This window comes from Gymnodraco acuticeps, unplaced genomic scaffold (genome assembly GCF_902827175.1).
Source record: "Gymnodraco acuticeps unplaced genomic scaffold, fGymAcu1.1, whole genome shotgun sequence".
In the NCBI taxonomy this organism is placed as follows: domain Eukaryota; kingdom Metazoa; phylum Chordata; class Actinopteri; order Perciformes; family Bathydraconidae; genus Gymnodraco; species Gymnodraco acuticeps.
The window spans coordinates 3602035-3889426 of record NW_022989755.1 but is presented as its reverse complement, the minus strand read 5'-3'; the positions used below and the strand labels follow the sequence as shown (position 1 = coordinate 3889426).

Genomic DNA, 287392 nt, shown 5'->3' with positions numbered 1-287392 from the left:
AATATAAACAGAATGTCACTTCAAAATGCTGGAGAGAATGCGGTGAGCAGAAGGCCAACCATGATCATATATGTTGGTCCTGTAATGTTTTGTACACTTCTGGGAAATGGTTATTAGACTGAAATGTCAAAAATATTTGACATTTCTCTAAACAAGAACCCTCTATAACTTGGGAAAGCACCATAGGCAATTACAAATTCTACCTATTTTTAGTATTAAGAATAGCAATCATTAAACACATTACAAGGAATTGGCTAAAAGAAGATAACGCGGTTACGCATTGTAACTAGTTATATAAGCACAGGCAGAGCCCTCTACTGGACTCTATGGGTACTACTCTCAACCATGCCATGCGAGCATTCACCTACTGAGTTGCATAAACTTAGCCGGCCAATCGGGGCGAGCCTACCTGAATGCACGCGCAGGCCCACCGTATATAAGGCGGCTCCGCCTCCTGACTGTCATCCTACACCCTCTTCAGCGAGCACCATAGGAAAGACAGGCCTCCTAAGTAGAGGGCTCCGCCTGTGCTTATATAACTAGGGTTACAATACGTTTTGTTTGTTTGTTTGTAGCCTTTATTTAACCAGGTGAAAGCCCCTTGAGATCAAAAGATCTCTTTTTCAAGGGTGACCTGCAGGACATTAGTTACACATGTAACATAAAAACAACAGAACAACAATAAGGATGACATACAACATAATGTGCAGGGTACAGTTTACAAACTCTATTTACAGTGACAGGTATCATGAATATCAAACAGCGTGTCAGCCAGCTGAGTTTTAAAATGATGCAGGGGAACCAAAGTGCTCAGTTTTAAACATGTTTGCAGACTGTTCCAATTTAGTGGAGCTGCACAACTAAAAGCTTTCTTCCCTAAGACAGTCCTAGCACTTGGCACATTTAATAAAACAACATCATGAGATCTCAGGCAATATGTACTTTCAATTCGTCGAGAGATCAGAGAGCAGATATAAAAAGGTAGTTTACCCAACATGGCTTTGTAAATGAACATGTACCAATGACTGAGCCTCCGTACAGTTAGTGAAGGCAGACCTGCCTTGGCATACAGGGTACAGTGATGAGTAAGTGCTTTACAGTTAGTAACAAATCTCAGGGCACTGTGATAGGCGGCATCTAATTTTTCCAGGCAATGGGCAGGTGTATTCATATAGATCAAATCACCATAGTCCAGCACAGGTAAAAAGGTCACAGTGACTAGCCTTTTCCTGGCTTCAAAAGAGAAACAGGACTTGTTTCTGAAAAAGAAACCTAGTCTAACCCTCAGCTTTTTAAGCAGGTTATTGACATGAAGTTTAAAAGTAAGACAATCATCAAGCCAGATACCTAGGTATTTATAACTGGTAACCACTTCAAGTACTTGTCCTTGCATAGTAACAATATCCAAAACAGGCTCTGGTATCTTTTTAGCTTTAGAAAAGAGCATTACCTTGGTTTTATCAACATTTAAAATAAGCTTAAGCTCAGAGAGCTGAGCCTGAATAATGTTAAAAACAGCCTGTAATTTAACACCAGCCTCCTTAATGGAGGGACCTGCACAGTACATCACGGTATCATCCGCATAAAAATGTAAAGTAGCTTCATCCACATTTTCACCTAAACTGTTGATGTATATAGAGAATAAAAGTGGACCTAAAACAGAACCTTGAGGAACACCATTAGCAATGTTTAACCACTCAGAAGACAGCCCATCAAAGTGAACACATTGGGACCTTTCAGAGAGGTAGTTCACAAACCAACCCACTGCATGGCTGGATATGCCAATACTGAGTAGCCTCTGCTTTAAAATGCGATGATCAACGGTGTCAAATGCTTTGGAAAGGTCAATAAACAGAGCTGCACAACTCTGCTTATTATCCAAAATACTAGTAATGTAATTCACCACTTTCATTGTCGCAGTGATGGTGCTGTATCTCTTTCTGAATCCTGACTGATGTTTAGGCAGGATATCATTTATACATAAAAACTCCTTTACTTGGTCACTCACAAGTCGTTCGAGCACCTTAGCCAGAACTGACAATTTGGAGATTGGCCTAAAGTTATTTAAAATAGTTGCCTCCCCTCCTTTTAGTAAAGGCAAGACATAAGCAGACTTCCATACTTTTGGAATTGTATTTGTGCTGAGGGAGAGGTTAAAAAGAGAAGTAAGAGGTGGAGCAATAAAATCTGCAGCTAACTTTAAAAAGAAAGGTTCTAAGTTATCCGGGCCAGCCGGTTTCCTAGGATCTAACTTGGATAATGCTTCATGAACAATACCAATAGTTAAAGGAGTAAAACTGAAAGGGTTTTCCAGACCACATTGTTCAGAGTCAAGGATTGGAGCGTTCACAGAAGCAGAAGTACAGTCAGTGACAGAATCAAACAGAGAGCCACAAGACACAAAATGCTTATTAAAGCAATTTAGCATAGTAGCCCTGTCTGATATAATGCCAGATGCTGTGGTGAGGCACGGAGGTAGCTCATTTGGGATATCACCAGTGGAAATCGATTTTATGGCTTTCCAAAATTTCCTAGGATTATTCAGGTTTTCTGTGGTAAGAGGGCGGAGCCTGTGTGAGATATAGGATATAACCTAATCCAGTGGTTCTCAAATGGGGGTACGCGGACCCCTAGGGGTATGTTGGAGTACTGCAGGGGGTACGTGAGATGTATTTTATGTTAATGAAAAAAACATAATTAATGCATTTAAACAAACTACTAATAGTAGATTAACTACTTTATTCAAAGGTATACAGTAATTCTGGATAATAAAATGGGAAAAATAAACAGGGCGATCTATTTTCCTCTCCCTCTCCTGACAGCCCGTCAGTCTCGTGCAACTCGCTGAACCTGTAATAAGTGACACGACAGTAAAGAATAAATATATTTATAACTAGTTTAGCTAGTTCAAGAGTAGATTTACCAGCTAAGTGTGTTAGGTCTAACTCTTAGTGTATTTTGGTCCGCTTACCGGTCCGTCAGCAGCAGCTGATCTGATCTCTAATCTCTCTCTCGCGTCCGGTTATACTTCACTCGCGTTTTTGTCCAAATCTATCAGATCTAGCTAGTTCTAGCTAATGATATGACTGCCTGCTTATCGAAGGACCTAAAAATAAGCGTTGCTTGGCAACGGCGTGTGGCCACAAAGCAGAGGTGTGGACTCGAGTCACATGACTTGGACTCGAGTCAGACTCGAGTCACACATTTTATGACTTGAGACTCGACTTGACAACATCACAAAAGACTTGCGACTCGACTTGGACTTGAACACCAATGACTCGGGACTTGACTTGGACTTGAGCCTTCTGACTTGAGGTGACTTGCTACTTTAATTCAGAGGTCTCCAACACGCCGATCGCGAGCTGCCGCTAGAAGAGCAGACTCCCGTCGGGGAAAGCAGAATCTTCAGCCGCTCCTACTCTTGCTGAGAATCCTTGCAGGCAGGGGCGGGTCTTTATTTAGGGGCCACCATGCGGCCAATCATATGCGAGGACACACTAGGATCATACCATTATGTGAAAGAAGGGTGGCGGGCACAGCATGTGTAGTGGTACAGGCCAGCTGCACAGAGCAACGGGGAGACGGATTTAAATGCAAGCGCGTCGGAAAAAGTCAAGAAATTAGCGAAAACCGAAAAAAGAAGCAGCATCTGGCTGCTTTTCAATGATATTGGAGAAAGCAAAGCTGAGTGCAGGATTTGTAAAATGAAAATAACCTTCAGAGCAGGGTTTTTAAGGCCTTAAAAAGGTCTTAAATATGATTCAGAAGGTCTTAAAAATTATCGGATTTGAAAGATACTTCTATGTTGCGATAGCGTCTAAATGTGTTTTGGGGGAAATGTCCGGGCTGCAAAGTAACCAGTACGGTAATAGCCTTTCAGTTCCCCCCAACAATTTGTATTGAATTAAATCAACATGGAACCAGTAATCACTAACTTTGTTTCCCCCGGCCCCTTATTGGAGAACACCCAGCTAGTAACCTAGCAACCAAGCTTCAGCTCATGTAGCCTATCTTCGAATCTACTTACAAATACATATGGGGAAGTGTCAGTTCAACCGTATTTTGTTGGAAAACATCTAATTTAGTGCTTGGTTGAAACCAGTGGAGGGAACGTGTTAGAAGCCCGCTGCACCTTTTGCAAATAAATTAGCGTTTGTTTTGCTAATGTAGCGTTAGCTAGTGGAGTGTTAGCTAGTGCAGCAGCTCCCGCAACAACACCGGGGGAACTCCGGGCGAAGTTTGGGTCTACGTCAACCCTAAAAGCGGAGGTGCTGTAGACGCTAAATACCGTAGCTAAACACCAATCATACAACAGCAACGATGAAATAGTGTAGCCAAGGCAGCAGAGCTCTGAATATAGCTCACTCTCTCTCAGAGACACACACACACACACACACACACACACACACACACACACACACACACACACACACACACACACACACACACACTAGGGCTGCTCGATTATGGCAATAATCAAGATTATGTTGGTCAATAATTAATATCACGATTATTAAATATGATTATTCATTGACTTTGAAAACATCCATTTATTGAACTTTAAAACAAATAATAATTTGAACAGTATATTTTTAACTGTTGATTATCCTGAACGTATAATTCAACTGAAAAACTAATACAAAAATTAATTAAATAAATGATACATTACTAAAAAATGCATTAGATCAAATATGTTGTGGTGCACTGTCACAACCTAGCAAAGCAAAATAATCGTTTTTTCCGATTATGTTGTTTTCGTAATTGTGGCAGGCCAAAATCGTAATTGCGATTAAAATATGATTAATTGCACAGCCCTAACACACACACATACACACTTTTTGTCTAACACGCTAATGGCGCGTTTCCACTGCAGTGGGTAGCTCGCTTTAAGCGTGCCGAGCCGTGCGGGGCCCGTTTTTGGTTGCGTTTCCACTTGGCCTAGTTTTGGCCCGGGGCTACTTTTTCACCTTTTTTCTGGCCCGACTAAATCGTGGTTCTAGGGCCAGAAACAACCAGGCTGAGTCGGGCTGAGTATGCTAAACTAGAGAGAATCGCTGGCAAAGGGGCTACAACTACAACAAGATGAACATATTTGACTGTGAATTAATTGTAATACACGTTTCAAAATGATGCCGAAGTAACAACATACTGATACCGGTTAGTAAAAACCATGAATTAATGCTTTGACAAGTCTGCAGACAGACGGCAGGCGAAAAACCCTTTTAAAATGCGTGTTTTCTAAATGTAGCTTGGCTAAGCTAACGTTATATATGCTCCGACCGTCCACACTCACAACAACGGCCTATACAGACATAAATAAACCAGCGACTGTATTCGCCATGACACAGGCAGTCTGTGGTTTGTACTTGTTTAACTTTTGTCAAGTTTCTGAACAGATATGAAGAGCTGTGAGCTCTGAGTGCTAAGAGCTAACGGCTGTGTTGTTTTTCTGGGGCTCTCATTGAAGATGACGTCACAGCTCCGCCTACACTGCGTTACTATAGTAACTGCCCCAGTTCCTAAACTGTAATGGAAACGCAGCATTAAAGTGAGCCGGGCCTAATAAGGCCTAACCAAACCGAGCGAGGCCGAGCGAGGCCTGCAGTGGAAACGCGCCATAACACAGTTCTGTACTGTTACGCTGTTGTGTTCAGTCATTGTTCTTATGTTGAACATGAATACATTTACTTTGTAAGTGATTATGGGACGTATTTCTTCTTTATATACATTTTCCTTCATACTTTATTGCCGTGAAATAGGTCTTAAATTCTATTCAAAGTGGTCTTAAAAAGGTGTTAAAAAGTCTTAAATTTGAGTTGGCGAAACCTGCAGGAACCCTGTACAATAAAAAGTCCTGCATTCAAAATGTTACAAGTAAAAGTACAAAAGTATTAGCATCAAAATATACTTAAAGTACTGCCTGCAGAGGGATCTAGATTCAGGTGTTCTTTTCCCCATAGAGACCGCCTCGCTGCACATTATCCCTTGCAAAAAGATAGATTGTGGGTCCCTTATAACATGTTGTACACAGTGGAAATAAACATTCTGGTTACCTCAACATCAGGGATCTTATACATTAAACTCCTTCTGAATCAAACCGTCACGGTAGCCTTACCTTACTGATCCCTCTTAAATTAGAAAAACACACGTTACTTTACCAGCAGAGAGAAAATGGATTATTAAATTATTAATGTGACTAATAAAGAGCAATTTGATTATTAAGTATTATTCTGTTGATCGATGTCATTACATTTGGTGAAAAACACATAATGACTTGTTTATGACTCGTTTTGTCAAAGTTTAGGACTTGACTTGACTTGAACTTGCCCATCCTGACTTGAGACTTGACTTGGACTTGCAAAACAATGACTTGAGACTTGACTCGGACTTGAGCGCAAAGACTTGAGACTTGACTCGGACTTGCAAAACAATGACTTGGTCCCACCTCTGCCACAAAGTATAGCGCAGCATTATGCATAATGTTTATATGAGGGGTCAAAATCCCATGCTCATAAAATGCTCATTTATTTGTTTCTCTTCATTCCCCACGCCCCAAAATAAATAAATATACCAATTTTAGGAAAAGTATCGAAGTTTGAGCAGTGTGGGTATTATATGAACAGAGTTACACATATTTCAAAACACGAAGTGTAATAAATGGGGCGAAGCCTGCGAGCTAGTTCAGGCAGTCAACTCGAGCACTTGTGCTGCATTCATACATAACGCCCCCTTGCCACTCTACAACTAACCAAACAGAGTCTCCTTAATATGCCGCTCTATTTAACCTGCCAGATCTCTCTCCATGCATTGCTTGCTGCTGCTATTGCTACCTCGCTGCTGCTTGCCTGCTGCGTTCACTTGCTATTGCTGCGTTCATTTGCTATTGCTGCGTTCATGTTCCTGCTGCTGTGTTTCATGTTGTTGCTGCTTGCCTGCCGGTGCTGTCCTTGCAAATGTCTATTGCAATCTCCGACTCTGGAACCGAATCATCATACGCAAGAAGCCGTAAGAAATGCCTCATTCCCGAAACACAGGCTAGCTCAGAGCATGGTTCAGACGCCGCTGGAACGAGCCACAGCTACCGCACGACACACATTCAGGTGTCCCTTCCGTCCTCATCTGGAGTAACTTTTAATATCCTTTGGGCCAGAGGAAGTCCCGAGTTCTACGCCAGCTCCGGTAACAACCCCTCTCTTGTGTGTCAGCTAAGAGTCGCACTGTCTCTCGGTCAGTGGGTATTTAAACACCAAAAAAGCTGACTCCGGCATTCCCAAAGTACCTGCCATCCTGCCCTACCTTCTCGAAGTAAAAATCAGCGCTTGAAGCCTTTAATTGCACGATATATTCCCGTGAACAAACTCGATTTCCTCTACCTGCAATGTAAACATTTGTTTCTACTTCTGCGTTCAACCCATAGACTGTATATATAAAGGTTCAACCACGTTGTGCCGCTGACGTCACACTCCCGAGGATTCTGGGAATTGGAGTCCCAGATCCAGCCACGAGTTCTAGCTTCCTGCCCCCTGCAGCAGCAGTTCCTTAGGGATCACATCTTGGCAGGTATATATAATACTATTCTGCATAGCAATGTTTTATTATGGAAATATTTGGCCTGCAGTAAGTCATATTTGAGGCAATTATACAGAAGTTGTATGTGTATAACTATTTATACTAGGCCTACTATTAATCAATGAAATTAAAACGGAAATAAATTAATAATTTCCATCACGTGAATATGAAGGGAAGCTCGATACATTTTTGACCATCATTATAGACTTCAATCTCCTACAATGTCTTTTCTATGAATACCATGAATTATTCTCTGCCAAGCGGCATTTAATCACCTACCAAAGAAGAGTTTTTCCTTACAGGAATTAAGCTCTACCTGCAATATCTGCCCTTCGCTGGGTGTGCCTTAGGAGGCTTCATGCTGCAAATCGTTTCCAAGCTCTTTCTAATCACAGATGTTTGTCAAATGACCTTATCACAGGCTTAAATCAAGGTTTCTTAGCAGGTTATGCTGGCTCCCAGGGACCCATGTCTGTTGAAACCTGCACTCAAGACTGAAGTTTGCACTGAAGGAGCCAGGATTATTACACGTGCTGCTATTTAAACGTTTAAAAACACGACAGGCCCCTAGCCTAGTGCTAGGAGGAATTATTCTAGCAATGTTTCTTATTGAGCCGTTAGTTCCTCACGATCATTCTGTTAAGAGTATTATTAACTACTAAAGATTGTTCCCGTTTCTTTGCTCTGTAGATGACATGGCAGGGAAAGCAGACATCCCATATGCCTTCTGTGGCATATATATTTTAAGGTTTTACAATCAAATGTGCATTTGGTTGCCATAGTAGCCCACGTTTCTTTGACACCTCATCAGAAGCATTATGCTGGATTCTCTGCAACACCCGTAAGCACCCCTTGGTGTCCATCTTTTAACCATTTCCTAGTTGTTAACTTTCCCAGATAAAACTTTTCTACAGCTAGGCCTACCTCTTTCAGAACAGGAACTGGAAGCCCTTCCACACGTCTAGAATTATCGGTATTATTCTCGATAGTGTGCTGATGCAAGCTTTACTGCCACCAGACAAGCTGTCCCGCATCAGAACAGCCATAATTACAATTCATGTTATTTATTTAGCGCCTTTCCAAATGTTCAAAGTGCTCTACGTTATACTACATATTAGACTTGTAATACATTCAATACTGATTACTGCCTTCAATTATGGTCTCCCACTGGTAGTCTCTCTAAAAGAGATGTTTTATATTTATAAGGAACAAGCGCTAGCCTTTCTGTTCAAACCTTAAGGCACCATAGTCTTAGGTCACGTTCACACCTGCTTGGTTAGTACTATTGAATCGGTCCTGTAGTGTTAACCCCTTGATGCGGTTCGTTGGATTGGTGTGGAAGCAGTCCGATACTTCTGCTCTGCCTAAAAGAGGTGGTCTCGGGTCGCTCGCTAGTAAACTCTGGAGAGGTTCATTGCTGGTGTGACGTAGTCCGCATAAAAACATGGGAAACACTATTTGCGCGTCATCGCTTGTTTTGCTATCGATGCTGTGTGCAACATCCAGTAACTTATAGGGTCATGCATTCATTCTGGTGACTGCTTACCTCACTGGTCCCCTGTGTACAGAGAAAAGGCAGTGGTACAATCTCATCAGAGCCACCTGTCATCGGTGAAACCTCCTCACTGCATAACGTCTCATTATGTGTTATAATCAGGGGTGCACATAACTTTTTTGCCCTGGTTCTCAAAGGAGCACCTGGAGATGTTGCTTGGTGCTCATCCTTAAAATGAAATAAACCGTAACTTTTGAGGGGGTCTTGACTTTATTTGCCAGACACACGGCACTGAACACACATGCAGAGGTGAACACAGAACACACATGCAGAGGTGAACACAACACAAGACAACATTAGCACGACCAGTCACAAGCTGTCATCACTACCCTCCTGACTGTTCTCCTCACTGTCTTCCTCTCTGTCAGACATGGTAGCTGATGATGTAGGCCTACTACTTTCTCTCTGGTTGAGTCTGCGATTAGCTGCTTGCATCCACAAGTCAACAGCAGGGTTTGGGTCGAAAGTCTCTGTTGTCATCTTAGACAAGTGGATGTAATCAAATAAGTATGTGAACATAACCAATAGCCTACCATAGCCAATAACAAATTAATGTAACTTATTTTATTTGTGTTGTTCATTCATATCTTATTTTACCTTAACATTTATTTATTTATGCATTTTTTTTAAATCTCGTTTTAAAGGATATTTTTGGTTACTGTCCTATAGTATACATTGGAATGATTTAAAACATGTTTATCCCAATAATTACAAAAGAGTGCCTTGGAAATATGTGTTTACATAAATTGTGACCAAACCGTTTGAATTTAGACTAAGAGTCCTTTACCTCACTGAGCTGTAGTTAACTTATCAGCCTCTCAGTCTGACTGGAGAGGACTCTCCCTCCCCATTATTGTAGAAACATCTTCTTCTTATCTCCGTTAGAGCAGCTAGCACGGCACCAGATTATAATAACAACAGCGCTGGTACCACCCTCCCTCTCTCCCTCGCTCACTCGCATTTTGTCTGTGAGCTGCGGGCGCCAGATAAGCCAACATCCCCCATTTTCATCACTTATAGCGCCCATCGTACAGGGCAAATGAAAGGTGGAACCGGGGTGAAAAGGGTGTTACATTTACTTAATTGTGAATATTGTTACATCAAGGCCGAAAATTAGGATGAGCCCCAACGGTCAAAATGTTTTTTTCCCTCCCAGAACTGCCAGCGCAGCACCTCCCCAGATCTGGCGCCTTAGGCGAACATCTAGCCAGCGCTACGGGCCGGCCCTGAGTTCATATCATGGTTCATATGCAACTCGCAAATATATTTTTCTCTCTCTCTCTCTTCTCTCTCTCTCTCATCTCTCCTCTATTTTCTCTTTTCTCTTCTCTCTCTCCTTCTCAATGTTGGTACGCAAATGCGCTTTGTTTCAAATGACCCGGTGCTCTTTTTTTGGCGGAGGTGCGCATGCGCACCTGCGCACCAGTTATGTGCAGCCCTGGTTATAATATTTTTAATGCACGTTGTCCGATTTATAATCCTATGCGCCGGCCGCAGAGTCTGTTGATGTACTCTCCAGATTAACAGCAGTATGAAAATAACCTGCCAATGCTCCATGATGTAGGCTACTGTAGAAATTGCTGGGATCTGCATTTTATCCGCTTAATGTCCCGCCAATTGTTGAAAAAGCATCTCCGTACAATGACTTTAGTATACAGTTCATAGTCTGTTTCAGGTTGCCTGGGTGAACGCAAACCCAACCTTCTGCAAATGAAACGATGTAATACACTTGCGTCTGGTGTAAAGACACAGACTATTCGGCATGAATGCAATCTTAGAGATGGCTATTGCTCAGATCTTTGGTCCTTAGCCCCTCTGCGACGAGTGGAAGGTTATGTTCATTCTTTTATAATGACCTTGCGGTGTCCTCAGATCCTCTCTAGTTACTTACAGATGCTGCGCCTTCTGCTGGTTCGGGGGATTTCACAATGAGTGGTTTGCCCCACCAGCTTGCCATGCCCTTCGTTCAACCAAATGACTCTGGATCTTCACGTCAAGCCCTCAAGGATTTCCCATATTCTTGCTTGATTGATCAAGCCTCCAACCAAGAGCATGATTCAAAGCATACAATTCAGCTTGGTACTTTATCTTCTTCTGTCCCAACCTCCTCTGTGTACTTATGCAATAGATATAATAGTTGTTCATGCATTAATTGTATTTTCATTCGAATCCTGCAATCTTCAAGTGCTAAGTATTAAGCCATGCTAGAGTTCATTAATTTACTCCTCAAGGGCCTTAAGAAGGCACGTCCTCCACGCAATGATAAAGACTGCCTCTTAACTTTGCACCCGTGCAAAGGTTAATGTATAAGTTCAGGCAAAGGGGTTTCACTATACATTGATAAACGCCAGAGGCAGTTGTTACAGCTTTCTATTGGTTTCTCAGGTGGTGAATATACACAGACCTCTCACCTTTTAATCCTCAGCATAATCTCTCCCTTACTGAATTAACTTTGGAGATCAAATATACACACTTTTTTGAAACATTCAATGTCTGACATTTCTGTTTGGAGAGTCAAGGAACCCTGAATAATCATTGCTAAAACTAACACTGTTTTCTTTGTCCTTTATCTTCCATGCTGAACTTCTCGCATCATTGCCCTCTGACACATGGGTCGGCGCCCATGTTTATTCGATGGCTGCAAACCCAACGACGAGGGTTCTCCTCCAAGCTGCGTGATCTCTGCCTAAGCTGCGACCTGCCCCAGATCGCTATTCCCACTGTTTAAGAATCTGCACAGCCACAACCGCAGCTCTATATCCGCCTACCTCAACCCTGAGTATCCTGGGCCGTTGGTCATCTTCTGCCCACCAGCGCTATATCATGCCTCACATGAATGAGATCCTTGCAGCACAAACAACCATGAGCTCTTGCACTACTCGATGATGAGTAACGTTCAAAGATGTATATCTATAGAATTCTGTTATTGCATACCAGGTGGTTGCTGGGTTAGATTATATTTATTTCATTATAGTATATTCCCCTCATAGCTGCATGCTTGGGGGGGAAAGCTCATTATCGCTGCCTTAAAGACCTAGACACAGCAGTCTTGATAGGTAGTATATTCCCCTCAAAGCCGCGGTGCTGGGGGGGGGGGGGGGGGGGGGGTCGGCACTGGTCACTTCCAGGCCTACACATAGCAGTCTCTCTAGGTAGTATATTCCCCTCAAAGCCGTAGTGCTTAAGGGGAATGGCTTTTCGGGCTGTTCCCGGGCCTTCACATAGCAGTCACTAGGTAGTATATTCCCCTCAAAGCCGCGGTGCTTAAGGGGGATGGCTTTTCGGGCTGTTCCCGGGCCTTCACATAGCAGTCACTAGGTAGTATATTCCCCTTAAAGCCGCGGTGCTTAAGGGGGATGGCTTTTCGGGCTGTTCCCGGGCCTTCACATAGCAGTCACTAGGTAGTATATTCCCCTTAAAGCCGCGGTGCTTAAGGGGGATGGCTTTTCGGGCTGTTCCCGGGCCTTCACATAGCAGTCTCACTTAGTAGTATATTCCCCTTAAAGCCGCTGTGCTTAGGGGGAATGGCCACATGGCAGCTCGCCAGGCCCTCTACTTATCAGTCTTACATCACCAGCGTCAGGCTCGGGCTACGCAGTTTGGGGGGATAGTATCTAATCTCCACGCAGTTTTGGGGGTTAGTTATTTAATCATCACTCATCGTGCTATGTATATCTATGGAGTGATGATGCCCGAGCCTAGTCGCCAAACTCAACTATATGCTGCTTCTAATAAACATGTTAAAGGAACAGGTGAGTTGTCTGACTGAAATGGGGCGAAGCCTGCGAGCTAGTTCAGGCAGTCAACTCGAGCACTTATGCGGCATTCATACATAACGCCCCCTTGCCACTCTACAACCAACCAAACAGAGTCTCCTTAATATGCCGCTCTATTTAACCTGCCAGATCTCTCTCCATGCATTGCTTGCTGCTGCTATTGCTGCAGCTACCTCTACGTCGCTGCTGCTTGCCTGCCCCACCACCACCCCAGCTTCCACCTGTAGGCTCGGGGGTTAGTTATTTAATCATCACTCATCGTGCTATGTATATCTATATCTTCCTGGTCGAATGTACTTATTGTAAGTCGCTTTGGATAAAAGCGTCAGCTAAATGCAATGTAATGTAATGCAATCTATGGAGCGATGATGCCCGAGCCTAGTCGCCAAACTCAACTATATGCTGCTTCTAATAAACATGTTAAAGGAACACGTGAGTTGTCTGACTGAACTGCAGTTTGCCTCCCTGTCATCGAGAATGACAAAGATCCTCAGTGAAGCACAAGCCCATGTTTCTCACTACATTCTAAGTACAACTTATTAAAAAGATCAGTTCAATGCAACTAATGTCGTCTTAGTGTTATTGCATGATGTTAAAATTGGTTTGCCATGAATTTAGTGATGGATTGTAAACATTTGAAGCCTAGCATTTACGTTTTTCTCAGTTACAATGTTGTTGTTTTAATAAATCAGACACTGATGGTGCAGCGCTGTACTGTACCTCTTTATATAGGCATTTTGTCCCTAACAAATTGTTTTTGCGCTGATCAGGGGGTACTTGGCGGAATATTTTTTTCAAAGGGGGTACATTATTGAAAAAAGTTTGAGAACCACTGACCTAATCAACTCTCAATGGAAGAACCTAGTAAATGAATGTATGGAATGGAGAAAATTACTTTTAGATTAAATAACCAGGTTCATATTTTTGATGAAAGATGGAAAATTGGTTATTGTATAGAACACAAAACATTTATAACGAACATGAGGTAAGAACTTAAAACTAATGTAAACCTGAGTATTAATAATGTATCCATTGTGTTTTTTCAGTTATGAATGTATTATTATTTTTTAGTTGTTCCTGATTTGTCGATAGCTATGTAGATAATTGATGTATCTAGCTGTGTTTATTGGGTTAGTATGTTTTTAAATAATTTCTTAAAATGCACCAAAAAAAAGACAGACAGAAAATATGAACCCTCAGTCCTCGGGGAAATGTCTCCCAAGACTGGCTTTCCACTAAAAAACACATTTTTCATTTACAAGTTCTTTTGAATTAAAAAAAAATCTGACTCAATGAACTCGCTATGAAACCAAAGCCTGTGTAAAGCCTTGCAAAGTATCCTTTTTATACATGTTTAGAGCTAAAACGCCGTTTTACTTTGAAAATCCTCACCGGAAGCGTCTTGTTCTATTGATTTATTGACGCTGGTTTGAGTCCAGTCCAGCTCGCCTGCATTCCTCCTCTTTCTAAAGCCTGACCGATAGAGACAGAGAAAGAAAGGGGGGAGAAAACACCGATTATTATTCTCAACCGTGTTAGATTTTCTAGAACCACGGAGTCGACACACACCGGACACACCGACCAGACCGGGCCACGCAAAATACCCACAGCAAGCTTGCTCCGTTTGGACCTAGCTTAACGACGAAAAGGCGTGTTTTTATTGAATAATGACCCGCTAATGTGCCTGTGTAGGTCAGCTAGCGAAAAGCAGCTTTGGTGAAACAGCCTCTCCACGGCGGATATCTCCTCTTTTTTTTTTTTTTAAATGAGGATTTGCAAGATGGCTGATGACAGCTACCCCTAACAAGGACAGAAACGCGACGGCCCCTTTAAAATTAGGAGGGTATATTTTTGTATTTTCTATTAGTTAAATATATCAAATAGGGCTGCTTTAAAAAAAAATAATGACCATAGCTTATATCGACCTTGTATCTTTGTTGCTAGTGTTTATCTGTACCTGTGCTATGGTGAGGTGACGTCTGAGGCAATTTGCACGATTTAATCCAGATAAGGAAGTAGGAAAATTATGTTGTTGGCTAAAGGCTGAGATTGGTGAATCAGGTGAGAGCAACGTGAACAGATACAATAATAATATAGATATCGGTGTGAGGAGATTTGTGATAGATGTGTCGGAGGGGGGAACCAAAAGGCTTCTGCAACAGCACCCAACATTCCTGCGGATCCTTAAAACCCTTTGTTTTGTGCGCAGGAGCTGGACTCGACTATTAAAACGATTAACTATGCAGTAAACAGGCTTGAAATGATGGCCCGGGTATGATTTTCAGTTTAATGAGATTATAAGGCCTTTGTTGTCGACAGAAACCTGGTAAAAAAAAGCCGAGGCCTTGTGTACAGATATGCGAGCGGTGCCACATAGCAGGCGGTGTTCATCAAATAGAAATGTCGCTTTTATGTTAAATTGAAGGGCTGGAGGTAGCTGTGTTGTCCATCTGACTTTGGGAAACACTATTTCTTTCTACTGCCAAACCGTTGCTGGGTGTATGTATAATTAAGTTGCAGGTGGAGGCTCCTTTGGATACTTATTTATGATTCAGCGGACAAAAGCATTGCGCTGCGTTGTGATTATTGACGGATTCAAGCGTCCTTGAGGTTTAGATCAAAACAGATTCAGGTTTTTTTTAAGGCCCTTTTTTGTGTGGTTAGTAATCAGGGTGTGGACTGGACTGTAGCAGTCCCTTTCCGTGGTTTTCATGATTCGATTGTTGGTCTGAATTGGTCCACAGTCAATCATAATCCGACGTTAACGTAAAGGGAGCTCAAGGTAAGGGCCTGAGCAGGCAGCAGAAAAAAAGGATCAAGTGTCTTTTCATGTGCTACATAGAGATTGATTCACCTCATGATCATATGAGTAGTTGTGATGTTTAATAATTAGATATTTAGTGCTCTGTGCCTTGTTTGCTTTTTTACCTGTAGCTGACAGGCTTTGTAGCTTCCTGTAGGCCTATAAACAGACTCAGAAGCTGTAAAGGCAGGCCTCTATGTTTGTGTGTGATTTAGAGGAAAGGAAAGCACCGTTTACTGTAATCTGTGTAGTCAGCCCCTGCTGTGTGTGTTGAAATCACCAAGGTGTCATCCTTTGCCTGAAGCCTTCTCTGGTCAATTATTCTGGAATTTGCCTTCATGCTGCAGCAATAAGCAATACTCGTCACCTGTCAGGGAGTTTAATTTGGTCACAAGGGTTGAAATATACAGACTGATTTCAGGACGGCATATTTTTGTATCCTAATTTTTTCTCAAGTCTTTTTTTAGAGGTTTTTCTGCGAGGACAGAAAGGCCTAGAGGTCTTGTACGAGTGGGAACATATAGTGTATGCCTGTCCGCACCATGATGTCCTCTGACATGGCTGAGACGTGGAGGAACTGTTTTGAGGAGGAGCTCATCTGCCCCATCTGCCTGCACGTGTTCTCAGATCCCATCCAGCTGCCCTGCAAGCACAACTTCTGCCGGGGCTGCATCAGCGAGGCCTGGGCCAAAGACTCCACGCTGGCCCGCTGCCCCGAGTGCAATCATGCTTACACTCAGAAGCCCAGCCTGGAGAAGAACCACAAACTGTCCAACATAGTGGAGAAGTACAACGCCCTGAGCGTGGAGAAGGCCGCCACGCCTGCGCTGCAGTGCATCCTGTGTCGTCGAGGCCCGCCACTCCCCGCAGTGAAGGTGTGCCTGCGCTGCAACGCCCCCTGCTGCCAGTCCCACGTCCAGACTCACCTGCAGCAGCCGTGCTCAGCACTCGGGCACCTGCTGGTGGAGGCGGAGGCGGTGAAGGCCTGGACCTGCCTGCAGCACGACGAGTACAGATTGTACCACTGCGAGGCCGAGCAGACGGCCGTGTGCCAGTACTGCTGCTTTGCCCGCTGCCACCCCAGCCACGGCCACGCCGTCACTGACGTGGAGCTGCGACGCAACGACATCAGAGTAAGACACATATTTATATCATACACATACCTTAAACAAAAACAAACCTTAGGGCTGCTAAGTATTGGAGAAAGAAACCGACATATATCGCAATATACGAAACAATAAAGGATTTGTCACCAAATGGTGACATTGAACCAATTTCTGGTCAACACCATCCTTCTGTAGACATAACAACTGAATTTGCAACCAACTTTTCTGTGTTTTTCTCTTGTTCCTCGTTCATTTTCAGGTTGTTAACGATGGCTAGCAGGTTCCATAGGTTGATCAACAATGATGGTGATCATTGGAACTCTGTTGTCCAATTTCTACCAACAAAGTCTGTGTATCCAACGACCACTAGAATCGGAATAAATGATGTCATATCAGACAGTATTCATGGGGGAAAAAACAGGCCAGTTTTAAAACATTGTATGTGTTTATTTGCCTTACTAGACACTGCACACTCATGCATTGGGTCTAATGCGTATGCACTCGTCACAATGTCGATGCTGAACCGATGTATCGTGCAGCCCTAACATACTTGTTTGTTCACCCCAGGATGATGTCACACTCTGACATTTTGACCGAAACAAAACTTCACTTGCTCGTGTCGTAAGCGGATGTCAGACAAAGAAAAAGAAAAAGTGAAAATATTGATCCTTAGTTAATTAGTCAAAATCAAATGAAGACTAACAGTTTTGATTGAAGTGTATGCTAAAATGGAAACTAAACCATTAGTTCCATCTTCTATCTATCAATTCTGATAGTATACCGGATGTCTTCTGTTGGTCAAACAAAATACATTTTATGAATTTACAATATCAAGTAATCTGCTGATTGTTTTTTGAAAATAGTGAAATGTTCATCCCAGTTTCCCAAAGTCCAAGGTGAATTCCTAAACGGGTCTTGTTGTGTAAGCCCTAAACCCAAAGGTATTTAATTTGATATGATACAAAACAGAGAAACAATTTAAAATATCCATATTTGAGACACTGAAAACAGTATTTCCAGCAATGTTTTAAAGAAATATGACTAACAATTTATCAATCATCAAAAATAATAAGCCTTTCCTTTTTCTGTTTATCAGCAGATTGATAGGTGAGCGTATCGTTGCAGCTCTAGTTTTACGCTCTGTTCGCAAGAAGATAACCGTTCGTAGCAAGAGCTATCATTTCTTCGGTGATCAATAAGGGCCTACTAACATCCTTACATTTTGCTTTAAACAAACCAGTGAGGTCATTCTTCATTCACCAGATCAAAGAGCATATTTTTATGTAATTTTTAGCCAAATAAAAAACACAACGTGCTGTTTTCTGGGTACAGAGTTCTCAATTGTTCATGTTTTTACCAAATCACTTGACTCAATCAAAAACAGAACTTCCTATTTTACGACACAATTGCATTTTGAGTGTTTTTTAGCGCCCGCGTGAGTGCATTTTTCTGTCGTGATCCACTCCAGCCTCCATTCTCATCTGTTGGAATGACAAACAATGCAGTGGAGGGTGGAACAATAAGGGGCCCTCAGAGAGCCTTATCTCCCCAGCACAGGTGCATCCTAGCTCAGGGATCGCCAGTTGTGAGGGAGGGGTGGGGGGCGCTTGAGACAAGGGGAAGGGGATTAAGTGATTCGTCACTTGATTTGCGGTCTACTTGGGTTTTTTTGTATTAACCTCTTCCCTTCCTGGGGGTTTGGTGCTCTCTGTCTTCGGTCCCGGCAGAGGTCGGGTTGGTTTTCCTCCCCCTTTCTGTTTTTTTGATGGGGCAGCTTAGTCAGATGGAGAACCATGAAGGCCTCAATGCTGACTGACTCATGTTGTGCATCCAACACCCTGTTTAGGTGTCAACCGTGTCATGCTCGGGTGTATTTCCTGTTGGTAATGCTATGACTCAGCTTCTTGTATAGTTAATCTGTCGCTTGGGGCACAGGAAGGGCCATCGGGTGGGACCTGGTTTGAATTTAAAAGCTGTATTTCCAAATTCCTTCACAATTACATGTTTTTCCTACATATAGTCAGGATGGGGAAATCGATGTAAACAGGGCTCTGCTAACATGCTCCCAATAGACCTTTTATTAACTGCAGACATTTAGACGAGTCATGGTAAGAAAATCACAAGAGGAATTGATAACGATGGCTCAGTTGCATTACGTTTCCAAGTGAGGTAGCACTCACCATACCAAGACCTCCACTAAATGGAATGCGGCCATAATGAATGGTATTAATTAAATACACAAGTCAAAATGTCTGCTATGAAAAAGGTGTTTGCTTCATTCACAGGCTCCACGGATGGTCCCATTCCCTGGGTTTGGAATTTATTTTCAGCCTTGGTGTGTTCATTAGCTTAAGGTCGTAGCTTGGAAACAACATGGATGCTAATAGATAAGTTGTATTTAATTACTCTGAGCATTTAAACCTTACTTAAATAGCTCTTAAGATTATGTTATTCTTGGTTATAGCAGCGATTTCAGTTAATACTAATGAATATCTCTTCTAAATAATTGAACTAGACAGGAACTAATGGTTAAAACTGTAACTAATCCCATATTACAAATTATTATGCGAATCAGTATATGCAATAGGTGAATAAAACACATTATACTATGGAGCAGAAACATGGCAAGTTGTGTACCAACCAAGTGTTAGGGAAAGTCTCCAAGTTGTTGTTCCAGTCGTACTGGTTAATAGACAAAGTAAACATGTGATTTTTCAGAGGTACAGAACTTGGGATACAGAATAATCTAAAAGCATCAAAGAGCAGTATCTGATGAAAAGCAAAACGCACATCATCTACAAAGGGTTCCTCTTGGAATTTAGGTATTGTATTTTATATAAAATTGAATGCTCCAATAATATAATAACGTTTTATAATCTGAATTAGACGATATGACAATTATCTGTTTTTTATGTCCCTTAATTTCAAATTGTATTTTCTTGTTGGACATACTAGTACAAACATGGTGAATTCCAGAAATCCATAGAAAAAAGAGCAAATATAAGAAGAGATTGTTTCTTATATCTGTTCCGGAATAAGGCCCAATCATTTCCTTGGGGAACTCCGGGAAAACTGGAAAAAAATCTTGATCACATTGATTTTTGCCTTTATTTATGGTATTGAAACATCCTCCATGTTGAATGCAATCATGGAATGCTGAGTGGAGTGGACCCTTCTCCTCACACAGTGAGCCCCACACCCCCTCTGCTCTTTACATCCGTCGCCCACCCTCTCACACCAGCCACTCCAGGCGAGGGCCGACCTTCCCTCTGGCTCTGATCTCCTGCTCTGGTGGCTCTGATTGAAAAGACACTGTGATGAAATGACAGCTAAAGAGCACCCCCCCCCCCCCCCCCCCGTCTCTGTCCCCCTCCCTCCAGCCCCCAAAGGTATCCCATACATTTAGTTGCTACCCCCCCTCTGGGAAGCTTCGGCTCCTTCGACCCTGTTTTTCCCCTGGCTTCTGCTCAGAGCCTAACTCAATCAATCAGCACAACCAGGTCACAGTCCTCTCTCTCTCTGTGTGTGGTGTGTGTGTGTGTGTGGTGTTGTGTGTGTGTGTGTGTGTGTGTGTGTGGTGTGTGTGTGTGTGTGTGTGTGTGTGTGTGTGTGTGTGGTGTGTGTGTGTGTGTGTGTGTGTGTGTGGGTGTGTGTGTGTGTGTGTGTGTGTGTGTGTGGTGTGTGTGTGTGTGTGTGTGTGTGTGTGTGTGTGTGTGTGTGTGTGTGTGTGTGTGTGTGTGTGTGTGTGTGTGTGTGTGTGTGTGTGTGTGGTGTGTGTGTGTGTGTGTGTGTGTGTGTGTTTGTGTGTGTGGTGTGTGTGTGTGTGTGTGTGTGGGCAGTGGTTCCCGACCATGTGCCACTGAGGCCTAAGACTATGAAGGTTTTCATTCCTATCAAGCTCTACAGCAGCTGATCATGAATGTTGAATCAGCTGCTGTTAAGTTGAAGTGATGATGAGGATGGCATGTTAGCAGACCTTCACCCTTTTGAAAAACAACTGATTATGAACATTTGGTCTCAACAGAAATATCTCAGACAAATTTACACAGACATTCTTTACCTCCAAAAGATCAATTGTACTGACTTTGGTGATCCTTTTAAATGTTCTAGTGTCATCTGTCTGGAGAGAAAAATGCCTTGGTTATTTTCAAATGCACATATCCTCCATAAATATTCCACGATATACAAATGGTGTTGTTTATACTTTATTAAACCAACCAATACACACATTCTTTCAATTACATCATTTTGAGACGTTGTTTTTGCTCTTTTGCAGTCAACACTTTAAAACACATTGGTAAACATGGATTATTTGCTAATCTGGGTTTGTTTATCTAGGAGATTATTTTTAATCTCTAAACATCTAGTTTTATAGCTGCAACAATCAATAGTTATAAGGCATCAATATTTTAATAATCAACTCATAATTTCAGGCAATTTTAAATCCAAAATGTTCTGGTTTAGCTTCCCAATAGTGAGAATGTCCGTGTATGATGAGAAATCAAATGTATTTAGGTGTTGGATTGCTGGTTAGATGTCACCCTGGAAAAAGGCTTTTTTTACACTATTTGTTATTTTAAAGAAAAAAATAGATCAAACTAATCTATTCATGGAGAAAATAATTGCTGTTCTTTGTATTTGGGTGCTCATTAGCAAACACTAGTGAGCGAACGCTTGAGTAGGTAACATTAGACAAGCAAGCAAACGTTCTAAAGATGATCAAACCACAAAAACAAGCCCAATGTTGCCAACTCCTCTCCAATGAATGTAGCTAACGCCACTAGCTGCAAGAGTCGCTAAATCTAGCGAGAAAATTGGAAAAATTGACAGCCCGTCTCTTCAGGCCTAGGAGAGCAACTACCCCATTATCATAATGAACGATACGACCAACATGGCTTTTGTTGGTACTCACAGCTGCTTCAATGACCACAGCCACAGATACAGGATTTCTTTTTCAAAAAGTATTTATTTTATTGATCAGTATTTCAAAAGATGTGACAAAAAAAAAAAATACTTTACCCACCCTAGTTTAACACGCTGAGATGGTGAATCCATGCTTAGCATAATCACATGAGTATTGTCATCTTTAGCATGTTAGCATAGCATGCAGACATTAGCATGAAGTACTTTTTCCCAAAGACCGTAGACTCTGGTTGTTTTGACTCTGGATCCTGCTGGTGCCATTATTTCTCTCTGTACCATCTTATCAGTATGCTTCTCTACCATTAAATGTTGATTGAGGATTATTCATATCTCACATTAAATATTAATAACATGAAGGATTAGCAAATCTGTGTCAATGACATTCCTACTCTCAGACTAGCACAATGTAGGGAGAGACATAAAGGATTGTTGATCTCATATGGAGCCATTCATTATGTTTTTTTAAATGTATTTTAGCCTCAAGCTGAGCCGGATGGGCATCTCAGTTTTGCCTGGGCAACCGTCTGCTGTTGTTCCCATGCTGCCGCCGTCCTAGAAATAACAAGTGTTGTTGCCACAACATTGCCATAAGAGTACAGAGGAGGCGCTCTGACAGGAGCTGCCTCTTTACGCCCGTTTAGCTATCTCTGCTCGCTGCCCCCAGCTCCCCCAACATTAGTCCTCACTCACTAATGCAAACACAAAATAGCTGTTGGTTGCTATGACAGCACTCCTTTTCCCTCCTCCCCCGCTGGGATTGTGTGTTGACTGGAGACTAAATTAGCCGGCTTGCGGGTTCTAATATCTCAGGCTTGGGGAGGGGATGCTCCTTGCTAGCTGAGGTCATAACTTCCAAAAAACTCAAGACTTTCTTTCTTTCTTTCTCCCCTCACAGCAAAGCCTGCTCAGACAGCAGGAGCGTGTGGAGGAGCGGGTGCAGGAGATCGAAGAGCAGCTCTGCAAACTCGACTCTGACAAGATTGTGGTGGAGGTATGCTTTTTACACCCTATATCTTGGCGCAGCAACGCACATTTTTCCATGGCGAAGAAATATTTGAGAGGACTGATGTTTGTGTTTGTCTCTACAGGACAGGGTGTGTGAGCTGAAGGAGGAGGTGCGCCTGCAGTACCAGCGGATGCACCAGCTCCTGGAGGAGGATCTCGGTCGGACACTGGAGGCCCTGGACCGGGCTCAGGCTCGGTTCTGCCAGGAGAACGCTGCCCAGGTGTTAGCTCTGGGCGAGCAGCGCCACGAGGCCCAGAAGCTGCTGAGCTCCATCCACACGGCCTTCAGCAAGGCGGAGGAACTGAGCTTCATGAAAAACACTAAGCCTGTTAAAATCCTCACAGACAGGTGAGGGAGACCTTGGGTTTGACTGTTTTCCTGCAGGAATGACTCAAACGCGGAAATGATTTAGCATTTTAGCATTTATGGTTCCCTTGTCTCAAGTCAATGGGTTTCTAAAATGTTTTTTGTTTGGATGCCTAAAATAAGGCTTTGAAGTTTTATTCCAAGACTTAAAATGAGCCAGGAAATACCCCACATCCGAACTGCTTCTCTTTTTAGCTTTTACGTCGTGTCCTAAAAAATGCGGTTGCTCCAAGTTTTTAAAAAGGGCTACAGAAGTTGTTGGCTATTTTTTACATCATCACTTGCCATCCTTCAAAGCCTTATGTTATTATTAGAACTCAAACTAACTATTTTATGTTCTGATTGTACTTTGTTCTGTTAAATTGTCATAATTGTTACACGTAGAAAGCTAAGCGGTGTAGCAGGCTTACGTTAGCTTTTCTTTTCCATTTGCTTTTTGACAAGGAAACCAGGGTGGTGCTAACTTCTGTGTTAGCCTACAAAAAAGCATCCTCCCTTCAGCGATTTATAATACACAGATGTTTTTCTCCGAGCTGACGTCTTATCTTGATTTGTGCAGGTCTCAGTCATGTGTGGGCAGCAGCCTCCCTCCTTACAAAGTGGGGAATGTAAACTCTAAACTCTTCCTCTCTGAAATCGCAAAAAGAGAAAAGAGCCTGAAGAGAACGCTGGAAGGTAGGATCTCAAACGCATTTAAATCCTGCTCATTGCGGCCATGAAAGTCTTTTTTTTTTTATCACCACTCATCTCCCCTTCTCTTCTTCTCTCAGCTCCCCTCACCCCTCCCTCCACCTTCCTGCAGACTGTTCCTGCTTACCCCAGCGGTCAGATCTCGGAGAAACGGAAACATTCCACCGCCTTCCCAGAGGGAAACGGGAACGTCGGAAAAAGTGCCGCTCCAGGTTTCAAGGACTCCTCTTCCTCCTCTTCTTCCTCATCGTTAGCCAAGCAGCCCTACCTGGGCTCCGGCTCTGCCTCCGGAGAGGGTCAGTCCACCAATCAGCAGCTGCTAGGCCCCTGCGGACCTCCTCACATCAACGAGGGCGGCGGGACAGGAAGTGCAAGCGGCTCTCTGACCAACCATCATTCAGGCTCTGTGTTTAGCTCCTCCCACTTCCCCCCCGGAGGCAGCAGCTCCTCCCACTCCTCCCAGCAGGCCGTGCTGCCTCAATATGGCGGCCGTAAGATCCTGGTGTGCACGATGGATAACTGCTACTGCTCCGGAGTGCCCTCGGTGTCAGGCCACCGCAGCCATCCCCCGTACCCCCGCTCTGGCTCCTTCCCCTGGGTCAGTGCCCAGGACTACCCCCCTCCCCCCGGCCTGGCCTCCGGGGGCCCGTCCATGCAGGGCCTGGCAGTGAGGGACTGGATAGACGCCTCGCAGACGCACAGACATGCAGATTTTTATGGGCTGTATGGGCAGCCCACTACAAAGCACTATGTCACAAGTTAACAGAGTAGACATACACACACACTTGGATATAAAGACAGGCACCAAATAGCACACCTACCGTCTTATTAACCGGAAGAAAAAAAACAAGTCATACTATACACACACTTAAATATTAAGATCTATATCCACACACACACACACACACACACACGCACACACATAGAACATGTACACACATTCGGGGGCAGGGTTGATCTCTTTTTGTGTTTTTATTTTCCTCTTTTCTTTGATTTCAGTCAGTGTTTCATGTAGTGTATTATACGTAAAAGCCAACACGCTCACTCTGGCACAACTTAGCATTCTACACATACACGAGAAACAAAGAGAGTCCTAAGAGGAGAGTGACACATGCATCTTTTTTTAATTTATAGAACAGAAGACGGATTGATAGAAAATGAACTTTTATTAGGAAAACGCTTCTTCGTGGCTTCTCACTGACGCTTAAAGGAAGAGATAAAACCATGCAGTGTTGAGCTTTTCCAGTTTAGCGCCTCATGTTTCTCTAATATAATCACCCCTCTAGTTGTACTGAGGTCAAATGCCTTATGTTATTAGCATCATCTGTTTTTCTGACCAGCTCACTTTGTTGGATATGTCCTTCTTAAAGAGGAAATGCCCTTCATGTCTTCATATTTCCATCGTCATGGCACCTCTTCGTTTCTTTGCTGAGTTCAGGGATGGATCGTACGGCTTGAACACAAAACGCTCTTCCATGGAACACCCACAATGCACTTGTGGATGCCTTGTTATGCCTGGACTACAGATGCAGGGAGCTGCATCTGAATGGCCGGTTGACCCTGGCCCAAAACGTTTTGGGAACTTATTCCTATAGCACTCCCTTCCTGCTATCTGGCTTCCCACAGGACAGAACATGTTCTTCTGACAAAGACTGTTTCCATTTAGTAATTACTATGACTTTGTGTTAATTGGTACATCTGTAGATCTGTACATCTAGAGAGACTCTTTGATTTTAGAGAAAAAAAGGCAAGACTGGACAGACCAAACCAATCAAGCATCTGGAGGATCTGATGATGCTGTAATTGTACTTCCTGCAGGGCAAAGATGTCACTTCCTCTCAATAAGCACACGAGCTCTTGGCTTCCTGTTTGCAGCTGAAAGCATGCAAGGAAGAGTTTTTTAAAGCACTCAAAAGAAGAACAATGGGGGGGGGAAATGTATGCAGTTTTAAAATGAGTGTTCGGACGAAAAAAAGAAGGGTGGGAGGACTTTTTTTCATGAACCTTTTCTAGAAGAATAAGACTGGACTGGACGAAATGTAAGCAATTCTCATCATCCTTAAAAGGAGCTGTTACAACAGACAAGATTAAGAAAGAAAAAAACAACATAAAAGTATCTTTTTTGTAAATATTTTGTGAAATGGAAAAATTACAGACGTGATTTGGAGAAGGGTTCCAAATAAACGAACACATTTAAACCGGTCTCTGTTGTCAACTCTGTATGTGCTAATCTTGTTTTCCCATGTTTGTTTAAAGGGCACAATGATATCATTTAGGACCCTTATGCAATTAAGACACATTTACATCTGTCGACTAAAGTCAAATATAAATATTACGAGACTGATTTAACATTTCTCACATTTGTATGAACATAAAATCTCAGTTTCTTTTTCACTGTAATTTTCCAATTCATACGTCATCTGCTTTCTCTCCATATGACTTTCAAAAGAAACAACCTCCTCCCACTTGTACCCGAAACATCGCACATCCTCTGCTCTTCTTTCCTTACCATGCAAACAATCTAAATTGGGGGATGAAACCCTCTATAATTGTCACACATACATGCACACAGCACACACAGTGAAATTTGACCTCTGCATTTAACCAATCCTACTAGGAGCAGTCTCAATCTTACCGGCCATTAGTGCATTTATTGAACTTCAAAGATGCGTTAACAGAAGGCCACTTAAACAAAACTTTGAATATCTCTGCATCCATACAGTGCTCATAAGTATATGTGGGTAGATGACCACAGAGAGAACACAGGATGGAGAGAACAAGTCTAGAGATGAGTCGACAGTTGTTGTTTGTTCCCCTCAGCCTGATTAGATGTTGCATTAAAGCTTTCCCCCTACCAGCACTTTGAGCCGCCCCCATGACAGGAGGAAAAAAAGTTTTTAAAAAAATCATCATTTGAAAAATGATTGATTTGAAAATAATATGATACAGTACAGTACAATTACGTCTGGGTCTCTGTGTGTCATTCAAGCTCGGCTCTGTGTGTGTGTGGAACGAGCCATTTTGTGTGCGAGAGAGAGAGAGAGAGAGAGCTCACCGTGGTACCGGAGATCATTGTTGTTAGCTTCTGGTGCTAGCGAGCTACGCTAACGGATATAAGGAGCTTTTTCAAAAACAAGGTGGAGGAGAGTCCTCTCCTGTCAGACTGAGAGATACAGTAGTTAACTTTAGTCTAAGTTATCTCAGTGGGTCTCAAACGGTTTGGTCACCATTAATGTAAACAATTATTTCTGTGGCACACGTTTATATGATCATTATAGTTATAAAAAAATAAGAGAATAAATGAAAAACAGGTAAATCTGTTTACAGGTCTTTTTCATATGGGTGTTGAGAGATGTATCCACAGATCTCTTCATTTTGATCTCAAAGCGCACCAGATTGATGCTTGTAACTTCAATATTTAAAAAAAAATCTCCCTGGGGAGCATGCCCCTGGACCCCCCTATGTGAGGTCCACACACCACCTATAAAAATACCACTTTACCCCTGCTTACACCTAAATGCCCTGAGCTGATTATCGAGCCTTCATTGTAACTGTCGCTGGTACACTGTGTATTTGCGTGGGGATTGTTGCAGTAGAAAATTCCACTGTAGCCCGGTACATTAATGGGAAACCCTAAATGTTTGAGCATGAAAACGTCAAGCTACTGTACCCCACAGCACCCCCAAAAGAAATCTCTGGTGCCGCCACTGAGCCTGCAACCCCGTTTTGAAGAAACGTGCAGTGCAAAACAGGCTCATTGCAGCCACTAAGACACACTTTTTTGCCAAATATCAGCATTTTCTTTGCAAAGTGGCAAAGTATTATAACTTATTGTTCTAGAAAAGGGATTGCACAATTGTATTATGTATTTATTTTTTGGAGCACACAGACTTATGGAGCATTGTTTTATTATCACTGTTCTAGCAAAGTGCTTCTTTTTTTTTTAAAGGAATGCTCACGTTCATATTGATGTATTTTAATAAATGTTAACTTTTTTTTTTTTTTTTTTTGCCTGACAGAATTTAACTGAGTTAAACACCAGTGGCGAACCGTCAGGGCCTTCAAGGTATTCAGAGAATACCCTGGAACACTCAGATAAAACAAACAAAAACATCGATTTAATTATATAAATAAAATGTAATAAAATGTATATAAAATGAATAAATGAGAATCGTATCTGTGTTGTTGATCTGTAATATTACAGTGGTACGTTTGTCCTTCGCAGACCATGCACTACGCATTTCAGTGGTTTTGTGTTAGAAAAGAAAGCAACCAATCAGATCTTGTCCTGGGTCTCTGGGTAGAACCAGAGCCATATAATAGAAGAGTTACGACATCTCCGTTCACTCCAATGGACCACTTTTTTACAGCAATGGCGGATCGTGGAGCCTCTCAATCGTTCCCCGGAAGTTAGCGCCAAGGCTAGCAGAGCTGTAGAGTTGCAGCATAGACCGTTCGTGACGGACTTTTAAAAGTAAGAAGAAGTTTAAAGATTTATATTGCGGATATTATCAGTACATCTGATTCAAATTAACATGTGTATTAAAGGATGTCAGTGGATTATCCCTAAATTAGTAGATTTAGGGAACGTTTACAGATAACAGATCAAGCTAGGATACCGAATCAAGTTAGCAACACACGTTGAACAGCCTTTTAATTGTAAATTCCGTTCTCTTAATGTCATTTCGTCCAACGTTGTTGAATTGGAGAAGAGGGGCTTCTAAACGGGATTGTATGCGGGGGTGGAGGGAGTTGAATATTAGATACATATAACTTTGGTGCGTGTAAGAGTGAGTGTTTTTAGCAGAGCCATATTGTGTCCTTGTGATTATGTTGATTATTACCTGCCTGTATAATGTTGCAGCTCAGCTGATTTTGGATTGATGGCAAAGGGAGAGGGACTTAAGTGAGAGTGAAAACACAAGGTAAGTTTAATACTACTGTTTTATATAAGTAAGCATACTAAACATGTATTCTATCACTGTATTATATAAGTAATCTTGTTAGTAACCTACTGTAGGTAGGTGGAGGGGCAGTGATGTTACAGGTGGAGGAGCAAAACTGCAAGACTGCAAACTCACAAGACAGAGAAATCGAAGTTTGTTCTCCAGAGATGAGGTTGATTTCACTTCAATTTTTTCATATTTTCTAAAGATGTGGAAATGGCACAAAAAAAACTTGAGAGCTGTAACCAAGACAACTGTAACAACATGAGTAGAGAGCCACCAAGGTTTTTCAAGTCCCTCTCTTACTCCATTTTGCCAACCCAAACTTCCAGGTACATGACGGGACACCTTGCTTGTTTTTGTTGTTTGCGCTCCTCTGGCAGGTGGAGGGCAGTGATCCCTTCCCTTCTTCCCTCAATCTTTGAGACTAATGTAAGTAGAAGACATGGCACTGTAAATGTTCGAACATTTAAAATATTATACCACTTAAAAATAAGAAATATTACTTTTGTTACTAAGAGTTCATACTTATTATACCTGTGTCACCTTTCACACTATCGCTGTGATCATGAGCTATGGGCTTTGTAGATACAGGTCCCGGGGTGAATCGTGGTGTCTCTTTTTGACCACAGGGCGATGCACGAAGATGGTGGGTATAGCCTCTGCTCTCAGTCTAGTCTTGCCCTTTTTTGTCTTGACAAACTGGTCTGCATCAAAATGTGCCTGCGGAGTGACTTGAGGTTACTTCACACACAGAACAACTCAGTTTTGTCTGCCCACATACATATTCCATAGTGGTTGAATACACAGTATTAGGAAACACTTTATACTTACTGGACATGTTATACTCATTACATACTGTATATACAATGTGACCAAGAATGTGAGACAACTTTATAGAAATGTATATCACATCTGTTACTGATGCCATTTGTCATACTTTGTTAAACTCACAAATAATAAAGTTCCATAACTTCAGTTGGGAACAAAGACCACACCTTATCTCCCCAAGGCAATTTCCCATCCAATAGGTGTGCTATATAGGTGTGTATAACCCTTTCTCCTGTCTGTTACTCCCTCTTTCAGCACAAGAACCAGAGGGGGATTCAATGGAGCCTGAATACCTGCACTGAGACCCTCACCCTGCACCCTGAGTCTCAACTCTCAGTGTTTTTCAAGCCTTTCCCTGTGTTTTGTATTAAACAAAACATTAAGCTTTCCCAATGGTGTGGTTTTCGTTTTGTGAAAAAGTGCAAATGCAGTGTTTGTATATAAATCACATATTTTTTTGCTGTTGGTCGTGAAATTGCTCCTGCTTCCTCCGCTCTGTGTCAGTGGGGAAGCTGTACATTCATACTACTTTCTCTGAGCGATTGGAGCATCCCCAGGCAGCACAGCAAACCATGGTGGCGACTAGGAGGCAGCACAGCAAACCAGGACAACAAGGAGGAAAAGGCACAGACAAACTGCATGATATGCTATTCAATGTTTATTGAATTCCATGTATTTGCAATGGATGTTCCTAAAACAACACATTTAACATCATCATCATCATGCTGCTGCTAGTCCTTTGATAGTCACCTGTCGGTCTCCTGTCCTTTCTGAAAGCCATAAAGATGACATTAGTCATTTAGATAACTTGTGTCCTAAATTACCATGGGATTACTGAAACTACCATGAATTTAAGAAAATGGTAGACATTAATCTAATCTGAATTTTAAAGCATTACTTTAGATCCCCTCCCTCTAAATATATCAATAAACATTAGAAAGTGATGCTCCTGACTACCATACAAGTTTAAGAAGATAATATTGGTTTTAAAGAATTCAAAGCTATAAATAAACAGCAACAGGCTCTTTAACCAAGGCACTGTTAGCCTAACATGTAAACTAGTTGTTCACACTAATCCTAATATTATCACTTAATATTAGCAAATTCTATTTTATTTTTAAAAACATATTGATGTAAATACATACATATCGATTTGTTGTATAAATATTGCAAATCAAAACCTTTATTCACTAATAATTACCAAAAATCGTAGTTCTATCTCCTGTTATCAATGCATTCACATTGCCCGCCATGAACTTCCGGGGAACGATCCTCTTCTACATGAACCACGTGATGATAACCGTTTTTGGACTTCCGTTGTCGTAACTCTTCTATTATATGGCTCTGGGTAGAACATCCTTCAACCAAGGTATTCTACATCCTTGATCGAATGCCCTGGCCGTTACAATGAATGAGAGCGTACGTTTGGACTGTTAGTTTGATCAACCGATCATATATTGATTTGTAGCCAATGGGCGTATTCTTTCAGAGTTCCCCTCGGTTCCAGTCTATGGTTCCAGGGTACTCTAAAGGCCCTGACACACCAAGCCGATATTGGCTGTTCTCGTAAGTCGGGAGACGAAGCGTGTCCTGTCGCCCAAACTCAATTTGGTGTGTCCCGAACCGTCGACCGTGACACGCCTTATTAGGACTGCCTGACCCGATCCATGGCCGATTCAACATGTTGAATCGGCCATGGATCGGGTCTGGCAGTCGGACCAAACAATCACTCTGATTGGCTGTTCAGCTAGCGAATCAGTGCATGAGAAGCGATACGGAAGTGAGGCACGTAAACAAACGATCTAAGAAGAAGGCACACACAGACTGCTATTCATATTTAAATATAGCAACATCCTTTGCTTGCATACCTGTTGCCAAAAATCGCAGCGTAACCATGACTTCACCCATTTAGTGCGGTTTCTCCTAATTCTTCGCTTCCGCTTCTTGAGAGACTGTTGCTTGAGAATGTCTTCCACAAGTAACACTGCAATGGCTGATAGCTCCAGTGCCGCACGAAACATGTTTTAGATGGACGAGAGGGAAAATGGAACGCACAAGTTATTTGTTGTTGTTTATATCACGGTCTGTTCTTCTTCTCTGTCTTCCGGTTGTTGCCTCTTTTGAATGACGAATACACACTACCGCCGCCTGCTGGTAAGGAGAGTTATTGCCACTCACGCACTGAAGTCTTTGCGGTGTGTTCCCGTGCGACACATGGCCAAGACGCAGGAGAACACGGCCAGGCAACAGCCGACGTCAGCGTCGGCGAGTCCTCTGGTGACTGCTTGGTGTGTCAGGGCCTTAATACCTCATTCACACCAACGCAACTCCGGTTCAAGCTCCGTGCTAGAGCTTTTCAGGTTCAGAACCAGTTCTTCGGTTTAGCTCTGGATCTTTTCACACCGCCCAGAGTCCAACTGGTAATGCGTCGTTGCGTCATCGTTTGCGTCATGACGTAACCGTTTGCGTGCCTGCTTCATAAAGCCAAACCGCGCGGATGAAATCAGTTGCATTAATTTCTTATGGCTCTATCTGCAGCTTTTACGGAGTCATTTCTGTGGTTTAGTTATATTCTTATAAAAAAATGTACTCGTGTCAATAAAGGTTTTTTTAAAACACAACTGCTTCCGAGGTCGGTCTTATTTCTTAAGGTGGACTGAACCATGAGTGTGGAGTAACGTTGTATCTTTCATTTAAATGAACTGTAACCTTCACCCAGGTATGTAACAGCTGTTCTCAAATGAACACGTGAAGTAAAGTTTAATATTTATAGTTTTATAGATTTATAATGAGAGGTGATCAACGTGAATGCTCAGGTTCCACCTTAACACGCAGACACGTTGCTTCACCATGAGCAGAAACCTTTATATATACAGTCTATGGCAGAAACACTGAAACTCTTGTTAAGTTTCTCCATCGTTGTGTACAAACCAAAACGCGGCTTTTTGTTGTTGTTCAGGAGTTGATCTGTCTCTGCCCCTGCCCCCGCCTCGACGTAAGCGTGACGTATGTGGTGCGTTTGGTCTGGCCGGACAATTTTTTGGTGCTTGAAACGAACCGGATTCCGGAGCTAAGAGGCTGCTCCGCTGCGGTGTGAAGAGGAAAACCTGGTGCTTTTCAAGCTCCAGCTCCGAACCGGCCCTGAAACACCGTTGGTGTGAATGAGGTATAGAAACGCGCTAGTTAACTGGCTCGAGACAGAGGATCTAGATAAATGCGACGAAGCAATTCATGCCGTTTTATTGTTTTTAACGTTGAAATGACAAGTGCAACAGGTGAAGATGAAGTTGTTGCGGAATTGTTGTGAGTACCCTTTTCAAGATGACAATTCAGTGAAAAGACGGACATTATAATGCCGCGGAGGAGGGGGGGGGGGGGGGTGGGTGTGTGTGTGTGTCTACAGATGGTCCAGTTGTGATTCTTTCACACACACATACGGGTTTTGGGCCGAGGGCGACACCGTACTTCCGTTATCTGCCATTTCACACGAGGTGCAAGCAGAATATCATAGTCTATTGCCTTAATCAATATCTAGTCAACTCTAAAATACCACATATATGCATTGGCATGATAATATTATTGTGAGAATAAGTGGGATATTCACCTGGTGTTTCCAGAAGATAGACGTAGATGCTGCCAAAATCGACCGAAGGCCACTTTCGAGAGTCGTTTTTCCATACATCTGCAGGCAGTCTGTAAGGTCAATCGGACAACCCACACAGCTCTAGTTTACGCTGGTAACGATCTAGAGCACACCCCTCAAGTCCAGAGATGTAATCCGAAGACATGCAGTGATTTCTTCGGTCGTTAATTCAGAAAAAAAAACCTAGTGCGCTCTGCCTGGCTACGTTACCTAGATGTTTATATTAGCACCTCCAGGATATTAGCACCTCCAGGAAAATGGCGTATTTATATATATATATATATATATATGGCGCTCGTTGCATTGTGGGTAGCTCGTGACGTCACTGTGTGTGAAAGATACACGGTTCGCCACTGTTAAACACACACTACTGCTGCACTTTGTACTGTTTTGACTGAATTAGTAAGTGTAGGTAGTAGGTACTAAAGAAAATAAGATACACAAAGCTATTGAAATTCAGTGCCCGGCTAGCTGTTATCAGTACATTTGTGCTAAGCTAGGCTAACAGTCTATTAGCCTTGCGAGGACACGCATGTTTTTGTTAGTTACGGTTTCCAAAGGCATCAATTTCCTTTAAATCTTTAACTTGGAACTAACATGCAAAGACATGATGTGCTTATGAAATAGAAATCTACTCTTTTGTTCTAATTCAATCATTTGATTTAACTGATGCTCTTTAAACAGTTGCTAAATGGACTTATTATGCTGTTTCCAAGGTCAAAAATGTACTGCCAAGAGTTGAACATTAATTCAAAAATGTCATTTTCAGTTTCTGAACGCCTTTGAGTGGTAAATGTACACGTAAAAAACAAAGCTTCTTCTTGCTCCACCATAGTCGTCCTCCCACCTCCTTTTCCGTCTCAATGAGCTGCCCTTCTTTCTATTTTTTTATTCTCACGTCAGCAAACCTCAGCAGAGACACAGGCAGCCAAGAACTGTGGGGTCGGAGGTGCAGCATAAATGACAGAGCTGCTTTTCTTTCTTTTAAACACACATTCACTAACACCCCTCTCAGTCTCCCGACACACACAATTGCACACACAGCTGCTGCACAGCTGTCTGATCCATGAGGAGAAAGCCAGTAATCCAGTCGCCCATGTCTTCGATATGTATCTTTGACCCAAACACAAACAAACACACTGTCTGGCTCCTTCAAATTACCAACAAACACATACTGTGAGAAGGTTTATGTACTGGTAAAACAACCACAGGAGTTTTCCTTCTCTCATATAGAGGTTTTAAACTTCAAAAAAACGATTAAAAAAAGTCAAATTGACTCTTTGTTTTTAGTAAACACAACCTTCAAAGCTTCAATCTATTATAAAAAAGTGTTCGACATTTTGAGAAATTAGCTTGTTTATAGAGGTGGGACCAAGCCATAGTTTTGCAAGTCACAAGGAAGTCTTATATGTTTGCCTTCAAGTTCCAGTCAAAACTCGTGAATCCTAAACAACTCATTATACTTCCCCATCTGTACGTTTTTACCCACTATTTGTACAGCTTTGTTGTTGTTGTTGTTGTTGTTGTTGTTGTTGGGCGAACAATAACGCTAACTCTCTCGTGAAAAAACAAAGTTGATCTTGGAATTTCATTGTGGACATGCTGGGAATAAGTAGTGTGAACGTCAATTGATCCAGGAAGCTAATATGAAATAACCCTTTTTAATCAGTGTATTCACAGTAAAAATGCAAGCACAATCATTTGACATCCACCAAAACAGTTTTCCAGAATGTCAAACCATTCATTTAAATGCCTTTCGGTATCTTAATGTATCTTCCAGCGTTCATACTTTCCCACAATGCTTTGTGTGAATTCAATGTAACATAAAGAGGCAAACATTATGAACAATCCCGTCAGCTACATTCTGTCTTTGTGAGAGGAAGACTGGACAATGAGGACCTTTGTGAAGACGGAAAATAAGAGGCTGTTTGCATGTCTCTGGGTCTCTGAGACAATGTTACACCAAATAAACCTTCTTATATCTGCTCTCTGATCTCTCGACGAATTGAAAGTACTTATTGCCTGAGATCTCATGATGTGGTTTTATTACATGTGCCAACTTCTGCCAAGTGCTAGGACTGTCTTAGGGAAGAAAGCTTTTAGTTGTCCAGCTCCACTAACTTGGAACAGTCTGCAAACATGTTTAAAACTGAGCACTTTGGTTCCCCTGCATCATTTTAAAACTCAGCTGGCTGACATGCTGTTTGATACTCATGGTACCTGTCACTGTAAATATAGTTTTGTAAACTGTACCCTGTCATTTATGTTGTATGTCGTCCTTATTGTTGTTCTGTTGTTTTTATGTTACATGTGTAACTAATGTCCTGCAGGTCACCCTTGAAAAAGAGATCTTTTGATCTCAAGGGGCTTTCACCTGGTTAAATAAAGGCTACAAACAAATCAAGCTTCTGGTGCTCAGCCCCAGGCCATGAGGCACTTACACATCCAGGTGAAAACAGCACCAGCCGCCTGACACTCCTGTCTATTAGAACAAACCACATTTTACATTATATTTAGTATACTGCAGCCTGTTTCCATTTACCGAAGGGTGTAGGAACAATCCCTGACTCACACAAGGAACACACATCTTGTAATACTGTGAGTGGTAAGAAAGTGAATTTGCTTCAGAATCAGAATACCTTTATTAGTCCCACAGAGGGGAAATTGACATAGCTACAGCAGAAAAGAGCCAAAGACAGCTTAATGTCACATAAGCATGAATACAAAAAAAGTAATAAAGGTAAAAAAAAGAAATTATAATAAAAAAGTTCCACATTTTACAAAAATACACACCCTGTAACAGTTCTGAGGATTTAGCAGCCAGGTATATATTGCAGTTTTTAACGGCATATATATATATATATTTCACATAGTTGGTATTTAACAACAAGAGGTGTTATAGTCTGTGTTGTTGTGTGTGGGGGGGTCTACTAGGGGCCGCTGCAGGAAGGACCTGCGGTATCTTAAGGAGCCACACATTAAATTTCCATTTTCTACTTCTACTCCATGTACTTTTTATTGCAATGTATTTATTTCCCCGTTATCAGGTGGTTTTATCTGGAGAGAAAAAGGTAAACTGCACAGTATATTGAGTTAGAAAGTACATTAATGACCTCAAGAACAGTTACATTTTCGGAGAGAGGTCCACTTATAGAGAAAAAGGAATTAACTAAAGCAGAATTTGGGTGGTAAATAGTTGTTTTTACCCCCCTGGAAATCATTTTACTTCTTAGAATAATATGTATACGCAACTATAGGTGAATATACCTGTAATTTATATTGTAAAATGTGTTAAAAATGGCTTTAAATTAGCTTTTTACCTTTTGTGAGGCAGAAGTAGGTTTATTATGTTTATCAGCTCTTGACCTATTCTGAAAGCTTTATTAGATTCTGTAATAATCCTGGTTGGGTTTTTCCCCCAAGCTATATCTGTCTTTAAGTTGTTCATATGTGGGAAAATGTTACCCATCCTTTCAATTTTCCCTGTTTTGACAATGTCTTTGGCCTTTTATTTTTAATATAACGTTTAAAAATGAATTCTGTCTTTCCTTTCACGTAATACTTGATCAATATATACACAAGTAATATTGATAATCATTTAGAATATAATGCTATATCGTTGACATGATTTAAATAATGGATTCAATGCTCTCTGTAATCCAATGCCCTGAATACTGTGTGTGCTCGTCTGCTGTCTCCCACAGAGGCTCCATGCTGTCATGAACAGCTGACTCCACCTGCTGCTGCTGTGTGACCTCTCCAGCCTCTGAGTCACTAAAGTATGTCGGTGTGACAAGTCATTCAATAAATGAAAACTCAACGACTCAATATTTCTTATCCTTTTTATTCACATACAGTACCTTCAATTCTGGACAGGTTACATTCAAGAATATCAAAAGGAAATGCCAAAAAGTGAATTCCCTCACAAACCCTATAAGCACAAAGCAATGAATTGGGACGTACAGTACTTATACCTCTGTTAAAAATCTGCACATATTAGATATGCAAATATTATAGACTACAACATATACTCTATAACATGTGTATAACGTAACACGTGACCACAGGGCCAAGATATTTACACTTGATCCAAAAGCGTTGTTCCTCTAAACTCAACTTTTATTATATTTTGTACATATTAACATGTAGAATATAATTCTTTATAGGGGAGAGCTGGAATCGTTTCTCCGACATTCTTTAAAACCACACACAGAGTTGTTGTTTGCAAGCACTCTACTTCACCATAAATAAAACAATTACAAAAATATACCTCACTTCAAACAGAGCCGTAGCAGGAAAAAAAGCGTACAGCCATCTTGGAATGATACAAAAGAAAAAAAGATTTCAACCTGTAAGAACAAGATGGAGATGGAGGAGGAGGAGGAGGAGGAGGAGGAGGAGGAGGAGGAGGAGGAGGAGGAGGAGGAGGAGGAGGAGGAGGAGGAGGAGGAGGAGGAGGAGGAGGAGGAGGAGGAGGAGGAGGAGGAGGAAGAGGAGGAGGAGGAGACTGGTTTCCAGGACAGTGTGTGAAAGAGTTTAAAGGACAGGCTGGAATTCCAATGAAAGACGGCAGTTTAATGGGAATGTTTGGGACAGGCGGCGGATGGTGACGCAGGTAGTCTGGGTGGAGGAGGTCAATTTCCTGGCATGTGTTCCCTTTAAAGTCAAAACGCCCCTCCTCTTTGTAGCGTAGGAAGATGTTCTGAGATAAGTAAACATCAGAAATCTGGGAATGCAGGGGGATTTAAATCTCCAGGTCCATGTTGGATTAGTAGTGTGTTTACATTCACAGGTATATCCATCGTACTAAGGCTCAGGAGGGTGCAGTGTGTGTCAGTGTATGTGTAGCTGCTGTAGACTAGAAGCAAAGCTATTTTTTCTTGGAGTTGACGCTCTTGCACACCCAATTCATGCCCTCCTGAAAGTGAATTTAAGAAACAATTTTTAAAAAAGGCACATCAAAATGATGCAAACAAGTAACACTTAGCTCTAGAGCTGTTTTGTTTTTACTTCATACTTCCACGGTGGATCCCACAAGTTTATAAAATCAGTAATACTAACAAATCATAAATAAATAAAAAAGAGAGAAGAGGAATACGAAAATAAGCTTTCTATTGATGATTAGGGAATGACACTTTAAATGTCTGTCATCTCTTTTTACGACATAATCGCCATAAAAAGATTTTAAAACGTCCTTGTACAAAATCCCCGATTTCAATAAAATAATTAATAGGATTAAATGAATACAACTTTTTTTACGACTGTAGCTTGTCAGTGTGTGCTTCCTTGACCTTTGAATTTACAACGCTCTGGAGGTAATCTTGAATCTAATTCTGCAAATGTTGTAATAGTATTGGTGTAGCCTTATCTCTATCTGAAACTGTGCAGAAACAGTAGCTTTAAACACAAAGAACAGATAACAAAACTATCAACCTTTTTTTTGTTTTAAAGCTTTAAATATTCGGTACAGGAATGTGCAGCTTGTCTCCTCACCTGAATGCCCTCCCCAGTGAGGGCCGAGCAGGACTGGATCTGCCACATGCGATCCCGGATGGTGTGCAGATTCAGTCCCTCAGCGATCTCCGAGGCCGGGGCGGCTGTCAGCAGGTCCTGCTTGTTTGCAAAGATCAGCACTGGAACGCCACTCAACTTCTCTTCATCCAACAACTCAGCCAGCTCCTGCAACACACACAAACATCTGTCAGGTACACATAAACATATTATGTCCCATAAAAAAGGGAATCTAGGGGTTCAGGATAATGAAACAATAAGTTGCCGTTTTGAGACTTTGGTAACAAATATGCAATCTTCCAGAACACACACCTGACCTGTCTCCTCAAATCTCTTTCTGTCAGCGCTGTCAATTACGTAAATCTGAAACAAAATGGAAGTTTTCCTTGTTAGCACATACAGCAGGTCCTCAGTGCGATAAACTGTGACACGGACGAACGGATCAAAATCACGATGTAGACAAAGCTAATTTAATGTGTTTGGTGCATCATGCTTCACTCACCAGCACATCTGTATTTTCAAAGTAGTTTCTCCAATACGGCCTGATCTTCCTCTGGCCCCCAATGTCCCAAACATTCAGTTTAAAACCCTGAGACTGGACGCTTTTAATGTTAAATCCCTGGAGACAAGACGAAACATAAAGCTTAAGGTTAGACAGATATACAACATAATCCATCCATGTTGTTTTAGGTCTGTTTGCTCCAATAACACGTGGTGCACGCATCCCTTTGATTCTATGTCTTTTATGTCTATACCTGTGTGGGGGTGATGTGGCTGATGTCCTCAGATGCCAGCTGTTTGAGCAGGGTGGTCTTCCCGCCGTTGTCCAGGCCCAGAAGAAGTATCCTCACCTCCTGGTCTGGTGTGCTCTTTAGCTTACGCAGGATAGACAGCAATCCCTGCGATGAAGCAATGAAAAGGCTCTTTAGAAAATGGATCATACAATTTGAACAGAAATGTTTACCCATAGGGACAAACACATATATGGAATATTAAAAAAAATAGGGTCTATTCTAATAACACTTTGCGTTTGACTTGTTTCTGAAAACATTAACACTTATGGCACTTGTTTACATGCATGTTTTTAAATGCAGTGTTCTGTAGAATTCAGTTGTGTCATCTTCAAATATGAATCAATATGTAATTGTGATTCTAACAAATCAAACATGTCACAACAGAAAATATTGCTATAAAAACTCTATCTATTGCGATCAATGTTGAACTTTTGTCTAATGAGTTCTTCTCTTGAATGTGTATATTGTAAAATTAAGTGACACTGTTTTCCTTCTGGAGGTACATTTACGTTAATGCGTAGTTTTCATTTTTTAAACCTCGAAGATCCGCATCTCTTCCCTCCATCCGCCGGATTCCCCATTTACAGGCCGTGCAAGTGCATTTATATCCCCACTGTGGCTTTAGAAGATGAGTAAACATCTAACGGTACCCACACATAACGACAACTACTGGTCCTTGGTGAGAGTAGCTATACACATCGACTTGATTATTTTTTGGGCTTTGCGTGCTTGTTGTTATAGTGAAAGGTTGGTTAACGGCACGCAAACATGAGCTAAGCGTAGCTAACGTGCTAAGCTAATCTCCCCTGATGACTGAACGAAGCAACAAGGCAGCTTTGCAGTTTAATGTTTTTCTCCGCAGATTGCAGACAGCAGCAGCTCTTACATCTCCAATGTATTACATTAAGTGGTACTAAATTGAAATATGTTAAATAGTTTTGCTTGATGTATAGAGTTAATAGCTAATTACAACGATAAATTGAACTCACCATCTTGTTGCCTTCTCTCTTGGAGACGCCGCCGAGGGTTACTAGGGGGGAATGACGTCAGACGCAAAGTCACGCAGAACTCAGGCACAACCCCCAAATATGGATGCGGAGTTTTGGTTAGCTGCTTGCTAACAGCTGAATGTTTCAAATGTACAGCAATAATTAATGCACAATGCACATGTTTAATTATGTGGACGGCCCTTTTCAACAGACGTTCAAATAAGTTGCTGTGTAAAATGTGTCTCATTTCTATCTGAGACGATTAAGTAACTATACTGCCAAAGAGCTAATAAGCTACCTAGCTAATTAGCATAACAGTTTGGTTGGCCGTAAACTCGGGAGCTGCCCCAGCCCGTGATTGGACGAGGGCATGCCACGTGTTTTTACTATGCCACACGAGCACATTTGATTACCTGACAGGTTGCTCTGTAGGGCTGTTGAGGGTGAGGAGAAATCTTCCAAAGGTAGGTTGTCCATGTTCTTGTCTCGCAAGAATACGGCCTGTGTGTCGATGCACGTGTCTTGTTAGTTTATCTGTATCTGCCTAGCTGCAGAAGTCAGCTGGTATCTCGAGTTATGAGTTGCATCACTTTGAGCTCGGACTGACATGTTTTTAATCTTTCGTTTTAACTGCTTTGGTTGGTAGACTTCACACTACACTAAGCAATCTGTATACGTCGAGCTTATGTCTTATTTGAGTGGAACTCAGTGATTAATTACACATATTTTATGCACACACAATCCTGAAACAGCTGTCATCGTTGTGTTAGTTATCCAGATGCGTTCAGGTGCTCCTTGCTACGCTACGGCATGTAGATCAAGTTTCTCAAGATTCAGGTCAATTTTACATGACATGACATGCCGCATGCACCGAGCCCTATTTATTTCTTAACCATACCTTCCCCTACATGCGGGTATGCAACTTACCTAATTATCATGATCGATTCATCTTCCTGTGTTTTGCTAAATTAGTTTGCTTCAGAACATGTCACAAATGAATACAACACTGTTCAATGCAACTTCCAAAAGACACATTCAGTTATACCTAAGGCTGGTTTTCGGCTCTGGGACATTTCACATTTAGTGAACGGATAAAAATAACATGTAGTTGTAGGCTTCATATGTTCTTTATGGTGGTATGTATGGACACGTTGACATGTGTCTCATGTTCAATGTTGCCTGCAAGGTTCTGCATGCCTTTAGCCTACATACAACAAACGGCTGCCGAAACAATCCAGTTTGAGCCAGACTGAGCCTCCAAAGAACACTGCTAAACCACACAAGGCTGGTTTCCATTGTGAGATTTCACTGAATACCTATGTTTATTAATTTCGTATCTAATGGTGAAGATGCACAGTGGGATCGTTCGAGCTGAAGTCAGCAGATTCTGGTTCCTCTGGTTGTGTATTAAAAGTGTAATGCTGCCACTGCAAAAACCAAATACGAGAACCTGTGGAAACATTTACCAGGAGGTGGTCAATCATTTGTAGAGGAAGTTTGGCCCTGGAGAATTTTTTAGGGAGAAACAAGAGTTGGTGTTTGTTCGGGGTTGAGTTTAAACCCAAGGGCACCTGCTGGCAATCCAACATTTTAGGAGGGGAGAGCAAGAAAAATACACTTCAGTATGATACATACAGTATCTCAAACACCATTTTCACAAGGTTGCTGAGGTTTAAGGCCAACATGGGTACCTTAGGCCTGCATGTAATAAATATCCTTACAGTTTGATCAATTGTTCTGTTTCTCAACGAATAGTTAAGTCTACGAATGTAAAAAAGAACAAAACAGTGGGTTCTAATTCCCTTTTCTTTAAAAGTGATTTAGTTTTTTGATACTTCATTAACTATCATAAGATGAAGAAAAGCTCCCCTCATTTGAAAGACTGTAACCAGCAAATATTTGGCTTCTTCTGATCAACTAATTGATTATTGACCTGCAGTCTTGGTAAACCTTGTTGGTATGTGAGTTTAAAGGTAAACTAGCCTGTCCTCACTGACCCACTGAGCAAAGACATCTGTTAGTGTTACATCAGCTCAAACCAGGTCTGTCTGGTTTGAAAACAAACATGAACCCGTTTTAAACGGACAAGAGAAATGCATGTAATTCAGTCATTACCTATGTATCAGTGTATGTTCTACTATAGTTACTGCCAGTACTATAGATCAGCATATTTTATTTATCATGACTGTCCTCTTTTTCTGCAGGTTTCGACTGCTGAGTAACGTCCTGCAGAGTAAACGAGGGTCTTTCAAAGATTTGAACTTTTTCATGCATTAAGTCAGGCCTGCTTTTTAACCCCCACAATGGCTTCGAGCTCATTCGACATTGACGCACCGCGATGGGACCAGTCCACGTTTATGGGTCGATTGAATCACTTCTTCAACATCACAGACTGGAGAACGGTGACCTTACCTAATTCACGCCTGGATGAGGCCAAAGCTTTAGTGGATAGCTGCAGGTAAGAAGATAAACACTCAGACCAAATGTTATCTGGGAGATAAGATAAAACCTTATTATTCCAAAGGAAATGTTTGTGCACCAGATGGCAAAAGAAAAACAACAACATTACAATATATAAATAAATAGAGTAATACATATAAAGTGTTTAGGGAGTAGTACTTACACCACTATCTATTAGAATAACAATAAAGTCAGATACATCTGGTAAAAGTAAAACAATTATAATATTGGGATAGATATTTAAAAGTACTATTGCACACATTTTTTAAAAGTCATGTCACACAGAGACAGTAATTGTTCACAGTATGATGATCAACAGCCACTTATTGCATTGTAATTCAGCAGTTTGATCAAATAAACAACCTAAAGTATCATTTGTGTCTGGCTTTGCAATCATTTGAAACATTAAAATATGTGTCGTAATGTATGCATATTCGATTTACAGTATCCAAAGCTACTTGGGTAAACTATTTAGGGCAGGCCTTTAGTTCCAAAACATCTTTAACTCCTATACAGATTTTTATATTAAATGAAATCATTTTAAACCAAGTGTAACATAACACACAATATGTCAACACCAACTTTTAGATGGATTTTCCTCATTCCCTGCATGTTAACTGTCATCTGCGAGTTTCAACATGAAAAATGATATTCTCTGCATGCAGTTCATGGTATGAAAATGTGTTGTTTGGTTGATTATGTGTGTATGTGCTGCTCTGTAGGGCGGGATCTGTCCCCCCCGGGACCACAGAGGAGCAGCTCCACTACGCCAAGAAGCTGTACGACTCGGCCTTCCACCCCGACACCGGAGACCGCATGAACCTCATCGGCCGCATGTCCTTCCAGGTCCCTGGAGGTATGGCCATCACCGGCCTCATGCTGCAGTTCTACAGGTAACAGGGCGAGCTGCATTTCACTGCATTGCAATATTTTCACAGAGGGAAGATTTTGAGGTTTCATAACAGTCTGTTTTCCAGGACAGTTCCTGCTGTGGTGTTCTGGCAGTGGGTGAATCAGTCCTTCAACGCTCTGGTCAACTACACCAACCGTAACGCTGCCTCCCCCATCACTCCCAAGTAAGAATGAATTGTAAACTTTTATATGTTTTAAACCATAACCCTGCTGTCATGCAAGGCAATGTAACATGTAAGTCTCAAGTCTGAATAATTTCCCAAGATACTTTTATTTTAAATCCACATCATTAATCTTACTTTGTTGGACTAAGTATCATTTCCTGTCTGAATTTGATACTGTCACATTCACGTAAAGGCAACAGCAGCACAATGAGACAATAAATGCATCTATTGTTGGCCACCAAGGAAATAATTAAGGGATGAACAGCGAGCAGGTCATCGTCTCCCTTTTTTACACAGCATCTTACTAAATAAAACAATCATTCAATACAAAATCTTGATTTAAAATGATTATCGTTCAGCACTAAAAAGTCATCTGGCTGTATTTGTAGAGTTTAGGAATAACACACCATGGAATGTCAATGTAGTTTTATTACCATAAAACTACATTGACATCACTTTTAAAAGACAGATGAAGCCAGCAATGTCCTTTTCCGTATGTGTAAAATACTTTTATCGTCTCTCTCAGGCAGATTGGAGTAGCCTACTTCACAGCAACCAGTACCGCGTTAGCAACCGCAGTCGGACTCAATCTCTACACAAAGGTACAATCACACAAAGAACGTTTATTCATACAACACTATGTTCCTGATCAAGGTTAACTTTATGTTTATCTAGAAATTCTTCTCTGAACTTCATGTATCACAAATATTATCTGTATTACTTTAACGAGGAATCAGTCCGACATTTTTCCTGCCTCATGTTAGCAACAGGAGAAATGCGCTTTGCAAACAATGCATTACAGAATTTACTCAGAATATTGACGCTTTATGTACATTTGTAATGTCTTTGTTGGGAAATGCACTGTAACAATGTGCTAATATTATTTGAGATGTCCTTCATTGGCAAAATAAAGGTGTTCCCACAAAGGGAACTCTCTTCATGTGCATTAATGGGGACACATTTTGCTTTATGATTTCCAAAGTTGTTGAGTCATCACCGTGGCACAGCTGAATTTGATGAGTTTGAAAACTCTGGGAAAAGCTTACTTTTTTTTCTGTTAATACATCTTTGAAAACTCTTTGTTTTTTCTCTCTCTTATTTTCTCATCCCTGTTGTGTGACTGTTTTCCTTATCCCCTCTTCCTATTGTCAAGCGTCCTTGTGTTTCTTGAAAGGCGCTCTATAAATCCAAGCTATTATTATTATTGATAGTCTTTACTTTCTGTTCCCTACCTCTCTGACTGTGTTTCAGTGCTATGTGAGGTAAAGTAAAAAGCTGAATGATCTTAAAACACCTTTTCCTCTTCACTTTGCAGAAAGCCCCCCCCCTCGTGGCTCGCTGGGTTCCTTTTGTCGCGGTGGCTTCAGCCAACTGTGTTAACGTTCCTATGATGAGGCAACAGTAAGTCCTGCTGTGTTACTGCCTCAACTCCTTAAAAATACATGCAGACTCAAGAGGTATTGTTGTACTGTTCTGTGCACATTTTATTGGTGAGATGTGCTTAAAAAAAAAACAAGTACTTTTCTTGGATCAGAAACTGTGAGAAGTTTTGTCACATTCTCTGTGCTAGAACCTTAAAGATCATCTTGTTCCATGCAGAGTAGGTTTTTGTTTTCAAATGTATTAAGACCGTAATCATGTTTGTGGAGGCCAAATTATAATAATAATGTAGAAATAGTAAAACAAGGTTAGATGTCAATATAGACTTGTTTTGGTTGTCGGCTTCTCCATTACTAGACTACAACTTGCATTTTGTTGTGCGACCCTGTGTAGAATAACAATACATTAACCTTGAATAGATCACCTTGAAATGTCACAGAGGTTTACAGTTTCCCGCTGACTGAAAGCGTCTTTATGAAATGTTGTTGTGTGTACTTTCTGCAGCACTCTTCCAATAATTGGCCTTGTGAAGATTTTGCTAATGCTCCTTTTGCTTTAATGTTGTATTTCCTGTTTAAAATGAGTCTTTTAGCTTGGTTTTAAACACTTAAGGTTCACCCTGAAGCGAAGACAACATATTGGCCACTTAGCAGATTGTCTACAACTAGCATAGATGACTGATTGAGTTTTACGTCATCTCTCTTTTGTCTCTGCTTTGCTTTCAGGGAAGTTCTGAATGGCATTGCTGTCACAGATGAAAATGGCAACAAACTGGGTCACTCTAAGGTCAGCACTCTGGACGCACTTTAAGACACTTAATGAATAATAACGGAAAGCTTTTTTGTTCTTTATTTTCTATAAATAAACTCCTTGTGAAGTGTCTTTGAATCTTGTTTCATGTCCCTGCAGAAAGCCGCAGTAAAAGGCATCACCCAGGTGGTCGTCTCCCGGATCACCATGGCGGCACCAGGAATGAGTACGCAAAGACGTCTCCTCTTAAAATGCTATAAATATTGTATTTAGTTCTTCAAGTTAACCCTTTCTTCTTCTTTGCTCTCAGTCATCCTCCCCATCATCATGCAAAGGATGGAAAAATATAAGTTCATGCAGGTTAGACCTTTTTATTTATATATATTTGGATACACAGTAATACATATATTTGACTTTGACTATATTGACCTAACCCTAACCTTCATACGGCTAAAGTGGGCATCAGTCCTCATTTTTGTCGGTCTGTCATTTGTTATTTTAGTGAAAAAACGCATAAAAACAGTACAGTACATTAATATTCAGTAATCCAAGACAAGCTGCTTTACATAGTGATTATTGACATCACATATTAGAAAAATAATCTAGGAATTACTGTAGCAAAGAGTATATTTGTGGCCTAGTCTCTACATTATTATTGAAGGTTTGATCAAACCTCTGTCTGTCTTTTCACAGAGAATCACGTATCTCCACGGACCAATTCAAGTGATGTTGGTGGGAGCGTTGTAAGTAGAGAGGGGTTCAGCGTCACAGAAGTTTGATGCATTTCCACAACATGGATAATAATCTATTGTTATTGTTTTTTCGTCGTTGGAAATACTACATTTTTTTCCCTCTTTCATCTACAGTTTGGTCTTTATGGTGCCTGCCGCCTGCTCGCTGTTCCCTCAAAGATGGTAAAAAAAACATTTCCTCTCACCTGCTGACTGATATGTAGCTTAAAGACGGTGTTGATTGAGGACTGAGCTCCTTAAATGAGCTCCTCAGACTCACATAAACTGTTTTTGAAAGATGTGGAAATTGATGAAGCAGCACCAGAGATAAATTCCTTTTTTATATTCCACTAATCCTTCCTTGTCAAAACTTGGTCCTACAATACCCACATTGCAACTTGACCACTGACGCCTTTTCTAAATATGTACTGACACAAGAAGTGCATATTTGGAAAATGAGATATTGGGGTGAAAGAATTTGGTGGGCAAATCTAAATTAGGAAATATAATGAAGGGTTGTAGAAAACTTAATTGCAGATAAGTAATACTTATCCATCCATCCATCTATGTAACAGCAGCAGTAAATAAAAACAAGACAACAAATATAAAGTATGTCCTTTAAACACATTGTAATCATGAACCAGCATCAGCTTGTTTAATCGAACATCATGTTTCTCTTCTTTTTCTTTCTCCTTTGGACCCTGCTTTCCTAAAATCTCCGTCTATCTGTCTCTCTCAGCTCTATGGCCGTATCGAAGCTGGAGCCCGAGCTGAGAGACTCCATTGTGTCTCAATACGGACAAGCTGTTAAACATGTATACTTCAACAAAGGCCTCTGAGGCTTAGATTAGCATCATCTACTCGCTACAAATGAATGATTACACATGTGTTTATGAATTCATTTTCCAATTATTAGTAAAAAGGAAATGCTAATTTCCATAAATCATCACATTGGTGCTTATTGGTGGGATGTTTATGAACAACCATGCCACTTTTTAAACAGTTTCTTTATTTTTTGTTCAAATTATTTCTTACAATAGACAGATGCTAGGGGCATTGTTTACTCCTGTTGAGAAACCAAATGATTTCCTCTCAGTCACATTAGAACTGTTAGTTTGTCCTTCATGTCTCATCTGTAGTTGTTTGCGTCTTGTGGCTCAACGTTTCTTACAATCTGTGCCTTCTTCAAAGCGGCAGGAGCAACAATACTGCTGGATTTATTGTCTTTAAAACAAATTGTGCTGTACTAGGAAACCACAGAAATACTTCTATGCATGGATTAAGACTGTGAAAATAGGTTGTGTGATAAAAGGGGAGCACACTGCCATCTTCTGACAGAATGGAGGTAGAGGTGTGACCTGTTAGCAGGATTTTTCGGAAATGGTTTACCAGTCAGATCATGATGCTTTGTGCCACGATCCTCAGAACAAAATGTAATAAAACCACACTAATTTGAAATACAGCGTCCTGTGTGTTTTTATTTCGGCTCAACAAAACCCTGACAATATGGTGTCAGGATTAAGTGAGGTATGTTGATACTCATTATAAATTAAATTACACTTCTTGCAATAGGTATCTAAATTAATTTGATTACAAATCTTTTAACCTAATCTGAAAACTTCAGGATTACATAAAACAGTATTTTTTTAAATTGATGTCATGAAATAGTTTTTTTTAATTGCCCCATTTTAATGATGAAATATAGTAATCTTTCACAATGTAGATATCTACTTTACATGTTTTCCAATATAATCTAGGCTGATTATAGTTACTTACTTTTGGAATCTAAATATATCATGATTACATGTAATCTGTGACTACACAAACCTGTTGATGTAGCTATATTATTATATATAATCGCATTCTGTTCTGATTATTTACAAATGTAAGAAGTTTAAGGGGAACATTTTTCTTTGTGTAGAAAACACACAATATTAGAAGTGTAGAATTAAAACATTCTAGAGTAGAAGAAAACATTAGCATCAAGTACCGAAAAATTGTGAATAAACCTTCTAGATCAGGGGTGCCCACACTTTTTTGGCTGGTGAGCTACTTTTTAAATGACCAGCTCACCGAGGTCTTCCAACCAAAAATAAAATCCCAAATTGCAAGGGTTGCTGAATAACACGTTTTATTTATACATGGGATAACTACAATATGGCTGCAACAAACGACTAATTTTATAATCGATTAATCTATCGATTAATGAAACGATTAATCGACTATTCGGACTATTACTGTATGGGAAACTCATCTGACTGCAGTGACAGATTTGTGCCACACTTTTCTATCAATTGTTTATATGCAAACATTGTTTATTACATTTTCTGAGTTAAACATATATTATTACTAAAATATTGGGAATACGGCCAGTCACATATGGAAACTGAAGTATATTTTGAGATAAATTAAATATTAGTTTTTTTAAAGCAGCAGCTCCAGTTGTTCCAGCTGAACGACACAGCGCCCCCTGCCGGTTCGGCCGGTACTGCTGCGGGGAGGAGCCGGGCGCTTTATAAAACCGCCTTGACCCTAGAAAAGAAAACACTCCCTGAAAGACAGACAGCTGCAGTGCAGACACCAGCCAATACCCATCCCGTCACACCGGAGCACATAGCGAAACCTCACCGTCACATCGGAGCTGAGCACGCACACCGCCCGGGGCTGTTTAGCAGGTTTCTGTCGGTAAACAACACACAGCGGAGGGGGGGGGGCTGCCGCTGGAGCTACACTGCAACGCATCTGCGCAGCACCGGAGAGGCTGAAGAAACGTCGCATCACCGTTTATGAAAATGCCGTTTAACGTTAACGGCATCCTTTGCACGCTCGCGCTGCTGTTGCTTTGGCGGGCGGAGGAGCTCGCGGAAGCGTGCAGCTGTGCCCCGGTCCATCCGCAACAGGCGTTCTGCAACGCCGACGTAGGTGAGTACAGCACCAGGGACTGTTGTGGTCTGTTTGTTGTTGTTTACCCATGTTGCACCAGGCTCCTGCGCAGATACCGGGAGCTGCCTGCAGCCGCTCAGTCCGGCTCCGGTTCCCGCTGAACGGGCTCAGTGAAGCTGATGGAAACCTCTGGAAAGCCTGAAGGTGGAGGGTCCTCTTCAAGGCCACTGCCAGACTGCACACACGCAGATCCCATTGTCATGTTTTGTCTGGTGGTCATGTTGACAACAATACACCTTTACAATACAAAAGTAGCCATTTGGGAAACACAGAAAGAGAACGAGTATGTTGTTTAGGTGTCATGGATGCATTAGGGGCCAACAAACATACATGCAACATTTTTTTTTTTAAGTCCCCAAAAATTGATTAAAACATCACAACAAGGAGTTTAAAATGACCTGCAAGTATTATAATGACTTTTATGGTAACACTACACATTTTCAATTTCAAAAGTAGCCATTTGGGAAACACAGTAGCTAATAAAAAATGCATATTGTTGAGGTTTCATCGAGGTATGATAAGGACCAAAACCCATTAGGACATGCACTTTTAAAAAATAAATAATTTCAAATTAATTAAAACATCACTATAATGAGTTTAAAATCACCTGTAAGAATTATAATTACCTTTATGGTAATATGTCTTCTGATTTTAATGTAATATCTCAATTCATTGCTCTAAATCCAACAATAAGAGGACCTTACTGTTGTATCGCGGGGTGGAAGAGACGAAGAGCACTATGTTTGTGTACGTCAGTGCAACACAGGCTGGGCCCATCACTGTACATAATGTCTCAGGTCTGCAGCGGAGGGTGGCTTCACCCCTCAGCTGCAGTGGGACAGAGCAGCGTCGCCTGGCTTTTGCAGGGCAACGTGGCACAAGAGAGGAAATAAAGAGAAGAGGATGGGAAACGCAGAGAGGAGGACAAGGGATGGAGAATGTGAAGAGAAATGTTTTTAAGGGTGGAGGGGTTTACGTCTAAACACAAGAAATAAGTCACACCGCAAGCTTTCACCACATTCCATTCCTGCCCTGGTTCTTCCTGTGAGGGGTGGTGCTGGGAGGAATTACAAGAATGCTGCTGGGGTTTTCCCAACTTTTGCTCCGGTGTGTAATGCAGGGACACACACTCGTACCACACAACTACTGGGCCCCAGCACTATGCATTGTGGACGCTCACTCACACACACATACTCTGGCTACAAATGACATCTGGCTGTCAGTTTAGGGTGTGTTTTAGAAGGAAACGCAATAAAAGTCACAGTCCAAGTGAAAATATGTATGGTATCTTTGAGAATGAGAAACTCCTAAACCACACTACTTTGGTTCCATCTTTTATTCCTTCTCTAGAATCCTTATTCACACACATGCACGGGTGTGTGTTTGTGAATAGGATGTGTATCCCAGTCATTTCTTATTGCAATCTGACATCTCTTTTTTCAGGTGTGACTCAGTCGCTGGAACTGGAAGTCTAAGAGAGGTGTATTTGTGTCTAGTTGCTCATGTTGTTTTTAAAGGTGGTATGAGTCAGTTTTGTCAGCAGGGATGATGTACTTTTAAAGGCACATGGGTAAATGTCATTGTCCAGCGATGGTTCCAGGGTGGATTTGAGGTTGACACTGGTTTTGGGGGATCTTAGAAGCAGAAATGTTTTTTTGCAGGCTTGCAAAGAATCATAATAGAGTTGGTTGTCTGGTTGCCCAGAATCTGTAGGCGGTGACTTTGTCACCAGTTATGTGGTCTGACAATTTGGTGTTTGTTTTGGTGAAATTGGATCCCACTTGTTTCGAGTTCACACACATACTGTACATGCAGGGGCTGGCAGCATGAGTGTGTGTCACCTTCTGTTTTTCATGCTAAATGATGCGGTAGCTCAAAACCAAGCCATTAAAACTGTCATGCACCTACCACACAATCACACACACTCACTAACTGCAGAGACAAACATCCTCTTTTCATTTAAATCTGTTGCCCACAAAGGGGAACTTCCCCAGCAGCCCAGCCCTGCAATGTCCAGACGCTGGGCGTTGTGGAAGAGCAGAATCAACTGACTGTGGACATGCAACAACACACTGACTCATTTATAGAAATGGAAAATTAAGGCTGCAAAAATTGACATTTCAGCTCATTGTTTTGGTTTTCTTGCCCACATTTTAATTCAGTTATTCAGCTCTCAATTAGCATTGTCTCCAGTAGCAGCAGGCAGCTGATGTCAGTGAAAATGAAACAAACACTGCACACCACATGATCAGCACTAAACAGTAGACAGACACAGTTAGCGACTAGCTGGTGAACATATTGGAGCATTTAGCAGCTTAAGAGAAAGATATGTCCCACAGGAGTTTGTAGAGACCAAAAACAAAGCTAAAAGAGTATTGGACTTCAATTCATAATGTTACCTGAACACAACTACAAATCAAAGTTAATGTTGCTCTAAATAAATCCATAAATGTGTCAAACTCAAGGCCCGGGGGCCAAATCAGGCCCGTGGTGGATTTCATTTCGGCCCGCAGGATAATTTCTAATTCCTATTAGATCTGGCCCGCCGGTATATTGCACGCACACCTTCACTCCATCCTGAGGGTCTCCTCCGCTCAGAGCATGAGCCCAAACATTGATGAACCTGCACCCAAGATGAGATGCCAAGTATCTGAACTAGCATCACAGAGCAGCACACTGAGTTTAATGGATGTTTCCTTCTGCACTTTTTTTCTCACGACAACAGAGCATGTTTGGTTTTCTCTTTGAGAGAAATAGTTTGTTTGAAGCTGTTGTTGGCCGGTGGAAAAATGTAATTATAAGAAATGACTCAGAAAAGCTGCAGATAGAGCCATAAGAAATGAATACAACTGATTATTTAATGTTTAATGTTGTTTTTATAGGCAATCATTGAAGCTTTGTTAGTTCCAGGTTTAATATGTGCAATAAGTTCATTTCAATAAGTTCTGCAATAAACATTGAAGCAGTCCGGCCCTCGACTAGTGCCCATTTTTTAATTTTGGCCCACTGTGTATTTGAGTTTGACCCCCCTGCACTAGAAGGAAGGAAGCAAGAACAATAACAAAAAAGTCGATAATTATTTCTTGCTAATCTGACTCTCATATCACCTTGATACATTATTTATTTATCTGCCAGTTATTTTCTAGGTTAAACTGGTGCAAACAATAGTGACATTAGTGGAAAACATCCATCCCAGCTTCTCAAATTCCAAGGTGATGTCATATGATGTCTCATATATTGGCAGTCCCAAACCTAAGAGAACTTTTTTTGACCATTTTAACAATGAATGGATATTCAAAATATTTGCAGATTATTTGTGTGTCTACTAATCTGTTTAGTCGACTAATAGCATCTCTACTTTGATAATGAAATGCTCAAAAGGAATCTAGAGTTGTTGTCTTTGCTGCACAGGTCTTCACCCAGATGTGTTCGGAGGTCATGAGGACGGTTGAACTGCGTTTATGGGCAGTTTGTCTCTGGTTAAATGACAGGTTTAACAGAAGGCCCACGTCCGTCTGGAGCTGGACAAACCACATCAGCGGTGGGATTGAATGGGGGGGCACTTAGGATGTGGGGCTTTTATACGAGGTATGCATGGAAAACATTGCGTAGTGCGACTGAAACGCATGTATAAGTCATTAAACATTGCCCTGGTTGGGGGAGTGGGGGAAATGTGGGTCACTTGGTAGTTTATGGAGGGGGTCCTTTAGCTGGTGATTGACTGCTGGTGATCGGATGACTTTAGGATCAATCTGTGGTGGGGCTGGGTCTCCTGCAGGCTTCCCGGTACTCGTGCTGTTTTAGCTTCACGCTGTGTAGTCTGCCGCCTCCGCCACACGCTGTTTAGACTGCACAGGATGATCCGCTCTGGCTTTATTGCAGGGGCTACAACTCAAAAGTAAACACGTCTGCAACACAAAGGTAGACAGATAAACTCCCATAATAGCAATCCATGGTGAACAGCGGGTAATTACCCCTCAGTATTGTGTCCTGCTGCTGATTCTTTGCTCATTAGTTTGTGGCTCAGAATGAGGTCAGGAAATGAGAGCGGAAAAAACTGAGAGGAATGGCAGGAGAGAGTGCCAGCCAGGTGTGTGTGGTGTGTGTGTGTGTGGTGTGTGTGTGTGTGTGTGTGTGTGTGTGTGTGTGTGTGTGTGTGTGTGTGTGGGGTGTGTGTGTGGTGTGTGTGTGTGGTGTGTGTGTGTGTTGTGTTGTGTGTGTGTGTGTGTGTGTGTGTGTGTGTGTGTGTGTGTGTGTGTGTGTGTGTGTGTGTGTGTGTGTGTGTGTGTGTGTGTGTGTGTGGCCTAGCATTACTATACTTGTGGGGACCTAAATCTTTACACTCTCATGTGTGGGGACCCGCCTCCCTCATGGGGACAAAATGGAGGTCCCCATGAGGGGAATCATTAATTTTAGGGTGAAGATTTGGTTAGGTTTAGGGTTAGGCATGTGTTGGTTAAGGTTAGGATAAGTCTCCAGGGTGTGTGTGTGTGTGTGTGTGTGTGGTGTGTGTGTGTGTGTGTGTGTGTGTGGCCTAGCATTACTATACTTGTGGGGACCTAAATCTTTACACTCTGATGTGTGGGGACCCGCCCTCCCTCATGGGACAAAATGGAGGTCCCCATGAGGGGAATCATTAATTTTAGGGTGAAGGTTTGGTTAGGTTTAGGGTTAGGCATGTGTTGGTTAAGGTTAGGATAAGTCTCCAGGGTGTGTGTGTGTGTGTGTGTGTGTGTGTGGAGCTCAATAGCAGAGGTTTGTTCGTGAGGAACTGGGATCGGTGCCTCTGACGCACTAATGAAAGACGTTTTAAAGCCAGTTATCAATGCTTAAAGCCAACTTCATTGTATCTGATCCCAGATCACTTAATCACAGTCTCAACAAATATGTTGTCTCCTCCTTGTCCTTGTTTGTAGTCTTGTATCAACAATGTAATTATGTGATGATATCGAACAAACAATATGTAATGTTTTGCCAGGATTCTTTTAACCAAAACAAAAACAAAATAAGGGGTTTGGTGCCATTGTGAAGTAGCTTAGGATCATGGGAGTTGTTGTCTCCAAACCACTGATTAAATCTGTTGACACTCCGATACAAAACAGTTATTTATTAACACAGTGTTTCCCTCATGCTGGTTATTGTTGCTCAGCTTTTCCTATAATAAATTAAATTCCTTCATCTGATTTAAATACTATGTTGACATGGACTCAGATGTGAAAAAGTGTTTGGGAAAATATGGCTTCATCTGTGGATGTCGTCTGTCAGGCTGGTCTGGAAGACAAACTGAAGCCCAGGAGACGCAGTGGGGGGGTTCTGTCTCATCTGTGTTTCTGTCCGATCCTAATTGGAGCCCCAGATGATACCTAGAATCAGACATAAAATATGCACCAGCTAAAAGAGATTAGGAGGAGACAGGGAGAGAGGGTGGAAGCAGGTAAACAGTGATGGAGGGGGGTGAAGGGATGTAGGGAGGGGATGGATGTGTGTGAAGATAGGGGTAGGACTGGGAAAGGGAATGGATGGATGGATAAATGGAAGGGAAGGGAAGTGTGGGTTTTTAAATCGAGGACCAAAAAGGCAGAATTTGTTGAACAGGTGATTAGAGGTGTGAGGCGAGGCCCTTCTCCCAGACCTACCTTCATGATAACACTGACTATGAGGAGGAGGAGGAGGAAGAGGAAGAAATGAGGAGAACAGTGAGAGATGTTATTAACTCTGGGAGCCATGAACCCCCCATATTTGTGTCTGCTCCAAGTCGTAAACTGAACACAAGGGTCTCAGAGCAACAGCAGTCAACTCTGGGTTCTCTATTGCTCATATGTTCCATTCTGAATAAATGCTCTAGGCATAGTTGAAGCTTGATGTAGTCGCTGAGGCCATTAAACACGGTGAGAAACATGCCTCTGGCCCACTTTCTCTCTCTGCCTATCAGCTTTCAAGTTGAACTCCTGTTCCTTAATTCAGCTCCTTGGACAGTTTCCTGGTCATGTTTTGAAGCAGGAATCTCTGCTGTCAGTTTCTCCCAAGTGAGAATGTGTTGATCTTCTGTTTTTTTATATATATATATATATATATATATATATATACTTATAAACTATTTATCTCTGGGTTAGAAGACAAATCAAGACCTCATCTTAGAATTCGGAAATTGTGAAAAAGAAAAGTTTTTGATGATATGAGTCTTTATAAACCAAACAAAGAATTGATCCAAAGAACGTCTTGTTCTCATATCTGGTTGATTACAGCAGCGTTCTGCTTCCTTCCTGTTTTATTGGTACCATGTTACGACTTGTAATCTGACGCTGCGTTCCTCTGTTTCTTCAACAGTGATTCGAGCGAAGGTGGTGGGAGAGAGCGAGGTGGATACCGGGAATGATATCTATGGGAACCCAATCAAGAGGATCCAGTATGAGGTCAAACAGATCAAGGTAAGAAGACACTGATCCGAGTATCGAACAGATGTTGCCTCCTTCACTCTGACCTTTGACCCGCTCGCTGTTTTTTTGTTGTTGCAGATGTTCAAGGGTCCTACCCAGGACATCGATGCCATCTTCACTGCTCCTATGTCTGCTGTCTGTGGCGTCACCCTGGATGTCGCCGGCAAGAAGGAGTACCTGATCTCAGGTGGGTACCACTGGTGAGATGTCTTTAATCCACACACAAACAGAAATGAGTTTTTATACAGACAAAACAAACATATGACACGTTAATGAGTGATCTATTTAAGGTTATTTATTGGTAGTTTTTTGTCACCTTTTAGATGAAGCCGGACTAGCTGTTTCCCAATTATAGTCTTTATGCTAAGCTAAGCTAACATCTCCTTGCTGTAGATTTCTCCGGCTCCAGAAACTCCCAGCAAGAAGGCATAAAGGTCAAAAATAGGTCAAATTCAAAATAACACTTTTAAATGTGTTAGTGTAGGCCAGGGGTGCCCACACTTTTTCAGCTTGGGAGCTACTTTTAAAATGACCAAGCCCAAATGATCTACCTGCCCAATCTGTGTCGTGAGCGGGGGGGTGCTAGTGGACTAAACGGCGGATAAACTGTGGCGCGCTTACACTAATTGCACCAATAAGCGCATAATAGTGCGCCGCATTTGCGCTTCAGATGAGGAGGTGAGGCCCCCTCATAACTGCATGAACCCGTATGGCACAATACAACTCAGACTGGCTTACCTGTACGTCAATCAAGTGGCAAATGCCATAGTAAGGATGGATGATAGGCTAACTTTTCTTTTTTTTCCTTCTTTTTTTTTCAATGCCATGCGATCTACCCACACTACCCTTGCGATCGACGTATTGGGCACCCCTGGTGTAGGCTCTCATAACTTCTTATGGGCTATTATTGTTAGCTAGGTTTCAACCCTCAAACGAAAAGTGAAAGAATAAAAAGACAGACAGATAATCAGATTCAGACCTCCAGGTGTTCACAGCAGACAACCTGGGTAACTGTTTATGTAATTATGGGTAATGATAAGCTGCTGACTAAACCCTGTGGAGACTGGGAGTGACCTTGTCTGCCGTGCTTGAGTTCCTGAAAGATGTACATTTAACTACTTTTTATCTTATCCATGAGGGGATGAGGACCATGAGATAAAAATAAAGTACTTCACTCTACAACAGTACAACCTGAAGGGAGCATTTTTTAGTGCTCTGGATGTATCGTGTCCATGAGCTTTTATTTAAAGTTACTTTCACAGATGCAATCTTAAACTTTAAGGCTCCTTAAACTCCAGTGTGATAAATTGTACAAGCCACTTATGTCATTTTTCCAGACGGATTGTTTTAGATCGTGTGAAGTGGGGTTATATGAGGTGCTAGTGATACTGTGGGGCAGCAAAACCTTGTACGGTAACCTTAAAGGCCCATCTAAAAAAATCAATGTCAGTTATTTATTGTGTGACTTAGATGTAGCGTAGGTTTTTGATTCACCAAAAGTCAAACAAAAAACAAATAGATTTTGGCACTGGCTTCGAAGAGAGTACAGATAATGGCTGCAGTGACCCGTGGAAAAGGGCTGTCAGACAGTAACGTCAAGTGGTCAACATATTTCAAACCTAGAGTACACATGAACTGGTGGCTTAAATATGTTTTTCTGCTGTCCGTGTCTACAGCAGTGCATTGCTTGGTTTGATATCAATCGACTTATCCAACCACCACCAGAGTTATGAGCATTTTTCTGAAAATGTCAAACTATTCCCTTAATGTTTTATCCACTGGAACTGGCTGATATTGTGACAGAAAGCAGTAGAAGGAGACGTAGTACAGCAAATAGAGCATCGTGCCATGCGTGCTCTGGTTTCCCTATCGCAGACAGATGGACCCGCAAACACTGGGCCCTAATTACAGAGAGTTGTAAGAGGAGGAACTGCTGAAGCCAGTGTTTTTTTTTTTTTTTTTTTTTCTCTCTCTCTCTCTCTCTCTCTCTCTCTCTCTCTCTCTCTCTCTCTCTCTCTCTCTCTCTCTCTCTCTCTCTCTCTCTCTCTCTCTCTCTCAGACTGCAGGACTTGAGCAGTGGGAAGTGGGACAGCGTTAACTTTCTGCAGACTGGCGTCTTTTAAAACCATTCATCCTCTTTCCAGTTTTAAGGGTTAACACAGTTAGAAGAGTGCCAGTGAAACGTGAGTCAGTGCTGTAAAGACAGAGAACATGTTGGGAGTTGCTCTGCAGACGTATAGCGGTGAAGTGAGGAGAACGCAGCCTCAGCAGATCTGTAAACTCAAGTTGAAGTGTATTCTTGTTTTGACTGGCGCCACTTGTGCATGAAGCAGAAACGCCGGCTTCTCTGTGTTGATGCCTGCAGGCACAGATTGGATCGGTTTTACCTGGGAAGCTGTTGCCTGACACTAGTTTGTCCTTAAGTCAAATGAAAGCATTTATATGATGCTTGTAGGGTCTTGTTAGGACTGACTTTTCTTGTAATTGAGATGGTTGATCAAAGTCTTGCTCTTTTGGCAGGCAAGTCCGAGACCAACGGGCGCATGCATGTGACCCTGTGTGATTACATCATGCCCTGGGACTCCTTGAGCAGCACCCAGAAGAAGGGCCTGACCCAGCGCTACCAGATGGGCTGTGAATGCAAGGTAAGGCGGTGGAGGAATGCTGTGTATGCATGCTTTAACTCCCTGAGACCCACCCGCTAGTCAAGATAGTGAGGATGATATTTATTCAGCTAAATACTACCTACTTTTTACTTACTGCAGTGTTGTCCTGTGAAATGCTAGGGCTTAGGTAGGCAAGGTGCAGCATGGCAATGGCAGACTGTGCCACTTTTGAATAAATAATACAGAGAGATAACTACTGGATTTAAACCCATTTAAGGGCTATGGCAGAAAAGAAAAAAAAATAGAGAAAGTTACAAATTATAATAAGAGTTACATAAAACTAAAATAACAATTTGAGTTAAAAAACTATATTAACATAATTGTAGATAAAAATACAAAGCGAAATTCACAGCATTGTGATGTGATGAATAGCAGCTATCATAATTAAAGAAATATGATATAGTGTATACTTTTTACATATACTATACTGTTATTGTGGTTTCAAATAATACCCCACCCTAACTGTAAATATAAATGACAACCGCACCAGAAGTTGACTTAACATGACTCCACAGACTTTGCACACAGTTTACGGAGAATGTCCTGTGTGTGTCTCTGCAGATTGTGCGCTGTCCTTCTCTGCCCTGCGAGATCTCGGCTCCTGAGGAGTGTCTGTGGACTGACATGATGATCGAGAAGCAGGTGCACGGACGCCAGGCCAACCACTACGCCTGCGTGAAGCGGGCGGACGGCTCCTGCTCCTGGTACCGCGGCATTGCGTCGCCCAAGAAGGAGTTCCTGGACGCCGACGACCCTTAGTCACGAGGCAGGCCTGACTGCCCACTGTCTGGAAAATAAATGTAAACGATTCCATTGATATTCAAGATAACAACATCATATTTTTGATTAAAAAAGGCAAAGCTAACGTGTCTAATATTACCTGCCGGTCTGAAAACAACCTTCAGCCTCTCTCTGTATATGTTGTCCGTTAGCATTCCAGTCAGAGAAAGCGACCTCGGCATTGCTCATTTTGAACGGAAGAGGTTTCGGAGGTTCTTCTCAGACACAGCACTTATTTAATAACAAATAAAATGGCATCATGAGACATAGACTGGTCAAGTGATGATGTAACTTCCTCCTGAGGCTGGCGTCAGGAGGACATAAATTCTCGGTGAGACAGAGCACTTCCTGCCCCGCAAAGCGCTTTAACAGCTCTCCACCAATCGGACGATCATTTGTTTCCCATCGTGTTTCTACTTTTATTACCTCATTCTCCATTTTTATTCCAAAGCCAAATTCCAATTTTTTTTTTTTAACTGATTGTCTCGCTCTCTCACTATTAGTTTCTCTCTCGTCTTCTCTGCTGGTACACCCACAACACGGTTTTCTTTTAAAAGAACATCTAGCATGGCTTTTCTGGTTTCATTAGGTGAAACATCTTTTTTTGTGGTGATTTTAAGTCTGCAATCTTCACAGGCCTCACTGGACCAGTCTATGCTGTACAAAGATCGGCTCTCTAAATTGAAAAAAACCTGCTTCCCGCCCAGCAGTCAAATAAAAAAAATCCTAAATTTCACATCTTCATTCCTCTTCATTGTTACCCCCATTTTGTAGCTGTACAGTACCCATGCATATACTAGTTGTATTGTTACTTGATGATTATTATTTACTGCATTAGAACTAGATTTGCACTTTTTTGAGGTTCAAGTACAAGAGCCTAAACACTCTGATGTGACATTTATCATAGTTCGCCCCGACCGACAGATCCACCTGCAGATATCTCCTATTTTGAGTGCTTTTGGTGATATATATTCACTTATTCTTCCTATGTTTCTCATCAGATCAATTTGAAGAAAAACTAAAGAAGTGGCGCCTGAGAGGTTGGGATAAAAAGGGATATTTTTGCAGGTTTAATGTGTGAAAGAGAAACAAAAGGAGCTTTGTTGGATGTTATTTCAGTGTCTTTGTACTATCTGTTGATTGTAAATGCCAACAGCAGTTTCATGATTTGCCAATATATTCTCGCAGATGGTTTATTTCATGAGTAATAAGGTATTAACATGCTTACTGTTAGCTTTCCTGCTCTTTCCAGTTATTAATGAAAGCTTTACCGCTGTCATAGAAAGCAAGTTATCAATCCAAGTTTACAGTGCTGTTTTATACACCGTAAGCTATCAAAAAAATCTATCTATGGAGTATTAGAGGCATAATTTATAAGTAAACTCTTTCCATTTGCATTACTTTGTATTTTTTCAGTGTTATTATTATACCTGTCATGATTTTTGTGTGTTTTCGCTGTCTTTTATCTATGATGTCTTTAGCTGTAATGGCGAGGTGAGAAGGTCCTCTTGCGCTGGAGTAACGTGAGAGAGAGAGATTAACCGTGTTTGGAGAGGTGTAGAGAAATTAGAAATGGGTACCTTGTGTTAATAGAGGACTGTGCATGTGTTTGATGCTTTGTGTAAGTCCAGGCGAAGGACAAAATATTCAGTATTATCAAATAAAAAACATGTTTGAAAGAATGAATGTCGCCTGCGTGAGTCTTTTCGAGTGTTGAGGGGATGCAGGTGTGTGGACCCAACCCAGTCTCACGGGATTTCGTGTTCATCAACACGATTTGTAATCTATTGATTCGTGTTCACCAACACGATTTGCCCCTTTTTTTCGTGTTGCACAGCACGATTTGAAAAGCAATGTATTTCTACTGCCTGCAGCACGTCTTTTTCTCCGGTCGGGTCGTGGGAGACCGGAAGCTGTGTGGTTCATAAAAACATGTTGTTACTCAATATCAAGCCACAATTATTGCTTTTATTTTAAATCGTATAATTTCGGACTTTTGTTGCCGTCTGTGAGGAAAATAAATGGGGCTCAGAGCCTCAGAATACTGAAATCTGTATTTTAAAATATATTTTTCCTTCTAATTCGTTATTCTTTTCAAATTAACACACTGTTATTTACTCACCAATAACACACAATTATCCTTGCTTTTATTTATTGGTTTAATTCCATAATCTCGGGCTTTTTTGGCGTCCGTCAGGAACTGATTTTCAAAATAGAAATAACCGGAAACAGACGTAGGACATAAGGGACATTTCGAGCATCATTGCGATTGTCAACATTTCTGAGTTTAGGATGGCCGAAGACACTACACTACCCATAATCCCCAGCTATCGTTTAGGACTACAGTCCCGTAAGGTTATGCAGAGCGTCAAACAGCTGTGTGAAATGGAACGAAACCACGCCAGACTATCCAAAACTGGAATCGAACGCCCCCCCAGAACTACACATGCTGGCTATTGTGTTTCGCAAAATGTTCTATGGGACGTCTCTACTGAACGTTTTCGTTTTCCCCACAATTAGAAGTTGCCAGTATTAAACACATTGGTGTTATCAAATGTAAAACATATAATTAATAAATGGGTGAAAATCGCTTGTGTTAATGCGCAGCATTAATACCCACATGACAGCTCATTGTTACTTTGTAATTCTACTCCACTACAATTCAGAGGTTAACCTGGTATTTTTACTCCACTGCATTTATTTGAGTTACTTTGCAGATTCTGATTAATTATGTGAAATATAAACAACCCTTAAATCAGACTTTAGTTACACCTGAGTAAAATTCAGGGAAGGTGATTGTCAAGTGCCAACAATCAGGAGAGATATTTGATAGTTGGTGCTTGAGAAGACTAAACATGTATCTGCAATTGACATGAATGGAAATGAGTAATAAAGTATATTCATTACTCGTTATTCTCTACTAATAGTTAATTAAAGACTGTATATTATGGCTATTTTGCACATCCCTTTCAAGATTTTCAAAGGTTTATTGACATATCATATACACAACTACGGTGTAGTTATGCAATGAATTAAACACTTGGGTCACAGGTTCCTCAACAGTGCATTACAAGACATCTATCAATATGTGTGTACCTCCACCATTAAACTGTCATATTCTGCACATTTCTTATTCTATCTACATAATATACATAAGAGTATAATTGCTAAGTGCTTCAACATAGTTAACATTGCAGGAAAGCAATATATTAGACGTTAAGTACTTTGTCAGGCTTAATATTTATCTGTAGATAGATACCCCCAAAGTGTTTTTCTTATTTAAAAGAAGACCTTAATCTGTTATTTAATGTTTAAATAAAGGTTAATTCGTTTTTCTGTTTTGCACCTCCTCCTATTAATATCTTTGTACATTCTGCACTAAACTGTTTTATTGTAGAGATCACTTATAGTATCTTCTTGATTTTTTATATTCTATATTTATACTTTCCCCCTATGAAAGTATGTACTCTTAATATTTTTTTAATCAAATAAAACACAATAATTCAATAACGTGCTTTAACCACTAGGAGGTGCACACAAGGTACACACAGCCATAATAACTTTGTATTATTAGTGTAGGACACTTATGTTTTAGTACAACATCTGAAGATGTGTAGTTTTATGCATGCTTTCACATAATTTTACAGCATATTGCTATACTATTTCAGACTCAGTATTTACATTCTTACATTCAAAGAAAATCAGTAATATCTTTAAAAACTAGTCCTTTTATATCAGCTGTGCACCGTTATGGTGTAAATATAACCTATCTGTGAATTAGATCAAATGTAAAAGTCAGCCGAATTAGTGTTGATACTGCAAGGAGACGTATTGTGTAAAGAGAAATTGAAGATGTTGTTTAATTGTTGAATATATTTATGATCCACGTCAAGTATTCAGTTTCAGCGGCATTTTCTCAGTTTTTCCAAAGGTCTTCTCATCAGGGCTCTATAAATAAAGAACTACGGCAGATCTGTAATATACAATGCAGCCGAACCGTGTATTGCAATGCCGTTATGTGATGACTTTCAAAGAGAAAAGCAAGAGCGCTCGGAATTAAGTATTATTTTATTCTTTTTAAATGTTTTCCGGATTTCATATCATATAAACACCAAATCCCAGCATGCATTGCGGCTAAAACATCCAATAAACGAGCTTAAAACCATAGCTGAGGATATTGGGTAATCGCTCGAAATGCCTACGTCTGTTTCCGGTTATTTTTATTTTGAAATTCAGTTCCTGACGGACGCCAAAAAAGCCCGAGATTATGGAATTAAACCAATAAATAAAAGCAAGGATAATTGTGTGTTATTAGTGAGTAAATAACAGTGTGTTATTTTGAAAAGAATAACAAATTAGAAGGAAAAAAAGATTTAAAAAATACAGATTTCAGTATCCTGAGGCTCTGAGCCCCATTTATTTTCCTCACAGACTGCAACAAAAGTCCAAAATTATACGATTTCAAATAAAAGCAATAACTGTGGCTTGATATTGAGTATTTTTTTGTGTTTTTATGAACCACACAGTTTTCCGGTCTTCCTCGACCCGACCGGAGAAAAAGACGTGCTGCAGGCAGTAGAAATACATTGCTTTTCAAATCGTGCTGTGCAACACAAAAAAAAGGGGCAAATCGTGTTGGTGAACACGAATCAATAGATTAAAAATCGTGTTGGTGAACACGAAATGCCGTGAGACTGGGTTGGTGGACCATAGGTGTGGACCATAGACTGTATATATGGTGTGGACCCAAAAGGGTAAATATTTGTAATACTTTTGCTTTGTGCTGTTAATGAAACGGACACATGGCGCTGTCCTGTTAGTGAAGATTGTTAAAGGGGACGTGATGAAATCATGATGAAATGCAAAAAGTTAGTGGGGGAAGGGTGTGGTGAAATGAAAACCGACATGTTGAGGTAAAAACTGATGCAATTGAATAACAAGAATTATTTGTGTGTTTTTTCTTACAGGATAGGCTAGAGATATACATTTTAGTTATGGAAGACAATGGTATTTAATACCCGAGAAACAGGGTTTAAACGGGGACAGTGAAAACCGTAAGAAACAAAATGTCAATAATTCTCATTATTTTCAATCTTGATAGTTTCTCTGTCATGTAACAGTTTAGTTCTTAAGCCCTCTTTGTCACCTTGCTAGCACCTAATGTGATGCACTACTTTGAATAGTGGGCTTTTATGCTAAATGCTAACGTGTTCCTTTATGCTATGCTAACATCAGAATGCTAATATAGGCTACGCACAAAGGCAAACCTATTGTTGGATAGCAGACATAATGTTTACCATTCCAATTACCGGTTATTATTTTGCTGATTTAGTTAGCTAGCTATACCTTAAATACGTTTTTGTGAGAAAAAGAAGCAGAATAAAATGTAATGTATAGGCTATAGCCTATAGCTGAGTTTTAAATAACCAGAATATTACATTATTTCATGGTAAAGAATTTAGATTTTCTGTGTGGTTATTCATATGATAAGTATCATTACATTTGTTGTTATTCAAATCCTAGTTGCTTTTTTCAACACACTGAGATTAACCTCCAAATATGTATAATGTAGCCAACCTTCATTACAAATGTTAAGCATTCAAACTTGGCCTTCATTTGATGGCTGTTCCTTTCCCTTGGAGGTTGTCAGCGTGTGAGCGGACACACTTCTGGTTGCAGAGGCTGCGAGAAGACAAATGCTCTTAAAGAGATGTGGTAATCGACTCAACTAGGAAAATATTTGAGCAATGTGCATGCAGAGCCCAGCTCGGGCACTGCAGCCATCTCTGTTCATTCTCTCAATAATGTAAAACAGGATTGTATGTAAGAATCATCAAGTGTCAGAGGGGATTTCATTTTTCTTACACTTAGAGGTCACTGTGTCTGAGAGAGGGTGTGAGTTCATTATACATATCATTAATTGTATCTACTGTAGGCTATATATGGACTGATTCTGTCTCATCTCATAAATAGTTTTGTTTGACTTCCCCATTTCTGTTTGAAATCCGGTTGGGTAACGCCTGATTAAATGAGGTGGGTAAATTGTTGCATCCTCTGATTTGCAATCCTGGTTACATAAGAGGAAGGAAGAGACCAATTGTAAGTTCCGGTCCAAACAAACACAAATAAACGAGAAGGAATGAATTGCTCTTTTTTCTTTTCGAGTATCATGTTGCATTTTGGGTTGAAACATACGAGTAGGACTATCAAGATAACTTGATGGGATGTGTTTATGAACCTCTAACAAGTAATTTATTATTTGAATCCATATCTATTTCTTTACATTCTTTACAGAATGATGAAGCTAGGCTTTTTAGGATACCATTTTGACGTAGTATGTACTCAGTTTTATCCTTTTTACACACTCAATAATTATTTCTGTTTCTACATGTCAAACCTTTATACTAATTCCACCACTGGAGAAAAGTATAAAACATATTTGTTCAATAAACGATGAATGCAACTGATTTTAACTGATACAATAACATCATATACATTTAAAATTAAGCTGCAAGTATTTCATACATTCACATACACACATTGTCCCTTGCAGCTGTGATGCCTCCCGGTGGCCACCAGAGGACACAGCAGACTCTCCATGCTCCTTCTCTTCTACTACTCTGATTAATGTGGCTCATCTATGTGACTCCAAAAAGTATACATATACAGGAAAATAGAATTAATGAAATCACATGAACCAAAGCAAATTTAATCGTATTATTAAAGTACAACTATTAATCCATTCCCAATTATATTACTCTTTTGTATATGTTAAAGGTAGTGAGTTATATCATTATCCTTAACATTACAGCATCATTTATTTGGTGGTTCAATTTTGTATTATGAATCAGAATCTGCAAAGTATCTAGAAACTACAAATATTGAATAAATGTAGTTAAAAACGTATACAATATATTCCTTTGAGATGCGTACATGTATAAAGTGGCATAAAACAGAAATACCTCAACATTATAGTTACGTCAATGTGAAACTCTCCATCACTGCATAATACACTATATTAAATGAAAATGAAATAATTGAAGAAGAAGAAAGTAACCTATGCAATGCCTTACTAAAGAGAGTGTTGACATATTTGACTGGTAAAACCCATTGATCATCCATACTATCGTGTTAACACCCACATGTTTGCTTTCAGAGGAACACAGTCATTCTTGAATCATGACAGCTGTCAGAGAAAGAACCGCCCAAAACAATTTCCAGATAAACCAAGCACAACTTGCCTCATTCACACTCATCATGTGGATCATGCAGCAGCTGGCCCCAGGCTCTGGAACACTCTGCCCCTCCATGTGAGGTCGGCCCAGACCCTAGGGTTTAAAAAAAAAAAACCTACACTAAAGACTCACTTCTTCTCCCTGACCTTCTAGTCAGAGCGGAGTTTGTTTGTTTGTAGCCTTTATTTAACCAGGTGAAGCCCCTTGAGATCAAAAGATCTCTTTTTCAAGGGTGACCTGCAGGACATTAGTTACACATGTAACATAAAAGCAACAGAACAACAATAAGGATGACATACAACATAATGTACAGGGTACAGTTTACAAACTCTATTTACAGAGACAGGTACCATGAGTATCAAACAGCATGTCACCCAGCCGAGTTTTAAAATGATGCAGGGGAACCAAAGTGCTCAGTTTTAAACATGTTTGCAGACTGTTCCAATTTAGTGGAGCTGCACAACTAAAAGCTTTCTTCCCTAAGACAGTCCTAGCACTTGGCACATTTAATAAAACAACATCATGAGATCTCAGGCAATATGTACTTTCAATTCGTCGAGAGATCAGAGAGCAGATATAAAAAGGTAGTTTACCCAACATGGCTTTGTAAATGAACATGTACCAATGACTGAGCCTCCGTACAGTTAGTGAAGGCAGACCTGCCTTGGCATACAGGGTACAGTGATGAGTAAGTGCTTTATAGTTAGTAACAAATCTCAGGGCACTGTGATAGGCGGCATCTAACTTTTCCAGGCAATGGGCAGGTGCATTCATATAGATCAAATCACCATAGTCCAGCACAGGTAAAAAGGTCACAGTGACTAGCCTTTTCCTGGCTTCAAAAGAGAAACAGGACTTGTTTCTGAAAAAGAAACTTAGTCTAACCCTCAGCTTTTTAAGCAGGTTATTGACATGAAGTTTAAAAGTAAGACAATCATCAAGCCAGATACCTAGGTATTTATAACTGGTAACCACTTCAAGTACTTGTCCTTGCATAGTAACAATATCCAAAACAGGCTCTGGTGTCTTTTTAGCTTTTGAAAATAGCATTAACTTGGTTTTTATCAACATTTAAAATAAGCTTAAGTTCAGCAAGCTGAGTCTGAATAATGTTAAAAACAGCCTGCAATTGAACACCAGCCTCCTTAATGGAGGGACCTGCACAATACATCACGGTATCATCAGCATAAAAATGTAAAGTAGCATCATCCACATTTTCACCTAAACTGTTGATATATATGGAGAATAAAAGTGGACCTAAAACAGAACCTTGAGGAACACCATTAGCAATGTTTAACCACTCAGAAGACAGCCCATCAAAGTGAACACATTGGGACCTTTCAGAGAGGTAGTTCACAAACCAACCCACTGCATGGCTGGATATGCCGATACTGAGTAGCCTCTGCTTTAAGATGCGATGATCGACGGTATCAAACGCTTTGGAAAGGTCAATAAATAGAGCTGCACAACTCTGCTTATTGTCTAAAATACTCGTAATGTCATTCACCACTTTCATTGTGGCAGTGATGGTGCTATGTTGTTTTCTGAAGCCTGACTGATGTTTAGACAGGATATAATGTTTACATAAAAACTCCTTTACTTGTTCACTCACTAGGCGTTCGAGCACCTTCGCCAGAACTGACAATTTAGAGATTGGCCTATAGTTATTTAAAATAGTTGCCTCCCCTCCTTTTAGTAAAGGCAAGACATAAGCTGACTTCCATACTTTTGGAATTGCATTTGTGCTGAGGGAGAGGTTAAAAAGAGTAGTAAGAGGAAGAGCAATAAAATCTGCAGCTATCTTTAAAAAGAAAGGTTCTACGTTGTCCGGGCCAGCCGGTTTCTTAGGATCTAGCTTAGATAAGGCTTCATGAACAACATTGACAGTAAAAGGAGTAAAACTGAAAGGGTTTTCCAGACCACATTGTTCAGAGTCACGGATTGGGGTGTTCACAGAAGCAGAGTTAGTCACAGAATCAAACATAGAACCGCAGGACACAAAATGCTCATTAAAGCAATTTAACATAGTGGCCCTGTCCGATATAGTGCCAGATGCTGTGGTAAGGCACGGAGGTAGCTCATTACGGATCTCACCGGTGGATATCGATTTTATTGCTTTCCAAAATTTCCTAGGATTATTTAGGTTTTCTGTGGTAACTGACAAGTAGTACTTCGACTAGTACGACTCCTGACATTTCCCTGTGTTTGATTTTGACATTTGCTGTTGTAATTTATTGTCTTCTGTTTGCTATCGCAGTAACGTTTCTATTTCATACCTACTGACCGCCAGAGGCGGTGCTTTAGCACTGGATATCTTCTGTCTCGCGCATGCGTAGGTCGAATATTTATATCAACAAAGTCACGTGTGACCTCGTACGACCCGGAAGGCATAAGTTCCGGTGCCGTCGAAGAGTTCAGTCCTTTTCATCTTCTCGCAGCGTAGGTTACTACTTTATGAGTAGAAGCCAAGCTAGCTTACTGAACAATTAAGATCCTAGCTCATCGCTATCTGTAGCCTTGTGATCGTTAGATCGGAGCTGCGGGCTAGAAGGACGCTCGCCCTCCAAAGGCTGCGACGAGCTAGCTGTCAGTCCTTCCAAGGGAGGGGACCGCGGTGTTCACCGCTCGGATCTTAGGAGCTCCGGATCGGTAAAGAGCGGACGCTCCTGCACGTCAGCCGGCGCTACCGTTTTTGCTGTTTGTGCTATATATTCTCAAACTAATGAGATAATTGTATACAATTAGCCGAGGGCTCTCGCTAATTGTCACTGCGCAGTTAGCTGAGCGTTTTCGTTCAAGCTAAACTGTTACTACACTAGTGAAAAGAGTGTCTCCGCACCTCTTTTCACTACAAACATTTGGTTACTTACCTGATTCTATCGTCCAGTTAGCTGAGTGCTAGCCGTTCAAGCTAACTGTTACTGCACTGGTGAAGAGAGCGTCTACCGCCCTCATCTCACTACAAACATTTGGTTACTTAACCGATTCTATCGTCCAGTTAGCTGAGTGCTAGCCCGTTCAAGCTAACTGTTACTGCACTAGTGAAGAGAGCGTTTCCGCCCTCTTCTCACTACAAACATTTGATTCTATCGTACCTGATTCTATCGTCCAGTTAGCTGAGCGCTTTCGTTCAAGCTAGACTGTTACTGCACTAGTGAAAGGAGCGTCTCCGCACCTCCTCTCACTACATACATTGGTTTCTTATCTGATTCTATCGTCCATTTAGCTGAGTGCTAGCCCGTTCAAGCTAACTGTTACTACACTAAGTGAAGAGGGCGTCTCCGTCCTCCTCTCACTACAGACATTTAATTCCTTACCTGTATATCGTCTAGTTAGTTTGAGTGCTCCCGTTCAAGCTAACTGTTACGGCGCTAGTGAAAGAGTGTCTTCGCCCTTCCACGGCGCACAATTGGTTCCTGTGCCATCCTCCAGTTAGCCGAGTGCTCTGGCTCATAGCTAACTTACTACAGCGTTAGTGAAGAGTGTTTCCGCTCCCCTCTCCTTGCACACAGTTGGTTTCTGTTCCATCCTCCAGTTAGCTGAGTGCTCTCGCTCAAAGCTAACTCGCTACAGCGCTAGTGAAGAGAGTGTTTCCGCTCCCCTCTCCCTGCACACAGTTGGGTTCTGTTGTATCCTCCAGTTAGCTGAGTGCTCTCGCTCAAAGCTAACTCGCTACAGCGCTAGTGAAGAGAGTGTTTCCGCTCCCCTCTCCCTGCACACAGTTGTCTTAAGAACCATTCCATCTCCAGTTAGCAGAGTGCTTTCGCTCAGGCTAACTTGCTACGGCGCTAGTGGAGAGAGTATTCCCGCTCTCCTCTCACAGCATACATACCACTAACTGACCACACACTTGTTCGCACCCCAGTTAGCAGAGTGCGTACACTCACGCTAACTGCTTTGTGCTCACTCCCCTCCATTGTGGAGTTTGTTTCCTGGCCAGTTATTTACAGTCAGCTGAGTGCTTCCAAGAGTGGCGCTATGTTTAACGGCTGTAACACCTGTATGGCTTCTCTGCAACCAGAGGATGGCCATGACCTTTGCCCCTCTTGTCTTGGCCTCGAGCATCTGAGGGAGGGCCTTTCGGAGGACTCGTGCATGAATTGTACCATCATGCCTCGTGCGGTAAGAGCTGCTAGACTAGCCAGGGTTGAACTACTGACTGAGGGTGGCCTTCCCCCTGCACAGTCGACTACATCCCAACCTACCCGTCCTAGGCGTCGGGCAGCAGAGGCTGCGGGTGCCCCGCCCAAGAAAAGGACTAAGCCTGATAGGCTGTCCTCTAGGGTGGACCGACTCACTACTGAGGTTGCCCAGATGAAGTCGATCCTCTTGGCTCTCCATTCTGGTGTCCGTACAGAGCACGCCGCTGCACCCAGTCCACCCAGCCCACCCATGCCTGAACTGATTCCAGAGGATGATGTGTTCTCATTGGCAGCTTCAGCCACTCAATTTAATGAGTATGAAGGAGAGGGCCCGTCCCAGGCTTCTGGGCCTGGCTCCTGTACCTCAGATCATGTATCCTCGGGGGGGGCGGATGTCGGCTCCATGAGTACCGTCATCCGCATGGCACTGGCTCGTCAGCAGTTGGATGTACAGCAGCCCGAAACAGTGCCTAGCAGTGCGTTCTTCAGGCGCACTTTGGCACCCGCCACCCTTGCAGTTCCTCCCTCTTGTGAGTATCTGAGGGAGTTACATGCATGCTGGAGGGACACTAAGACTTTTTCCCGTCTTACGTCCGATGGCCGAGCCCTAGCAGCAATGCAAGATGCGGCAAAGGTCGGCCTTGATCATGCCGGCTGTGGAGCCTACCATTGCTTCCCTCATAGTTTCCCCTGATGAAGCTCTGAGGTCGGAGGCCAGGTGCCCTCGACCCCAATGTCGGGTCACTGATGACCTGCTCACTAAGGCTTACGATACAGCGGCACGCATGGGCCGTATAGAGAGGCGAAGTCCCTCCCCTTCCGAAAGCCTCCATGGGAGCCCGGAAGCGGCATATTATACATTGAAGTCAATGGAGAGAGAAAGGTTATCTTTTGATCCCGTTTGAATTGTGCCACGAATGACACATATGATGTTTGTCAATTTAAAAGAACATTTTGCAAGTCAAAAAAATAAAAATGTGTCGGAAAACTGTGAAGTTACACATTTTTTCGTGTGAAACCGCTCCGTGAACTACAGGTCTCTCGTCTCGCACAATACGCGTCACCAACATAAAGATGGCCGTCACGTTAGCACATTTCACCACATTCTTTCAGAATGAGAATAAAAGTATTTTACGAGGTGAAAATCACTACAAGTCTGGGCACGTTGAGAGCTGTACCTATATGAAAGGGGAGTTAGTCGGTTCTGTAAGAGCAGCGGGACCGGCTTTACAAGGTTTCGGTGAGTAATATGAGTGCAATGTGTAACGTTAATGTCAGCTAGCTAACATTAGCTAACAAGGTACACTAACGTGTTTTGTTTTAGTAACTAGTTTTCTCATTAAGAAATTCGTGGTCTCTGTGTATGCTGTGGATAACATTAGTGTTCACAAGAACAAGGTACACTCCCGTGTTTTGTTTTAGTTGCTCTTCAGATTGAAGCGGACAGTTTTTTATCGACTATACTGTATGTGTGATCTCCTTTTTCTCGTTGTGTCATTTGAGTTTATTTGCTGTGTGTAGATTCAAAGATTTTGGTTATCTAGGCACAGCTGTGTGTGACTCCCTCTGGTACACTGGTATGTGTTTTCCTAATGTAGAGAGCATTGATTAATTAATAAACTACACACTGAGTCTAGATCCTGACCAAATCCTTTTTTATTGTTGATCAAATGTTTTTCAAAAATGTATTCATACACATTTAGAAAAATACAATGTACAATCACAACCAATACAACACAAATTACAAAAAATACAGAAAAAACAAACAATAACAATCAGACAAGAGGACAAAACTATGGAAAAATAAACCCTCCCACCCCCAGATCCGGACCATCCTTGTATTATTGCTCATTCAATCTATTATAGCATGCTAACAAATGGTACTTATTTTATTTTTACAGATCTGCATGGGAGACGATGGCGCGATGCAGAGCGCTGTCTGTGATTGTGCACAGGAGATGTACAAATGCAGCCACGCTGCAGCATTGGCAATATTTGCCATGTGGCAGATCAGCTCCACAGATGTGAGTGCCAGTGGAGGAAGCCTGGCACTTAAAAAGTAGTCCAGTCGGTGTCTCAACTTTACCAACAGCGAGAGGAGACATACAACCCACTGGCCAGAGACATCGCCAACTGTCAACTGGGGGGTTGTAAACGAGGCCGAAGGGGTGAAGGCTTAGAATCGAGTCTGGTCTCTTTGTGAGTGAGTCGGGTGTTTTGGGAGCATCACCCGATGGACTTGTGCAGCCATCTGCCCTGCTGGAGGTGAAGTGTCCACACAGCCAGAGGAACATGACCATCGCGGAGGCAGTCCAGTTACCATCCTTCTGTCTTCGTGAGGAGGGTGGGTCATATATTCTCAAGGAGAATCACCCATACTGGCACCAGTCCAAGGGCAGCTGCATATCACAGACCGGAGTCTCTGCTACTTTGTTGTGTGGACCACGAAGGAGGTGATCATCATCCCCATCCCCAAAGACCCTGCATGGCATGGAAATCTCCTCCTCCTGGAAAAATTCTACACCCAGCATATGCTCCCTGTGTTGGCCAGTAGAGGTAGATTGTGGTGGAGATGCTGAGCAGTTATTTAATTGTTGCATGTAATTATTATTATTCTGCGTGCTTCTTAGTTATTCCATCTTTTGCTGTAACATGGATCTATCTGTATGTAACTCTATATTTACTTGTTATCTACCACACTTCCTTCTACATCATACACCATCATTATACATGATGGTGTATATAGGATATATATATTTGTATACATATCTGTAAATTGTATAATTTTATTTAAACATCTTTTTGATCTCTCAAACTGAGTAAAATTGACAATAAAGTTGACTTTGAAAAATATATATATTCTTTATGAAAATAGTTGACTGTTGTCAAATGAATCCAAATGAAACGTTGGACTGAACTACAACTACGCCTTTAAATCTCTACGGATTGTTTTTCAGTGGGATGGCAAGTTCCTATCTTTAAACATGTATTAGTTTTTTCTCAGAACAGATTTGATTTTCTGAAGTTAATTTAACTTTGCCGACCATGTAAGGTCATCATTAAAAGGTACAATCAATTTGTTTAGGGTTGACTAAAATAATGAAAAACATTTAATTTGGATAATTTACTGACGGAATAAGAAACTCAATGATGCTCTACTCACCTGTTCCTTTTTTATAAAGTGAAACAGTTGAAACGATAGATTTTAGTAAACTTAAAAACAACCTTCTCCAAAAGCTATCAAGGAATATACCGAATACTTACAATACAATATCTGTTACTCATATATTAATGTCTTTGTAACTTCAGTAAAACCACTACCTCACTCATTTCTTTCATTCATCACGGTTCAGTAAACTAAGTGATACATTAACCAGTTTAATCATTATAATAACGTAGGATGGCAACTCTTTGAAACTGTAGGTGGCTCTTAAAAGAGCCGTTGTGTTTGGGTGTGCTGGTCTCAGGTCAGTCTAAGCCCTCTCTCCACGGATGCGGCGGGCCAGCTGGATGTCCTTGGGCATGATGGTGACCCTCTTTGCTTGGTTCATCTTGGGGGGCAGCTACATGGATGTCGGTGCAGTCCACAATCATTGTGCAGTTGAAGGCAGAATTAATGTATTATTGACTCCGAATGAAGCACAACTTCATGTCATACAATACAATGACTTTATTTGTAATTGTGTAAACAAATATGAGCATTGATTAGCAAGCAGGACCTGCAGGAACAGAGAATGGTGATGGATGGAGCTGGGAAGAGAAGAATAAAGAAAACAGATCAACTTTATTATCGGATATTAAAAATTCAATTTCAAAACAAGTTGCCGCTCCTACAGTTTTCTAGTATGTAAAGATGATTTCACATGACCTATGCAAAATATCACACTCAATACATGTGTGTCTCTGGGGGGTGCATTGTGCCTTTGATGTATATAAATAATATACCATAACCAAATACTATTACGTACAGTGGAAATCAGGTTGCCAGAGCAGGTCAGTGTGCATGTTCCTCAGGGTCTCAGCAGTTACAGGTGAGGTAAAGAAAATAAAAGAGAAAAAGGTCAGTAACAACACTTAATTTAAAGTAACAACACTTTGAAACACTTTGAATAATTATCTCTTCTAACAATTTTCTCTCAATAAGCACACAACGACTGTCTTTCCAACAAACAGATTGTCATCACAATGAAACACGTCCAGAAGAATGTCATGCAAAGCTCCCTGCCTGCCTTCGACTCTCCCTGAACTGCTTCCTTAGCACCCGGTGGAGGGCGCAGTAGGCTACTCTTCAAATGTTTCACGAAATACTTACCATCATGTTTGGTTACTGTTTAACATTTTGGTTTACTTCATGTAATAAAATAATAACTTCATGGTAAGGCTACTAAAAATGACAAGGCTAAGTAATGTAATGCTAACTAACGTGCTCGCTACTCGTCGCTACTAGCTAGGTAGCTAACTTGACTATGCACATGAACATGCACAACATGTATATTTACCTATGATATTACCTGATATGTCTGATCCAGCGACTCCTGGGCCTTTCATCAGACGGGAATCGATAGAAGGAGCAAGTGGTATGATCACTTTTATGACTACAACCTGGTACAAAGCACACAGGCATCTTGTAAAAGTGAATTTATTTTTAGCGATCTATAATTTATTGGAGGGAATAAATCAGTTATGAGATCTTCTTCTTCTTCGCTTTAATTACGAGTCTTATTATAAATCACCGAGCATGCCTGTGACATCACTTACGCGACCCAGAATGGGATTTGGGATTTGTAGTCTTTGTAGTAGCGTATTTTTCATAGTCTTATATTTCAGCAGTTTTACGACAAAATGTGACTTTTTTGACCTGGAAATGATTGTTTAAGATTGACAAACATCATATGTGTAGTTCGTGGCACAATTCAAACGGGATCAAAATATACGTGTTCTCTCTCCATTGAATTCAATGTACATTTTTCGCTTCCGGGGTTCCATGGTCCAGAAGTAGATGGGCGTGACTTCGCCTCTCCATAGGCAATTCCCTCTCTCACCTCATGCTCGCCCTCTCAGCTTCCCTGCAGCAGGAGGCTCTTAGCGCTTCTGCTACCAGCCTCAGTGACGCCTCATTACAGGCGTTTGCTCTGATGTCAAGAGAGCTTGGGCGCCTGATGTCCACTCTCGTCCAGACTCGTCGCCAGGTTTGGCCTGCACAGTCACCTTTATCAGAGGCATGTAGGAGGACTCTCCTTGCTGTCCCAGTGGAGCCCGGGGAACTGTTCGGTTCAGCTGCCATACAGGTGCTTGAACGGACTGTCCAAGCTAGTCAGACCAGGCAACAGTTCTCAGCTCTTCGCAGAGACATGCCCCCCCCGGTAGGCCGAGAGGCTCCGCATCTGCCTTCCGAGGCCGCTCCCGTCCACCAGCTCACCCCGGTACCCGCCAGGGACCTCGGTATCCCACGAGGGGGCCGGCCCGCTACGGTCCTGTTAACTCGCCACCAAGGCAGCCTCGGTATCCGGTGCCTAACCATCGCCCCCCCAGAGCCTCCAGAGGCCGGGGGGCAAGGCGCTGAGGGTCTGGGGCCGGCTGTCGGTTATTTCTCCCAGCAGCAGCTCAACTACTGGGTAGCTCAAGATTCAGACCCCTGGGTGGTTTCCACCTTAACCCAAGGGTACAAGCTTCAGTTCCGACGCCGACCCCCAGCCTTCAGCCGGGTCAAAATGACCACCATAAGCGACCCGGCAAAATAAATTGCCCTAAACCAGGAGCTGTCAGTCCTCCTTGCCAAAGGAGCAATCGAGCCTGTAGACCCCATCTCAAAGACTTGAGCTCATCTCAAAGGCTTCTACTCGACCTACTTCCTGGTAAGGAAGAAAGGCGGTGGACTTCGCCCAATCCTAGATCTAAGGGGACTCAACAAGTTCCTAAAGATCTTACCTGTCCATATGCTGAGCACAGCGGACGTTCTTCGTACCGTTGCCAGGGGGGAATGGTTCACGTCCATCGATTTAAAGGACGCTTATTTTCATGTGCCTATTGTACCTCATCACAGGCAGTTTCTTCGCTTTGCCTTCAGAGGCCATCATTTTCAGTTCAGGGTGCTCCCATTCGGACTCTCCCTCTCCCCAAGGGTGTTCACCAGGTGTGTCGCGGCAGCCCTATCACCCCTGCAGTCTTAGGGTATGAAGATTCTGCCATACTTAGACGACTGGCTAATCTGTGCACCGTCCCGGTTGCAGTCAACCCAGGACACGGCTCTCCTTCTCTCTCATGTCACCCGGCTAGGCCTCAAGGTGAACATGGAGAAGAGTTATCTGAACCCCTATCAGAGCCTAACCTTCATTGGGGTGGCTCTGGACACAGTCACTATGCGGGCCTGTCCATCTGCTCAGCGCGGGTGATTCTCACGAAACCACCTTTGGTCATGTCTGTGAGGAATTGACAGACAAAATTACAAAAATAATCAATTCTATATCAAACTGCATTGTGTATTGTATGTGGTACTATTGCTATTTTTGTAGTTGAGGTAGTAATTCATATTTTTTTCACCATTTTTCCATGTAGAAATTCATTACCGTAATGCGTCCGGAGTTTATTTTTTTACATTTAACTCCAAAATATCACAATAAATCTGCACAATTTAATACATACATAAATACAAAAAATTGTTGAAATGGTACATTCTTACTGGTAATATAATTATTTTGGGTCTAAGATTTATGAATTAAAATATTTTTGGATTAATATGTGTGTCCGGAGCATGTGAAGTTCATTACCGATGCACTGCCTATTTGGCCCCATTACAATTCCTGTTTGTTTAAATTAGTTTTTTTTTTACCCATGATGCATTGCATGGAAGAGAAGATGCAAGATAGCTACAAGGTAAGATGTCCTTTCAAGGTCAAGCTATAGATATGTTAAAGATTCAATTTACTGACACCCCAGTGTACACTACTAACTGTCATTACCGTAATGGGGTATTATATAATGTTTTTTTTTAAAGTTATTGATTCCAAAATCAATAGAAAAGTTGCTTTTATAGAGCCAGAATGATAGTGCAAATATTTCTTTTGTAGCATCATGGCTATGCTAACTATTATGCTAGCTAGTGTTATGGTCATTCATTACCGTAATGCTCTGCATTCATTACCATGTCATATAGGAGGCTGTTACGGTAATGAACAAAATTGTTGCGGTAATGAAAGAAATGTGTGCAGCTATGTATGGTGAGCTTTAACTATAAATAAATAATTTATATATATTATTTGAATCTAATTTATTTAATGAATACTGAATCCCTCTTGAAATTAAGTTCAGAAAAGGTGGAAAGGAAAAGGGCAGCTGGAAAGGTGAGGCACAGAGAGAAAGTGTACAGCAACCCAGATACATAAGGAAGGAAAGAGAGAGGTTAGAACAGGACATCTTCACATTGTGTGTGAGAGAGAGAGTGAGTGAGAAAGAGGGAGAGACAGAGAAAGAGAGAGACTGAGAAAGAGAGAGACAGAGAGAGAGAGAGACTGAGCCAGTGTTTCCACCAGGGGGCCGTCTTGCCGTCATTGGATGCCCTTTTCAGCTCGGAGCGCCCTCAACTCGAGCCGAGGCGGCCCAAAAAAAAGATTTATCCGAGAGAAGATCGACAATTTTTATCGTTTAAATCAGGGGTTCCCAAAGTGTGAGGCGTGCCTCCCCTGGGGGGCTCCAGAGAGCTTCAAGGGAGGCGCAGCCGCCAGAAAAAAATAAAGAGAAACAGTGAAATCTAGCTAGTTAACTTCAGCTAACTTTATGCGAGCTGCAAAATATGGATAGATTTTTAGTGAAGTTACCTAAAGTGAGAGAGGAGACAGCGTCTGTCAGAAAACGAAGGAAGTATGACAATGATTATTTGAAGCTAGGATGTTCATGGACCGGTCCTGATGACACTCCACTGCCACAGTGTGTTATCTGCAACGAGGTGCGAGCTAATGACAGTATGAGACCATGTAAACTCCGGCGTCATATTGAGACGAAACACCCATGTTTGGTGACCAAGCCACAGGAGTTTTTTGACCGGAAGCTCAAGGAATTGCAGTCACAGAAAAATGTCATTGACACATTTAGCACTGTGAATACAAAGGCAACCGAAGCATCATACCGAGTGGCGTTACGGATAGCTAAGACAGGTAAACCTCACAACATTGGTGAAACGTTACTCCTCCCTGCTGCTAAAGACATCTCCGTCTCAACTATTTCTCTCCGAGTGCAACGTATGAGGAAGCTGCCATCCTTAACCTCAACATGTTTAAAACATAAAGATAAAGAGGTTTAAAAAAGCTATTGTTTAATGTTTTAAGGAGGTGACCCTCAGCCAATCAAAAAATAGGAAGATAGCGAAAACAGAGCATTTTATGACATTTTCTCTTTGCAATGCAATTGAATACCCCTGCATTATAGCAACAATAATAATAGCAATAATAATTGGGAGGGGGGGCGCGGCTGTGATTATGTTCTCTGAGGGGAGGCTCACCTTCCCACACTTTGGGAACCCCTGGTTTAAATGACAAAAAGGAAAATGACATCCCTCTGTTGGAGGGGCAAAGGAGGCTGGTGGGATTTTTTTTCGCCGCCAACAAAGCCGGTTCCTGTGACGGAAAAAAGTGTACTGCCAGCGAGCCTTGCCGTTGGCTCTCAGCCCGAGCCTGAGTTGCCGCCATCCTAGTCTCCGCCAGCATCCCCCGCCCGGGCAGGTGCCCCGGGGCCGGAGTTGTCGTCATCTAGCCTCCCACCCCATCCAGAGCCTACGCCATCTGACAATGTCACTTCTACACCCGTAAGCCACGAAGAGAAACCGGTCAGCCACAACAAAAGGAAGTTTGTCGGGACCTGGAAAATGAAGTTCCCGTGGTTGTGCTATAATAAACAAAGTCATAAAATGTATTGCACACTATGTGTAAGGGAAAAAAAGCACAACGTGTTCACCGCGGGGACGTCCAACTTCAGGGTGAAGACTATAGAGATGCACATAAAGGGGGTGGATCACAAAGCAGTGCTAGATGCACAGCATTTACGGAGAAACAACATTCAAGTGGCCGTTAATCGAATGGTCTGTGCCAGATCAAAGGCGGTAATTGCGGCCAAGAGGAACGTGTATTACCTGGCAAAAGAACTGTTGCTGACACACAAAAACAAAAGCTTGAATGAACTGTGCATTCTGCAGGGATGTGAAACCTTGGCAGAACTGCGAGTTTCAGAGAACGCCCTCACAACGACATAGTGCAGGACATGCAGTGCGCCGTAATGTGCTGAAGGAGGATTTCATTGCAAAGTTAAATAACTCAACATTCAAGGGGCTCATGACTGACGAGTCCACGGACATTTCGGTGGAAAAGCTTCTTTGCACATATGTTAACCTAATAAATGACGGTGACTTAGAAACCCACTACTTGTGCAACACAAAGATACTGCATGCGACGCTGCTACCGTAACGCAAACCATTAAGGAGCAGTTGCAAAATTACAACATCGACCTGAACGACATAACTGGCGTCCGTACAGATGGGGCAGCGGTTATGACTGGAAGAGAAAATGGGTTCGGGGCGCGTTTTAAAAAGGGAAAACCCAGCCATCGGTGGCACACACTGCGCTGCACATAAGCTAAACTTCTGTGCCCAGCAGGCTGCTGTGGCGATTCCATCCCTCCAGCGCTACCAGAGGACGGTGGGCAGCATCTATGGATACTTCTCCAACAGCAGCTCTTGGCAAGCACGGCTTAAAGAAATGCATGTCATCCTGGACACTGATGACGTTCAGCCTGCTGTAACCTCAACGATCAATGCGCTGTGAGCCATGCAGATTGGAGATGAAGGCGGCCTAAAATTCCAAGAATTCTTGGCCAACATTGTGGAGAAAAACGGCGAGATGTATTTTAAGGGAGAAAAGATAAAGGCCACCAGGGCGATGCGGCAGGCCGTGGATGGTGTAAGGCAGCGCTTCCTCGACACCCTCATCCAGAATATTGAAGATCGTTTCCCCGACATCGGCCTCTTTTCCGCTTTTCGCATATTTGACCCATGGTGTCTGCCACGGGACAACACTGAACGTGCGCGATTTGGACGCGATGAGATGCAGACCATCCTGGATCACTTGTGCCCAGCGGGACGGGAACCTATCGTTGACACAGACACCTGCAGCGCAGAGTGGTCACCTTTTAAGGAGCTGGTCCATGCAAACTACAGCAACAATTCCTTCCAGGAGTTGGTGAAGATCATGGCTACACAACATTCTGGCTTCCTACCTGAAACCACAAAGCTCCTGGCTGCAATCTCGGTCATTCCAATGAGCACGGTGCGGTGCGGACGTGGATTCAGCATTCAAAATCGCATAAAGACCAGGGGCAGGGCAAGAATAAAAGCAGAAAATCTCGACTGAATCTGCATTGAAGGACCACCCATTGAACAGTTTGACTTCTACAGAGCCCTGGAAAAGTTTAGAGTGGAAAAAACACTACCGCATTTTCCAAGGACCATGCAAGGAGCGATGTCCCTGCCGGCAGCGGTGATTTTATACAGGTACATTATGTATCATGTAACAAACGTTACGTTACTATTGTCTATTGTGTGTGTAAAGAGACAGTATATAAAAGTAACGGTGCAATTCAAAATTGTGTGTGTGTGAATATATACGTAAAGCGAAAGTATTTATAAAGCAATAGTATATCTCTTCTCCATGTAAGGTCATTACCATAACAAAAGCTTTTCATTACCGACATGCTCTGTTCATTACCATAACACTTCCTTAATAAGTTAATATTTTGATAGGAATATGGAAAACCTTCAAATTTTCGTTTTGTACAGGAAATGTTTGGTATGTCTGTTCATATTTTAAAATTGTCTTTTTTCAATCAATTGTACAATTTACACCACAGTAAAAGTCAATGTGTGGAACATAAAATTGTGTTACGGTAATGAAGTTAATAACTAAAATTATTATATTATTATATATTTACCTGAATTATTACACTATGTGACTACTTGTGACTATTGACAGCAGCATACGTTAAAAAATAAAATGCCAAACATTTACTCAAATATTTAGTTATCATCAATTGAAAATGTGTTACGGTAATGAATTTATTTGGTCAATGACTCGTTAAAACTCTCTAAAAATGTGTTTTAAAACATATACAGAACTTTTCTTTTACTAGGGCTAGTTCATTTAGAACCTGGTTGATACTAATGAGAACAATTATTTTCAAAATCTGCATCGAACTGTTTTGGCTCATGTTACACCAAGTTCGTGAGAATCACCCAGCGCCTGGACAACATTCTCCAGCTTCTTCCCCTCTTCAAAAGGGGCAGGTCTCTGGCATTTATCCTGTTTCTCCGCCTCTTGGGCATGCTGACAGCTGCCTCAACTGTCATTCCCTTGGGCTTGTTATCACTGCGCCCCCTGCAGAGATGGCTGAACGGCCTCCACTTAGACCTCAAGTTGCACAGGCACAAAAGAATCAGGGTGTCACAACAGTGCCTCTCCACTCTATCCCCATGGAGGGAGAGGTCATATATGTCGAGGGGCGTGGCCATGGGCTCCGTCCCTTTCCGCAGAGAGACCGTTACGACGGATGCCAGCCTCTCGGGATGGGGTGCGGTGTGGCAAAACAGGACAGCCCGCGCGCGGTAAGTGGTCTGCTCTGGACGGCACGGAACATATCAATGTGCTTGAGCTACGAGCTGTGCACCTAGCACTCAGGCATTTCCTGCCATACCTAAGGGGGAGGCATGTGCTTGTCCGCTCGGACAACACTACAGCGGTGTACCATATAAACCACCAAGGGGGCACCAAATCTGCACGCTTGCTAGAGGTGTCCCAGACTCTCCTGACCTGGGCAGCTCCTTGCCTGGCCAGCCTACGGGCAATGTATCTGCCCGGAGAGCAGAACCAAGTCGCAGACTTCCTCTCCCGTCACAAGCCCCCATCAGGGGAGTGGCGGCTTCATCCAGAGGTGGTGGCCAACATCTGGGGTCTCTTCGGCAGGGCAGAGGTAGATCTCTTTGCCTCGAAGATGTCGACCCACTGCCTCCTGTGGTTCTCCTTGAGCGAGAAAACCAGCCCTTTGGGTCAGGACGCCCTGGCTCATTCATGGCCAGGGTGTCTTCTCTATGCCTATCCACCCCTCCCTCTGATCCTACCAACACTCCTCAGAGTGCTTTATCAGGGCCACAGGCTTCTTTTGGTGGCCCCCTTCTGGCCAGCCAGGACTTGGTTCTCCCTGCTGCACAGACTCTGTTGCGGGACACCTTGGCGTCTCCCCAACAGGAAGGACCTCTTGTCTCAGCTGGAGGGTCAAATATGGCACCCCGACCCCTGCCGCCTCCAGCTGTGGGTCTGGCCACTGGAGGGCCCGACCCACTGCTGAGCGACTGCATAGAGCCTGTCAGGAGGACTCGTAGACAGTACGAAAACAGGTGGAAACTGTTCTCTGACTGGTGCCAAGGGCGAAATGAGGACCCAGTACATTGCTCGGTGCCTACTATCCTTGAGTTCCTACAGTCCCTCCTGGATGACGGCCGGTGTCCCGCTACCGTCAGGGTGTATGTGGCTGCTATATCAGCCCAACATGCAAAGGTTGACAACAGTACAGTGGGGAGCCATAGACTGGTATCCCTCTTTTTAAGGGGAGCACTGAGACTTCGCCCCCCCGAACATCCCAAGGGCCCCTTCATGGGATCTGCCCTTGGTGCTGGATGCCCTATGTTCGCCTCCCTTTGAACCCTTGTTAGAGGCAGAACTGAGGTGGCTCTCAGCCAAGACTGCTTTTCTTCTTGCCATCACCTCAGCAAAGCGTGTAAGCGAGCTTCATGCCTTGTCTGTAAACAGCTCGTGTCTGAGGTGGAACTCAGATGGCTCAGGTGTCACCTTATGGCCGAACATAGCGTTCCTCCCTAAGGTGCTGACACGCTCTCACTTTAATCGGCCTATCCAGCTGGCAGGGTTTGACCCCCCATCAGGAGAGGGGGAAGAGAGGTCAAGACTCCTATGCCCGGTGAGGGCCCTTAGAGCTTATGTCCAGACTACCGCAGTCATGCGTCAGTCTGACCAGCTCTTTTTATGTTACGGTGGTCCTAGAAAGGGCCATGCGCTCTCAAAACAGCGCTTGTCCCACTGGATCGTGGACGTCATTGCCCAGGCATACAGGGTGAATGACCGTCCCTTGCCACCCAGAGTAAAGTGCCACTCTACCAGGAGTGTCTCCACCTCATGGGCGACCTTGAGAGGTGTGCCCCTGGAGGACATATGTGCTGCGGCCACATGGGCATCTCCGAGCACATTCGCCAGATTCTACAGGGTGAATGTTGCCGCCCCTCACCCGCTGGGTGTGGTCCTCCTGCAGAGTCCGCCTAGACCATCCTTATAAGGCAAGTATTCAGACTTCCTCGTGACTCTGTTGGTATAGGTCATCCAGTGCTAAAGCACCGCCTCTGGCGGTCAGTAGGTATGAAATAGAACGATAGTTACGTATGTAACTACGGTTCTATGAATACTGGATGACCGCCAGAGTTCTTGGTCACTCGGAATTTCGTGTTTCTGCGAGAAGATTCCAAAGGACTGAACTCGTCGACGGCACCGGAACTTATGCCTTCCGGGTCGTACGAGGTCACACGTGACTTTGTTGATATAAATATTCGACCTACGCATGCGCGAGACAGAAGATATCCAGTGCTAAAGCACCGCCTCTGGCGGTCATCCAGTATTCATAGAACCGTAGTTACATACGTAACTATCGTTTTATTGCATGTACAGCACTTTGGCTCGACCAAAAATCGTTTTTAAAATGTGCTATAGAAATAAAACTTGATTTGATTTTGATTTGATCATGTGAATGCAACATTTGCAAAAGCAGAGCCGATGATAAACGAAAACAACAAGTGCAGAACAACCTACTGCTGAGATGTTTCTGAGACATTCAGAGACGATGGCTTTGCCTTATGATGATGTTTTTACCTCTGTCCTTTACAACGTAGAATAAGAATGACATGAATAGTATTAATCTATGGGAATTGCAGAACAATGTAGATAGGACATTGAGGCCAATCTGGAAGTTTAAACTTGATAAAATTCTGATCATATTTGACATTCTCAAGAGTTTAAGTTCTGATTTTCGACCTTGCCTTTTATCTCTACATTCCTCTATCCAGACTCCTCTATCCATGCCTGACATATTCCGAAATTCACATTTGTAGTTTTTTGATCGGTTTTGTAACTATCTTATCTTTAGTTAACTACATATTTATGCTTTCGATTACATGAAGTAAGCATGTCAAATTCATGAACATTTTCCATCTAATTTAATTATGTAAGTTCAATATACCGGATACATTTTTTTTCTCAATATTTTCTGATAAATACACTTTTTATAACTTTTTTTTAAATCACATATTCACAAAGACCTCCGTTTGGGATCGAGTAAAACATAAATGTAACTTGATTTTTGGCATTCATGTTATACAAAGCATATTTACATGATGCATACCTGTAAGTTTGTTTATTAGTTTTAAATATTTCAGTTGCGTGTTACTTACTTTTGAAAAGTAGTTTTAAAATGAGCAAGAAGAGGTAAATGATTGGGTTTCTTACTTATGAGGAGCAAGAGAGATGATTTCCATTTCTCACATGCTGGGCTTATTTTTTCGTTGTCGTGGTAACCAGGTGCATTTAAGCGAGTTTGCTCTGAAAGATGAAGTGTATCTTAGAAAAGTAGACTTATGTTTCCTTTGTATGCTTCCATCAGGATACATAAAGATTGAAAAGAAACAAAATAATGTAATGTAAACGAGCATCTGAAAAGGATGTTTTAACTTTTAAGATTTGATTTCATATTGTTGGACTCATATCCCTTTATCCTCTTTAAAGGTTACATTAGTGCATAATTTTGGTACAAAATATATCTGGAATGCACCACATCTGTGCATTGCATATTATATTTACATGTCACTGTGAAGCATTGTGCATACACTGGTAAATAATTTAATATAATGTACGTTTCATTTTTTATAATATTTTCTTTGTATTTATTTATATGTTTATTTTTTTTGAGCAACACTCTTTCTATGTATATGTTATTCACCACTATACCATAGCAAATTCCTTGATGCCGTGGAAACTCCCTCTCTCTGCTTCTACTTTATATGCAAATTACATAAAAGTTCATTTCGCACCACCTACTCTTTCTCTGTTTGTCAGTACCACCTGCCACATGCCACATAAATACTGTATTTTGGGAGTCTGAAATCATACAAAGCCACAAAATGCTGCCACAGTTGAACAGAAGAAATATTCCCGGTTGTCAGGAGGTCAACATAAAGAGGTCAGCTCTACAGAGAGGCGAGAGGAAAGGAGATAATCAAAGACTCAAATAGATGTAATGAGCAAAGGAGATAAATGGATTGAAGTTGATAGCAAATGTAGTAAAATAATGGAGAAAATCAAGGAGTTAGGAAGTATCTTGCGAAATCAAACTGAAGCCTAAAGCGCAGTGATATCACACTTACACCTAAAATAGTAGCACTGCTCCTTAATGGAAGATGCATTGTATAAATAACTGATGTAAAGCAGCTCCAACCACTGCCGGTATTTTTACACATTGTTAACTAACTGATAGGAACCCCCTTTCAATCTGTGATGAATCTTGATTTTACACCCAATTAAGTGAACGATAAATCAAGAATCTTTACTTCTTCCACAATAAAGTCCATAATTTCATTCGATTGTTAAGCCCTTTATAGTTGTTTTTTATACTCTGAGTAGTATTATTTCTGCCATAGCTGTTTCTTATGTATTCTACCTCACAGAATAACATTTCAAAGTTATATTTAGTCAGGAATAGGCACAAGTTACTTTGAAGAAATGTCTCCTTATCTGAAACAAAATAATATATAAAGACTAACATGCAGATCTTATATGGACATAAAACTAAAACATTGTCTTCAAAATATTCAAATTAGGTACATATTTTTATAAATACAATTCAATAAATACATATTATCATATATCTTCACTAGTGTGCAACATAATGTATGTGTGTACATGTGTGTGTGTTTTCTCAGCTCTGACTAAACTAATCTGGGCTCTGATGTGTGTGTGTGGGTGTCAAACAGGAGGTATACGTGTGCATGTGTGTGTACATTTTGTCACCACTTCTAAGAATACATCAACAACAACTGTTCAAAGTGACACAGCAGTGGGTGTGTGTCTATATATACAATAGATGTGTCCTTTTATGTGAGGAACGCATTATGTGTGGAGAGTGTGAGGCTGGATTCAGGAGTGAGGTCAAGTGTGTGAACAGGAGGGAGGAGAGAGAGTGAGAGTGTGTTTTTTTTATTCTGGGAGTCTGTCAGAGTCTGGTGGCAGTCGGGAGGTAAAACACAAAAAACTCGGCTTATTAAGGAGTTTCTCGCTGTCAGAGGCCAGAGCTTGAACCTTACAGTGAAGTGTGACGCCGACTTAAGAGGGGAGTAAGGCACAAAGATGATGAGAGGATACCGTTAGACATAAACGCTGTTTTTGTCACAAACTCTTGGATTCACCCTGTGTGGTGATGGGGACGGTGAGCGAGCTGTGTGCCTCCAGCTTCCAGGCATTTCTCTGCCCTTCAGTACGACCTGCTGCAGCCACAGGTGAGAGTTTTCTGAGGAAATACATGTCTTTTTATGATATCTTAGAAAACAGGTAAGTGTTGTTTCACATATGGACGATTCTTGATAAATAAGCCTTTAGTTTGAGCTGATTTTATTTTTCTGAGTAGAGATGCAGCCATTAGTCAGCAACTTGATTAGTTGATCGACAGAAGTCATTTTTCATTCAAGACGCCTATGAAATATAGAGAACCCTGACTTATATCATATTAAACTGAATATCTATGGGTTTTTGACAAACAAAACAAGACATGAAAACATCACCTTGGACTTTGAGAAACTGGTGTGGACATTTTTCACTATTTTCTGACATTTTTTAGACCAAATAATTAATCTTTATCAATAAGTTGTCATGATTGTTATCATCACATGGCTTTGCTGGTTAAATTATCCTTTCATGTGACTCCTAAAAGCTTAGAAATAACGCACAAGCAGAGCCAGACTGGCACAAAGTGCTATCAGTGTTCAGTTGCCGTGGTGATTCTCTGTGGTTATCAAGACACACAGAGCGCTCTGTAATGTGTGTTGTGTGTGTGTGTGTGTGTGTGTGTGTGTGTGCCATCATGCTGTTTCTGACATTTCTGTGTTCATGTAGATACAAGTCAGACAAACTGTGCTTATATGTGTGTGTGTGTGTGTGTGTCTGTGATGGTGGGTTGGATTTGAAAACATGACGCACAGCCATCACCCAGGACCCTCCTCTCCAGTGGGTGCTTGAGTGACATAATCTCCATCCCTGCCCACTGTGCAGGTGCTACTGTAACCAACCTGCTCACTCAAAAGCTATTCTCACACCGTGAACGCAGCGCGGCCGTGCACACAAAGGTATTTCCACTCGTCATGTCTTTTATGATTTTCAATCTGGACTTCCCCGTCTTATTTCCTCTGCTACTTTCCTTTTATCAAGCCTCGAGGCCTCTGATACAAGATTTCACAGATAAATGCTTTAATTGTGAAGTAGATTTACACAATATGTTCTACTGTAGCTTCATGTTGAATTATAATATCATCATTCTTTTTCAAATTGTTATAACTTTTGTGAATAATGGTTATACTTAAAGAATGAGTGTTATAATAACAAAATCAATTGTATTTTTTTCTATTATTGTTATTATCCAAATTATCCTATTAAAAATATATATATATATATATATATATATTTACTTAAAGAGAAGCAGGGTCTGTTGAAAAATGTGTCCCTCCACTTCAATACAATGGACATGATTGAGATTTTATTTGTGATTTTTTTTGTAATAACAGCAGCTTTTCTCTCCATGAGCAGTGCCCCTGTTATCCGATTAGTTTGCAAATCTCACAGTTAACAGTTTCCAAATAAATACTCCTCATAAAAACTGTTCACTGTCCCTGCCCCTGCTCAGCATATCCTGTTTTTGGTGTGTCCAAACGCTGCATAAAGCACTGATTCAAGCGCACAGCTGCAACCCTTTCCTCTGTCCTTCCCTACATCCTCTCCCTTCCTAGCACACACCACCCATCCTCTGATATCAAGCCTGCTTCCTCAGTCTTCACACCCTCTTGTATAAATAAATATGTCTCTCACTATCAGCAGTTGGGGGAATATTACTACTTTAAAGCTTAGTATGTTTTACTTGTTACTTGTTAAATTGTGTATCCTTCTCCTTCTTGAATGAATGCCCTTCTTCACTAGAACATGTATAACTATCCCCAGGGCAAAACATATTAAAACGGAATCTGTGAGCAATGTATGGAGCTGCACCCATAGGGATACCCGCCACTGTACACAAACACATGTAGCAATACAAACATTTACGCATTCAAAACGCATTTCCTCTTTTCATTTCTCCTTTTCTCTACACAGGAAACTGCTTCAGTCACAGAATAAAAATTGTTTAAATGTCAGAATGACACACTTGTAAAAATATGAAATATTAATGCATCCACTACAGACAAAATAATGATTTATAATAGTGAGTCAAACTTGGGACAGTCATTTACTGGCTCAATATTATATATTAAGATTTAGTATCTATACCTCATCCAAACACAGTAAATCGTGATTTTGACGATTTACACATTTCTTATTATTTTGTCAAGATTACGACTTTAAGTGCCATTAACAGTAATGTAGGTCAAAACTAATTACAGTAAGTTATTGAGTTAAAAAGGAGTTAGTATGACTTGATTTTTTTAAATTTCTTTTCATATCTTATTTGAAATAATAAAATATCATGTAATAGAATTTAACGTAATTAGAAAAAGAAAAATACATCATAATTCTGAATTTAAGTTTAAGACACATAAATGTAGTAGATTTCTGATAGATAGATAGATGGATGTTTGTTTTTTCTGCTCTCTGATTGGCTGCTGCGGTGGAAGCCGCGCTTACGTCATCCTGCCCCAACACCGGCTGTCTGTACAGTTGTCATTAACTGCCAGTGTAACGGTAACTGAGTGAGGAAATACAGACACCCTCGACCTTTAAAGTTGATTTAAAGTGACTGATTTAAGCGCTGTTCTCTAGGCAAGCGTGGAACAAGAGCACAGACATGGTTTTGAATTCCGAAGACGGAGTTGGTAAGTGGGCTTTCGTTGGTTAATGTGTGCTAGCTAACCTAGAGGCTAACCAGGTTAGCTAACTAGCTAACGTAACTTTATTTAACATCGTAACTGAAAGCACCTTACGTTACTTTTTGTCTAAGTAAATACCGGGTAATTATTTTAAAAAAATTGCATTTACTTTCCTGTCAGCAGAGAGATATCAACAGGTCCTCATTTGACTGATTTGTTAATGCTCTTAGGCAGTCTTTATTAACTGGCACAAGGGATCCATTATTATTAATCTGGATTTAGGCCAGACCTCATGGGGGTTGTACTTATTGTGCAGCACTTTATAGTTCATCATGTGTCTATAAATAGTACAATCAATGTGCCCATTTGTTGGTTGAAAATAGAGGAATTGCTCTCTGAAATCGGACTTCTCTAATCATTTCCCCAAATTGTGACCAAAGTGTTGGATACAAAAAGGTCAATACAGAGAGGGGAAATGTGCTACCATAACATAACAATGTTTTCTTGGATTATAAATCCTCACAGCTGCACTAATGCTTCCTCTGACAGATTGAGAGCTCCCACGGGAAATGCTCTACAATGAGGTAATTTACAGCTGGGGAAAAGCCTAACAAAACCGATTACCATGTGATTTAAATTAGGATGACTCATTCTGTTCAGTCAATTGTATGAGATGGACTAATAACATACATTGTATAGTCAGGTTGGTAGCTGCTGTCAAATAAGGACCAGCAGTATGGATTTATTTTCAGGCATTAATATTAGTAGTTCAATTTTTGTTAGTAACTGTAATGCACTTCACCACCCTTGGAGAGCAGTTCAAGTTGTCATATTTAGCGTCACTCCCTCTGTGTTTCAGGGACGTGTTTCTCTCTCTCTTCTCTCTCTTTCTGGCTGTGTGAATGCGATCCGTCACTAGGGAGTTTACCATAACCGCAGGACTGTATCACTCTTGATCTGGTTATCCTCGGGGCCGGGAAACCTTGAAATGCACAATTAGGGCCTTGTGAACTGAACACTGAAATGGACAAGTATTGCCTTGTGAACAGTAAACACACAGTTAGTTTTCTAGTCATAACTGATGTGCCTTGAGCCCTGGGTCAGCTGCAAGGGAGCTGTTGTTGGTGTATGATCGTGTGATTTATTCCAGAAGAAAAGTAGAGAATTAAGGATTTAAGATGTAAGAATGATTCAATCCTGCCAGAACATAGAGCGGTTGTTTTGCTGTTATTTCTTGTTGATGGTGAGCAGGAGATGCAAATCATATATTCCAATCCTCGTTTTTTCAGTGAACAGTGTTTCAAAGACGCAAAACTGCACCTCCCCACGTCCGTTTCCTCTGGGTGGGACACCAGTGGGGAGACTCTTTGATGCTCTGCTCAGTGAGGGAGGGATTCATTAAAAAGAATAATCTAAGAATTTATATTTTTTCCGCATTTACTTGTTAAACTTGTCCACAGTATTGACATTTACATCTCTAATATGTGTAATATGTAATTGTAAAGTGCTTTGAGCACCTGTAAAAGCTCTCTAATTAAAAAATGTAATCCATTATTATTATTATTAAATATATTTATTTATTTAAAAAAATATTTAGTACATAATAACTTTTCTTTCATATTTTTTTCCAATTATTTATGAGACTTTTCTAATTATTATATTTATTTTAAAAATGAACTATATATAGCATATATCATATATTTTTGTATGTATTTTTTGGCACCCTTTTGACTTTATCAGAGGGAGGAGTCAAAATGGCCAGAGGGAGGTGGGGGAGAGCGATGAGAGTTCAAGGGTTTCCACACACACACACACACACACACACACACACACACACTTGTCCTCATCCTCATTTAGCTGCAGGCCTGCTCCCCTCCTCTCCCCTCTGCTGGAATGAGAGCCTGAGGATTAAGGAGCCGGGCGGCTGGACCAGACGAACACAGGATTGAAATTGGGATTGGAGGGCTCGGGCAGGACTGGATTATTGTTGGACTGCAGGAAACGGGCAGTTTGTGCTGGGATTGGTGACACGGATTGTCTTGTGGACTCTATGAAACAAGCGGCAGTGAGAAACAAACGTGGTTGTCAGCGGCACTGGGAGCACGGGGACTGTCGAGACTGGCTGTGAAGCTACTCAGCTGCAGACAGACCGACGCTTTCTCTGGTATGAACCTCCGGATTATGACACAAATGTGTAGGTGTTCAGACAGCGCGTCATCACAACTACTGCTTTTGATCTATTTTTCAGAAACTTGGCTGAATGAGTGTGCATGCGTGTGTGTTGTCACGTATTCCTTAGAAACAGTTATGAGAGCCAGAAACCTTGTCAGAAAAAGACAAGGTTTTAGTTGTTTTGATGATTTGTTTGTTCTCACTGAGGATGTAACAAGCTGCATGACTTACAGGGTAGAGCGTGGAGGGTCACGAATAGAGAGTGAACTTTAAGCCTGGATATGTCGGTTGTCCAGAGCAGCTGGTCATCAGAGGCATTGCTACGACAAGGTGTCCCATTACTTGGCACCACCAACACTCTCTGACCTCCAGACTGTGCACAGCCGCTGGTTTATTTAGTTGTTTGTGTCAGAATGTGTGTTTTTTTGCTTAATAGTAGGATGTTGTGGAGAGGAGTAGTTCTATCAGGCGTCATGAATCCATTTTGCTCTTATTTCCTCTCTGAATGAAAAGCCAGACAGAGGAAGTGAGTGAATGTCAGTTTCACTGCCTCTGCTGCGTTATTCTCGTCCTCAGGTTTATAATAGGGCAGTGTGTGTGTGTGTGTGTGTGTGTGTGTGTGTGTGTGTGTGTGTGTGTGTGTGTGTGTGTGTGTGTGTGTGTGTGTGTGTGTGTGTGTGTGTGTGTGTGTGTGTGTGTGTGTGTGTGTGTGTGTGTGGGTGTGTGGTGTGTGTGTGTGTGTGTGTGTGTGTGTGTGTGTGTGTGTGTGTGTGTGTGTGTGTGTGTGTGTGTGTGTGTGTGTGTGTGTGTGTGTGTGTGTGTGTGTGTGTGTGTGTGTGTGTGTGTGTGTGTGTGTGTGTGTGTGTGTGTGTGTGTGTGTGTGTGTGTGTGTGTGTGTGTGTGTGTGTGTGTGTGTGTGTGTGTGTGTGTGTGTGTGTGTGTGTGTGTGTGTGTGTGTGTGTGTGTGTGTGTGTGTGTGTGTGTGTGTGTGTGTGTGGATAGACAGAATACTAATCTACATTAGAACAATTTAGACAATGGACAAACATTCTTGCAGTTTATTACATTTAGAAATGAAATCTATTTGGCCAATGAAAACTTGACATATTTATTTTAGAATTATAATATATCGTTGTAATCACTAAAACCATTACATTGTACAAAAACAACATGAATGGTCTTTGTTGACACTGAGTAACTTTGTGATGATGGCAATGAGCAGTTTCCCGGAGTCCCTCAGGCTGACACGCAGCAGCAGCTACGTCCTCCGTGGCTCCTCGCTAGCCTGCAGTAAATACTCTTTCTTTCCTTAAGCTGTGTTCACTGATGAGAAACATGGTGGATACGGACAGTAGTTAACAGTGCAGGGCTTTGATGTTTGCAGAACAGATTCAGCGTAAATATTCTCCATGATTTCCCTGTTTTATGTTGAAATATCTTGAGAGAAACCAGAAGTCACCGTGACTGACAGACTCCCATTTCCCTCCCTCTCTTATCGTTCCGCTGCAGATATCATGTGTGGCTGTAGACACATGAACTTCTGCTCTATCAAAGTGCACACTTGTTCCGTTGAGGCGGTGTATTACATTTAAGGCGGAATGGACATTTGAGCTGATCAGAAACTTCTATTCTCTTAGATCATATTAAACTCAATGTATTTGTCTTTTGGACTGATGTTCTATACATTTAAAGACATCCTCTCGAACTTTGAGAAACTGTGATGGACATTTTCATTGTTTTCTAAGACTTCATAGAACAAACGAGTAATTGAGAAAATAGTTGGCACATGAGTTAATTAACAAAACTGTAAATCCCTGCCTTCAAAATGTGCTTTCTTTAAAATAAAGAAACCACAGAAATATGTTGTACTTTGCAACAAACAGCTGTAATGGAGATTGTGTTTTCATAACCTGTCATTCAGTTAATACCAAAGCTGACAAAGTTAAACATTGAAATAATGTATTTTTTGCAATCTACAGTCCAAAAAGTACTTATGTTCAAATGCCCATGTTTTCTGTCAATAACCTTACATTGCTAACATATGGAAAAACGTGTGTACATCAGTATTAAGAGCAAGGGGATGGATTACCCCCCCCCCCCCCCCCCAGAGAGCAGTGAGACTCTGATGTCTCTCTCCTTCCTATGTGTGGTGTGTGTGCATTACAGTATATTTACTGTATCAGCGTGTGTGTGTGTGTGTGTAAGACACTATTTGATCTTTGTATTTGAGTGCTTCATGTCCTTTCTCCCCCAGTGCCTGATGACCTCAGTCCAGAGGAGAGAAAGGAGCTGGAAAGCATCCGCCGCAGGAAAGAGGAGCTACTGCACGACATACAGGTAACTAATAACACACACTTCTCTCAGCCGGTCCAACCTGTCATCAGTCCTTATTTATTACTCTTTGGACAAAATGCTTTCTTAACAGGGCAAACATGATATGGGAATTTGTCTTCGTCCCTTTTGTTTATAAATTGGTCCCAACTTTTTACATTGTAAGCTGTGTGGAAGGAACATTAAACCAAAGGGAATTTGGCAGTGGTGGAAAGTAATTTCACTTAAGTGGAGTACTTAAGTACATTTAGTGAGAGTATTTCCATTGTTTGCTTTTCAATGTTTTGTCTCAACATCACATTGTTCCAGTATTTCTTTCTTCTCTCGGTGTCCTGAGTAGATGCGTACCTCTATGTCTAGACCAGTGTGCGTGTGTGTGTATATGTGTGTTTTTGGAGGGGGTATAGGCGTATGACCACCGGAGCGTTACTGTAGACATTCAAGACGAATGAACCTCTTTGTGTGTGTGTGTTTTATGTGTGTGTGTTGCAGCAGCACTCTCTGCCTGGAGGGACAGTTTGACCCCCTGCCTCAGCCCCCCTTCAACCTTTGATAAATGAGTGTCAGCTCTTTATCTGGGTTCATTTGTTTTACAAGATTAAATTGAATATTAGGTCTTATCGTGATTAACAAGACATTGTATAAAACCAATAATGACCTTTATCAACATAAAGGTTTTTGACCATAACTAGATAAATGACTGGGAACAATATCTACTGCTATCATAGTTCCATGAGTCCGTTTCAAGCTCAAATCTTCCAAAAGTCCTTAGTTGGAGTTGTTAATAAATGGTCTTATGTAATAATAAAGTGAACATGTTTTGGTCTGTTGGTAAAGCACTTTGATGACATTAACATCGGCTTCAGCAATGTTTCTTTTCATTTTATAGAACAAATATTAAAACGACTAGTAGAGTAAATACATTATAGATGAATTGATTATAAAATTACTACATATTTTTGATCTATGAGATGTTCATGCATCCAAAACAAACACACACACTAGAAAGACAAACATGGCCCCCGGCAGCGACGCTGTGCGACTGATTGATGGAGTTTATTATCGAGGTGGACTCGTACGGCGCTTTCCTTTTCTCTAAGCCCCGCCCTGTGTTGCCCTGGGGGGGCTGATGGGTAATGAGCCATGAAATATTCCAGTAATGGAGACGGAGGACGCTCTGCACATGTAGGAATCCAGTTATTGACCTTTCTTTCACACACTCGCAGATAGCTGTAGATAATAAGAGCTCCAACCAGAGACTCCGGCCTTGTCTGCTTCTTTTTTTCTTTAATTATCTTAGTTCATTATCTTTTCTGGGCTCAGGGTTTTCAATCTGTTTCTCGCCTCTTTTTTTTTTTTTACATCTACAACCTCTGTTGTCCGCTGCAGCTCCACTAAGCCAGTCAAAGTCTTTGATCCTGCATGTTCCCCTCCTTCCCCAGCAGTGTGGCTCTCAAACAGCCTGCGGAGGGCATCGGGGGGGGTGGGGAGGCAGGGTGATAAATCTGGGTCAGCACTGGGGGAGAGGAGGGAGCGAGGGGAAGCGAGGTCGCCGCTGACCCCAGAACAGGTGCTACAGCTCCCAGAGAGGATTTTCTGCAGAGGGCGGCTGTTCCACAGAGCTCCTGCAGAGAGGTAGAATGAGTCTGAGAGAGTGAGTCGGGTTCCTCTTTCTGGGTCATGTCTGTGAGAAGAGCCGGTCTGAATGTGATGATCAGTGAGAAGTAGCCGGAACAGACGACCGTGTGTAATGCATTGTGCTGCCGGTGAGATCAAAGCATCTCCAGAGGTTCATGTGAAGGGTCGCACATCACACACACATCACATGTATGCATGTCTATATATATACACGTCTGTTTCCTGCTTTATATTTCATAACCCTCCTCTCTGTCTGTCTGCTCTCAGAGGCTGAAGGATGAGATAGCAGAGGTGACCAATGAGATTGAAAGCCTGGGCCAGAGTGAAGAGAGGTAAAGTGTCTCTTAACCATTCCTGTGCGTGGGCAGCTGGGGTCCTCAGCCTTTGTTTTAGTGGAAGTGCACTCAGAGAGAGGGACAGGATCTGCCTGGCGCTCAAAACAGAACGCGCTTTATTAAGTTGAACAATATACAGTTTACTATGATGTAGAACTGAAAAGCAGCAAAGCCTCACATTTGAGAAACTAAAAACAGTGAATGTTTGCCATTTTTCTTAATAAATACTTTAAATGATTATCAAAACTGCCGTCTATTTTTTTTTTGGTCAATTTGACAAATCCATGTATTTAGTTCGGGCTCTTTTCATTTGTTTTTAGGAAAAGCATGCAGAGGAATAAACAGATGGCCATGGGCCGAAAGAAGTTCAACATGGACCCGAAGAAGGTGAGAATGATTGGCATCTATAACAATCTTGTTTTACTGAAAAACCCCAAAGATATTTAGTTTACAAAAATAAAAACACAAAAAAAGGACGAAAGTTGGTCAAATTAAAATTGGTAATATACTGTATGTGTTCACTTGGTATTTGTTCCTCACTGGACACCATAACATTCTTATTCAATGTATTTATTCTTTGTGAACGATGTTCAGACTGGGTTTCTTTTCTCCCTCAGGGGATTCGTTTCTTGATTGACAGCTCCCTTTTGAAAAACACCAGCGATGACATCGCCCAGTTTCTCTACAAGGGGGAGGGGCTTAATAAGACCGCTATTGGAGACTACCTAGGGGAGAGGTAAGTGTCATGATGTTTAATATTTACATTTGTGCTTGTCCTACTGAGACGAAGTCAAAAATGTCTGAGTACAAAAAACGGGGTTAGGGTTACTAAAAGACAGAAAACCTTGCTCCTTGTTATTTCAGGGTTTCTTCTAGAGCTGCCCATGTTTGTACACGTTCAGCATTATTGAGGACAAATCAGGAGCTTATCAATATGCTATTAGTAATCTGAATATGATTTAATAAGCTCATGTTGCATTGCAGTTCTAAAAGATCATCCGTTAATCTGATTCGTCACATCTCATCCAACTTTTTGACACAGCTAAACAGAGCTGCATTCAGCTACTGATCGTGTGTGTGTGTGTTGCAGAGATGACTTCAACATCGAGGTCCTGCACGCCTTCCTGGAGCTGCACGAGTTCTCAGACCTGAACCTGGTGCAGGCCCTCAGACAGTTCCTGTGGAGCTTCAGGCTGCCCGGCGAGGCTCAGAAGATCGACCGCATGATGGAGGCGTTCGCCCTCAGATACTGCCGCTGTAACCCCGGAGTGTTCCAGAGCACAGGTTGGCAGATCGATGTCATACCAACAAATCTGACTATCGGTAAAGTCCTGAAAAAGAACACACACACTGATTGAGTCTTCTTCTACAGATACCTGTTATGTGTTGTCTTTCGCTGTGATCATGTTGAACACCAGTCTCCACAACCCCAACGTGAAGGACAAGCCCTCGGTCCAGAGGTTCACGGCCATGAACAGAGGCATCAATGATGGAGGAGACCTGCCGGAGGAGCTGCTCAGGGTGAGAGGCGTTGTATTTACACGTTTGAACAATGTTCCCCTCCAGTATATATTCGGACAGACAAAGTTTACTCGGTTTAAATACAGACAAAAATAATACCAAAACAAAAAACATGCATTGTGCCAAATCACACTGTCGTCCACTTGATGTTCAGTCGTCTTACTGTGTAAACACTGCTGATGATGCAACTGGTAAAGGGTCGGCACTCGGCTAATTGTAATTCCATTATGTTCTGCAGAGGCGCTTAATCCATAGAAACACATAATACATTTAACTGATTATATTCTCTATCATTACTCTGAGAATGCAAAGTAACTGAAGCTGTGAAGATAAATGTTAACATCTCATATCTGCTCATCGTCTCTGTAGAACTTGTTCGACAGCATCAAGAACGAACCCTTTAAGATCCCAGAGGATGATGGGAACGACCTCACACACACCTTCTTCAACCCCGACCGAGAAGGATGGCTGCTCAAGCTCGGTTAGTGCATGTGGTGTGGAACAGTGCAATTTATTCAATTCATGAAATCATACTGCTGTTAGTCCCTGTGAGCTGTGAGGCCCTCTAGTGAACTGGATCTGTAACAGCAGATGAGCAGGAAGAGTTGTTGTATTTTTGTCATATTAATTTGTGGACTTTGTTTGTTTGTCTTTCATGTGTTTTTGATTCCAGGAGGTATGTACCTTTAAACCCCTCAGCTTTAATGCACTGCTTTGCATCTGAGCCCCCCCCCCCCCCCCTCTCTCCTCCTCCTTGCTTCTACCCACACTGGCACATTTGGATTAAGATTAAAGAAAAAAAACTCTTGGGCTGTATTCTTTAAAAAAAGATGGTTTGCCATTTGAAGTGGGGTTGTGTCAGCTGCTTGTTTAGAGACCGGCACAGGGGCTAAGAAATGTCCTGCTGTGAACAGGCATCAGAAAAACACATTTTAGCCTGCTCTAAACGAAAAGCTATTTATTTTAGTGTACAACATATTTATAATATCTTTACCTTTCCATCAGACAGCCCGCTCTGAAGGGGGACTGAAGCCGTTGTCTCCAAAGCAACCAGACTCAATTGTTGAAAACAGTTCTCCAAGAAACACACCATTATTCTCCGTCTGCCACGATCACTTAGTTTGTAGATGTTATTTTCTGACTTTGTTGAATCTGAACTCAACCCAAAGTCATTCACAACAACAAACAAATTAAAGGATTGAGTCAGAACAGCAACTCCCTTGTTCTGCGAGGTAGAATGACTGTTTTTGCCAATGTTGTCTGGCAGCTTTGAAGAGAGCATAAATGGGTATGAAGGCTTTAATTCCCCGTCGGTAAGGGCTGTCTGGCGGCAAGGTGGATCAAAGAAATGATTCTGAACATGGCATACACTGATTTATTTTTCAAGGTAGGCCTGTCTTTTAGTTGGCTTAAATATGATCCCTTTCCACAGCAGTACATGTCTCAGCTTCTGTATGAATGGAGCCCTGTTGACATCCATACACTGATGATATGGAGAAGAACCTCATACACCCCCAGTTCAAAACTCACAAACTATGCCTATAAGCCCAGATGTGAAAAGAAGTGATTTCACATCTGTTTCTAACTGCTGGCCACTGACCCAAGTTCTAACCCTCCACGATGAGTTCCGCTCTATATTTAACTGCTGATGTGTGCCGTCACTGTGCTTCAGACTCGCCGCTGCTGTATGAAGTTCAGCTTTCTGCTTCAGCAAATAAAATGTTATGTCTTCACTGCAGTCAGAGCTCACCTGTAATCTGTCCTCAGGAGGGCGAGTTAAGACCTGGAAGAGACGCTGGTTCATTCTCACAGATAACTGCCTCTACTACTTTGAGTACACGACTGTAAGTAATTACCGCTTGGCTTTTATAATGCCCCTTTCACACCAACGCGTTTCACAGCTCCGGCTCGGAGCTGGAGCCTGAAAAGTGCCAGTTTTTCCTGTTCACACCGCAGCGGCGCCGCCTCTTAGCTCCGGAATCCGGTTCACTTCCAGCTCCAAAATATTGTCGGTCTAGAGGCAAGAGCTTCGGAGCTAAGAGGTGGCGTCGCTTACATCTCTCTTACGTCGAGGCGTGCAGGAAACTAAACCCACCTCCCCTGAACATGGGTCGACTGTCATGCCTGCCTACAAGCAGTAGTGCTTAAAAACACACTTTATAAAGTCAAGGCAAGGCAAGGCAAGGCAAGTTTATTTATATAGCACTTTTCAACACAAGGTAATTCAAAGTGCTTTACAAAAAATGAAAGACATTAAGAAAAAGGCATTTAAAATCAGTCATTAAAAAGAAAAGCTAATGAAATAAACATTAAAAGAAAAAATACATGGATAAAAGTTTCAGTGCAGTTTAAGATATGAATAGTTCAATTAAACATTAAAAGAAAAAATACATGGATAAAAGTTTCAGTGCAGTCTAAGATATGAATAGTTCAATTAAAATAAAAAATAAAAGTCTTCAGCCTGGATTTAAAAGTAGTCAGAGTTATAGCGGACCTGCAGGTTTCTGGGAGTTTGTTCCAGATATTTGGAGCATAACAACTGAACGCTGCTTTACCATGTTTAGTTCTGACTCTGGGGACAGAAAGCTGACCAGTCCCTGAAGACCTGAGAGATCTGGATGGTTCATAATTTAGCAGGAGGTCAGAAATGTATCCTGGGCCTAAACCATTCAGTGCTTTATAAACCAGCAGCAGTATTTTGAAATCTATTCTTTGACACACAGGAAGCTAGTGTAAAGACTTCAGAACTGGAGTGATGTGATCCACTTTCTTAGTGTTAGTGAGGACTCGAGCAGCAGCGTTCTGAATTAGCTGCAGCTTCCTAATAGATTTTTTAGTGAGACCTGTGAAGACACCATTGCAGTAGTCGAGTCTACTGAAGATAAAAGCATGGACAAGTTTTTCCAAATCCTGCTGTGACATTAGTCTTTTAATCCTAGATATGTTCTTTAGGTGATAGTAGGCTGATTTAGTAACTGTTTTAATGTGACTGTTGAAACTCAGGTCAGAGTCCGTGACTACACCTAGATTTCTTGCTTTATCTGTTGTTTTGAACATTGCAGACTGAAGCTCACCGCTAACTTTTATACGTTCTGCCTTGGCTCCAAAAACCATTACCTCAGTTTTATCTTTGTTTAATTGGAGAAAGTTCTGACACATCCAGTCATTGATTTGTTCAATGCACTTACTCAGTGTTTGAATTGGAGCATAGTCTCCTGGTGAAATTGTTACGTAAATTTGTGTGTCATCTGCATAGCTATGGTAACTTATTTTGTTGTTTTTCATTATCTGAGCCAGTGGTAGCATGGCAAAGTCAGGCAACACTAACCAGGCTTCGTGTGATTCTGTTTATTTGTACCTTACTTTGACCATCCGTTCAGCTAACGGGAGAATAAACTCCCGTGGAAGAGCAGCCAACACGGCAGCGGTCGGTAAATGCCGCAGAAACACATTAATAAACAATGAACCACGACACTCTGGGGAAAAGCATAAGGTTGGAGAAGTCGTTATTTTATTTAATCTGGCTTCGTGCGATTAAAAGCAACACGATCATCGACCCGACGCAGTTGTTGTTGTGTGAGCGCGGTAACGCCGTTGGGGAGCAAATCAGCGATGTAAACGGTGACGTCATGACGCAGCAGCGGCAGCACCAGTCGGGCTCTGGGCGGTGTGAACAGAGCGGGAGCAGAAAAGGGAAACCGGAGCTGAACCAGAAAAGCTCTAGCTCAGAGCTAGAAAGGGGAAAGCGCTGGTGTGAAAGCCGCATGAGAGAAGAGATACATGCTGTATGAAGGCTTCAACAGAACCGAAGATGTATTCTCCTCTCATCTCTTTTGTTTCCAAGGATAAAGAACCCAGAGGAATTATTCCACTGGAGAATCTGAGTATCAGAGAAGTCGATGACTCCAAGAAACCGGTAAACTATATTCTCTTTGTGATGCATTTTGTCGTATGATTAAACTTTTCTGCTGGTTCACCCTCCAAATCAGATCTTTGTGTCAGAAGAGTAAAACTACCATAAAACAAGATAATGTAGCTATCATTTGGTGACGCTCTCAAAATATGTCGATCTTCCTTCAAATGAAAATATAATGTCCGGACTGATGGATTTAAATATAGTAAAGTGTCCGTTTTTTTCCAGTTTATAAATCAATAGTTTAAAGATTTGTTCCCTGTATTCTTTTTTTATATATATATATGATTTGTCATCAGGAAATCTATTTGAATGAGTGTTTTTGCTCCTTCCTGACTCATCTCGTCATGCTGTTCTCCAGAACTGCTTCGAGCTGTTCGTCTCCGACCACAGAGATCAGGTGATCAAAGCCTGCAAGACGGAGGCAGACGGCCGCGTGGTGGAGGGAAACCACACTTTCTACAGGATCTCCGCCCCGACCGCAGAGGAGAAGGACGAGTGGATCAACAGCATCAAGTGAGTGGCACTTCAGCTCTCGCTTTGTCCTGCAGCGGATCACTGTACTGTCTCGTATCTAACCCTCCTTCCTCCTCCTCCTGCAGAGCCGCCATCAGCAAAGACCCGTTCTACGAGATGCTGGCTGCCCGGAAAAAGAAAGTGTCGTCTCTGAAAGGGCTGTAGCGCTGCGAGGATGAAACACTGTGGACCTGAAACTCCTCCTCCTGCTAAACTGACATTTGGACCTGACGGAGAGAAGTTTGCTTTTAAAGCTCTTCCTCTGTCCCCTTCAGTACCGACACCTCTCTCTCTACAGGTTTGACCTTGTGTTTAAAGTTTCTCTCCCCATCTAGAGATGATAGGACAGCACTCTCTGTCCTCTGTCTTTATCTTCCTTTTGGACCCTTCTTCAGTGCTATACCTCCTTTATACACTGTGTGGTCTGCTGTGGTACAGCAAGGCTCTACTACAGAGGCACTAAGAACATTATATGTTAGTTAGGAAGTTTAATATCAAAATGGGTCAGGGTGTAATATTCAGAGAAAAACACAATTTGGAAGGAAAAAGCTAGGAAGTTCTGTCAGTCTCAGAATGTCTGAGAAAAAACAAGCAAACGTTTATGTTATGAGATTATCAAGCATAACATTTAAGCGGAAAAAAATCTGGGTTGTGATCACAAGTAGTTAATAGGTCATCCATTACAGGTCAATGACACAATATGGCAAGCTGGGGCGTATTGCTGTGATGATCCAGCATGCCAAGTGAAGCGATGTGGTTCCCTTAAAAACAACCCGCAATTTTCGGTGTTAAATAACCCTTCTCCTAATAGAAGCTAATAACCTACAACGGCGCTGATAAGCCGTTGTTCTCCACAGCTCTACGAGGAGATGTTCTCGGTCAGAATGAAACTGTAAAGTGGACCTATCATGCTATATTTGAATAATATATTGTAGGGTCATACCTATATAAAACATGTCTGAAGTTTTTTTTTCAAAATACCAAACAGATCATGCATTTTACACATGCTGTTACCATGCCACGCAACCTCTCACGCCCCTGATAGGTGGAGAGTTGCCCATATAGGCGGAGCTCCTCGTTCCTGACGTCAGAACAATTTCAAATCCGTATCAGATCCGTTGCAGCCCCGTTTTTAGAAATGTGGATATGGAGGAAAAGAGAGGGTTGTGTTTGCTGACACTTGGTGAGTTCCCTGACACACCAGGGACACGTATTCATGTATACAAGACGTACAAAAGTACATTTTGCATGATAGGTCACCTTTAAGATATTTTGTTTTAGTTGAACACCTACTGTTTTTTGATAAAAGCCTTTCTCCACCTTGTGAAAGTTGCAGCACATTTCAACACAAGGATGGGGATCAGCTGATGAAGGAATCACATGGCACAATAATGTGATTCAGAGCAGCTTTCGGAGAGTCTGAAGTTTGAGATTCAATTTCTGTTACAATATAGAAATCACATGGGTAAACAAATGTTGTCATCTCGTTTGGGATGCTGGACTTTATTGTACAAAATGCTCTTTTCTAAATCTGTTTTCTTACTGCTGTTGGTCACATGTCAAAGCACTGTTAATGAAAGTGATGCATAAATAGCTACATATTTATTTATCCAGATTTCTTGTAACTTATTATTTTGAGATTTGTCTCATTAAAAGTCTGAAAAACCAACACTTTTACTCATTTAACTTGTTCATTTGCAATACATTGTGTTCTTATGTTGCTATAAAGCTGTGGGTAAGAGTGCACCAAACAAAGAGTCACACCTTTGAAGTCATTTTAAAAACTCGTCCACATCGTCCTTTAATTTACAAAGATAATCACAAACACTGTACATTTAGCTTTGATTACTGCTGTAAACTCTCTTAACGGTTATTAGGCTCCTCCAGGGATTGTTTTATATCGCAGCTTGAAGAAATGCATTGCAGTGGTAGGAAGTAGTTTTTTAAAATGTTGTAGTAGAAAAACAGTTAAAACTATAATGTGATGACATCAGGTGGTGAAACAATCTAACAGTAACAGCTGTGCAGGTAAACCAGGATCTGGAGTTTGATACAAAAAGAAAGTTTACAATTCACCACATACATCTCTCATGTATGTTAAAGTCACTTCCTGGGACACACTGATGAGAGTTATAGCCAAGGTGAGGTTGTCTCCCATCTGCGGACTCCGGTGTGACCTTCAACATCAAGACGAAAGGAAACCAGTCTTTCTCCCTCTAAACATAAAAACACAGAAAGATGTTCACTTTTCATTTACCTTACTATTTAAATAGTGACTTTTTGAGGAACTGTGTGATGTGAAGGCTGAAAGAACAAAACATAAGTTAACAGACAATCAATTTTAACTAGTTTTATTGTAATATAAAACACAATTGTTGCAATTATTTTGCACTTTCTGTACTTTAAATATAGTGAACGTGAAGTATGCCATGAACAAATTGAACAGAAAGTAGACGTTGCTAAAAAGTAATATAGTATGTCCTGAAATGTCATTTAATGAAATAAAAAAAATAAAAAGGCACATTTATTCTCCAAGTATAGTATTCCAAAAATAAGAAAATACACTTGGCAAGATTTATTTATCTACCAGTAATGTACAAGCCCTGTGAGCATTATGCTAATGTCTCACAAGTGGTTAGTTCAATGTGTGAAATCCCAGTGTCACCACTAGAGGGCAGACAGCTCCACCCTGACTGACCCTCAGAGGAACCTGTTGTCTCTAGTTTCTAACAATAGACAGCCTGTGCTGACAAAAAGGACTTTCAAAAACATTCCTTTAACCGGTAAGGCTATTGTTGGAGACTGCGTTTGTTTTTTCCTCTGCCAGGAAAACAAGATGAGATAAGCAATAACAGAGGTGACAATGCCAGAGGATACAAAGCACGAATGAGAGTGGACAAACTGCTCCAGGACCCTAACAGACAACATTCAGACAACAAACAGTATCCAAAAGAACAGGAATTACATTCTAAGCTGTGACATCATATGTCATACTATACTCTGACAGAAGATAACATTTTGGGTTTTTTTCATTAAAAGAATCAGACAGTGTTTGTATTATTTAACACTAAAGAGCCTTTTCTGTTGTCTTCTAAATATGTTCTAAGTTCAACACAACCTTTAACCTCAGGTTACAGATGCCAAACATCTGTTTGTTAGTGTCACCGTGCCGGTAAGTCCTTTCAACACTGATACGTAAAACAAAAGGCCTGAATGTGCTGATGCTAATCTGTGCTGTGTGAAAGATGATCTCTTTACAACTGTTTCATTTTGGCAGCGGATCACTCAATATATTTTAGATTTCCTCGAATATGTGCAGGTAGCGTTCAGAGGCCGTCCGTTTACCGTCATTTCTCAGCCTGTGACGCTTCCTGTTCAGAGAAACTGACAGAAAAAACCTGATACTGCAGCTTTCCTTTTGGCCAGGCCTTGACTTTATGAAATGAATACGTCTTCCTTTTCGAGTGAGAAGTTGATGTTTTCATGTCTTCCTGCAGCTTTTATTTCCACAAAAAAAACATGTAAAAGTGTTAATTCTTGCGATGAACTCCCTGACTTCACCTCTCCAGGTCCAGACTCGAGGTAACTGAAACCACCCGTCAGATCCTCAGCATACCCCGGTGCTGACTCACTTCTTGATAGGAGTGAATCAGCCCCTCTCTGTCCCCCCCCCCCTCCCCGCTCTCTCACTGTGGTGCTCTGGGCTGCTGGGAAGGCGAGGACGAGACCTGAGATTTTAGACGCGCCGCAATGACTGCAGGGCAGGCATTTCAGAGAAGCCACAGCCTGTCTTACTGTGGGCGTGTGCTTCTGTGCAGTATGCTCAAGGCTGAATGTTGTCTAGTAGGCAGAAAAATATCATTAAAAAAAATGAAAGCAATGCACAATGTAAAACAAATATTTTAAAGAGAAATTCTTATTTTCTGCAATTTAAGTGCACTTTTGACAATGTGCTTTATTTGGGAAAGCAACATTTTCATTCTATAAAAAGGGATTTTTCTGTCCAAATAATTAATTTTAGTTCAATATTTTCTCTTCTTTTAGCTCTGGTTTGGTCTCTACCAACTGAGGGTAAATATCTGGCTCTTAAGCTGCTATATTCTCCACTTGGTTCATCAGCTAGTTTCCCACTTGTTTTAATTGTGCGGGGCAGGTAGTGTACAGTGTGTTTGTTGGGTATATTCACTGAAAACAGCTGCCCGTTGAGTCTGGAGCATTGATGGAACACAGAGAAAAACTGTTGTGGCTGAAAGAATCTAAAACGCTTTATACTGTAGATCTGAGTGTAACTGCAGAGCAAGATCACAACTCTCTGTAGGTCATTTGATCAATTGTTTATTTAAAATAAATGATTTGCAAAACTTTTTTAAATGTCCAATAGAACTTTCTTTCCTCACTAAAATAAAATAGGCTGCTCCACCAAAGCCATATCCTTGGTCGCAACATTAAGAAAAAAGGTAATTTAGATCCTCCTAGAAATGTAATGGAGTCGTCCTTGGCCCATGCTACACCCTTCTATCTAGTATTATAAAATTAGGCTAACATCTTTGTTTGTTAATCCTGCTGACAAACAGGAATAACCAATCAAACCAGAAGCAAATCCTTGATTGTTGAGGTATCATAGGTGAATGCTGTGTGTAGTGAGTGTGTACATGTGTGTGAGATCACCTGGTGGCGTCTCAGAAGAAGTTCTTGATGAGGGGAGTGACTAATTTCACCCACAACTTGACGTGACGGTCCGGCTGCTCGAACGTAGAGCTTGACACCTCGGTGGAGCGCTGATACAACCTCTCCTGCTCCTGAGAGGCACACAGTATAACACACAGTATAACAAACAGTTCAACACACAAAATAACACAGGTGTGCGTTCAGTGCAGAGTCACACAGTCATTCATCATCATCATCATTTCCTGCGGTTGACCCACCTCCTGCAGCTGGCTCTGCAGCGCCTTGTTCTCCGTCACTATGGCGATCTGGGCCTCCAGGTCACGGTGAACCGAGCGGTATCCGAAATTAGGGGAGCCAATTAGAGTGAGGCAAGGCCGGTCCTTCCCCTGGAGGTAATACCACAGACCTGTGAGGAGAGGAAGAGTGCAGCGAGCTTCAGAGAGACGCTTCCAGCAGGGATCTCAGACCACAACTAAGAGGAAGCACATGCAGAAAATCCCCAGCACAGATCCAAAACCCCAAAGCATGAGGGAGCGTGAGTGTACATCCTTGCCCCGGGGCTACGGCGCGATGAGTGTACGAGCCCTCCTCTCACACGCTACATACCGCTGCGACCACAAGAAGAGCAGCGGAGCAGGGAGAGTGATGCGTTATTAGTTTCACCCAGCCAAACAAAACTAGTCTGGATGCTGAGCCCTGGATAATGCCACCTACACACTATGACTGTGTGGCACATTAGAATATTCTAATGTCTCATAATGGGGAGTGTTGAACTGAAGGAACCCCCGACAAATCTGTCTGTTGTCAGGGAGTCCAAAAACAGGCGAGAAGTGAAATGGGAACAGCTGCCAGACCTAGAATGGATGTCTGCAAGTAGCTAGTGCTACAAGTTGTTTGTCTGTGATTTGTAGCAGAATCAAGGAAGAAAAAGAAAAGAATATGCAGAGAGAAAATGTATACGCTTGTCATAACGTAGGTAGCTGACTGCTTTTGTTGTGGCTTAACCAGTATATATATATATTTGTGCAATGGCTTTAGGTCACTGCTGTCAATGCAAGTCAAGATGTCCACACTGGAGACAGGCCACGATGGATGACCTGCTACTTCTCTTTTCGATTGCTTCTTCATAATTCTCAGAAGCAAAAAACATCATTTACCTGCACCCTTTGTCTCAGTTTGTCTTGAAAAACTTCCTTGTTGACTTAAAATCACTAAAATAATCACACTGTGAAATATTCTCAGTGTCCTGCTTAAGTCTAAAAAAAAAAAACGACTTCTTTTTGTAAGCTTATGTGCATATATGGCCCTGTCAGTACTATATATACAGATGAACTATATGTCCCTTGATCTGTTTCTAATCATTGAGTATCACTACAAGCTCTGCTGCTGATCATGTGAGGATGTGACCATAATGCCAAATGCAGATATAAATGTACAACTGAATCGAAGCGCTCTAGACGTGTGTGTGTTTCTGAAAAGGAAAATCTTTAGGCTTTTATAGAGGTTCAATTTGGCTCAGGGCATATTTTTAGACAACTTTTACACTAATTAGTAGTTGAAAAAGTAATTACCATAAGATCATGACCGTTAGTCGTTGATACAGGTGTGTGTGTGTGTGTGTGTGTGTGTGTGTGTGTGTGTGTGTGTGTGTGTGTGTGATCCCACCTTTGGCGTGGAAGGTCCACTCTGGCCGGTGGTACTCGTGCAGGTGTATCCTCTCCTGCTGGCCCAGAGAACACACCTGGTTGTAGAACTGCCTGGCGATGTGCACGTAGGCCGCTGGGATGGCCCCGGCCACGCCCTTGGCTCCGAAGAAGCCGTTGACCTCGGGTGAGGCGGTGAGGATGTGGTACCCGGCGCCGGCCCCGAGCACCAGACGCATGTACGCCCGCGTCAGGTTGAAGTACCCCGACGTCAGGAACACGGTTGAGTTCGGCCCGGCGTCTTTCAGCAGGCGCTGGAGGGGGAATAACGACAAAATGGTTTTATTTCCAGAACTTATGAAGAATAAAACACTAGCTTTGACCTGAGAATGGTTATTAGTGTTTTATTATCGCTTATTACATAAGGCTCATTATAGAAACACAATCTAGACTTGTCATATTTATCTTGATAACAATAAAAGTAATATGAGGATATTTCCTTCTTCCTGTTGGCTCACGTCTGATTAATTGTGTCTTGATTGATTACTGTATTTAGAGGTGGAGTTCTGCTGGGTTCCGTTTGGGTGAGAGGTTATTGTAGCTCATCTGTATTAGAGATTAATAATACGTTTGTATAGTGTCAAACCATTTCATTTTTATATTTAAAGAATCTGGGGCATTTGTTCCCAAAAACAAAAAAACATGAAACCAAATTGATTAGTGTTTATTCTTATTTTTAAACGTATAAAATAGTTATGGACCCACTATTTAATGTATTTCATGGTGCATACTACCAACAGGTCATTTTCCTTCTCTCCCTATTTTCAATATGTTCTGCATCTGAGACCTTGTTACCTTTTTAAGCAACAGTGGTCAACTCCTTCTTGTGGAAGGAAGCAGCAAATGTTTAATCTTCTTCTTTTAAGAAAGGCTGGTTCTTCTCTATCTGCACATCAGCCACATCACCACTGGTTGATTCAAAGAAACCAAAAGTGAACTACTATTGGAATAAATTCAGCCTGTTGCAACAAGTTCTTTATTTTTTGGTAAACGGCAGATGAGACACTGTTGAATCAACTTTGTACAGAACAAGCCTCTGTTATTACATTACAGTTATCACTCCATCATTTTATTGTTCATTCCCAGAATAAGTGACTAATAAACCGGGAATAAATGCTCAAACATGTACTCACTGTTTATTGGTACATGTCTCATTTCATTAGTCACATGTCCAAATTAATCCAATCAACCTCAAAATAAACTCTTTGTAATCATATTGCCACTGGGGGGGGGGGGGGGGGAATAACAAAGATCAATTTAAATAAAGCACTGAAAACAATAAAAATATCTGACAGTTTGGTCAGAGTTTATACATAAGTTGGAACCCTTGCCTCTCACTTGGGCCATCTTTGACTTTGACCTTGTTAATGCAAACAAGGCATGAATTCAAAAAGTTGTTTTTCCAATTTTTGAAGATCAACCTCAGCTCCTGTAATAAGTCTATAATGAACTGTGAAGCGAACATACAGACACACAGACAGTCCCAATGAAACTCATTAAAACCAGAAATGTCATATGCATTCTGTTATATGAGGCCTTTCATTTGAAGCCCTGGCTTACAAGTTGTAGTTTTTACTAGTGGCTTCCTGCACAAAAACTGCAAATGCCAGAAAATCAATAATAGAAATATGACAATTGGCATGACATGTTCAAAATTGAGACAAAATCCTGTTAGCATTTAGCATAAAGAGTGGCATTATTTATAACATATGACGAACATCACACAAGAGACATTAAAAAAGATACAATTCTGAAAATGGTTGAACAGTGGGTGGTTATTATGTTGATTTAAACATTTAACTCTATGAAAGTGGACAACAATATTAGTATATATAGTGTTATGGTGGCTTTTGAGGCGGTCAAATAGACATTTGGTTAAAATGTGACCAATGACAGACGGTCGCTGTGTGTGCGTGTGTGTGTGTCTGTGTGTGTTGAGCCTGACCTGTGTGACCTGCTCATCCACCTGGATCCCCAGAGGTTTCATCTGCACCAGAGGGAACACCCAGGTGTCCTCCCCCCCGTCGCTCAGCCCCCCGTCACTCAGCCCCTCGTCCTCAGAGTCCTCCGGCCGGTTAGTCAGCTGCTGCCTCATTTGGGCCGTGTTCACCACCTCCATGATACGCTTCCTCGCCGCTGTCGAGAAGTCTTGCCGGTTGCCTGCGGAGACAGAGCGTAAACAAAGCTGAGGAGGGTCACACTGATCTCTGGGTCATAGTAACCCAAGGGTGCTTGGGATTATTTACAGCCACTTAGGGGCATGAAGCAGAAAGGAGGATGTTGTTTGAAATGACAACACAACCTCAGCAAACGAGCTGGAAAATGCTTGTTTCTGATTGGCTGGCAAGTGACTATTAAAACTAGTAGACTAGATATCTTACAAAGGTTCTGGTATAAGTCTAAAAGGTGTTTTCAGACAGAGAGCAAAGGAAATGTTTGACCTGCATGACGCAGAAGACTAACTGGAGTAGAACACTAAAATCCTAACGATTCACAGATTACTCATTATCAAACCTTAGTGTTCTTCAGTTGCTCACCAACTGACTCAAACGTCCTCTTCCTCCTCCTCCGTTTTTTCAGTACGTCAATGTTTTATCAGTTGTTAATGTTTTCACTAGATATTATGCGTGTCAGCTCCATATCGTCTTTCACCCACACTGTGACATCACAACTCTATTCCTGGTGTTCGTTACCACGGCGCTCAAGTCCTGTAGACATGATGTCATCCATCCCTCAAACTCACATCCTGGCAGTCTGCGCTCCAGTTACGGACACAGTACTGGAGTGTGTTTGAGTGTTTGAGTGTGTGTGTGTGTGTGTGTGTGTGTGTGTGTGTGTGTGTGTGTGTGTGTGTGTGTGTGTGTGTGGAGAAGATTCTGACAATTTCACATCCGGCTACATGGCTAGCCAACCGCAATACCTCTCTCAATCATTCTCACTGTACAAACACACACTCTCACACACTGACCATCATCTATTTGCCTGTCTAAGCTTTCAGGCTCCATTAGCGTAATCCATCGGCTCCTCTTGCTGAAAACTGGGACACTGCCACCGTTACCGAGCATGAAGTGTCAAAACATGTTGGAGGGTAAACATGCGTCTGTGTGCTGTACTGTACACACACACACACACACACACGTACACACACAAGTCCTGTTTCTACCTTTGTACGGGTGCACCATGCCCTCCAGCATTGTGACCGAGTCGTCGGGCTGCAGCTGCAGAGAGACGTCGCCCACGGCCTCCACCAGGTCGGCGAAGAAGTCGGCGACCTCCCCGCAGTTCTCCAGCAGCACGTAGCGGTCCTGTCTGTTGGTGAAGTACGAGTCGCTCAGGTTGGCCCTGAAAGTGAGGGGGAGGGACCTTTAATAAACTGGGGCAACACAACACAATAGACAAAAGAGGAAAAAAGGTTGTTTGGTAAAATGTCTTTCTATGAGTGTAAGACGGGTTCAGAAAAATACACGTAATCATTTGGTCATCTTGAAAGAAAATGTTCCACACATTTTTTAAATTATTATTATTATATATATATTTATTTTTACATGTAAATATACATTTTCTTTCCCCACTACTTTTTGTTGTCATAATGTTATGTTTAGATTTCCTTTTTTATACATCCATTTTTATTTATTTTTTTGTTATCCCTAACTTTTCTCCTTAAGTTTAGGGAAGGTCAGTTGTATGAACCTGTGGCTTCTTGACCTCTCCTGATACACATATTATTTTTTCATTATCTGGATTTGACTTCTATCTGTGCGGTCACATTTTGGATCACATTCTTGTACATTCTGTTTTAATTATTTGCATTATCTTTATTAGAATGTTGCACCTTTTGCACAATTGTATTTATATAGCACCTTTCAGCACGCGACAATTCAAAGTGCTTTACAAAATAAAAACAGAAAAAGATTTAAGAATAAATACAGCATAAACACATTATTAAATGAAATAAATAAGCACAGCAGGTACAGAATACATGAATAAAAGGCATACTGCAGTGTGAGTATGAACAGCTCAATTAAAAGCAGCAGAAAATAGATATGTTTTTAGTCTGGATTTGAAAATAGGAAGTGTTTCAGCGGATGTGCACGATTCAGGCAGTTTGTTCCAGATTATCGGGGCATAATAGCTAAACGCTGCTTTTCCATGTTTAGTTCTTATTCTTGGAACAGAGAGCAGGCCCGACCCAGAGGACCTGAGACTCCTGGATGGTTCATAGTTATGTAGGGGATCGTTTATATACCTCGGTCCTAAGCCATTTAGTGATTAAAAACTAGCAATAGTATTTTAAAATCAATTATTTGGTCGACTGGAAGCCAGTGTAAAGACTTCAGAACCGGACTGATGTGATCCACTCTTTTAGTGTCAGTGAGGACTCGAGCAGCAGCGTTCTGAATCAGCTGCAGCTTTCTGATGGATTTCTTTGTCAGCCCTGTGAATACACTATTGCAGTAGTCGAGTCTACTGAAAATAAAAGCATGGACAAGTTTCAAGCAAATCCTGTTGCGACATTAGTTTTTTTAATCCTTGATATATTCTTCAGGTGATAGTATGCAGACCTAATAACTGTTGTAATGTGACTGTTACAATTCAGGTCTGAGTCCATCACTACACCTAGATTTCTAGCTTTATGAGTTACTTTGTAGTCTGCCGACTGAAGCTCTGCGATTACTTTTAATCGGTCCTTCTTTGCTCCAAAAACAATGATCTCAGTTTTTTGTTTGTTCAATTGGAGAAAGTTCTGAGTCATCCAGTCAGTGATGTGCTCAATGCACTTGCTCAGTGTTCTAATCAGAGAGTAGTCTCCTGGTGTAATTTTAAAATAAATCTGGGTGTCGTCTGCATAGATATGATAGCTTAGATTGCTGTTTTTAATCATTTGAGCAAGTGGTAGCATATAGATATTAAAAAGAAAAGGTCCTAAGATGGAGCCTTGAGGAACCCCGCATGACATATTTGTCAGGGTTGATTTGTAATTGCCTATTGAGACAAAGTTTGTTCTGTCCTTTAAGTAGGAACTAAACCAGTTTAGAGCTGTTGCTGAAACTCCCACCCAGTTTTCTAGACGGTCTAGCAATATCTTGTGGTCAACAGTATCAAAGGCAGCGCTGAGATCTAATAATACTAACACTGATATTCTGCCACTGTCTGTGTTTAAATGGATGTAATTTAAGACCTTAACAAGAGAAGTCTCAGTGCTGTGGTTTGGTCGAAAGCCTGACTGGAACACATCAAAACCGTCAGTTAAAAACATGAAATTACTCAACTGTTGAAAAACTACTTTTTCAATGAATTTGCTTAACAAGGGAAGGTTTGATATTGGCCTGTAATTATTCATTACGGTTGTGTCTAGGTTATGCTTTTTTAGGAGCGGTTTAATTACTGCAGTTTTCAGGGCCTGTGGAATTACACCTTAGTGGAGGGACTTGTTTACTATGTGTAGTATATCTGAGGCCAAGCAATGAAAAACTGTTTTGAAAAATCCTGTACAAGAGAAGAGACTCAAAAGATGAGGACTCCATAGGACTAGTGTGAAATATACAGAATAATCCACCGACCCGCTGATGATGATGCTGTCGTCGAACAGGTAGACTTTGATGTGCTGGACCCCGATGGTCTCGTTGAAGCGCTGCGGGACAAGCAGCCGCAGCAGCCCCCTCAGGTCGGGGGTGTGGTACAGAGAGACCCTCATCTGAGAGGTGAAGCGCTGCAGCAGCGGCAGCAGCATGGTCCTGGAGTTAATCTGTCCTGCAGAGAAAACATGAGCACAGCAGGAGGATGAGCGCGGGGTGCTAACCAGAGGAAACACAAGAGATCTGATGAGTGAAAACAACCTCTAGAGCCGCGGGTGTAATCCAGCAGCACGGACACCTTGAGGTCGGGGGAGTCGCTGTTGTCCTGTGAGCGCTGCAGGGCGTCCTCCATGCAGTCCACCTTCACAGACACAGGGGAAGCATTGAAGAGACATCAGAACATGAGTTAAAGGGTAATGCACAGATTTAGCTGCAGCCGTATAACACTGTTAAACTCACAATGGACGATTTAAAAGAAAGACATCAAAATCACTGCAGCAAAATATCGTCATTTTCAACTAACGACTTATTATTCTTGGTCAGAAATAGACAGCAAGACTTTGAATATACATGTTCAACCACCCCTTGCACAACGCGGTCTTAAGTAGCACTTAAGTGGGGGTCTCAAGTAGGAGAAAAGTAATCAGCAACAATTTTAATGAATAAGCATTTTTAAGTAATTAGTCATGCAAAATACATGAAAATCTTAGTTTTCAACTTCTTAAATTTAGAGTATTGAATACTTTTCTTTTTGAAAATCATTGTAAATATAATATTATTGATATTAAGACATTTTATAATTTGTATTTAATTAAGTATGAAGCATAAATCAAGGTAACACACCTACTTTCACAATTGCCTTATGAATTGATGGATTGAGGACAGTAGTGTTGCAGTCATTGTGCCTTGGCTCTCTAACTCCTCTCATCTTGTTTACACTTCTCACTCCTTGCCATAGTGAATAAAATATCCCTTTTTTGTGCACAGATGCATTTCCTGTGTTGCTGCTATAACACCTGAATTTCCTACGGGAATCTATCTTATCGTATCGTATCGTATCAGTTGTTACCTTGAAATGAAGCCACGTTTTAGGGCTTAAAGTAAGTAAGATTGGACTGATATGAACGTGAAATTAAAGCAAGCTTCTGACTGAAGTTATCTCTTGAACAGTTCTTCCAGATAAGACCACTCAAAGAAACACACAACTCTTATCTGGTCTTCCTTGTTCTTGCCACACTTCCCAGTACTTGAGTATTTGTGAATGTTCCTAAGAGCAGTAGATTATTGATTACTATGGAGCAGACAGTTTATTAATCACTGGCACCCTTTTGTGAGCGAGCATGGGAAAAGCCATTTAAGAGAGGAAATGCTCTTCAGAGGGCATCACTGGTAGCGAAGTATCTATTAGTGACGAGCTCTGCATTTGTTCCCCACGTTTGACTAAATTGGGCATCTGGTGCCCAAATGCATTTTTTATACGTCACTCTCAAAACCTTGAGGCGATATATCCGACTGTTCTGTAGAAACAAAGGCCTTTGTTGGAGCCATTTATTTTTTAATACTATAACATGTTTTTCCTTGCTGTTTTTGTTTATATTACATTTCAAATTATTTATTGAAATTATTTAAAGGTGGGGTAGGTAATTTTGGAGAAACCAGCTCGAGTGCGCTAGAATTTGAAAATACACAACCGGAACAAATCTGCCACTTCCTTACAGAGCCCCTTCTCCAACACACACAAACGCGCACATGACCAATGAGGGCACGAGATAAGTTTGTGCACAGATGGAAGGCTGACAGGCAGGCAGGCCATCCAGTTACTTTAGCCGGGCCGGCTAAAATGATTGGTCGTGCTTTTTACAGTACCACGGCTTCCACAGATGACGTTTTTTTATGGATTTGTTGTCAAAGCACTTAAGATATTCATTGCTATCGGGATGTTAAGAGCATTCCATGGAATATAACAAAAAGTGTATCTCGAGCCGGTTTCTCAAACTTACATACCCCACCTTTAAGTTAAATTAGAGTAATTGTTCATGCTTTTATTTTGAAGGCAGTTTTGGGCACCTGGTGATAGGCATACCTTGGAGACAGGTGGTGGTGGGATTAGAGCACCAGTGTCAAAGGTCAAAAGGAGAAGTAATTGTTCTGCACAAAAGTATGGCCCTCCCGCTGTACTTCTCGGAGACTTCAACCTCCAGACAGGGAAGATAGACGAACTAACATCTCTGTTAACCGCCTTTGCTTTCTCACTGTCTCCATCCCCACCAACTCATAAAGCTGGCAATGTCCTTGATCTCATATTCTCAAGGAACTGCACTACTTCTAACCTCTCTGTAAACCCACTCCACACATCCGATCACTTCTTCATTTCATTCTCTCTACCCCTTTCCAAACATAACGAACTAATCTCTTCTCATCCTGCACCGGTCCGCCGTAACCTTCATTCCCTCTCCCCCTCTACCTTTGCCTCGTCGGTGCTCTCAGCCCTCCCTTCCTCTGACTCGTTCCAACTCCTACCTCCAAACTCTGCTGCAGAAACTCTCCTCTACTCTCTCATCCTCTCTGGACTCTCTCTGTCCTCTCACATCTCGGCAGGCTCGTAAGTCCCCTCCTGCTCCCTGGCTAAATGAGGCACTGCATGCTAATAGAACCGTCCTTCGGGCAGCAGAGCGGAAACGGTGGAAATCCAAACACCATGACGACCTTCTAACCTATCAGGCTCTCCTCTCCTCTTTCTCTGCTTCGATCTCTCAGGCAAAAAGCACTTTCTTTCAAGATAAGATCCAATCTTCCTATTCCAATCAACTATTTTCCATCTTCTCCTCCCTCCTGGACCCCCCCAAAGCCCCTTCCCCCTTCTGTCAAGCGACTTTGTTACCCACTTTGAAAAAAAGGTTGATGATATTCGCTCTTCTTTTTCTGACTCACCTTTACTCCCCACTGGGTCACCAGACCCTCCTTTCACCCACACACTGACCTCCTTTTCCCCTCTCTCTCCAAGTGAGGTTCTTACCCTCATTACCTCTGCCCGCCCTATAGGGCTGTACCCGAATATTCGACTATTCGAATATTCGTTCGTTGGCCAACTATTCGGGTTTTAATTTCATTATTCGGATATTCGTTTTTTTTGTTTCCTAAATGTATGCTATCATAAAGGCGAATTGCCATATTCTTATACTATATTTATACTTTTGAATTGCACTGTTAAAATGCGGAAATATATACAATCTCAGCCTGTGCTCCTGACATCGCGTTCACTCACAGTCACGAACGCAAACGGCACGCTTCACCTCGTTTCACACTCCTGAACACAAAATGCAGAAGACTTCAGCTGTGTGGGACCATTTTAAATTGGACGACGGTAAGAAGAAGGCAGTGTGCCAAATATGCGACAAGAAACTGGCCTACCACGGTGGCACAACAACTCTGAAAAGTCACCGGATGCTGTAAGTACTAGCCTAGCTTAGCTGTTGTCAAGTTGCCATGATGAAGCTGCTTTATCCGCCGTTTAAAGAGTAACGTTACACATGATAAAATGGTGCACTTACTTTGCTTGGAAAATAGTTGCAAGCAAGCAACCGAATTGTTTTTTTATATTAGTTTTTCAATTTGATCCGAATAGTGAAAATAATAGGAGCAATGTGGGAACATCTGGGGCTAAGGCAATTATTGGCATACAGTTCGTTCATTTATTTTTTGTTCTTCATTTATTTAAATACTGTTTACTGTATCGGTAACAAGTACTACACTGTTAGGCCTACTGTTACGGGTATGTTATTAAAAGTAGTGTTGTTATAACAGAAATATGTGTTTTGTATCTTCAGGTTGTAAAACGTTAGACGGAATTTGGAACCAGATTTGGTCCCCGGGCGCTGCACTGCGGCTGGGTTAAATGCAGAGGACACATTTAGTTTTTATGTATGCGAGTACTGAGACAATAAATAAATATAAATCGTAATAGTATGCTCTTTCTGCGCTTCTGCTTAACAGCGTGTTGTCAGGTGTCTCGGAGCGTGTTATGACATTTTTTTTATTTATTTATTTTTTATTAAAAAAACAAAAAAAATCTCTCCGCACCGAATATTCGCTGCTGATTACTACCGAATATCCGGAGCCCGACAAATGGTATTCGGGACCGCCCTACCACCTGTCCTCTGGACCCTATCTCTTCAAACCTCCTTCAGACTATCGCTCCTGATATTCTACCGTTTCTCTCCCATTTCATCAACACTTCTCTAACTTCTGGTCACTTTCCAAACAGTCTCAAGGAGGCAAGAGTAAACCCTCTCCTAAAGAAACCCACTCTCAACCCATCTGATGTTATAAACTACAGGCCTGTCTCTCTCCTCCCGTTCCTGTCTAAAACACTTGAACGCACTGTCTTTAAATAACTCTCCTGTTATCTCCATCAGAACAACCTTCTGGATCCGCACCAGTCTGGTTTCAAGGCAGGTCACTCCACAGAAACTGTCCTCCTTGCTGTCACTGAGGAACTGCACACTGCTAAAGCAGCCTCCCTCTCCTCTGTCATCATCCTTTTGGACCTGTCTGCTGCATTCAACACGGTGAATCATCAGATCCTCCTTCGCACTCTCCAAGAACTTGGAGTTTCAGGCTCTGCACTTTCCCTCATCACCTCATACCTCAAAGACCGCACCTACAGGGTTACTTGGAGAGGGTCGGAGTCCGACCCTTGTCAATTAACTACAGGGGTCCCTCAGGGCTCTGTTCTTGGTCCCCTCCTCTTCTCCTTGTACACAAACTCGCTCGGATCTGTCATTAGCCCGCATGGTTTTTCATACCACTGCTAAGCTGACGACACCCAATTAATTCTGTCCTTTCCCCGCTCAGAGACCCAGGTCGTCGCACGCATCTCTGCTTGTCTAGCTGACATCTCTCAGTGGATGTCTGCTCATCACCTTAAGCTCAACCTTGACAAGACTGAACTGCTTTTCCTTCCGGGAAAAGATTGTCCCACTCTTGACCTAACAATCAACATCGGCACCTCTATTGTTTCCCCGACTCAGACTGCAAGGAATCTGGGGGTGACCCTAGATAACAAACTGTCCTTCACTGCAAACATAGCTGCTACAACCCGCTGCTGCAGATACACGCTTTACAACATCAGGAGGATACGTCCCCAGCTGACCCAGAAAGCGACGCAGGTTCTGGTCCAGGCTCTCGTCATCTCACGCCTAGACTACTGCAACTCCCTCCTGGCTGGTCTACCTGCATGTGCCATCCGACCTCTGCAGCTCATCCAGAATGCAGCGGCTCGTCTGGTCTTCAACCTTCCTAAATTCTCCCACACCACGCCGCTCCTCCGCTCCCTCCACTGGCTTCCGGTAACTGCTAGAATCCACTTCAAGACACTGGTACTTGCATACCATGCTGGGAATGGATCTGGCCCTTCCTACATCCAGGACATGGTTAAACCGTACACCCCAGCACGTCCACTCCGCTCTGCATCAACCAAACGGCTTGCTGCACCCTCGCTGCGAAGGGGACCCAAGTTCCCATCAGCAAAAACACGTGGGTTTGCTATCCTGGCTCCAAAATGGTGGAATGAGCTCCCCATTGACATCAGGATAGCAGAAAGCTTACACACCTTCCGGCGCAGACTGAAAACTCATCTCTTTCGACTCCACTTCGAGCGATAGAACTATTAACAAAGCACTTATATACTAATAAAGGGCTGGCTTATCTAAAGCCAGTTGAGTAGCACTTGAAATGTTTTTGCTCTATGAAACCTGATGTACTTATATGATTCTGTTTTCTTCAAGTTTGTATTTTGTTGGTCGAACGCACTTATTGTAAGTCGCTTTGGATAAAAGCGTCAGCTAAATGCAATGTAATGTAATGTAAAGTATATTCTCGCTTGGAAAGTGTATAATTATTCCCTGCGTCAGATTTGCTTGTGCCTCAACGGCAGTTTTAGTTTGAGTTAAACTGTGGTTTCATTTCTTTATTTCGCCCCCACAGCCTTTATACAGCTTTCCTAAAGATATGCAGTCAACCTCCCCAGCTTTGCATATGGTGTGCTAAAGATAAAGCACACTTTTCTTTAGAATTTCTGATTATTCTTGCCTGCGCTTAAAGTCAACACGCAGCAGCGCAGGTGCGAGCTTCGGTATCAGAGGAGTTCATTTTTTGCTGCGCCTGTGATTGGGTGTTGTGTTTGCTCACCTGCCGTTTGCATTCTCCAGGCTCAAACCACAGACTCACATTTCTGCTCTGAATGGAGTTAAGGTCATTGTGTCCAATTACAAGCAAACCTGAGCTCGGAAAACAAAAATCACATGGACTCACTCACTGTGCCTTATTGACTCCATTTTTCGAGTGATCCATCATCCTGTGAGGTTACGGAGTTTGGTAGCAATCACAGCAGATTTAAAGGCTCTTAACTGTAATTAAACGTGTTTGACTTGTCTGTGTAATTCACCCTCTGATTCTCCAAACAGATAGAAAAAACAAACATGAAAAACAGCTGAATGTGAGCGTCGGTCCAGACTGTGGTTTGTTCTGGGTTTATGTTGTTATGCGAGGCCTTCCAAGCATGAAGAACAGCGGGATATCACGTGCCAACTCTGGCCTTCTTATATCCATAAACCCTTGCAATTTAAGGGTCATTCCTTGTAGCTGGCTCTGAACAAACCACACTGTGCTTCTCCTGGAAGAAGACTCTGACTCACACTTTCTGGCATCACTGACCAGTTATTTGGCACACGCTTGTGTTTGGATGGCGTTCTTCTCACCTGCCAAAAACTCAAAAGTCTTTAAAGCGCCTCTAAACATGAATCACACACTCGCACACAAATGCTGTTTTTCTCACCAGCTCCTGCTCCAGTTGACCCGTTCCCAGATACAGTGAGGCCATCACCACCCGCCTCTTCGCGGTCTTGATGCGCGCCTGAAGGAAAGAAAAACAAACGTCACAATGTACGTGGGTGTCAGGAATCTTGTAACAAATATCTGACAGTAAAACATGATTAATGGTCATACTAAAAAGGTCATTTCCTGTATGTCACATGAACACGCTGTCAGTCTGTATGCACAGGCAAACTAACCACATTCCCTCGGAGCCCCTAGCAACAAGCAAATAACAACAAAACTAAAAACCTTTAAAAAAAGAGCAAAAAATATCCCTTTTTCTTTTTTTAAAAACATATTCCTAGTAATCCTGGGCTTCATTGTAAACATGTTAGGTGAGCGTTTCGTTGTGTGTCATTTATGGAACTATGTATGATATTGTTTCTTTAATAATTTCTGAAGCCTTTAAGCCTTTAAGAGTGAATTGCTCCTGATTAACTGGCTGGTTGGTTTTATCTCAGGCTGATGTGACTTCATTTTATGCGTTTTATTGTGAAATATAGTCTTTAACAGCAATTTCCCCATCTTAAAAAATGTTTCCTCCCTTGTCAAATAATAAGATAAACTTAACGTAAATGACATTTGCAAATAATCTATAGAACAGTAATAATGTCCTGGTTATTTTAAATAACAACAATGGATAGTTTTCAATGGGAATGCTTCTTCAATAGAAAGCACTGTGGAGGAAGATCTACGAGTTATCAAAAGTAACCAGGATGTTGTTTATCGTAACTCCACGCCAAACAATTATGTTGATCATATTCTTTGATTAATCTTAAGACCTTGAAAATGACACGAGGAATGAGAATATATAAAAAAATGCGTATCTTATTTTAATAGCACGTGATTTCTAGTTTTTCAGTTGAAGGCGACAAAAGAAAAAAAGTGTTCTTTGAGTATTTTTAATATCAGTCACTTTCTTTTTCACTTTGCTCAGGGCGCTACATTTTGTATTGGCCGTCTCCTCACGTTAGAGATGAACAAGGAAGTGAACAAAACAATGCCATTCAGAATTCCCAGCCGTCATTGGTATGGGGAAATGTTCTTGGAAAATAGATGACATGTTTTTAAGATTCAAAGCCATCAAAAATATACAGCTCTGGAAAAGATTAAGACACCTCTGCAGCAATCAATTATTTATCTTTTATTCTATAAACTACGGACAACATTTCTCTTTGTTGGAATTCAACACTGGAATGAAATGGCTGCCATACATGTAGAGATTGAGATTTAAGAAACACTTTGAGTGGTCTCTTCCTTCTTTCCAGAGCTGTATAAGGGTATATGACGCAGGAACGTAAATATTAAAACATGAATAAAACCCTTGAACAATGTGTTAGCCCGAGGGAAGCTGCAGATTCCTGTTTCTTTGTTCCTGGAGCGGCTGAACGGACGAACGTTCGAGGAAACGTAAAAGGATTCCTATGTGGTGACACACAGCAGGTGTGGGATTCAGTAAAGATATAAAACTGTCGCCTCTCTCCTATGATTCACATTTAGTTTGCAGAATGATACATTTCCGATTTTTGTTTAAAGTTAGAAACACTTAAAGATTATTTTCTTCAAACTTGAAATAGAGTTGTACTTATAAGACGAGAGAGTAAATCAAAGCACAAAAAGATGTTGCTCCAGGGAGGACATTTCAATCTCTGGGAATGGAGCTTTTTATTCCAGTTCATCCAAGGTTGATTCAGGGACATGAGGCCTAGTTTACGATTAAGATTGCAAATAATGCTAATTAATGTCCGATGGTTTTCCAAAGAGAAACGTCAACATGTAATGTAATGATCTAATTAACAAAACCGCCTTGTGAAACATCTCATAATATATGAGATTGTGCAGGTCTCCCTTGAAAAAGAGATCTACTGTATATCTCAATGGGACCAATCTGGTTAAATAAAGGTTTGAAATGAAAATCACTGATCTAAATGGCCAAACACATCAGTCGACACGATAGGCCATTTGTACAAACTGGTAAACATTATTTTTTTCCCAGGGACAGTTCAGCCCCGGAAAATGTAAACTTCATATATTTGTTTTTATTGTTAATTTATCAAATCGTTGAATTTGTGTGAATTGCAGATTGTTGGAGACAGCGAAAGACTTTCAATCCCTGATTAATATTGAAACATGTTAAAGTTTTTTTTTATGTCCAAAAACAAGACCTACATGAACAAAGGAAGGTCTGTGGATTAGCATGGGTAACCCGTCATGATATATTAGGGGCGCCGCATGCTGAGTGCAATCTAGTGTCATCATACATGTTGATTTGTGTGAACTGTCCCTTTAAGTTTTCAAGTGGATTATATATTTAGCACCTATTATGGCGCGTTTCCACTGCAGCGGGTAGCCCCGTTTAAGCGTCCTCAAGCGGCCAGGCCGGTTTTTGGTGGCGTTTCCATATAGCCTAGTACCGGCCAGCGGGTACTTTTTCCCTCTTTTTCCGGCCTCATAAAATCGTGGTTCCCTCAGACCAGGGCCAGGGCTGAACTAGTGACGTCAACACTCTCGACTGCTGATTGGTCAGAGAGAATCGTCACAAGATTGCGCGCGAGTTCATCCCTAGCGTCGCATATATATCTAGAAGCAAGCTTGCAGCATTTTTATAAACAGCATTTTGTAAACGGAGGAGCTACAAAAATGGCTACTTCTAAGAAAAGCACACCGTGGTCGACCGAGGAGGTGACGACGTTCCTACATCTCATTGGGGATGATCAAATCCAGCGGGAGCTCGACGGAACAACTCGAAATGTGAACAAAAACAAAGCCGATCGCCCCGCCTACACTGCGTTGCTACCCCAGGTCCTAAACTGTAATGGAAATGCGCCACGGCCTGGGCCGGCCAGCGAGGCAGCCCGAGGCCTGAGCGAGGACGCTTAAACGGGGCTACCCCGCTGCAGTGGAAACGCGCCATTAGTTGCAACGTTAAGGTGACAGGTCTTTTTAGAGCCGAACTATTAACTGCCAACTCGGCCGCTGCAGAGAAAACAATCAGAGTCTGCCGGGAAGAAAATACTTCCTCAAGCACACTCATATTCCTCAAGCACTTTCTCCCTTTGTTACGCCACATGATGATATTGAACATCTGTGCAACATCAATACTGGTAGTTGTTCAGTTAAGCTCTGTTTTCATTGCTTTGCAGCTGAACCAAAATGGTAACTTCTTGGTATCACCGACCTTCATAGTCTGGTAGAACTGGTCAGGCGAGGTGAGGATGTGGATGTGGGTTCCCGGCACCCGAAAGGCAGGTACGTGCTCTGCCATCCATCGGAAGTGGCCGCAGAGTCCCTCTGTGCCCTGAGCTCCTGCGGACCCCGCGGGCCTGGAGACCCGTCGGGGGGCCGGGTCGGCTTCGGCCAGGAGGGGGGCCAGCAGCAGCACCGAGGACCTGCAGGGAACAAGGGGGAGGAGTTGATTTGCCAATATCTGGATTCTAAGTACCATACAAGACTTCGGAATAATTGGTGAGTACTTTTAAAGAGGACATATTTTGCTCATTTTCAGGTTTCATATTATATTCTGTGCCTCTACTGTGACATGTCTCCATGCTCTAATGTTCAAAAAAGTCTTTATTTTTCTCATACTGCCTGTGCTGCAGCACCGCTTTTCACCCTCTGTCTGAAGCCGGAGCCCAGTCTGCTCTGATTGGTTAACTGGCCGGCTCTGTTGCGATTGGTCAACCACTAAGAGATGCCCCATCCCCAAAGCCTATCACGATTAATATGTTTGAGCGCTAGCCAATACAAGTAATGTCATTTTGGGGGGGGGGGGGGGGGTGGGAGACACTTTGGGATTTTAGCCGTAGCAGAGCATTTACATGCACACAAATCTATAGAACACACTACAGGAAAGGGAAAACCCAAATAAGTATAGTAAGCCCTTTACGTTTTTGTTAATCAACTTGGAATTAGAAACGGAGAACAAAATGAGTTTGGAGCTGCTCTGAAGCGCTCGATCATCACACAACCTTCCTCTGCAGATAGAGCTTGTGGTGACGCTGTTGTGCTCATCATTCATATTATTTAACACGCAATTGTCCATCACGCTGGATATTTTCTTGTCATAATTGTCAAATATTGTTTTAAATACAGTGGTATCAATGTCAGCCTGCATGTAGCCATAGCTAGTGCCTGGCTGTCAAAAAGGGTCATACACAAACTCTGACTGGCTTTTTCACTGACGATTTGTAATGCTCCTCCTCATCTTCTGTCATTGGCTTTAAAAAAAAAAGTATTAGATCAAATATATATATTCCCTCCCAAACAGATTTGACTATTTCTGAGTTTATTTATTCCCTTTTTAGATCTGCATGGAGATCCATCCTAAAGTGTGTTGCTTGAATAATTTCCTGCATGTTTAGATGATGGTCAGTAGTGCCATAAATCCCAGGAGAACAAGTCTCTGGTATTGTCTTTTTGTAACTTTGATGAAATCACCAGTGTTGGCTTTTTTGCTGTAAAACTAAAAAGACTGAACACAAAGTATTTAAGATGCAGTCAATGCAGCAATGAATATGTTCATATTAAAACATTTTAGGCAACTTGAAACCCCCCCTCTTTATTTCTCTTTTACTGTGCGTTTGTCTATAATTTATTTATTTTTGTAAAAAGTTTTGAATTCAACTTTAAAATACAAACAATAAAAAAATAACTATCAGATCATTTTTCTGCTGATCGAACAGTGCGTTTAGATTTTCGTTCTCGGTGTCCTAAAATTCCCCCCCCCGAACACCACGTCCCTGTTGTCTCTGCCATACAATCTGCCTGACAATGCAACCACATTAAATAAAGACAGGGTGGGGTGTGAACCTCAGAGGCTGAATGTCAGAATGTCTACTAAATTCCTTCATATTCATTTCATCCAGAACACACACAAACACAAACACACAGTGTACATTTTGGTTTGGATTTGACCCACAAAAACAACCTGGAAGAATGTGGAGGAAACAAAAGTCACATAAAAACAAAGATCACAGCTCTTCTTTCCAAAGCCACTCTGCTGAGCTAGAACTTCTTGGGCAAGGGGCTTTCCCTGATGTTTGGAATTTGAGTCCTATCTAAAATACGCATATCACTCTAGATGGCATTTCAATAAAAAACGATAGCGTGAGAGAACATCCTCGTGGCGATGACGCTGAACTTTCTGCATTTTTTACAGCAGTGCAAATGACTAACGTTATTACATTACATTGCATTTAGCTGACGCTTTTATCCAAAGCGACAATAAGTGCATTCGACCAAGAAGATACAAACTTGAAGAAAACAGAATCATATAAGTACATCAGGTTTCATAGAGCCACAACATTTCAAGTGCTACTCAACTGGCTTTAGATAAGCCAGCCCTTTATTAGTATATAAGTGCTTTGTTAATAATTCTATCGCTCCAAGTGGAGTCGAAAGAGAGAGGATCTATAAGGGGAACATATGGAACTAAGTAATAGTTATGGGCCCCCCAGCTGACGCCCGATCCTTTACAATTGTCTGTAAGTGGTAAAAGATAAGAGATAAGATACATGCTTTGAAATTATGTTTCAGATTTTCATTTTAGGACTGTTTATAGTGATATAAAATCAATTCATACCTCAGAGACCACAGTGAAATAAAAAAAACTCTATAAAACTAATTCCAAAGGGATTTTAAATCATAGAAAAGGACGCAGATGTTTCAATTTTTTCATCAACATCCATACAAATACAGTTTGTTATTTAAGCAGGACATCTAAGAAATGTCATTGAATTGAAATGAACTGAACTCCCTCCTATTTAATGAGGTTAGAGGCAAAGTCAATGCATGACTGTTGTTAGTGCGATGAATAGAAGAGCTGTTTTTACTTTGGTTTGCGCCAAATCCCTTTTGATGTGAATCATGTGATGGAAACAATGTTGTCGTCTGTCTTCCTCATTTTGCTAAATTCCCTGATGGGAATCTCATTGTGTTTAATAGATTTTACATCCGCATTTGATTCGGTTAACAAACTGGAAAAGCCGGTCTTTGTCTCCTTTTTAAAGTCTTAACATTTACAACCAAGTAATCATTCATTATCTTAGCGCTATATGCATAATAGAAAACACTTTTTATCATATGGCCATGAAACAGGAACATGAGGCGCCAACTACAAAACCATCGTCATGAATTTGCTGCAGCTATATCAGTTTTCTGCATTATCACTTAATAAAAAGTCAATGTGACCAGTGAGGCACAACCACGTGCTACAAAGACGTTAAACACTAAGGACAATTACAGTGAGAGATAAATAGAAAGATAAATAATAAACAGGCTCCAACCTGTCTCCAGTCTAAGATTAAGACAAGATGTTTTAATAACTTGACATGTCACATCAGTGTTTCCCCTATATACAAATAGCGGCGGCTAAATATTTTTTTAACTTTTTTATTAAAATAATAATAAGTGGCGACTTTTTTTCATTTTTGATTGTTTGTTATGTGGATTTGTAGTATTTGTGTTACTGTATGTTCAATAAAGGTGTATTTTTGCTAAATCTTGAGACATTGCCACTGTATGTACTAGGCAGGGTAGATTTTTGGCATAGGCGACATAGGGTTCGCCTAGGTCGCCAGATCTGGGGGGGGCTGCGCTGGTAGCTCTGGGAGGAGAAAAAACATTTTTGACCGTTGGTGCTCATCCTAATTTTCGGCCTTGATGTAACAACATTCATAATTAAGTGAATGTAACACCCTTTTCACCCCGGTTACACTTTTCATTTGCCCTGTACGATGGGCGCTATAAGTGATGAAAGTGGGGGATGTTGGCTCATCAGGCGCCCGCAGCTCACAGCCAAAGTGCGAGTGAGCGTGGGAGCGAGAGAGCAAGCGAGGGAGAGAGAGAGAGAGAGAGGGCGCACCGGTACCGGCGCTGTTGTTATTAGAATCTGGTGCTAGCTGCGCTAACGTATATAAGAAGTAGATGTTTCTAGGAGGAGAGCTCTCCAGTCAGACTGAGAGGCTCAGTGAGGTAAAGGACTCTCTGAGTATTTAGATCAGCGATACTCAACAGCGGCTCGCGGGGTAAAAAAATCTTTGAAAAACAAAAACATTGTCAGCAGAATTCATCAACATTTCATTATCACTCACAAGTCACACATCAGTCATCACACACATCAGTCTATTAAGCCGCCCCCCCCCATCCCTCTGAACAACCAATCACAAATTATTTCAGGTTTCGCGCTCTGATTGCAGGTGCGCGAGATAATTGCTCCGTCACACTGGGAAAACTAGCTTACAGCACTATGAAAAAATGGCAAAGGAATATAGGAAACGAAAATATGAAGAGGAATATCGAACATTTAAAGAGGACTGGGAACTCAAGTTTTTCTTCGTCTCCACCGGTTCGGGAAAATGCATCTGCTTGCTTTGTGACAACGTCATTTCACAATTTAAAAAAGGTCCAATTTGCAGCGCCATCACGACACAAAACACCCGAAGTTCAGTACCGACTTTCCGAAAGGTGGAGAGCTGAGGGCGGAAAAGCTGGCGAGACTCAAACAGAACCGAACTGCTCAAAAAAACGTATTCCACACTAATACGAGTGAAAGAGCGACAGAGGCATCCTACAAAATCACACATGAACTGATGAAAAAGATGAAGCCATATACTGATGGAGAAATGGTGAAGGATTGCATACTGCTGGCTTGTTCAACGTTGTTTCCTGAGAAAAAATACCTGGAACGAGAGGCAAACAAAATCCAACTGTCGGATTCTACTGTAGCTAGGAGGGCATCAGACATTTCAGAGAACATTGCACATACTCTTAAAGACAAACTGTCATCCGCTGAGTTTGTCAGCCTTGCAATGGACGAAAGCTTGGATATCAATGACACGCCACAATTACTCATCTTTATCCGAGCGATCAACAGTAAGTTTGACATTACAGAAGAACTGCTTGACATGGTTTCACTGAAAAATGGAACAACGGGCATTGAAATAAAAAACGCTGTGCTGGAAACATTAGAAAAGTTTAACATTGGACCAGAAAAAATCCCAGCATTCACAACAGATGGCGCACCGGCGATGCTTGGTAAGAGGAACGGAGCCGTGGCTTTGCTGAAAGAAACGCTGAAAAACGGCGGTGTTGCTGCTGAGGGTATTTTCTCATACCATTGTATTGTGCATCAACAAGCCTTGTTCAAATGTCTGAATGAAGTGATGGCAAATGTAATCGAAGTGGTTAATTATATCAGGGCCCGTGCAAGAAACCACTTAAATGTTAAACTGCTGTGTGAGGAGTTTGACACTCACTATGGAGATTTGGTGTTACACACCGAGATCAGATGGCTGTCTAAAGGACGTATGCTCGCACATTTCATGGACCTGCTTGAACCCCTGAAATCCTTCATTGTCGGCCAAGGGGAGACTTCCCGATTTTCCTTTTTGGATGATAAAGAGTGGGTGCTGTCTGTTGCGTTCCTGTGTGACATTACGCAGCACTTGAACGAACTTAATCTCAAGATGCAGGGAAGAAACAAGACCGTGTATGAGCTCTACACGGCTGTCAGAGTATTTTCTGACAAACTGGATGAACTCGAACAAAGTGTCCGTGGTTCTGATTACCGTTTCTTCCCCACCGTGCAGAAAGTGATGGCGATGCATGCAGACGCTCTCCTGCCCTGTCAATCACAATTCTGTGACGTGCTAACTGAGCTCAAGCAAAACTACACATCAAGATTCCACGACTTCAAGGACCATAGTAATATTTTTCTACTTGTGAAAAACCCATTCCTGATTGAGGTCAATGAAATGAAGCAAATAAGCGACCAGCTCGGACTTGTGCAGCTTCCAATGGAGTTCGTGGAGTTAAAGAGCTCAGATGAACTTCAGCGTCAGTTTCGGATTACAGATGTCGTGGACTTTTGGAAACTGGTGGGGTATCTACCAAATATCTCCAGACTGGCAAGACGCATCATCTCAATGTTTCCGTCCACATACCGGTGTGAAGCAGCATTCTCTGCGCTCTCAAAAATAAAATGTCGCAACCGAAACAGATTGAGTCTGCAGCACACAACAGAGGTCCTTCGGATCGCCGTTTCCAGCGCAGAGCCCGACTTCAAATCACTTGTGCGGCAGAAGGAGTGTCAGAAATCACATTGAGTGTGAAGTAAGTACAACATTACTCTTCTGACAACCCCTGCTGTCTGTTATCTGTTGTTATGGGCAGTGATGATCAGCAATGTGTGTTTTGTGGTTGCAGTTATTGCACTGTACATTATGCTTTTCAATCCTTAGTAACATATTACTATTATCCATATTCTCAAATGCATAATGGTTTCAGGGAGGAAAGGAGCGTTTTTGGATTGTGGCTCTTGCAAAAATATGTTTTCGTCAATGTGGCTCCTGATTAGGACAAGGTTGAGTACCACTGGTTTAGATAGTTCATTTTAGTCTAAGTTATCTCAGTGGGTCTCAAACGTTTTGACCACAAATTATGTAAACACATATTTCCAAGGCACTCCTTTATAATTATAAGGATAAATAAAAACAGGTTTGAAATCATTCCAATGTAATACTATAGGACAGTAACCCAAAAATATTGTTTAAAATATCGATTTACTTTGATGAAATGTACAGTTATTTATCGTTTGTGTATTATTTATTTAAATGCACACAGTATTATATAATTCCCAATTTTTATATAATTTGTTTTTCAGCCTTATTTTATTAAAACTTCAAGAAAACTCCACTGTTGAACAGACTTTAAAATGCGTCATGTTTATAAAAATCAAAATAAATCATACAAAAAGATTTGTGATGATTATAATTGCCATGACCGAGCAGCCCGTAGACGAGTAAAGTGGAGATTAACACCCCTAAATCACTAAATGATTTTAAATTCCATTAAATTAGATCCAACTGTGTGATGGTGATGGGATGTGTGCATTGTCTGATAATAGAGTGATAATATGAGACAGCAGCAGCATTATGCCCAGAGGTGTCATGCTGTTGGCTCCTGACTTTCTCTTTCTTTTAACACAGGTTTATCTTTCCTGGGACCCTTCTCAAATGCTGAATCCCCTCCTATTCCCTGTCTTTCTCTCCGTGTGGTTGCTTTATTCTCCCATCTATGTGAATGATGTGCTTCAGATGTCTTTCCTCTGACATGGTGGGGGAGAGGAGGTGGTGTGGATCTGTTTAGAAACATCTGGAAACTGCTGGACATCCTGCGGTTTCCATTCAATTCAAATAACATCAAACTTATTTAGCCGCAGGTAAGTTATGGTTAAGAGTGTTATTACTAGTATCACCTTAGTAACCATCGGCTGAAAGGCAAACCTGTGAAACCAGTGAAGAGTCAGGCGTCAGATTTCAGCTAAGGTAAAATGGCAGTTACATAACAAACACACAGAAGAACACTATGTACAAACATTTGGTTACTTTAGCTAAAGGTTAGCTTATTTTGGAAGGTGCATTACATAGTGGAAATTAACTAAATCTGATTTAACGTTTACGATAGTTTCACCCCGAATACGTTTTAAGTTGGTGGTTATAGATTTTGAATGAACACAATCACCCAATAGAGCATCATTGGTCCGATAATAGACGCGTTAGCAGTAACAACATTAGCAAAGCATGTTTAACTTTGCATGATGGAAAGCTTTAAGCGTATTTGCATCCTGGTGTCAGTGTCTCTGTGAACCAGCCGGGTCTCTTACCCTCCTCTCCTGTCTCTTGCGCGGAAGATCCGGTCAGATATTCGGGTAAAAACCCCTGCGATGGCCGGTGGGTACACGGAGTACACCAGCCTCCTCCAGGACATGGGAGCCGCCATTGCTGCAGCACGGAGGCTTTGAAAAACCTTTATAGACACAACGAGCAGCTGACAGACACTCTGCTGCCCTGCAGCCTGAGGTAGACAGTGATGGGCACTGAGAAGGGTATTAATTGTTTAATTCGTTTAAATAATAAGTATTAAAGTTTTACCTGCAACACCAATTAATACATCAATTTAATAATTTAACTGGTTGTTTGTATTTGTTTGTGTGGGTTAAAATGCCTTCAAATTACTAGTGAGCAAACTACCTTGCAAGCTATGGGTTAGGTAATACAACTTTAACCTATATAAAACACGTTCAGACTGATAGAGATAATCCAATCCCCAAAACCATGATCAATTTCAGATGATATATTACAAGTATTCAACACATATTTATACCAATAGCCTAATCCTAAAAATCATATTTAAAGACTCAAAATGATTACCAAGAAAACATAAATGTACAAATAAAGTAAAATAATCATTGTTGAGGAAAGAAAAGAGAGAGAATTAACAAATCATAAATAAACATAAACATTATTATGATGAATAATTAGGGGGACTAAAAAATAAACCTTACTATATAGTAGAACTATTGTAACACCCAGAGGTGGAAGAAGTACTTATATATTTTTGCTTAAGTAAAAGTAGAAGTACCAGAGTGTAGGAATACTCTGTTACAAGTAAAAGTCCTGCATTCAAAATGTTACTCAAGTAAAGTTACAAAAGTATTGGCATAAAAATATACTTAAAGGGGACCTATCATGCAAAATGCACTTTGTGATGTCTTTTATACATAAATATCTATGTGTCCCGGTGCGTCGGGAACTCACGCAGCGTCAGAAAATAAAACCCTCTCTCTTTTCCTCCGTACCCAAATCTTTTAAAAACGGGTGTACAACGAGCAGATACAGATTTGCTGCCGATCTGACGTCAAATCGTCAGCGGACCCACAGAAAGTGAGAGGGGTCTGCCTGGCCTGCAGACCTCCACTCTCAGGACAGTTCCGGTGCAGACCTCCACTCTCAGGACAGGAAGTGCACGCTAAGAATTCCAAAATAAAATCACCACTATCAGTACAGTGCCACTTTCCAAACAGGAAATGCACAAAATAAAATCGGATCGTGACGGATCGTGACACTTATTATATACATATGTATATATCTATATATATATTATATATATATAGATATATACGGACACCTTGTATTGTTGTTACTATCAGTACAGCCGCAGCGCCACTTTCCGAACAGGAAATGCACGCAAATACAAAATAAAATCGTACTGACACTATTTATTTATATATATAAATACGACATCTTGTATTTGAGTTACACCCGCTAGACAACAGTAAGAAAAACAACCGTGTTTGCCGGGTGCACTGCGGTGGAGGTGGGGATGTTCCAGCTGGGAACCTCCACCCCGCTGCGGGACCCGTGGGACCCCTGGACGGTGCGTCTTGGTCACGCTTCATATTGGCCGGCCCGGGAAGGAAGAGACACGCATAGTGGGGGAAGTCCCCCACCCCAACGCAGCACACCCTACCGGCCATCAGAGTCGAACCCGCAGTTCGGAGGAACCGACCGCCAGAGCACCGGCACTAGGCCGGGCCGGCGTGGAGGCCCTCCGACAGTGGGTCGCGTTTGCCATTCGATCAGTGAGAGGAGAGGAGAAAAATGCAACAAAAATGGTCAAAACCCTGCTGAAAAAACCAGCATGGACCAGCATGCTGTTGACCAGCATGGACCAGCCTATGTTGTGTTTTGGTCACCAGCATGGACCAGCATGGACCAGCATGCTGGTCCATGCTGGTAGATCATGCTGGTCCATGCTGGTGGTCCATGCTGGTGGTCCATGCTGGTCCATGCTGGTGGTCCATGCTGGTCCATGCTGGTAGATCATGCTGGTCCATGCTGGTCCATGCTGGTAGATCATGCTGGTCCATGCTGGTCCATGCTGGTCCATGCTGGTCCATGCTGGTGACCAAAACACAACATAGGCTGGTCCATGCTGGTCAACACCATGCTGGTCCATGCTGGTTTTTTCAGCAGGGAATCCGTTAATATATGGATGAGTGGGGGGGGGGCTGGACACAGGCCGTGGGGGCACACCCGAGACCGGGCAATGTCCCCGGTAGAAACCGGGTGACATAGCCAAAAATATAAAAAATAATAAAACTGGGGAAAAGTGAAAAAAAGAAAATAGGCACTCGTGAGGCGGGCAGAGTCCCCTGTCAACTCCCGTTACATTCCTCCATGGTGTAATTTGAGCGAAAAACTTTTACGAGAACCAGGCTGGGGGGGTCAAAAGGGCTTGACCAAGGCCGACCCAAAGTGCACGGTGGGCAGACTCATCACCTCCGTGATGAGTCTCCATTGTGATTTGTGATAACTTCCATCAAACGAGTCCTTCGGTGGGCGGGAAAAAAAACGCGTCAGAATCGTCACTTCCTGTACTGACAGTGGAGGTGTCCTGAGAGTGGAGGTCTGCACCGGAACTGTCCTGAGAGTGGAGGTCTGCAGGCAGGCTCCCACATGCAGAAAGTTGCTATCAGAAACAATGCCTGACGTGTTTTGGACGTAATCTCGTCTTTGTTTACATTAGCAAGCCTCGCTAACACTCAGAGCTAACCTATACTGTATAGCACATGTGTTTAAAAAGCAGGAAATAAAAAAAGGAACTCACCTTGTGATAAACCCGCAAGAGAAAAAGCATTTGAGCTCCATACTGTTTAGGAAATAATCTTTGATGTGGTTTAGAACAGGATGGCGTTTTACAGCAGAATTTAACTTTATCTCCGGTAGAATTCTGATCAGGCATTAGCTCCATCTCCTCTCTTTTTTTTTTTCAAGCTAAGGACCCAAAATCCGCGTTTCTCTAACAGGGCTGCAAAAGGGTTATGGCTAGAAAGGATCCGTCTTGTGTAAATATGACGTCACGTTCTCGTTGTAACTCTCGTTGGAGTGGCTCGGAAACACATCTACAGCAGTAACATGATGCAACATACACATTAATGCAGCAGGATAATAGTAAAACACTGAAAGGGAACATTTTATTGCACCAGGAGCTATCTTGGGACTTTTACTGCGACAACGTTGACTTGCCTGTCAATAAAAAATAAACCATAGTGTTGGTGATCTACAGTGTTGTCATTCTTCTTTGAACAGCAAGACCGCTAACACCCTATTTCAACAATCACACTCCCTGTCATTGACATAATTAATAGATAGTTTAGCTTCTCACCATAATTTGCTGTGGCCCACTGATGTTAACGATCGTAACTGAAAGGCTGCCTGCCAAACGTAAACATTCAGCCACGTGACTTGCAAACTCTCGTGAGAGTTTTACACTAAACGGATCCTTTCTAGCCATAATAATCCTGCAAAAGAGGGGTATGAGCAGTATGAGGCATGGCTACAATGGGTGAACTGTTTGGTATTTTAAGCAAAAAACTTCACAGACATGTTTTGTATATGGCCCTACAATATATTTTTCCAATATAGCATAATACTGTAGGTCCACTTTAAAGTACAAAAAGTAGAAGTACAGATTATGGAGATTGGTCCATTTCAAAATAATATATACAGTATGATATGTTTTGATTATAATTATTGATCATTAAAGTGTTATCAAAGCTGGTAAAGGTGCAGCTATAGTTTTAATGACTTAATTTACGGCAGGGTAGCTGTTAGATTGAATCCAGGTGTAACTAAACTCCTATTTAAGTGTTGATCATATTGTTTATCATTAATCTATATCTGCAAAATAACTATTACATAAATGTAGTCGAGTAAAAGTACAATATTTAACTCTGAATTGTAGTGGAGTAGAAGTACAAAGTATCATAAAATGGAAATACTCAAGTAAAGTACAAATACCGCAAAATTATAGTAAGTAACACCACTGGGCTATAACAAAGACTTCACTTAAGCATTAACACAAAAGCTTTTCATATAAATCCACATGACCCCCTAATAATATACTTAATTTTCTCCAACTTAATACAACATATCTTATTCTGTAGTGAAATGTTGGATGATTACAATCTTTCCTTCTAATCAAAATGTGTCATCTGGCCATCAACGTGGCAAACGAGAGTAATTGTCTTTAACAGTGTTGTGGTAATGTTGTATGATTCAAATATCAATACCCTTTATTTTAACCTAAAAATGTATTTAGCAGAGTTCCACAGCAAAGAGTGAGCACCAGCGCTGATTTATACTCCACAAGTAACAGTATTGTTGTTATTCTTATTATGTTTTTGTAGTTTGCACAGTTTAGCTTTATTTATTCATAAGTTTTAGGTACGATTTTATTCAATTTATATATTATTTTAGTTTGAAAGAAGCAATCACATTTCTGTTATTTTAGCCTTTTGCAGGTGTGACTTCAACCTTTCAAAGTGTTCAGTCATGCGGGACAGACACAGTGTAAACTACAGTTTGTTCCAGGAACAAGTCCTTAATTATAGCATCTGTAGACTTGAAACGAGCTACACCCAGTTGATGCTCATTGTTATAATGATACTGCTGGTATACGCTCACATGGTTAGTGGTAAGTACTCATTTTAAGGTTGTTATTATAGCATTATAATTATTTAATATATTATTATATCCATGCAAAGGTTTACTTTTAATATGACATTAAAGTAATGATTAAAAAGAAAAACTGCTACTTTAAACTTTAATTGTTTAAAGTTCTACTTTCATGTCATAGGAGACATGTTGTTCTAATACTTCATGCACTGTGTTAGACAGCTAAAGTAAAACAAACTTTAATGGGTATATCAAATTCATTTAGCTGTGTATACTACCCTACACAATTTGAAGTACTTCATTATAACCTCAACCCAATTATTATACTTAATAACAGCTAACCCAGCCAGATGTAACACTTACATTCTGCTTAAACGTTTTATTTTTCACCCTTTCTTATTTTCTTTTTCTTTTATGATTTACTTGTTTCAATAATATTATGCAATATGCAAATATATGGAAGTATTTCAGGTCAGCAGTATACGGCGGTTGTTGCTCAAGAGCACTTACAGTAAGTCAGAGGTTTTCCTGACACAACGTGAGCTCGAGGCACGTTATCTTTAAACATTGGCCAGATAAGTAGCTACAAAAGTCAATCATCTTTCATGTTGTGAGGACAGAGAGTAAAAGGGGTTAAACTTCGGAGGCAGAATGTATATGTGGCTTTATTTTTAACCTGTTAAGCCCAGAGCCTGTTTTTCAGGTCTCAGGCTCGAAAATGACATTCCCAGAACAAATGACCACATCTTCCCTTCTAAAAGGGTTAAATTAATCATCTTTTTTCTCAAAGCAAGGTTACACCTGTGAGTTGGATGTAGAAGTGTCAGAATCAATATATATGTTTTTATTTTAAAGTAAATTCAGATTGAACACAGTAAAAAAATGTAAATGATTGTGTCCGTCAAAAAAAAGAATACTTATAGTGAAAACCACCCTTGAATGATGGGATGGTAGACTAAAAGCTTTAGGAATCCAAACTACAACATATAATAAGTACCCTGTATCAAGATTGATGCAAAACAAGTGAAATTTGACCTTTTTAGAGAGATTTAGCACAAAAAAACCACTCATGGGGTAATTTGGGTGGATTTGACCTATCTCTGGCTCCCCTTGCTCGATTTTGCTGCTTGACATCTCTTTCTAACCGTCAGAGCCAATGGAATCGAGTGGAACTCCCACATACTCCTTATTTGGTCATGTGTGTGTGTGAGACTGACGCATAGCCAAATCCGGAAGCTGCGATAACTCTGGTGGCTACAAGCAGCTAACTTTTACTCTCCGATTTTTACATAAAAATGGAATTATGGATTATAAATGAAAAAAAAAATTCCACAGAAACATTATCAACCTATGGATTAACCGATTCATTTGCGTTTTTCCTCGTTTTAATGCCATTGAACAAGTCTTTTGATCAGATTGACAGCTAAGGTGAGACGATCTCCCGTAAAAGCTACGTAAAGGTATGTGTTGTGATGTCTGTGTTTGCTTCCCCTGTCGCGAGTTCGGATCACTCAGTGATGATACTATACCTAAATAATCTGTGGAACCTCAGCTTTAATCGGATATCTTGTATGTGCAGCTACGATAAGTAATAAGGGTCTTTTATCTTGAGTTCTGTGCCAAAGTGCGTTTCCCTCAGGGGTCATTTAGATCCTTCTTATGAGACTATGTTTTGTTTTGGTAAAAATGGTTGGTATCGTCAGTTAGCTGAGATTATTCCTGTTAATCTGGTATAACACATTAATAGGTTCTTAAATATTAAGATCCCCTGAGACACAGTGTAGTGAAACAAAAACAAAAAGTACCCGCCGAGGGGGACCTTGGGGCTTAACAGGTAATCAGTGCAGAAAAATTCAAATGAAATAATATATCTGTATATCTATATTTGTGTAATTGAGATAAGTAACATAAGTAATCGAAGAATTATACTTGCAAATGAAAAGGCTAAATTAATGAATATGTGCATATAGCATAACACAGTAGGAGTAGAGCAGAGTGCCTCGTTTGTCATTATACTGGGTTGTATGGAGGTATTCATGTTAATATGCAGACTGACTCCCCATATACATCTGCCAATAACATCTGTAACATTCATATAATAATGTAACATAATATTCTGTAGTGTTGTTCCACATGCAGAGCTTTTAACTTGCTCACCTTGTGCAAAAGGGAACCCACCAGTACCAGGAAACAGCCCGGCAAAGGTCACGCTGATTATTTATTGGCAATCTGCCAAGAAAGAGCGCGAGCACGTGTGTCTGTTCTGTGCGTGTGTGCATCGGCGTGCGTGTGTTTACTGGAAGAGCCTCTGCATGGAGGAGGAGGAGCCTTACGAACATCGGCTTTACTCACTGGAAACAACCTCCAGTAACCTTCCCCGACACACGGACACGGTCTCTCCGGCAGATACCGCCGCCACATTCCTCCGCTCTGGAAAGAAACCCACACACTTTTTTGGATACTTTTTTTGGATTTTAATGCCTGAGTTAATAACTAATTTAGCACTACTCTCGGGTAGTTTGCGTATATTTTCCTTTGGCGACGAGCGGCTGCAGTGCGGGGCTGAGCATTTCTGCGAGGTAAGTTGAAATAATTAAAAAGACATCTAAGCACTGCATCATTCAAGCCTTCATAATGACTGAACAATGATGTGATAATGTCAGTAAAAGCACAACAGTTATTATTTACTGTTGGGCTGTTGGTGCAGTGCAGCCCAGGAGGATGGAAGTGTATTTTTTGGGTTGTTTCGCAACACAGCGGCTGTGGACCGTTATGCTACTCCGCTGTCCCGCACTGTCCGGCGGCAGTGAAGCCGTCTTAAGGTCCCCTTCACGGGCTCAAAGCCAGAACAAACGGGACACCTTTTTAGTCACAGTGAAACCGGAGAATGGGGCCTCAGTGGCTCGGCCGAGCCGGGAATAAGGAGTTATTCACTGAAAGAGGGGGATAAAGCAATCGCGCCGGACTCTTTCACAGTGACCCCGTTTCTGAAATCCCTTGTTGCGGTACGCCCGATCGAAGACAATTGAAAGCAATCAGGATCCAGTTGCTGTCGGGCTGCGTATTCAGCAGCAGCTCAGTGCGAGTAAGCGAGGATTCATTTAAACTAAATATAACCTGCTGCATGCCCAGTCTTGTCATATGCATTTGTCACAGTCGCCATAACTGTATTTTATGGGGGTAAACCGAGAGCTCCAGTGGGGCAAAGTGGTCATTTATTCATGCTCATGTTTATGAATGAGTTTCAGTAGCCTGATCTTTCTGAATGAGCCTCATGTAGATGTGTAATGTGTGCTTCCTCTCTCCAGCTGTGTTTAGGTGCTCTCTCCCAGCCCCTCTCTGGATGCATCAGACTCCCCTGCCCCGGGGCCCTGGACCCGGTGTGTGACCCCGTCACCCTCACCCCATTCCCCCTCTCTCCCATCACCCTCTGCCCCAAACTCCTTCCCACCTGTCACCCTCGGCGCTCCTATTCTGGGCCCCCTGCCCCTCAACCAGCGGGCAGAGGCAGGGGGCCATGGCGCCATGGTAGCCTTCAACGGACGCAGCCCCCTCGCCATGAGCAGCGTGAACCCTCCAGAGGCCAGGGTTCAGGGGACCAACTTCACCCCACATCACTACAAGCCCTTCAGGTCACATGCACACTACCAGCAGGTCAGTCCCACCTGAGACTCCTAGCTGTGTGTTTTATTGAAGCATCACTATGCACAGACTGGGTGCTTCAGGGGGTTTCAGAACAGTGGCTTTATCTCCATAATGATGGAAGGGTTGTGTAAAACATTTTCAGATCAAGATTTTTGATATCACATATTAACAGATTTTCTACCTTTTTCAGGTGATGTGTGCATTAAGAAAGCTACAGGAGAGTGGGTTTTACTGGGGGGCTGTGGGGGGCCGGGAGGCCAGCTCCCTGCTGCACTCTGAAGCCCCCGGCACCTTCCTGGTGCGCGACTCCTCGGACCACCACCACTTCTTCACCCTCTCTGTCCAGACGGCCCGAGGAACAAAGAACCTGCGCATCCACAGCGAGGGAAATGGCTTCTTCTTACAGCCGGATCCCCAAAACACCCAAGAGCCCCCGCAGTTTGATTGCGTGCTGAAACTCATAACGCACTACATGGGGAGAGATGGTGGAAGGAGCAGAGAAGGGGCAAGTGGAGGGAATTCACGAGAGTCAAAAGAGAAACGTTTCAGTGTCTATCTGATCCACACGGGCGGAGAGAGAATTCCCCTGGAACTGAGGCGACCCCTCTCCAGTTCCCTCTCGTCCCTGCAGCACATGTGCAGGAGGACCCTGAACAACCTGGGGGGGTCGGAGGGAACCGAGCAGATCCCACACACACTTAGAGATTACCTGGAGGAGTACGACGCTCCTATATGACTGACAGGAACCCAAAAGTTCCACTATAGACCAGTTCTCAGCGCACATGAATATGCGCTACTGACCGGAGTTAGCCAATGTGAGGTCAGTTTTTTCATGTGACCCAGATCTGCTTCGGCGCCGACGGACACCACCGGGTCTCACCTCTGGAATGAGGAGTGGGATTTAGGTAGCAAATGATTACCTCGTCCGTCCTGCCTTGCGAAAACTGACCACTAATGTGAGTGGCAAATGAAGCAAGGGCTAAAAGGTCAATATTTCCTAAGACAGACGCAGAGCAGAGCCTCGTAGAAGATGAACCTGATTGGTCGATATTAGCGACGACATGATCAATACACCAACAGTGGTTTTATTGTGCTTAAGAAAATAAACCCTCTCCTCTGTCAGCCTGACATTTAGAGCTCTGTGGATCAGCGGACAGAAAGAAAGACCCAAAGAACAGAAAGGTTCACAGGGGTTGAGTGAAGGAGGAGTCACAGATAAAAGGCAAAGTCCAAGCGAGGGGCACAAAGAACATACAGTATTTGTTTGTCTGAGTGTGTGTGTGTGTGTTTGTGTGTTGCGGTGGCGCACACATTTCCACTGCTGCTTCCCGCAAATGTTGCCTCATAGAGAGGAATGGGAGAGCAGTGGTCATGCGCGCTAGCTCATAACCCTAACACACACACACACACACACACACACACACACACACACACAGACACACACACACACAGGTAAAGGCCAGCTTGTAGATTTTGTGTTGGCGTGGGAACAAGAGAGTGCAAAAAAAAAGGCATTTCAAAGCATCTTCTCCTTCTCCTGTTTGTTTCTCCTCCATCACCTTATTCTCTGCAGCCCTTTGAGTTGCATGTGCGCTTTGACAGTGACAGAAAACAGGCTGCTGTTGCCGAAACAAAAGCTTGTTACTGAGACAAAAGCTTTGGCACGGCACCAAACAAAACAGCAGAACTTATTTTTGACCAGACTGGCTGGAAAAATGTCAGTCTGACACTGTTAAAGCTCCTTGGGGTATGACGACAATGAAGATGAACCAAGACATTTGGGATGAGGCAGGGTGCGAGGAAAGACCGCACGAAGGAGAGAGAAGAGCGGGAAATGGGATTAGGAAAGGGACATTGAAGAGAGCTAGGGAGGGGGCTAGGGGGAGGGAGAAGGGGGAGGAGACATACTGGTATACTGCTAAACAAAAAACATTGATGTGATGGATGTCCCAGACTTGGAGGAAATGATGGGGCTCTACAGGACGCCGCTCCTGTAAATATAAAGCCACGTTCGCTAACATGTGAAAAAAAGAGTTATGGCTGAGTCTTAATTCTGATTTTAGATTTTTGTGATTTATTCCTTAACATTATCATCTCAAACGTATTTCTTTTTGTGTTCTCTCGCTTTCTCTCACACCGCTGTTCATGAAGGAGGAAATGTTATGTGTTTTTATCCCTGTAACTTTAGAAAGGCTTCTCGTCCCGTCTTACCCGCCATGGTTACCTCTGAAGCAGGAGTGCACAGTTGGGTTTCTCTGTCTGAATGTCAAAGGAACACAAGACTTCCTTAAAGTGATTCTCAACAACAACAAAAAGCCTTTTGTAAACTAGAAACTCGGATTTGATCAGAACTGTTTTTTTTGTGTGTGTGGCTGCAACGACAGATTCATTTAAAAATGAATCTGCAGATAGATTCTTTAAAATGTCAGAAAATAGGAAGAAGTGTCCATCCCGCATTCTCAAAGTCAAAGGGAATGTTTTTAAATGTCTTGTTTTGTGAGTAGAAAGCCCAAAGTAATTCACTTTTCACTGATTCAAATGGAGAAAAACAGGGAATCTTAACAATTGAGAGGCTGAAAATGGCAATTTCTGCAATTGTTGCATGAAAAATGAGTGACTAACAATTAATCGATTATCTAAATAGTTGGCAATTGTTTTTCTTTACTAATCATTGCAGCTATGTTACCCAGTGCTCATACTTACCTGTGATCCATATTGGAGTGGTAGCCTTTTCACATCAGAACATTTTGACTTAGACAAGAGCGCTCACATAGAACAATAGTGATAAACAAATGTTTTGGTCAAATCTCAGTCTTATTTTTTAACACCATGTTTTTTGTGTACATGTGTAGCACCAGTAGACTACACGTGTATGTGAATCATTTTGTCTTTTATAAAGACTCTCTCGCAAAAGGCTGGCCACTAGTCTGGCAAAATACAAGCTGTAATATCTGAAATGACAAAGCATTACAAAAAAAATAAATGAAAAGGAAACGTTGCACATATTTATATTTCTAAAATATTTCAATAATTTATATTAAAGAGCACTATTTTTACAAAAGTCAATGCATTTGCCCTGTGTGTTACTTCATTGTTTGTTTCTCTGCCTCCTTTTCTCTCTCTCACTTTCACTGAGTCAATATTGACTGGATAAGCTCTAACTTACCGTAATGTATTGTGAGGCAGTCTGTATTCCAGCAATGCCCGGCCTCACAACCACATTATTATCTGACAAATGGGATTTCCTAGTTAAACAAAGCCGTGTTTATTCAGTCGGCAGGCTTTTAAAAAAAAGCCGGACTGCGGTGAGCACACACATTCATCATAGGGTTAAAATGACTGCAATCATCACTTCTTGTTTTTTTCTTTTCTGCAAGAGCATTGTGGGTAAATTCCATAGGCATCAGAGAACATATAGAGAGGGGTGTGGCCACTATTTTGTCAGGCGTGCCCTGCAGTTGTACACAACACACAGTAACAAAGGGATTCCCAGAAACATGCAGTTATGTTAACACCATCACACACACACACACACTTTGACACAGCAGTTACTGTGTAGAGCTCACTTTGGGCTGGACCTAACTGGAAAGGAATGCAGTTGGGTTTTATACATCCTGCCTGAGGGACTGAGAGATGATGGTGTCCTCCATAGAGAGAGAGAGAGAGAGAGTGTGTGTGTGTGTGTTTGAGGTCAAATAGGTGAAAGGGTCCACGTGGAGGAGATGTATGATGGTCTGTGGTTTTGGTGTGCAGCTGATGCAGTGTGTGTGCATTGCTTTTGGTAAACCTTAGCAGGAGGTGAGTTTCTTCATTTCTATATTCCTCACACATGCGCGCACACACACACACACACACACACACACACACACATACACACACACACACACACACACACACACACACAGTTCCCATTCCCTGCATACCTAGTGTTCTGTCTGAGGCTGGCTTCCAGGAAATGAGGCACTTTAATTGAGTTGACTTTTTACGGCTCGACTGGTGATAGTGTGTGTGTGAGGGAGAGCGAATGAGGTGTCTTTGTGAAAGAGAGCGTGTGTGTGTGTATGGATGTGTGCGTGTGTGTGTGTGTGAGAGGGAGAGAGAAGAGGAGAGATGAGAACTCTACCTGAAGAGACTGGAATAAAAAACAGAGCAGTTCTTAAGTAAAAAAGGTGAAAGGAGTACTTTACGCCCCACATGATTGTCTTAAATCAACTACTAATGTTTTTACTAAAGTATACTAAGATTAAACACAAGTCAAAAAATCCTGATGAATGACACACACACACACACAACCACTGTTTTTACAAGTTACCTCAGTAAAGGTAATTACAATGATCCAAAGGCTCCGTTCCGTAGTTCCTTATTTTACTATGACACTTACAGGAAAACATGTGTGTCAAAAGTTATTGTTTGTGTGGTTGTGGGTTTTCGTGTGAGTTTGACACTACTTATTTATGGGAAGAAGACGGAGCAGGCAATTATAGATAAAATTGCGCTCCAGGGACCAACAGAAATGAGCCTTCTTCCCAAAATCCAACCAGAATAATCCAGTTTTACACACACACACACACACACACACACACACACACACACACACACACACACACACACACACACACACACACACACACACACACACACACACACACACACACTGTCTAAATAAGCCAGCTCAGCTCACTATGACTCATTTTATGTTCCCCATAGTTGCCTGGTTAGTGGGGCTGGAATATTTTGCCTCTCGTGAAACTCACACAGTCATAGAAAGTCTTTCCACCATGATTCATTTTTTCGGGTAATGACTTGCTGTGTCCTGCTCAACAGTTGTCAACATTGTCCCCGGCCAAGCACAACACCCCAGACTCTCAAACAACTGAGCTGAGTTTTATATTCTTTCTCTCAACAATCAAAACATTCACAGTAAAGTTTGGGCAGTCTGTGTATTCAACTCAAAGGAAATGTGAAACAAATGTTTTTTAAAGTAACATTCTTGCAGTCTGATTAAAACTCAAGTGGTATTAACAGTTTCTGTATTCATTGCATTATTGAGCTCATGCCAATGTCAACGGCCTGGAAGGTGGAAAGAATATTAAAGGGTTAGGAGTATACCCTGCAACGAGCAATCCACAGCGTTCTTCCAGGAAGGAGCTCCGGTTTGCTGATTATTTCTTCCAGGAAGGCTTTTTGTTGGCTGATCTCCGCTTATAGGAAAGACGTTCGGTTGGCCCATCAGCTGGAGTATTGTCACAGCCGCTTCTGATAAAGCCAAAGCAGCTTCCAGGAAACCAGAGATTTACCCTCCAGCATTCCATCATTCCTCCAACATCAGCGCACAGAGGGAGAAAGCCAGGGAGCAGGAGGGGAGTAACAGGGACACAAATCAATAAAAACCATATGGGAAGCATACAGATGGTCAAATGCACTCAAAATGTCTGCATGCATGTATTTGTGTGCATGCATGACCTCATTGACTGCCCACCTCATTGTGACACACTCAAACCACAATGTTTTCTATGCTCAATATATACCACCATCCCCCCCAAAAGCACACACAGAGGTGGACCAAGTACTCAAATCAGATTTAAATCAAGTAATACCACGATGAGGAAATATGTTTGCTCAAATATTTTATTTAATTAAAAGTACAAAAGTATTAGAATTGAATATACTAAAAGTCATCATTACCCAGAATTTAAGGATGATAATAATTGCAACATTGCATTGTAGTTATTGCACCAATAATGTGTTCATTACTTTGATGTTTCAGCTAGTAAAGGTTGAGCTAATTATAATTACTTAATATACTGCCAGGTAACTTGGAAAATGTCCCCCCAGGGATCAATAAAGTTTTAAAAAGTTTTATCCCCGCCCCTGAGCTTTTCCAAGTAGTATTGGTTGGTGCTCATGTTGGATCATCATTCCATTTCCATCAGAGAACGAACAACACGCCACACTGTGTCATTTGTTAAATTGCCTTCATATTTTCTGTCCATTGACTTTTACATGAACAAGAAGATGGATCTAACCGCTCATTTATCGTTAGCAGCATGGCTACCGTTAGCATCCTGGCTAAAATTACTGTCCAAGAAACATCCAAAAGAATCCCAATTTAAATTTCAACTGCATGTACATCGTTAGGTAATACGATACGAATATACTTTATTGGTCAGATCAAGTCTGACATTTGACTTGTGTCACAGCAGCTCCATTTGCAGCATCAACATAATAACTGAGAGAAACATGCTCAAAGACCCTTTAGCGTAGGCCTACATTTGACCTTTGATTTAGTATAGGGATTTTGTATGACTTACTTACTTTATAGACACACACGCACGCACACACACGCACACTCTCTCTCTCTCTCTTTGCATCTGAAAGTCAATCATTGTGATGATTTTCCAGTAACACCTGGAAGGCCTAATGCAGATGGGTGTGCCCATGTTGTTACTGGCGGGAATAACGAAAACCTGGGATGACCTGAAATGTACAAAACCGGTTGCAAAAGGCATTTACGACTAGTAGACACACTCACATTGTTTTATCCAAGAGGCGTCTTTTGTTGCTGTTTTGCTCTCCACTCACAGCTGTGCGAGTGTAGCGGCAGAGACGCTCGAGTGCCAAATGACTTACTGTAACAGCATGGACTCAGACCAAACCCTCCAACACTCTCAGATGTCACTGTGTCCCTTTGGCCAGCAAACAGGACTGCATAATATTTCAACTTTAGACTGCAGCTGACACGCGTGCGTAAAAGCACCAGCATATGCACATACATATGTGGTGAGTAAGGTTTTTCTTTGGTCATGAATGAATAGCAACACCCATGAGTTACCTCCAATTATGGAAGAAAAAAGAAGGTGAATCTAATGCATTCAAAACACATTGTGAGAGTCAATTAAAGCACACAAAAACATTACTTATCTAGGTGAACATTACAATCAACTGTACGAATTGGCACAAGTAGAAAAAGTGTGTGGCTAGGTGTCAGTCTTTTGCCGTGAGTCAGTTACATAATTTAGACATAAAAGAGGCTCCACTGCCCCCGGCGTTCCTTATCCATTAACAGACGCGCTGCCTCCCTGAAGCGACACATACTGCACTAACTGGAAGATCAGAGGCAGATATTGACCTTCATATCTATAAAATAACAATTGGGGTTTGTTTACAAATGACTCAATTTTAAAAAGTTTTCACTGCAAATTAAAACTCCCATAAACCCTCAATCCAAAATGGACATTTTGAATATGAACAGCAGCGCTTTTCTGCCAATAACTAACAGGCTGCTCTGTTTTATTTCAACAAGGATCCGATTGAATTAAACAAGCCTCAAGACTGAGCCCTCTGCATCAAGTCCATTCTGCCATTGACCTGCCACAGCATGGACCCCCCAATATAAAACAAATGGCACTTCTCAGGCTCAGTGTGCATGTGTACGCATACTTAAGTGAGTTTGAGAACAGCCTAATCATTAAGGAAAAGTTATTGCTTAATTTAAATACTCCTTTTCCTGCAATAGGTGGCATTAAGACACACATACACACACACACACACACACACACACACACACACACACACACACACACACACACACAATGTTTTTTAATGTGATCACATTTGTTCTTGAAAGAAGAAAACAGGGGGTCCACTGTGTGTGTGCAGTGCACGCCAAGCAGTGTATAGCATCTGAATGCAAGAGCCAATCAGAGAGCTGTAAAGACACTGAGCCCCCCAAGTACTGCTGGTTTATAGGGCTCAGCTGCAGAGAAGTCACATGACTTCCCAGAGAGTGAGAGAGAGACAGGGAGAGAGGAGTGGGCAATGTGGGAATGGAGGATGAAGAAGAGGAGGGGGGGAAAGAGGGTCAGGAGGGAGACAGGAACACTGCGAGGGGTGAACTGAAGGTCTGGTAAATGAATGTTGAAGAAAAAAGGTCTAAAAAAGACAGATGCGACTGTTCTCGGAAGTGAATTGTACATGTGGTTCATGGTATATAATTACAGCTGAATGAACCAAATGAGAAATGACTGATTGAAGAGAAGTGAGTGGATGAATGAAGGATGAGATGAATGAGTGCACACAGCAGTAGTGGTTGTAGCTGATTACTACAGCGGGTAATCTTGATGGTCTGGTTAACCCTGCCTCATACTTTCAAACAACTCCTCTCTTCACCACGATGCTTGAAGGGACAGTTCGTCCAAATTAAGAAACAAAAGTTTTCATTTACCACAAGTGGTATATAATTCATGTGTTGTATGGAAGTGGATTAAATTCACTCGGAGCACTCCTTTGTGTCTTTCCAGAGGCAATTTTCTGATTACTATAATCCATCCATTTTCATTTGGACTATTTCAGTTCAGTGCGAGCAAGAAGTGATTTTTCAAATGTCATTTTTCAATACTCAGAGGACCACTAAAGAGAATCCATTCACTGCCGTAGAATTTGGATGGAGAAAGATAAATATCTCAAATCTTTGTTAAAAACGATGTGTTTTTTTACGCTATTTGTAGCCAATATAAAATGAAATAACATAAATGCTGTTTGTAAGTTAATGTGGAATATTCTTTCTATAGATAATTTATTCGCTTCCTTATAGGACATGTGATGCATCAAAGAAATATGTAACGTTCAAACAGACATTATTCAAAGTATTAGAAGTCTGAGGACCGTTACTGTAGGGTTAGGGTTGTGTGCGTGTGTGTGTGTGTGTGTGTGTGTGTGTGTGTGTGTGTGTGTGTGTGTGTGTGTGTGTGTGTGTGTGTGTGTGTGTGTGTGTGTGTGTAAAGTAAAGCATGTCCTCATGGCCAATGACATATGAAGGGGGGGGGGCTGTGAAATGTGAAACAGATGTTACTCTTGTTTGGCATGGCAGTGCTGTCGACACCTTTACACTGCAGAGCCAAGTGTGTGCTTGTGTTTGTGTGTGTGTGTGTGTGTGTGTGTGTGTGTGTGTGTGTGTGTGTGTGTGTGTGTGTGTGTGTCTTTGTGTGCATATGAGAAACCTCATTTGAGGGAAGGCTTCCCATAAACACCTGTTTTGTTCCGGTTAATATCTCTCGTCATGGTGAAGAAATGATGGCCTCAGTGAAAGAGGAGTGATAGAGAGAGAGAGAAGGGAAGGAGGAGGAGGAGGAGGAGGAGGAGGGGGGGGTCACCTCCAATCCCCTCCTTCTTCGAAAGAGAAGAGCTCATGTGGGATGAACACATTCGTTTATTCATTCGGCCCGTCTATTTTCAGCCCAGTGGGTTTATGGTTATTGGAAAGGCGTTGCCGTCTCGCTCCTTCCCAGAAGGAGTCAATATTTCTCCCTCTCCTTCATTTCTCCCTCTCTGCCTCTTTTTTTCTCTAATTCAATATTTTCTCCAAAACACCACTCTCTCCTCTCCACGCTCGGCAAGGAATGCTGGAAGGCATTTGAGAGAAACAAAACACACACTAAAGCATGGTGAAAGTGTGAGGTTACAGGAGCCAGCCGTGATCCCGGAAAAAAGTCCTTCACGTCTCCTCACTTTCTTCCTCTCGTCAGCTCCTCATCGCTGCCCTGTGTTGCTCACATCTTTATCTCTCTCCGTTCACGGCTCTTGTGGGGCTCCCGAGACCCACTGTGGCCTTTTTACGGGGCTGATGTTTGCTAATGACTTTTAATGACGACTTGTTATGGCTCATAAAAGCCTGGCTCTGTTACTGGCAATATGAACTTTAACTACAGCGGTGCGGTCCTGATAACACACACTGGGACTTTTATCGAGTGATTAACATCAGACAAGACAGCATTTAGCATGATGTGAGTGGGAACTGTGTGTGAGGGGAGGGGTGTGTGGATGTAGATCTGTGGGTCAGGGAAAGAAAGTGAGTGTCAGAGGGAGGAGGGAGATGTTTTGCTATGGGTGCACCTCCCTCATTGCCTAATCTCAGTCCATGGCAGATACATTCCCACAAGCCTTACCCTCCAAATACTGACTTATTCCAGGAGGCATGAGGTAGCTGGGGCTTTTATTGTAAGCAGTGGTTTTAAGTAACTAAGTACATTTACTCAAGTACTGTACTTAAGTACAATTTTGAGATACTTGCACTTTACTTGAGTATTTCAGTGTTATGCTATACTTCTACTCCACTACATAATTTAATAGCTTTAGTTACTTTTCAAATGTGGAAGTAATTCACAACCTACCCATAAAACATTATTAAAACGATCTGCACCTTTACCAGCTTTGATCACACTTTAATGCATCAATGATTATAATCAGAACATATAATATATACTATTCTGAAATTGACCAATTTGCATAATAAGTACTCTTACTTTTGGTGCTTTCAGTATATTTTGATGCTAATACTTTTGTAATTTTACGTGAGTAACATTTTGAATACGGGACTTTTACTTGTACAGTACAGTACTTCTCCCACCTCTGATTGTGAGTGAATATAGAGGATAGAACCGATTCTGTTTGGGCCAGAGCCCATAGCTTTATAATGAGGTGGTGAAGTAATGTAATTATGCCACACTGTACAAATACTTTATAAAAACAAAGCCCTGCAATGTTACTTATGTAAAATTATGTACGATTAAACAGGATCGTTTTACAAAAAACCGGAACATATGTACTCCTGTGACTGTCATGCTATTTAATATTTAAGTATTAGAGTTTAACTACTTGTGTATTCGTCTGAAATCAGTATTTGCTGAGCTTATATATTTTTTTGTCCCTATGAAATGTAGACATAGAAACTGGAATGAAAAGGAAAGTAAAGTGCAAGTAACTCAAAATTGTACTTAAGTGCACTTAACGACATCCATGCACATTTACCATTTACCTCACTGTATACAAAAGTAACTGTTGATACAAATAATAAACAGGAATTATATTTGCAAAGTACTTTGTTTCCAAAACTTTTTTTTTCACTCCTGTCGGGGGGGGGGGCTCATCTCACAATGTCGCTTGGGGCCCCAAGTTGGCCAGGGACGGCCCTGCACACACTGGTGCACAGAGGGACATTTACACACATGCATGCCCCACTCACTTCATGCAGGACACTGTGAGAGTTAACTTTGAAACATAGAAACATGACATATTCTACTTGAAGATAATTGGGGAAAACAAAAGGAGTCTGAGTATATTTTCAGCGGAAAAAAAGTCATTCAAGCGAGCCAAGTTAGTGAGGATGTGTGTCTATATGTAAACATTAATATGTTCAGTATTCATCACTGATTTCAATAATTACAAGTATGCAGGTGCTTCAAAACAGTAATGAAAATAAATCAATTACTGTGTATTAATTGGTTTAAAATACTATTGCTGTTGCTAAACATGGCTTCAGTCTACTTCAGTGATCAAGACTTTTCTCTAACTCTTGGGTCAGCAATATATTAATTGAGTCGTGAATTATTTATTTTTTGTTATCATTAAAAGCCAAACATTTGATAATTCTAGGTTTTTAAATGTTTTTTTCTTCAATGTTATATATCACATTTTATTCCTACTTTTACATTTTTGTAATAGCCCTCATTCAAATTTTTTAAATCTGTGTCCACAAGAAAATGATTAATAAGATAAGAAATACTTTATTGATCTCAATTTTGGAAATGTTTGCATTGCAGCAGCATAAAAAGACAAGGCAATTAGAGAAATTAAAAGACTAGAAATAAGCAATCCAAAATGTAAACATCTCAAATAGAAATAAAATAGCAATAAAAAAGTAGAAAATATACATGTTGAAATACAAATGTACAGTATCAAAATATAAAGCATTAATATTCTGGTCGGCTTACCTTTTTAAATGTTACTCAGTCCGGAGCAACAATAACATCAGAAACTTAAGCCTCATCATTTAACAACTTTCCAAACAATATGAAAAACAACACATTTGAATTGTTTGCTGGTCTGTTATGGATACGACTGTCACTCCATAATTTAGTTCCCTGCCTGAAGCTTTGAATGGCAATTCTTGAATGAAGTATACTGTCAAGAGTTAATAAAGCAGCAGGGCTATAATTAGCTTTGTTGTGATCGTGACGCCACCTTGAGGCTCTTGCTGCTCTGTGCATGCTGATGAGCTGATCGGTTGTCTCTTAGTTTTCCTTGCAGTCAATGATTATCGATAACGACTGAACGATCCAAAGTTCAATACAAACTTGACATGAACATTGTTATAGAAGCGTCATCATGTATTTGAAAACGTTTTCATGCAGAGTTTTGTGTAAACTTGTAAACCACGAGGTTGTCGCCTCCAAAAAAACGCTCAGTGCACGAGATGCAGCAGCTGGCTTTCCGGGACGGAGCTCCGCGCGCGGCTACTACAACAGCGGCAATGCCAGCCAACCAGGCCCGGGCAAGGCGGCCCATGTCCGGGTTGTGGACCTCCGCAGCGACACGGTGACCAAACCCGGGCCGGCGATGAGGCAGGCCATAGCGGCGGCCGAGGTGGGAGATGACGTGATGAGAGAAGACCCGTCTGTTAACGGTAAGAACCGAACCATGAACACAATGATTCATACATTTTTTTTAAACGCTCGTTCTTTTGTAAGTTTGATTGAATTTTAAGGACCGTTTTCTAATAATAATAATAATAATATTTTAAAAATAAAAATAATAATAAAGCTATAATGTTATGGTATAATAATAGTTTTAAAAAAAAAGTAATAGGCTACCAATTTACAAAAAATAAAGCACAATTACAAAAACAATTAAGTCGGCTGAACTTACATTAGAAATGTATAAGTAATCTAATAGTTAGTGTGTAATTGGGACTGTTATATAATTCTCTGATTTGTGCAGAGTTGCAGGAAATTGCAGCTGAGATGTTTCAAATGGAGGCAGCTCTGTTTGTTCCCACTGGGACCATGAGTAATCTCATAGCAGGTGAGTTTTATTGAGTCTGAGTTGGTTTTCAAAAGGTCTGAATGATAATAAAAAAAACTTATCATCATGCAGTGATGGTGCACTGCAGGGAGCGGGGCGATGAGATGATTGTGGGCAATCTGTCACATTTACACATCTATGAGCAGGGAGGGAGTGCACAGGTGAGTGAGCAGCAGACACCTGTTGGCATGTTTCCTTATCATCTGCATTGCATTCATTAATTGCATGTTTGTGTGTCGACCACAGCTTGCTGGTGTCCACGCCACCACAGTGGACAATCTGCCCGATGGATCATTTGACTTGGAGCAGCTAGAATCGAAGATCCGCCATGGGTACCCAGACCCCCACTACCCCCGCTCACGCCTCATATGTGTGGAGAACACACACAACATACAGGGAGGGCGAGTGCTGCCTCTGACCTTCCTGCAGGAGGTGTGTGTGTGGACAGTCAGGAGCACAATATGTTGAGTTATTTTTAAGGATGGATTACTGAATGGATCCACTTGGGATATACATCTAACACAAACATCACATACTTGACAATCCACAATAAACACCAAACCCAATATGAGAATAAGATAAATTAAGATCAAACACGCTTATAATGAATACTCAACATTACATGATTAAATCAAATAAAGTAGAATAGGTATATGAAGTATATTGCTAAAAACTATTTATGTACCATTCTTTCATTATCTGTCCATGGTACTCTGGTAGATAAAACCTTTGTGTGTCAACATGTGAAAGCAGCCATGATACTTGCCTTAACACAACAGAATGGAAGATGCTGCATCGCTCACAGGTTTGTTTCCATCTCCAAGGTCCGTGCTCTTGCAGATAGATATGGTCTGTCAGTTCACATGGATGGAGCCCGGGTGATGAACGCTGCTGTGGCCATGGGGCTGCCTCCATCCACCATACTGCAGCACACACACACCGTCAGTGTGTGTCTCTCCAAGGTGGGACTGCAAAACACAAACACACACAGTGGACACATAAACCTACATTTTGTTTATTAATCCCCAGAGAGAAATTCAGGTGTCATGACAGCAGCATCAATGATAATTAAGTATAACATTGAGTAGAATGGACCTAAACACGAGTTTTTTGGGAGAAATGTTATATGTGAACAGAGTCAGAACCAACAAAGAACTTGTAGGCAAACAAAATACAACTTTACATTACTTGTGTCACAGGGTCTGGGTTCCCCGGTGGGAACCATGCTGGCTGGACCCAAAGACTTCATAACCCGGGCAGTGCGGTGCCGTAAAGCCCTGGGTGGGGGGATGCGGCAGGCTGGTATCCTTGCAGCAGCTGGAAAACTGTCTTTACTAGAGATGGTTGGAAGACTGGAGGAAGATCACCACAATGCAAAAACCTTTGCTCAAGGTAAAGCTCATAATAAAGTCTATAAAAGATCAATCATTAGCTCACTGCTTGTAACTTCTTCTCGTTTCTTTTCTCCTCCCAGCTCTGCTTGAATGTGACCCTGCTGTATTCGCTGTAGACATGGCCACCGTGGAGACAAACATCCTGCGTTTCCGTATACAGGAGCCCACTTTAAGCCCCTCTGAGTTCTGTGCTCGCATGGCTGAGGTTGGCGAAGGAGAGGAGGCAGCACTGGGACAGGGGATACAAGTTCTCATGTACCCCCATTTTTCTAATACAGTACGGGCTGTATGGCATCTTGGGATTTCTCCTGAAGATACGCAGCTAGCCATCCAGAAAATGCAACTTGTGGCTTCGCAGCATATAAAGGAAAAAGTCAGGGCCCAGTAAAACCTGATAATTCCAAGATATGTATTCTTATCACCAGGACTGATCGTAGAAAATGATAGACGTCAGGATGTCAAACACGCCACAATTACTGTATACTTGGAGTCACTTTTTGAATCTTTATATCATTATTGATCACAATTCATTACGTTTTCTGTGATTCTTATTAAATGTGATGAATTGCTCTCGAGAAACAGTCTGTTTCCTTTTTTATTTATAATGTCTGTTATATTTTCAGTGAAGTGACACAGTGTAAAGCCAACAAGATATTGGGTACACCTGGTCCATTTTGTGCAATAACAATATTACAACATAAAAACTGCTGTCTTAAGGATTTCTTGTTAGTTTTAATTAATTTTCTTTGTTGTGAAAAATTATTTCTTGATCTCAGCCTCCTTTTATAAAAAAAAATGTGGCCAAGATAGAAGAGTTTGGTTGCAGATATTTAAATTGAGGTTTTTTTGTGTTGTGTACATCATGTTCTGGTTAGAAGTGGCAGGGCTCAGTAGACAGTGGGGCAAAAAAGTATTTAGTCAGCTACCAATTGTGTAAGTTCTCCCACTTAAAAAGATGAGAGGCCTGTAATTTTCATCCTAGGTACACTTCAACTATGAGAGACAGAATGGGGGGAAAGAATCCAGGAAATCACGTTGTAGGATTTTTAATGAATTAATTGGTAAATTCCTCGGTAAAATAAGTATTTGGTCACCTACAAACAAACAAGATTTCTGGCTCTCACAGACCTGTAATTTCTTGTTTAAGAGCCTCCTCTGTCCTCCACTCGTTAACTGTATTAATGGCACCTGTTTGAACTCGTTATCAGTATAAAAGACACCTGTCCACAACCTCAAACAGTCACACTCCAAACTCCACTATGGCCAAGACCAAAGAGCTGTCAAAGGACACCAGAAACCAAATTGTAGACCTGCACCAGGCTGGGAAGACTGAATCTGCAATAGGTAAGCAGCTTGGTGTGAAGAAATCAACTGTAGGAGCAATTATTAGAAAATGGAAGACATACAAGACCACTGATAATCTCCCTCGATCTGGGGCTCCACGCAAGATCTCACCCCGTGGGGTCAAAATGATCACAAGAACGGTGAGCAAAAATCCCAGAACCACACGGGGGGACCTAGTCAATGACCTGCAGAGAGCTGGGACCAAAGTAACAAAGGCTACCTCCCTTTTCTGCAAAGGGACCAGGACGACTGATCCGTGTAAAGGAAAGAATGAATGGGGCCATTCCATCAGCAAGGGCATTGAAGATGAAACGTGGCTGGGTCAGTCTGTAATGCGTGTTTCCAGTCGCAAAAACCTTTGACAGTAAAAGCCGCATCAGATGAAGACGTATTCACTTTAAACTGTCTACAGGGGAAACAAAAGGCTGCGTCTGCTTTTAACGAATATTCAAGCCATGGTCTGTTGTTGTACCATGCAGCGGCAAAAGTGCGCTTCTTTCCTGAAAACAATCTCCCTGGATAACGATCCAGCTTCACCTGCTTGGGTTTATTAACCCCAAGATCATCGCTAACTCAGCCCCGGGGTTTGCCGAGGTCAAGCTTGTGACATTAAGGCGTGCTGCTGCAACGGCATGGTGCAGGGTCGCCAGCAGCTGCATCGGCTGCAGTTCTTTCATCGCTATTTCATTTTAATAAATTCTTAGACCTTTGGAGCCAATTTCTGATGTCCATTTTGTAATGCAAACAGAAATGGGAGTCTACAGAATGCACAATAAACAAATCCAGAATAGGCGGCAGAGTGTGACGCTGTGATTGGTCTAAATGGGGACGAATCACAAATCACAGACACATGCATTTATTTGACGTAGCCTGCAATTTTTTTTTTGTTCTGACATCACATACATCGTAGCATAAAAGTTCACAGTTTATTTATAATTTTAAAAAAAATATATATATTTTTTTTTATTTTTATAAATAATAAAAAACGTGTTTATTGGGGGAGGGCAGGAATGTCAAATGGGAGGGCCTGGCCCTCCCACGGCGCCGGGCATGGTTACGGATGGCAGCTTCCTCATCGCTGCACTCGGAGATAAATAGTAGAGACGGAGACGATGAACTGTTTAGCCCGCCTTGGGCATGGTTTATGTTCAGATGCACTGCACTCGGACATGCTGTGGAGTGAATCGAGTCACCTCTGAGTGGGAGTTGGTTGACAGCTAAAAAAGCTATAATATCAACGACAGCTGATAACGGCTCCGTGCCAGCTGATCTGCACCAAAGTACTCATTTCCTTATTTGTTTCCTCGCGTATCTCTCTCTCTCTCCACGAGCTCTCACATGAAATGTGTTCTTTTGATGCGGCATGCCTTAGCAGTCATTTATCAGTCTGTAATGTGTGTTTCCAGTCGCAAAAACCTTTGACAGTAAAAGCCGCATCAGATGAAGACGTGTTTACTTTAAACTGTCTACAGGGGAAACACAAGGCTGCGTCTGCTTCTAACGAATATTCAAGCCATGGTCTGTTGTTGTACCACGCAGCAGCAAAAGTGCGCTTCTTTCCTGAAAACAATCTCCCTGGATAACGATCCAGCTTCACCTGCTTGGGTTTATTAACCCCACGATCATCGCTAACTCAGCCCCGGGGTTTGCCGAGGTCAAGCTTGTGACATTAAGGCGTGCTGCTGTAACGGCAGGTGCAGGGTCGCCAGCAGCACCATCGGCTGCAGTTCTTTCATCACTATTTCGTTTTAATAAATCCTTAGACCTTTTAAGCCAATTTTTTATGTCCATTTTGTAATTCAAACAGAAATGGGAGTCTACAGAATGCACAATAAACAAATCCAGAATAGGCGGCAGAGTGTGACGCTGTGATTGGTCTAAATGTGGACGAATCACAAATCACAACAGACACATGCATTTATTTGACGTAGCTTGCGATTTTTTTTGTTTGTTCTGACATCACATACATCGTAGCATAAAAGTTCACAGTTTATTTCTAATTAAAAAAATAAAATATATATATTTTTAAATTTTTATAAATAATAAAAAACGTGTTTATTGGGGGAGGGCAAGAATGTCAAATGGGCCTCCCTGGCCCTCCCATTTGGGAGCATGCTCCCTCGGGAAGATTTTTTTTTTAAATATTGAAGTTAAAAGCATCAATCTGGTGCACTTTGAGGGCAACATTAACCCTACCTTAATAATACCTTAAAGCGGACAAAAGGCACTGGAGAACACTTATTCATTAACAGCCTTTAATTAAGCAAGCTAATGCCTTAACTCACTCAAATACAGTCGTTTACTTATTTCGGTGAAACGAATGTGCGTAGAGTTTTAAAGGATGCAGATAGTCTCACCTTGATTCTGGCGCATTGCTTATCGTTTTATAGATCTATTCTCATCCACCATCTTTGTTTGTGACGTAAAGAGTGTAATGCTACGTTCACGTAGTCACGTTTCTGAATCGGACACTGAATGCAGTCACAGCCAATCGGAGTCTGATTCAGAGGGTTGCCTGTCAGTTCCGTTGCCTGTCAGTTCCGTTGCTATGGTTCCGTTGTTATGTGTACTGAAACGAGAGCAGGGGCCTATACTACGAAGTTGGTTCAACCTAACCTGGATATGTTTGAGTTAGCCGGTTGGCCTAATCCAAAACATACGCGCTCTCGCTAAACTGTACTACGACGCTGGTTATCAAGTGGATCGCTCAAGCCAGCCGTTTCCTATCTAGTTAGGTGCGCGTTCACATGAAAGGGGTGGTATCTGGAGCATTCGACCAATCACAAACATGGAGAAGCGTACTGACAGCTCAGCGTCATACTTCCTGAATGAAAAGTGAACTTTAATACTAGTCAAATATGAAGAAGTTAAACTTTAAACATCCATGTCTTAAACACTTTATCCAGGATAAAAGCCACATAGCTGCACCTGCAAGGTGAATACAGCTGGCAAAATAAAAAGTGTTTGAATGCGTACATTAACAGGTTTATGATATCACGGCCCCGTCTAAAACACGATCTGACTTTAATTACATTTGTCTCGAGTGTTTCGTCAACTTAATGTGTTGCTTAAAATAATACTTCTGCATACAGTATGTGACACTGTGAGTGTTGCACGGCCAGATACGGCTCAGCTGACTCAGATAAGGAGATATATGATACATTATGATGTGATATGAATGATAATGGGACACATCGTACTTATGTTGTGGCAGATATTTAAGTAAGCTTTCTTAACGCTAATGTTATAATAGTCAGATTGCTCTGAATATGGGAGGTGATATTCTATTCATTTTCACGTTCACACAGTCGGTGATTTTTGCCGGCAATGGCAGTTTTTCTGTATTTCCTTTCTCCTGTAATATGACTTGATCGCTTTAAACTCCGCACACTGAGCTCTGATTGGTCAGCAGGCGGTGCTTTCACTGAGTTGAGCTCTTAGCCTGCAACCTAACCTGGTCCCGACCAGGTTAGCCGCTAAGCATAGGTTACCATGGAGATCTAGCCTGCTAAAAAGAGAACCAGCTTCGTAGGACCGGAAAGCCGGAGTTTCCCCTGAATTTAGCCGGCTAAGCGAAAATCCTGCTTCGTAGTATACCCCCCTGGTATACTTCCATAAACGAAAACAAAATAAAAATTGGAATACGTTATTTTAGTGTCTTAAAAGTAGACTGAGGTATGAAGGGTTAACGTTACATCTTAGGATAATTTTTAGTCATTTAGTTCTGTATACATAGCCTACTAACATATAAGGGTATACTTAGTGTGGTTACTCCATGTTTACTAGCTATAACATTAACGTTACATCACTCTTTTTCACTTCTTACTCAGTCAGCCAGAGTGGAGATATTACCATTAGATTCACAAACGTGAAACATCATCTATTTCTTCACTGCTGGTGATGACATTGTTGTCAGCTGCTGATACTGCTGCTGCTGCAGCTTGTGGCGCCTGCTTCGATGAAAATAACTTTCTAATATCCATAACTTTATAGGCTATTAGCTTAAAACTCGTCAGGCACTAGGAAGGATCACTTCTTCAGGGCAGGGAAGGCTACGCAGTACGCAGGCTACTGTCCCGCAGCGGCTGCCTCTCTGGTGGACTCCGGTACTGCACATTACTCCCGAGACGTTTAAAAAAAATAAAAAATGTAATATATATTTTTTTTAAGTGAAACATCCGGGGCTTTTCAGAAAACATCCGGGGCTTGAGCCCAAGTAGCCACCCCCTAGCGCCGCCACTGATCCCAAACACACCTCCCGGGCAACGAAGGAGTGGCTTCGTAAGAAGCATTTCAAGGTCCTGGAGTGGCCTAGCCAGTCTCCAGATCTCAACCCCATAGAAAATCTTTGGAGGGAGTTGAAAGTCCGTGTTGCCCAGCGACAGCCCCAAAACATCACTGCTCTAGAGGAGATCTGCATGGAGGAATGGGCCAAAATACCAGCAACAGTGTGTGAAAACCTTGTGAAGACTTACAGAAAACGTTTGACCTCTGTCATTGCCAACAAAGGGTATAGAGAGGCGAAGTCACGCCCATCTACTTCCGGTCCATGGGACCCCGGAAGCGAAAAATTATACATTGAATTCAATGGAGAGAGAAAACGTATCTTTTGATCCCGTTTGAATTGTGCCACGAACTACACATATGATGTTTGTCAATCTTAAACAATCATTTCCATGTAAAAAAAGTCACATTTTGTCGTAAAACTGTTGAAATATAAGATTATGACAAATATGCGACTACAAAGACTACAAATCCCAAATCCCATTCTGGGTCGCGTAAGTGATGTCACAGGCGATAATGCTCCAAGTGGTTGGTTCACTTTTACAAGATGCCTGTGTGCTTTGTACCAGGTTGTAATCACAAAAGTGATCATACCACTTGCTCGTTCTATCGCTTCCCGTCTGATGAAAGGACCAGGAGTCGCTGGATCAGACATATCAGGTAATATCATAGGTAATATACATGTTGTGCATGGAACATAGTCAAGTTAGCTACCTATTTAGTAGCGAGCACGTTAGTTAGCATTACATTACTTAGCCTTGTCATTTTTAGTAGCCTTACCATGAAGTTATTATTTTATTACATGAAGTAAACCAAAATGTTAAACAGTAACCAAACATGATGGTAAGTATTTCGTGAAACTTTTGAAGAGTAGCCTACTGCGCCCTCCACCGGGTGCAGATTTACAAATCTCAACCTGTCATACAATGGACAGCTTCCCCCCCCATCTATGTATATACTCGCATTTTAGACTCTGTTACTAACTGTATATCTGTAGACTTGGTATGTCTTAAATGTCCGGTTAGGATGTATTAGAACGAAATCTAAAATGAAAATTGTAAATAAGCAATCTGTATGTAAAAAAACCACCTGTATGTAAATTGTAAATAAGCCATCTGTATGTCAAATATGTCTTAAATGATATGATGAATTGGAAATGGGGGACCCTGATGTAAACAAGATGAAAGTCTTTCTCTGGTCTGCATCCCCTTAACAATTGTATGTTTTGAGCTGTACTGTACTGTACCCAATATACAAGCTGTTAATAAACTTTTCAATCAATCAATCAAACAATGCTAAGGAAGCAGTTCAGGGAGAGTCGAAGGCAGGCATGGAGCTTTGCATGACATTCTTCTGGACGTGTTTCATTGTGATGACAGTGAGGGTGAGTCAATCTGTTTGTTGGAAAGACAGTCGTTGTGTGCTTATTGAGAGAAAATTGTTAGAAGAGATAATTATTCAAAGTGTTGTTACTTTAAAGTGTTGTTACTGACCTTTTTCTCTTTTATTTTCTTTACCTCACCTGTAACTGCTGAGACGTTGAGGAACATGCACACTGATCTGCTCTGGCAACCTGATTTCCACTGTACGTAATAGTATTTGGTTATGGTATATTATTTATATACATCAAAGGCACAATGCACCCCCCAGAGACACACATGTATTGAGTGTGATATTTTGCATAGGTCATGTGAAATCATCTTTACATACTAGAAAACTGTAGGAGCGGCAACTTGTTTTGAAATAGAATTTTTAATATCCGATAATAAAGTTGATCTGTTTTCTTTATTCTTCTCTCTTCCCAGCTCCATCCATCACCATTCTCTGTTCCTGCAGGTCCTGCTTGCTAATTAATGCTCATATTTTTTTACACAATTACAAATAAAGTCATTGTATTGTATGACATGAAGTTGTACTTCATTCGGAATCAATAATAAATTCATTCTGCCTTCAACTGCGCAATGATTGTGGACTGCACCGACATCCATGTAGCTGCCCCCCAGTAAGATGAACCAAGCAAAGAGGGTCACCATCATGCCCAAGGACATCCAGCTGGCCTGCCGCATCCGCAGAGAGAGGGCTTAGACTGACCTGAGACCAGCACACCCAAACACAACGGCTCTTTTAAGAGCCACCTACAGTTTCAAAGAGTTGCAATCCTACGTTATTATAATGATTAAACTGGTTCATGTATCACTTAGTTTACTGAACCGTGATGAATGAAAGAAATTAGTGAGGTAGTGGTTTACTGAAGTTACAAAGACATTATATGACTAACAGGTCAGTGTAAACACAAGCTTCTGTCAATTATGGATCATTCAAACTATTTATATAAAAATATGTAATAAAGTTCTAAAACAAGTATTCGGTATATTCCTTGATAGCTTTTGGAGAAGGTTGTTTTTAAGTTTACTAAAATCTATCGTTTCAACTGTTTCACTTTATAAAAAGGGAACAGGTGAGTAGAGCATCATTGAGTTTCTTATTCTGTCAGTAAATTATCCAAATTAAATGTTTTTCATTATTTTAGTCAACCCTAAACAAATTGATTGTACCTTTTAATAATGACCTTACATGGTCGGCAAAGTTAAATTAACTTCAGAAAATCAAATCTGTTCTGAGAAAAAACTAATAAATGTTTAAAGATAGGAACTTGCCATCCCACTGAAAAACAGTCCGTAGAGATTTAAAGGCGTAGTTGTAGTTCAGTCCAACGTTTCATTTGGATTCATTTGACAACAGTCAACTATTTTCATAAAGAATATATATATTTTTCAAAGTCAACTTTATTGTCAATCTTACTCAGTTTGTGTTTATAGACAGAGAGATCAAAAAGACGTTTAAATAAAATTATACAATTTACAGATATGTATACAAATATATATATCCTATATACACCATCATGTATAATGATGGTGTATGATGTAGAAGGAAGTGTGGTAGATAACAAGTAAGGCCCAATCCCAAACCACTCCCTCGACCCTACCCCTCCGTGACGGAGTGAACTCCGTCTGTAGCCACACTCGCAGCTCAACGAGGGTCCCTCCTGTCAGATGGAGGGAGTAAATACAGCAGCAAGCTTTGGGACGGCCTCCCCTCTCTCCGGCAGAAACAGGAAATGCCGTAACTGTATGTAACAACGGTTTCAAATCAGCATCTCTTAGACAAAAAATGTAAATTAATAACTCAAATAAAACTCCAAACAACTTTCATTGTGTTACTTTTTTGTAAAGCTCTTTTAGTTTCAAACCTGATGTTTATAAGCTTCTTAGTTTTTGCAACAGTCTGTAAATGTACACAACTTTATAATAAAATGCACACATTTACCTTTTTCTAGAATAAACACAGGTACGATCCTAAGTTAAAACATATGAGGTTATCATGAGGTTGTTAACATCGCAGTTTATCAGTGGATGTTTGCTGGAACTACTTGTAAACAGCTTGTTTCCTGACGGACACACACAGCGTTGAGACCGGTCTCCAGTCAGCACCGCTGCAGACTCGTTGTTTGAGGGCTTGATAGCCCACTCCCCCTCCACACCGCTCCACACTCGTTGGTTTGGAACAGCCCTCAATATGGCGGACCCTCCGCGTGAACGTGCAAACGGAGGGGTAGGGTGTAGGGGGCGGTTTGTGAATGGGCCTAAATATAGAGTTACATACAGATCCATGTTACAGCAAAAGATGGAATAACTAAGAAGCACGCAGTATAATAATAATTACATGCAACAATTAAATTACTGCTCAGCATCTCCACCACAATCCCAATCTGCTGTGTCCTGTTTTCCTCCCCTCTGCATAACACCCCATCACACATACTAAACACAACGCAGAGTCCGAGGGTGTTAAGAGTATGTTTATTAAATGTCCTCCTCTCTACTGGCCAACACAGGGAGCATATGCTGGGTGTAGAATTTTTCCAGGAGGAGGAGATTTCCATGCCATGCAGGGTCTTTGGGGATGGGGATGATGATCGCCTCCTTCGTGGTCCACACAACAAAGTAGCAGAGACTCCGGTCTGTGATGTGCAGCTGCCCTTGGACCTGGTGCCAGTATGGGTGATTCTCCTTGAGAATATATGACCCACCCTCCTCACGAAGACAGAAGGATGGTAACTGGACAGCCTTCGCGATGGTCATGTTCCTCTGGCTGTGTGGACACTTCACCTCCAGCAGGGCAGATGGCTGCACAAGTCCATCGGGTGATGCTCCCAAAACACCCGACTCACTCCAGACTCGATTCGAACACTGTCACTTGATAGGCCTCCACAAAAGCCTTCACCCCTTCGGCCTCGTTTACAACCCCCCAGTTGACAGTTGGCGATGTCTCTGGCCAGTGGGTTGTATGTCTCCTCTCGCTGTTGGTAAAGTTGAGACACCGGCTGGACTACTTTTTAAGTGCCAGGCTTCCTCCACTGGCACTCAACATCTGTGGAGCTGATCTGCCAGATGGCAAATATTGCCAATGCTGCAGCGTGGCTGCATTTGTACATCCCCTGTGCACAATCACAGACAGCGCTCTGCATCGCGCCATCGTCTCCCATGCAGATCTGTAAAAATAAAGTAAGTACCATTTGTTAGCATGCTATAATAGATTGAATGAGCAATAATACAAGGATGGTCCGGATCTGGGGGTGGGAGGGTTTATTTTTCCATAGTTTTGTCCTCTTGTCTGATTGTTGTTATTGTTTGTTTTTTCTGTATTTTTTGTAATTTGTGTTGTATTGGTTGTGATTGTACATTGTATTTTTCTAAATGTGTATGAATACATTTTTGAAAAACATTTGATCAACAATAAAAAAGGATTTGGTCAGGATCTAGACTCAGTGTGTAGTTTATTAATTAATCAATGCTCTCTACATTAGGAAAACACATACCAGTGTACCAGAGGGAGTCACACACAGCTGTGCCTAGATAACCAAAATCCTTGAATCTACACACAGCAAATAAACTCAAATGACACAACGAGAAAAAGGAGATCACACATACAGTATAGTCGATATAAAACTGTCCGCTTCAATCTGAAGAGCAACTAAAACAAAACACGGGAGTGTACCTTGTTCTTGTGAACACTAATGTTATCCACAGCATACACAGAGACCACGAATTTCTTAAGGTGAAAACGAGTTACTAAAACAAAACACGTTAGTGTACCTTGTTAGCTAATGTTAGCTAGCTGACATTAACATTACACATTGCACTCATATTACTCACCGAAACCTTGTAAAGCCGGTCCCGCTGCTCTTACAGAACCGACTAACTCCCCTTTCGTGTATGTACAGCTCTCAACATGCCCAGACTTGTAGTGATGTTCACCTCGTTTTATACTTTTCGCCTAATTCTGAAAGAAACAGGTAAAATTTGCTAACGTGACGGCCGTCTTTGTGATGGTGACGCATATTGTGCGAGACCAGAGACCTGTAGTTCACTGAGCGGTTTCACACGAACAAATGTGTAACTTCACAGTTTTACGACACATTTTTATTTGTTTGACTTGTAAAATGTTCTTTTAAATTGACAAACATCATATGTGTCATTCGTGGCACAATTCAAACGGGATCAAAAGATAACCTTTCTCTCTCCATTGACTTCAATGTATAATTTTCCGCTTCCGGGGTCCCATGGAGGCCCCCGGAAGGGGAAGGACTTCGCCTCTCTATATAACAAAGTATTGAGATGAACTTTTGTTATTGACCAAATACTTATTTTCCACCATAATTTGCAAATAAATTCTTTAAAAATCAGACAATGTGATTTTCTTGATTTTTTTTTCTCATTTTGTCTCTCATGGTTGAGGTATACAGGCCTCTCTCATCTTTTTAAGTGGGAGAACTTGCACAATTGGTGGCTGACTAAATACTTTTTTGCCCCACTGTATATGCATCTGTTGACAGACGTTTCATCTTACGTTATTGCTTTTTAGTGTAAAGTAACTAAGTAGATTTACTTCAGTACTGTACAATTTTGACGTAGGCCTACTTGTGCCTTCCATTTTATGCTACTTTGTACTTCTACTCCAAAACAATTCAGAGGTAAAAAGTGTACTTTTACTCCACTATACATGTGTGTAATACTTTAAATAACATTGCAGATTTGGATTAATAATGTCAAATTGAAACACCACTTAAATAAGACATGAATTACACCTGGAGTAAAATTCACAAGCTACGCTGCAGTATACAAAGTAAATCAAATTAGAGACACCTTTACCAGCTCTCATAACACACTAATGCATCAATATTTGTTTATCAAAACATGTGATATATCTGCATAATGAATACTTTTACCTTTGATACTTTAAGTATATTTGGTGCCAAGTTCTTCTACTTTTACTTGAGTAGAATTTGGATTGCAGGACTTTTACTTGTAGCCTAATAGTGTATTCCTACACTCTTGTACTTTTTCTTAAGTACAAAATCTGAATACTTTTCCACCTCTGCTTATAAATATGTCCATCAATGGGTTTCATGTATTAACAACCGTTATTTAGATATATTATTAAGCACATGAACATATTTTTGGAGCGGTCGGCCATCGAAATGACTGCAGATTTAACATTCGTTGACCAATGAGAGTGCGAGCTCCAACATTCGTTGGCCAATGAGAGGGCGAGCCCCAACATTTGTTGGCTAATTATGTTCGTGGCTCCAACATTCACCCAGCATTTGACCAATCACGGCGGAGAAATGTTGAAGCATAGAAGGCAGTGTTAGCTAGTTTTTGCTTTCGTAGGGGGCGTACAAAGTGAAAACAACGGACGCCATCAAAGTTTACAAGTCGATATTAACACGGTGAGTCTTACTACAGGTCTGTATGTGATATAACCATCAGTGTAGGATTCATTTAAACTGTTGTTTCGAGTTGATTAACTCCAAATACTCCGTTATCTGATGCTCTGTTTACACTTCGTTAGCTGGCGTTTGCTAACAGTTACGGTTAATGTATTTATAAAGGTGGATATAAAAAACGAATTTTGTAATCAAGCCAATACTTTTCATTCTGATGGATACCCGAATATTTTGTGGGTTGTCAATTGTTTCATTGGGAGTGGAACTGCTGAAATAACGTTTTTACTTTCTTATAACATATTACTTAAGCTAGGTAGGCCACATGCCCAAGAAGTTCAGTTGGTTGAAGAGCATGATGTGGGAGTGATTGTAGTGCATTTAGGTAGTTCATAACAAGAGAATATCCTATTTATGTTTTCTCTATCTTATAAATAACTCAATCCATGGGTTTCGTTAATTTACAACCTGTATTTTAATAAAATATCAAGTAGATTAAAAGATTTTGGCAGCGGTGGGATTCGAACCCACGCCATCGAAATGACTGGAGCCTAAATCCAGCGCCTTAGACCACTCGGCCACGCTACCACACTGTGTCAATGAGATGACCAAAATATTTAATCCTAATGTTCGGGTCGTGGTTTTACTTATTTAAACCATTCTGTTCGTGCTTTTAGACATAATAAGACTTATAGACGTAATCAGCTGGGCCTTTATTTAACTTATTTCGAGTGGTGCAGGGTTAAGTAAACGTATCCTAATAATAACAACGACAGCTAAAGGGAGACACCACTTTGAAATCATTGCTAACTCGTGGTGCAAATTAACATTGAGCTGGTTGTTACATTTACATTAGTTTGTGTCACATGTCACCTGTTGGACTTTTCTTATACACATCTTATATGTGTAGTCAGAAACCCCTGACTAAGCTATTTTATGTAGGTTGAATACTCGGTCTCGGGTGTCTAAACTGTCAATGATACTTGTTATGTGTACTTCAGTGTGCATATCTAAACCCACTTTACAGTTAGCTGTAATATGTAATTAATCTGGTGCTGCTTTCAAATGCTCTTCCGCAGTCTTAACTACCATATGACGCATTTCCGATTTAAGATAATGTTACTGCTGATATGTTTTTAAATTACAATTAACTTTAAGTTTTCAAATAACACATTATTGGAAGTAATTTACATTTTAAAAGACTCCTGTTATCATCTGTTTATGTTTTGTATTTCCGATAACCATGAACGCAGCAGGACCTTTGGGGCGTGTCTGTCAGAGAGCAGTAGTGTAGTGTTGTACGTGCCGAGAGCTCACGTCGCCGTGGAGGACGGTAACAAGAACTTAATCCCCGCTGCCAGACACGTCCCCGGACCTTCAGGATACATTGGAGAAGCAGGCCCGACCCAGTCTGGGAGGAGAGTTTTACTGCAGCTGTACATTCTTTCTGAAACTTCGAGGCACCAGAAAAACAGGCTACACTGTCCCTCAGTCCGTCAAGATTGAGTGAATAAAGGTGTATTTGTTTCCGGTTATAAGGTAGGTTGTTTATTTAATACGTGCATCTAATGTAAGTCAAAATGCCTTTGGTGAAATTGTATTGCAGCATACCTTAGTTTGACAATATCAATAGTTGCCTCGCATGGGAGCACATTAAACCATCAGCATGAATGCAGGTGTTACCGTTTAACTGGTGTCACTGGGAACTTGTGATATTCTCTAACGGCATGAATGTGTCAGGGGCGTGTACTTTGAGGAGCCATTGTCGAATAACCATGAAATACACATTTCGATCGCTTCTTCTGTTGTTTACATTCATCTTTAGGTATATTTGGCTGGATAGGAACACTTTGATGCACATTCAGTACCAGTGTGTGAGGTTGTGGTTGCGACGCCGATATCCGGACGCGTAAGGACAATGAGATTACTGGGGATGTCTGTTCAAAACATTGCACGCTTGAATACATCATTTAAACCAGTTATTTGTATTACTGAATATCGTTCTTAATGTGATGCCAAGTCCATCTGAGACCTGTGTACAGAGCCTGTCCGACCCATTAAGCGACATAAGCAGCCACTAAGGGCCCCCTAGCAAAAAACAAAAAAGGGGGAAAAAACAACAAAACAAATCTCAGTACACCGTCGCCGTGATAAGTATGTTTAATTCATTTTGTTAATATGCCTAGATTGCCTAATCTCAAAGTCATGTATTATAGTATTGAGTCAATACTATAATACATTAACAGTGCTTTACCTGAACCTCATCATGCAACTAGAGGACGGCAGGAATGTAATTTCCCGTGTTCAGTGAATGCAACAGAGGCAAGACACCAGACCAACCAGAGAGTTGAATGGAAATAAACATCTGTCTTATTGGCTGACAGGTACCTATCCTGTGAGCTGTGACAATGTTTGAACTGTCAGTCGGACTTAGAGTTTTTGAAGATGGACATAAGAATCACATTTCTTAAAAAAGACGACAATTCTCAAGTGGTGGCTCACACAACAACCCCAGAGCCACCACTTGAGCCAGGTAAACAAGGTATGTAAATGTCAGTAAACTTCCAAGTTATGCGAACATGTAAGCAAAGCATAAATTACAGCTACGTTGTGACGTTACTTTGAATCGCGAGGGTAAGCTAAACCGTTAGCAAGTAGCTATAGCTAGCCAGAGATATTAAATAAACACTTTGTCATACAATCTAAATGTTGTGTTTTTTTAGCGTTACCAGGGGGGTATACTACGAAGCAGGATTTTCGCTTAGCCGGCTAAATTCAGGGAAAACTCCGGCTTTCCGGTCCTACGACGCTGGTTATCTTTTTAGCAGGCTAGATCTCCATGGTAACTTATGCTTAGCGGCTAACCTGGTCGGGACCAGGTTAGGTTGCAGGCTAAGAGCTCAACTCAGTGAAAGCACCGCCTGCTGACCAATCAGAGCTCAGTGTGCAGAGTTTAAAGCGATCAAGTCATATTACAGGAGAAAGGAAATACAGAAAAGCTGCCGTCGCAGGAAAGACGGCCGGCAAAAATCACCGACTGTGTGAACGTGAACATGAATAGAATATCACCTCCATCTTCAGAGCAATCTGACTATTATAACATTAGCGTTAAGAAAGCTTACTTAAATATCTGCCACAACATAAGTAACCGGATCAGAGTCACATTAAGTACAGTCCGCGGCATATCACTTCATAATGTATCATATATCTCCTTATCTGAGTCAGCTGAGCCGTATCTGGCCGTGCAACACTCACAGTGTCACATAGCCTATACTGGATGCAGAAGTATTATTTTAAGCAACACATTAAGTTGACGAAACACTCGAGTCAAATGTAATTAAAGTCAGATCGTGTCTTGGACGGGGCAGTGATATCATAAACCTGTTAATGTACGCATTCAAACACTTGTTCTGTTCCCAGCTGTAGTCACCTTGCAGGTGCAGCTCTGTGGCTTTTATCCTGGATAAAGTGTTTAAGTCATGGATGTTTAAAGTTTAACTTCTTCATTTTTGACTAGTATTAAAGTTCACTTTTCATTCAGGAAGTATGACGCTGCGCTGTCAGTACGCTTCTCCATGTTTGTGATTGGTCGAATGCTCCAGATACCACCCCTTTCATGTGAACGCGCACCTAACTGATAGGAAACGGCTGGCTTGAGCGATCCACTTGATAACCAGCGTCGTAGTACAGTTTAGCGAGAGCGCGTATGTTTTGGATTAGGCCAACCGGCTAACTCAAACATATCCAGGTTAGGTTGAACCAGCTTCGTAGTATAGGCCCCTGGTGATTTCAAAGAAAGTACTCTGGGAAATGTTGACTAACACTGTTCGACATGAAACTAGAAGCTACCTTACAGTACACAGTTGATCCTGAGTCCTGTCAGTTAAAGTGTTTCATAGTTATCTTAGCTAAGCATCAACTTAGCACTGAGTATTTCTGAGAAAAAGTCAGCTGCAATGGTGGCATAGTTGCCACTGCTTTACGTGTCAACAGCATGTTTGAAAGTATTTGCAGCCGTAAATGTGGCTGTTTGGCCACTGACGTTGCCATAACAACACCTGCATTTAAATGTGCAACCTCTTTTTGTGACAGATTTTTGCATTAAATTATAATTCCCCCCCCAAACATTTTTTTATAATTCCCCTGCCTGTGTACACTAGGGCCGGCCCTGCCTGTGTACACCTTCAGACAGCCTACAAGCGAAGCACACGTAGTTTACTCAGTTTGAAAGCAGCGTGGAGAAGTCTTCAGCTGTGGAGCTGTGATCCGCCCAAGTAAAATTGTGATACGACTTCTGTTCTGTGGCTGTCTACCAGCGATCATGTTTAATATTAAAGACTACACACGTATCCCTTATCAAAACGGTATTCTGCACTTTGCAGCACTTATCCAGATAAGATGTGATTGTTTACTCGTTTTGCAAAGATAGCAGCAGAAATGTCATTGCTGCATGTGCAGGGATATTTAGACTTTAAAATGCTGCTTGGTCATTCATTTTGGTCTCCGCAAACAATATTATGAATCCTCTACTCAAAAATATAATTCAGCGTCCATCGACATGAAAATAACTAAAAAGTTCATGCTGGACTCAAACCCGAGTCCCAACAGTAAAAATCACTAAAGTCCTGCGCGTTGTGAGTGAGCCAATAATCAGTGAAACATGTTTGTTTATCACAGCTGAATTTCACACATTAACATTGTTAAAAGATTCAGAAAAATATATACAAATCAGACCATGTGTTTCGTTATGTAGTATAATCATCACCGACAGATGGAAAGACAACAATAACAAGGAATTCATATTAATATTACCAAGTTACACAGAAAGATACAAAATATAAGAAAAAAGACCACAAAGATAAAAGCATAAACGTTAAGATGGAAACGAAAACATGATCACAGCAGAGTAAAAATTATGAATATATGTGTTTGTAGTTCTCAGCGTATGTGAGTATCCTCGTCATTCGGTTTGTGTCGCTGTATCGATGCATAACGAAAGTTAACCAAGTAAACAGTCACATCTTATCTGGATAAGTGCAGAATACCCTTTTGATAAGGGATACATGTGTGTAGACTTTAATATAACTAACTAACTAACACTAACTGATTTATTCAAGCGTGCAATGTTTTGAACAGATATCCCCAGTAACCTCATTGTCCTTTTGTAGTCCTCGCTGTACGCGTCCGGATATCGGCATCGCAACCACAACCTCACACACTGGTACTGAATGTGCATCAAAGTGTTCCTATCCAGCCAAATATACCTAAAGATGAATGTAAACGACAGAAGAAGCGATCGAAATGTGTATTTCATGGTTATTCGACAATGGCTCCTCAAAGAACACGCCCCTGACACATTCCTACCATTAAAGAATATTCCCAGTGACACCAGTTAAACGGTAACACCGGAACTTTATCTTGTTTGGGTCCTCATCGCTCTGCAGCAGCCAGCTGTTACACCACATTCTGCAAATACAATCGCTTTTGATAACATACTGGTGCTTAAAGTTATAAGTATATATTTATATTGACTCTAGCATTTAATTGAGATGTCATGGTGCAGCCTTGTCTTTTGTCAACACAACAGCAGCAGAAACCATGGAGGACGACATGATGTTCACTATGGAGGAGGAGGGCAGCGCCAAGAGACCCCCTGTCCAACAAAGAACCCCCAACCAGCGGACCTACTCTCTCAGTGACGCCAACGCCAGTGATGATGATGACGGCGAGTACGACAAGCACTTCATTTGCCCAATCTTGGACGACTCCTCCGTGGAAATCTGTCACTACCTTAAGAATCTGGTTTACTCCAAGCAGCTGTCAAACTCCCCTAAGACCACCTTTTTGTTCAAGGTGAGCCTCTGCAACAATGGAAAGTATCAGAAGAAAAAGAAAGAAAGAAAATGTTCAAACAAGTGTTGGGGAATAGTGAAAGAAGCATAAAAAACAGTGTGTATTTAGCCTGTTGTGTTCATGCATCATGGTAAACAATTAGTTCTGCAATTCTCTGTGAGAACAGCCCTTTGCCTTATAAGGAGAGATCATCTTCCTGCACACATGTACCAGTAGTGTGTATCTGTTTATTGAAGCTGGTCAGACACCTCTTAACTGCACTCTCTCCAACAGGAAGCCCCAGAGAGCGGTTTACACCAAAATGTGATCAAGCTTCATGTCTTTCAATGCTCATATTGTGGCCTTTTGTGCATCAGCAGTGAGATACACAAAGGCTTCATTCAGTCTTATCAGAGCCACTGTGCACCAGCCAACTGCCGGGATTTGTGGTGTTGTTGTGTAAAGCATCAAGACAGTTAATGCTGTTTTGTTTCTATGTGAATTTCATGCTTTTTCTTGTTTGCTGACCAAAAGCCGCCCATTTTCTTTAACTTTCTACATAGAATGAAACAGAAACGGTGGCAGAAACACAGCCATACAAGGTTTCGTCTGAGAAAGCACGGGTATGTTACAGATGAAATGATATCTCCCTCCTCTAACTCTTCACCAGTGACTATCTGCACACTATCTGCACATTAACCGTCCTTTCCCTTCACTGCTTTGTTTTTTCCTTTTGTAGCAACTCTTAATTTCAATCCCTTAGTGTTCTGTGTATTCTAATCAATGCATCCTCCTTTCCTCCACACTGTATTCTCATACTTTATTTAATTTGAGTTTGTTAGTTATATAACTCTCAGCAATTAGAGTTATTTAACTCTAACAAACACAAGGACTGTTTGACTGTTATTTCAAATAAATACCCTGAAAAAATGACAGATTTTTACGACCAAATGTGCACATTTTTCTTTCAGATTTTTCTTTTAGATTTCTCTTTTAATTATAAGCATTACAAAAAAAGGTTTCAGAAAATGACTAAAAAAACCCAAATTAACTATACTTCAAAAACTATTTTTAGAAAACTGGCTGCCCCATATGACCCTTAAGTCTTGTGACCTTGTCTTGTGTAGTATATCTGACAGGATGGCGAACTTGAACACCCCTACAGTTGAACATGTGAGTTCTGACATCTGCTCTTCGTCACAAACAGACGAGACACTCCAACCCTTCACATTCATGTAAATCCGTGGCTCTAAATATAAACTGCACAGGGACCAGGACTGCCGTGCAGTTCTGGGTTTGGGTTACTGGTGCAGGTTTGGGTTACCAGGAATGCTTGATTCATGGGTCTTACCAAGAAAGTTATTTTTTGATAATGGCATTCGGATCGGTGTGAAACATCACATGGTACGCATTGGTATTAAGGTAGCAGTAAATTATTTAGGTCATTATGGAATATTACAACTTGGTGGACCACCAATGAATAAACCCATAAAACATATGTATTCATTATTAATTCAAATAATTTTAATTTCATTTAAATGATTTACTGAAGATATTTTTCCTTTCTTCCTTAACCTTTCTTTCCTCCTGGTTTGCAACAAAAACTGAAGTGTGAGCAGGCTTTAGTTTTAGTTTACCCAGTTTTGTTGATAAATGCTCTGCTTCGTAGGCTTCCTTCGTCTTAACCTGATTTACTGAGCATTATTAGTGCAACCTATGAAATTAATATGTTCCCAATTATTCTGCACAATACAGGGCAGGAAGAGCACAAGAAAGGATTTGAACTGCCTTTTCTTGTGCAGATTACATTTCACATTTCTTCGCATTGAATGACTTACCATCTAATCTTCCCATTTATACATTGTTTTTGCCTAAAAACAAATACTAGCAGCTCATACATTGTCTTTGTTTATTGCTACAGGCTAGATGGAAGCATGCCATTGAAAAGGCCAAAGCTATGCCCGACCCCTGGGCAGAGTTCCATCTGGAGGAAAAAGTGACTGAACCCTGTATTCGTTACAGGTATGGATAACTCTGTGGCTGTCAATCAATGTTAAATATATTTTAGGACAAGCACCTTAAAGATGGGTCATTCCTATCAAGTGTCCCAGTAAGCTAGGACAGTGAGCCAGCAATGCACAACACCCTGACCCTGAATTCACCTTAAAGAGGCCCTATTATGGTTTTCCCTTTCCTGTATTGTCTTTATATAGTTTTTACTGCATGTAAATGCGGAGGCGTGTGGTGCAGTGGGTTGTGTGTTGGTGTTCGGATCAGGGGGTCACAGGTTCAAACTCCACTGCAGTCAGCATGTCGTTGTGTCCCTGGGCAAGACACTTCACCCCAAATGGCTCCTGTGGGGATTGCCCACAGTATTGAGTATGTAAGTCACTTTGGATAAAAGCGTCTAACAAGTGACATGGAATGTAAATGGTCTGCAAAGGCTAAAATCCCAAAAGTCACACCAGATAGAGTTTCTCGCCCACACACTCCTTCCCCTGCCTGAAACACCTCAATTAGACTCCTTTGTTTACTTGGCACTTGTATTGGCCAGCATGGGACATCTCTAAACAGTTGACCAATCAAAACAGAACTGGCCCGCTAACCAATCGGGGCAGACTGGGCTATAGTTGCAGATAGAGGGTGAAAGAGGTTTTTATAGTGCGGCCGCTAGTTCTGCCTCATGAAGCAAATTCTTGAAAAATATACAACAGGGTGATGAAGATAAAACAATTATGATTGCTTACAATAGATCACCTTCTTAATTAAATGTAATGTTTTTCTAAAATCTCGTTTGGTCACGTAAAAACATTCATTATGACCGACCACCTTTACATAATATCATCCTGCCCATTGTCAAAATAAAAAACATTGATAAGTAACTTAAAAGTATAAAGCTACAACTTATGTTTGTATTTGTTGACACTAAAAGAGAGACCCACCCCCATTGGGAACCCTCCTTCATGCCCAAACACGTAAGCATATGTTTACTATGATGTGGGTCAATTACTCAGTGCAGGGATAGTATTCTGTCCTCCTTGACTTTGAGAAGATGTGCTACCCTTGCACATTTCTCAGCCAGCTGCCATTGAGGCGGCTGCAGGTTTCACAGCAGGCTCGTATATCGGTCAGTGTTTCTAATCTTAGTGTAGCCAGATATAAATGGCCAACATGGCGGCTACAAAAACATCCACACCCCTTGCAGAGCTCTCAGGCGTGGCAGGTTTATACATCAAGGCTGACAGAAATAAATGGGTGTGGGTGGAGAAACAGGAAAAAGGATTCTTATGCTAGTATGTGTGTGTTGGGTCCGATACATAACAAACAAGACTTGACTGCGCGGAGAGGAGGGATTGCCAGCAGCGAGGATTTGCCCTCTCTCTTCATGTGCTAATGTTATCCTTCTGTAACCTCACTCCTCCTTCCCTCTCTGTGTGTGGACCTGATGGAATGACTGTGGCTGTAGTACGCCCTGTTCTCAGGCTGAAGCTGTTTGTTGGCAGAAAAGCTTTTGGACGAGGAATAGAGCAATGTTCTTTTTTTTCAAGTGGAGAGGGAAAGGTTTACTGAGTTTCTTGGATAATGGCGCTTCAGGTTTTCAGCTGTGAAGACTTGCAGCTGCACCTCATGCTGTACTTATTAACCCGGGACAAACGCCCCGCCAAGTCAAACAGACAGCCTGACCCAGACATTCTTATCACCATGTGACTTCTTCCCTGAGTACATCAAACACATGAACCCTTAATAGTTATACCAAAATAAATGGGTGCAGAAAGAAAGAAAGAGGAAACACATTTGTGTCTCTCATTGTTGATACTCCGTAAAGAGGAAATGAGATGTTCTATGTTAATAATTGATCTGTTGACAGACGAACTCAGTGTGCAAAGAGTAACGTGGCTATTGTGATCGAGACTGGAACGTTTATGAGCTCTTTTAGTAAAAGAAGAAGAATCAATACAGAAATATGAGTCCAGGCATCCAGCCAGTCTCGTAGACCGTCCAGTGAGTGATTCATGGAACAGGTCGGTGGAAAATAAAAACAAGCTCCACAGAGCAGACCCAGTCTGAGAGTCTCACAGCCGAGACCTTTGAAAGAGACGCTAGTTCACTGAGCTGTTCACTGAGCTGCAGTACACTTAGTTCCAAAAAGTTGTAATGGAGGTTGAGCTGTAATTTAAGATCATTTTATCTCTTCAGAATCAAGTTTATTGCCATGTTACACATACAAGGAATTTGCTTTCTGGTGGTGTGAACATAAACAATCTAAAACAAAAGAAGTTGCAATAGTAGGTAAAAAAAGAAATATAGAAGGATAATAAAAAATAAGTATTTTTAGATCAATTTAGCATTAAAACAAATAATATTTTTAGTATTACACCACATTTTTATTTAAATATACAAAGAACCTTAAAAGCTAAAACAACTAAAACACTTAGGACAATGAAAATATGACAATTTATGGCAAACTATAGCGTATTATCTTTTAAAGTGGGGGGGCTGTGCAGACGTGTGCAAAAATGTCAGTTGAGCATGGCTCACAGTATTAAGGGAAAAAGAACAAGATGTTATATGATGTGCATTAATGTAATGCATCATGTTTGTGGGGTATCTCTTAACTTTTCTGTTCTTCATCTTCAATACATTTTAGGCTATAATAAGTCAGATTTAAAGTCATTTGCCCAGAGTCCAAGCTGATGCCTTCAGATTAGTTACAGTCCAAACACCAAAGATTACAGCAATGAAAAACCTAAAACATTTCACCTTTTAGGAAGCCTGAGACCAGTTTGGTTAAAAGACTAAGCTCTGAAAAACTGATGGTTTGTCAGGCAGCGAGAACATCTGTAGCATCACTATCCGTGCTACAGATGTTGATTATGTGGATTTTAAGAAGATTTTTAAAGAAACACATTTGAGTGTGCATAATCAAAATGACCGTTCAACTGATTCTGACTCCATTCTCTTTCCCTCTTTGCAGGTACAATGCCAGCACAGGAGAGTGGGCTCAAGACCAGGTCCACATTAAGATGGCTTCCCAGGTAGTCCTGTTTTTTGGCGAAGGATTGTTTAAAAAAAAAATGACGTATCTTATTTATTTCCTCTCTCTTGTTTCTCATAGCCATTTGGGAAAGGGGCCATGAGGGAGTGCTTCAGGACGTGAGTTGAATTATTCCTCAGTTGTTATCCAGCGGTTATTGCCCTCATGTTCTAGTAACGGAGGCCCTCGTGGTCTCAGTGTAAACAAAGCACAGCATGCCTATAAGTGGTGCAGGTCCACATTCCTCACATTTGTGACTCGGGAGGATAGGATTAGTTTCAGAGCCAAACATGGTACGAAAGATAATATAAGAAAAGATGGACTTTTATTAATCCCCGTGGGGAAATTCAGTAGTTTAAACAGCAACAGGGTGAGATTGAACAACAGGACAGCACAGATTCACACAAGATTAAAGATTAATACAATTATATACGGGTTTGTAACTGTTAAAATATCAAATGAATTAAATAAACATACATTATTGAGTCATATATATATATATATATATATATACATATTAAATGTATGTGTGCTGGTAAAAAGTTATTGTGAAAACAGTGTATATTTTATGTACTGTACTTTATGTAGTAGTAGTAGTAGTAGTAGTAGTAGTAGTAGTAGTAGTAGTAGTAGCAGCAGCAGCAGCTTCCTGAGGGGATGGGGTTTGGGAGGAAAACAAATAAAAAGACAGACTCCGGCCACTACAGAACCCAGGAGACAACACAAACACATAGAGCAAAGATGACAGGCATAGCAGTTAAACATATAAACAATATTGCTGTGGTTCAATCAGTCATTAAAATCAATGTATGTGTTGCATTGTTGACCCCTTGTTGTGCAGCCAAATATTACACTCTAGAAGTTATTCTATTCTAGTGACAGGGATTTTACTTTATTGAATCCCTGGATTTTTTAATTCAAGCGTATCACTGCCTCACTGTGTTTAGGCCTCTGCATGAAACTGCAGAATGACAGAGAATAGTCAGATTGTTCATGTTTAATCCTCAGTTATAAGAGAGGCATTCAACAACCTCCCTCTTCAGCTGTTTCCAGTATCCCACAGAAATGTGACAAAACCCAGGGCATGAAAAATACATCTCCTACTTCTAAAAACCCAAACAAGTTTTGAAAAATCTCTACATCCATAATGTTGAAATGCTGCTCCTGTTGACCTTTAAATACAGTATGTGGGTTTGGAGCAGTTAAATATTGCTTCAGTTGTGTATATTTATTACGTATGTACTGAGAATACATAACAAAAACTGAAATGCTTCCGTCCTCACTACTGTTATTTCTTATTTCCCTCCAGGAAGAAGTTGTCTAATTTCTCACACAGCAGCAACTGGAAGTCAGCATCTAACTATGTGTCCAAGCAGTACATGGAGACAGTGGACAGGAACGTTTACTTTGAGGACGTCAGGCTACAAATGGAGGCCAAACTGTGGGGAGAGGAGTTCAACCGCCACCGGCCCCCCAAACAGGTACAAGAGAGACATTACAACTCACTGATGTTCCACTATTTAACAAGACAGACAATACTGACGAAACCAGTGATAAAACCTCAAATACACAATCCTTAACCCATGTTATTTTTGTAATGGGAAGTAGTTTAAGCTTAGATTTAGGCCTGCTACTCATGATTCTATTACTTATTTATTGGTTTTTTGATCAAAGAAAATGGTGAAAAGACATGAAGAATGCAAAAGCTATAATTCTGACATCAGAATATAGCCAAGCCAATCATTTGTCTGTTAATTGACTTAAGAATGTTTAGATGTATTTTTGGTGGATAAAATGTAACATGTGACAAGTTGTGATGTCACATGTTGTGTACATTTGTGAATCTTTGATATTTTGAATCAAAACAATTCCTTATTTTTTTTTCATTTAGAATTTAGAATCGATTATAGAAGTGTGTGTGTGTGTGTATACAATTATAAAGTTATCATTTAAAAAAACATATATTTGATGGTTGCATTCATGTGAACACACAAAACAACAGTTGAAATGTATTTTAAACTAAACTTTGACCAATTTTTTTGTACATAAAAATATTTATAGCAAATAACACTAAACTATATCATCATTATGCTCGACATGTCTTTGACTTGGTGTGTAGGATTGCTGTCCATGTAGCAATATTTAGGTTGTTTTTATAAAAAATATATTGGAAATATTAGTTTTTCTTTTTTTAATGAATGATAAAGGATCAGAATCGTACATGATAACTATACATTCTGAATGTAATCATGAATAGATTAATTTCCCCCCCACCCCGATAAACAATAAACAAAGTTGTTTCCCTCTCTCCATCCTCAGGTGGACATCATGCAGATGTGTGTGATGGAGATGGTGGACAGACCCGGGAAGCCTCTCTTCCACCTGGAACATTACATCGAGGGCCAATACATCAAATACAACTCCAACTCTGGCTTTGTGAGGGACGACAACATCCGCCTCACTCCACAGGTAACCATCATCTTCATCACCTTTGGTATGAATACAGTTAGATTAGAGTGTAGCATCCCTCTATCCCCCTCTGTGTGCATACTCTGCAATTTAGACACAAGCTCAACAAAACTCCACTACTTGTGGCCCTAACTATTGCCAAGAAAACAATATTACTAAACTGGAGAAGTAGGAAAAAGATCAGCATAACACAATGGCTGGAGCTCTTAACACAACACATATCAATTATGGATCGCGAGCCCTGGATCTTCAGTCGTGGCTGAGGTCCTGGATCATAGGTCCTGGATGGATATCCTTGTGGATTCATCTTCTTATTATACACACATGCATTTCCAAACATTTGGACTACCTATGTTGCAAATGTATTATCTTTTCAATTTACACACGGCATCTATTGCACGTCTGTCCGTCTTGGGAGAGGGATCCCTCCTCTGTTGCTCTCCCTGAGGTTTCTCCCATTTTTCCCTTTAAACTGTGGGTTTTCTCCGGAAGTTTTTCCTTGTACGATGTGAGGGTCTAAGGACAGAGGGTGTCGTATTGTCATACTGATATTCTGTACACACTGTGAAGTCCACTGAGACAAATGTAACATTTGTGATATTGGGCTAAATAAACATTGATTGAATTAAACCTTTTTATAAAGAAGAATTTAACAAAACGTACTTAAGATGAATCTCCTTACCATTGACCTCTAATGCCACAACACAACAACACAATAGGAATGTATAATATTACACCGAACCACCCTGTAAAGACTTCATGAAAATGATCCAAACATACTTCCCCTCTCTTCAATCACAAATGTGTATGTACCCTTTAATGTTTTGTAATCTTTACCGTTCCTTTTGTATTTGTTAGTATGTCTTCTTCGACCACATGTGTATGCAGTATTAAATAAATAGATACAGGTTAGAGCTTGTCACTACTTAATCCTTTTAATCTATTTTGCATCCAAAAGGCCTTCAGTCACTTCACGTTTGAGCGGTCGGGCCACCAGCTGATCGTGGTGGACATCCAGGGGGTCGGAGACCTCTACACCGACCCTCAGATCCACACAGAGCAAGGGACGGACTTTGGAGATGGAAATCTAGGTAGAGTTTGCTTTTTAATATTGACAAACGTCTGAATATGTGAAGTTTGGTAAGAAATCATTTCAAGAGGCTCTATATGTTGAACCTGCCTGTGTTCCAGGTGTGCGAGGCATGGCGCTGTTCTTCCACTCCCACCTGTGTAACAAGATCTGCAAGAGTATGGGCCTGACGCCCTTTGACCTTTCCCCCGCAGAGAAGTCGCAGCTGGACTGCACCAACAAACTGCTTGTAATTTTAACATTTTAACATGAATAAATATAGTGTCAGACAAGGACAGAAATCAGCAGTGGGTCAGGTTAAAACAGTTCTTCAAATCATGATGGTAATAAAAAGCATTTATTGCATTTCATGTTGTTCACTGTTGCCATATTTACCCGCTCTGGGATTTTATTTCCTGTAATATAAGGAAATACGATTTAAAAAAATATTTTCTTTATTAATTTGGGCAGTGTCAGGACCGTGGACATGAATCAATCCTGCCCTTTTTGATCCCCATGCCTGAATAAAATAAACAGTTATAAAGAATAAAAAGATAAAGGCACAAATATTAGAAATAGCCTCAAGTCCATGACTTGGAAGAATACTAAAAAGTAGAAAAATGGATATCGGAGCTCATATGATAAGATATACAATCATGAATAGAGCCAAATAGACGTTTAGATGCATACATTAGAAATAATATATAAATGTTGGAGAAAAAAGTGTGAAAATAGAATGTGTTGTTAGAGGGAACTACTAAATACGTAGCCGAATATAGTAAAACATTCAAATAAATCTTAATTGATATAATTGCAGAAATATAATAATTTCCATTAACTGATGCCTTTCCACAGATAGGATATTTTACGGTTACCTTCAGTGTAGTGTGTCAGTGCTGTTGCTATTTCCTTAAGAGTGATTGATCTCGTTTTTATTTCAGAAGTCAGCCAAGACGGTGCTGCGAGGCTGCGAGGAGCCCTGTGGATCCCCTCGAGTCCGCACCCTGTCAGTAGGCCGTGCCCCCCCGCTGTTATCCCGCCTGTCTGAGACGTCCTCCGCAGACGAGAGCATGAGCGACGTAGACTCTGTCCCCTGCTCCCCTCTCATTCTGCCCTGCTCCCCACTGGCTGCTCATGGATACCTGGGAAGGTCCCCCATCTGTACGTTTCCAAACAATATTTTAACATTAAGCTTCTGCATGTCCCCACTGTTAATATGTTTTTTTATTTCCACTTGCAGGCTCATCTTTTACTGGCATGTATGAACGTGAAAGAAAGAATAACAACACAGGAGAACGGAAGGTGAGCTTGACTCTAGAGCAGTGGTTCCCAACCTGTGGGCCGCGGCCCCCTAGTGGTCCGCGAAGGCATTGCAAGTGGGCCGCCAAATTATTAATATTATTTTTTTTGTACAGGCTAAAGACACAAACATGGACATAACAAAAACATATAGGAGATGACATTCCCATCTCAGACAACAACAAAACAGAAGAAATAAAGATACAGTCAGTAGGATCACTTCAACATTTCACAAACAAAAATAGGTTGACAACCAAAAACACCATATAGCTTATTGTTCATTTAATCCCACCCTTCGTTAGAGCTCATTATTTCCCATCTCATGGCGTGTTGAGCCACCCTTTGATTTTTTGTGGCAATAATTTTTTCCAAAAGAAATTGTATTTTGAATCTATTCTTCAAAACACCTTATATTAAGATTACTCCTTGATTGACTTTAAAAAATATGTATTTTAGCCAGAAGAATAGTTGTATTTATTAACTGTCAACCAAATAATTTGCAAAACATTATGATTTATGTGGAAACATTTTCACTAGGCTCTTTTTTTATTTTAACCTCTTTTCCTTTCTCTTTCTTGATCCTCCTTAGCAACGGTCATTACAGTCCTTGACAGCGGTCTGTTCTACTGGATTTACAACGTGTCACATGTTCTGAATTGACCAATCAGAACTTTACTTAGCCTCCGTATTGTTTATGGTTGAATGTGGGCCGCGAACAAATGTTTGATTCTTAAGTGGGCCCTGAGTTGGAAAAGGTTTGGAACCGAGGAAACATACAGATTGAACTTAGAGCTGTATTTAACAGACTGCTGCCACACATCTCACCAGTCTCTATACTGATTATTTGTAATACATTTTTTGTCTACAGGATTCTGAGAGTGGAGGGGACAGCGGCTGTCCCAGCGAGAGAAGGAGTGATGGTGATCCAAATGACCACGTAGACGGGGTAAACACTTTCATTTCACCTTCATTCGATTTAACTTCAGTGAAAAGACAAAGTCCAGGATTTATGTGTAGTAATGTGTCAGGGAAAATCAGTTTACAAACAGATAAAGAATGCAAATATATATTTTTGTGTGTGTTCGGCATATAAAAAATAGACGTTTAACATATTTTCAACGTTTTAGTTTGAATTAAAAAGTTATTTATAGTGTCCAAATAAGATTAGAAGTACAAATGTGACCCGCTCTATCGAAATCAGTCGGAAGTCGCAACGGCTCATTTCAAAATAAACGTGGATTTGCGTAAAAAACAATTTTTTCCGGGTTCGGGTGTTTTGTTTGATTTTAAATAAACAAAGTCTTGGCTTTCAGAATATGAAACTTTTATTTCCAAAATCACACGATAAATACATTTTTGAAGCTTGTAAAGGGATGAAGACAGGCACCTCTCACTCGCAATCTGCTCTTCCGCAGCGCCGCCCCCCCCTCCCTCCGGCTGACATTATGAATGTACGTGTATAGTAATCATAAATAACACGGCAGGGTCCGTTACAGTTTGTTTTCATCTGATTTCAATTAAACAAAGTCTTGGCTTTCAGAATATTAAACTTGTTTCGACAAATTCAGATGATAAATACAACTTTGAAGCTTGTAACGGCATAATTACAAGCGGAGAACGGAGTAACGTCACAGCAGGCATAACAACAGCCGGTGTTTCTCGTGAGGGTTTTCCCCGGGAAACAAACACAATACACACAAAGTAAAATTACACAAACACACACACACACACACACACACACACACACACACTCGCGAGCTTCCCCCAGACCAGTAATCCAAACGAAAATATCTTCCCTCCGTAGTATTTTTGATAATTTGCTCCGCTAAATAATCAATCCGATCGATGGATTCCAGGGAAGAGAAAACTTTGAAGGCTTTTTTCTCAAAATGATGACTCGGTGACAGTCATTATATAATGTGACATATTTTGCTTAATATTTGGAGTACAAAAACAATCCTGATATCATTAGAAAGCTAGGAATATCCTCTTTCCACCAGTGTATACAACTCAAAATGTGTCTTTGGGTCAATGCGACTGATTTCGATGGAGCAGGTCACAAATATGTTTTACACCTTGTTTTATTATATTTTTAGACACATAGGGGTTTTTGAGTTTGACATATTTTCGCAAACAAACTTTATTTATTTATTTCAAACATTATTATTATAACCTGACAAGTTAGACTTTTCTTATTTCTGTATGTAATTCACAATGTTTCTGTTGTCAACATGACTCAGGCTTTCCTGCTGTAGGTTTTATAAATGTATGTCGTATTATCATCCCGTAGGTCCATCATCGCATCCAAAGACATTACTCTGAGTCGGATGACGACAGTGTCAGACGGGTAAAAAAACGTAGTGTCAACAGTGTTTACATGTCATAATAATCAACATAATCACATAATCCTCTTAACTTTTCTCACCCTTTCTTACTTTCCCCCCTTTTGTTTCTCACACATTAATTCAACAACAGAAGTCTTTCCTCACCTTCCTCTATGTTTAGCTCCTCTTAATCTGTGTGTTCCCTCATTAGAGGAAGATGGTAGCTTCTCAAAGAGTCTCTTCAAACTTACATTTTGACAATGCTGACGATGACTCGGTGATTATCTGCATGGAGGCTCGTTCAGACGTTTCACTGCTTGTGGCTTTATCAAGCACGAACCTCTGGCTAAAGGACCAACTTGAAATCTAAATGCACATTATTCCTTACTTGTGGTTCTATTTATCAATCTAGATTGTTTTGGTGTGAGTTAGTGAGTGTTGGGGATCTTACCGTAGATATATCTCATATAAAATGGAAGTAGACGGCATTGGCCTGTGGTGGTCAAAGCAGCAGAAAATACATTTAAAACTCAACAGAAATGTAGCTTTTTTTGTTGAAATTATAACCTGGTTAGTTACTCAAGATAATCCAAATACCTTGTTGTGATCACAGACTTTTAGGAACTATTTTATGTCCACCAAAAGAAATCCGGCACCAAACCATGCATGCTTCCGTCTGCATGGTGATACAATTGGTTGGTAGTTTGCTCAAAAATATCATTTCTTTATTTTGGGGAAACTGTCCCTTTTAAGATTTTATAAGATTCCTCAAGAAGCCCCTCTTACCAGATCCAATCTAGCTTTATTTTCAGAGTGAAGGAAAAAGCTAAATACAAAGAATTCCAACATGACATTTGGAACCGAATCACCATCTACCTCTGTGTCAGCAGCTCCGCCATCTTGTGTGTGTGCCCCTGTTCCCATTCGTTACCTGATGTTGTCAGTCACTAAACCCATCAGGGATGTACTCCTCCAGCTCTGTCATTGATCAGAGCAAATAAGAAAATCTGGACGGGTACACTCCTGAGTGTGTGAGCAGTGTGATTTTGCACTTGATTTGCCCTCATCATTGACTTGTTTTAGGATGTTGTGATCATTCCTGCTCCTCCTGTAAATCTTGACTTTTCTTCTTGTAGATGACGGAGGAGAAGTGGAGCTTCTACCATTCGTCCCGCTCTCACGTCCACCGGTCCTCCTGTGTGGCCACGGAGATGGATCGACTCGAAGCTCTGATGCAGAAGAAAATAGGCCAGTCCATCCTCGGAAAGGTATCGCATTCATGTTCATTTTTTATTAATTCAGATGATATTAGTGGCAGGAAAAAAGGATTCGAATGTACTCACACATGATTGCATCCTATCTAAACTAGACACCTCACACATAGACTTTTTAATCATGGCAGTCAAAAAGCAACACATATTAAAGGCCGTGCTATTGTATCTTCATATTTTAAGACAAGGTCTTCCTGGTTATGTCTCAACATTATTTAATATTATTAACTTTTTATCCAACTGTTTTTTTAGTTAGCTTGCAACATGCATAGAACATCTTACAATAAGGAAGAATGTCTGACATTAGAAGACACAGATTGTTTTTTAGTTAAAACAAACATATGCAGTGAAAAGTGTAGCTGTAAAATGAAACTAAATAAAAAATCCTTTTTAAGTAAAAAACAAACAAACAAAATGCTATTGATATCAGATTAAAAACCATCTAACAACCATATCGAAAAAAAAGTTTCATTGTCAAGTGCTCAAGTGGATTCCCAAAAGGTTTTCACTTTATGGCAAATCCTACACAATTTTCCAACCATGAATTCTGTATTTATATGAAGCCAGATACTTCCGAGACATTATACCTGGCTTTATCAAAGATTTACTAAAACTAAACCACCTCTGAAATAAACAAAACAATAAGTATCAATTGTCCCTGAAAACTTGGTTAGACTAAAATGAGGGCAGCAGTCGATCAAGAGGCACCAAGGTTGAATCATTACCTAAAACACATTTTCAGTTGGAAACTAATCTGATCATCCATTCTGTGTGTTCCTGAACGTGTTTCTGCTCTCTCCCCTCCGCCCAGGTGCACCTGGGGATGGTGCGGTACCATGAAGCGGGTCGGTTCTGTGAGAAGGATGAGCAGTGGGACCAGGACTCGGCCATGATGCACCTGGAGAGAGCGGCACAGTGCGGGGAGCTGGAGGCCATCGTGGCTCTGGGACAGTGCTACATGCAGCTGCCGCATCACATCCTGCCAGACATGCAGCTGGAGGTACCTCAGTTTAATTAGACTTTTGTCTTTTTACAACGTACAAATATGTGTTCTTATAAGTCTGTGTTGTTGGCAGGATAACGCCGGAAACAGGATGAAAGGCTTTAAGTATCTGCTGCTGGCTGCTGAGTCCGGTGACAGGTCTTCTATGATCACAGTGGCCCGAGCCTTCGATTCTGGGATCAATCTGTCAGCTGACAGGTCAGTGAAGCAACCTGTTTGAGTTTAAACTGTCAAAATCTGGACTTGGATTGTGTATGGATTTGTGGGTAAAGAAGACACACATCGAACCTGGTCCAACAGTCATGGTTATACTGCCCCCTAGAGGGATGCCGAAGTTTAATTTGTATTATCAAAGAGAGCAGCGTTTTACCAGAGATGGATAAAGTAGCTGCAACAAGTACACACATCCTTTACTCAAGTAGAAGTACAGATACTCATGTTTAAAAATACTCTGGTAAAAGTAGAAGTACTGACTAAACTTCTTTACTCAAGTAAAAGTAAAGAAGTATGGGCTTCGAAATGTACTTAAATAAAAAGTACCCATAACTACCATCTGTTTTTATGAGTAACTGACCTCACTTTATATAAATAGAACAATAATGTCATTGTTAGCTAATGAATGTTTTAATGCTAAATGACAACGTTTTCATTGGTCTCTCTTCTTTAGAGAAGACCAGGAAATGATGGATACACGGATCGTGTTCAAATCAATAGGCAATGACTCTAAATAATGATCTCGCCTCCAAACGCAGATTAAAACTAAAGTAACGAGCCTGTTTTGAAAATGTAAGAAGTATAAAGTACAGGTATTTGTGTTAAAAATGTAAGAAGTAAAAGTAAAAAGTCGTAACAAAGTATTTGTACTCCATTACTTCCCACCTCTGCGTTTTACTGTTTTTTTATGCAAATGGTGATGTTTTTTTCCGAATTGTATAGAAAGCAGGACTGGGCGGAAGCCGTTCACTGGTATGAAAATGCCTTGAACATGACGGACTATGACGAGGGCGGAGAGTTCGATGGGATTCAGGACGAGCCTCGTTACCTGCTGCTGGCCAGAGTGGCAGAGATGTCCCAGGAGGGAGGCTGCAGTCTCACCCCAGACCCCCAGAGAGCAGGTTTGAATCCATGCTGGCTTACCCACCTCCTCCAATGTAGATGATACTCAAAAGATAGATTTCATGTGCAATGTGCCTTGAGAACAGTTTGCTGCTAATGGGCAAATGTGTTTAATAGATGAGGCTTTTTATTATCATGCAATTGTTGGTCTTTTCATGGGATTCATTGACAGTGAGAAAAGTCAAGACTATCACATTAAAAGCCATTCATTCTGCCAATGTTGCACATGTTCAACTTGGGTCGTCGCGATATACCGTTATTGATTATATCCTTGATATTTAAAAAGAATGAAATATCGATATCATATAAATAATCCAGCTCCTCTTAAATCATTTCTGCTGGTATGGTTAAAGACTCTCCCTCCACACCTCTACACTATGAAAAAAGAAACAAAGTGCACAATACATTTGAATGATATCATTTTAATGTTTGTTTTTTTAAAGATACCATTATGATATCGGCATTGTGAGTTCTCTTGGCACTGATAATCATGAAGTGAAATCTGATGATGTGACCTCCTCCTAACCTCTCCACCCATCTCTCCCTGCAGGTGATCTGTTCACAGAAGCAGCAGAGGCTGCCATGGAGGCCATGAAGGGTCGATTGGCTAACCAGTATTACATGAAAGCTGAAGAATCATGGGCGTTAATGGAGGAATAATTCTGGACACACATTCTTTAACAGAAAAGGCTACAGGAGATAATGTTTTCAAATTCAGAAGGATATTAACTGATTGGCTACAGTTTACATGTTTTTATTACAATATTTTTTTAAATATTTGTTCGTGTGCGCATGTGTTCAGCCTTTGAGGATTTCAGGTCCAGAGAGGCTTCTCAATTCTTACATTTCCCCTCCTCGACTCCCCTCCTCGAGACTTAGTCCCGCCCACAGGAGATGCGAGCGGAGGACCGAGGAGGGGAACCGAGGAGAGAGGAGGGGAAGCAGCAGATGTTTAAAGAAATGAGAACTCCTCTCCTCTGAGCGGTCATATTAAAGCGACGTCCGTTCATTATTACGTGGCAACAGCTGCATCAGCTGTCGAGTGTTTTGTCATAGCGCTGTATTTTATAATCTCTGTTAGATCAGCTGAACATTGTTCTCCCACATATTTACTTTGAATTCATTGAGAGTGCGGTATACCGTATAATGAGACAATAACAGGCTACAGATGCGGACACACAAATATATTTATATAAATATATGCAATTTAAAGTATGAGAGCACTCTCATAATAACGTAACACAATCAGAGACTGGATATATCCCCTCCCCTCTCTCTGGTCGCTGAAATGGGGAATTTAAATTACGGGCCAAAAGTTGTATTTACAAGTATTAAAAGTAAGCAGAGGACACCAAACCAACTGAGACCCGTCTGTCCGCCGCATCTACGCACTGTACAACACACCTACACACTGTACCACACACACACCTACACACTGTACCACACACACACACACACACACACTGTACCACACACACACCTACACACTGTACCACACACTGTACCACACACACACACACACACACACACACACACACACACACACACACACACACACACCTACAGCTCCTAAAGCATAATCCGGCTACAGCCGTTGTGTATTTTATTATGTGAAGCACTAAATGGTTTTAGAAAAATATCGACTCTTTGTTTGTAGATATCTACTAAACTAAAGCAAATAAAGAGAGTAGGCCTGTTATACTGAGTGATATATATTATACACACTGCTCTGCTTTATGCATGGACCTCACAGCTGTTCTCTCTGGAAACATCGCGACGCAATAGAGGTTTCTCAATACTCAAATATCCCCTCCTCGACTCCTCAACTCCTCGGTCCTCCGGTAGTGACCCGGAAATGAATTTCAGCGCGCCATGTTGAAGGACATCTCAGTTCTCTAAATGCACTTCGAGGACCGAGCATCGAGGATGCTCTCTGGAGGAGCTCTAACCGAGGAGACACTGATGCATCCTCCACGGATGCATTTCCGGGAACGGTGGAGGCGTGACGCACGGCCGGACTTATCTCAGCCAATGACAGCTCTGCATGCATCCCTTGGATATTATATTAGTAACTGCTCTCATCGCAACGCGATGTTTACAGTGAGAACAGCTGTGAGGTCCGTGCAGAAAGCAGAGCAGTGTGTAAAATATATATCACTCAGTATAACAGGCCTACATTACTTTCTGTATTTGTATGCTGTAGTTTAGTAGATATCCACAAACAAAGAGTCGATATTTTTTTAAGACCATTTAGTGCTTCATTACATTACATTACATTGCATTTAGCTGACGCTTTTATCCAAAGCGACTTACAATAAGTGCGTTCGACCAACAAAATACAAACTTGAAGAAAACAGAATCATATAAGTACATCAGGTTTCATAGAGCAAAAACATTTCAAGTGCTACTCAACTGGCTTTAGATAAGCCAGCCCTTTATTGGTATATAAGTGCTTTGTTAATAGTTCTATCGCTCGAAGTGGAGTCGAAAGAGTTTTCAGTCTGCGCCGGAAGGTGTGTAAGCTATCTGCTGTCCTGATGTCAATGGAGAGCTCATTCCACCATTTTGGAGCCAGGATAGCAAACCCACGTGTTTTTGCTGATGGGAACTTGGGTCTCTTTCGCAGCGATGGTGCAGCGAGCCGTTTGGTTGATGCAGAGCGGAGTGCACGTGCTGGGGTGTACGGTTTAACCATGTCCTGGATGTAGGAAGGGCCAGATCCATTCGCAGTATGGTACGCAAGTACCATTGTCTTGAAGTGGATTCTAGCAGTTATCGGAAGCCAGTGAAGGGAGTGAAGGGAGCGGAGGAGCAGCGTGGTGTGGGAGAATTTAGGAAGGTTGAAGACCAGGCGAGCAGCTGCATTCTGGATGAGCTGCAGAGGTCGGATGGCACATGCAGGTAGACCAGCCAGGAGGGAGTTGCAGTAGTCTAGGCGTGAGATGACGAGAGCCTGGACCAGAACCTGCGTCGCTTTCTGGGTCAGCTGGGGACGCATCCTCCTGATGTTGTAAAGCGTGTATCTGCAGCGGGTTGTAGCAGCGATGTTTGCAGTGAAGGACAGGTTGTTATCTAGGGTCACACCCAGATTCCTTGCAGTCTGAGTCGGGGAAACAACAGAGGTGCCAATATTGATTGTTAGGTCAAGAGTGGGACAATCTTTTCCCGGAAGGAAAATCAGTTCAGTCTTGTCAAGGTTGAGCTTGAGGTGATGAGCAGACATCCACTGAGAGATGTCAGCTAGACAAGCAGAGATGCGTGCGACGACCTGGGTCTCTGAGCGGGGAAAGGACAGAATTAATTGGGTGTCGTCAGCGTAGCAGTGGTATGAAAAACCATGCGGGCTAATGACTGATCCGAGCGAGTTTGTGTACAAGGAGAAGAGGAGGGGACCAAGAACAGAGCCCTGAGGGACCCCTGTAGTTAATTGACAAGGGTCAGACTCGGACCCTCTCCAAGTAACCCTGTAGGTGCGGTCTTTGAGGTATGAGGTGAGGAGGGAAAGTGCAGAGCCTGAAACTCCAAGTGCTTGGAGAGTGCGAAGAAGGATCTGATGATTCACCGTGTTGAATGCAGCAGACAGGTCCAAAAGGATGATGACAGAGGAGAGGGAGGCTGCTTTAGCAGTGTGCAGTTCCTCAGTGACAGCAAGGAGGGCAGTTTCTGTGGCAAGGCAAGTTTATTTATATAGCACTTTTCAACACAAGGCCATTCAAAGTGCTTTACAAAAAATGAAAGACATTAAGAAAAAGGCATTTAAAATCCGTCATTAAAAAGAAAAGCTAATAAAAGAAACATTAAAAGAAAAAATACATGGATAAAAGTTTCAGTGCAGTCTAAGATATGAATAGTTCAATTAAACATTAAAAGAAAAAGTACATGGATAAAAGTTACAGTGCAGTCTAAGATATGAATAGTTCAATTAAAAGCAGCGACAAAAAGAAAAGTCTTCAGCCTGGATTTAAAAGTAGTCAGAGTTGCAGCGGACCTGCAGGTTTCTGGGAGTTTGTTCCAGATATTTGGAGCATAATAACTGAACGCTGCTTTACCATGTTTAGTTTTGACTCTGGGGACAGAAAGCTGACCAGTCCCTGAAAAACGCATCAATGGCAGCGACCCTCTACCACACAAAACAACACCATTTATATAAACACCTATCATGACAGGGCACCCACAGCCAAGTAACAATTACAAATGAATTAAGTCGGCACGGCGGCCCACATTGAAAATGACTTAGGCCTACCTTTGATGATCAAATCATCCTCCTGTCCTTTTGGATGAAGCACTTGATGGCGGGTCATGCAGCTGATACTTTGCCACTCCAGTTTATCATTGTAACTCAATCTTGAAAATGACTCGGTTAATAATTTCTCAACGATGTCATCACTATCACTGAAGTGAACCATCATGAACGAACTTATGCTAATTATAAATCAATCGATCATAAATCTATCGATTAGATTTATGATTCGAAAAATAATAAAAGTAGTGGATATTATCAGGCTGAACAAAACGTGCATTTATCTAACAGGTTAACAAGTGTAGGTGTGTGTGTGTGGTACAGTGTGTAGGTGTGTGTTGTACAGTGCGCAGATGCGGCGGACAGACGGGTCTCAGTTGGTTTGGTGTCCTATGCTTACTTTTAATACTTGTACAACTTTTGGCCCGTAATTTCAATTCCCCATTTCAGCGACCAGGGGGGGGGGGGTATATCCAGTCTCTGATTGTGTTACGTTATTATGAGAGTGCTCTCATACTTGTTTGATTCTGAAATTGTATATTTATATAAATATATGTGTGTGTGTGTGTATATGTCCGCATCTGTAGCCTGTTATTGTCGCATTATACCGCACTGTGAATGAATTAAAAGTAAATATATAAGTCATCATGAACACATCTGTCCATCAGACAGAGGGCTGCTGTGCTTCCTGTCATCATTAATGGACGTCTCTTTAAAATGACCGCCGCTCAGAGGAGAGGAGGGCTGCAGTCGAATAGTCCGGCCCAATCCCAAACCACTCCCTCGACCCTACCCCTCCGTGATGGAGTGAACTCCGTCTGTAGCCACACTCGCAGCTCAACGAGGCTCCCTCCTGTCAGATGGAGGGAGTAAACACAGCAGCAAGCTTTGGGACAAACTCCCCTCTCTCCGGCAGAAACAGGAAATGCCGTAACTGTGTGTAACAACGGTTTCAAATCAGCATCTCTTAGACAAAAAGTTTAAATTAATAACTCAAATAAAACTCCAAACATCTTTCATTGTGTTTCAAAGCTCTTTTAGTTTTAAACCTAATGTTAATAAGCTTCTTAGTTTTTGCAACGGTCTGTAAATATACACAACTTTATAATAAAATGCACACATTTACCTTTTTCTAGAAAAACACAGGTATGATCATAAGTTAAAAACATATGAGGTTATCATGAGGTTGTTAACATCGCAATTTATCAGTGGATGTTTGCTGGAACTACTTGTAAACAGCGTGTTTCCTGACGGACACACACAGCGTGACTCCGGTCAGGTAGAGACCGGTCTCAAGTCAGCACCGCTGCAGACTCGCTGTTTGAGGGCTTGATAGCCAACTCCCCCTCCACACTCGTTGCTTTGGAACAGCCCTCAATATGGCGGACCCTCCGCGTGAACGCGCAAACGGAGTGGTAGGGTGTAGGGGTAGGGTGTAGGGGGCGGTTTGGGAATGGGCCTCCATTTAGCTTAGGAACCTTCCTAACGGAGTGAAATGACCCGGAAGTCCCTCAGTGGCAGCCATGATAAGTGCCGTTCGAATTCTCTAGAATGATAGGAAAGGAGGTTTCAAACTTCCTTTATAACCTCCTTTAGCTTAGGAACCACTGGACTTCCCTAACCGAAAGGAGAGGAGAAAATGCTGCCCCACAATGCCTTGCAGCCGCAGCATTTGACGTCAGACAACAGTCGGCCGTTCACGGAAACAATCGATTATGACGGAGAAATTATATCATGAAAATTACGGTGCTTATTAAGCTTTTAAAAACGTATGTGGTAAGTTGCCAAAGTGCTTTGTTTTGAACGTTCATCAGTATTATAATCAAAAAGAGAAATATGAACGTTAGTTTTTACTGAAATGATCAAATAAAGTCAACATTTCACTGAGCTGTGTGGGGTTTGTTCAACTTTTAAAAGATGTTTGAATGGTGATGTACACAGTGATAGGTGTTAAAGACTCACGTTTATAATAAATACATTTGTATTGATTTTAAGATATTTTCATAGTTCATACCAGTGGCGGTTCTAGACCAATTTGACTGGGGGGCCAGTTATTTTCTGAGGGGGGCACAATAAATGCAGGACGAAAAAGAGAACTAGACAGTATGAAGTAATTGTGCATAAGAAAACAATGCAATACAGTTGTTGGTATTTGTTTCAGTACACTTATTTATTTCAGATAGATCTTATAGTTATTACTGTTAGCTTCAGCTTAAGTTATAGTGCAATGTTTGCACTAACACCATATTTATATAAAAATAAAGGCAATGAACAGTTACATCTCTACTTTACATAAGGGTGTCTGCACAATCTCACATTACAGCAACAAAATCCTGCGGTTTTTGGCAAACCGAGTACCAGAAAATATACATTAAAAAAAGAATAATAATAAACTTTTCATTGTTAGGGGAGCCACAGGGAGGTCAGTGTTAGGGGGCACTGGCCCCCCTAGAACCGCCCCTGGTTCATACAATCATACTGGGATCATTTTTTGTATTAATGTAGACCGGAGGGAGAGAGTGACGAGCATAAGTTTCACTTTCCTTTTTTATTTCAATTCCAACTTTGGTCATGAAGAATATGTTTCTCTGTTGTCCATGTTCATAAAGCATAAAACAACAGCATCAGAGCACGGTGCAGAGTCTCTAGATCAGTTTACAGTAGTCCCTCGTTCTTATTAAACATCCATGTTGTAGTCCGCTGTATAGAAAACTGTAGTTTCCATAGTTTCCCCACAGCAGCAGACGCTCAAAATGACGTCCACTGGCGCATCATAAACACGTCGGATAGTGAAAGTGCATTCGGATTCTCTAAAGTAACGCGGTCTCTTCTCCTAAGTCCTTTTGAATTCTCCTATCCACTATCCCTTAACCCCGTGACGTTTCACTCAGAGGTCAACGAATAGGAGATAGGGTTAGAACTTAGGAGCAGATTTTTAAACTATCCGAACGCAACCAAGTTCTCATTTCTCTAACCGCCTGCTGCTTCCCCTCCTCTCTCCTCGGTTCCCCTCCTCAGTCCTCCGCTCGCATCTCCTGTGGGCGGCACCAAGTCTCGAGGAGGGGAGTCGAGGATAGAAGTCGAGGAGGGGACATTTGAGTATTGAGAGAAACCTCTGATGAAAGCAGTTTCTAAAATAATATCCAGGGGATGCATGCAGAGCTGTCATTGGCTGAGATAAGTCCGGCCGTGCGTCACGCCTCCACCGTTCCCGGAAATGCATCCGCGGAGGAGCCGTGGAGGAACCATCAGTGTATCCTCAGTTAGAGCTCCTCCAGAGAGCCTCCTCGACGCACGATCCTTGGTGTGCATTTAGAGAAATTAAATGTCCTTCAAAATGGCGCGCTGAAATTCATTTCCGGGTCACTACCGGAGGACCGAGGAGTCGAGGAGTCGAGGAGGGGACATTTGAGTATTGAGAAGCCTCTTATGTTTCTGTTCCTGTGAGTGTTCCTGAATCCTGTGTTCTTCAATTTCCCATCTCTCATTGCCTAAATGTATGTGGTTGTATGAAAGAGAAGGTCTGGAGTGTCAAAATAAAGAAAATGGTTGACTTATTTTGACCCAAATGTTATGCAATAATGCATGTAAATAAAATAAAAAGATTGGAGTTTCAAACTGATGAATAAAGTTCACTTTTTATGGGTAAACTAAACACTTGTCATTATTCTTTCCTGTTCTTTCTCTCCAGTGGACGAGAGCTTTGGACCTCACTTTACAATACAAACAAACAGTCATAAGCATTTGTCAATTTAAAAACACATTCACACATTTCTTATAAATAAATAAAATTCATTTTCAGATTACTGTTATGCAGAGTAGCTTATTTTTTATAAGCTACTCTGCATAACAGTAATCTGAAAATGAATTTATGCAACAAAAACACTTCACCACTCATCCAATTACAAATAGAGAATGTATGTTAACGCTGTTTAAGTATACGGTAGTGTTAAGAGTTTAAGAGACATCCTTTGTAGAACATGTACATGCTTTCATGTTAACAAACAGCATGATCTTTCAATCACTGCCCATCACATTTTGACACATAGTATTCCATTAAAAATGTGAAAAATATAAAAGTTCATTGTTATACTTTTTGGGCTTATTGTTGTAAACATTTTTACATGGGTAGTACATTCTTAACTCAAGTTGTGTAAATCTTAAAGTGAAGATTTTAACTACTGTTGTTAATATTATTTCAAATTGACCTCGTAAAGTATATACTTTAACTCCTGGAGTTGTTTATTGTATTCTAATGGTGTTTATCAATTTTGTGTTAATATTTTACACTCCAATATATATTCTAACACTGTGTAAAAAACACATTAAAGTTTAGATGTGAAAAATAATGCATTTATACTATTAATGCATTTATGGGTTTTTCTTTAGCGCCACTAGAGGGAGACAGAGTAAAGGCCTGGGCTCGAACCTGGATCTTGGATCTCTTTTGCTAGCCATCTAATCCTACTGGGGACCGCCGCTCTAAAGGGTGAGCTAGACGGCGGACCTTCTATCAATTAGTATTTAGTTACTTATATATTTGTTTATGTGTTTTTTTTTTTTTTTTTAAATACATATCTGTCTTCAACACTCACTACTAGATCCAGTGGCGAGCCGTGACTTTTATACCTAGGCCCTCTGACCTAATAATGAGTTATTACGTCTCAGCATATAGGCTACTTCAGCGGAATATCAAAACAACGGCCCGGGGTGCAAAACGCATCAATGGCAGCGACCCTCTACCACACAAAACAACACCATTTATATAAACACCTATCATGACATGGCACCCACAGCCAAGTAACAATTACAAATTAATTAAGTCGGCACGGCGGCCCACATTGAAAATGACGTAGGCCTACCTTTGATGATCAAATCATCCTCCTGTCCTTTTGGATGAAGCACTTGATGGCGGGTCATGCAGCTGATACTTTGCCACTCCAGTTTATCATTGTAACTCAATCTTGAAAATGACTCGGTTAATAATTTCTCAACGATGTCATCACTATCACTGAAGTGAACCATCATGAACGAATTTATGCTAATTATAAATCTATCGATCATAAATCTATCGATTAGATTTATGATTCGAAAATAATAAAAGTAGACCTGTGGATAGTATCAGGCTGAACAAAACGTGCATGTATCTAACAGGTTAACAAGTGTAGGTGTGTGTGTGTGGTACAGTGTGTAGGTGTGTGTTGTACAGTGCGTAGATGCGGCGGACAGACGGGTCTCAGTTGGTTTGGTGTCCTATGCTTAAATTGTAATACTTGTACAACTTTTGGCCCGTAATTTCAATTCCCCATTGCAGTGACCAAAGAGAGGGGGGGGGGGGATCTATCCAGTCTCTGATTGGGTTACGTTATTATGAGAGTGCTCTCATACTTGTTTGATTCTGAAATTGTATATATTTATATAAATATATGTGTGTGTGTGTGTGTGTGTGTGTGTGTATATGTCCGCATCTGTAGCCTGTTATTGTCGCATTATACCGCACTGTGAATGAATTAAAAGTAAATATATATGTAACTGTCTTCACTTTCTGTTGTTTATTTTGTTGCACGTTGTATTTTTGGTTCCTACCTTTTATGTTGAACATTATTAGAGGCGGAACTAATCTGCTGTGTTTTGTGTTACACCTGTTTGTTTAATCGACGCACTTGATAGTCGCAACTGCAGAGCAACGCATAATGTAAAGAAAATCTAAGGAAACCAAGGGAAAATGCATATAAAGTTATCAGCCCCTCTAGGTGACTAGCAGCCTACGAGGTACGTTTTCGTGCTGGTTGTTTGTGTAATTGTGTGCGGTTGAGCTACAGGTTTGTGTATGTATGCTATGCGCTAGCTTGTGCTACATGCTATTGTTAGCTTGTGCTACTTGCTGTGTGGGATATGTGCGCCGTTTATTGTTTCATTGGCGGCATTAACAGTGATGACATATGCATATATTACATATTTATTTGTTGTTTACCTTTTATATTTGTCTGTCTTATAACCCAGTTCTCACGGGTTGGAATAGGTCCCACAAGAATAAACCCCGTATTTAATCAAGACCTCAGCCTCGTGTCATTTACTGGAGGGAGCTACAGTGAGAACTCGACTGCTCCGCATGAGTAGACTAGTAAAACGGCGCCAGACGGCAGCGATCCATGGACGGCACGGGACATCTCCGTAGCAGCGTGTACAGCTGTAGCAGCCATCTACACAGCAGCACAAGATCCAACTACTTCTGGAAGGTCCAGGTGCTTTAGTGTAAATGTAGGTGCAACAAAGAGACTTTAAAGTGCCATACAAAGAAAATGGGACATTTGCATTGTTCATATAATCTGTGTTAATGTTATTTACTTACCTTTCAAATGGAAGTTAAAGGTTGTTAATATTGATTTGTGTATTAAGGTATCTGCAGTAAGTATTTGCAGACTAAGTAACAAAGTACATTTAAAGGACAATATCTTTCAAGTAATAAGTGTTGAAGAAATGTACCACGTTTTTTTGTGGTTTGCCTATATCATTATCACTTGTGATTTTCATTTAAATAAGGCTCAATAGCTGCGTATAAGCTTAAGGTAACTCAAACCTAATATCTAAATTGACTAACTACTTAGCTTTAAAGATAATTAAATATTAGAGTTAAAACCAAACTTAAGTAAACAAGTAAAATGTCAGATGTTGAGTCTTACACTAAGAGTGATGAAGTGAGTGTAGTAGAAAACGAGCAACCACAGGCAACTGAAGATCCGAAAATGGATAGCCTTTCCACACAAGAGCCACAAAGGAGCCAAAGAGTCCGGAAGTTAACGGAAAAGGGTCAAGAACTGCACGATGAGCAAGTAACAAGACTTGTGCACCGTTTCAGTGTGAGCTACAAAAGGTGAAAAGATATCACAAAGGAAGCCAAACAAGCGCTAAGTGGTCAATGCTCTAATGACCTGCTGCATGAATACATCACTAAGGTAAGCAAGACCTCCAATGATGTAAATATTGCTTATGAAGAGTTGAGGCTCATTGACATTCCCGACCATGAAACACGTCGCAGAGAAGACACCTGTGAAGCAGTTACAAAGACAATAATTGAGACTGCAAGAGAACGAATGGACACAAGAAAGGACAAAAGTCATGAAGAAGAAGAAATTGGTAAAAACCAGACAGAGTCTGTATGCAAATCTGTTGCCTCTGTTAAGAGAAGTAATGGCTCTCATGTCACCAGGTCCTCGACTCATTCTCGTAGCAACTCGAGAGCCACATCAAGAAGTTCATTGCTCTCTTCTATCAAAAGACAAGAAGCCGCTGCTGAAATTGCTGCAAATGAAGCGACTTTAGAAGTAATGTTAGAACAGGAACAACAGATCGAAGAACTTGATATACTGGAGGCTGAAGCTGCTCAGTTAAGAGCCAAACAGATTGCTGAAGCTGCTCAGTTAACAGCCAAACAGGAGGCAGAAAATGCTGAGAGACAAAGACAGTTACAAGCCAAGCGCAGACAACTAGAGCGATTAGAAACAGTAAAGAAGCTAAAAGCTGCAAAAGCGAGACATCAAGTATATGAACAGAATGCATGCTCAGACGAAGAAATTAGCGAGCTGCTCCATCAACATGTTCCTCTGGTTGTGAAAGAAGAACTCAAGCATAAAAGCAGTGAACTGCAAAACCACTCACCACCTCAAGCTGCGACACAACAAAAACAAGAAGACAGTACTTCAGCTCTTATCAGAGCTCTTGCAGAGTCCATCAGTGCAAGTCGTCTACCTGTACCTGAACCTACAACGTTCAGTGGTGACCCACTGAGGTTAAATGACTGGAAGGTCTCCTTTCGTACACTCGTTGACAGGAAAAACATCCCAGCTGAAGAAAATATATACTATCTAAGAAAGTATGTGGGTGGACCCGCCAAGAAGGCCATAGAGAGCTACTTCCTGCTAGGCACAGAGTCAGCCTATCATGCCGCGTGGACCATCCTAGAAGAGAGGTACGGTAATCCTTTCCTCATTGCTAAGGCCTTCAGAGATAAGCTTGATGCATGGCCCAAGATAAGTTCCAAAGACAGCGTAGAACTTCAAGAGCTCTCTGACTTCCTTCGCAGCTGTGAGGCTGCCATGTCACAGATCAAAGGACTTGAGGTACTTAACGACTGCAACGAAAACCAAAGGATACTTGCTAAACTTCCAGACTGGTTGACCTCAAGTTGGAACAGAAAGGTCACAGAAATGGAAGAACAAAATCACACGTTCCCAACCTTAAGCCAGTTTGTTAAATTTCTCACACGTGAAGCCAAAATAGCTTGCAACCCAATAACATCTCTCCATGCTCTAAAATCAAGAGAAAGCGAAAAAGGCAAGATTTTAAGAAGTCCTGTATCAAACGTATTGACTACAGAGACAAATGAAACAGCAGACGCCACAAACTGTCTTTTCTGTGAGAAGGCAGGACACGGTCTGCACAAATGTTACAAATTCAGGAATGAGACAATCTCTGAGCGAGTCAAGTTTCTTCAAGAAAATAAGTTGTGCTTTGGCTGTTTAAAATCTGGCCATCGCTCAAAGGAATGTAAAAACAGAAAGATATGCGAAACATGCGAAAAGGGACATCCAACTTGTCTCCACGACAATCGCACCAGAGAAGAAAGAATGTCAACAAACCATGATGGGGAAAGAGAAAGCACAATGGAACGTCCACAAGGTAAAGCGGCAAGCACACCACATGAGGCAACATCCAATACAGTCTTCCAGAATGTTAAAGTCCCCCATACATCCACAATCGTTCCAGTGTGGGTGTCAGCCACAAGTGAGCCACATAGGGAAATACTTGTGTATGCACTCCTCGATACACAGAGTGACACAAGCTTTATCCTTGAAGAAACGGCAAAGGCTCTTCACACAAAGAATGAAACAGTGCAGCTAAAGCTCTCCACAATGGCTTCAAGAAACACAGTCGTGTCATGCAGGAAGCTAACTGGTCTCCAAGTGAGAGGAATCTACTCGGACAGGATAATACCTCTGCCAGTAACCTACTCAAGAGAATTCATCCCAGCAAACAGAGACCATATTCCCACACCAGAGACTGCGAAAGCATGGCCTCATCTTGAACACCTCGCAGATGAGATCGCTCCTCAGCAAAGCTGTGATGTTGGCCTGCTTATCGGCTACAACATGTTCCCAAGCTCTCGTCCCAAGAGAAGTGGTGCCTGGTGAAGGAAACCAGCCCTTTGCACAGGGAACAGATTTGGGCTGGAGTGTTGTCGGCTTTGGCAATCCCTGTCTCGACATTGGAGATATGATTGGAGTAAGTCACCAGGTAACCGTGAAGCAAGTGATACCAAGTCTCCAGTCTTCAAACCTCCCAAGGGAAGTACACTACGTCTGTAGAACACAGATTAAGGAAGTCTCACCTGCAGATGTCGTCGAGGTGCTGGAATCTGACTTTGTCGAAAGAGCTTCTGAAGATAACTCTGCAGATCAGGCCTCCAAAGGTCTCACAGCACAGCAACTTCAAGCCTCAAATGGGTTCACAGGCCCATACCTACTTTGGCAGAAAGAGCTACCAAGTGGAGAAGTCAAGGTGGGAGAGATCGTGAGTAGTGACCCAGAGCTTAAGAAGGCCCAGGTTCATGATACCCAGGCAAACGAAGTAAAGTCGCTACTAGATCACCTTCACAAATTCTCAGACTGGTCAAGAGTGGTTAAAGCCTTTGCCAGACACAAGCGCCTTGCAAAGGAAATTAAAGGTCTCAAGCCAAGGTCCTGTGAAGCCACATGCTTAGAGGAGAGGAGAGAAGCAGAGCTGACCATAATCGAGATGGTTCAAGAAGCAACACTCTCTCAAGAAATAAAGTGCCTTCAGCAGCATAAGGAGTACCATCTCCAACAAAGACCAAAGTGGATCAAGGACCGCAGAAACGTCAAGGTAAATGACGTTGTCATTCTGCAAGACAACACTATACCACGTGGCCAATGGAAGCTGGCCAGGGTTGTGGAAGTGTACCCAGGAGGGGATGGAAGAGTGAGAAGGCTCAAGCTGCTTATCAGCGACTCTACCCTGGATGTAAAGGGAAAGCGCCTCGCTAAACCTGTCTACCTCGAAAGGCCTATTCACAAGACGGTGTTGTTGTTGGAAGCAGACTAAGACTCAGTTACTCTCACTCACACTCTGCACTTAATAGGTCTAAAACGAAATAGTTAGTTTTACATTAATGTATATCGGTTTTTCTAAAAAAATTATGGAAATCACAGGTGATTTGGTGGGAGTGTAACTGTCTTCACTTTCTGTTGTTTATTTTGTTGGACGTTGTATTTTTGGTTCCTACCTTTTATGTGCAACATTATTAGAGGCGGAACTAATCTGCTGTGTTTTGTGTTACACCTGTTTGTTTAATCGACGCACAACTGCAGAGCAACGCAGAATGTAAAGAAAATCTAAGGAAACCAAGGGAAAATGCATATAAAGTTATCAGCCCCTCTAGGTGACTAGCAGCCTACGAGGTATGTTTTCGTGCTGGTTGTTTGTGTAATTGTGTGCGTTTGAGCTGCAGGTTTGTGTGTGTATGTATGTATGTATGCTATGCGCTAGCTTGTGCTACATGCTATTGTTAGCTTGTGCTACTTGCTGTGTGGGATATGTGCGCCGTTTATTGTTTCATTGGCGGCATTAACAGTGATGACATATGCATATATTACATATTTATTTGTTGTTTACCTTTTATATTTTTCTGTCTTATAACCCAGTTCTCACAGGTTGGAATAGGTCCCACAAGAATAAACCCCGTATTTAATCAAGACCTCAGCCTCGTGTCATTTACTGGAGGGAGCTACAATATAAGTCATCATGAACACATCTGTCCATCAGACAGAGGGCTGCTGTGCCTCCTGTCATCATTAACGGACGTCTCTTTAAAATGACCGCTCAGAGGAGAGGAGGGCTGCAGTCGAATAGTCCATTTAGCTTAGAAACCTTCCTAACGGAGTGAAATGACCCGGAAGTCCCTCAGTGGCAGCCATGATAAGTGCCGTTCGAATTCTCTAGAATGATAGGAAAGGAGGTTTCAAACTTCCTTTATAACCTCCTTTAGCTTAGGAAGCACTGGACCTCCCTAACCGAAAGGAGAGGAGAAAATGCTGCCCCACAATGCCTTGCAGCCGCAGCATTTGACGTCACACAACAGTCGGCCGTTCACGGAAACAATCGATTATGACGGAGAAATTATATCATGAAAGTTACGGTGCTTATTAAACTTTTTAAAACGTATGTGGTAAGTTGCCAAAGTGCTTTGTTTTGAACGTTCATCAATATTATAATCAAAAAGAGAAATATGAACGTTAGTTTTTACTGAAATGATCAAATAAAGTCAACATTTCACTGAGCTGTGTGGGGTTTGTTCAACTTTTAAAAGATGTTTGAATGGTGATGTACACAGTGATAGGTGTTAAAGACTCACGTTTATAATAAATACATTGGTATTGATTTTAAGATATTTTCATAGTTCATACAATCATACTGGGATCATTTTTTGTATTAATGTAGACCGGAGGGAGAGGGTGATGAGCATAAGTTTCACTTTCCTTTTTTATTTCAATTCCAACTTTGGTTATGAAGAATATGTTTCTCTGTTGTCCACGTTCATAAAGCATAACACAACAGCATCAGAGCACGGTGCAGAGTCTCTAGATGAGTTTACAGTAGTCCCTCGTTCTTATTAAACATCCATGTTGTAGTCCGCTGTATAGAAAACTATAGTTTCCATAGTTTCCCCACAGCAGCAGACGCTCAAAATGACGTCCACTGGCACATCATAAACACGTCGAATAGTGAAAGTGCAGTCGGATTCTCTAAAGCACCGCAGTCTCTTCTCCTAAATCCTTTTGAATTCTCCTATCCACTATCCCTTAACCCCGTGACGTTTCACTCAGAGTTCAACGAATAGGAGATAGGGTTAGAACTTAGGAGCAGATTTTTAAACTATCCGAACGCAACCAAGTTCTCATTTCTCTAACCGCCTGCTGCTTCCCCTCCTCTCTCCTCGGTTCCCCTCCTCAGTCCTCCGCTCGCATCTCCTGTGGGCGGCACCAAGTCTCGAGGAGGGGAGTCGAGGATAGAAGTCGAGGAGGGGACATTTGAGTATTGAGAGAAACCTCTGATGAAAGCAGTTTCTAAAATAATATCCAGGGGATGCATGCAGAGCTGTCATTGGCTGAGATAAGTCCGGCCGTGCGTCACGCCTCCACCGTTCCCGGAAATGCATCCGCGGAGGAGCCGTGGAGGAACCATCAGTGTATCCTCAGTTAGAGCTCCTCCAGAGAGCCTCCTCGACGCACGATCCTTGGTGTGCATTTAGAGAAATTAGATGTCCTTCAAAATGGCGCGCTGAAATTCATTTCCGGGTCACTACCGGAGGACCGAGGAGTCGAGGAGTCGAGGAGGGGACATTTGAGTATTGAGAAGCCTCTTATGTTTCTGTTCCTGTGAGTGTTCCTGAATCCTGTGTTCTTCAATTTCCCATCTCTCATTGCCTAAATGTATGTGGTTGTATGAAAGAGAAGGTCTGGAGTGTCAAAATAAAGAAAATGGTTGACTTATTTTGACCCAAATGTTATGCAATAATGCATGTAAATAAAATAAAAAGATTGGAGTTTCAAACTGATGAATAAAGTTCACTTTTTATGGGTAAACTAAACACTTGTCATTATTCTTTCCTGTTCTTTCTCTCCAGTGGACGAGAGCTTTGGACCTCACTTTACAATACAAACAAACAGTCATAAGCATTTGTCAATTTAAAAACACATTCACACATTTCTTATAAATAAATAAATAAAATTCATTTTCAGATTACTGTTATGCAGAGTAGCTTATAAAAAATAAGCTACTCTGCATAACAGTAATCTGAAAATGAATTTATGCAACAAAAACACTTCACCACTCATCCAATTACAAATAGAGAATGTATGTTAACGCTGTTTAAGTATACGGTAGTGTTAAGAGTTTAAGAGACATCCTTTGTAGAACATGTACATGCTTTCATGTTAACAAACAGCATGATCTTTCAATCACTGCCCATCACATTTTGACACATAGTATTCCATTAAAAATGTGAAAAATATAAAAGTTCATTGTTATACTTTTTGGGCTTATTGTTGTAAACATTTTTACATGGGTAGTACATTCTTAACTCAAGTTGTGTAAATCTTAAAGTGAAGATTTTAACTACTGTTGTTAATATTATTTCAAATTGACCTCGTAAAGTATATACTTTAACTCCTGGAGTTGTTTATTGTATTCTAATGGTGTTTATCAATTTTGTGTTAATATTTTACACTCCAATATATATTCTAACACTGTGTAAAAAACACATTAAAGTTGTGAAAAATAATGCATTTATACTATTAATGCATTTATGGGTTTTTCTTTAGCGCCACTAGAGGGAGACAGAGTAAAGGCCTGGGCTCGAACCTGGATCTTGGATCTCTTTTGCTAGTCATCTAATCCTACTGGGGACCGCCGCTCTAAAGGGTGAGCTAGACGGCGGACCTTCTATCAATTAGTATTTAGTTACTTATATATTTGTTTATGTGTTTTTTTTTTATTTTTAAATACATATCTGTCTTCAACACTCACTACTAGATCCAGTGGCGAGCCGTGACTTTTATACCTAGGCCCTCTGACCTAATAATGAGTTATTACGTCTCAGCATATAGGCTACTTCAGCGGAATATCAAAACAACGGCCCGGGGTGCAAAACGCATCAATGGCAGCGACCCTCTACCACACAAAACAACACCATTTATATAAACACATATCATGACAGGGCACCCACAGCCAAGTAACAATTACAAATGAATTAAGTCGGCACGGCGGCCCACATTGAAAATGACGTAGGCCTACCTTTGATGATCAAATCATCCTCCTGTCCTTTTGGATGAAGCACTTGATGGCGGGTCATGCAGCTGATACTTTGCCACTCCAGTTTATCATTGTAACTCAATCTTGAAAATGACTCGGTTAATAATTTCTCAACGATGTCATCACTATCACTGAAGTGAACCATCATGAACGAACTTATGCTAATTATAAATCTATCGATCATAAATCTATCGATTAGATTTATGATTCGAAAATAATAAAAGTAGACCTGTGGATATTATCAGGCTGAACAAAACGTGCATGTATCTAACAGGTTAACAAGTGTAGGTGTGTGTGTGTGGTACAGTGTGTAGGTGTGTGTTGTACAGTGCGTAGATGCGGCGGACAGACGGGTCTCAGTTGGTTTGGTGTCCTATGCTTAAATTGTAATACTTGTACAACTTTTGGCCCGTAATTTCAATTCCCCATTTCAGTGACCAGAGAGAGGGGGGGGGGGGGGGATCTATCCAGTCTCTGATTGGGTTACGTTATTATGAGAGTGCTCTCATACTTGTTTGATTCTGAAATTGTATATATTTATATAAATATATGTGTGTGTGTGTGTGTGTATATGTCCGCATCTGTAGCCTGTTATTGTCGCATTATACCGCACTGTGAATGAATTAAAAGTAAATATATATGTAACTGTCTTCACTTTCTGTTGTTTATTTTGTTGCACGTCGTATTTTTGGTTCCTACCTTTTATGTTGAACATTATTAGAGGCGGAACTAATCTGCTGTGTTTTGTGTTACACCTGTTTGTTTAATCGACGCACTTGATAGTCGCAACTGCAGAGCAACGCAGAATGTAAAGAAAATCTAAGGGAACCAAGGGAAAATGCATATAAAGTTATCAGCCCCTCTAGGTGACTAGCAGCCTACGAGGTACGTTTTCGTGCTGGTTGTTTGTGTAATTGTGTGCGGTTGAGCTACAGGTTTGTGTATGTATGCTATGCGCTAGCTTGTGCTACATGCTATTGTTAGCTTGTGCTACTTGCTGTGTGGGATATGTGCGCCGTTTATTGTTTCATTGGCGGCATTAACAGTGATGACATATGCATATATTACCAGGGCCGCCCCTCCCTACAGGCCAATCACGCAGGCTGCATGGGGCCCCACCTTGCGCAGGGGGCCCCGCCCAGAGGGCCTCAGCTGCTGTGCGCAGTTCTCCGCTCAGTTCTCGGTCATTGAGGTGACAAGGGGAGCACGTCTGTAACCCGACACCGTTGCAATGAATCGACATCTGACCAATCATGGCTTTGATACGGCCACTAGTGCAGGTGAAGAGATGTCGGTGAAAAGACAGTTTCAGTCCGGCGCAAGCAAGAGGGGAAAAAAACAAAACATGAAGAAACTAGAGCATCATTCGAAGGTGGGTTATTGTTTGAGTTAAATGTACAACTTGCGAATGTTGTATAAGTCAAATTGCCAATTGCCATATTAAAACATCAGCTGCAATTCAGGACATGAAGAAGGCAGTCTCTGCATAGCATATAGGCTAATGGAGATGCAGTTATTTCCAGCATTCTTTATTTACCATTCATTCTAGTATGTTATGCCTTTTATCTGCTAATGTACAGGAGGAAGAGTGATACACTGTCTGTCTAGTTGGCTTACATAACAGTTAAAGTTTACAGCCTAAAAAACATGGAGCATGTTTTCCCCTTTTATTCATTTTTATGTCAATTTGCACATTTCATGGTGATGCTCAGCCTCTGCCCTTAACTCCTAACAGTCATCGTCATGTCAACCACAACACAGAGAAATACTGATAGAAATGTGTGTCTAGTTGTTGATGCATTGCTGACAGAGGGAACTACATTTGAATACAGATTTAAGAAATATCAGTTTTTGAGCATGTCATAAGCATGTTTTGTATTACAACTATATTATAATAAAATAATATAGTATTTATATTATTGAATTGATTATGTTTATTATTATTAGTAGAAGTAGTTTATTTGCATTCATTATATTTTAATCTTTTTGAGGCTAGTATTTGGCAGGAAATGCAGACGTATTCACCTGTAAACGCATACTGAACGAGATACATGCACATTTACCATTTACCTCACTGTATACAAAAGTAACTGTGTTGATAATAATAATAAACAGGAATGATATTTGCAAAGTAGCCTACTTTGTTTCCAAAACTTTTTTTTCACTCCTGTCGGTTGGGGGGGGGGGGCCTCATCTCACAATGTCGCTTGGGGCCCCAAATTGGCCAGGCCCTGAAAATAAGGACCCCCTCCCCACGCCCCTCTGAGAGACATTTGGTTACAAAGAACTCAATGGTGCTCTAGGAGGAGATTCAGGTGATAAGGGAGGGGGGGGGGGGTTACCTTGGTTGGTGATTGGCTAATGGTAACACAAGACTAAACATCGTTATGACATCATAAAGTGGCTAAAATCTGATCAGCTCATTTTCAGACAGGTTTTTATATAAATGGATCAAAAAGAGAGAGAAACTTTCAGAGTCTCTTTCCACAGAGGGGACGCATGTTGATGTAGAAGAGACATGAAGAAGAGGGGACACATGTTGATGTAGAAGAGACATGGAGAAGAGGGGACACATGTTGATGTAGAAGAGACATGGAGAAGAGGGGACACATGTTGATGTAGAAGAGACATGGAGAAGAGGGGACACATGTTGATGTAGAAGAGACATGGAGAAGAGGGGACACATGTTGATGTAGAAGAGACATGGAGAAGAGGGGACACATGTTGATGTAGAAGAGACATGAAGAAGAGGGGACACATGTTGATGTAGAAGAGACATGGAGAAGAGGGGACACATGTTGATGTAGAAGAGGGGACACATGTTGATGTAGAAGAGACATGGAGAAGAGGGGACACATGTTTATGTAGAAGAGACATGGAGAAGAGGGGACACATGTTGATGTAGAAGAGACATGAAGAAGAGGGGACACATGTTGATGTAGAAGAGACATGAAGAAGAGGGGACACATGTTGATGTAGAAGAGACATGAAGAAGAGGGGACACATGTTGATGTAGAAGAGACATGAAGAAGAGGGGGGACATGTTGATGTAGAAGAGACATGAAGAAGAGGACACATGTTGATGTAGAAGAGTCATGAAGAAGAGGGGACACATGTTGATGTAGAAGAGACATGAAGAAGAGGGGACACATGTTGATGTAGAAGAGACATGAAGAAGAGGGGACACATGTTGATGTAGAAGAGACATGAAGAAGAGGGGACACATGTTGATATAGAAGAGACATGAAGAAGTGGATTTTGCATAATAGGTGACCTTTAAAGCTCTTGCACCAACTCCCCCCTAGAGAGCGCTGTTTCACACATATTGACCCATACTGTATGTGTCCAGTAATGCAAAATGTGTCACAGTTTTGAATTATTACTTTAAGAGATTCATTAATCCTTCATCGTCGATTTTAACCTTTAAATTATGGTTTTGTTCTGACCGCTCAGGTCTCCAGTGTGACTCTCGTACCAGAGAGTCTTCTCTCTTTCTGGTCTGGGATCAGATCATCCTCTCACAAACAAACCAAAGACTCGGTGCCTCCAGGGACGTTTGGTCAGAGTGCTTCAGTCGGCTTAGGCCACACAAAGTGAGAAACAGACACATGATGGGGAGGACACTGGAAACAATGCTGCTCCATAAACAAGTAAAACAAGTTGTTTTCACCTGAAATAACTACAACAATCTGCCAATAGAACAAGTGAAAATGTGCTTGGTAAGATTTCTTGAAATAAGATGGGATATTTAGATGAATCAGATCTTGTAATTAACTGGGAGAACTTATTTTAAACTATATTTGACCAGGATCAGGAAATGTTGTGTTACAATATAAGCCGCAAATGCTGAAAAGTGTTCTGTTTTCTGATGTTAGTTGGTGATGTTAGTTACAAGATGATGCATCGTCTCAAAACAAGACCCGATATCTCACTGCAGTGTCACTTCTGAAGTTATTATTTCTTATATCAGATGTAAAGACATATTCTGACTAGATATTAGACGAATAAACTGGGCAAGATTTTGAGTGTTTGTAGAGAGTTATGAGGAATTTCCAAATGTGCTGAAAGACTTCCTGTATTTCTGCAGGTCTGCTGCTGCGTCCAAACTGAAGCTCCTGCAGTCAGACGGCTGGCTGGACGGACATACGGTCTCTCTCCACTTCACCTTGTTCAGCCCTGCACCAAACCTGTTCACCAGTGTGACCCTGCACACTGAGCAGAGCCCCCCCCGCTGGCCTACTGCCCTCTGCCAGGGTCCAGTCAGTGGGGGGCTGTCACTCTCCTGCTGTGGGGGAATATGGTGTCATGGTGTGCCAGCAGTGCTTGAATTGGAATGAAAAAGGTGCCAGTACTCTAAAATCAGCAACTTTTTCAAGTCAATTTTATATATACAACTATAATGCTGGTGGGTTTGTCTCTTTACTACTGTATATTTTAGAAAGGTTCACTGTACTTAACATTTTTTATGATAGGCAGCGGATATGGCTAAAGCTCAGTAAGGTCAATATTAACTGAAAATATAGCAATCAAAGTCTAGATCTTCTGCTGAAGACACATGAAGCAGAGACCTTTCAGGTGAGAGCCCCTCTGGTGGTGTTCAACATTAATGACAAGGAAACAAAGCTCTGGTCAGAAGCATTTTTTATAAAAAGCTTTAACAAAATTAAGTATTTCTGTACATTTTGAATGCAATCTAACTTTCCAACTCAGAAAACGAAAAACGAAAAAGTGCCAAAAGTCTTCTCACATGGCTGAGCTGCTTTGCAATATACTTCACCACTGAAGAATACAAATATGTATAAAGTAAACTATGATGCAATCTAACTTTCCAACTCAGAAAAATGATAAAGAGGATGAACAAAGAACATGTAAAAACAAATGCAAAATTTGCACAATCTAAAATGAGAAACTGTAACTGCAAGTAACAAAGTCTGAGCCATGGTAAAGAGTTACATTGAACACCAAGCTGATCAGATAACTCCCTGGTTGGTCTGAAGTCCTTCTATCTCCAGGATCTGTACAAATCGGCACATTATGCCAAAAGTCTTCTCACTGGGTGAGCTGCTTTGCAATATACTTCACATTGTTAGAAAAGGCTCCAGAAGGCCTTGGGGACATCAGTATCAGGGGCTGGAGCTGGACAGGCTCTTTCATCAGCACTTCTCCTTCCCTTTGCCAGCCAGGACCTCACATACTGTTCCGGATTGAACTGTCCTAGTGATGGTCCATTACATTTAATGAAAACCAGGCTGGACAGTCAGCTGACAGAGAGAGCATTCCTTTTTGCAGTAAGGATATCGTTCATGCAGCTGAATGCCCGCTCACACTCACTAGTGGAGACAGCGATGGTTCGGACTGCTTTCAGTAGAGGCTCCATGGCAGCAGGTGTACGGGATGCCCTGGTTTCCTTGTATTCGCGAAAGCCCTGAACAGTCTCTCTTCTGTCCACTTTCAGCACTTCGCACAAACGTAGCACCTCTACGTCCCCATACTGTACGTCTAACTCCTCTTCAGGCCAACTTCCAGGATGGATAACTTTCATGTCCTGGATTAGCTGATTGTCCCGGGCCTCCCGGCCATGTAATGGGATTTCTCTTGTGCTGACATGAGAGGAGGTTGTGGAAGTCATTCTGTGTCTCAGATTCTCTACCATACTGTGGAAAAAACTGACCTGCATGAATCTGTACAAGCCTGCCATTCTCACGCAGGGCAACACCCTTGAAGGACTTCTCAGCTAGAGCTGTATGAACTGTAGTCATGTGTGGGCCAGGCATGGTGACCATGGATTCAAAAACTCGTATTTCTCGAGTTAAGAGCCTATCTGCTGTAGGCAGTGTCATCTCTCTTTTTTGGAGTTGCCGAGAGAGGTCGCTGAGCTCTGTGAGCGCATCGTACATCAGTCCCAGATTGCTGACAAACGTTGCAGATGTGAGCACATCATCCAGGCCCTTGTACTTTGCTCTGTCTCTGGAATCCCTGCTTGTGTCGTTTGCAGCATTTGTGAAGTGATCATGAAGCACTCGGTAGTTTTCCCAGACTGCTCTGACGCTCCTTTCACTTGAAGCCACCCAGCGGATGGACAAAACACGCCCTATCACCAGGAGACGCTGTCCGACTGCTTGCGCACACTGCGCTAACTGCCTCTGATTTTTGGGGGAGGCATGGAACAAGGAATAGAGTTTGTCAAAAAAGATCTGGAAATGATTGAGCCCTGAGACCTCCTTGACCACATCCCCAACTGCCAGCTCTAGACGATGATTGGAGCGGTGCCACACAAACAGGCTTGGGAATTTACTACACAACTGGGTAGCAACGCCTGTTCTCTTCCCTAGCATGACTGAAGCCCCATCACATGCAAAAGAAACGAAACACTGACCTAAAAAGTCCTCGTTAAAATCTCTTCCAAGACACTCCATTAACGCCTTTGTGATGTCATCAGCCGTTGTTCCATCCAACTCGATCAGCTCCCAAAAAAACGTTTCGGGCTCAGCATCAGCTAATGCTGAGCGTAGACACACAACAAGCACCGTTTTACCACTAATAGTGGTAGATTCATCGACCAAAACACAGAGTTTTCTTTGGTTTTCTGTAATGTCTTTTGCCATTTTTTTCTTCAGCTCATGAGCTATGTGGTCAATGATTTCGCCACAGGTTTTATTGGAGTGCAAAACCCTGCCCACGTTCAGCCCATTCAGTTTCTGTACATTCAAATCAATTGGCATGTCTGTGAATGGCCGGCTATGTTTGCCAATTTTATATGCTGTTCGAAAAACTCTGATAGTGGTGTCTAATTCAGATTTATGCATAGACTGCACTTGATGTTGAATAGTTTCACGTGAAGCAGATGTAAGGATGTCAGCAGCTTTTACATGGGCTTGTGATTCATTATGTTCATATTTTTTTTCTCAGGCTAGCTTGTTGTTTGCCCTTGTCAACACCGAAATGAGACACTGCACACTCCACCCCATTCAGTTGACAGTTTCAGTCCTTGTCCAGTGTGTATTCCCAAAGATTTGACATCTCTGCATATCCGACATCCTAGCTTCTTATCTTTAAGAAGGAGCCATGCATTGGTCTTGCAAAAATATTGCACCTGGTCCGTTGTCCAGCAGTCAGGTGCATCGCTTTGCCCGGTGTTGGTGGTGGCAGTTGCGCCAGCAGCAGCTAACGTTAGAGGCTCTGGAGGAGGCGGCGGAGCTAGTGCTAATGCTAATGCACTAGAACTTGGAGCAGGAGGATCAACCAAAGAAAGCTCCCCATCAGACACAATTTCCAACACAGGCACAGCATCTCTGGATTTGAAGTTTCTTCCGGCGACAACCGCTGTCTTTTTGCACTTTTATTAATCCACGCTAACATTTTAGAAATGCTAATTTGTGACGTGACTTGCTTTCCTTCTCTCGGGGGCGTGCCTGCTCTGTTCTATCACTCTACATAGCCACCCACTGGGTGGGAGTTGCACTGCATAAACACAACACACGTGCATCTAGGTATGTAAATTGTAAAGCATTAAAACATGGTTTTACTAACAGTTTTCAGTATGTTGTTACTTCGGCATTATTATTATTTTGAAACGTGTATTACTATTAAATCACGGTCAAATAGGTTAATTTTGACATAGTCGTTTCCACCACAGTATTTACATGGAGAAGATAAGCCCCGCCCCCTCTCCAGCACGTTCTGTTTGAATGACAGGAGTAAACAGCTGACAGCCGCTGTGAAACTCCAGCGGTTAGAGCGATGAGAATGTCCGTTCGGCACCTCATGACGCATCTACTGAGTACCGGGCGGCTGTATATATATATATGGATGTATAATAAGAACGGCGGGAGAGTGTTGAGTACTGGCACGGTGCATGAGTACCGGAGTACCGCCAGCATGCCGGTACTGAGCAAGAAGTGCCGGTACTCCATGGGTCAGAACCAGAAGTGCCGGTACTGCGTACCGGTGAGTACCGGCCCAATTCCAGCACTGTGTGCCAGGTAAAATACTGCATTAGCTTTTAATCTGTGGAAACCACTAGTGTGCAGCTGGAGAGAATCTACAGACAAAAAGTCACACACCAAAATACAAACAGAGCAGGGTTTCCGCTAGGATTTTTTCTCGCCGGTCAAATGTCCGGGCAGAATTTATTTTACCGGACACATTTGAAAATTACCGGTCATATTTCAATAATAATAATAAGAGTTGTGTAGCAGAGTTTCCGTTAGCAGGTAATTACCGGACTATGAGCAGATATGCTTCAGTTTAAAACTCAGTTCACGGGGCTCATTTTTATATTGCTTCAGTTTATAATCGTAACAGATCGAAAAATTCAGATTCATTTTTCAATAAATTATTCCACAAACAACAAACAACATAATTATTACATTCAAACAAACTACTTGTAGTAGATAACGTACATTATTCAAAAGTTTACATTAACTTTGAATAATAACACGGGAGAAACGGATCCTCTCTTTTCCCCTCTCCCTCCCTCTCTCTCTGACAGCCCGTCAGTTTCTCATGCAGCTCCTGCAGCTCGCTAAACAGAGGGCGGGGCTTCAGGTGATTATGCAGAGCTGCGTGCTGATCTCTCTCGCGTGTCCGGTTATACTTCACTCGCGTTTATGTCCATATCGATCAGATCCAGCTCTCCTGATCGGCCTTTATAGAGAGCACCGATCAAACTATTAAGAGTGAATATCGGCCGATAATGACCGGCGGCCGATCTATCGGAGCCTCCCTAATTATTACCAGACATTTTGACCGGCAGGTTTTGAATTTACCGGTTTTTAATACATTTTACCAGCTAAAAACCGGTAATTACCGGCTAACGGAAACCCTGAAACAGAGGTGGGAGAAGTACTCAGATCTTAGATTTTAGTAAAAGTAGAAGTGTTCAGATCTTGTGCTTAAGTAAAAGTAGAAGTACTCTGATCTTGTACTCGAGTAAAAGTAGAAGTACCCGAGTGTAGGAATACTCTGTTACACTAAAGGTCCTTAATTCAAAATGTTTCTCAGGTAAAAGTAGAAAAGTATTCTCATCAATATAGTGAAAGTAGCGACAGTGAAAGTAGTCATTGTGCAGATTGGTCCATTTCAGAATAATATATATGATATGTTTTATAATGATTGATCATGAAAGTGTTCTCAAAGCTGGTAAAGGTGCAGCTAGTTTGAATGACTTTGTATACTGCAGGGTAGCTGGTGGATTTACTCCAGGTGGAACTAAAGTCTGATTTAACACTTCATTATATTTCACATCATTCATCCACATCTGTGAAGTAACTAAAGGTATTAAATACATGTAGTGGAGTCAAAGTACAATATTCACCAGGTGTCCAAATTCATTCTATAACAAGAGTAAAACGGGGCTGGCGTTCGCCCACTGGTGGGAATGAAACCCTTGTCGAGCTCGGGAGAATCTTTTTTTAAATGTTCATCATGTGCTTCTTCCTCCCCTCCAGCTCCTCTTCCTCGTCCTGTCTCTGCTGCAACTCTGTCGTCAAGTGTACGCTGTAGGGGAGCAAGGGCTGATGGGATACTGGAGGACTCCCTGCAACTGGCTGGAAGTGAGTCTACTGCATATGCATTAACACACACAGGCAAACATATAACTATCAACATACTATGATATCTTTTTGGCTTGCACACAACTTTAAGACACAGTAAACACACAGAAACACACACACACACACACACACACACACACACACACACACACACACACACAACACACACACACACACACACACACACACACACACACACACACACACACACACACACACACACACACACACACACACACACACACACACACACACACACACACACACACTACCTGCAGAGTAAATAAGCCGGCGTTATACACTCCAAAGTGGCAAAAAAGCTTTCAGAACAGACAAAAAAATCCTTAAAGACTGAGTTAAGGCCACATGCCAATGAGGGTTTGATCCACGCAGCATTTCAGTGACTGAGGGGCAATCCTTGTGCTTATTTCCCATTTGCTTATCGGTTTTTAACACGATACACACCCTCCACTAAAGGTCCTAACATTCCCTGTGGCTCCCTCCGGATGTCAGGTGTACGTGGGACACTAAAAGAAAAACGACGGATCCCAGTTTTTCAATCACAACCAAATAATTGCTTTATTCTGCCTTTTGTTTATTACTTTATTTATCGTTTACTACACAATAACATTTCAGATGAATGAAATTCAGTTCAAGATTATTTGTTTCAAATTAAGATGTTTTCTTTTCTGATCCACATTTGCATGCATTTCTCATTATTTGGATGAAGCACTTGCGGGTCATTCAGCTGATCCTTTGCCACTCCAGTTTATCATTGTAACTACTCGGTTAATAATGTCGCAACGATGTCATCACTATCACTGAAGTGAGCCATCATGAACGAACTTATGCTAATCATAAATCTATCGATCATAAATCTATCGTTTAGATTTATGATTCAAAAATAATAAAAGTAGGATAGACATGTGGATATTATCCGGCTGAACACAACGTGCATTTATCTAACAGGTTCGTTTTCCACAGACCTTATTTCGAGCTATTTTCCAAAATCCTATGGAGAAATCCCGTTGCTTTCTGTCGAGGGAATCCGAACGAAGCTTACTTCCGGGTTTTAGGACGCGTCACTGCACCACTTGCATAGACCATTATACATCCTACATATTTATTATACATCAATGCATAGACCTCACAGCGGGCGGAACCTGTCATAAAGTCCGCGAAAATGAAGCCCGCCCATTTAGAGGGAAGATATGATTGGTCAATTGTACTGTCATTTGACATTACTCTCTCGTTGAGTTACTATAGCTGGCCCTCTGTGAATGTAGAGAGGGACCAACCGGGACCAACAAGCTCTCCCGTCTTCACAGTAACTCGCAGAGACGGCATTTAACCCTTCACATTCCAACAGAAACTGAACAGGCAGATTCGAAGGATTTATTTCTTTGGAAATATTATTTTAAATACAATTAAATCAAGTTATTTTGGTAAAATTAATGAAAAATGTAACAACAAAAAAATATAAAAAATAATATTTTTTTTAAAATGTTGTTTTTTTTAAATGTTTTCAAATATTATTTTTTAGAATATCTTAGGCCCTCACAGAGGGCCTAGAGGGCCCTGACGGCTCGCCACTGCATATTATTTTCGAATCAATAATTTTTCAAATTATGATTTTTTTTTTTTTTTTTTATATAACCATTTTTCCTCCTGGTCTCTCGCGCCCCCCCTGGCATGCCTCTGCGCCCCCCAGGGGGGGGCGCGCCCCACACTTTGAGAACCACTGCTTTAGTGTAAGTTATCTCAACGGTTTGGTCACCATTTATGTAAAACAAGTATTTGCGAGGAACACATTTATATGATCATTAGCCTATAGTTATTAAAAAAATAAGAGAATAAATGAAAAACGGGTATGAAATACTATAGTAACACAAAAATACAGTTTAAAAGGGGAGTGATTAGTAAAATATCCATAAAGAAAACGTAAATCTGTGTACAGTTCTGTTTCATATGGATGCTGAGAGATGTAGGCTATCCATAGATCTCTTCATTTTGCTCTCAAAGTGCACCAGATTGATGCTTTTAACTTCAATATTTTAAAAATAATCTTCCCGGGGGAGCATGCCCCCAGACCCTCCTAGAGGAGGTCCACCCCCACCTAAAACATGTTCACATGGATAGGATACTAAATACATTTGCACACTTTTTATATGGTGGCCTATGTCCATATGTTTCTGTTTTGGTGGTTGTGCCACAACCGTGCATGTATGCAGAAGTCATAGGTGCGCTAGAAAATAGCACTATACCCTGCATGTGTGTGAAAGACAATAGACTTCACAGCATGTTTTTTGAAATTGAAGTTGCGTTGGTGTTTGTGTGTTGGTTGTTGACGGCAGTGTGTGCCCCCCCTTGGTAAATGATTGTCCCCCCATTCGATTTGTTCTAGAGCCGACAGCTAAGGGAGTTGTCGACCCTCCACTTCGTGTCGGGCCGAACCACGCCCCCTGTGATATAATGAGCATATACCACGGCCTGAAGTGAGCTATTGCTTTTATAAAACGGTTACCAAGTGTGGCAATATGAAAGAAAATACACACTCTAATTTAAATAGTTTTTATTAGTAAATAATGATGTTCAAAATAAAATAGTCCCTCCGTTGCCTTCTGCACGAAACATAGTGCGAGGTGGTTGCTATGCAACAACATTAACAGCTCGCGAACATATTAGACAGAGAGCGTTGATCCATTATTTGGCTATTTATTTACATTCATTTGTATGTTGCCGTTTATTGTGCACCCACTGAAAAACTGTCCAGCATCAGTAGCATGGCTTACGAGGTTACTTGTATAGGTTGAGGACGTTGTTCTGGCTGTTGCTTGGCGTGGCGAGAATATTGCTCCACTTTCTCCGGTCCCCGAGATTTGGCTTCCAGTAGCTCTGGAGAGAGCTTTCGCACCGCTCATAATTTCTCTACTTTGTTTCAAGACCCGCATCAGAAAGCTTTTGAATAGTGGTACTTTTCCAGTTGGTCTACCTGCTCTTCACGTAGCTCTGCATGTCGTCGTTTAGGTGTTTTTCTTCTTCTGGAGATAGGTATTCCTCAATTCACTCCTCCATAGTAAGACCCCCCCGGAGGTCGAAGTTAATCTTAAATGTTTCCATCTTATGCTTTGTAAGTTTGTTTCGTAACGGAAGAAATGTAAATATATTTATAAAACTGACAAGTCAAATCAAGATATCCCTGCCCTAATGCCAAAGGAACTGCACACTGAATATGTTTTGCCGTTTGATGTCTATGTCTGGACCGCTGCGTAAAGAGGAGGGTTTCTGCCCCGTTACTTCTCCGCTGCTTTCTTGCAGTTTGCTTTTCAGACCAACTAGGCCATAAGGTGAACCCTGTTATCGTTTCAACCCGCTCCACAGAAGTAGAACTACACAATCTTTAGTTCATAAAAAAGAACGAGTCATGCTTATCCACCAAAAAAAAGTTCGTCGCTAAAATTCCTGTCAATTCTTCTAGGCACGTAATTATTGGCTGAACTAGTCCCTTCAAAGCGTAATAATATCTTGGTCAAAAGTAGTGCCACGGTCCGTCACGTGATCGCGCTACACCAATTGGGTAGCTGCATATACCGGTATCAACAAACAGATTTGGAAAAAATGGCGACCGCCATGGTTTCATCGAGTAGCGGGGACGAGGAAAACGCACCAGAAAGTCTCAAAAAGTCAAAATTATCAACACACAAACATTGTTACATGCATATTACGTCTGTGAAGCACGAAAAGGTTGATTATTTTACCAATACAAGATGGAATACGTACAGGACAAGCTTACAACGGTGGCATTGATTTTGAAGTTACAAATACAATATTATCATATTACAATAATAATAATAATAATAATATATATATATATATTATATATATCTATAATAATAATATATATATATATCTATAATAATAATCTATATATATCTATAATAATAATCTATAATAATAATAATGCAATTCATCAAATTATTATATGATGAATGAGTAAATAAATGAATCAATGGTCATTGGTATAAGTACTGCATTTTATTGATCTAAATTACTTAACGTAACAAGTTAACCTTCTTCTTGGACGCAGCTATGTATGAAATCAAGTCATGTTTATTTCAAGAGTGCATTTAACATGTACAGGGTAACAATAACAACAGACAGACACAAAGTCCTCAGTCTAATGGAATAATCCACGAGCTCAGCCAATGAACCTAGCGATGCGAACATGGTAGTCCAGGAATGTTGTTGTAGCTGGAGTTGGCTGATAAACGCTGCTAGCCAATGTTGATTCGATGGTCAACTCTGTTCCCAGATAGTAAAACCTCTCACAAATACCGCGTATATAACGCAAATACCTCGGACTTAGTGATGTATTAAGACATATGACAAAACATGACATAAAACAAGCATACAGCACTGTTTAGAATCCATTTGGTCTGGTTTAGCGTAACCATGTAGGCGGCCATCTTTCACTTCTGTTGACAATATGCAGCTACCCAATTGGTGTAGCACGATCACGTGACAAACCGTGGCACTACTTTTGACCAAGATATTATTACGCTTTGAAGGGACTAGTTCAGTCAATAATTACGTGCCTAGAAGAATTGACAGGAATTTTAGCGACGAACTTTTCTTTGGTGGATAAACATGACTCGTTCTTTTTTATGAAATAAAATTATGTAGTTCCACTTCTGTTGAGCGGGATTTCTTTTCTAAAGGACTTTTCGAGGTTCACCTTGCGGCCTAAACGGTATACTGTTTTTCTCAGACGCGGAGGGATACTGACTTGTTGTGAAAAGTAATTTACAATTCTACCCGTGGTATACGCTCAGTATATCACGGCTAAGAACCAATCAGATTGCTTGATTTGACTTGTCCGTTTTATAATAGTACTTTTACTTAAGATTAACAACTGTATGTGACCAGCATGTTTTTCTGGGATTGTGGATATGACAGATCATTTTGAGGAGTGTCTCTGTGTTTAATGTTATATATTTTTCATATCTGTGTCATGCAGTGTGGGTCTCACTTCTGTAGTCAGGGCACAGACTGTAGAGGGCTCTTTGGTCTTGACTTGGTCTCGGTTTAAGGGGTTTGGACAACAACATACTGCTAAAGTGTTTGTCTTATATTGTCCGTAGAAAACGTTGTTATGGTAATGAATGCCTCTTGTTAATGTAACCAAGCACAAATAAACACAAACAATTATATAAATTGAGTCAACACACTTTTTATTAATATGTAATGTTGAAACTTAATGCAGTGGGTGTTTTACAGTGGGCTTCACAGAGGAAAGAGTAGAAATCCACTGAAAACCATGCGATTAAACAACTCATCATAAACGCTGTAGCTGGAGGGCAGAACCATGTTGGCAACATCTCCCTTCTCCAGCTGAAGAACCATTGAGTTAGCCGCAGAGACGTAGCCATAGGCATCATTGTAATCTTGAAGCCTCATCTTCATCACGTTGTTGAGAGCGAATTCAAGAGCGGTATCTGATACAAAGCGGCTTCCCCACATGTTGAAGCTGAAGTAGTAGACTCCTTTGACGGGGGCTGTGAAGATACCTGCATCACAGGAGAAGGTCAGTGAGGGGAGATTGTTTCTGCTGCTTCAGCAGGACTTAAGGATGGGTTTTTTTTAAATATGGAACATGTAGGAGCTCTTAACTTTGTTCTATTTTCTACCATGATCAACTGTAGGAAAACTAAGAGATGTTTTAATGGTTTCATTAAGAAAACTCTTAAGAAAGCTTACAGTCACACATCTACTGTAAATGAATATTAGTGTGTGTGTGTGTGTGTGTGTGTGTGTGTGTGTGTGTGTGTGTGTGTGTGTGTGTGTGTGTGTGTGTGTGTGTGTGTGGCCTAGCATTACTATACTTGTGGGGACCTAAATCTGTTTACACAGTCACGTGTGGGGGCTCGCCTCCCTTATGGGGACAAAATGGAGGTCCCCATTAGGGTGAAGACTTGGTTGGGTTAGGGTTAGGGTTAGGCATGTGTTGGTTATGCTTAAGGTTAGGATAAGTCTCCAGGAAATGCATGTAAGTCAATGTAATGTCCCCTGAAGTGATGTATACATGGTGTGTGTGTGTGTGTGTGTGTGTGTGTGTGTGTGTGTGTGTGTGTGTGTGTGTGTGTGTGTGTGTGTGTGTGTGTGTGTGTGTGTGTGTGTGTGTGTGTGTGTGGTGTGTGTGTGTGTGTGCGTGCGTGTGTGCGTGTGTGTGTGTGTGTGTGTGTGTTCAGTACCTGTAGTTGGGCTGTAGGCCTGGCCGATATTGGTGAAGACTTTAGTGTACTTCAGTATTGAGTTAGTGCCGAAGGGTCCGACTACTCCTGTATCACTGAGACCGGCTGAGAACGCCACCTGAGGACCGGCTGTGAGAAAGAGGAGGATGCAGCAGAGTTTGATATTTGCTGGTATATCAGTATACCAGTTATATTCTTATTCAATACTTTGACTCTTCATAATAGTTTATGTTTCTTATTCCTTCTCACTGGAGCTCATCCTGGCCTCTAAAGCTGAACACATTTTAAAATTGTTATTAGTATTATTGTAGATGTCACTGTGGAGCTCTGTCACAACTGTACATCAACATATAAGTAAGCATTTTATGTAAACATTTAACCTGCTTTCACTCCTTGGATATCAAACTCCCCCTCTTTCTTCCCTGTCCCCCCTCCATCCTCACCCTGAGTCCCCGTCCAGAGCAGACAGAACAGCAACGCCAGAAAAACTGCAGCTCTCCTCATTCTGAATTTTCGCTGTTCAGACAGAGAAGTGTGACACGTCTCGCTCTGTCCCCGTCTTTATATACACGTTAAACAGGTCACGAGGTCGTGAGAATCCAGCAGATGTCCTTGATAACAAACGTGAAAAACATCCAAACGTCCTTGACATTAACCTGACTTTAAAGGAAACAACAACTTGAATTTTGTCCTTGAACATAGGTTATTATGTATGCTTTCAAAAGTAACATATGTAATGGCTAAACTGCATTCTTTCATATTTGTTCTCAGTGTGTAAAGGTTGTTTTCCTAGACTTGTATGAAAGAGGACATATTTTGCTCATTTCCAGGTTCATATTAATAATAATAATAATAATAATAATAATACATGTTATTTATATAGCGCTTCTCCTGGTGCTCAAAGCGCTTATACATATTAGTATGTAGTGTCTCTACTTTAAAAAGTCCTCTCCTGCTGATGTTCAGGTGTATATCAGTATGTAGTGTCTCTACTTTAAAGAGTCCTCTCCTGCTGATGTTCAGGTGTATATCAGTATGTAGTGTCTCTACTTTAAAGAGTCCTCTCCTGCTGGTGTTCAGGTGTATATAAGTATGTAGTGTCTCTACTTTAAAGAGTCCTCTCCTGCTGATGTCCAGGTGTATATCAGTATGTAGCTACATGTCTCCATGCTTTAATTTTCAAAAAGCTCTTTATTTTGTTCATACTGCCTGTGCTGCAGCACCTCTTTTCACCCTCTGTCTGAAACCAGAGCCCAGTCCGCTCTGATTGGTTAGCTGGCCGGCTCTGTTGTGATTGGTCGACTGCTTAGAGATGTCCCGCTCCTTAGTCTACCACGTGCAATGTCAACAAACAGCACAATAACCTTGTATCACATAAATGCAGCGATTTCCAAGTTTATATTGAACAGACTAGATGTGACATGGCTCCAAGTTAAAGGCACGCTGTTCATTTAAGCTGGTCATCTTTGATTGGGTGGATTCAGTTGAAAGTGACACTACTATGGAATTAGAGCACTGCCTGAGAGATTATATACTTAGCTGTTTGTTAGCAAGTTATCCAAACTAATTTAAAATGTGTCATCTTTTGCTTGGATGGTTTTAGTCTCAACGACAGGCAGTGGAAACGAGAGGGCAATAGCATAACTATGTGTCTTTTTCATGCAATCAAGAACAAATTAACACAAACGTTATATTAATAGAGTCAACACACTTATTTATTAATATGTAATGTTGAAACTTAATGCAGTTGGTGTTTTACAGTGGGCTTCACAGGGCATAGAGTAGAAATCCACTGAAAATAGTACGATTATACGAATCATCATAAATGCTGTAGTTTCCGATGAGAACGATGTAGACAACATCTCCCTTCTCCAGCTGAAGAAGTATTACGTTAGACGCAGAGACATAGCCACCTCCATCATTGTAATCATTAAACCTCATCTTTCTCTGGTCGTTGTGAAAGAGTTCAACACCCGTCCAAGTTTGACCGCTGTCTTCCCACGCGTTGATTCTGAAGTAGTAGACTCCTCTGACGGGGGCTGTGAAGATACCTGCATCAGAGGAGAAGATCAGTGAGGGGAGATCAAGAGCGGGTTAAAATAACTTCTTTTGGAGCCTTTGGGTTGGTTCTATTTGCCCTCCGAGATCAAATGTAGGGAAACGAAAAAGATTTGAATGATTTTAAAAAAGTAATTAGAAAGCTTGCAGTCACACTTGTCAGGCAGGGGCTCAGTCGGTAGGGGCTTGGACTGTGAGCCAAAGGTCGCCGGTTCAAGTCCCCACACAGACCTAAATATGAAGTGTGGACTGGTACTTGGAGAGGTCCCAGTTCCCAGTGGTACCCTTGAGCAAGGCACTCCCCATTTCTCCCCGGGCGCTGTACTAACTGCCCACTGTTCCTATAGGCTCCTAGTACTAGGATGGGTTAAATGTTGAGGTCGACTTTCACTGTGTGTGCTGTGTGCATGTATGTGTGACAATTAAAGAGGGACCATCCTCCAATTCTATCTACTCTATCTGTAACTTTGTGTGTGTGTGTGTGTGTGTGTGTGTGTGTGTGTGTGTGTGTGTGTGTGTGTGTGTGGTGTGTGTGTGTGTGTGTGTGTGTGTGTGTGTGTGGTGTGTGTGTGTGTGTGTGTGTGTGTGTGTGTTACCCGTAGTTGGGCTATAGGCCTGGCCGATATTGGTGAAGACTTTACTGAACTTCAGTGTGATATCGGTGGTGAAGGGTCCGACTGATCCTGCATCAGTGAGACCGGTTGAGAATGCCACCTGAGGACGGTCTGTGAGAAAGAGGAGGATGCTCACAGAGAGATGAGAATTCATTAACAAACTGTCTATTAAAACAAAAAAAGTCAGTGGTTTGGATTCCAGCAGAGATTGATATTTAATATTCTCCTCAGGATACCAGTTCCTTTCTTTAAACAACATGTTTACTCTTCATAATAGTTTCTGTTTCTCACCTGCGTTCTCCCTCTGGAGCTCCTCCACCTCCTTTTCACTGGAGCTCATCCTGGCCTCTAAAGCTGAACAACATTGTTTTAGTTAAATAAAGTTATAGTCTCTTATTTTCAATGTAACTGTTGCAGATCTTATTTTAAAAGATTGTTCTACCATACTATAATATTCACTTTTCAAATTCACAGGAATATTTTGTTGCCTTTTAAACTGCAAACAAATCCCACATTTTTAAAAGAAAACTATAATTATATTTGTCATTTCTCCTTTGATTACTTTGTACTCCTACCTGTGCTCTTATTCTCACTTGCTGTGACTCGAGCCAGAAGATCTGCAATAAAGAGAAAAAGCAGGTTAACAGCAGCAAAATATCTCGTCAATTTGTTAGTACTATTTCTGTTAAACATATAATTGACTTCTCTTTTCTCACTTTTAAGTTCACCATCTGTTTTTTACATTAAACAGCCAATCTATATATTTGTTATGAGTTTCTGTTTCTGTGTTCTCTCTCTGGAGCTCCTCCACCTCCTTTTCACTGGAGCTCATCTTGGCCTCTAAAGCTGAACAAATATTGAGTTTTTCTATTAGGATGATACTAAATGTTACTCTGGAGCTTGACCAAGTAGGGAAACTTTCACACATTAACTGTATATCTAAATCTAAGATATTATCATCATTGGTGTCAGTGATGATGATTGCATGTATCAGTGCAGCGTGACGTGGCTCTCAGTGTGTTTTACGTCAGCTGTGTCAGCTGTGTTGTCTTGCTCCAGCCTCTGGATCTTGATCCTGTGTTCGATGGCCATGTCTCTGATCTCCTTCAGCTCAGCCCAGACGTCAGTGCTCATCTGGGTCTGACTGCTGCTCTGATCGAGGGCTGCTTTCACTCCTTGGATATCAAACTCCCCCTCTTTCTTCCCTGTCCCCCCTCCATCCTCACCCTGAGCCCCCGTCCAGAGCAGACAGAGCAGCAACGCCAGAAAAACTGCAGCTCTCCTCATTCTGAAATATCGCTGTTCAGACAGAGAAGTGAGACACGTCTCACTCTGTTCCCGCCTTTATATCTACGTTAAACAGGTCACTGGCAAGGCCATGAGAATCCAGCAGATGGCTTTGATAACAAATGTGATATACATCCAAACGTCCCTGGACATCTTACTGATAGTAAAGGGGAAACAACTTGAATTCTGTTCCTTTAAAAAAAGTGTATTATTCCTGATTTTTCTATATCTCTTTTTTTGTGATTAGACCTTGTTTTCCTTGACTTGTATTAAACTAAGCTACCCAAAATCATCCGATATTTAAAAGAAACCTCTGTGTGTTTAACAGGTGTACATGGTGCTCATAGGGGAAGATGGTTTCTCACAAACAAGAGAACTACATGTCCCAGGATGCACTCTGTTCAGGAGGAACTCTCAAGACACCTTTATCATCAGGTGAAATCCCAAAACTCCACATAAAGTCAATACACAGATGCGTTTTACATCAATCTCACATCCTTATTGAGCTGCTTTGAACTGGTTTTGCTCATTTATAAAGGCGGTCTGTCTCTGACCCCACAGTGCAGCCGACAGCCTGGGCCCTGTGTGGGGGGTGCACATATGGCACGACAACTCTGGACCCTCCCCGAGCTGAAACATCAAACACCTGGACGTGTCCGAGGTAAAGAGTGACATCACCACACACATCCTTTACCCCAGGGGTGTCCAAAGCTTTTTCACAGAGGGCCACATACAGAAGAATATACGAAGGGCTGGGCCACTCACTAGAGGAGAGGTATATCGCCTCATAGGTTCAGTTATAAGTTGGAAACATCTATCAAATGTAGGTAAATTATTCTTGATACTTGAAAATGCTTTAAGAAACACAACAGCTCACAGCTCTCCAGAGGGTTTACTTTATTTTGTTAGCAGCTCATTCGGCCACATCATTGTTTTACTTTTGTTTACATATGCTATAATGCCATTCATCTTAATTAACTCAATTTATGCTAATTGTGCAAAGTGCCCAACATATGCAAGTTAGCATCCGGCAGTTTCTATGTACTTGGGACCCCTACTATACATTACTATCATAACACTTTGGGGTACTCAACATTTCAGGGTTCACTAGAATGTAAAATGAAATGCTGTAATTTAAATACTGCTTATTGTAATAATAGATACACATGTGAGATGCTATTACATATTTATTTGTTGTTTACCTTTTATATTTGTCCTGTCTTATAACCCAGTTCTCACGGGTTGGAATAGGTCCCACAAGAATAAACCCCGTATTTAATCAAGACCTCAGCCTCGTGTCATTTACTGGAGGGAGCTACAGTGAGAACTCGACTGCTCCGCATGAGTAGACTAGTAAAACGACGCCAGACGGCAGCGATCCATGGACGGCACGGGACATCTCCGTAGCAGCGTGTACAGCTGTAGCAGCCATCTACACAGCAGCACAAGATCCAACTACTTCTGGAAGGTCCAGGTGCTTTAGTGTAAATGTAGGTGCAACAAAGAGACTTTAAAGTGCCATACAAAGAAAATGGGACATTTGCATTGTTCATATAATCTGTGTTAATGTTATTTACTTACCTTTCAAATGGAAGTTAAAGGTTGTTAATATTGATTTGTGTATTAAGGTATCTGCAGTAAGTATTTGCAGACTAAGTAACAAAGTACATTTAAAGGACAATATCTTTCAAGTAATAAGTGTTGAAGAAATGTACCAAGTTTTTTTGTGGTTTGCCTATATCATTATCACTTGTGATTTTCATTTAAATAAGGCTCAATAGCTGCGTATAAGCTTAAGGTAACTCAAACCTATATCTAAATTGGCTAACTACTTAGCTTTAAAGATAATTAAATATTAGAGTTAAAACCAACTTAAGTAATCAAGTAAATGTCCAGATGTTGAGTCTTACACTAAGAGTGATGAAGTTGAGTGTAAGTAGAAAAACGAGCAACCACAGGCAACTGAAGATCCGAAAATGGATAGCCTTTCCACACAAGAGCCACAAAGGAGCCAAAGAGTCCGGAAGTTAACGGAAAAGGGCCAAGAACTGCACGATGAGCAAGTAACAAGACTTGTGCACCGATTTCAGTGTGAGCTACAAAAAGGTGAAAAGATATCACAAAGGAAGCCAAACAAGCGCTAAGTGGTCAATGCTCTAATGACCTGCTGCATGAATTACAGGCCCATATCAAACCTCCCATTTCTAGGTAAAATCATTGAAAAAGTTGTTTTTCAACAGTTGAGTAATTTCTTGCATTTAAATAACTGTTTTGATGTGTTCCAGTCAGGCTTTCGTCCAAACCACAAGCACTGAGACTGCTCTTGTAAAGGTCTTTAATGACATCCAGTTAACACAGACAGTGGCAGAACTTCAGTGTTAGTATTATTAGATCTCAGTGCTGCGTTTGACACTGTTGACCACAGCATATTACTAGACCGACTGGAGAACTGGGTGGGACTTTCGGAAACAGTTCTGAATTGGTTTGAATCCTACTTAAAGGACAGAAACAACTTTGTTTCTATAGGTAAATACACATCTGAGTTGACAAATATGACATGTGGGGTTCCTCAAGGCTCCATCTTGGGGCCCTCTTCTCTTTAACATCTACATGCTACCACTGGCTCAGATAATGAGAAACAACAAAATAAGTTACCATAGCTATGCAGATGACACACAAATTTACGTAACAATTTCACCAGGAGACTATGCTCCAATTCAAACACTGAGTAAGTGCATTGAACAAATCAATGACTGGATGTGTCAGAACTTTCTCAATTAAACAAAGATAAAACTGAGGTAATGGTTTTGGAGCCAAGGCAGAACGTATAAAAGTTAGCGCTGAGCTTCAGTGTGCAATGTTCAAAAACAACAGATAAAGCCAGAAATCTAGGTGTAGTCACGGACTCTGACCTGAGTTTCAACAGTCACATTAAAACTGTTACTAAATCAGCCTACTATCACCTAAAGAATATATCTAGGATTAAAAGACTAATGTCACAGCAGGATTTGGAAAAACTTGTCCATGCTTTTATCTTCAGTAGACTCGACTACTGCAATGGTGTCTTCACAGGTCTCACTAAAAAATCTATTAGGAAGCTGCAGCTAATTCAGAACGCTGCTGCTCGAGTCCTCACTAACACTAAGAAAGTGGATCACATCACTCCAGTTCTGAAGTCTTACACTGGCTTCCTGTGTGTCAAAGAATAGATTTCAAAATACTGCTGCTGGTTTATAAAGCACTGAATGGTTTAGGCCCAAAATACATTTCTGACCTCCTGCTAAATTATGAACCATCCCAGATCTCTCAGGTCTTCAGGGACTGGTCAGCTTTCTGTCCCCAGAGTCAGAACTAAACATGGTAAAGCAGCGTTCAGTTATTATGCTCCAAATATCTGGAACAAACTCCCAGAAACCTGCAGGTCCGCTACAACTCTGACTACTTTTAAATCCAGGCTGAAGACTTTTCTTTTTGTCGCTGCTTTTAATTGAACTATTCATATCTTAGACTGCACTGTAACTTTTATCCATGTACTTTTTCTTTTAATGTTTAATTGACAGCACTGTAACTTTTATCCATGTATTTTTTCTTTTAATGTTTATTTTATTAGCTTTTCTTTTAATGACTGATTTTAAATGCCATCTTCTTAATCTCTTTCATTTTTTGTAAAGCACTTTGAATTGCCTTGTGTTGAAAAGTGCTATATAAATAAACTTGCTTGCCTTGCCTTGCCTTGCCTTGCCTTGCCTTGCCTTGCCTTGCCTTGCCTTGCCTTGCCTTGCCTTGCCTTGCCTTGCCTTGCCTTGCCTGCCTTGCCTTGCCTTGCCTTGCTTGCCTTGCCTTGCCTTGCCTTGCCTTGCCTTGCCTTGCCTTGCCTTGCCTTGCCTTGCCTTGCCTTGCCTTGCCTGCCTTGCCTTGCCTTGCCTTGCCTTGCCTTGCCTTGCCTTGCCTTGCCTTGCCTTGCCTTGCCTTGCCTTGCCTTGCCTTGCCTTGCCTTGCCTTGCCTTGCCTTGCCTTGCCTTGCCTTGCCTTGCCTTGCCTTGCCTTGCCTTGCCTTGCCTTGCCTTGCCTTGCCTTGCCTTGCCTTGCCTTGCCGTGTACTTGCCTTGCCTTGCCTTGCCTTGCCTTGCCTTGCCTTGCCTTACATCACTAAGGTAAGCAAGACCTCCAATGATGTAAATATTGCTTATGAAGAGTTGAGGCTCATTGACATTCCCGACCATGAAACACGTCGCAGAGAAGACACCTGTGAAGCAGTTACAAAGACAATAATTGAGACTGCAAGAGAACGAATGGACACAAGAAAGGACAAAAGTCATGAAGAAGAAGAAATTGGTAAAAACCAGACAGAGTCTGTATGCAAATCTGTTGCCTCTGTTAAGAGAAGTAATGGCTCTCATGTCACCAGGTCCTCGACTCATTCTCGTAGCAACTCGAGAGCCACATCAAGAAGTTCATTGCTCTCTTCTATCAAAAGACAAGAAGCCGCTGCTGAAATTGCTGCAAATGAAGCGACTTTAGAAGTAATGTTAGAACAGGAACAACAGATCGAAGAACTTGATATACTGGAGGCTGAAGCTGCTCAGTTAAGAGCCAAACAGATTGCTGAAGCTGCTCAGTTAACAGCCAAACAGGAGGCAGAAAATGCTGAGAGACAAAGACAGTTACAAGCCAAGCGCAGACAACTAGAGCGATTAGAAACAGTAAAGAAGCTAAAAGCTGCAAAGCGAGACATCAAGTATATGAACAGAATGCATGCTCAGACGAAGAAATTAGCGAGCTGCTCCATCAACATGTTCCTCTGGTTGTGAAAGAAGAACTCAAGCATAAAAGCAGTGAACTGCAAAACCACTCACCACCTCAAGCTGCGACACAACAAAAACAAGAAGACAGTACTTCAGCTCTTATCAGAGCTCTTGCAGAGTCCATCAGTGCAAGTCGTCTACCTGTACCTGAACCTACAACGTTCAGTGGTGACCCACTGAGGTTAAATGACTGGAAGGTCTCCTTTCGTACACTCGTTGACAGGAAAAACATCCCAGCTGAAGAAAAGATATACTATCTAAGAAAGTATGTGGGTGGACCCGCCAAGAAGGCCATAGAGAGCTACTTCCTGCTAGGCACAGAGTCAGCCTATCATGCCGCGTGGACCATCCTAGAAGAGAGGTACGGTAATCCTTTCCTCATTGCTAAGGCCTTCAGAGATAAGCTTGATGCATGGCCCAAGATAAGTTCCAAAGACAGCGTAGAACTTCAAGAGCTCTCTGACTTCCTTCGCAGCTGTGAGGCTGCCATGTCACAGATCAAAGGACTTGAGGTACTTAACGACTGCAACGAAAACCAAAGGATGCTTGCTAAACTTCCAGACTGGTTGACCTCAAGTTGGAACAGAAAGGTCACAGAAATGGAAGAACAAAATCACACGTTCCCAACCTTAAGCCAGTTTGTTAAATTTCTCACACGTGAAGCCAAAATAGCTTGCAACCCAATAACATCTCTCCATGCTCTAAAATCAAGAGAAAGCGAAAAAGGCAAGATTTTAAGAAGTCCTGTATCAAACGTATTGACTACAGAGACAAATGAAACAGCAGACGCCACAAACTGTCTTTTCTGTGAGAAGGCAGGACACGGTCTGCACAAATGTTACAAATTCAGGAATGAGACAATCTCTGAGCGAGTCAAGTTTCTTCAAGAAAATAAGTTGTGCTTTGGCTGTTTAAAATCTGGCCATCGCTCAAAGGAATGTAAAAACAGAAAGATATGCGAAACATGCGAAAAGGGACATCCAACTTGTCTCCACGACAATCGCACCAGAGAAGAAAGAATGTCAACAAACCATGATGGGGAAAGAGAAAGCACAATGGAACGTCCACAAGGTAAAGCGGCAAGCACACCACATGAGGCAACATCCAATACAGTCTTCCAGAATGTTAAAGTCCCCCATACATCCACAATCGTTCCAGTGTGGGTGTCAGCCACAAGTGAGCCACATAGGGAAATACTTGTGTATGCACTCCTCGATACACAGAGTGACACAAGCTTTATCCTTGAAGAAACGGCAAAGGCTCTTCACACAAAGAATGAAACAGTGCAGCTAAAGCTCTCCACAATGGCTTCAAGAAACACAGTCGTGTCATGCAGGAAGCTAACTGGTCTCCAAGTGAGAGGAATCTACTCGGACAGGATAATACCTCTGCCAGTAACCTACTCAAGAGAATTCATCCCAGCAAACAGAGACCATATTCCCACACCAGAGACTGCGAAAGCATGGCCTCATCTTGAACACCTCGCAGATGAGATCGCTCCTCAGCAAAGCTGTGATGTTGGCCTGCTTATCGGCTACAACTGTTCCCAAGCTCTCGTCCCAAGAGAAGTGGTGCCTGGTGAAGGAAACCAGCCCTTTGCACAGGGAACAGATTTGGGCTGGAGTGTTGTCGGCTTTGGCAATCCCTGTCTCGACATTGGAGATATGATTGGAGTAAGTCACCAGGTAACCGTGAAGCAAGTGATACCAAGTCTCCAGTCTTCAAACCTCCCAAGGGAAGTACACTACGTCTGTAGAACACAGATTAAGGAAGTCTCACCTGCAGATGTCGTCGAGGTGCTGGAATCTGACTTTGTCGAAAGAGCTTCTGAAGATAACTCTGCAGATCAGGCCTCCAAAGGTCTCACAGCACAGCAACTTCAAGCCTCAAATGGGTTCACAGGCCCATACCTACTTTGGCAGAAAGAGCTACCAAGTGGAGAAGTCAAGGTGGGAGAGATCGTGAGTAGTGACCCAGAGCTTAAGAAGGCCCAGGTTCATGATACCCAGGCAAACGAAGTAAAGTCGCTACTAGATCACCTTCACAAATTCTCAGACTGGTCAAGAGTGGTTAAAGCCTTTGCCAGACACAAGCGCCTTGCAAAGGAAATTAAAGGTCTCAAGCCAAGGTCCTGTGAAGCCACATGCTTAGAGGAGAGGAGAGAAGCAGAGCTGACCATAATCGAGATGGTTCAAGAAGCAACACTCTCTCAAGAAATAAAGTGCCTTCAGCAGCATAAGGAGTACCATCTCCAACAAAGACCAAAGTGGATCAAGGACCGCAGAAACGTCAAGGTAAATGACGTTGTCATTCTGCAAGACAACACTATACCACGTGGCCAATGGAAGCTGGCCAGGGTTGTGGAAGTGTACCCAGGAGGGGATGGAAGAGTGAGAAGGCTCAAGCTGCTTATCAGCGACTCTACCCTGGATGTAAAGGGAAAGCGCCTCGCTAAACCTGTCTACCTCGAAAGGCCTATTCACAAGACGGTGTTGTTGTTGGAAGCAGACTAAGACTCAGTTACTCTCACTCACACTCTGCACTTAATAGGTCTAAAACGAAATAGTTAGTTTTACATTAATGTATATCGGTTTTTCTAAAAAAATTATGGAAATCACAGGTGATTTGGTGGGAGTGTAACTGTCTTCACTTTCTGTTGTTTATTTTGTTGGACGTTGTATTTTTGGTTCCTACCTTTTATGTGCAACATTATTAGAGGCGGAACTAATCTGCTGTGTTTTGTGTTACACCTGTTTGTTTAATCGACGCACAACTGCAGAGCAACGCAGAATGTAAAGAAAATCTAAGGAAACCAAGGGAAAATGCATATAAAGTTATCAGCCCCTCTAGGTGACTAGCAGCCTACGAGGTATGTTTTCGTGCTGGTTGTTTGTGTAATTGTGTGCGTTTGAGCTGCAGGTTTGTGTGTGTATGTATGTATGTATGTATGCTATGCGCTAGCTTGTGCTACATGCTATTGTTAGCTTGTGCTACTTGCTGTGTGGGATATGTGCGCCGTTTATTGTTTCATTGGCGGCATTAACAGTGATGACATATGCATATATTACATATTTATTTGTTGTTTACCTTTTATATTTTTCTGTCTTATAACCCAGTTCTCACAGGTTGGAATAGGTCCCACAAGAATAAACCCCGTATTTAATCAAGACCTCAGCCTCGTGTCATTTACTGGAGGGAGCTACAATATAAGTCATCATGAACACATCTGTCCATCAGACAGAGGGCTGCTGTGCCTCCTGTCATCATTAATGGACGTCTCTTTAAAATGACCGCTCAGAGGAGAGGAGGGCTGCAGTCGAATAGTCCATTTAGCTTAGAAACCTTCCTAACGGAGTGAAATGACCCGGAAGTCCCTCAGTGGCAGCCATGATAAGTGCCGTTCGAATTCTCTAGAATGATAGGAAAGGAGGTTTCAAACTTCCTTTATAACCTCCTTTAGCTTAGGAACCACTGGACCTCCCTAACCGAAAGGAGAGGAGAAAATGCTGCCCCACAATGCCTTGCAGCCGCAGCATTTGACGTCACACAACAGTCGGCCGTTCACGGAAACAATCGATTATGACGGAGAAATGATATCATGAAAGTTACGGTGCTTATTAAGCTTTTTAAAACGTATGTGGTAAGTTGCCAAAGTGCTTTGTTTTGAACGTTCATCAATATTATAATCAAAAAGAGAAATATGAACGTTAGTTTTTACTGAAATGATCAAATAAAGTCAACATTTCACTGAGCTGTGTGGGGTTTGTTCAACTTTTAAAAGATGTTTGAATGGTGATGTACACAGTGATAGGTGTTAAAGACTCACGTTTATAATAAATACATTTGTATTGATTTTAAGATATTTTCATAGTTCATACAATCATACTGGGATCATTTTTTGTATTAATGTAGACCGGAGGGAGAGGGTGACGAGCATAAGTTTCACTTTCCTTTTTTATTTCAATTCCAACTTTGGTCATGAAGAATATGTTTCTCTGTTGTCCACGTTCATAAAGCATAACACAACAGCATCAGAGCATGGTGCAGAGTCTCTAGATGAGTTTACAGTAGTCCCTCGTTCTTATTAAACATCCATGTTGTAGTCTGCTGTATAGAAAACTATAGTTTCCATAGTTTCCCCACAGCAGCAGACGCTCAAAATGACGTCCACTGGCACATCATAAACACGTCGAATAGTGAAAGTGCAGTCGGATTCTCTAAAGCACCGCAGTCTCTTCTCCTAAATCCTTTTGAATTCTCCTATCCACTATCCCTTAACCCCGTGACGTTTCACTCAGAGTTCAACGAATAGGAGATAGGGTTAGAACTTAGGAGCAGATTTTTAAACTATCCGAACGCAACCAAGTTCTCATTTCTCTAACCGCCTGCTGCTTCCCCTCCTCTCTCCTCGGTTCCCCTCCTCAGTCCTCCGCTCGCATCTCCTGTGGGCGGCACCAAGTCTCGAGGAGGGGAGTCGAGGATAGGAGTTGAGGAGGGGAAATTTGAGTATTGAGAGAAACCTCTGATGAAAGCAGTTTCTAAAATAATATCCAGGGGATGCATGCAGAGCTGTCATTGGCTGAGATAAGTCCGGCCGTGCGTCACGCCTCCACCGTTCCCGGAAATGCATCCGCGGAGGAGCCGTGGAGGAACCATCAGTGTATCCTCAGTTAGAGCTCCTCCAGAGAGCCTCCTCGACGCACGATCCTTGGTGTGCATTTAGAGAAATTAGATGTCCTTCAAAATGGCGCGCTGAAATTCATTTCCGGGTCACTACCGGAGGACCGAGGAGTCGAGGAGTCGAGGAGGGGACATTTGAGTATTGAGAAGCCTCTTATGTTTCTGTTCCTGTGAGTGTTCCTGAATCCTGTGTTCTTCAATTTCCCATCTCTCATTGCCTAAATGTATGTGGTTGTATGAAAGAGAAGGTCTGGAGTGTCAAAATAAAGAAAATGGTTGACTTATTTTGACCCAAATGTTATGCAATAATGCATGTAAATAAAATAAAAAGATTGGAGTTTCAAACTGATGAATAAAGTTCACTTTTTATGGGTAAACTAAACACTTGTCATTATTCTTTCCTGTTCTTTCTCTCCAGTGGACGAGAGCTTTGGACCTCACTTTACAATACAAACAAACAGTCATAAGCATTTGTCAATTTAAAAACACATTCACACATTTCTTATAAATAAATAAATAAAATTCATTTTCAGATTACTGTTATGCAGAGTAGCTTATTTTTTATAAACTACTCTGCATAACAGTAATCTGAAAATGAATTTATGCAACAAAAACACTTCACCACTCATCCAATTACAAATAGAGAATGTATGTTAACGCTGTTTAAGTATACGGTAGTGTTAAGAGTTTAAGAGACATCCTTTGTAGAACATGTACATGCTTTCATGTTAACAAACAGCATGATCTTTCAATCACTGCCCATCACATTTTGACACATAGTATTCCATTAAAAATGTGAAAAATATAAAAGTTCATTGTTATACTTTTTGGGCTTATTGTTGTAAACATTTTTACATGGGTAGTACATTCTTAACTCAAGTTGTGTAAATCTTAAAGTGAAGATTTTAACTACTGTTGTTAATATTATTTCAAATTGACCTCGTAAAGTATATACTTTAACTCCTGGAGTTGTTTATTGTATTCTAATGGTGTTTATCAATTTTGTGTTAATATTTTACACTCCAATATATATTCTAACACTGTGTAAAAAACACATTAAAGTTTAGATGTGAAAAATAATGCATTTATACTATTAATGCATTTATGGGTTTTTCTTTAGCGCCACTAGAGGGAGACAGAGTAAAGGCCTGGGCTCGAACCTGGATCTTGGATCTCTTTTGCTAGTCATCTAATCCTACTGGGGACCGCCGCTCTAAAGGGTGAGCTAGACGGCGGACCTTCTATCAATTAGTATTTAGTTACTTATATATTTGTTTATGTGTTTTTTTTTTTTTTTTAAAATACATATCTGTCTTCAACACTCACTACTAGATCCAGTGGCGAGCCGTGACTTTTATACCTAGGCCCTCTGACCTAATAATGAGTTATTACGTCTCAGCATATAGGCTACTTCAGCGGAATATCAAAACAACGGCCCGGGGTGCAAAACGCATCAATGGCAGCGACCCTCTACCACACAAAACAACACCATTTATATAAACACCTATCATGACAGGGCACCCACAGCCAAGTAACAATTACAAATGAATTAAGTCGGCACGGCGGCCCACATTGAAAATGACGTAGGCCTACCTTTGATGATCAAATCATCCTCCTGTCCTTTTGGATGAAGCACTTGATGGCGGGTCATGCAGCTGATACTTTGCCACTCCAGTTTATCATTGTAACTCAATCTTGAAAATGACTCGGTTAATAATTTCTCAACGATGTCATCACTATCACTGAAGTGAACCATCATGAACGAATTTATGCTAATTATAAATCTATCGATCATAAATCTATCGATTAGATTTATGATTCGAAAATAATAAAAGTAGACCTGTGGATATTATCAGGCTGAACAAAACGTGCATGTATCTAACAGGTTAACAAGTGTAGGTGTGTGTGTGTGTGGTACAGTGTGTAGGTGTGTGTTGTACAGTGCGTAGATGCGGCGGACAGACGGGTCTCAGTTGGTTTGGTGTCCTATGCTTAAATTGTAATACTTGTACAACTTTTGGCCCGTAATTTCAATTCCCCATTTCAGTGACCAGAGAGAGGGGGGGGGGGGGGGGGGATCTATCCAGTCTCTGATTGGGTTACGTTATTATGAGAGTGCTCTCATACTTGTTTGATTCTGAAATTGTATATATTTATATAAATATATGTGTGTGTGTGTGTATATGTCCGCATCTGTAGCCTGTTATTGTCGCATTATACCGCACTGTGAATGAATTAAAAGTAAATATATATGTAACTGTCTTCACTTTCTGTTGTTTATTTTGTTGCACGTTGTATTTTTGGTTCCTACCTTTTATGTTGAACATTATTAGAGGCGGAACTAATCTGCTGTGTTTTGTGTTACACCTGTTTGTTTAATCGACGCACTTGATAGTCGCAACTGCAGAGCAACGCAGAATGTAAAGAAAATCTAAGGAAACCAAGGGAAAATGCATATAAAGTTATCAGCCCCTCTAGGTGACTAGCAGCCTACGAGGTACGTTTTCGTGCTGGTTGTTTGTGTAATTGTGTGCGGTTGAGCTACAGGTTTGTGTATGTATGCTATGCGCTAGCTTGTGCTACATGCTATTGTTAGCTTGTGCTACTTGCTGTGTGGGATATGTGCGCCGTTTATTGTTTCATTGGCGGCATTAACAGTGATGACATATGCATATATTACATATTTATTTGTTGTTTACCTTTTATATTTTTCTGTCTTATAACCCAGTTCTCACGGGTTGGAATAGGTCCCACAAGAATAAACCCCGTATTTAATCAAGACCTCAGCCTCGTGTCATTTACTGGAGGGAGCTACAGTGAGAACTCGACTGCTCCGCATGAGTAGACTAGTAAAACGGCGCCAGACGGCAGCGATCCATGGACGGCACGGGACATCTCCGTAGCAGCGTGTACAGCTGTAGCAGCCATCTACACAGCAGCACAAGATCCAACTACTTCTGGAAGGTCCAGGTGCTTTAGTGTAAATGTAGGTGCAACAAAGAGACTTTAAAGTGCCATACAAAGAAAATGGGACATTTGCATTGTTCATATAATCTGTGTTAATGTTATTTACTTACCTTTCAAATGGAAGTTAAAGGTTGTTAATATTGATTTGTGTATTAAGGTATCTGCAGTAAGTATTTGCAGACTAAGTAACAAAGTACATTTAAAGGACAATATCTTTCAAGTAATAAGTGTTGAAGAAATGTACCAAGTTTTTTTGTGGTTTGCCTATATCATTATCACTTGTGATTTTCATTTAAATAAGGCTCAATAGCTGCGTATAAGCTTAAGGTAACTCAAACCTAATATCTAAATTGGCTAACTACTTAGCTTTAAAGATAATTAAATATTAGAGTTAAAACCAAACTTAAGTAAACAAGTAAAATGTCAGATGTTGAGTCTTACACTAAGAGTGATGAAGTGAGTGTAGTAGAAAACGAGCAACCACAGGCAACTGAAGATCCGAAAATGGATAGCCTTTCCACACAAGAGCCACAAAGGAGCCAAAGAGTCCGGAAGTTAACGGAAAAGGGCCAAGAACTGCACGATGAGCAAGTAACAAGACTTGTGCACCGTTTCAGTGTGAGCTACAAAAGGTGAAAATATATCACAAAGGAAGCCAAACAAGCGCTAAGTGGTCAATGCTCTAATGACCTGCTGCATGAATACATCACTAAGGTAAGCAAGACCTCCAATGATGTAAATATTGCTTATGAAGAGTTGAGGCTCATTGACATTCCCGACCATGAAACACGTCGCAGAGAAGACACCTGTGAAGCAGTTACAAAGACAATAATTGAGACTGCAAGAGAACGAATGGACACAAGAAAGGACAAAAGTCATGAAGAAGAAGAAATTGGTAAAAACCAGACAGAGTCTGTATGCAAATCTGTTGCCTCTGTTAAGAGAAGTAATGGCTCTCATGTCACCAGGTCCTCGACTCATTCTCGTAGCAACTCGAGAGCCACATCAAGAAGTTCATTGCTCTCTTCTATCAAAAGACAAGAAGCCGCTGCTGAAATTGCTGCAAATGAAGCGACTTTAGAAGTAATGTTAGAACAGGAACAACAGATCGAAGAACTTGATATACTGGAGGCTGAAGCTGCTCAGTTAAGAGCCAAACAGATTGCTGAAGCTGCTCAGTTAACAGCCAAACAGGAGGCAGAAAATGCTGAGAGACAAAGACAGTTACAAGCCAAGCGCAGACAACTAGAGCGATTAGAAACAGTAAAGAAGCTAAAAGCTGCAAAAGCGAGACATCAAGTATATGAACAGAATGCATGCTCAGACGAAGAAATTAGCGAGCTGCTCCATCAACATGTTCCTCTGGTTGTGAAAGAAGAACTCAAGCATAAAAGCAGTGAACTGCAAAACCACTCACCACCTCAAGCTGCGACACAACAAAAACAAGAAGACAGTACTTCAGCTCTTATCAGAGCTCTTGCAGAGTCCATCAGTGCAAGTCGTCTACCTGTACCTGAACCTACAACGTTCAGTGGTGACCCACTGAGGTTAAATGACTGGAAGGTCTCCTTTCGTACACTCGTTGACAGGAAAAACATCCCAGCTGAAGAAAAGATATACTATCTAAGAAAGTATGTGGGTGGACCCGCCAAGAAGGCCATAGAGAGCTACTTCCTGCTAGGCACAGAGTCAGCCTATCATGCCGCGTGGACCATCCTAGAAGAGAGGTACGGTAATCCTTTCCTCATTGCTAAGGCCTTCAGAGATAAGCTTGATGCATGGCCCAAGATAAGTTCCAAAGACAGCGTAGAACTTCAAGAGCTCTCTGACTTCCTTCGCAGCTGTGAGGCTGCCATGTCACAGATCAAAGGACTTGAGGTACTTAACGACTGCAACGAAAACCAAAGGATGCTTGCTAAAGTTCCAGACTGGTTGACCTCAAGTTGGAACAGAAAGGTCACAGAAATGGAAGAACAAAATCACACGTTCCCAACCTTAAGCCAGTTTGTTAAATTTCTCACACGTGAAGCCAAAATAGCTTGCAACCCAATAACATCTCTCCATGCTCTAAAATCAAGAGAAAGCGAAAAAGGCAAGATTTTAAGAAGTCCTGTATCAAACGTATTGACTACAGAGACAAATGAAACAGCAGACGCCACAAACTGTCTTTTCTGTGAGAAGGCAGGACACGGTCTGCACAAATGTTACAAATTCAGGAATGAGACAATCTCTGAGCGAGTCAAGTTTCTTCAAGAAAATAAGTTGTGCTTTGGCTGTTTAAAATCTGGCCATCGCTCAAAGGAATGTAAAAACAGAAAGATATGCGAAACATGCGAAAAGGGACATCCAACTTGTCTCCACGACAATCGCACCAGAGAAGAAAGAATGTCAACAAACCATGATGGGGAAAGAGAAAGCACAATGGAACGTCCACAAGGTAAAGCGGCAAGCACACCACATGAGGCAACATCCAATACAGTCTTCCAGAATGTTAAAGTCCCCCATACATCCACAATCGTTCCAGTGTGGGTGTCAGCCACAAGTGAGCCACATAGGGAAATACTTGTGTATGCACTCCTCGATACACAGAGTGACACAAGCTTTATCCTTGAAGAAACGGCAAAGGCTCTTCACACAAAGAATGAAACAGTGCAGCTAAAGCTCTCCACAATGGCTTCAAGAAACACAGTCGTGTCATGCAGGAAGCTAACTGGTCTCCAAGTGAGAGGAATCTACTCGGACAGGATAATACCTCTGCCAGTAACCTACTCAAGAGAATTCATCCCAGCAAACAGAGACCATATTCCCACACCAGAGACTGCGAAAGCATGGCCTCATCTTGAACACCTCGCAGATGAGATCGCTCCTCAGCAAAGCTGTGATGTTGGCCTGCTTATCGGCTACAACTGTTCCCAAGCTCTCGTCCCAAGAGAAGTGGTGCCTGGTCAAGGAAACCAGCCCTTTGCACAGGGAACAGATTTGGGCTGGAGTGTTGTCGGCTTTGGCAATCCCTGTCTCGACATTGGAGATATGATTGGAGTAAGTCACCAGGTAACCGTGAAGCAAGTGATACCAAGTCTCCAGTCTTCAAACCTCCCAAGGGAAGTACACTACGTCTGTAGAACACAGATTAAGGAAGTCTCACCTGCAGATGTCGTCGAGGTGCTGGAATCTGACTTTGTCGAAAGAGCTTCTGAAGATAACTCTGCAGATCAGGCCTCCAAAGGTCTCACAGCACAGCAACTTCAAGCCTCAAATGGGTTCACAGGCCCATACCTACTTTGGCAGAAAGAGCTACCAAGTGGAGAAGTCAAGGTGGGAGAGATCGAGAGTAGTGACCCAGAGCTTAAGAAGGCCCAGGTTCATGATACCCAGGCAAACAAAGTAAAGTCGCTACTAGATCACCTTCACAAATTCTCAGACTGGTCAAGAGTGGTTAAAGCCTTTGCCAGACACAAGCGCCTTGCAAAGGAAATTAAAGGTCTCAAGCCAAGGTCCTGTGAAGCCACATGCTTAGAGGAGAGGAGAGAAGCAGAGCTGACCATAATCGAGATGGTTCAAGAAGCAACACTCTCTCAAGAAATAAAGTGCCTTCAGCAGCATAAGGAGTACCATCTCCAACAAAGACCAAAGTGGATCAAGGACCGCAGAAACGTCAAGGTAAATGACGTTGTCATTCTGCAAGACAACACTATACCACGTGGCCAATGGAAGCTGGCCAGGGTTGTGGAAGTGTACCCAGGAGGGGATGGAAGAGTGAGAAGGCTCAAGCTGCTTATCAGCGACTCTACCCTGGATGTAAAGGGAAAGCGCCTCGCTAAACCTGTCTACCTCGAAAGGCCTATTCACAAGACGGTGTTGTTGTTGGAAGCAGACTAAGACTCAGTTACTCTCACTCACACTCTGCACTTAATAGGTCTAAAACGAAATAGTTAGTTTTACATTAATGTATATCGGTTTTTCTAAAAAAATTATGGAAATCACAGGTGATTTGGTGGGAGTGTAACTGTCTTCACTTTCTGTTGTTTATTTTGTTGGACGTTGTATTTTTGGTTCCTACCTTTTATGTGCAACATTATTAGAGGCGGAACTAATCTGCTGTGTTTTGTGTTACACCTGTTTGTTTAATCGACGCACAACTGCAGAGCAACGCAGAATGTAAAGAAAATCTAAGGAAACCAAGGGAAAATGCATATAAAGTTATCAGCCCCTCTAGGTGACTAGCAGCCTACGAGGTATGTTTTCGTGCTGGTTGTTTGTGTAATTGTGTGCGTTTGAGCTGCAGGTTTGTGTGTGTATGTATGTATGTATGCTATGCGCTAGCTTGTGCTACATGCTATTGTTAGCTTGTGCTACTTGCTGTGTGGGATATGTGCGCCGTTTATTGTTTCATTGGCGGCATTAACAGTGATGACATATGCATATATTACATATTTATTTGTTGTTTACCTTTTATATTTTTCTGTCTTATAACCCAGTTCTCACAGGTTGGAATAGGTCCCACAAGAATAAACCCCGTATTTAATCAAGACCTCAGCCTCGTGTCATTTACTGGAGGGAGCTACAATATAAGTCATCATGAACACATCTGTCCATCAGACAGAGGGCTGCTGTGCCTCCTGTCATCATTAATGGACGTCTCTTTAAAATGACCGCTCAGAGGAGAGGAGGGCTGCAGTCGAATAGTCCATTTAGCTTAGAAACCTTCCTAACGGAGTGAAATGACCCGGAAGTCCCTCAGTGGCAGCCATGATAAGTGCCGTTCGAATTCTCTAGAATGATAGGAAAGGAGGTTTCAAACTTCCTTTATAACCTCCTTTAGCTTAGGAACCACTGGACCTCCCTAACCGAAAGGAGAGGAGAAAATGCTGCCCCACAATGCCTTGCAGCCGCAGCATTTGACGTCACACAACAGTCGGCCGTTCACGGAAACAATCGATTATGACGGAGAAATGATATCATGAAAGTTACGGTGCTTATTAAGCTTTTTAAAACGTATGTGGTAAGTTGCCAAAGTGCTTTGTTTTGAACGTTCATCAATATTATAATCAAAAAGAGAAATATGAACGTTAGTTTTTACTGAAATGATCAAATAAAGTCAACATTTCACTGAGCTGTGTGGGGTTTGTTCAACTTTTAAAAGATGTTTGAATGGTGATGTACACAGTGATAGGTGTTAAAGACTCACGTTTATAATAAATACATTTGTATTGATTTTAAGATATTTTCATAGTTCATACAATCATACTGGGATCATTTTTTGTATTAATGTAGACCGGAGGGAGAGGGTGACGAGCATAAGTTTCACTTTCCTTTTTTATTTCAATTCCAACTTTGGTCATGAAGAATATGTTTCTCTGTTGTCCACGTTCATAAAGCATAACACAACAGCATCAGAGCATGGTGCAGAGTCTCTAGATGAGTTTACAGTAGTCCCTCGTTCTTATTAAACATCCATGTTGTAGTCCGCTGTATAGAAAACTATAGTTTCCATAGTTTCCCCACAGCAGCAGACGCTCAAAATGACGTCCACTGGCACATCATAAACACGTCGAATAGTGAAAGTGCAGTCGGATTCTCTAAAGCACCGCAGTCTCTTCTCCTAAATCCTTTTGAATTCTCCTATCCACTATCCCTTAACCCCGTGACGTTTCACTCAGAGTTCAACGAATAGGAGATAGGGTTAGAACTTAGGAGCAGATTTTTAAACTATCCGAACGCAACCAAGTTCTCATTTCTCTAACCGCCTGCTGCTTCCCCTCCTCTCTCCTCGGTTCCCCTCCTCAGTCCTCCGCTCGCATCTCCTGTGGGCGGCACCAAGTCTCGAGGAGGGGAGTCGAGGATAGGAGTTGAGGAGGGGAAATTTGAGTATTGAGAGAAACCTCTGATGAAAGCAGTTTCTAAAATAATATCCAGGGGATGCATGCAGAGCTGTCATTGGCTGAGATAAGTCCGGCCGTGCGTCACGCCTCCACCGTTCCCGGAAATGCATCCGCGGAGGAGCCGTGGAGGAACCATCAGTGTATCCTCAGTTAGAGCTCCTCCAGAGAGCCTCCTCGACGCACGATCCTTGGTGTGCATTTAGAGAAATTAGATGTCCTTCAAAATGGCGCGCTGAAATTCATTTCCGGGTCACTACCGGAGGACCGAGGAGTCGAGGAGGGGACATTTGAGTATTGAGAAGCCTCTTATGTTTCTGTTCCTGTGAGTGTTCCTGAATCCTGTGTTCTTCAATTTCCCATCTCTCATTGCCTAAATGTATGTGGTTGTATGAAAGAGAAGGTCTGGAGTGTCAAAATAAAGAAAATGGTTGACTTATTTTGACCCAAATGTTATGCAATAATGCATGTAAATAAAATAAAAAGATTGGAGTTTCAAACTGATGAATAAAGTTCACTTTTTATGGGTAAACTAAACACTTGTCATTATTCTTTCCTGTTCTTTCTCTCCAGTGGACGAGAGCTTTGGACCTCACTTTACAATACAAACAAACAGTCATAAGCATTTGTCAATTTAAAAACACATTCACACATTTCTTATAAATAAATAAATAAAATTCATTTTCAGATTACTGTTATGCAGAGTAGCTTATTTTTTATAAGCTACTCTGCATAACAGTAATCTGAAAATGAATTTATGCAACAAAAACACTTCACCACTCATCCAATTACAAATAGAGAATGTATGTTAACGCTGTTTAAGTATACGGTAGTGTTAAGAGTTTAAGAGACATCCTTTGTAGAACATGTACATGCTTTCATGTTAACAAACAGCATGATCTTTCAATCACTGCCCATCACATTTTGACACATAGTATTCCATTAAAAATGTGAAAAATATAAAAGTTCATTGTTATACTTTTTGGGCTTATTGTTGTAAACATTTTTACATGGGTAGTACATTCTTAACTCAAGTTGTGTAAATCTTAAAGTGAAGATTTTAACTACTGTTGTTAATATTATTTCAAATTGACCTCGTAAAGTATCTACTTTAACTCCTGGAGTTGTTTATTGTATTCTAATGGTGTTTATCAATTTTGTGTTAATATTTGACACTCCAATATATATTCTAACACTGTGTAAAAAACACATTAAAGTTTAGATGTGAAAAATAATGCATTTATACTATTAATGCATTTATGGGTTTTTCTTTAGCGCCACTAGAGGGAGACAGAGTAAAGGCCTGGGCTCGAACCTGGATCTTGGATCTCTTTTGCTAGTCATCTAATCCTACTGGGGACCGCCGCTCTAAAGGGTGAGCTAGACGGCGGACCTTCTATCAATTAGTATTTAGTTACTTATATATTTGTTTATGTGTTTTTTTTTTTTTTTTAAATACATATCTGTCTTCAACACTCACTACTAGATCCAGTGGCGAGCCGTGACTTTTATACCTAGGCCCTCTGACCTAATAATGAGTTATTACGTCTCAGCATATAGGCTACTTCAGCGGAATATCAAAACAACGGCCCGGGGTGCAAAACGCATCAATGGCAGCGACCCTCTACCACACAAAACAACACCATTTATATAAACACCTATCATGACAGGGCACCCACAGCCAAGTAACAATTACAAATGAATTAAGTCGGCACGGCGGCCCACATTGAAAATGACGTAGGCCTACCTTTGATGATCAAATCATCCTCCTGTCCTTTTGGATGAAGCACTTGATGGCGGGTCATGCAGCTGATACTTTGCCACTCCAGTTTATCATTGTAACTCAATCTTGAAAATGACTCGGTTAATAATTTCTCAACGATGTCATCACTATCACTGAAGTGAACCATCATGAACGAATTTATGCTAATTATAAATCTATCGATCATAAATCTATCGATTAGATTTATGATTCGAAAATAATAAAAGTAGACCTGTGGATATTATCAGGCTGAACAAAACGTGCATGTATCTAACAGGTTAACAAGTGTAGGTGTGTGTGTGTGTGTGGTACAGTGTGTAGGTGTGTGTTGTACAGTGCGTAGATGCGGCGGACAGACGGGTCTCAGTTGGTTTGGTGTCCTATGCTTAAATTGTAATACTTGTACAACTTTTGGCCCGTAATTTCAATTCCCCATTTCAGTGACCAGAGAGAGGGGGGGGGGGGGGGGGGGATCTATCCAGTCTCTGATTGGGTTACGTTATTATGAGAGTGCTCTCATACTTGTTTGATTCTGAAATTGTATATATTTATATAAATATATGTGTGTGTGTGTGTGTATATGTCCGCATCTGTAGCCTGTTATTGTCGCATTATACCGCACTGTGAATGAATTAAAAGTAAATATATATGTAACTGTCTTCACTTTCTGTTGTTTATTTTGTTGCACGTTGTATTTTTGGTTCCTACCTTTTATGTTGAACATTATTAGAGGCGGAACTAATCTGCTGTGTTTTGTGTTACACCTGTTTGTTTAATCGACGCACTTGATAGTCGCAACTGCAGAGCAACGCAGAATGTAAAGAAAATCTAAGGAAACCAAGGGAAAATGCATATAAAGTTATCAGCCCCTCTAGGTGACTAGCAGCCTACGAGGTACGTTTTCGTGCTGGTTGTTTGTGTAATTGTGTGCGGTTGAGCTACAGGTTTGTGTATGTATGCTATGCGCTAGCTTGTGCTACATGCTATTGTTAGCTTGTGCTACTTGCTGTGTGGGATATGTGCGCCGTTTATTGTTTCATTGGCGGCATTAACAGTGATGACATATGCATATATTACATATTTATTTGTTGTTTACCTTTTATATTTTTCTGTCTTATAACCCAGTTCTCACGGGTTGGAATAGGTCCCACAAGAATAAACCCTGTATTTAATCAAGACCTCAGCCTCGTGTCATTTACTGGAGGGAGCTACAGTGAGAACTCGACTGCTCCGCATGAGTAGACTAGTAAAACGGCGCCAGACGGCAGCGATCCATGGACGGCACGGGACATCTCCGTAGCAGCGTGTACACCTGTAGCAGCCATCTACACAGCAGCACAAGATCCAACTACTTCTGGAAGGTCCAGGTGCTTTAGTGTAAATGTAGGTGCAACAAAGAGACTTTAAAGTGCCATACAAAGAAAATGGGACATTTGCATTGTTCATATAATCTGTGTTAATGTTATTTACTTACCTTTCAAATGGAAGTTAAAGGTTGTTAATATTGATTTGTGTATTAAGGTATCTGCAGTAAGTATTTGCAGACTAAGTAACAAAGTACATTTAAAGGACAATATCTTTCAAGTAATAAGTGTTGAAGAAATGTACCAAGTTTTTTTGTGGTTTGCCTATATCATTATCACTTGTGATTTTCATTTAAATAAGGCTCAATAGCTGCGTATAAGCTTAAGGTAACTCAAACCTAATATCTAAATTGGCTAACTACTTAGCTTTAAAGATAATTAAATATTAGAGTTAAAACCAAACTTAAGTAAACAAGTAAAATGTCAGATGTTGAGTCTTACACTAAGAGTGATGAAGTGAGTGTAGTAGAAAACGAGCAACCACAGGCAACTGAAGATCCGAAAATGGATAGCCTTTCCACACAAGAGCCACAAAGGAGCCAAAGAGTCCGGAAGTTAACGGAAAAGGGCCAAGAACTGCACGATGAGCAAGTAACAAGACTTGTGCACCGTTTCAGTGTGAGCTACAAAAGGTGAAAATATATCACAAAGGAAGCCAAACAAGCGCTAAGTGGTCAATGCTCTAATGACCTGCTGCATGAATACATCACTAAGGTAAGCAAGACCTCCAATGATGTAAATATTGCTTATGAAGAGTTGAGGCTCATTGACATTCCCGACCATGAAACACGTCGCAGAGAAGACACCTGTGAAGCAGTTACAAAGACAATAATTGAGACTGCAAGAGAACGAATGGACACAAGAAAGGACAAAAGTCATGAAGAAGAAGAAATTGGTAAAAACCAGACAGAGTCTGTATGCAAATCTGTTGCCTCTGTTAAGAGAAGTAATGGCTCTCATGTCACCAGGTCCTCGACTCATTCTCGTAGCAACTCGAGAGCCACATCAAGAAGTTCATTGCTCTCTTCTATCAAAAGACAAGAAGCCGCTGCTGAAATTGCTGCAAATGAAGCGACTTTAGAAGTAATGTTAGAACAGGAACAACAGATCGAAGAACTTGATATACTGGAGGCTGAAGCTGCTCAGTTAAGAGCCAAACAGATTGCTGAAGCTGCTCAGTTAACAGCCAAACAGGAGGCAGAAAATGCTGAGAGACAAAGACAGTTACAAGCCAAGCGCAGACAACTAGAGCGATTAGAAACAGTAAAGAAGCTAAAAGCTGCAAAAGCGAGACATCAAGTATATGAACAGAATGCATGCTCAGACGAAGAAATTAGCGAGCTGCTCCATCAACATGTTCCTCTGGTTGTGAAAGAAGAACTCAAGCATAAAAGCAGTGAACTGCAAAACCACTCACCACCTCAAGCTGCGACACAACAAAAACAAGAAGACAGTACTTCAGCTCTTATCAGAGCTCTTGCAGAGTCCATCAGTGCAAGTCGTCTACCTGTACCTGAACCTACAACGTTCAGTGGTGACCCACTGAGGTTAAATGACTGGAAGGTCTCCTTTCGTACACTCGTTGACAGGAAAAACATCCCAGCTGAAGAAAAGATATACTATCTAAGAAAGTATGTGGGTGGACCCGCCAAGAAGGCCATAGAGAGCTACTTCCTGCTAGGCACAGAGTCAGCCTATCATGCCGTGTGGACCATCCTAGAAGAGAGGTACGGTAATCCTTTCCTCATTGCTAAGGCCTTCAGAGATAAGCTTGATGCATGGCCCAAGATAAGTTCCAAAGACAGCGTAGAACTTCAAGAGCTCTCTGACTTCCTTCGCAGCTGTGAGGCTGCCATGTCACAGATCAAAGGACTTGAGGTACTTAACGACTGCAACGAAAACCAAAGGATGCTTGCTAAACTTCCAGACTGGTTGACCTCAAGTTGGAACAGAAAGGTCACAGAAATGGAAGAACAAAATCACACGTTCCCAACCTTAAGCCAGTTTGTTAAATTTCTCACACGTGAAGCCAAAATAGCTTGCAACCCAATAACATCTCTCCATGCTCTAAAATCAAGAGAAAGCGAAAAAGGCAAGATTTTAAGAAGTCCTGTATCAAACGTATTGACTACAGAGACAAATGAAACAGCAGACGCCACAAACTGTCTTTTCTGTGAGAAGGCAGGACACGGTCTGCACAAATGTTACAAATTCAGGAATGAGACAATCTCTGAGCGAGTCAAGTTTCTTCAAGAAAATAAGTTGTGCTTTGGCTGTTTAAAATCTGGCCATCGCTCAAAGGAATGTAAAAACAGAAAGATATGCGAAACATGCGAAAAGGGACATCCAACTTGTCTCCACGACAATCGCACCAGAGAAGAAAGAATGTCAACAAACCATGATGGGGAAAGAGAAAGCACAATGGAACGTCCACAAGGTAAAGCGGCAAGCACACCACATGAGGCAACATCCAATACAGTCTTCCAGAATGTTAAAGTCCCCCATACATCCACAATCGTTCCAGTGTAGGTGTCAGCCACAAGTGAGCCACATAGGGAAATACTTGTGTATGCACTCCTCGATACACAGAGTGACACAAGCTTTATCCTTGAAGAAACGGCAAAGGCTCTTCACACAAAGAATGAAACAGTGCAGCTAAAGCTCTCCACAATGGCTTCAAGAAACACAGTCGTGTCATGCAGGAAGCTAACTGGTCTCCAAGTGAGAGGAATCTACTCGGACAGGATAATACCTCTGCCAGTAACCTACTCAAGAGAATTCATCCCAGCAAACAGAGACCATATTCCCACACCAGAGACTGCGAAAGCATGGCCTCATCTTGAACACCTCGCAGATGAGATCGCTCCTCAGCAAAGCTGTGATGTTGGCCTGCTTATCGGCTACAACTGTTCCCAAGCTCTCGTCCCAAGAGAAGTGGTGCCTGGTGAAGGAAACCAGCCCTTTGCACAGGGAACAGATTTGGGCTGGAGTGTTGTCGGCTTTGGCAATCCCTGTCTCGACATTGGAGATATGATTGGAGTAAGTCACCAGGTAACCGTGAAGCAAGTGATACCAAGTCTCCAGTCTTCAAACCTCCCAAGGGAAGTACACTACGTCTGTAGAACACAGATTAAGGAAGTCTCACCTGCAGATGTCGTCGAGGTGCTGGAATCTGACTTTGTCGAAAGAGCTTCTGAAGATAACTCTGCAGATCAGGCCTCCAAAGGTCTCACAGCACAGCAACTTCAAGCCTCAAATGGGTTCACAGGCCCATACCTACTTTGGCAGAAAGAGCTACCAAGTGGAGAAGTCAAGGTGGGAGAGATCGTGAGTAGTGACCCAGAGCTTAAGAAGGCCCAGGTTCATGATACCCAGGCAAACGAAGTAAAGTCGCTACTAGATCACCTTCACAAATTCTCAGACTGGTCAAGAGTGGTTAAAGCCTTTGCCAGACACAAGCGCCTTGCAAAGGAAATTAAAGGTCTCAAGCCAAGGTCCTGTGAAGCCACATGCTTAGAGGAGAGGAGAGAAGCAGAGCTGACCATAATCGAGATGGTTCAAGAAGCAACACTCTCTCAAGAAATAAAGTGCCTTCAGCAGCATAAGGAGTACCATCTCCAACAAAGACCAAAGTGGATCAAGGACCGCAGAAACGTCAAGGTAAATGACGTTGTCATTCTGCAAGACAACACTATACCACGTGGCCAATGGAAGCTGGCCAGGGTTGTGGAAGTGTACCCAGGAGGGGATGGAAGAGTGAGAAGGCTCAAGCTGCTTATCAGCGACTCTACCCTGGATGTAAAGGGAAAGCGCCTCGCTAAACCTGTCTACCTCGAAAGGCCTATTCACAAGACGGTGTTGTTGTTGGAGGGCAGACTAAGACTCAGTTACTCTCACTCACACTCTGCACTTAATAGGTCTAAAACGAAATAGTTAGTTTTACATTAATGTATATCGGTTTTTCTAAAAAAATTATGGAAATCACAGGTGATTTGGTGGGAGTGTAACTGTCTTCACTTTCTGTTGTTTATTTTGTTGGACGTTGTATTTTTGGTTCCTACCTTTTATGTGCAACATTATTAGAGGCGGAACTAATCTTCTGTGTTTTGTGTTACACCTGTTTGTTTAATCGACGCACAACTGCAGAGCAACGCAGAATGTAAAGAAAATCTAAGGAAACCAAGGGAAAATGCATATAAAGTTATCAGCCCCTCTAGGTGACTAGCAGCCTACGAGGTATGTTTTCGTGCTGGTTGTTTGTGTAATTGTGTGCGTTTGAGCTGCAGGTTTGTGTGTGTATGTATGTATGTATGCTATGCGCTAGCTTGTGCTACATGCTATTGTTAGCTTGTGCTACTTGCTGTGTGGGATATGTGCGCCGTTTATTGTTTCATTGGCGGCATTAACAGTGATGACATATGCATATATTACATATTTATTTGTTGTTTACCTTTTATATTTTTCTGTCTTATAACCCAGTTCTCACAGGTTGGAATAGGTCCCACAAGAATAAACCCCGTATTTTGGTCCAGGCTCTCGTCATCTCACGCCTAGACTACTGCAACTCCCTCCTGGCTGGTCTACCTGCATGTGCCATCCGACCTCTACAGCTCATCCAGAATGCAGCGGCTCGTCTGGTTTTCAACCTTCCTAAATTCTCCCACACCACTCCGCTCCTCCGCTCCCTTCACTGGCTTCCGGTAACTGCTAGAATCCACGTCAAGACACTGGTACTTGCTTACCGTGCTGCGAATGGATCTGGCCCTTCCTACATCCAGGACATGGTTAAACCGTACACCCCAGCGCGTGCACTACGCTCTGCATCAGCCAAACGACTCGTTGCGCCCTCGCTGCGAGGGGGACCCAAGTTCCCATCGCTGTGCCTCCTGTCATCATTAATGGACGTCTCTTTAAAATGACCGCTCAGAGGAAAGGAGGGCTGCAGTCGAATAGTCCATTTAGCTTAGAAACCTTCCTAACGGAATGAAATGACCCGGAAGTCCCTCAGTGGCAGCCATGATAAGTGCCGTTCGAATTCTCTAGAATGATAGGAAAGGAGGTTTCAAACTTCCTTTATAACCTCCTTTAGCTTAGGAACCACTGGACCTCCCTAACCGAAAGGAGAGGAGAAAATGCTGCCCCACAATGCCTTGCAGCCGCAGCATTTGACGTCACACAACAGTCGGCCGTTCACGGAAACAATCGATTATGACGGAGAAATTATATCATGAAAGTTACGGTGCTTATTAAGCTTTTTAAAACGTATGTGGTAAGTTGCCAAAGTGCTTTGTTTTGAACGTTCATCAATATTATAATCAAAAAGAGAAATATGAACGTTAGTTTTTACTGAAATGATCAAATAAAGTCAACATTTCACTGAGCTGTGTGGGGTTTGTTCAACTTTTAAAAGATGTTTGAATGGTGATGTACACAGTGATAGGTGTTAAAGACTCACGTTTATAATAAATACATTTGTATTGATTTTAAGATATTTTCATAGTTCATACAATCATACTGGGATCATTTTTTGTATTAATGTAGACCGGAGGGAGAGGGTGACGAGCATAAGTTTCACTTTCCTTTTTTATTTCAATTCCAACTTTGGTCATGAAGAATATGTTTCTCTGTTGTCCACGTTCATAAAGCATAACACAACAGCATCAGAGCATGGTGCAGAGTCTCTAGATGAGTTTACAGTAGTCCCTCGTTCTTATTAAACATCCATGTTGTAGTCCGCTGTATAGAAAACTATAGTTTCCATAGTTTCCCCACAGCAGCAGACGCTCAAAATGACGTCCACTGGCACATCATAAACACGTCGAATAGTGAAAGTGCAGTCGGATTCTCTAAAGCACCGCAGTCTCTTCTCCTAAATCCTTTTGAATTCTCCTATCCACTATCCCTTAACCCCGTGACGTTTCACTCAGAGTTCAACGAATAGGAGATAGGGTTAGAACTTAGGAGCAGATTTTTAAACTATCCGAACGCAACCAAGTTCTCATTTCTCTAACCGCCTGCTGCTTCCCCTCCTCTCTCCTCGGTTCCCCTCCTCAGTCCTCCGCTCGCATCTCCTGTGGGCGGCACCAAGTCTCGAGGAGGGGAGTCGAGGATAGAAGTCGAGGAGGGGACATTTGAGTATTGAGAGAAACCTCTGATGAAAGCAGTTTCTAAAATAATATCCAGGGGATGCATGCAGAGCTGTCATTGGCTGAGATAAGTCCGGCCGTGCGTCACGCCTCCACCGTTCCCGGAAATGCATCCGCGGAGGAGCCGTGGAAGAACCATCAGTGTATCCTCGGTTAGAGCTCCTCCAGAGAGCCTCCTCGACGCTCGATCCTCGGTGTGCATTTAGAGAAATTAGATGTCCTTCAAAATGGCGCGCTGAAATTCATTTCTGGGTCACTACCGGTAATTATGCTAATTATAAATCTATCGATTAGATTTATGATTCGAAAATAATAAAAGTAGGGTAGACATGTGGATATTATCAGGCTGAACAAAACGTGCATTTATCTAACAGGTTAACAAGTGTAGGTGTGTGTGTGTGTGTGTGTGTGTATGTGTGTGTGGTACAGTGCGTAGATGCGGCGGACAGACGGGTCTCAGTTGGTTTGCTTACTTTTAATACTTGTACAACTTTTGGCCCGTAGCTTCTAACCAGGTGCAACAAGCAGTGAAGTGAAAAGTAATGTACACAATCTACAGAATAAAATATAGAATTAATTGAATGATGAATAAACAGTGAGGGGTATGAATAGATATACACAGCAGCCTGTGAGCAGTATGAACAGTGTATGAATATGCTAAGATATATAAAGTATGAAAACGGTAAGCAGTGCAAGTATAGTATAACATATATAGATATTAATTTCATGATGATAACATTGTGGAACAATGATGAAAAATGGGAATGGATGTGGCGATGTAAAACTGACACAAAACAACAACAAACTTTTGCCAAGAGTTTCATCAACAGGACGGGGTAAAAACCACCAATTCTTTCACACACACATACGGTATTGGGCCGAGGGCGACACCGTACTTCCGGTATCCGCCGTTTTACGCGAGGTGCAAGCAGGCCAAGGGTTTAGCCGTGCACCTTCTCGGTGTTGCTAAGCTTCCTGTACTGAATATCATAGTCTATTGCCTTAATCAATATCTAGTCAACTCTAAAATACCACATATATGCAATGGCATGATAATATTATTGTGACAAGTGGGGTATGCACCTGGTGTTTCCAGAAATTAGACGTAGATGCAGCCAAAATCGACGCAGTCTGTAAGGGCAATACGACAACCCACACAGCTCTAGTTTACGCTGGTAACGACCTAGAGCACACCCCTCAAGTCCAGAGATGTAATCCGAAGACCTAGTGCGCTCTGCCTTGCTACGTTAGCTAGCTGTTTATATTTGCACTTCCAGGATATTTGCACCTCCATGAAAATGGCGTATTTATATATATATATATATATATATATATATGGCTCGTGTTGCATTGTGGGTAGCTCGTGACGTCACTGTGTGTGAAAGAATGAGCGCTCAGCTCGAGATACCAGCGAGTCATTTCCCATCAAGCCTTTCTCTTCCGCAGCCCGTGGAGAGGAACTGCGCCGCCTCGCCGTGCCTCGCTCTCAAGGCTGCGGGCGTCTTTGTCCCGCGAGATTTCAACGTCTCATGTAGGCGAGCCTCCAGAGCAAGTCGGACAAAATGACTAACCATCATGCAACGCACTAGCAAGACGTTGATCGCAACTGCGCAGGTCTCGCTTGTCTCAAACAAGCCTACTGTCTTGCCAGTAAAAAAATGGATTGTCTACCCTCACTATCAACACAATGAAACATGCAAAGCTGCCTGCCTTCCTTCGATTCTCCCTGAACTGCCTGATCTTTTTAATGTTCAATGTTAACCATTTGTGCAGATAGCATGAAGTAGAAAAGATCGCCGATGCTAATGTAGCGTTAGCGTTAGCATTTCTCCCCCGGGGGCATCCGGGCTTAAACGGTGTATTATAGAATGATCACACCGGTGTGACTGACAGTACTCTTCAAAGGGTTCACGAAATATGACTACTACTCTTACTGTTTAACATGTTGGGTTACTTCATGTTACTTCATGTTAAGGCTAATACAAATGACAAGGCTAAGGCTGTAATGCTAACTAACGTGCTTGCTACTAGCTAGGTAGCTAACTTGATCAATCAATCAATGTTCATTTATATAGCCCAATATCACAAATGTTACATTTGTCTCAGTGGACTTCACAGTTTGTACAGAACATTAGTATGACAATACGACACCCTCTGTCCTTAGACCCTCACATCGTACAAGGAAAAACTTCTGGAGAAAACCCACAGTTTAAATGGAAAAATGGGAGAAACTTCAGGGAGAGCAACAGAGGAGGGATCCCTCTCCCAGGACGGACAGACGTGCAATAGATGCCGTGTGTAAATTGAAAAGATAATACATTTGCAACATAGGTAGTCCAAATGTTTGGAAATGCATGTGTGTATAATAGGAAGATGAATCCACGAGGATATCCATCCAGGACCTATGATCCAGGACCTCAGCCACGACTGAAGATCCAGGGCTCGCAATCCAGGACACAGGACTGCAGGATCATCCATGACTCCGGATCCCAGCGTATATAGACACCAAAAAGAAAGACATTTGGGGAAGCTGGGTTAATCGGAACATGAGAGTACACAGGTATAGACAGAGAGAAGGAAGAAGTAAGATGTCCCCCGACAAACTAAGCCTATATCAGCAAAACTAGGGGCTGAATCTAATCAGCCCTAACTATAAGCTTTATCAAAAAGGAAGGTCTTAAAAGCACTCTTAAAAACGGATAGGGTGTCTGCCGCCCAAACACAAACTGGAAGCTGATTCCACAAATGTGGAGCTTGATAAGAAAAGGCTCTGGCTCCCATTGTACTTTTAGAGACTCTAGGAACAACCAACAACCCTGCATTCTTGGAACGCAATGCCCTAGTAGGACAGTAGGGTATAATGAGTTTTTTAAGGTAAGATGGCGCCTGCCCATTAAGGGCTTTGTAGGCGAGAAGAATTTTTTTAATTCTATTCTGTGTTCTATAGGGAGCCAGTGTAAGGCAGCCAGAACAGGAGTAATGTGGTCCCTTTTCCTAACTCTGGTTAGTACACGAGCTGCAGCATTTTGAATCAGCTGAAGCGACTTGACTGACTTCTTGGTACACCCTGATAATTATTACATTACATTGCATTTAGCTGACGCTTTTATCCAAAGCAACTTACAATAAGTGCGTTCGACCAACAAAATACAAACTTGAAGAAAACAGAATCATATAAGTACATCAGGCTTCATAGAGCAAAAACATTTCAAGTGCTACTCAACTGGCTTTAGATAAGCCAGCCCTTTATTAGTATATAAGTGCTTTGTTAATAGTTCTATCGCTCGAAGTGGAGTCGAAAGAGATGAGTTTTCAGTCTGCGCCGGAAGGTGTGTAAGCTATCTGCTGTCCTGATGTCAATGGGGAGCTCATTCCACCATTTTGGAGCCAGGATAGCAAACCCACATGTTTTTGCTGATGGGAACTTGGGTCCCCTTCGCAGCGAGGGTGCAGCGAGCCGTTTGGTTGATGCAGAGCGGAGTGCACGTGCTGGGGTGTACGGTTTAACCATGCCCTGGATGTAGGAAGGGCCAGATCCATTCGCAGCATGGTACGCAAGTACCATTGTCTTGAAGTGGATTCTAGCAGTTATCGGAAGCCAGTGAAGGCAGCGGAGGAGCGGCGTGGTGTGGGAGAATTTAGGAAGGTTGAAGACCAGGCGAGCAGTTACATTCTGGATGAGCTGCAGAGGTCGGATGGCACATGCAGGTAGATAATAAGGAGTTACAATAATCCAGCCTTGAAGTAACAAATTGATGGACTAGTTTCTCTGCATCGTTTTGAGGCAAAATATGCCTGATTTTTGCAATGTTACGTAGATGGAAGTAGGCGGTCCTTGAAATTGATTTTATGTGGGCGTTAAAGGATAAATCCTGATCAAATATAACACCAAGATTCCTTGCAGTCTCACTGGAGGCCAAATTAATGCCATCCATAGTTAGTATATCTTTAGATAATTTGTTTCGTAGATTCTTCGGGCCAAGTACAATAACTTCAGTTTTGGTCGTGTTTAACATCAAAAAGTTTAAGGTCATCCACATTTTTAAGTCCTTGAGGCAGTCTTGAATTGTATTTAGATGATTAATCTCATAAGGCTTGATTGATAAATATAGTTGAGTATCATCCGCATAACAATGAAAATATACAGAATGATTCCTTATAATATTGCCTAACGGAAGCATATATAATGTGAACAAAATAGGTCCGAGCACTGAGCCCTGTGGCACTCCATGGCTAACTTTGGTTTGCGTGGAAGATTCATCGTTGACACGTACAAACTGAGAGCGTTCAGATAGATAGGACCTAAAGCAGTTCCCTGTATGCCAACTAAGTGCTCTAGTCTTTGCAATAGGATATCGATAGTATCAAATGCAGCACTGAGATTGAGCAAAACAAGAATAGAGACAAGTCCCTTGTCAGAGGCTATTAGAATGTCATTTGTGACTTTAACCAGAGCTGTCTCTGTGCTATGATGTGTTCTAAAGCCAGACTGAAAATCTTCAAATAAATCATTGTTTTTTAAGTAATAACACAACTGTTTTGCGACTGCTTTCTCAAGAATCTTTGAGAGGAACGGAAGATTAGAAATAGGTTTATAGTTGGCTAAAACCTCTGGATCGAGGTTGTGCTTTTTAAGAAGCGGTTTTATCACTGCTACTTTGAATGATTGTGGAACATAGCCTGATAATAAAGACAGTCCGAAAAACAAAACTAGCAGCTATAACATTGCCTCAAATGCTTCAACATTTCCCCGCCGTGATTGGTCAAAGCTTGGATTAATTTTGGAGCCACGAATGTAATTGATCAATACATTTGGAGCTCGCACTGTCATTGGCCCACTAATAATGGACTTATCATTGGTCAACATCCTTAATATTGCGCAATAAAGTGGAATGGTCATTTGATGTAAACTATCAAGGTAGCGTGGCCGAGCGGTCTAAGGCGCTGGATTAAGGCTCCAGTCTCTTCGGAGGCGCGGGTTCGAATCCCGCCGCTGCCAACATTTTTTTTTCATACATTGCTTGATGATTTACAACTTAAATGATGCACTTGTATTTTCATATAACTCCACCAAAGTCACATACAAAGCTATGAAAATAAAGATTGGGAAAAGACCAGTGTATAGGTTTGTCGCTGTGCATTATGGGCACCGACTCCTCCCCACGTGTCTGTGTTCAGAGTCAACATGGTACGGACACCAACAGGGAGTTAGACACTACACCTCCACCGCTACGCACCACATATCTGCCCTGATAGACACGGATGAGAAAGCTAAACGGTGTAGAGTGCAGGTGAGCACTAAAGCTACTGTGGTTCTGTTTAAGAAGAACCTGTGTGTAAAACTGGTGACTTGACTGTTATTTTGACATGCATGTGTTTGCTAGCTTGGCACGCTAACAAATGCTAGGCTAAACTTGCTACCGGCTACCTGCATGTTAGCTCGTTTCGTTGCTAATACGTGTGTATACAAATACAAGTTGAGTTTTTTCTCTTTGTCCTGTATTCTTTTGATATGTTTTTATTATTTGAGCCATAATTAAACAGTCAACTCGCAGTGTAAGCACAGGCCTGTGATAGGTGGCTGGAGGTTTTGTTGCTACATTGCTAATCAAGCTAACGTTACCTTCAATATGACTTACTTTTACGAATAACTGTCTGTTAACAGTTTTATACAATCAGATATTTTAACATTTTAGCTATATGTGACGTTTGTTTCATTGTCTTGTATCATTTCCCTGACTGTCAGTGAAAGCATCACTTGACAGACTGCATGATCATGGTCTGCCTGTGTGCTAACTCAGGGGTTTAATCAAACTCAACCCTCTTCTACAAGTCTCCTGAAGACTGACTGACAACAGCTAATGAAGGATGTAACTTCAATAATATGCGGAATCACATTGCTAATGTTACTGCACCAGCTACCTGCCATCTATTTTCTTTATTACCAGTTTGGGTGTTGCCACTTGGCAACAATGATGTCTTAAGAATATAAATCCCTTTACATTCTTGTTATGTGTGTCTTTGTTTTCCAGGTTGGATCTCTGAGATCTGCTGCTCCTGTTTCAGCTCTTCTCCCCTCCTCTCTGTTCACATCAATATGGCAAGCGGGGATGATGATGACCCAATTATAGAGGAGGTATGTCTGCATGAAAAAGTTAAAGGAAAATAATGGATAATCCACAACATTTTTTTTTTTATATTGTGTGAGTTGCATTTTCTTATGTGCCTCTGATCTCAATAGGTGTGATTCTTGAGATGGTTACTTCTTATCTGTGTTAGCACATGTGTAAAAAACAAAATCCTTATGGTCAATATTCAGCAGATGTTTGTTGGAAAGTTAGAACACAACTAGGCGAATATGCTTTTTAAATACGCTTCTTCCTGTAACAATGTACAGGAATGTGATTGCACTCACATTTTTCACAAAATTAAGGCTGTTTTATGCATTAGACCAGGGGTTCCCAAACTTTTTCAGCATGAGACCCAAAACAGAAATGTTGTGGTCCTAAGGGACCCAAGCTCAAAACATTTCATGATTTTCCATAATATCTACAGTTATAAACAAAGAATGCAACACACCATTAATTTAAAATGAAAATATTTATTTAATTATAAAAGTGCATCAAAGCAATTAGGTTTCTCACCATAACAACCTTCCCTTTAGCTTGCCCAGAAAAAAGAAGGATCAAAGCAGAAAGACGAAACATGGGAAGTGTAGTCAAGTATATACAGTACAAATCAAACTTAAATTATACAATTATCAAAAGTGCAATATTAAGTTTGTCACTAGCTCAAAAGCTATGTACACACCATTTTAAACAATGTTAAATGAACAAAGAACATGTTGTAAACAGAAAGGGACAAAACACTATAGTGCAGTATATAGTACATCACAGGTGAAACCACATATAAATGATCAGAAGTGCAACATTAAGTTTGTCACTAGATCAAAAACTATGTACACACATTTTTTAAACACTTTTAAATGAACAGAGCTGTTGTAAAACACTCTGAGAGACAAAGAAACTCCAACACTTGGCAACTGATTAACTTTTTTTTTGTGGAGGCTGACTTGATAGGATGCCCTCGGTGCCCCTCTGTTCCCTTTGAATGCCATACAATAACAGAGAAGATATTATCATTAACATTGCTGGGTTATTGGGTGATTTTTAACACCAGCCGGCGTACGTATACCCAATGTGGATCTGGCAACTGCATTTATAGCGCATTACATTAGTTACTTGTTAGACGCTTTTATCCAAAGCGACTTACATACTCAATACTGTGTGGAATCCCCACAGAGGGATTTTGACAGGGTTGTTGCACAAAAGATCCAAGCGCGCACAGAAGAAATCTGAGAGCAGACATTTCACGAGCGCACAGAAACAGCCTGAGTGCGAGGAGAAGGTTTTAAGCTGGAACACAGGAAATCTGTAAGCAGCAATATATCTGAGTGCAAGCGTACAGTTTGAGCAGAAGCAGAGCAGATCTAAGTGCAAGCAGGCACTATTTGAGTGCGAGGACAGGGTTTGAGGGAAAGAAATACATATTCTGAACGTGAAATCAATAAAGTATGCTCTCAAATTTAAAGTCCTCGCTCTTGAATAAAGATAGGGAATAACCCCCATATGTATTCCTATGTGCATCACACTGCAGCAGTCACGTCCGTGCAGCTGATACTTTCTCTCGCTTTCCTTCTCATACTGCCTGTCACTTTCCCTCTAATCTTCCTGTGGTTTTTGTTTCTGTTTTTCTCCCGGCCGTTTTAAAACATTTCAGGCAAGTAAAAGTTGAAACACCGCTCTATGCCGCGGCAGAATGTAGTGGACTCGCGGGAGCGCGCAGCTGGCGGTCCGCTCCGGGGCTCAGTCTGCATTTCATCCAACTTTGCATTAACGAAACAATTTCACAACAGACCCTGACAAACACACAAACACACAAAACAAATGATTAAAATGAGTGACTTACTTTTCCGCCGTCAAAACACTGCTTCTTGAAAGACTCTTCTTTGCAGATGAAAAAATCCTTCGATTTGTCCCGATGCAGAGGATGTTTTGTTTGGAGATGTCAGTCCAATTTATTCATTTTCAAGCTTTCGTTACTGAGCACCTCTCCACATAAAACACACTGAGGCCGCTGCTCTCCATTTCTAACAGCTTTTGTGAAGCCAACGTTTAAAAACTCCTCTTTGTATCGTCTTTTTGCCATCATGTACGATCGGGATTAATCAACAGACAATAAACAGATGGCGCGAAAACTTTCGCGGGGGACGCGTTAGAGCTGATACAAATACAATCTTTTATTTTTAGTTTATTTGTATTTAGAAAATTAAATCATTCAATATATAATGCTATATTGCATAATTTCATTTTCAAAATAAAATAAAAAAATTATAAAAAAATGGTATTTGCAATGCAGCCATCAGCTCTGACGCTGTGTGTGTGTGTAGCAATGCATTTAACTGGCGACCCAATCAAAACGGGTCCGTGACCCATTTTGGGTCGCGACCCTGAGTTTGGGAAAGGCTGCATTAGACTGTTACAAAAATACAGGATAATGTTGGCCATTTGTGTCAGTTCTGTCAACGTATGTTAAGCCAGTCAATTAAAATGTTACTTTACTATAACCAATTTAAGAACTTTATTCATTCATTTGATCAATATTTGTTCTTCTTCTTTCAGATTGATGTGTATCTTGCCAAAAGTCTTGCAGATAAGCTGTATCTTTTTCAGGTAACAATGTCATTTGTTGTACTTAATGCGATTAGTAAGACTCTAAAATCATCTCGTCTTGTTTGTCCTGTTGTGAGATTGATGTATAATGTTCAAAGTGCAACTCACTCATCACCTTTGTTGTTGTTTTTCTGACAGTACCCCGTCCGACCATCCAATATGACCTACGATGATGTCAACCACTTATCAGCTCGGATCAAACCCAAGCAGCAAAAGGTTAAACAAATAGTCTATTATTTATCTATCATCCATCAGTGTAGAGAATGTTTGTAATGTATTTTTTCTTACAACACTCAATAATATAGGTGGAGTTGGAAATGGCCATGGACACAAATAGTCCAAACTACTGTCGCAGCAAAGGAGAGCAGATAGCTCTGAATGTGGATGGCACCACTTACGAGGAAACAAACACCTATTCTGCGTATGTGTTCATTTTCACTGCTAAGATCTGTGTCAATTGTCCTCAGTAGTTTTTATCATATTTAATCAACATCATCCTGTTTTTATTTACAATCAAGTGTCAGTTGACAAGTATTGGTATTTTCTATTTTAGTCAAGAAAACAATAACTATTTTGGTATAGTTTTATTCAATGCAAACTGTTGCAAATATCATCCATTTTAGTATTTTCTAAGCTATTTGAATCAAATGCTGGCAGTAGCTTCCCATTAGCCGCATTGACGCGAGAGTGGCAGCAAACTTCTCATCTAACTTTTGGCAAGAAAAGATAATCGTGATTAAATACGTTTTTCAGACTTTTTATAATTTGTGACTGAAGCTGAATAACTATCCAGTTCTGTCTCTGGCCTGAGCATTCTTCTCTCACTTTTTTTTCCTCCAGGAAAATTATGGATAAACAGACCTTCACCTCCATCCAGGCCACCACCAACACCTCCAGATACGCTGCTGCTGTGTTTCGCAAAGGTCCGCTCTGAGCCTGTACTTCCTCATACTTGTGTTTTGGTTTTCTAAACTCGATGCCACTTCTTGTTAATACACAAATTGTCCCTCATATGTTCAAAGAGTCCATGTGAATCTTTATCAGCGTTACCTTTTATTACCGTGTCATCAAATGTACTGTGCTTACATTGAAGATAACGATAGTTTTATTATTCTTCATGTCAACAGGAGAGCTTCACGTCACTCCTCTGTCGGGAATCCTGCAGATGAGACCGAGCTTCACTTATCTGGACAAGGCCGACACCAAAACCAGAGAGAGGGAGGCGGCCAATGAAGGTGTGTCTGTTATTTCAAAATGAAATATAATATTTAATTATAAATATAACATCTTTACATAAAGAAAAGTGGGGAAGTTGTTCTTGTAAACTCTCAAAAAAATAAATAAAAATGGTCAATACCTGAGATAAATAAATGACTTAAAGAGAGTATCAAATGATGAATGGCTAGTAAATAAAATCGGAATCTAACAAAATGTAGCCTTTTTTTAATTAAATGCCACAACAGTTTTCTTCTTACTCACATATGAGGATTTGCTTTTTGTCTTTGTTTTATATAATTGTAAACTGAAAACATTTTGGATTCAGACTGATGTTAAGAAAACACAGGACATTTTGCTTCAAACAACAATTGGCAGATCAATCTGTTATGTAGATAATAATTAGTGGCAACCCGAGCTTCTTCAGCAGAGCAGACCATATTTGTTCAATTCTAAAAAAATGAAATACTAAAAGTTTAAAGTCTTGTTAAGTAAAACGCTGGTATATTATGTAAGAAGAATGACACATGATGCTTTTATCAACGCTAAATTGTACTAGCTGGTAGGTTCAGTTAAATGAGTGTTTTGTCTGCAGGTGGAGACTCCTCCCAGGATGAAGCTGAGGAGGACGTCAAAGCCATAACGGTGAGGACTTGCACAAACACACAAACTCATCATTACACTGACTTTGTGTTCGTGTGAACCCATTATTTTTCTAAAACATTAAAAAACACTGTGTGTGTGTCCACTGCAGGTGAGGTTTGCGCGTCCCGAGTCGGAGCAGGCCCGGCAGAGGAGGATCCAGTCGTACGACTTCCTCCAGAGGAAGCAGGCGGAGGAGCCCTGGGCTCACCTACATTACCACGGTGTCAAGGTAGGCTGCTTCTTTCTTTAAGTCATCAGACATGTGAGTTTAAGTTTTGTTATTATGCTAGTGTTAACCTTGTTTGAGTACTTGGGTACATTATCCCATAATGCTGTATTGAATCTTAGCATTTTTGTTTACTGTTTACGGCTTTCCAATAAATTAGATATGTTACTATGTATTTTATTGCTTTTGGTTGTTGCTTTTTAAAATGCCATGCCATTCAAATCTTCAGCTACTTTATGCAGTTTCTTCAATGTAATATATTGCATATATTCTATGCCTCTGTAAATCACTTTGAATTGCTTTATGTTTGTGTCAGAGGTCGCGTTAACCGAATATTTTCCGTCTGACGGATTTTTTTTAACAATGACGGAAAAATCTGAAAGCAGTCCGTCATTTTGACGGATTAGAACAAACTCGAACAGCACCAAAGTTTCCCCGCAGCGAGGCTCCGGTGTTATGCCGTGTTATGCATGCCCGCCAAAAAAGGAAATGATACCGTTTCCAAACCTAACTTTGCCGTACAAATCTTTGAAATGTCTGGGAGTTTTGGCTTTACGCTGTGCGCGCTCCCGCGAGGTGAAGTGGGCATGCATAACACGGCGCTAACAGTTCACGAGCGTGCTCCCCCCCGTCAGCGTTGTGTAAAGGCCAACGGGTAATAGTGGATTTAGACGAACATTTTACGATCCTCTCCGTCAAAATGAGGGGCAGCGAAAAAGTCTAGCGCAACCTCTGGTTTGTGTACTAAATGTGTCTTTTAGCTTCCTCTTGCTGCATTGTGGTCAGTAGATCTCTTCATCATCAGTTTCTTCTTTGTTTTGTGACTTTGAACATCAGGATGGGCACTCGGAGCATGAACGGCAGTATCTGTTCTGCCAGTCAGTGGACGCCTCGGAGAACTCTGAGCTGGTCAAAACTCCCAAGTGAGTACGAACATCAACAACAGACGTTTGAATACATTTCACGACTTTGACTCAACTAGTCTAGTCTTTGTTGAAGTCTGACATTTTCTTTTGGTAAACAAAGCCACTATTGCCTTCCCTTCACCTTGAATGATCGTGCTGACCTAAGATTGCTTTGTTACTTACCGGTAATATTACATCTATACATGTACTTCCTGCCGCCCAGGTCCCTGTTTGGTCTGATTGCAAATATAACTTGTTGAGTTAATGTCTGATTCCCTGCGTGCTACTTTCTTAAAAGTCTGCAATCATTTTTCTGTTGATTGACTTGTTGATTCTACCACGACTCCAGCCTAATTGGTCATCTTTATCTACATTTCCTGTCTTTATGTAATTCTTGCATGCTTAATTTTATTTTTGCAGGGAGTACCTAGCAATGCTAATGCCGCCTATTGCAGAGGAAAAACTGTAAGTATCCCCCACACATCTAAAGGTTTTTATCTCATAATATCAGAGGTCTTTGACGTTTCCCTCTCTGTCTCTCTCTGACTGGTTTCTGAATGTCAGTGTGAAGCCTGTTGGTCCCAGCAATGTGCTCTCCATGGCTCAGCTCCGCACTCTGCCTCTGGGAGAGCAGGTCAAGACCCTGATGAAGAACGGTACGCCACATTTAAACAAAACAATGTAATCTGCTAACATGATATTTTCATGGGTGTTTTATATGAACCCGATATTTCATTTATCATACTTATTGTCAATACCAGTATATTTTGCGAGTCGCTTAATTTAAAAGAGGCCCACAGTTCCCATGTCGTTTTCTATGTGCCACAAGGGGGCAAAAAAGATGTGTATGTGAAATGATTTCCAAACCAGTCATACCTTTTGCTCAGTACATTTCTCTTAACCATGAACTGCATCATGTTTTCACACAACCAACATTCACTTTGGTTTTCCTTCCTCTTACAGTCATGTTTAATGTTTCCTCCCCTGTCTCCTCTGCTCTTTAGTTAAAGTGATGCCGTTTGCTAACCTGATGGGCCTGCTCGCCTCCGGCACGGACTCGACGGCGGCGCTGCGCTGCATCCAGCAGGTGGCGCTGCTGGTGCAGGGCAACTGGGTGGTCAAGAGGTGAGAGGAAATGTCACTAAAAGTTTTAAAACCGATAAACGTGTTCAAAATGAGTTTTGCAGCCTACATTGAGAGGATTTATAAACCTGGCAGCTCACTGATGTCTCTGTTTGTTTGTCTTCTCTGCAGTGATGTCCTGTATCCTAAAAACACCTGCAGTCCTCACAGCGGGGTCCCTGCCGAGGTGCTCTGTCGGGGCCGGGACTTTGTGGTGAGCTGCTGTCAATGACTTTTGTCCATTCTTTTGAGTTAGCAAAATGAAAGCAATATCAGTGCGGGGCCTGGTGTGTTTTGTTTGCAGTACATGATTTAAAAGTCATCTGTTGTTTCTTTTATAGATGTGGAGGTTCACTCTGGAGCGCTCTGTGTTGAGAAAGGAGATTGCATCCATCATCAAAGTAAGACAGTAATCCCAACATGACTGAATGTCCAACAGTCAGCAATTTCTTTCAAATGTAACTATGATTCAGTTTGTAATAATAATACATGGTATTTTTATATAGCGCTTTTGCTGGTGCTCAAAGACGCTTGTTTGCAATTATTCTGTGTAATTTGACATTCATGAAAATGTTTAAAAATTGCAAGTTAGTAGGGAAAAACTAATTGTTTTTTGAGGCGCTCAGCCTTAACATATTCACTGCCCCAGAGGCTGCTTTCAGGGTGAATGAGTCTCTTGGGTGTTCAACATGTTTGCAGGGAAGTTGTTAGTGGACGTGTGATGCCTTTTTTCTGTTTGACTTTCTATTCAAAGGAACCTTTACTGAATTGGTTTCATATATTGCTAATAAATCCTTCTGATATGACAGTTAATCACAGAAATAGCACAGGCGCTGAATAAAAGGACAAGCCTCCTCAAATAATGTGAGGAAGAGAACGTTTGCATTATTGTGAGTTACTCCACTGGAGCGTCTCTGAGCGCATGCTGCGGCTTGCTTAATGAAACCTTGAGGCAGCAGCTTTTCCCCTGATTCAGGTAAAGCGAACTAACAAGTTGTTCCTCCTCCTTCTGTCAGCTTCCTCCGGAGGATGTGAAGGAGTTCCTGGAGCATGTGGCTGTTCCTCGAGTCAACCGCGGCTGGGAGTTCCTGCTGCCCACCGATGTAGAATTTGTGAAGAAACACACAGACATTGCCCACAGGCAACACATGCTGTGGCTCGGCATCCAGAGCAAGTAGGTCACACTCAAATAACCGTGTGAATCAGGACATTAAAGGCATCGTTTAAAAAAACAAAACAAGATAGACCCATGTTATATTCTGTTGTGTACTTAAATGATTACAACACTTTTGAAACCTTGAGAAATCCTTCACTTTAATTTAAACATCTGTCCATTTTAAAAGCGTTATATCCCTTCGAGCAGGTATTATCATGTGGTTGACATTGATTGAAAGTTTGTTTTTGAACTTTATACTTAATAATATAAGGATTTTATGAAGATATATAAGGTCCTCGTCAGGCGGATTTTAAGTACCTGAGAAACAAGCTGAGCAAACATCAGTATGCATTCAAAGTTGTTCTTGATGAGTGTTTAATTTGTACCAATCTCTCGTCCTTCCCTTCTAAGGTTGGAAAAAGTGTTCAACTTCTCCAAGGAAGACTTCATGCCAAATAACTCCCCTCAGCCTGGTGTGTACTCAGTCATTGTTCTAACCCCTGTAAACACATAAGAAATGACCCATTCTGCACAAATGATCTTACCTCCTGACGTCCCTGGTGTTATTTTCCAGATCCCGTCCATGTGACCGGGGAGCAGCGTCTGAAGAATGCTCAGGACCGCGCTCAGGTAAACAAGTCATCCATGCAGAAGGACCTGGACACGAGACGGTCAGAAAGCAGCGTCCAGGTCAAACAGGAACCGGTCAGCGACAGGGAAGACGAACCCATGGACACCTCCTCCTCCGCCATCAACGGCTCCGTGAACGGCTACCCCAGCGCCTCCGCCTTCGACCACACTAATGGTAACACGGGGAGTCCGGCCAACGCGCCGTCTGTGGAGCTGAAGGACTTTGTGAAAAAGACTTTCAAGAAGCATTTTGTACTGACACTGAATGAGTTCAAGAGGCTGTTTGGCCTCCACATCGCCTCCATGCCGTCGGGACACAGCATCTACCCCTCCATCTCGGACCACATGCTGCAGGACGCCATACTGCTCTGCCAGTGCAAACAGATAATGGTGCCTGTGAGTATTCAGCCAGGATCTCTACTGTCGCAACTCAGGATTTACACTTTTGGATCTAAAACTCCAAGTCATTCACGCTCATTGTTCCCTTTCTCAATATGTGTTCCCTGTGCATACTCTTCAGTGTCTGTGAAAACACTGCAAGGGGCTGCTGCACTAATGTGAGCAAATTGAGGAAATATGAATCTAGAAATCCAGCTTGAAGGATCCTCATGGGTCAAAACATCAGTTATATTGCTTTCAACTTCGATGGCAGCACCTTTTCTTTCCAGATCGACCCTTGCTCATTAGTTTAGTTCATTGTTTTAGTTGTCAGGGACAACGTACAAAAAGGGCATACATCTCAAAGAGATAAGATGCTTTTACCAGATTATAGCAGTTTGCTCATTTCCATCTGCAGTCCCTGGGCAGCTCAACACAAAATACAGCATATACAATTTCAATGACAACATTAACATATATGATATCACAACATATTTCATACACGCGTGCTAAAATGAATACACTTCACATAAAACGTACTTTATATCTTCAAACTTAAAAAGTGTGTCAAGTCATTAGTGATAAACCCATTAGATGATTCGACAAAAATGAATTCACTTTATAATATAACCGTACAGTATAACTTTAATATAAGTATCATTTGTTTATCTACCGAAGATGAATTGGCAGCTTTTTCATAAGTGAATTCATTATCGTTCTGTTAACTTTGGCTCATGTCAAAGGCCATGCCGGGGGGGGAAACAGACCCGAGTGTTCCTCTGCACGTCAGCTTTAGAAGTGCTGAGATTACTCCACCTTTGTGTTGTACTGAGAGCTGCTGCTACTCTTCTGTCCAGTAAGGACTGCCTGCGTGCTGAATAATAGGCTTTCTCAGCTTCAATGTAGCTATCAGCTTTCTCAAACAGAATAACGACATTAACGGTCGTTTTCTTGTGTTGAGGCACTGAAGCAACGCAGGGCTGCTTCTCAGGTTCCACTCAGCTTCCAGCAGCCACCTGATACCTCAGTGTGTGGGTCTCTGTGTGGGACTGGGGGAGCAGTGTGTAGGCTTCATATAGAAGGATGTCATCTGCTCACCCTGTTTTTGTAGCTGTTTTTACTGTGTAGGGCGTGTTTGAAAAGCAGCCAGATCTCCTGCCAGGACCAGCCCTGTCCCGGCTTAGCTCTTATCCAATCTGAGCCCTTCATGTGGAGGATTCTAACCACCATAGGGAGGGACTGGCCCGATGCCGTCTTTGTTATGCAACAGATTATTGGTCCCAAAGCAAAGCTCATTATTGCTCAGCGAGGGACTTAGCCGTTTAGAGGCAGATCCGCAATCAGCTGACTCACCCTTCTACATTACAGACGGCATTGCTGTTTGAGATGTCTGACAGTTCACAGATCAGTTTTGAGTCTGCACGATAATCCTCCTCAGTGTTGGTCCTCCTGGTCGCAGCAGTGCTCACCATGTTTTAGCCTCGGCATATTGTCAACAGAACAAATTAACAGACGGTCTACCAAAGGAAATGTTTTCAGACTCAACTCAAAACAGCCTATTTCATTGTTTTATTCTTTTAAATTTAAAATCGTTATTATATTTTAATTATATATATTTTTTTATTATACTTTATCGAAGTATTTACTAGCCCAAACACATTGAGTTTCTGGTATGTTTTCATTCAGAGCCTATGGAGTAGTGTTGGACAGGTAAACCATGCCACAGCCACCCAACCTGTTCTGAGCAAACATATGCGTCAATAAACAATCCAGACCCAACCTGCAAACTGCCAATCTTATGCTTTGGAAGAACACAATAGTCACGACTAAAGCACCTTTCAACACAAGGCAATTCAAAGTGCTTTAGAAAAATGAAATGACATTAAGAGCATTAAGAAACATATTATAAAATGTCATTTAAAAACACTCATTTAAAAGCAAAGATAATAAAACGTGAATAAAAGTTACAGTGCAGTGTGAGATACACACGTCTGAAATGTTTAGGTCCGACTCTCAATCATTGCTAACTTTTTAGCAGAAATAGTTTTCTATGACCTCACTTTCTTTCTACTTTCTTTTTTAACTTATCCTTTAGTTATTTCAAGTGTTTCATGCTAAACGAACACCCCTTTGGAAAATTCTAATCTGACCCCATGGGACCTTTTTAGTTTTCGCCGAAACTATTCCTCTTTAAAAAAAAAAATGCACAAGAGTTAAGTTTACTTTGTCTTTCTAGGACTTTTTGGTATCCCCCGCGAACCAGGGTCTTGAAACCAAAACGGCACACGTAGGGACTTTAACCACTTAGAAAAGTAAAACTAGCTGTTCTCTGACAAATTATGATTTGTTCATACAATAGTGTCAGGGAATCATTTGCCCTGCATGTCCTCCTTCGCCCTCGGACGCAGATGAGGGGCTGCCCTGGCATTTAGTTGTTGTTACCAGTTTATGACCGGGCAACTCTCGGTCAGAGATAGTTATTGTTGTGGGACACCTGGAACACATCCTTCTCGGGTGTAGATGACCCCGAGCCATAAGCGACAACTAAAGTTGATTCAGTTTCTTCAGCTGTTTAAGAAAACTAGCTAAAAACCCCTTACGAGAGAGGAGAACCCTCAGAATTGATTGTGGCATCTCAACCGTGTGGTCAAACCGTGGCCCGTGACATGTCTTGTGAATTCTCCGGCAGAAGCTCCAAATAAACCGTCAGTGTTTGCCATCAGAGCTCCAGCTCTCCTCGTGTCTCTCTGAGTCCTGTTTCCAATCGCTTCAGAAGTTTCCCTCACAAATAGCATATTGACAAATCAGCCAGAAAGTGTCAGTCCTATAAATTAAGTGTCTGAGAGAATAGTAAGCATTGCTGTCAATTCCTAAATGTTGCATAAAATGGTTTGAATCAAGGTTTTAAAGAACAAGCATGCTTTATACTTTTCTTATACACACTTTGTTATACACACTGAACTGATAACCTGTTGAAATGCTTCTCTAACTTCTGCTTCGCTCTGTCTTCAGTTTCCTGCTCAGACCACAGCAGCCACTGACGAGCAGAAGGTGTTTGGTTTGTGGGAGACTGGAGAGGAGTTTGACACGGTAAACTATTTCACAGGTTTATAGCAGGTCCGTTTTGCATCTTGTCTCTGCATGCACATTCTGCAGCACAAACCACAAGTTCTCTGAAATGTCACATGAAACTTCAGAGACCACATGCACTGTCTGTGTGAGCCATGACCTGCGAGAGTCATTACTGCAACGCCACACAGAAGAGAGAAGTAGAACTGTTGACACTTTGTGGTGTTTAGCTGCAAATGGCTGCACTACACTTCCTTTGTTAAGTTCCCCGACATGAGGTGACTCTTGTTGCCTTACAGTGAAAGTACCACACGCTCTCCTGTCCAGAGTTAAATCTGAAGATCAATACCTCTTATTTGTCCAAGGAAGCAAACTCCACACACCGGCAGCTCTAAAGCTCACTAATTAAATCCTTAAATCTTCTTTCTGTGTTGTGTAAAAACAACAAAGCTGTGGTTGTTACAGTGAAGAATTTCGCTTTTGTTTTTCTGGGCTGGACTCAACAGTTTACATGAGATTCAAAAACACTTCAAAATGAGTACAGATTACACAAGCATTATAGAAAAACGAATGAGCGATTTAGGGGTGGTGGTTGGTGTGTTTGTTATCACTGGACAGAGGCTAGCAGTTTGCCCTGTTGTACTCTTTGTGCTAAGCTAATCTTCTTCTTTGAGATGTATTGACCTCATTATCTGTCTCTTAGAAAGTGAATAAGTGTAATTCCTAAAATGTTGAAATCTTTCCCTTTTTTATTAAATCTTTCTTTCTTCCTGCAGCAACGCCGCCTGCTGTATGAACTGTTCAACAAGAACTACCGCATCAGGAGGACTATGATTCAAGCCAAACTCACACAGGAGTTAGGAGACGCCTGTAAGGCAGACGTCGACCGGATGCTAAATGTGAGTAATCACTGAATAGATTACTTTTTAACCACTATGCATCACTGGGGACCATTTTTGCTTTTCATTTGTAGCCTTGTTAATGCATATGGAATACATTTTAACAAGGGTGGACGTTTTCTTTTTTTCTAATTTTGGAAATTCAACTCAGCTCCTTTTAATAAGTCAATAGTAAACTGTGCAGCTAAAATACAATTACTCAGACCCTTAAGGACAAGAATATCCTAACTGACATTATATCACAGAGCTTACGTCTCCTCTTCTTCACTGATGGTACCTGTCTGTGGTTCCAGGAGTGCTGCATCAGCCATGCGGGGATGTGGTACCTCAAGGGAACGGTTCCGTCCTGACACTGAGAGCCTGCAGTCCCCTGTCAGCCAATCAAATCCTCTCCAGGTTGTCTAGTGGGAGGGCAGCCAGAGAGACGAGAGCCAAGATCCAATCACAATCACAGCTCGCCCTGCTCTGAGGGCGTGCGAGTGGAGGACAAAAAGACGGCGGCCGTCTGCTCAGAACATGAAGTTTATTTCATTTCAACTGAAGCATTTCTGACTGACACAAGCAATCTGATGCAGCGCGAAGGAAAGGAACTCACAAGAGCTGAGTGTCTGAGGGGGGTATATGGCTATATATAAGGAATATATAAGGTTTATCGGTAGATTTTTGGATTTGTTGAACCTCATGTTTGATTATTTTTCAATTAAACTTTTACAGATCATTTTACTATTGAAAGCGAAGGGGATCAGAGTGCTTTCATTTATCTCCTGATTTCTATATTTTGCTCGAGAAAACACAATATACTTTCTCATATCATCAAAAAAAATGTTCAAGCCCTCGAGGGAAAAAAACCTTTTTTACTTTTCAACTATTAACTTAGAACATTATCTCTAATAGGAGTCTGGTATTTAATTAAGGTATTCTAAGTAAAACATGGGAAGGCACTTAAAGAAACTGTGCCAAATTCAGGAGTCCTGAAACAATAAGTGAAAAGAAAATGATGCAGAAACAAGCAAAAAGTCACAAAGTCATTATGCATAATATGATACAGCAGAAATAACTTAATATCGTTGGCAATCATGGAGCTGGAAACTGCTGCATGAAATGTGGCTTTCCCACATGTCTGTATTATGCAGTGGAATGTGTACTGAACAATAAAATCTGAGAAAGTGGATTCAATGGCTGATGATGAGGTTTGTTTTTGGTTGAATGTGCAGAGTTTGGTTTTCCTTTTTATGAGAGACTGATTTGATGACGGCCAATAAGGATGCAACTTTGAACATTTCTTTCGGGAATGTTGATCAGAAATCTGTCGGGATTGAATCCATTTGTATGAACATAGTGCAAGGGATGTGACGACAGAGTGGCTCGTGGTCCGGTTCAAACACTGGACCGCCATTTTGGAGTGATGTGGGAGTTGCTATGGATACACTGTGCTGCTATCTTGAGCCTCATCTAAAGTGCCTCACAAGACGAACTCCCACCCATTCATTCAGAGAGGAACAGGAACAATGATGCTTTTAAACTTCCTAAGAGAGGAAATGTAGGACATCAGATAACGACCGCTGTATTCTTTTTTCATTAGTTTGTTACTTTGCTCAATAAATGCTGTTAATGCCAACGGGTGACGTTTTCTTTTGTCATTATTAGTTATTATTGATATGTTAAGGGTCAGTAACCTTTACATGTCAGACCTTTAATTGGTGAGCTTTTTTTGTTAAAATGAACTACTTTTTGTCAAACATAAAAGCTTAACCCTTAATGTTCTTAACCCTTAAATGGATAATCAATTGATTGCTATTTTCTACATTGCACCCATATTACACCCATACACACTCGCCCCCATTACAATAATGTTACACCCACATTATACCATTATTAAACCCGTATTGCACCGTAATTTAATGGTTATTCCACCCATTTTACACATGGACGCAGCCTGTCACATGACTATCGCCCAGGCTAATGAAACAATTTAAGGGTTAAAGCCTTACCTTGTTCAAATCTGTATTTCTGTTTAAATAGTTGGTTTCAAATACTGACATTAGACCACATTTCCTTATTTTTGAATGTTTGCTCTAATTGTTGTGCTGCCACCGCAACACCTGTTCCCACTGCTAATATTTCAGGTTCTATTTCCAGGCTGATAAAATACGTATTACATGATTCAAGTGGATTTCTTATCATGTTATCATATTTTAGAACAGAGTAACAGCAGTAATAAGGAGGACACAGATGTGGCGCTTGCTTCATGTTTTATGGCTCTGACACAAACCACGAGGTCCACTCATGAAACAGGTAAAAATACATCGTACATACATACTGCAGATTATTCAGCACGCTTGTTTAGAACTACATATGAAAGACATGTAAAGTGACAGAAGAACAATAATGATGTGCAATTTCTAAAGTGCATCTCAATGTGATTTTATACAAAGTGTGAACTTAACAAGGAAAAAAGAACAGTGCTGCTGAGAAAACCCTCTAAATCAAAGCACGTTTCCGTGATAAACAACATTCTAGGAGGCCGTTACATTGTCCAGTACATCGAGTTAGTCTTTTGGTAAACCTCAGAACTTCCCTTTAATAATACATTCAATCACAGTCTCTTAACCTATTGTACAAGTATCAAGTATCATTTAAAGAAATAAATGTTACCTTACAAAAGATCCCTATATATTTGACCTTGAATCACCAACTTCTAATATAATAAACTCCTTCACCAAATCAACAACTTGCTGTGGTCTCTCAGGCAAAACTATCACCAAGAAAGGTACCTTTATTTTCTCTCTTTTTTGTTGTTGTAAAGAAAGATAAAATAAAAAAACTTCACATTTTTTCACATACAGCGACAACATTTGAATCCAATGGATCTGTTATCTTTATGATCATTTTCTACGAGGTTCCTGAAAAAGAGCCGTTTAATGTTGGACTAATCACTGGGAGAGTTATGGGAAATATTCAAGTTCAACCGAGTTAATAATTCAAAAGAATGTTCTTGTTATTATAATGTATCCAATGTCACATGTTAACGCCGGGTCTGAACAGGGCCAATGTTGGATGTAGTGATAATGAGCCTACACCATTTTATAGTGAGATTCTGCTCATCATCAAGTTGTCTGGCTCACACCGTCACTATTTTAAGACCATGTGTAAAATAATAAACAATAGAATTCACGGATTTCAAATACAAATATACGCAATAGCAATTAGAGATGAAACTACTGGTTAATTAGCTCATCAAAACGAGGTAATCGGCAACATTTTAGAGCATTGGTGATTCTTCTTTAAGCAACAAACGTTTACAGACACTGATTCCAGCCCCTGAAAGGTTAATACTTGCTGGTTTTCTACTTCTATCAAGCTAATTGAATGTATGTTTTGGATATCGGACTGTTCCTTAGACAAAAGTCGTTTGTTGACGTCATATTGTTCTTTGGGAACTTGTTATGGGCTATATACTAAACAATTAATTTAATAAAACTACAAATTAATCAGTTATATATGTATACATATACACTCCAATTTCTCTATAATTAGCTTAGAATAACATATTTAAGTCTTTTCCAGGAACCTTTGTGTGATTTTACATCTTTCTAGCTAACTTTAAGAAATGATGGGACCCTGTAGAATAAAGTGTTAATGAAAATAAGACCCAGAAACGATTTCCTCTGGAGCTTGTTTTGCAAAGTGAGGTAGAGTGAGTGCACAGTGGGGACGGCAGGCACTGGTGTTTGTGTGCTGATGAGCCACAGAGCTGGTGACGTTTGGCCTTCCTGTTCCTGCATCACTCATCTTCACCCGCTTTGCATGGCAACCGCCACTTCTGGGCCAAAAACATACACGTGTAGATTTCATTAGCTTCACTTGCTACTCTAAGAGTCTATATCTGGAAGACAATCATTAAATATTCTTTTTACGAGAAGCTAATTATGCAAATGAGGCAGCCCTTCACCCGCCGAGGCTCTCCCTCTGTTCTCAATCAGGTCCTCTTTGGTTTTTTGAATTCGAGAGAAGATTTCCCTAAAAAGTTCCTTGTACTCGGGCTGATTAAAGTCATCTTTAAAGTCTGTGAGAGAGGGACAAGCAGCAGAAAGACATGCAGTCTGGACGGACTGATTCGTCTGCCCATCCTCCTCCTCCATCTTCTCCTCTTCCTCCTCCTCCTCCTCCTCCTCTTCTTCCTCCTGCTGCCCCGGTTGGCAGCGTCTCAGCAGCTCGTCGTACTTCACCTGCAAGGCACTGTACTGCGCGTCCACCTCGTTGAGCAGCGAGATGCCGCGGTACTTCACCACCTCTGCTCGGCGCACGCAGGAGCACTCGTGGTCGTTCACCCTGTGGGGGGTCTGCGGGGTCCTCGCCAGCCGCTCGCTGTCCCAGGACTTCAGCGCCCAGGGGCTCTTGGCTGCAGCGGCCCCCTCCTCGCTCTCCTCCTCCGGGTTCAGGAACATGGAGTTGGGCAGCAGGCTGTGGATGTTGTCCGGCCGGCTGGATCTCGTAGAGGAATCTGATTTCCAGAGATGACGGAGCTCCTCCGCCTCACGCTCCAGCTCGGTTACTCTGGTCTGGAACAGAGAGAGGAAAGAGAGATGATGACGTGTTGTTTCAAAAGACTAAGATTGAGTCATTGTGACACCAATGTTAAAGTGCAGCAGCAATTAAGATATTGAATGATATGGCTGTGTTAGGCTATCGTAGGTAAAATAAAAAAAGAAGAGAAACACGAAGCGGAGAGGAGAACATCCAGAAACAAAAAACTGATTTTTGAGATTAAAGTCTCAAAGTTTGGTAAAAGATTAGGTTCGTCAAATTGAAGGTGTAAAGTAAAGTGAAGCGCTGTGGTTCCTTGATAAAAGTTTTCTTTCTTCGAAAAATATTCCACTCCACTGGCTCCTTAACCAACAAAAGAACTCTACGATAGTCCTGATACGTCATTGCAGAATAACCCTTTAATCTGATAGTATTAAATCCAGGTAGAGTTACATTGAAGTAGCCATCAAAAGTAAGATAAGGATTCCAGCCCAATTGTACTGACTTTTTTCAAATTATAACTAGTGCCACTAGTGCCGGGATCTAAAGAGTATTATACATTTTATTTCCTCAAGGATTGGGGACTTTGAAACCAAACATTAGGACCCCAGACTGACAAAATCACTCGTCGTTCTGCAGACGTGTTGTTTGCAGAGGTGGGACCAAGTCATTGTTTTGCAAGTCCGAGTCAAGTCTCAAGTCTTTGCGCTCAAGTCCGAGTAAAGTCTCAAGTCTTTGCGTTCAAGTCCGAGTCAAGTCTCAAGTCAGGATGGGCAAGTTCAAGTCAAGTCCAAGTCCTAAACTTTGACAAAACGAGTCTTAAACAAGTCATTATGTGTTTTTCACCAAATGTAATGACATTGATCAACAGAATAATGCTTAATAATCAAACTGCTCTTTATTAGTCACATTCATAATTTAATAATCCATTTTCTCTCTGCTGGTAAAGTAACGTGTTTTTTTAAGAGGGATCAGTAAGGTAAGGCTACCGTGACGGTTTGATTCAGAAGGAGTTTAATGTATAAGATCCCTGATGTTGAGGTAACCAGAATGTTTATTTCCACTGTGTACAACATGTTATAAGGGACCCACAATCTATCTGTATGCAAGGGATAGTGTGCAGTGAGGCGGTCTCTATGGGGAAAAGAACACCTGGATCTAGATCCCTCTGCAGGTGGCACTTTAAGTATATTTTGATGATAATACTTTTGTACTTTTACTTGTAACATTTTGAATGCAGGACTTTTTATTGTAACCGAGTATTCCTACACTCTGGTACTTTTACTCAAGTACAAGATCTGAACTTCTCCCACCTCTGACAATTATCCTGAGTGGTTACCAAAAAAAACCCCTGAAGGTTATTTTCATTTTACAAATCCTGCACTCAGCTTTGCTTTCTCCAATATCATTGAAAAGTAGCCAGATGCTGCTTCTTTTTTCGGTTTTCGCTCATTTCTTGACTTTTTCCGACGCGCTTGCATTTAAATCCGGCTCCCCGTCTCTCCGTCGCTCTGTGTAGCTGGCCTGTACCATTACACCTGCTGTCTTTGGAGTGTCTGCCCCCCAGCCTTCTTTCACATAATGGTATGATCCTAGTGTGTCCTCGCATATGATTGGCCACATGGTGGCCCAGCTAAATAAAGACCCGCCCCTGCCTGCAAGGATTCTCAGCAAGAGTAGGAGCGGCTGAAGATTCTGCTTTCCCCGACGGGAGTCTTCTCTTCTAGCGGCAGCTCGCGATCGGCGTGTTGGAGACCTCTGAATTAAATTATCAAGTCACCTCAAGTCAGAAGGCTCAAGTCCAAGTCAAGTCCCGAGTCATTGGTGTTCAAGTCCAAGTCGAGTCGCAAGTGTTTTGTGATTTTGTCAAGTCGAGTCCAAAGTCATCAAATTGGTGACTCGAGTCCAAGTCATGTGACTCGAGTCCACACCTCTGGTTGTTTGTGTATGTGTTAAGTGTGAAGAGATGAACATATGTTCCTCACACACACCTTGCAGCCCTCCATCCCTGCCAGCTGATGCTCCAGCGCTGCGTTCTCCCTGGCCAGCAGCTCGGCCTCGCGCTCCGACTGCTCCCTGCGTGCGCGCTCGCCGGCGAACTGAGTCTGCAGGCTGCGCAGGGACTGCCGCAGAGACGCCTGCTCCTCCTCGTGCCACGACATGTCGGGGGGCTCAAGACCGTCTGAGGGGTCGTCGTAGTCGTACCTGCACAGAGACACAGACAGTCACAACAACAGGCATTTTCACCATGTTTTTGTACCCCTTAAAAGGTCCCCTATTGTACTGTTTTTCATCAATATATTATAGGTCTCAGATATATACAAAACATGTCTCTGAAGTGTTTGGCTCCAAATACCAAACAGATCATTGCAGCATCCCATAATCCTCTCTGTTTCAGCCCTGTTTCAAAAGTGCTGATTCTCTGTCTGTTACTTTAGATGAAAATAAGGAGCCCCTCCCCACGCCCCTCTGAGAGAGATTTGGTTACAAAGAACACAACAATGGAGATTCAGGTGATAAGGAGGGGGGGTGTTACCTTGGTTGGTGATTGGCTAATGGTTACACAAGCCAAAAAAATAAATCATAAAGTGGCCAAAATCTGATCAGCTCATTTTCAGACAGGTTTTTATATAAATGGATCAGGACAAAAAGTGAGCGATTTTTTCCCCCTGAAACTTTCAGAGTCTCTTTCCACAGAGGGGACACATGTTGATGTATAAGAGACATGAAGAAGTGGATTTTGCATAATAGGTTACCGTTAATGTCTGATGGTTTCAACACTCAGTGACATTCACATCTACAGTATTCCAAAAGCTTTCCAGGAACTAGATTTCTTCATACAGCCACACAAATAGTTTCAACATAACTAAGAGTCCACAGATATACTTAATTTGCAGATAAAGGTGATATATGATACAAATCTCCATAGCTGGCAAGTAGTTTGACCCTGAGTGGAAACTGTTTTGTCAGCTGTTTTTATATTTCCTTATATCTTTCCTTTCCTATTATAGGCTGATAATTTATTTTGTCTTTCGCAACTGACCTAAGTGTTTCATCTATCGCTTGCGTGAGTCATGAGGCAAAACAAAGTGAAAGGTGACAGGAAGTGCCCCGTGGAGAATCAATAACGACATGTGACAAAGGTCAGGTTCAAACTATCGGCACTGTAGAGGAGTTATGGGATGTTATGGGACGTTAAAAACTGTCAGAAAAGTCTTTTTTTTGGTAAATGTCTGGCAAACAGTGCTGGGTATTTGAATAAATTAAAAGAAACATTTATTTTTGTTTTTTTGAGTATACATCGAGTACCTTTAACTTTAAATGTGTTTTCTTGCCATTTAAATTATTTAGATAGATTATAGAAACAAACCAAAAACTATTTTGAAGTTGATTCACATTTATAAAGTCTTGTCAATTGATTATTTTCAGCTCCAATTCAATGGGATATCTGTGTTTTTAATTGTCTTTTAATTACAACTATGTGTAAGTATTTTTGGCTAGAATAAACCATACCAATGCACTGAAAACCGGAAAAAATACAACAAAAACAGGAGACGTAAGGCCATCAAATCAACACCTAGAAAAGAGGGAATAAAAGCAGGTCATCAAGAACTAATCAGCAGAGCCAAGTAGATTAGAAATCAGCTGAAGTATCACAGATCTTGAGACGCTGTGTTCAGCGGGAAGACTTTGACCTCCTTCCTTCCAACCTCATCCAGTTCAGACCTGTCCTGTTTATCAGAGGGATTTACCTCCGACTGACCTGGATGTTTTGAAGGGGCAGACTAAATGCACCTGTCACACAACGCAGCACAAAACATTCCGACCTGCTGCGAGGCAGACATGGCCGGCTGCCAGCGAGGAAGATTAGCACAAAGAGGAAGAGCTAAAGCCAGGAGGATTTTCTGCTTCCATCTTGAGGCTTACAAAGAGCCTCTGGATCAGTGACAATGCATTTAGGATAGATTTGTTCTCAACCAGGTCGAGAAATAATTACTGTAGAAGTTCTTATAGTGGTTATTTATCATTTTTTGATTAACAAATTTTTTTTGAAGGCTGACTATTTCAATACACCAACAAGAGACACTTTAGCCAAATCATTTCCTAACACTATTTCAGTGTCCATTAATACGCTTTTATTTCGTAAAGAATTTTCAGGATGCACATATGAAAGGGGTTTCAATCTTTTTAAAATAATAATTTCCCAAATAATATTCCTTTGAAATGGCCAAATATATTAAGCTTAAACTTAGTATAAAACAGAGAAGTAGCAAATCCTCACATGGATGTTGCTAAAACCAGCGGATGTTTGTCATTTTTGCTTGATGAATGTCTTAAACGGTAAATCTTATTTATAAATGTTTGTCTCCAACTGTTATATGTTGTACGTCTAAAACGTTACTTATTGTGCTGCAATTGTAAATGTGATAACTAATTCCAATGAGGCTTTTCCTTGTCAAATAAGTAAACCAATATTTTGTTCTCCATTTATTTTCCTTTTCTGATTTATTATCTCAGAACTAAATTTGTATTTTAGCCCAAAGTGGGGTCAAACAGGTGAACGATTGATGAATAAAGGAATTAAAGTGTACTCATTCCAATTATAGGGCTTTCGAAAGAGCCCTGTATCGTTATTTTCTGTCACTACCTCCCCGAGTGTGTCCACTAACTGAGCACCAATGATGTAAACACAGTATCTGTCTCCTCACCTGAGAGTGTTTTGCAGCTCCTTCAGGCAGGACACACTCTGCGTGCTGCGGGGTGAACACTTGTCTCTGTGCGGACGCTTCAGAGGTTGAGCAGGACTCAGCTTCAGCGTCTCCACCTGCGTCTGCAGCTCCTCCACCTGCGTCTGCAGCTGCTCCACCGTCTCCACCAGCCTGCAGAGGAAACACCGCTATGTTAGGCAAGGCAAGTTTATTTATATAGCACCTTTCAACACAAGGCAATTCAAAGTGCTTTACAAAAATGAAAGACATTAAGAAAATTATAAAATGGCATTTAAAAACACTCATTTAAAAGCAAAGATACATGAATAAAAGTTACAGTGCAGTGTGAGATACACACATTACATTTAGCTGACGCTTTTATCCAAAGCGACTTACAATAAGTGCGTTCGACCAACAAAATACAAACTTGAAGAAAACAGAATCATATAAGTACATCAGGCTTCATAGAGCAAAAACATTTCAAGTGCTACTCAACTGGCTTTAGATAAGCCAGCCCTTTATTAGTATATAAGTGCTTTGTTAATAGTTCTATCGCTCGAAGTGGAGTCGAAAGAGATGAGTTTTCAGTCTGCGCCGGAAGGTGTGTAAGCTATCTGCTGTCCTGATGTCAATGGGGAGCTCATTCCACCATTTTGGAGCCAGGATAGCAAACCCACATGTTTTTGCTGATGGGAACTTGGGTCTCCTTCGCAGCGATGGTGCAGCGAGCCGTTTGGTTGATGCAGAGCGGAGTGCACGTGCTTTGGTGTACGGTTTAACCATGTCCTGGATGTAGGAAGGGCCAGATCCATTCGCAGCATGGTACGCAAGTACCATTGTCTTGAAGTGGATTCTAGCAGTTATCGGAAGCCAGTGAAGGGAGCGGAGGAGCGGCGTCGTGTGGGAGAATTTAGGAAGGTTGAAGACCAGGCGAGCAGCTGCATTCTGGATGAGCTGCAGAGGTCGGACACACATCTGAAATGTTTAGGTCCGACTCTCGATCATTGCTAACTCTTTAGCAGAAATAGTTTTCTATGACCTCACTTTCTTTCTACTTTCTTTTTTAATGTATCCTTTAGTTATTTCAAGTGTTTCATGCTAAACGGAAAATTATAATCTGACCCCATGGTACCTTTTCGCCGAAACTATTCCTCTTTTTTAAATGCACATGAGATAAGTGTACCTTGTGTTTCTAGGACTTTTTTGGTGTCCTCCGCGAACCAGGGTCTTGAAACCAAAACTGATTCCTGTACCTTTTTAGTTCTCGCTGAAACTATTCCTCTTAACATTAGTTAAGTTTAATTTGTCTTTCTAGGACATGTAAGGTATCTGATACATAGGCTTACACCTTTTGAAGAGTAAACATCGCACTCTTCAAGCACTTTCAAGGTACCTCAACTAAAATAAATAAATTTACAAACTTTCAAGACTTTGTACAACCCTGTTTTTTTTAATAATAACTTGGGAAATCTGTTGGATATTAAGATAAAATAGACTTTTATTAATCCCTCGTGGGGAAATTGTTTCTCTGCATTTGACCCATCCTAGTGTTAGGAGCAGTGTGCTGCCATTTTGAACGGCGCCCGGGGAGCAGTGTGGGGAACGGTGCGTTGCTCAGGGACACCTCGGTAGCACTTGGTCTTGCCGGGACTTGAACTGGTGACCTTCCAGTTGCCAAGACAAGTCCCTATCGACTTCGCCACCACCGCCCCTATTGGTGTTGTTTCTGAAACAGATTTTCCACATCTCAGTCTCACCCCTGGATCTTCTGCTGGGACGCCCTGTTGTCCTGAACCAGTTTTCGATTGCTGAGCTCCAGCTCTCGGGCCGCCACGTCCAGCTGCTCGTACACTTTGGCGTGTTGATCATTGACCTGACGGAGGAGGTCCACCTGCTTGGTCAGGTACTGGAGGAGAGAGTGTGTTAACTTCATTGACACTATGTATCACACACAAAAAAAAATGTTGGGACTTTACATACAAAAATATACAAATAAAAAGGACAAGCCAAGAAAGAAACAGGGATAGTTTTGCAGGGAATTAGATTTGTTTCACTTATGTAACATGCAGATTTTTTCCCAACTAATTTTGGCCGATTGCTAATGCCCAATTTGACTGAAAATGTATATCTTTATCATTTTGAATTACCAGCCGAGTCAATAGTTTCTGATTGTTAAATTGGTGATATATTTAATGTGAACAAACCTCTAATATTATTAAGAACAATTTTTAAATGGTTTTATAATAATCATAATAATAATAATAATAATACTTGGATGTTAAGCTGATTATTTAGTTTTTTGAACTAGCATAACAGACAAGAAATAAAAGTGCTGACTAAAGGACATGTGATTAGAGAATCACAGTAACGCAACTAATTAGTATGTCTCCTAATCAGTTGCTCTATAAAGTCACATTTTCCTTAAGAACAAGTTGTCTTATCGGCTGTGGCAGCAAGGACACTTTGAACCTTCCTTCATCTAATCTGTGTACTGAAAGTAAACACACAGAAAAACCAGCCTCTACTTCACAGCTCAGAGTCAGACTGCACACGCATAGACAGTCAATGAATATCACACATGTACAGTATGGTAAAGTTAAACAGATATATTTTTAAAGATTATTTGACGTGGCTCTATTTGACGTATTTTAGTTCAAGTAGTTAAATAATTGCATGTAGTGATCTAGAATCAAACATTTGACGTCACGAGTATCCACACAGGTTTTAAGAGATTAGCTGTGAGTGTGAGCAGAGACAGAGAAGGATTTAGTGTCACACAGACCTCACTCAAGGAAATTAAAACTCTGCCTTAAATCAGGAAAATCTGTAAAAAGCTAAATATCTAATTTCTGTAATTTCAGTTTAAAAGAAAAACCTAGGCTAAGGATTTACTGGAAATCCTGCACGCACCTTCCTTATCATTCTTTTTTTTCAGAGAGATGGACAGGATTCAAGCTTTGTTCTTCAACAACAAAACACATATGTACACATTTCTTTCTTCATTTAAATAAAGGTCTATTGTAACGCAAATAATACATTCTAATTAAATGGGTCATTGTGCGTTGCATAACAATAATCCATAACAAAAAGTCACATAAATTCTTGCATAATACACTAACTCGATTGTCGCCTATTAGTCCCTTTATAAAAGACCTGATAACTGATACATTTTGTTATTATACTCAATTTATACTTGGCTACAAAGATTTGTTTTACTAAATTATCTTTAATTGAGGACAAGTTCCATTATCTTTTTAGGAAGATTATATTTAAATATAAACAGCTCAATATTATTTGATTTGTCTTTTCTAAATTATCTTAGGATTTCTCCTTAAATTGAGTGCATGTGTATGGGTTTAGCCTGTGGCCTTTTGCCCCTTCCTGTTATATTTCCTAAATTCCATTATGTGTATTTTACGCAGTCTTATAAATAGTTTTGCAGGTCATTCACTCAAGCTGCATACACAAACCCAAGTAAACCTCTGTCCTTTAGGTTTAGCAGCCTGAAAAGAAATGGATGGAAACAAATATGTCCTCTTCCTCCCCATTCACAATTAAGCCCTTGTACAGCAGCATGTCATTTTTTTTTCTTTAAGGCCAATTTGAGGCCTTTGTGATGCAACATCGATTTGTGATTGTACAATTTCATATATTTTGACCAGGATATTCCCATTAGGATTGAATGCTATATTGCACACAAATCCTGAACACTTTTCCTAGACCAACCATCTTCTTTACAGTATATCAGGGGTTGGCTGAGTCCCACAGGTTAGACAGGTGACATGGGTCTCTTTACCTCAATCTCCTGCAGCTGCTCCTGGTTGGTGGAGTACATCTGCTGCAGCCCCTGCTCCAGCTCCCTGTTCCTCTCCAGGAGACTCTTCCCCAGCTCGGCTGCCAGCTGCAGGTCTGCAGGAGGGACAGAGAGGAACCATCAGGGACGCTTTTATACAACTACACCTATGTCAAATCAGTCCCCGATGGAGACATGAGGACTTCATGTACAGGCAGCTTTGTGAGGATGTGTTGTTGTTAGCAGGAGACTTTTTATACTCAGGTTTTTGTTTTGTTATTATTAAACAGCTAATCTTTACCTGACCCACACTATTACCCTAACCTCATTTTTAATTATTTAATTAAATAATCCCGTAGTAAAGATTACCCAATTATGATGTAAGGGAATATCACAAACAAATTCATCAGCTTCAGTGCAAAATAATGAAAAGGAGGGAATGGTCTAAGTCTAAGGCACTTCTTCAATTCAGGCAGACCTTTTTTTACTTTGCCGCATATGTGAATGTCCTGCTGACTCCTGCCTTTTCCTGCAGTCTGTCAAGGTGCTTAATTGCTATTAAAACAGATTTTATACTAATAAACCCTGACTGAAAATATTAGAGGTTATACGTTCAGAAAATCACATAGAATATCACACATTTAACATCCTGTGCACCTGCAGGGCTTAATAGTGAGTTTAATTAGGTACATCTGTATACATTACAGCTTTGATATCCATATTTGTGCAAAAAAATGTAGTAATATGTAAGGATTATTCTGTTTCAATAATGTTCACAGACAAAGACTGAAAGGAAATTGTACCATGTTCAAGGTCTTGCTTGTCGTACCACGGTTCCTCCTCCTTGATATCAAATTCTTGCTCCACAATCATGTCTGTCAACATCTTCACGGTCTAAATCACACAGTTTTAGGATGAATCCGCTTTTCAAACATTGCAGAGGCAGAGCTTCACAAACGGTTATAAACGGTGTAGTCCGAGTCCTTCCTGGCGCTGTCTGCACGCCTGCAACCGGCACCGGTGTGCGCTCATCTCCGGACGGACAGACAGACCTCTCTCGCTGCTGCTGCTGCGTTGTAAACCCGTTTCCGGTTTACACTTCAAAAATAAAAGCAGTCAATGCATCTTTTTGACAGGTAAGAGCCGACTGGTCATTGTGGACCACCAAGCCCCACCTGCTGGTAGCTATGGCTGGTAGCAGGTAAATGTATGTTGGTGGTGATTTAGAAATTCACAAGTGTTGTTTTCCCCACCATGTGCTCCTAGTTGACAAAGAAAAGTTTAATAAACACTTCAGTG

At 41.4% G+C, this 287392-nt stretch overlaps 18 protein-coding genes and 2 non-coding genes across 28 annotated transcripts; 14 read left to right on the top strand and 6 right to left on the bottom strand.

The window, feature by feature from the left end:
• Positions 1 to 14325: 14325 nt before the first annotated feature.
• Positions 14326 to 25992, top strand: trim8b (tripartite motif containing 8b). Its single transcript, XM_034213445.1, has 5 exons — positions 14326 to 16836; positions 22628 to 22723; positions 22821 to 23086; positions 23664 to 23779; positions 23875 to 25992. The coding sequence occupies exons 1-5, from the start codon at positions 16231 to 16233 to the stop codon at positions 24555 to 24557; spliced, it is 1767 nt and encodes a 588-aa protein (XP_034069336.1). The 5' UTR covers positions 14326 to 16230; the 3' UTR covers positions 24558 to 25992.
• An 11050-nt stretch (positions 25993 to 37042) lies between these two features.
• On the bottom strand, positions 37043 to 41000 carry arl3b (ADP ribosylation factor like GTPase 3b). Its single transcript, XM_034213433.1, has 7 exons — positions 40922 to 41000; positions 40509 to 40549; positions 39481 to 39624; positions 39228 to 39344; positions 39038 to 39088; positions 38708 to 38893; positions 37043 to 38132 (listed from the first exon to the last, which is right to left on the bottom strand). The coding sequence occupies exons 1-7, from the start codon at positions 40983 to 40985 to the stop codon at positions 38085 to 38087; spliced, it is 651 nt and encodes a 216-aa protein (XP_034069324.1). The 5' UTR covers positions 40986 to 41000; the 3' UTR covers positions 37043 to 38084.
• Positions 40817 to 48363, top strand: sfxn2 (sideroflexin 2). Its single transcript, XM_034213422.1, has 12 exons — positions 40817 to 40972; positions 42713 to 42966; positions 43691 to 43861; positions 43946 to 44044; positions 44571 to 44646; positions 45360 to 45445; positions 46150 to 46210; positions 46334 to 46400; positions 46485 to 46534; positions 46868 to 46917; positions 47041 to 47088; positions 47645 to 48363. Exons 2-12 carry the CDS (start codon positions 42812 to 42814, stop codon positions 47742 to 47744), a joined length of 963 nt encoding a protein of 320 aa, XP_034069313.1. The 5' UTR covers positions 40817 to 40972; positions 42713 to 42811; the 3' UTR covers positions 47745 to 48363.
• A 1069-nt stretch (positions 48364 to 49432) lies between these two features.
• timp2a (TIMP metallopeptidase inhibitor 2a) lies at positions 49433 to 61413 on the top strand. The gene is made up of 6 exons (XM_034213410.1): positions 49433 to 49827; positions 56176 to 56276; positions 56364 to 56472; positions 58806 to 58930; positions 59513 to 59751; positions 60733 to 61413. Exons 1-5 carry the CDS (start codon positions 49692 to 49694, stop codon positions 59708 to 59710), a joined length of 669 nt encoding a protein of 222 aa, XP_034069301.1. The 5' UTR covers positions 49433 to 49691; the 3' UTR covers positions 59711 to 59751; positions 60733 to 61413.
• A 26102-nt stretch (positions 61414 to 87515) lies between these two features.
• cyth1b (cytohesin 1b) lies at positions 87516 to 104413 on the top strand. 6 transcript variants are annotated; one of them, XM_034213362.1, is made up of 12 exons: positions 87516 to 87750; positions 94745 to 94827; positions 96727 to 96791; positions 97115 to 97181; positions 97412 to 97530; positions 97885 to 98078; positions 98167 to 98315; positions 98685 to 98796; positions 100083 to 100159; positions 102160 to 102231; positions 102590 to 102744; positions 102831 to 104413. In XM_034213362.1, the coding sequence occupies exons 1-12, from the start codon at positions 87672 to 87674 to the stop codon at positions 102907 to 102909; spliced, it is 1251 nt and encodes a 416-aa protein (XP_034069253.1). In that variant the 5' UTR covers positions 87516 to 87671; the 3' UTR covers positions 102910 to 104413. The 6 variants fall into 6 exon arrangements, with proteins under 6 accessions (XP_034069253.1, XP_034069284.1, XP_034069270.1 ...); XM_034213393.1 differs by having other exon boundaries at positions 87521 to 87750; positions 97435 to 97530; positions 98685 to 98797; positions 100081 to 100159; XM_034213379.1 differs by lacking the exon at positions 87516 to 87750 and adding an exon at positions 90148 to 90324 and having other exon boundaries at positions 97435 to 97530; positions 98685 to 98797; positions 100081 to 100159.
• Positions 104414 to 104516: 103 nt separating this feature from the next.
• LOC117544372 (CDP-diacylglycerol--glycerol-3-phosphate 3-phosphatidyltransferase, mitochondrial) lies at positions 104517 to 132383 on the bottom strand. The gene is made up of 11 exons (XM_034213348.1): positions 132228 to 132383; positions 124743 to 124953; positions 121527 to 121604; positions 114953 to 115052; positions 114677 to 114866; positions 112279 to 112457; positions 111061 to 111275; positions 109078 to 109369; positions 107670 to 107818; positions 107413 to 107543; positions 104517 to 104960 (listed from the first exon to the last, which is right to left on the bottom strand). Exons 1-10 carry the CDS (start codon positions 132341 to 132343, stop codon positions 107424 to 107426), a joined length of 1650 nt encoding a protein of 549 aa, XP_034069239.1. The 5' UTR covers positions 132344 to 132383; the 3' UTR covers positions 104517 to 104960; positions 107413 to 107423.
• A 6718-nt stretch (positions 132384 to 139101) lies between these two features.
• socs3b (suppressor of cytokine signaling 3b) lies at positions 139102 to 143574 on the top strand. Of its 2 annotated transcripts, none has more exons than XM_034213326.1 (3): positions 139102 to 139442; positions 140172 to 140517; positions 140699 to 143574. In XM_034213326.1, exons 2-3 carry the CDS (start codon positions 140389 to 140391, stop codon positions 141242 to 141244), a joined length of 675 nt encoding a protein of 224 aa, XP_034069217.1. In that variant the 5' UTR covers positions 139102 to 139442; positions 140172 to 140388; the 3' UTR covers positions 141245 to 143574. The 2 variants fall into 2 exon arrangements, with proteins under 2 accessions (XP_034069217.1, XP_034069226.1); XM_034213335.1 differs by lacking the exon at positions 139102 to 139442 and adding an exon at positions 139453 to 139948.
• A 9096-nt stretch (positions 143575 to 152670) lies between these two features.
• On the top strand, positions 152671 to 155333 carry tha1 (threonine aldolase 1). Its single transcript, XM_034214454.1, has 7 exons — positions 152671 to 152968; positions 153283 to 153366; positions 153439 to 153527; positions 153613 to 153798; positions 154191 to 154328; positions 154566 to 154758; positions 154841 to 155333. The coding sequence occupies exons 1-7, from the start codon at positions 152671 to 152673 to the stop codon at positions 155146 to 155148; spliced, it is 1296 nt and encodes a 431-aa protein (XP_034070345.1). The 3' UTR covers positions 155149 to 155333.
• An 11743-nt stretch (positions 155334 to 167076) lies between these two features.
• Positions 167077 to 189369, top strand: eef2k (eukaryotic elongation factor 2 kinase). Its single transcript, XM_034213316.1, has 20 exons — positions 167077 to 167178; positions 168426 to 168711; positions 172760 to 173025; positions 173568 to 173627; positions 174926 to 175026; positions 177980 to 178040; positions 178121 to 178158; positions 179349 to 179520; positions 180359 to 180508; positions 181467 to 181599; positions 181700 to 181827; positions 182519 to 182738; positions 182818 to 182879; positions 183745 to 183822; positions 185167 to 185223; positions 186337 to 186468; positions 187283 to 187471; positions 187548 to 187672; positions 188411 to 188589; positions 189141 to 189369. The coding sequence occupies exons 3-20, from the start codon at positions 172771 to 172773 to the stop codon at positions 189248 to 189250; spliced, it is 2250 nt and encodes a 749-aa protein (XP_034069207.1). The 5' UTR covers positions 167077 to 167178; positions 168426 to 168711; positions 172760 to 172770; the 3' UTR covers positions 189251 to 189369.
• trnal-uag lies at positions 167679 to 167760 on the bottom strand. Its single transcript has one exon. It is a non-coding gene; the product is annotated as a tRNA-Leu (tRNA).
• Positions 189370 to 200158: 10789 nt separating the features above from the next.
• On the top strand, positions 200159 to 203767 carry LOC117544663. Its single transcript, XM_034213926.1, has 3 exons — positions 200159 to 200950; positions 201888 to 203308; positions 203552 to 203767. The coding sequence occupies exons 1-2, from the start codon at positions 200159 to 200161 to the stop codon at positions 202950 to 202952; spliced, it is 1857 nt and encodes a 618-aa protein (XP_034069817.1). The 3' UTR covers positions 202953 to 203308; positions 203552 to 203767.
• Positions 203768 to 210059: 6292 nt separating this feature from the next.
• Positions 210060 to 216805, top strand: LOC117544660 (polycystic kidney disease 1 like 1-like). Its single transcript, XM_034213921.1, has 5 exons — positions 210060 to 210068; positions 210174 to 210313; positions 210808 to 210979; positions 216170 to 216274; positions 216788 to 216805. Exons 1-5 carry the CDS (start codon positions 210060 to 210062, stop codon positions 216803 to 216805), a joined length of 444 nt encoding a protein of 147 aa, XP_034069812.1.
• Positions 216806 to 221557: 4752 nt separating this feature from the next.
• On the bottom strand, positions 221558 to 223029 carry LOC117544655 (complement C1q-like protein 2). The gene is made up of 4 exons (XM_034213910.1): positions 222906 to 223029; positions 222775 to 222798; positions 222526 to 222654; positions 221558 to 221841 (listed from the first exon to the last, which is right to left on the bottom strand). The coding sequence occupies exons 1-4, from the start codon at positions 223027 to 223029 to the stop codon at positions 221558 to 221560; spliced, it is 561 nt and encodes a 186-aa protein (XP_034069801.1).
• Positions 223030 to 224292: 1263 nt separating this feature from the next.
• LOC117544347 (complement C1q-like protein 2) lies at positions 224293 to 226484 on the bottom strand. The gene is made up of 6 exons (XM_034213307.1): positions 226224 to 226484; positions 225986 to 226029; positions 225773 to 225819; positions 225489 to 225551; positions 225180 to 225308; positions 224293 to 224576 (listed from the first exon to the last, which is right to left on the bottom strand). The coding sequence occupies exons 1-6, from the start codon at positions 226482 to 226484 to the stop codon at positions 224293 to 224295; spliced, it is 828 nt and encodes a 275-aa protein (XP_034069198.1).
• A 4729-nt stretch (positions 226485 to 231213) lies between these two features.
• On the top strand, positions 231214 to 234696 carry LOC117544328. The gene is made up of 2 exons (XM_034213271.1): positions 231214 to 234158; positions 234406 to 234696. Exon 1 carries the CDS (start codon positions 231778 to 231780, stop codon positions 233800 to 233802), a length of 2025 nt encoding a protein of 674 aa, XP_034069162.1. The 5' UTR covers positions 231214 to 231777; the 3' UTR covers positions 233803 to 234158; positions 234406 to 234696.
• Positions 234697 to 238310: 3614 nt separating this feature from the next.
• Positions 238311 to 243713, top strand: LOC117544318. 2 transcript variants are annotated; one of them, XR_004568681.1, is made up of 3 exons: positions 238311 to 238466; positions 238698 to 243171; positions 243415 to 243713. XR_004568681.1 is itself a non-coding variant. In XM_034213256.1 (2 exons), exon 2 carries the CDS (start codon positions 239789 to 239791, stop codon positions 242813 to 242815), a length of 3027 nt encoding a protein of 1008 aa, XP_034069147.1. In that variant the 5' UTR covers positions 238311 to 238466; positions 238698 to 239788; the 3' UTR covers positions 242816 to 243467. The 2 variants fall into 2 exon arrangements, 1 of the variants encoding a protein (XP_034069147.1); XM_034213256.1 differs by having other exon boundaries at positions 238698 to 243467.
• A 3620-nt stretch (positions 243714 to 247333) lies between these two features.
• Positions 247334 to 252465, top strand: LOC117544338. 2 transcript variants are annotated; one of them, XM_034213282.1, is made up of 2 exons: positions 247334 to 247471; positions 247703 to 252465. In XM_034213282.1, exon 2 carries the CDS (start codon positions 248794 to 248796, stop codon positions 250468 to 250470), a length of 1677 nt encoding a protein of 558 aa, XP_034069173.1. In that variant the 5' UTR covers positions 247334 to 247471; positions 247703 to 248793; the 3' UTR covers positions 250471 to 252465. Both variants share the same exon structure in this region, with proteins under 2 accessions (XP_034069173.1, XP_034069185.1).
• Positions 252466 to 259004: 6539 nt separating this feature from the next.
• Positions 259005 to 259086, top strand: trnal-aag. The gene has a single exon. It is a non-coding gene; the product is annotated as a tRNA-Leu (tRNA).
• A 162-nt stretch (positions 259087 to 259248) lies between these two features.
• On the top strand, positions 259249 to 274687 carry polr3e (polymerase (RNA) III (DNA directed) polypeptide E). Its single transcript, XM_034213244.1, has 21 exons — positions 259249 to 259378; positions 260120 to 260223; positions 262769 to 262819; positions 262958 to 263035; positions 263125 to 263240; positions 263660 to 263742; positions 263947 to 264054; positions 264630 to 264679; positions 264789 to 264908; positions 265743 to 265828; positions 266231 to 266275; positions 266375 to 266466; positions 266815 to 266935; positions 267065 to 267146; positions 267274 to 267333; positions 267949 to 268106; positions 268500 to 268561; positions 268663 to 269114; positions 272109 to 272186; positions 272942 to 273064; positions 273358 to 274687. The coding sequence occupies exons 2-21, from the start codon at positions 260185 to 260187 to the stop codon at positions 273412 to 273414; spliced, it is 2061 nt and encodes a 686-aa protein (XP_034069135.1). The 5' UTR covers positions 259249 to 259378; positions 260120 to 260184; the 3' UTR covers positions 273415 to 274687.
• Positions 274688 to 275299: 612 nt separating this feature from the next.
• LOC117544625 (cerebellar degeneration-related protein 2-like) lies at positions 275300 to 287142 on the bottom strand. Its single transcript, XM_034213830.1, has 6 exons — positions 286897 to 287142; positions 286097 to 286209; positions 284058 to 284206; positions 282301 to 282471; positions 279583 to 279796; positions 275300 to 277626 (listed from the first exon to the last, which is right to left on the bottom strand). The coding sequence occupies exons 1-6, from the start codon at positions 286976 to 286978 to the stop codon at positions 276988 to 276990; spliced, it is 1368 nt and encodes a 455-aa protein (XP_034069721.1). The 5' UTR covers positions 286979 to 287142; the 3' UTR covers positions 275300 to 276987.
• Between the last annotated feature and the right edge of the window lie 250 nt (positions 287143 to 287392).

Coding starts and splice junctions, on each gene's coding strand:
- LOC117544625 (XM_034213830.1), bottom strand. CDS start 286,978: ATGTTGACAGACATGATTGTGGAGCAAGAATTTGATATCAAGGAGGAG. Junction 284,207..286,096: donor AGCAGCTGCAGGAGATTGAG/GTAAAGAGACCC, acceptor TCTCTCCTCCAG/TACCTGACCAAGCAGGTGGA. Junction 277,627..279,582: donor CAGGGATGGAGGGCTGCAAG/GTGTGTGTGAGG, acceptor TCTCTGTTCCAG/ACCAGAGTAACCGAGCTGGA.
- trim8b (XM_034213445.1), top strand. CDS start 16,231: ATGCCTGTCCGCACCATGATGTCCTCTGACATGGCTGAGACGTGGAGG. Junction 16,837..22,627: donor TGCGACGCAACGACATCAGA/GTAAGACACATA, acceptor CTCCCCTCACAG/CAAAGCCTGCTCAGACAGCA. Junction 23,780..23,874: donor CCTGAAGAGAACGCTGGAAG/GTAGGATCTCAA, acceptor TTCTTCTCTCAG/CTCCCCTCACCCCTCCCTCC.
- eef2k (XM_034213316.1), top strand. CDS start 172,771: ATGGAGGACGACATGATGTTCACTATGGAGGAGGAGGGCAGCGCCAAG. Junction 173,026..173,567: donor AGACCACCTTTTTGTTCAAG/GTGAGCCTCTGC, acceptor CTTTCTACATAG/AATGAAACAGAAACGGTGGC. Junction 188,590..189,140: donor CCCAGACCCCCAGAGAGCAG/GTTTGAATCCAT, acceptor CTCTCCCTGCAG/GTGATCTGTTCACAGAAGCA.
- LOC117544338 (XM_034213282.1), top strand. CDS start 248,794: ATGGACACAAGAAAGGACAAAAGTCATGAAGAAGAAGAAATTGGTAAA.
- LOC117544328 (XM_034213271.1), top strand. CDS start 231,778: ATGTCACAGATCAAAGGACTTGAGGTACTTAACGACTGCAACGAAAAC.
- sfxn2 (XM_034213422.1), top strand. CDS start 42,812: ATGGCTTCGAGCTCATTCGACATTGACGCACCGCGATGGGACCAGTCC. Junction 43,862..43,945: donor CTCATGCTGCAGTTCTACAG/GTAACAGGGCGA, acceptor TCTGTTTTCCAG/GACAGTTCCTGCTGTGGTGT. Junction 47,089..47,644: donor TCGCTGTTCCCTCAAAGATG/GTAAAAAAAACA, acceptor TGTCTCTCTCAG/CTCTATGGCCGTATCGAAGC.
- LOC117544663 (XM_034213926.1), top strand. CDS start 200,159: ATGTTAGAACAGGAACAACAGATCGAAGAACTTGATATACTGGAGGCT. Junction 200,951..201,887: donor CACAGATCAAAGGACTTGAG/GTACTTAACGAC, acceptor TTCCCACACCAG/AGACTGCGAAAGCATGGCCT.
- LOC117544347 (XM_034213307.1), bottom strand. CDS start 226,484: ATGAGGAGAGCTGCAGTTTTTCTGGCGTTGCTGCTCTGTCTGCTCTGG. Junction 225,820..225,985: donor GAGGAGCTCCAGAGAGAGAA/CACAGAAACAGA, acceptor TTTTCTCTTTAT/TGCAGATCTTCTGGCTCGAG. Junction 224,577..225,179: donor GGCCTATAGCCCAACTACGG/GTAACACACACA, acceptor CCTCTGATGCAG/GTATCTTCACAGCCCCCGTC.
- polr3e (XM_034213244.1), top strand. CDS start 260,185: ATGGCAAGCGGGGATGATGATGACCCAATTATAGAGGAG. Junction 264,909..265,742: donor TACATTACCACGGTGTCAAG/GTAGGCTGCTTC, acceptor TTTGAACATCAG/GATGGGCACTCGGAGCATGA. Junction 266,467..266,814: donor CAAGACCCTGATGAAGAACG/GTACGCCACATT, acceptor TCTGCTCTTTAG/TTAAAGTGATGCCGTTTGCT.
- timp2a (XM_034213410.1), top strand. CDS start 49,692: ATGAAAATGCCGTTTAACGTTAACGGCATCCTTTGCACGCTCGCGCTG. Junction 49,828..56,175: donor GTTCTGCAACGCCGACGTAG/GTGAGTACAGCA, acceptor TTTCTTCAACAG/TGATTCGAGCGAAGGTGGTG. Junction 58,931..59,512: donor AGATGGGCTGTGAATGCAAG/GTAAGGCGGTGG, acceptor GTGTCTCTGCAG/ATTGTGCGCTGTCCTTCTCT.
- cyth1b (XM_034213362.1), top strand. CDS start 87,672: ATGGGGACGGTGAGCGAGCTGTGTGCCTCCAGCTTCCAGGCATTTCTC. Junction 98,797..100,082: donor AGGATGGCTGCTCAAGCTCG/GTTAGTGCATGT, acceptor ATCTGTCCTCAG/GAGGGCGAGTTAAGACCTGG. Junction 102,232..102,589: donor TCGATGACTCCAAGAAACCG/GTAAACTATATT, acceptor GCTGTTCTCCAG/AACTGCTTCGAGCTGTTCGT.
- LOC117544372 (XM_034213348.1), bottom strand. CDS start 132,343: ATGGCGGCTCCCATGTCCTGGAGGAGGCTGGTGTACTCCGTGTACCCA. Junction 121,605..124,742: donor AGTTCTACCAGACTATGAAG/GTCGGTGATACC, acceptor TCTTTCCTTCAG/GCGCGCATCAAGACCGCGAA. Junction 109,370..111,060: donor TGGATGAGCAGGTCACACAG/GTCAGGCTCAAC, acceptor TTCCCCCTCCAG/CGCCTGCTGAAAGACGCCGG.
- LOC117544655 (XM_034213910.1), bottom strand. CDS start 223,029: ATGAGGAGAGCTGCAGTTTTTCTGGCGTTGCTGTTCTGTCTGCTCTGG. Junction 222,655..222,774: donor AGAGGCCAGGATGAGCTCCA/GTGAGAAGGAAT, acceptor TCTTTCTCACAG/CCGGTCCTCAGGTGGCGTTC. Junction 221,842..222,525: donor GGCCTACAGCCCAACTACAG/GTACTGAACACA, acceptor CCTGTGATGCAG/GTATCTTCACAGCCCCCGTC.
- socs3b (XM_034213326.1), top strand. CDS start 140,389: ATGGTAGCCTTCAACGGACGCAGCCCCCTCGCCATGAGCAGCGTGAAC. Junction 140,518..140,698: donor CACATGCACACTACCAGCAG/GTCAGTCCCACC, acceptor TACCTTTTTCAG/GTGATGTGTGCATTAAGAAA.
- tha1 (XM_034214454.1), top strand. CDS start 152,671: ATGTATTTGAAAACGTTTTCATGCAGAGTTTTGTGTAAACTTGTAAAC. Junction 153,799..154,190: donor CTCTGACCTTCCTGCAGGAG/GTGTGTGTGTGG, acceptor TCCATCTCCAAG/GTCCGTGCTCTTGCAGATAG. Junction 154,759..154,840: donor TGCAAAAACCTTTGCTCAAG/GTAAAGCTCATA, acceptor TTCTCCTCCCAG/CTCTGCTTGAATGTGACCCT.
- LOC117544318 (XM_034213256.1), top strand. CDS start 239,789: ATGGACACAAGAAAGGACAAAAGTCATGAAGAAGAAGAAATTGGTAAA.
- LOC117544660 (XM_034213921.1), top strand. Junction 210,314..210,807: donor GTCGGCTTAGGCCACACAAA/GTGAGAAACAGA, acceptor GTATTTCTGCAG/GTCTGCTGCTGCGTCCAAAC. Junction 210,980..216,169: donor CTGCCCTCTGCCAGGGTCCA/GTCAGTGGGGGG, acceptor CCTCCCCTCCAG/CTCCTCTTCCTCGTCCTGTC.
- arl3b (XM_034213433.1), bottom strand. CDS start 40,985: ATGGACAACCTACCTTTGGAAGATTTCTCCTCACCCTCAACAGCCCTA. Junction 39,345..39,480: donor GCCACATCACCCCCACACAG/GTATAGACATAA, acceptor TCTTGTCTCCAG/GGATTTAACATTAAAAGCGT. Junction 38,133..38,707: donor TCACTGGGGAGGGCATTCAG/GTGAGGAGACAA, acceptor ATTCACTTTCAG/GAGGGCATGAATTGGGTGTG.